Source organism: Gymnogyps californianus, chromosome 10, assembly GCF_018139145.2.
Source record: "Gymnogyps californianus isolate 813 chromosome 10, ASM1813914v2, whole genome shotgun sequence".
In the NCBI taxonomy this organism is placed as follows: domain Eukaryota; kingdom Metazoa; phylum Chordata; class Aves; order Accipitriformes; family Cathartidae; genus Gymnogyps; species Gymnogyps californianus.
In genome coordinates this window covers 27,031,628-27,319,985 of record NC_059480.1, presented here as the reverse complement: position 1 = coordinate 27,319,985, position 288,358 = coordinate 27,031,628, and the positions used below count along the sequence as shown (strand labels likewise).

General features: G+C 43.2%; 8 protein-coding genes and 1 non-coding gene across 16 annotated transcripts in view; 3 read left to right on the top strand and 6 right to left on the bottom strand.

Annotated features, from left to right (window-relative positions):
- Positions 1–38,309: 38,309 nt before the first annotated feature.
- Positions 38,310–58,080, top strand: SCHIP1 (schwannomin interacting protein 1). Of its 4 annotated transcripts, none has more exons than XM_050902136.1 (7): positions 38,310–38,413; positions 49,439–49,557; positions 52,770–52,887; positions 53,554–53,751; positions 54,300–54,423; positions 55,922–56,015; positions 57,445–58,080. In XM_050902136.1, exons 1-7 carry the CDS (start codon positions 38,384–38,386, stop codon positions 57,494–57,496), a joined length of 735 nt encoding a protein of 244 aa, XP_050758093.1. In that variant the 5' UTR covers positions 38,310–38,383; the 3' UTR covers positions 57,497–58,080. The 4 variants fall into 4 exon arrangements, with proteins under 4 accessions (XP_050758093.1, XP_050758092.1, XP_050758091.1 ...); XM_050902135.1 differs by lacking the exon at positions 38,310–38,413 and adding an exon at positions 45,462–45,562 and having other exon boundaries at positions 49,445–49,557; XM_050902134.1 differs by lacking the exon at positions 38,310–38,413 and adding an exon at positions 45,462–45,562.
- Positions 58,081–72,865: 14,785 nt separating this feature from the next.
- IL12A (interleukin 12A) lies at positions 72,866–76,881 on the top strand. The gene is made up of 5 exons (XM_050902683.1): positions 72,866–73,111; positions 75,346–75,453; positions 75,558–75,599; positions 75,703–75,807; positions 76,714–76,881. Exons 1-5 carry the CDS (start codon positions 72,866–72,868, stop codon positions 76,879–76,881), a joined length of 669 nt encoding a protein of 222 aa, XP_050758640.1.
- A 1,814-nt stretch (positions 76,882–78,695) lies between these two features.
- Positions 78,696–87,878, bottom strand: LOC127020055 (NACHT, LRR and PYD domains-containing protein 1a-like). The gene is made up of 14 exons (XM_050902482.1): positions 87,830–87,878; positions 87,177–87,227; positions 86,665–86,694; positions 85,499–85,546; positions 85,363–85,406; positions 85,196–85,245; positions 84,172–84,392; positions 83,832–84,082; positions 83,151–83,285; positions 82,707–82,845; positions 82,173–82,226; positions 81,979–82,062; positions 80,587–80,856; positions 78,696–79,788 (listed from the first exon to the last, which is right to left on the bottom strand). The coding sequence occupies exons 5-14, from the start codon at positions 85,402–85,404 to the stop codon at positions 79,769–79,771; spliced, it is 1,266 nt and encodes a 421-aa protein (XP_050758439.1). The 5' UTR covers positions 85,405–85,406; positions 85,499–85,546; positions 86,665–86,694; positions 87,177–87,227; positions 87,830–87,878; the 3' UTR covers positions 78,696–79,768.
- A 30,262-nt stretch (positions 87,879–118,140) lies between these two features.
- IFT80 (intraflagellar transport 80) lies at positions 118,141–172,367 on the bottom strand. Of its 2 annotated transcripts, XM_050902593.1 has the most exons (19): positions 172,293–172,367; positions 171,305–171,526; positions 162,842–162,952; positions 160,445–160,513; positions 152,515–152,624; positions 151,881–151,970; positions 150,703–150,840; positions 139,824–140,003; positions 137,291–137,409; positions 136,336–136,410; positions 134,613–134,776; positions 130,070–130,134; positions 129,125–129,260; positions 128,289–128,436; positions 127,338–127,509; positions 124,369–124,458; positions 124,099–124,271; positions 122,827–122,950; positions 118,141–120,001 (listed from the first exon to the last, which is right to left on the bottom strand). In XM_050902593.1, exons 1-19 carry the CDS (start codon positions 172,327–172,329, stop codon positions 119,888–119,890), a joined length of 2,337 nt encoding a protein of 778 aa, XP_050758550.1. In that variant the 5' UTR covers positions 172,330–172,367; the 3' UTR covers positions 118,141–119,887. The 2 variants fall into 2 exon arrangements, with proteins under 2 accessions (XP_050758550.1, XP_050758551.1); XM_050902594.1 differs by lacking the exons at positions 118,141–120,001; positions 172,293–172,367 and having other exon boundaries at positions 122,923–122,950; positions 124,071–124,271; positions 171,305–171,520.
- Positions 172,368–175,642: 3,275 nt separating this feature from the next.
- SMC4 (structural maintenance of chromosomes 4) lies at positions 175,643–216,502 on the top strand. 3 transcript variants are annotated; one of them, XM_050902361.1, is made up of 24 exons: positions 175,643–175,715; positions 177,875–178,065; positions 179,210–179,388; positions 179,999–180,190; positions 181,976–182,152; positions 194,877–195,041; positions 196,134–196,261; positions 196,779–196,919; positions 197,838–197,988; positions 198,842–199,006; positions 199,849–200,082; positions 200,654–200,839; positions 202,437–202,598; positions 203,160–203,385; positions 203,484–203,563; positions 205,530–205,682; positions 205,830–205,956; positions 207,426–207,615; positions 208,567–208,711; positions 209,820–209,993; positions 211,639–211,821; positions 212,591–212,823; positions 213,534–213,717; positions 215,983–216,502. In XM_050902361.1, the coding sequence occupies exons 2-24, from the start codon at positions 177,936–177,938 to the stop codon at positions 216,169–216,171; spliced, it is 3,894 nt and encodes a 1,297-aa protein (XP_050758318.1). In that variant the 5' UTR covers positions 175,643–175,715; positions 177,875–177,935; the 3' UTR covers positions 216,172–216,502. The 3 variants fall into 3 exon arrangements, with proteins under 3 accessions (XP_050758318.1, XP_050758319.1, XP_050758317.1); XM_050902362.1 differs by having other exon boundaries at positions 177,870–178,065; positions 179,213–179,388; XM_050902360.1 differs by having other exon boundaries at positions 177,870–178,065.
- Positions 216,503–218,657: 2,155 nt separating this feature from the next.
- On the bottom strand, positions 218,658–227,916 carry TRIM59 (tripartite motif containing 59). 2 transcript variants are annotated; one of them, XM_050902858.1, is made up of 3 exons: positions 227,865–227,916; positions 221,282–222,322; positions 218,658–218,695 (listed from the first exon to the last, which is right to left on the bottom strand). In XM_050902858.1, the coding sequence occupies exons 2-3, from the start codon at positions 222,317–222,319 to the stop codon at positions 218,684–218,686; spliced, it is 1,050 nt and encodes a 349-aa protein (XP_050758815.1). In that variant the 5' UTR covers positions 222,320–222,322; positions 227,865–227,916; the 3' UTR covers positions 218,658–218,683. The 2 variants fall into 2 exon arrangements, with proteins under 2 accessions (XP_050758815.1, XP_050758814.1); XM_050902857.1 differs by lacking the exon at positions 218,658–218,695 and having other exon boundaries at positions 218,860–222,322.
- A 9,988-nt stretch (positions 227,917–237,904) lies between these two features.
- Positions 237,905–267,698, bottom strand: KPNA4 (karyopherin subunit alpha 4). The gene is made up of 17 exons (XM_050902142.1): positions 267,544–267,698; positions 257,441–257,485; positions 256,476–256,565; positions 256,356–256,385; positions 256,222–256,274; positions 253,788–253,883; positions 253,574–253,659; positions 250,122–250,208; positions 248,921–249,090; positions 248,786–248,830; positions 246,841–246,972; positions 246,492–246,620; positions 244,761–244,865; positions 243,036–243,107; positions 242,175–242,337; positions 240,923–241,017; positions 237,905–239,819 (listed from the first exon to the last, which is right to left on the bottom strand). Exons 1-17 carry the CDS (start codon positions 267,610–267,612, stop codon positions 239,721–239,723), a joined length of 1,566 nt encoding a protein of 521 aa, XP_050758099.1. The 5' UTR covers positions 267,613–267,698; the 3' UTR covers positions 237,905–239,720.
- Positions 245,836–246,155, bottom strand: LOC127020392 (small Cajal body-specific RNA 7). The gene has a single exon (XR_007767072.1). It is a non-coding gene; the product is annotated as a small Cajal body-specific RNA 7 (non-coding RNA).
- Positions 267,699–288,136: 20,438 nt separating the features above from the next.
- Positions 288,137–288,358, bottom strand: part of ARL14 (ADP ribosylation factor like GTPase 14) — a 628-nt gene continuing 406 nt past the window's right edge. The window contains exon 1 of the mRNA XM_050902826.1: positions 288,137–288,358. This exon is cut by the window's right edge and continues 406 nt beyond it. Coding sequence (XP_050758783.1) covers positions 288,137–288,358 — 222 coding nt within the window.

Sequence of the window (288,358 nt, the reverse complement as noted above, 5' to 3'; positions counted from 1 at the left end):
CAAGGGAGCGGGTCCCCCCGGCTCAGCGCGGCTCCAGCCCCAAGGGAGCCGTGTCCGGGATGGGAGGCGGGCGATGCTCCTCCGTCCACCCCAGCCCTGCAGACCAGGTCTGTCCGGAGGCATTAATAACCACGGCAAAAATGAAAAGGTGCCGGCTGTGAAAGTCATTCCTAATTGGATCTGTAGACAGCTATCCCTGTCCACCTCTGCCTCTGACCTCCTTAAACGGGATCCCGAGGAGCACTGAGCGTACAATCACGCTAATAAGCTTATACTCTTGAACTGGGAAGAGCCTCGTGTTGTGTGCTGTCTGTCTGTCTGTCCATCCTGCCTCAGCCTTGAAGGGGTTTTTCCTCCCAACCCCGCAAGAGTTATTTTAATTTTCTCTAGCCCCCAGCATCGAAGAGCTGCACACTTATTAATTCCCATTCAATTAATAGCTCCCCTAATCTCATTCTGAGGCTAATCTCTTTCCAATTGTGTTGCAACATAAGAATTACACGCTTTTCGTTTCGACGAATGTGATAAGGGGAGGAAGCTGCCTGTGCAAGGAGCTGCGGGCAGACCTGCCCCGGGCACGCGCGCCTGCCCGCGCTCCTGCATTGGTCCGGTTTTTATCGCAAAGCCTCCGAGCGTAGGAAATATGGGAAAAGCAGCTTCTGGAAAGAAGTGCTTTCTTCAGCCATCCTCGCAGGGCATCCGTGTCGTCAGAGCTGGGCAGCCTGGAGCGATCCTCTTCACCGCAGCAAACGCTGGGCTGTCAGAATTGCACTTTCTTGGGTGCCAGCAATATTCCCATTTACCTCTGCCCAAAGAGCTGCAAAATACCCAAAGCAGAAAAGGGAAAAATCACCTCCTATGGTGTGTAACAATCTTGAGCTCTCTTAAAAAGCATTTGGGACAAAGCAGACCATTTTTAAGCATCGTGCTCCTTTAGAGACGCACACAATTTTTTCTGGCAGTCCAGTGGAAAGCGCTGGTTTGTGCCTACCGAAGCAATTCCCTATTTAACGTAGCCTGCCTCTTTTATCTTAAGCACATTCTCATTACTTATGGGTTTTCACTGTTAAATGGAAAAGCTATCAAGTGTGCTAAAACTTATAAATGAGTTATTCAAGAAGCACAATGACAAGAGCACCCAGGGTGCAGGGCAGGGTGAGACCGGCTGGGTGGCAGCCGGGGTGGGTCCGTCTCCCCGGCTGGGCTGGAGGGAGGGAGCCGAGGATGCTACGGCTCCAGTCCTATCTTGTCCTGTGCCTGTTTGGGGGAGGCTTCTTGCGTTTTCCCAGAAGGAAAATCATTGAAAACTCCTGAATTCTGCGTTTCAAACAAGGAAACAAGATTTTCCTTTGAGAGCAGTGCAATTTTGACACTCCAGAAATCGCATTCACACAAGCCAAGGTACTCTGCAACACTCTGTTTGAAAGGATAACTGTAGATTAAATGTCAGCTTGGAAAAGTAATAAGGGTTAGCCTCCAATTTCAAAATCCTGTCGAAGCAGAAGGAACGCTTGGGCTGTATTTTGTGGAGGGTTCGACGCTATGGGTGGGAAAGGGATTCAGTTTGGGGGGGGGCAAAGCGAAAGCTAAGCTCCAGTCACACCGCCGGCTCTCGGGGCAAAGACAACACCTCACGGCCGTTTCCAGACCCGCCGGCCCCAGGGAAAAGCAGCTCTGGGCTTTCAGGAGCGTGTCCCAGGCCCTGGCTTACAGGGGTGTCTGTGGTGAGCCCCGGCACGAGCAGAGGCACTGGGGACCAGTCCTCACTACACTGGGGTGGCCGGAGGGGTCCATCCTCCATCGCGGGGATGGTGCTGATACAGTGCTGCTTTCAAGGCATTAATTTTTTTTTTTCCCTGCGAGTTATTTTAGGACATCTCCTTTCTCCCAGCCCAAGCAGCCATGCACTAAGCATGCTCAATTCTCCCTCCCTCCCGTAATTAATAACAAAACCTCCGGCGAGGCTTAGCCGCTGGTGTTAATTGGAGCGCAGCACGGGTGATGGCAGCCGGCGCCAGCCCCGCTAAGAGGATTATTCACTTTCTGTTTCACCGACTTCCAGTTCCAGCGGGAAAAACCGGCAGCACGAGGCCGTTGCCGAAGCCTGGGCTGCAGTACAAGCCGTGGGGACCTAAACATCCACGGCAGTGATGTGCTACGCTGCCCTACCCTTTATATAGTCTGGGTCGGTCTTGGGAGTTCACTTCAGGTTTTTTCTTCCATGTACTGTAGGATCAGGCTTTATACTGCTGAAAGGTACTTCTGTGCCTCAGCTCTGCTACCCAGCTTTCTTGCAGAGGAATGCAAACGTTGGTCCCACGCTTTCTTGCAGCACTGTCAGAAATACCCAGCCCACCCACTTTGCAGTTGAGGAATAGCTGGAGATGGAGTTTCTGCCTTGCAAGGGTCCTGTAAAATAAACAGATAAAGCTCTCAAGAGCTGGATTAAATCTACCACTTCTTCTGAACTCCTGCACTCAGTATGTTGCTTATTAAGGCATTTAAATAGATACAGTTGGTTTATTCAAGATATTATCCTGGAATGACTGCAGGGAACTGAATTTGCCATCTGTTTGGGAGCCAGCCTCTCCTATTAGACACAGCACAACCCTAATGCCAATTGCTGGGCCAAAATACCAGCACCTGTATCTCAGTTTTCAGTCTACGCCTTGAAGCCTTGCTGGGAATAGGACGAGGGGAAGACGCCTTCAGCAATAACATCTCTCTCCATCATACCGAGAGCTTTTCTTCTTTTCTGCATCACAGGGCTCAGGTCAGGGAGTACCGAGAGCTTACGTCAGTGATAATCCTCTTTGTGGCTGCAGGCAGGAGACCTTCTCTTGTTCCGTGGACTCGAATGAAGTTAAACGACTATATTGCCTGTCACCGTACCTTATGCAGAAGGCAGCACGCTGTTGAGTGTACTTAGCACGTGTTGGCCGTGACGGTATCCCCTGCACATCTTCTTGCAGCCTCCGGCTCCCTGTCCCCAGGACCAGAAAGGATTTGCTTTCCCATCCCAGCGCAGGCAAGCTCAGAGCTCACGCTAACGGCCCGCGACCTGCCAGAGCTATAACCTAAAGACCTGGAAATTATCCCTGTGCACCAATAATCCAGCCTTTTAATATGTACCGTGCTGTTCCCTCTGTGATAACGTAGATCAGTCTTGTTCTGTCCTGCTGCGTCGTGCCGGTGTGTCACTGGTGAATAAGCAGCCAGGAGCTGGCAATGACATTGCTTTATGCCTGAAGCTTTGCCTAAGTGGGTTACAGCCTGAGACTAGCTAGCAATACCTCTGTCTAAATAGCGCATGTATCAGAAATAGTTCTTTTCTCTAGAGTAATAGGTCATGGCAATTTGCTTGCTATTTTTTGCTCTCCTACCCCAGCATCTGTGCGCCGAGTTCAGCAGCATCCCTCTGACCTGCTGCTCGGTAATGAGAGCTTGCAGAAGCAGAGCTTGTCGATTTTCGGTTTTCCACGGGGGAAAAAAAAAAAGTATGTTTCTCCGTCCCTGCAAACGGTGGGGGCCTTTCTGCCATGGAAATGGCTTTAGCCTGACACCACGCGCAAGGGGAGAGGTCAGGAAGGTGCCCTGTCTGGGCAGGGCGGCTGAGCCACAGGCGCCTGGGACCCTCCAAAACCCCCCAGCCTTCAGCCCTGCCTGCGAGAGCTTACCATTCCTTAGCCTTATTTAAACCCCCTTTGGCAAGAGTTTCTGCACCCACCCTCTGCGATGGAAAATGGCTTTACAGGATCAGAGGGAACGGGGACTGTTGGTACCCACGTCCTCTCTGCTGTCACCAGTGACGGTGACTTCCCTGCATGCCTTCCCGTGCCCCATAGCTGCTTGTAGGCAATGCTTTCACCCTGTAAAATGGGCAGAGGTTTGTTTCGGTCATTAAATTCAGCCTCAAAGCCATCCCTCGCTTCACCTGGCTTTTACCCGAGTGCCCACCCAGCAACCCCTCAGCGGGACAGAGCCACCTTCCCTCCCACCAGCGCCAGTAAAGATTATCCCTGAGCCTTCCCCAGGGGAGGGAACCGGCTCCGGGACAGCAGGAGCTGCTCAGACTGGCAAGCACAGACGGGATCCTGGGAAGGAGCAAAACAAGCAAAGCTCTTGCCTGTGAGGGTAGGGACGCTCACCGCGGCTGTAGGACAAGGCTGCTCCCATTATCGATACACTGCAGTAATTGTTTACTTGCTTCATCGCTTCAATTTCCAGTGCACAGATATTAAATAAGACTCCTTAGAGGAGAGGAAAATAAATTCTCTTGGAGAATTACGATCCAAGAGATCCTATAGAGAAAACTATAAATTCATCAGATGCATTTTGTAAAAACAATTAAAAATAATTTAACTTGACACCAATAGCGTTAAACGAGATTAAGAAAAGCTGAAAAAATGGGCTCACCATTTAATAAGATAATTACATTGGGTACCTATCCTTTTCACCTTTTCTGCCTGCGATTGCAGAATATTCCTTCCACCACCTGCACCCCATGCGTGCTCCCACTTCCATCTTTTCTTAGGGAATAAGGCTCCTGGCGCAAACCCATTGCCCATCCGCCCTGGGGATTTGCTGCCAGCCACACTGCAGCTGCAGTACGCCAACAGCCATCCTCACCCGTCACCCCAGCTCCAGGGAAGCCCGTCCGGTTGGCATCACGCAATAAATTATAGATGTTATAAATCAAATTGCAGAACAAGACCCATGGCTCTCGCAGCAGCTCCCCTCTCTGGTGCTGGGTCGTGCAGGCACGGCAGCCACCCCAGCTTGTCCCTCCACGTCTCCTTGGGTGCTATAAACCCTAAGGCTCTGCCCATCACTCGGGGCTGGGGAGATGCCATCCCCGTTGGCAGGAACCGATGGACAACGGAAGAAGAAAGATCACGAGCTCCACCATGCATACAGCAAAGTCACTACGTGGTCAATGTCCACCCGTTCCCTCGTTGCCATTTTGGGGCTGGAAAAGCCATGAAACAGGGCCATTTGCCGGAGCAAAGCTGCGCTCGGAGGCCCCAGCCCTGCACTCGAAGGCAATCAGCTGAAAGGAGCAGTGAGTGATGGAACCAAGGCAAGACAAAGCACGTACAGTTGCTTTCAGGCTAATATGTAGATTTATGCAGAAAACAAATATAAAGAGCTGCATCTGTTGCAAGCAAAGTATAATTCATCATCAGGGAAGAGGGCTTCTTTCCTCACAGCTACATTTGCTGTAGTTACATATTTTATTTTCCCTGGGTTTGCGTGTCCTGTGGGGGTTTTGGGGTTTTCTGAAGTTACATTTCTTACTTTGAATACAGACGAGTACCAAAATACTTCCTAGTGATGGGTGACCAGATTCCTAATGTGCTACATTAGAAATCTATGGCCATCGGCTCTTTGGTATGTTTTGCAAAACCAAGTGGGTAAAAAGCCAGCAGTCAGCCTTTGAATGAGTGCAGAGCTGTTGGGTGTGATAACAGATAAGGCTTTCCCGGCCTTTCCGTATTCGCAATCTGTTTAGTCTTCTGCGACCCAAGGGATGACGGAGGGAAAGCTTTCTAACTGAAATTTGCCCTCTAACAGGCGGCTGTTATGCATGCACATCTATTTTGGAAAGCAGTTCTCCTTTGGTGCTTGAAAGGAAGCTGTGACCGTGCAGCTGCGGGTTCTGACACCTTTTGCTGCCTCTTTGGGCTCCCGCGTTGCCCCTGCTGCTATGGGGCTGCCCCACGGGTGCAGCACCCCGAGCCAGGTTTTGGGGATAACTGCAGGGAGACGCTCGGGGAGGCTGCTGGCTCTGCCCCAGGCCACAAGAAGTGAGTCGGTGGTCTCCGCGATACCCTTGTAAATACAGCTCTCGTCAGCCGAAGCAGAAAGAAGAGCAAAGGGGGGAGACCCAGAAACCCACCCACCCGGTGTGTGCTACAGGCATCCCACGGACCAGCCCACGCCACCCAGCACCGTGCCGCCTCTAGCGAAATAAATGATAGGAAAAGCTGTGGAGGAGAAGGCAGTGCAGGGAGTTCGGTCTCGTCCCTGAAATTTGGAAGAAAATAAACCCAGCAGACTAAGAACAGTTCATTCTTAGTCTGTTTATTGAGCTGTTATGTTAATATTGCATTGCCGCGAACGGCTGTATTAAGCATATCATAAATCATTAGAGGAAAGCATAGCAGCAGTATGTACTCCTGTAAACCTGAACTGCATCTAAATGTATATGGGCTCGTAAAGATGCAGAAACAAAGAAATAACAAAAGATAATTGCCCTTGACCGGACACTGAGAATCAGAAACAGTTGTAGGCTCAAAATTAAATGGTAATTGAGCAGATTGATGGAACCTGATCCCACCCTTTGAAGGGCACCTGCAGCAGTATCTCTTGCAGCAGTAATTGCACCTTCCCTTCTCCCAGTGCATAGGTTCCCTCTGCATCCCAGGCTCTGGCTGCTTTAGGCTGGGCCTATTGATGTGTAACCTGAATCCACCCCTGAGCTGAGCTGCACGGAACTGAACGAGTGGTGAAAGGACGGTAAAACTTCTTGGTAAACATTATGCTTGGGAAGAGATTGCATGACTGTGTAAGGAATATCCTGACTTTATTTTTCCAAACCATTTTCTGTGACTCTCGTTTAATAGGTTTGGGCGAGAAATGATTCACTGTAAGATATTTACAGTCCCAGAAAAAAATTCTCAGCCCTAAATCAGGCAGTGAGCTGGATTGCCTGGGGCGCAGCAAAAAGTTGGGAGAAACTCCTGAACATTGGTTTTTGCTCTAAATGTTACCAGCTTCAGCTCAGCCAGCCGGGACGAAATCTGCTGCGATACCAATGGAGCTAAGCGCTGTCCTCCCTGCTTTTGTTAATAGCTACCATCAAACCCCAGCTATGATAACCAGAGGCCCCCGAGGCAGATATCGCTCTCCTCGTTGAAGCTTAATTAAGAGGCCGATTCCTCCCGCTGCTCCCGCCGCCCTCGGTCCCGTGCCGGGACCCGCAGCCCTCGCCCCACACCTCTGCAGGGCAGCGGCGGTTATGCCCAAAGGATGGCGAGCAGGAGGGGTTTCTGTGCAGAAACACCGCGTAACCTTCTCTGCACATGTTGAAATTCGTGAGTTAATGCGTTTAGGCTAACCAACGTAAATATTAAGATGCGGCAGCGCTGTTGCGGACTCGTGCATTTGAAATATTTCAGCTATTTCCCTACTTGCATTCCTTACCCACATGCCTGCGAAACCAGTTTATAAAAGGGCGTTTTTTTTTTTCCACAGCCCTGATGATTACACCGAATTCCAGAGGCCTTTTGACAGATAAGGAGGATCCCTATTGACCTTGCTTTTTGTTTACCCTAAGTGTTTTACTGGCCCTCCTGTGCCTGCCACATGGGAACTGGCATGGGGAAAGCAACCCCAGCAGGAAGGAGAGCAGAAGGAAAGAGGAATTCACAACCTTACCGAGTGTCGATCAACCCCAGCAATGTGTCCTTGTTGGAAAAATACGGGATAGCAGACATATTTCTGGCTTGGTTGAGAGGAGGAGGAGGAGGAGGGATGATGATCAGGTTTCCTAAGGTGCCAAGCACATCTGCATCAACCCATCTCAGCTTCCCAGCCCTGGTCGCCAAGATGCCACGTGTCACCCCCGAGGACAGCGGGACAGTTGGGTGCGTTGGGCGGTGTCGTGCTGGAGGTGATGGGCATGGCCAGGGCAGGGTGGAGGAGATGGACATCCACACCAGGAGGAGTCAAAGGAGAAGGGATAAGCAGAACTCTTCATCTGGAGATAACCATTATCCGAGCAGTCCTTGGGGAATGCCGGCACCGGACTTGTAATAACTTAATTGCAGCCCATTTACTCCTCGAAGGGTATTTTTTGGTAATTGCCTTTAATGCACTTTTGTTAAAGCAATGAGGCAGTATTCGCTTCCTACTGATTTCAGCATAATTTCAGTTTAAATATATTCAGGTGGTAATCCTCGCCTTGCCGAAGCAGTGATAAACCCTCTGGTGTGTGTATCAGCACATTTCACAGTGTTTGGGAATAAAATTAGTTATCCTGGCTGGCCGCTTTGGTCTCCTGAATGACAGATGTCAAGAGATTTCAGCCCTCTTCTGTTCTACCATATCAAAATGGTCAAGAAATAATTTTAATTTAAGGGGATTTTTTTCCTTCCTTGTTTTCTCCTTCATAATCCACTGAGAAGCAGAAAGGCGTGGTGAGTGCTTCTGAAAACAGAGGTGTGCCACCTTCTTCCTTCCCCACCGTTATCTTTTTGCGTATTCCCCAGATGCCAGAATGTGAATTTGTCATTGAGTTTGGTCAGGGATTCCTATAAAAAGAGTTAAATAAGATATGTAAGAGAGGTTGTTTAAAAAGCTCGCCCCTTTTCATCCGCTTGGTTTGTTCATCCTCCACCCTGTAGCAAATTATTTAGAGGAAAACCAGTTTGGGCAGGACCATCTTTTTTATTCTCCAATTTGTACAAAGGGTAGGAGACAAAGTGGCCTTTGCAGGCGTGTTAGGACACCAGTAATGGCCGTTTTTGCAGCCTTTATATTGCTGCAGCAGTATTGACATGGCCGTCGTAGACAGCGGCACCAGTGCTCCCCGTGCGGTGACCCCGCCGGTGTGGGGAAGACCCGCGGGAGGTCTGTGCTCCCCCGAGCCTCGGCGAGGGAGCTCGGGAAGCCCTGGCAGGGGATGAGCCATCCCAGCAGCTTTTCTTGCTGTAAAAATCGAATCCCAGTATGGGGAACTGGGGCCTGACAGAGCCAAAAAAGATGAACACGACCTAAGAGGGGATTAGTTTTGAGACGCTGCCATTACCCCTCTCCTCCGCCTCCGTTACCTCCTCTGCCAGCAGAAGAGCTTTAATGAGAGCGTAATCACTCAGACTCTCGCTGCCTCGTGCAATTTCCCTCCCCCTTATCCCCCCTCTAAATTAAGCAAAGGATTAATCTGCTAAATTTAAACAGTTAAACCTGCAAATCCAAACGGCAACGTACAAAAACAATTCCCGCAAAGCTTTTGCTTGCAGCCACGTAAGCTGCCCCGTGCCGTGCCTTCCAGCAATGCCAAGGGAGGCTGCAGCTGCCCAGGGAGGGATGCAGCCAGCCAGACCTCACGTCTGCGCCCCGCCGGGCTGCTGGTGAGTGCCCCATCCTGTTAATTTTTAAATGAAATGGCGTTATTTTGTGCGTTTCAGGGGCGGCGTGTGTTTGGTTTGTTGCTGGAGTCTCCGTTGCAGGGATGCACAGGGCTGGCTGGGAGACGTGGAGCAATGCAGCATCCTTGCGCTTCTAACTCCCGAAGCCGAACCGTCGGGGTTGTGGCCCGCGATAGGGATAATCTGAGCGTGCAGGGACTGCAAGATGTTAGTTGTGATTTTTAGAGAGGAGACGACCTTTTATGTATGAACAAGCACTAGTAAATCAGTAAATAAATTTTGAAATACCAGATGCAATGCAAGTTCATACCGAGCGCGGTGAGTCAGCAGCACGCAACGGCATTTGGCTGCTTGAGCTTTTAAAAGTTTGTGAAGGTGTTGAGGACCACACTGCACAGGGCTGGAGCCAGAGCTGCGGCAGCGGTCTGGACATGCACCCGCTCTTCTGAAATATTTATCCCTCTGAAGGGATCTGATCTGTAGACAGTTTTCAAGCATTTTTATCACGAGGCTCTTCCCCTGCTACTCTCAAGCCAAAGCAATCTCGTTTTCTCCCTTTTCTGGTTTTATTTACTGGGTGGGATGTACGCTGCTGGCCCCAGGGGTCACGCAGCATTTAAATGGGGCTCGAATGCTCCCTGAAACCGAAGTGCTGAGCAAAATCCCATCCCAGCGCCCTGGGGCGGGGGAGAGCGCTGCAGCCTCTTCTCCTTCACTTGGGACAAAACGATGCAAGAAGCCCCGGTGAGGTTTGATCACGGCTGCTCCCAGCACAGCAGAAATCCCGTGAGGTGGGAAAATCTGACAGGTGAGACCTTGTGGTGAGTATAAGAAAAGTTAGGGCAGGTAAAAAATAAACCAAAGCATGAGTGCCCGGCTGCAGGGGTGAGCAGGAGACGGCAGAGGCGCGGGTACCGCCTGCGGCAAGCGATGCCGAGGACAGCTGAGGGAGGGAATAGCACCTCTCACACGGGTATATTTATAAACGCATTATAGTCATCACTTCTGTATGAGTGATACATTCCTTTTCCCAGCAGCATTCGAGCTCAAATTTGACCTTTTTTCCTTCCCCTGCCTACTCTGATGTCTGCGGAAATTATTTTAGAGGCACCAATCTGCCAGCTCAGTTGTATCTGGGACTCTCAGCAAAACCTGGGAAAATAGCTAAATAACACCGAGGGCAGCTGAACACGACGAGGAGAATACTCCAACGTCCCCAAGTCGTGGCTCCATCCTCTCGCAGTGGTCCCCGGCCCCTCCGGTAGCTGGTGGTGGGACCTTGGAGCAGTTTGTCCTGCTCTCTCCCATGTGCCGCAAGATGTGCGTAGGAGGCTGGCACGGCTCGGCACGGCTCGGGCAGGCAGCAGGAGTTTGTTAAATCTCTCCAATAGAGCCTAGAAAGCATGAGCGGTTCCTCCCAGCGCTAGCTGGGGGCTAGGCTGGCTGCGGGGGATTAATCAAGCAAAGGGTACTAATAGGAAACAGCGACAGACGTCAAGCGTGTGTTGCCCCTATATATAATTTGGCTTTAAAACATGAATTCATGAGTTCCTGTTTGCTTTTGTAATGTTGGAAGGTGTCTGTCACCATGGTATCTGCGTGCTGCAGGCAGGACAGAACCAGGCTCTTCTCCACACCAAAAAAAGCAGGTTTTTTTTTTTCCTTGGAAATGGTGTAACGCCCATCCTGAGCTGCGGGGAGAAGCTGAGGGGTGTGCACGGGATGGTGCTGCCGAGGGACACCCCGGATGAAGGCAGCTTGTGGGCTCTTCTCCCTCCTCCTCCTTCTCTTCCCCAGACGGTGCCGGAGCAGGGCCATGGCATGTTGGGCACAGCTGTGGTTCCTGGGACCAGGAATATTTACCAGGGCGGATATTTTAAAGATGCCTCAGAATTAAGGCAGTGATGTGAATGAAGCCAGGGACCCTTCTGGCTCCTGCAGGCTTAGGAAGAAGAAACCACAGCTATTGCACTTGGCTTACATTTTATGCAAAAGCTGGCAGATGCATTATTTGTAATGAAAGATCAGAATACCTCCACAGCGAGTTCAGCAAGGACGGACCCACGAAATGTGTGGCAGAAAACTTTTATAGAAAAAGAGGAATGGGTAAAAAAAAAGCTCCTGAATAAAAATGGCCAGTTTAGGGGCCAGGGAATATATCAGCCATCCAGTTTTCGGAGGCCTACACTCACTGTGTTGGGGTCCAACGCAGACTCCAGGCAAACGCTGACAGCCTTTCTCCTGCCCATGGGATGACAAAAACCAGAAATACTGAGAGAGGGCTTGTACTGGGAAAAGGAAATGTGCATTGATCTCAGTGCAGCCCTTTTCCTGTTTAGGGGTGGCGGAAAGCATAAATTCTTCGTGTTCAGAGGAAACTATGTTTTCCTGTACGATCTCGGGGCAGGTAGCTCAGCATCATTTCCCTGGCAAGTCCCCACCTGCGTAATGACAGTGGTCAGCTCTGCGTGGAAGACAATTAAAGAGAAATCCTCCCTGGAAACCCCAGCCAGACTTTTAAGGTAAATGCACAGTTTCCTTGGACCAATTATGGGTGTAGTTTGGGGCTCTCAGTGAGCTCCAGGTTGCACAGGTACGAGCTGCAAACCCGTTTGCTATGAGGAACACAATCCAGTTTCAACTGAAAGTACCCACAGGACGCAGTTTTGTCCTCTTCCCTTAAAACGCAGCCCAAACTGAACTAGCCCACCTGGAGATCCTCTGGTTGGGGCTCCTCTAGGAAAGGAGAGACTAAAGCAACAAGCCTGGCAGGAAAGACAGATTTTCAAAGCTGGGAAAAATCCAAACTTTTTAAAAAGTCGCAATCCAAAAGCATTTGGTTAAAAAATATATCAGATCATATGTCAGCGTTCGCTACTGACTGTGCTCAAAGCCGTCACTAGCTGCTGCTTGGAGTAATTATCCAAGGAGTGACTGACGCCAGGAGCTCACCAGTGTTCTGGTGGGGCAGATGGTCTATGTGATCCTCTACTCGTATCTCAACACCTCCATCGGACAGCATGTCCTGTGCAGGGCTGCTTAGGGTTTGGGAGCTCAGGGTGGAGCTGAGGGTAGGTGGGATGAAGACCCAGCTGGCGGAGATGTTCTCGTACTTACGGATTTGGATGATGTCTGTGAAGGCCAGGAGAAGGAGGCAGTTTAAGGGTGGCTGTGACTTCCCTGTTTCCCTACCTTCCTCCTTCCCTGACCCAAAAGCTTCTGCAATTTAGCATGAGAGAGAGAGCGAGCACATGAAACGCATTTTAGAATGGGGTTAGAGTAGTGCCAAAATGGTAAAATGAAATAAATGTAATAGCTTATGATAATAAGCAAACTGGCTTTTAAAACGGCCCTGCATTCATCCAATGAAAGTAACAAGTATCTTATTTTTATGATATATTTCTGTTTCAGAATAAACTCAACATGCCTTGTTTGTATTAAAACCTCCTTTGCACTGAATAAAATAACTGTAAAGCACATTCTTTCATCAACAAGGGCTGGTGTTCACACTCTTCACACTTTAAAATTCATATGAATTTCAAGTTTTTCATTGCGTTGGAGAAGCAACCTATTTGATGTAGGCTTGTAAAAGAGATAAATTACATATGTGTTTTGAATAACAATATCTGGTTTCTTCTTGTGAAGGGTCGAGTGGAAATATACTCTCCATATATAATTAGAAATGTAGAGGGCTTACTACAAGATTAAAAATGATTGTATCTGTCTGCAATGAAAAAAAGAGTTAAAAAAAAAAAAGAGAAACCTAGGAAATCATCAAACACATGTATTCTTGTTAACCTCATGAGAGAACACCATCATTTGAAGACAGGGCGGCAGGCAGGCATTTGCAAGGTCTGGCAGTATGGAAAAGCAGTGCCGGGGAGTCAACTGAGTCAACTGTGTTGGGTTGAGGGATGGTCACAAGTGGCTGAAACAGCCTTATTCCACCCAGAACAGGCTAATTTGCAATGGGAGGTGGCTGCCACCCGCATCGCGCCCCTCTGGGCATCGCGGACTGGCGCTGCACTGGGAAGTTCAATGGGCGACGCGGGAGGGGATCTCTCTCAACTTCCACAAGATGTTATCAATGCACTCATCGCATCGAAGAAAAGAAATCTTCCTAATCAATCAGGCACACCGTGAGATCCTATAAATAAAGTCTTCCGCAGCCTGCAACTGCCAGACTGGAAAGAATCAGGCAGTTCCTCCACTTTGCTCAGCAGATATTCACTTCTTAGGGTGGTGGTGATATTAAAATAGACTCAAATAAAGAATTACGCCCTGCAAAGTACGTCAAACGCCATCCCCCTCCTAACCTTACAGGTGTGCAACTGGTAAAAACTTTTGCCAATATAATCCATTTCCAGGATCGAGGCTTAACTCTTGCACCCTCCTGTCATTTGCTGGAATTATATTTAAAACTGCATTTTGCACAGTTGCTGATTTTATGAGTCCCAACCATAAGTGCCGGCAGCCTGGGAGGCAAGCAGGGACCAAGCGGGGAGGAAGGATGCAGCCTTGAACACGGCTGCTCTTGGTTAACATGAGAGTAACTTGGGTTAATCTGTGCTGGTAACCTGGAGAGCACCTGGTAGAGACCCTTAACCAGAGAGGTTAACATTATCTTGGCCAAATAAGGCGTATTACTATTCGCTGTGTATCATAGTCCCATTTTATCCCTCCCAAGCTGTGGCTAGGAGCTAGGGTCTCCCACCCCACGGGGCACGCTTAGATGGGAGAAAAGTGGGTGTCTCCACGACCCCTAAAACATTTCAGCCCAAGTCTGTGCCCTGACTCCCGACAGGTTCCGCCGCTCTCTCTTCTGTCTGCCTCACGGTGTCAGTTTTTCGGTACCCTGCATGAGTTCCTGGGACTGAAATCAGGACCCTCTGTGGCACTCGCTCTCTGCTGCCAAAGAGATATGAACGTTGAGTAAGACTTGTCAGTTGGCAGAGTAGGCAGGTCTGTAAGCTCCTCGGGATGAACAGCTGCATAGCAACGAGTTCAAAAATCCCGGGAGTTAACCAGCTGCAGATGTTTCCCTCCTTCCCCTCTTCCCTTTACCCTCTTTGGAAGAACTGACAAACCCAGGCTGGACTGCCTGCGTGCAGGCAGGGCGCCGGCAGTGCCGGAGCAGGGAACCGCGGAGGACAGATCCCCCGGCGCTGCCACGCCAGACCTGTACACACTCACTGGGCGTCTGTGCCACGGACGCGCTCCGGCGTGCATTGGTGCTTGGCATCACCCGTGCCGTCCTACGCAACGGGACATTTTTAAACCCCATGCAACCTTTAGGATGTGTTTCATACATGGCTTTCCCTATTTCTGCCCAAAAATAAACTCTCGATCCAATTAAATGTTTGAATTTAATTAAGACTAGTTGCTGGCTCTCCCTCTACCAGACCCCAGGGCTGCAGGAAGTTTGCCATTCCCTATATTCTCCCCCGCTGTATCTGCTGGGTCGGGTCTGTACGTATCCGCCACCCGAAGCTCAGAGGCCAGCCGGGTGCTGCTGCGTCTTCCAAATACCGTGTTGAAGGTGCTCTTCTGTGTGATTAATGCTCTCCACTTCGGCCACGCAACCTTAAAAGGTCTTCTTTAAATGAATTTGGGAATGGGAACATCCGCATGTTAAACTCGGCTTCAGTGACCCAGAATATATAAACTAGATTAGGTTTTTTAGCAGAGTCATTTATAGGCTACTCTTAACTAGTTACTTTAAATTACTACGGAAAAAAAGGAAAGAAATTGAGAGTGTGAGCAGCAGTGATTTGTAACGTGCGCCTGTACATGTCCCTCGGGGTGCGCGGTGGAGGATGCCACTTGGCTTGTAATTAACAACTAAGCCTCCCCGCAAAGCCGGGCATCCTACGCCTGACGCAGAAGCGACGGCGGAAGGCGCCACACGCCACCCCCTTTCCAAACCGATTTTTTTGCCCGTAAGAGCCGTATTTATACGGCAAAACAGCGTTTCCCACAGCCCCGGTACAGGCGGAGGCCCGGCCCTGCCCGGGGGCAGGCGCTGCCCGCCCCGCAGCCAGCCCCTGCCTGCAGGCAGCGGGGCGCAGGGGCCGGCCGCCACCGCGGCGGCTTCCCCCCGGCCCCGGCTCCCCCCGGCTCCCTCGGCCCGGCCCCGGCTCCCCCGGCGGCGGCAGCGGGGAGCGCCGCCCCCTCCCTCCGCCCCGCTCCCGCCCGCGGGGGGCGCTGCGAGCGCGGGGCCGCCCCCGCCTCCCGCCCGCCCGGGGCCGCCCCGCGGCGGCAGCGGCTCCGGTGCGCGGGGGCGGCCCCGGTAAAGGCGGGCGGCCCGCCCCGGGCCGGCGGTTCCCCGTGCCCGGCGGGCAGGGTTGGTCCCGGTTTCTCTGACGCGGCGCCTCTCGCTTCTCTCCGGCAGGACTCCCGGGAGGATGGGATGGATTTAGGGAGCGACGCCGGCAGCAGCCGCTCCAGCTCGGAGTCCAACTCCAGCAAAGCCACGCCGTGCTCGGAGGGCAAGTCCTCGCCGTCCCCCAGCAGCCTGGACCTGGCGGCGCTGGAGGACTCGGAGGAGGAGGAGGAGGAGGACGGGGGCTACCTGCCCTCCCCGCCGGCGCGCCGGGAGCCGCCGCGCTGCCCCGCCGGCGATGCCCGCTGCCGCGCCGCGCCCGCCCGCCGGAGCGGCTCGCCCGCCGCCGCCGCGCCCCGCCGCCCCGCCGCCGCCCGCCCGCGGCCGCACCAGCGCCCGCCGCCGCTGCCCCCGCAGGAGCGGCGGCGCGGCGGGGCGGCGGGACCGGGCGGGAGGCGGGCGCGGCGGGGCGGCGGAGCGCAGCCCCCGCGGGAACCGCAGCCGCCGGCCATGGACTGGGCGGCCCTGGAGAGGCACCTGGCGGGGCTGCAGTGCCGAGAGCAGGAGCGCGGCCAGCGGGCCAACCCCGCCTCGGTGAGTCGGGCCGGGAGGGCGGAGGAGCGGGCGAGCGGGCGGGCGGGCGGGCGGCGGGCGCGGCTCGCCCCGGGGCGGTGACTCGTTGCCCGGCCGCGGCCATGGGGGGCTCCGCCGGGGGAGCCGGGCTTGGCGGGGGGGGGACGGACACACCGGGCTGGGGGATGTCCTCCCCCGGGACCGGCAGCCGGTGGAGCTGGGGCGGCGTGGGGTCGCTTTTCGGGGGGGTGGGAGGGGGTAAGTGCCCCCCCCCGGTGTGGCGGTGCCTCCTGCGAAGCGGGAGGCCGGAGGAGGTAACTTTCCTGGAGCATCTTCGGGCAGCGGCGGGGAGGGGGGGGGCGGCTGCCCCGCTGCCGGCCCGGCGGCTCCAGGGATGAGGCAGCGGCTGGTGCCGGTGCCCGGCGGGAGCGAGGTGCCTCCGCCAGCTCTGGGCCGTCTTCAGAGGTGGTTTCCCTTGGAGAGGCTGAGGAACAGCGGCCTTTCTGCTGGCTGGGGGCCGTGGCAGGCTAGTGGTGTATGTTTTCCTTTCGTAAGGGATGACGAGAACCCGGTGTCAGCCAAGATGAAACCCCCAAAACGTGTTTTTACAGAAAACCCTGTAAATTGTTACGCGATCGCGTTATCTACAGAGTGTTTTAGAAATTGTACGTAACTTCTGAGATGCAAGCCGCAGTGATGGTTAGATGAACAAGCACTGCACACGCGCCCGTGGCACCGCGCCGGTTGAGACTCTTCCATAATGTATGAATTAAAAGGAATCTACAAAATCTCTTGAAACCGCTGCAGGAGCCCTCGGATGTGATGACACACATGATGAGAGATGTGTGCCTCGCCACCCACGCCCTGCAGCCTCGCCGCTGGCACGCTTGATTTTTTTTTTATGGGTGTTTTTTTTTTTTTAAGGCATTCCATCCCCTTACTTCCTGTGAAGTCATCTGGCTCAGGGAAGTGGGGATTTCCCCCTAAATCCTTGAATTACAACTAATTGGTGAGAAATCTGGGTGGGTGCTGGATATGATAAATAAGCTGATAGAGGAGTGGGACAGCTGCTGTGCAGGACGCTTTTTCCTAGGCCGGAACATTGTAGCCTCAGTGCCCTGAGGAACTGACAGGTAACATCCTTAATTACAGTCATTTGTGCAGAAGCTCAGCTTAAAAAAAAAAAAAAGTTCATTTTTGTGGTTTGGGAGCTTATTTCTACAGCGTTATCTGATAAACTCCTGCTGCCCGAGCTGCTGGCAGCATCGGCAGTGCTGGAAACTCTTTGCCTCCGGGTATGTGCTTAACCAGGTGAGGTGTCACCTAAGGAATTTTGCCTGTTCACCTCTGTAAGGATTTTCCTCCTCCATCCTTCCGTTCCCTCCTGCGAGCACAAAGGCACTAGAAGGCATTCACGGCTGCCTCACGCCCTGGCTTGTCCTGCCGAGAGTCGGGGTTTGCAGCTTGCGCCGTGCAGCCCGAGCATTCCTCGGCAGCACACGGAGCCGATCTGAACCGCGATGGGCACCCAGGTTTGGGCATCAAGGAGCCCAGTGCCTTGAGAACATCTCTGGGTAAGGCTGAGCCGCCAGTCCTCTTACACTCAGAAGCAACTGGAGTTTTCCACTCTGCAGACATGAGTTTTTCGCTGTATGCGGCCCTGGAGAGACTTTCCTCAACCCTCCACCCGACCAGCGGTCCTGGAGGTGCCTGAACAAGGTGGCTTTCGGTCTGCTTTCCCAGCCTTATCTTCACTCCTGCGATGCTGGGATTCCCCTTCCCCTGGCACACGGGGAGGAGGAGGAGGTATTGCAACTCTGCTTCTTCCATTTCCTACCTGGAGCAGAGGGAAAGGGCTGTTGGCAGCAGCGCAGACCCTGCTGGGAAGGGGCATTTCACCTCCTGCCCGGCACAGAGGAGGTGTTTGATGCCCCTCATGGTACCGCTGTCCCCTCCGGCACACTTTAGGCTGTGTCTGTAGCACCCAGACCTATGCCCCACAAGCTGCGAGGACTCAATACCTTCAAGGCTAACTAAAACCAGATTGAAGAGAAAAATCTCTATTTTGGTTTTTTTTTTCCTCCTCCCCTTGACATTTTCCTGCAGTTCAGTATCTTGCTATTTATAACAAAACCTTGCCTTGCCCTGCTGGAAGCCCAAGTGTTTGTAAACATGAAAAACACGAAGTGAAACCAGCCAGGAAGCAACTACAGAGAAGATGGACTAGCTTGCTCCAACTGCTAGCAGAATATATTAGAAAAAGGGAAATTTCAGTATTATAGGCCTTGGTTGGTGTCGTCTAAAATGATCTCGTCACCAGGGATGTGATGTGAAATCAGCTGTTGCTTTGAGTGGAAGTGTTTCTTGGGCTAGCTTATGTTATCAGGAATCCAGCATAGATGTTCTAGTAAGGGAAATAAAATCCTGAGCAACTCCTGTGAAATCAGAGGAGTAGAGAGTTCTTTCCGCTGTCGGTACCTATATTTAATTGCTTTTTATCGTGCTCCAAGAGAAGGCAGGGCAGAGGCCACCACACTGGGATAGGAGTGACCCATCACGGCTCCATCTGGCCTCAACTTTGCTGCCTGGCTGGTGCTGTGCTCCTCACCATCGGGTCAGACGTGGTACTGGGAGAGGAACCCTGCCCGCTCCGTCCCTGCCTCCCGTCCCTGGCTGGCAGCGTCCGAAGCCATTTTCAGGAGTTTCTGGTGATCCGCAAGCCTGCGGTGACCTGTGCTGAGTCCTTGCTGAGGGATGTTGGTCAGGCTGGAGTCAGGAGAAGGAAATTCGAACTTCTAAGGAAACGCTAACATGGTTGTAGGAGGTTTTCTAGGCAAGGAAGATCTGGGCTGAAATGCGAGGAGGGGTCGGGAGGGCTGTAGCGGGACTAAATAAAATGCTTAAGCTGAAGAGGGACCTTCGGTCACATCTGTGCGTGCAGAGATCTGCCGCAAGTTGCTGGGAAGGTCGGAGAAAGTGAATATCAATTACGTGGGAATGGCTGTTGTTTAGCTTCCAGATGCAATTACACAACACAAACGAGACGTGAGGGCCAAGGCTGGTTCCTCAGGTCGCAGACAGGGTAATGGAGGCTGAGAAGCTCCTACCAGGAGCATTCGGGAAGAGGCTGGCGACTCCTGCTTGGCATCGGCAGCCCTGTTAAATAATGCTGGTGAGAGAACCACACGACCAGCTGGGTTGGATGGTGCTGGGCTGCGGGTCTGTCCGTCCTGGCCATGCCATGTCCATGGGCAGGTTGTTCTCCAGATGTGAGCTTACTGTAATGCCACCCAAATCCCTAACACCGCATCGGTCTGGTGGCTCTGGGAAGGTTCACATGGGTCAGGTACCTATGGGAAGGTGATGTCTAGAACTGGAGGATGTTTCCTTCTTTCTCCCCAAACGAGGGTGAAATGACTGTTTCTGGAGCTGCAGTTGGGCAGACAAGCTGCCTGCAAGCCCACTCTGACACACACAAGCCCAGTGGGTTGTGTTAGATGGCTCTTGAGTCTGCTGGACATCTACCTAAGAGAAGAAATGACGTCTTTTCTGAAGGCAGTTGATGCTTAGGAGGTTCGTTAAAAAGATGCTTGGACCAATCTCATCACCCAGCTGCGTGAAGCCTGCCCCTCCCATATTTTTTTCCCTTTGCTCAACTCCTGGCTGTATCCGAAGCAGTAACAAATGTGCCGTGAGATGATTTATGGCACTTAGGAGCTGTTGAGGTGCTCGGGAAGCAACGGCGCTCTGCTTGCCGTTTCACTAATGGCTCTAATAAAATCCAAATCAGCGTTAATGGTTTTAATATTCTTTCCATTGCATTTCTGAGGATGGTAATTACAATCAATAGGATGTATTTTCTGAAAATAATATCTGCAAATTCCATAGTCAATTAAAAAAACACTTGCAGGAGAGGAAATGGCTCAGCCAGCCGCCTGACTTAGCCTCGCAAAGAGACTTGGGTGCTTGTGACAGTCTGTAGATGGATGGCACTACCACACGAATTTTGCTGTCCACAAAGTAGGCTTGTTGCAGGCAGTGGCAATAAAAGCTCATCCCTGCAGCGTCCAGGACTTCTGCAGAAGCCTCCTGTATGGGTAAGAGTGTGCTGGAGTCTGTATTTTCCCTTTTCATCACTCAAATATTCCTACATACACTGTCAAGACAGATAGGTGCCCGTTATCGGGTACCTTTGGTAGTACCTAGAGCAGATCGCATGTCAGCACTGTCTGCCCAGACTCATAACTTAGCCTCAGGCGTGTGGGCTCGTGCATTTACAGTGTGTTAGGAAGTTAAATTTGTTTCCTTCTGGCTTCTTTGGTCCTCGAGGCTGTCTTGAGTTCGTGGAGATGGGCACGGTACTCCTGCTTCACTCAGAGCTGTGTTTGCTCGGTGGCCGGCTGCCCGCGGAGGTCAGCGGACCACTTTGGGGGGGAACCCTGAAAGGCAGCGAAGAAGAGCCAGAGCCGCTGGTGGCAGTCCTAAATTCACTGTGCGTGGGTTGGAAAACTTTCAGGTCTGCATTTGAAAACAGTTGGAAACCTCTGCAAAAGGCTTTAAGCGCTAACACAGGAGATGCCAAAAGCTAGTAGGATGGAAGTTATCATGGACCATGTATATATCTGTTTTCTTCTGCCTGTGGCTTTATTGGTGTCTCCTCTCACAGCTGCTGAAAATTTGAAAGGAATTCAAAGTATGTATTACAGTGCGGGATGAAATCTTTAAATAATTTAATAATTGGCCATGGGCAGGGGTCTGTTTTTGATGGAGTGGTAGGGCAGCTCTGAAGAGAGAGCTGGGTCAGAGCAGCCATCGTGGAAGGAGAAATGTGTCGACCGGGTTGGCAAGAGGGAGTAGAGGAATGGAGCGAGCAAGGATGCTTCTGCGCCCAACAGGCACTTGTTAAAGGCCTACGAGAGTATCGGTGTAGCAGGGCTGTCAGGAATGCAGGCCGGGATCAAGCACAGAGCCTTGGTGTTGCATGTTGCAAAGCTTTGGTCTACCTCGATGTGTTGTCCCCAGCACATAGGGAGCAAATATTTGCTTGACAAGATTGGCAGTGAGTTTGTCCTCACTTAAAATAAGTAATAATTGCTTGATTGAGCTTGCTTAAAGTGTTAGGTTCTTCATCCCTAGATGATGTTCGACGTTGTCTTGGCTGCGAGTGTTGGGAGCGGGAAGTAACAGCCAGGGGTTTAATGCCTGAAAGCAATTTTCCCCAGACAAGAATTGTCGGGGCATTAACTTCTGACACACTAATTTTCAAAGTCAAACTTCTGGCTTGCAGGAAATTGCATTCCTGTCATTCCTACAGCACAGAGGCCCAGCAAGACCTTCTCTCTCCACCTGATGGCTCTTTCACCTATTCGATTTGACCATTTAACTCTTCATTGGGCAACTGAAGAAAGTCAAAGTTGTGATGAGGGAGGTTCTTCGGGGCAGTTCATTTGTTTTAAAGCTTAGCTGACATGAAAAACAAACCTTTTAGCTGTGGAAAATACTGTCATTTCCGTCAAAGCAGGGGTTTGTGTTTGCTTTGTGCCAGCGTCCCCGCAGCGTCCCCGCAGTGTCCCTGGGTGCGGGACCTGTGGGATGTGTTGCAGTGGGCGATGCATCGCTGCCGTGTTCTGCTGTGGATGAATCAAAGCAGCACTGTACTTTGGCCACTTTCCACCCAGCTCAAAGGTTAGATGAGGCTGGCAAGATATTAATGATTCTGCCGAAGTATGCAGTGTCATTAAGCTAAGAAAACATCTATAGGTACTCTAAAGTGCTTGTTGCTTGAAGAGCGTTGGTAATTACATAGATTGGAAAGATGTATGTTTGCTGCTTCTGAAACTAGGCCAGGCAAAATGCCCACAAATTAATAATCTTGAGCAAAAACTTTATCTCCATTGCTGCTGCAGAGCCTTTCATTAAAGAAAGTGCTAAATACATGGGGTGACAGCATATGGATTCTTTTTTGATGAATGATTCTCCTTTATCCGAGTATTACTATTATGTGAATTCCTCTGAGTGATGGACCCCAGCGAGCTGGCGGTGCTTCCCAGTCGATTGGTAAGTGAACGGTTCGTATGGGATGTGGAAATAGCCGAAAAAAGCTGAGAAAGTTGGGTTCTTCTAATGCTAATTGCGTTGCAGCCAACAGTAAATCTCCCTTTAACGTACTTGTATGCGATACTGAAGAGTGCTATTCGTGATGCTGACTGTATGAGGCCAATGAGTATATTTTAAAAGAGTATTTTTGGTATTGGGTATCGTAAGTAGCAAATGCTAAGGATTTCCAAAGAGAGAAGTGAGCCTTTATGCAAGTCAAAGTTTTTATTGTCTTAGAACATCATTTTGTTGGTGTAATCTTGAAATCGAGAGATTCTGCGGTCTGGAGCCCCATACCCCTCCCCTGCTGCGCCTTCACTAATACTTTCAAATTCCCACTTAAACCTACGTGCGTATCTTGGGTTGAAATCCCAGTGGGCAGCAGGAACACTTATTTGACAGGATAATAATTATGTACTTATGCATCTGTTTCTTGCATACTGGGTGTGATAAAAGCAAGGGCAGTGGTTTTTAATTCTCAGAATCGACCTGTGCTGTGTAAAACCTGTTATTTTTACGACTGAAGGGCAGCGGTAACTGCGGTTGCACTCTGCCTGGCAGTGGAGTAGGATGGGGTGTCTGTAACACCTGGCGCTATAGAAAATAATGGTATATGTGGAGAGAGAAATTATAGGCAGAGGGTATTTAAAAACGGTATGAAGAGAAACTGCAACTCAAACCACATTGCAGATCTACCGAGGAGCACTCGAAAGCCAGGCTAGCTCCATCCCAGCAGTGACTGCCAGAGCTGCTGCTGACAAAGCCTTTCAGGAACAAGTATTAAACTCACCAGGCCCTCAAACTCTCGCGAGCACGTAGCAAAAGGTAATAAAATAAACGTAGCGAGCAGAAAGCGATAGAGTTGAAGTCTAACCAGGCGGAGATTGCTGGAGGAACTGGAATGGCAAGTGGTGATTTGCTAAGCACGGAGCAGCCCCTCCTGTCCCGCCGGCATCGGCCCCTGCGTGGCAGGCAGGCAGGCAGGCAAGTGGTCCTGGGTCTGCCATGGAGACGTCTCTGCCCTTTTCGTGATCCTGCATCTGTAGGGCAGGACCGTCCTCGACTCCAAAGCTGATGGTCACGGTTGTTGCACAGGGACCTCAGGCATGTCTGCTGAAACTCCCTATTTAAATATTTTAAATAATACTCCAAACACCCCCAAAACCTTACCAAGTGTGTTTATATTGAGAGTAGAATTGGCTTAGCAGCGATATGGACAGCAAGTATTGTTGTGATTGATTTCCTTATTTCTCTCTGCCTGGATTTAAGGCGGTTTTGCATTAACTGGCTGCTGGCTGGAAAATCAAGTGCAATACTTGGTTATTTTTTAAAGTTTGTGTAGCAACTGGAAAGAAAGAACTGGGTTCTGGCTGCATTCAGGGCATCATTTCTCCTACTCCTAACAGCAAAAAAATCAGTAAAATTAATGTCAGTGGTGTAAAGCCGGGTCCCCGTCTCCTGCAGAGCCAAGCAATGTTCCTGCAATAACCTGGTATTGTAAACAGCATCTAGAGAGAGATTTTCCAGGCAAAACCAATCCCTACTGCTTCATGGTGTGCTTTAAATAACTCCTCGGCGTTGTTCACGTAGCATCGATACGAGTTGCTCCAGAGCGGAGCTGCTGCCTGAAGCTTGGGTGCACCAGAGCCCGGTCCCCGGCTCCCTGCGCGTTTCTGACACTGCTGCATCTCCTCCCGTGGTGAAAACGGGTGCCCTGTTCTCCAGCATCACTTTTCGTTATCGGGGGAAGGAGCACCTCGACTTTCGGTGCCCCGAGGACAGGGAGCAAGAGGAACGAGCGTGCGCTGCCCGCGCGCAGGCAGGGGCGATGGGCAGGCAGAGCCGTGGCACGCTCTCGCACCGTCGATGCGGTGTGCTGGTGCACGGGCGGGCAGCTCGGTATTTATCTGCGCCCAAAGGCGCGAACCCCCAAAGTGGGTTTGCAAGGGATACTTGAGATTTACTCTCTCGTCTTAAGAAAGCGAAGGATAAATAGAAAGCCAAAGTGAGCTTCCCTGCGCTGCGGGATCTAGTTTGTAAATGCTTATACGTGAAATAAACCATTTACCGATATTTCGGCTAAGCTGCCTTTGAGAAGGTAAAATGAGCTTTCTGAACCGCAAACCAGTTTGTGTTTGGACAGCGTACAACTGCTCCTAGTGAAATAAAACGTTTACTTTCTTGTGTCAGGAGACTTCAGTTTGGTACCTATTTTAACAAATAAGCTTAGACACTTAGCTGTGCAAATTACTGTACTTACAGCACGGCCAGGATGCGGCGGTGCAGCCCAAAGGAGGTTTACAGGGAGCACCATTTCGTATTTGGTGGGAAAAATGGACTTTTGTGATACTTTTTGAGGGGAAAGCCTGATGTGAGGGTGTATAAAATTCCCGAGTTAAGTTACAAAAGTTAGCTATAATCACCCCTGGAAGGAAATCTGATTTCCCAGTTTCTCCCAATGTCTCAGTATAGGTATTTATTTTCTAAAACAAATAGCTGTTTAAAATAATCATATCATCTGCTCAGTTTAGTGTTTTCCAAGGCTGGCCACCTTGGACCGTGAGTTACTGTGGCTAGGGGCTGCTCCCCCAGAAAGGCATCCCCCAGCCGAGCATCGCAGGTACAGAGCAGAATAACACTGCTGAGGAGCGGCTGCGACTTCTCCAGCAGCGGGGTTTGCTCTATTTTGGCTGTTAAATCTGCAAATAATTCCGCTTTTGCGTGAGAAGTTTCCTTAGCTATAACTAAAAAGATTTGAAGATATTTCTTCCAGCTCGCGTGCTAACCTGGATCTGAAATCAATCCTGCTTCTGTAAGCAAAGCGCTGACGGCTTCAGCGGAAAATGAGTTTCCCTCCTGCAATTATCTGCAGTTGTTGCCTTAGACGTGAGGTGCTACATAATTGCTCTTCTCCTCAAGGGCTTCCAGCTTTTTCAAGTACTTGTATCATTTTAGGGCGCTTTGTCTTTCCCTGTCGCGCCTATGGAGTCATTTGCGTCACAGAAGTGGTAGATCTTATTTATATCACCAATCTGGGTTTCCTGCTCAGTGATCTATAGATCTCCTTTAAATGAGAAAATCGCGCTAAGGCCATTTATTTCGGCTCGTCCGTGCTTTGTTAAAATGAAATCTGAGCGTTCGGCTGGGCTGGAGGAAATAGCTGCAATTCAGAGGGGTTGGGGAGGAAAGGGAAGTGCCGGGCTGAGATTTAATCCTCTCTCAGCTGGTGGATGGCAACGCTAAAAAAAGAGAACTATATTAAAGTGCTTAATTCTTTATGCATACAAAAGCTGCTAGTATGTACGGTCCGTAGGGAATTGAAATGCTTTTAGTGAGTTATTAAAAATTTAATCTAAACTTTTTATTTAATGTAATTCCTATATTGAATTTATTAAAGGGGGACTTAGGGAACTATCAGAATTCTGTACCTGAGTCATGTGTGGCCATCCTCTTCTCTGTTTCCCTTGCCTGAGAGGAGTTTGTTCATAAACTGTTCTTACTAATTTAAAAAAAAAAAAAAATCTGTGAATCATTTTTCCTTACTGAATTCTCTGAATGCTGAGCATTTGCATTAATGCATAACATCCGATAGCTTAGCATATATCCTGGCACAATCTAGTTGGCCTTTTCTTTCGTCTTCTGCTTTCTCATCTATTATTTCTCAGGTTGGAAGTCGTAAAGCCAGCTTCTAGCTGTGCCTTGCACAGATGAAAGAGCCCTGTTCTTAGGAGGAAGACTCCCAGCTTGTTCCTTCTGTAGGCTGACCTGCGAGCTGTTGGGAGCAGCAGGGAAACATCCTGTAGCCTTGAAAAAACATCTCCGGGACCTTTTCCAGTTGCCTCCTTCTGGGAACGGCAAAGTAGGTGAAAATCAGGGCATGCGCCTGCAAACGAGACCTCTGTACAGCCTTGGCCCCCTCTTCTCTTGGAAGTCTTTTAAAACATATCCTCAAATGACCAAAATGGCTAATATTGCCATACCTTAAGAGTATTTAAATCGCACAAAAAAGTTGCTCAGGAGCTTATCCAGTCCTCCTCCCTGCACAAAGGCTGGATGAACTGTACCTGTTTCCCAGGAAATATCAGTCTAGGCTGTCCATAAGACATGTGGATGAGGGTTTCCCACGTTTTACAGATAGTACCGTCTGCGCCTGTATGCCGTATTGCCATATACATATATATATTTCGCTTGATGCAAAGATGCAAGATGAGTTTTTGCGGTGCTGGCCCTGGGCCATTCCCCATCCCAGCCCTCTGCGCGGCTCAATCCGACACGAAGCGGAAAGCTGTGTTATCCCTAGGGAGCTGCATTGCCGTTTCAGAATCACTCGGAATTCCCATCTTCTCCAGCACTTTGTTTCCAGTCCCTCCTACCTTGTTATCTGTACACTTTCGTGCTCATGAAATGACTTGGATGTAGAATTAGCTGAAGGTTAATATCACTGAAATTGCTGATACTCATAATAGATGCTGGAGAGCTTCTGCAGCATCCAAAAACTCTTCTGAGGGCTTCAGCGGCCGGGCAGGGCTGAGCCTTTAGGAAGCCACACGCTAACAAGGCTGGAGCTTGCAGCCAGTGTTGGCTGTAGAATATAACACGCTGCTTAAGGCATGCCTGTTAATTACTCTTACTTTTATGTTTTGCACTGGAGCAAACAAAACTGGAATCAAGGCTGGAGTAGTTTGATGTCTGGATCCGACCTTGCAGTTGTCCCTGCCTTGATCCCCAAGGGACAGCATTTCATCCCAGAGATAGAGCCAGCTTGCTTGATGGAGTAACTGTAGCTTTATTAAAAAATGTTTTGCTTGTTAAAGTAATGTATTTGGAGGAAAACTAGTAAACATGTAATGTAGCACATGTCTGGCGGAGAAATAACAGCTTCTGGCAAAATAAACTTCCCACAGCGAAGGCCACCAGAAGTAACTCGGTGCCTTGGACATGCTGCTGCTGTTCCCAGCATGGCGATGAGTATTCCTTGGAGTAATACTCACTGCAGCAAAGCAAAGCGCTCCTCTGCTCCCCAAAGTAGCGCCCTGAGAGCCGGGGTAATTTATTTTGTAACTTTAAGCTGTAATTGCTTTGCTGTAGCAGCTAGCATTCTCATCGCCTTCTCTTTTTCCTCGCACGGCTCAGGTATTTGGTATCCCTCGTTCCCTTCAGGCTGTGCCATGATGGGCTTCAGGCCGGGCCTAAGCTCTGCTCCCTAGATGGGGTGTTGACGCAAGCTCCAGCACAGCCCGTGCCACCCCAGACGAATTACTGCAGCCCGTGTGTGCCATGCAGAAACATGGCCCCAAGCGAGGACAAACAAAACGCCAAATAATTTCATTTATTATAAAGAGCTTTGCTTTGCTCGCTCTGGGTTGGTGCATCAGTGGCTTGGAGCAAACGGTGACCCGTCAGGTGCCAAAGCCAACTTGTCTGGAGCAGTCAGTCACCAGGAGGAGCGAGGACAGACCACACCGCTTCCTCTGACCTCGAGCAGTAGCTCTTTGGACCAAAAGATATTTTACATACGCTTAATAAAGAACTGATTGAGCGGAGAACCACAGCCAGCCAGTGCAGGGGTGCAGGGAGGCCGTGCAGATGTGCAAGCTGCTTTCTGCAGAGATGCTCCTCGGCGTGGAGGTGCTGGTGAAGGGGTGACCACGATTCCTTGGTTTACAAACCAGGGCTCCTGCCTGGCTCTTGCTCTACTTTCATGTTAAAATGCCATTTATTATCCTTCTGCTCTGGGCTCGCAGGTCCTGGCGGAGGTGATGGAGAGAGAAGCTGTGCAGCAGAGAGCAAACACCTTCTCTGAGCGTTTTCTTTCTGTGAGCAGCTTTTCCCCAGCTCCTTTTGCACTGATAGTTTGGTAAAATCCAAAAATGCAAACTGTAATTTCTCTGTAGAGGGAGTCTGAGGCCCAGAAACAGCTTCTGCTTAATGGCATATCGAGAGGTTATGCCAATACCTGATTGCTGGGGAGTTCCTGAAGCTTTGCAAAAACATCACTGGGCTTCTTTGCAAAAGGTAGGGCTTAGTCCTAGAGCCACCTCAGCCTACCCCGGCAGTGCAGGGGTGTAATGGTGGATTTAATGTCCCTGACATTAGATGCAGAAGTCCAATACACCATTAAATGCAGAGGCTGTGGTAGGGCACGGGATGGGGTGAGTACTCCGATTCCCCTGGCCAGCTGCAAGGGCTGAGATCGGGCCAAGGCAGGAGTTTTATTTGCAGCGCTGCTCTCTTTTCTTCATTACATTTGACTTCTCGTGTGTATTCACGAGTGTTGAAGTACTAAAGCCTTATTTCACTGCTTAATTATCATTATTCCGTTTAAACTTGAAAATGATATTGGAGTAGTGCGCGGAGCCTGAACGCATTGTGTGTGCATTAGTTCTGCTGGGGAAGGGACTTGGAGAGATGAATGCTGTTTTGGATGAATGTGATGCTTAGAGAAGCTCAGAAGACAGCCCCTGTCATAAGAACAAATGGTAATTCTCTGCGTTTTGGCCTCGGGAACAAGGAGCCGCTGTGTGCAAACGCATCCCTGCTGTGCGGGGATGACGTGCTGCTCCCCGCTCCCAGGTATTTTGAGCCTTCCCAGGGATTTTCACATCTGAGGTGCTGGAAAGCTGCAGGCAGTGGCTTTGCTGGGCTGGGGTGTCCAGGTGGCTGAGCCATGCAAAGGCGGGCCTTTGGGTGACGTGGCCCTAGGACGTACCCTCAGCACCCACCAGCCTGCAGCAGAGCATGGGCACGGGGCCGCTACACATCTGCTGGGCTGAGGGACTGGACGGTGTCACTTGTGTCCCCTTGGCAAGGCGATGGCCCTGCTTGTTTTGGTGCTGGCTGGGCGGGACGTGAGAGAACTGGTGTGATGCTGTAATTACAATTAGCACCAAGGGAGAAGATGGGGGGAATGGGGCTGGTGAGGCTGAGTGCTGCTGGAGCAGCCTCGGAGGAGGTTCCCACCAGGCTAAGCTGTGTTTGATTATTGATCCCTCTGTTGTCTCATGGCTTCATCCCAAGATAAAACACTGCAAGTTGCACCTTACCCTTTCTGCTCATCCAAATTAATCCTCCAGGAGCAAGCGCTGCCTTTGCTGGGCACTCCTGCCATCAGTGACTCGATCATCACTCAACTCAAAGGTTCAATTTTGACACAAAGACGGTGTAAGGAAAAAAACAAAAGCCAACCTATAATAAACCCCTCACATGCCTGTCTGTCAATATTGGTCCAATTCCAGCAGACACCCTAAAATGAATCACCCGTGATCTTTATTCTGTTTAAAGACTCGCAGAAAACAATACACCGTATTATTAGGAGAAGCTGGAGGCTGCCAGAGCAAGTCTGCTCGGAGGAAAACAGTGCCTGAGGCAGAACAGAAGAGGGGAAAAAATGTGATTTAAGAGACAAGAGTCATTCTCTTGCTCTTATATGGTGCTGCTCTGCCACCAGGCAGCAGCCCCGCGCGGCTCCCTCGCTCCATGACTAATAAGGCTCAGCTAGGATCCACCCTTGCTTATCCTGTTATTTTTAGCTTTTTCCAGCCTCGTGCTCAGTGTGCCTGCCCTACCGAGGGATATAACTTCACGTCGTATTTTAAACACTGGTTTGGCAACCTGGCAGTTTCCCGCGGAGGGCTGTGGTGTCAAGAACGGGCAGGGATAGGGTTTCTTATCGCTGATGGTATTGTTTTTGGAGCTCGTAACTGATATCTGTGGTAAAATGTGCCGTGTCCATTAAGTGTAATCAGCTTTCTGACCTACAGGCTGCTGCAGCACAAGAGGATTATTACTTTTTCTTTCTCAAGTGACAGTGAGGTTGGGAGGCAAACTCAGAGAATCATCTTTACATCCATTTTCTTTAAAGGCTGAAAATGTAAAACAAACCTAAAGCAAGAGCCAGGCTTTACTCGCATGGACCTGGGTTTGCTCCCACTCAGTAATCGCATCCTTCCAAAAACCCTGATCTCAACAGTGTAGGGGTTTGAACCTCTCTGAAGGCTTTTTTTTGGAGAGTTGTGTGCATAGTATAAGTAGACCGCCCCAAAAAGCAGTGGATTTCTGCCAGGCTGTGTCAGTAAGCTGGGAGTTCTGGACATCAGACTTCAGAGCTGTGTGAAAAATCCCCTTCTGTCTATTTTTATCCTGACCATGACTCAGAGGGAGGTTTATCTCCGTAAACTCACGCTTTTATTGTGGAAGCATGTAAAGGACACTGCTGTTACCTGTTTGTGTTAGTACATTCGTATTTATGGTATTTGGCTCCTTTTGAAAAAGAAACTTTTAATTTCAGAGTGAGTTTGTAGTATGGTTTGTTTACTTCTTCAGCCTGCAAGTCCCTGTTCTGTGCTTTTGCCATCCGTTTTGCAATTAAAATGAGTTGCAATATAAAGCCAGCCCATAAATAAGCCCTCTCAGCCATTCCCTGCCGGAAAGCACGAGGGGAATGGAAAGGGATAGATGGGCTCGAGGCGACCGGTGGCAGGAGAATCCTGTCCCCACCCACAGACGTTGCCCTCTGACTCCCGTGGGGTCAGTGGCTTAATTTATAATTGATAACTCAGTGCTTAATTTTTGTTAACGGAGGAACATCGGTGCAGCCTGTTGGTACGTGCCACACTGAAGAATAATTAATCGCCCGTATTTAAATGCAGGTTATACTGCTGTCTGTCTGCCTGCATAGCCGGACTGGAGTTTCAGGGACTTTGCCATAGTTTAAAGGGCTTAATATTTCATCCAGAAATTGCTTTTGGCCCCAGACCAGTAGCTTAATGGTTGCTAAGTGTTGAGCATGGGACATGGGATTTCTGTACGTGCTTCCAACTCATCAGCATTTCCATGTAATCCCTGCTGTCCTCAGTCTGAGGAAGCTGAAGGCCACCCTGTCCTTCATCCTCTCAGGGAAAATCTCTCTTCTCCCTCTTCTCATGCCATTTTATTCTCCTCTTCTCTCTTCATCGTTGGAAAATACATTAATTCCTCTCCCTGCCTGCTGTTAAAATGCAAGGGTATGTAATGGGGGCCCAATGCAACTTTATTTTTTTCAAATACAACAAATTTATATTTGAAAAATGAAAATGAAAAAAATAAATGGGGGAGGAGGGATAGGAAAGCCTGCCTGCAAGCTGCATGCAGCAAGCCCGAATGTGCTGCACAGCGAGAGGAATTTGAAAATGCGTAACTGGGTTACAAACTTCTACCCAATTTGTTGTCAAAGAGATCTGATGAAGATGTTACTCGCAGCTCATGCATCAGAAGAAATAGCTTTAATGTTTTCAGTTATTCTGTATCAGTATATATACGACTGCAGCTTTGGGGATCTTTTATGTAAGATTTCAGATGTTTTTGGGAGCTGCTGGGTGCCAGCATCCCCTCACCCAGGCACGGATCGGAGCAGAAAATGGGCTTTTGAGCCAAAGTCGGGGGGTGCGGGCTGTCAGCGGGTCTCCCCTCTATTTCAGCCGGCAGCGTGGCCGTGCCGGGCACGGATGCCCCGGCTGCCGGTGCCTGGCTGCTCCTGGCAAAGGCAGGAGGATGAGGTCGGGCGCAGCTGGGTCCGGGCGGCGCTGGCAGGGGCACGTCTTGGTCCATGGGCCGGCTGGGGATGCTGCTGGGGGTCAGTTATCCCTGGGGTCGGTTTGCGCGTGGGCAAGGTCTGATTTTGGTTCGGTTGAGGCGATGTAAAAATAATAGGCTGTGACTGAGTGACGCGTGGTTTATGCCAGCTAACCCAACCCTTCTGCTTTCACTGAACGTCGGGTCTCCTGCACGGCACCATTTGCATGTACAGGCCAAAAATGCTGAAAATGGTGTGTAGCTGATGGGGTTTGCTACAAATCCTCTCCCAAATGGGACGGAAATAGTGCTGCAGAGTGAGGCGGATTGTAACATTTTAATTTATTGATGCTAATACCAAAACTTACAGGTTTACCTTGTCCTGCTAAAAAGCTCACGTTCTCCATGGCATTTTGCGTACCATGAATATTGCGTTTCCAAAAGACCGGCTTATTCTTAAGAATATAACCAAAATTGCAAGGAGGCAGCTGTAGCTTTTCTGTTGCTATCTCCCCACGCTCCTTAGGAGCTGGTAAATGAAATGGTTCTCCATTCATTAGCAGTAAATACGTGGTGGGCTGTCATACCTGCTCATCATCAGACCGCTTGTGAATTCTCTATTAAGCACGAGTGATCCAGCTTATAAATTGTACAATTGAAAATGAAGCCTGTGCAGCTGTATGAGTGAGTCTTTCTAGATGGGTTTCATGGAAAAGTCTGGTTGTTTACCATATGTTTTGTCACTTTTATATCACCAGAAAGTTATAAATACTTGGGTGACTTAAATTATTCACTCCAATTCCCTGTGAAGCGTTTGACATCCTGTGCATCAGAGGTAGAGGAATGTGAAATTACTGTAACCTTCTGTTCCATGTTTTGAGGGAAGAGAAAATCGTGATTTGATTATGTAATGGCAAGGATGCCGTCTGTGGGACGTGTAGAAAATTGACATTTTTGGATGAATCTCCTACCGCTAAAAATAGAGCATGAGACTGTTCAAAGTGCAAGATGTGCACTTCTGCATCAAAATAAAAATGCAACGGGTACCCTTCCCAGTGCTCCTTAATTCCTCGGTCACATACGAGTTCCAAAGTAATAGAAATTCACTATAGAGTGGGCTTTCCCCTGCGTTTCCCTGACAATGTCATATTTGATCCTCAGCGGAACAACAAGAGTTTTATTCTAACGTTTCAGCGCTCGAGTTTTTGTCCTAAAAATCGATCAGTTGGTACCCCCGTGCTTCAGGAGGGGTTTGTAAAGCTGCTGCTTGTAAAGGACTCCAGAAACCTCCGTGGAAGTAAAAAAGGGCATGGAAGAAGGAAGGGCACTGTTTGGATTGTTAAACCACCAGAGGATTATTCCCTTGTAGAGTAGAGTAACATACCCAAATGATGGCAAACACCTCAGCGTCATCTTCCTTAAATAAAAAAGTAATAGTCTAAAGCATTATATATGAATGTAATCCAAACAAATACTCCCCTTTCCAAGCAGATGTCTAGTATTAAGTGATTAAAAAATAAGCTTTTTCTTTTTTTTCTTGCTAGATTTAAACCCTGAAAAAGCTTTAGCTTGGCTTAAAGAGGAGCTAAATCCATCACTCCCAGTAAATCATCGGCAAATAAAGCCGAAATCCTGTGATGCCATATATAATTCCCGGTTCCCTGCAAGCTTGCTGTGCTTGGGCAAGCCCATGGGCTCGGGGTCAGCAGGAGCATCCCGGAGAGGCCGGTGGGGCTCGCTCGGGGCGGGCTCCCTGCCTCTCCCTCTGCTAGTGACGCGGTGTTCACCTCCTCCCTCATTTTTACCTGCTGCGTGATCCAGCTACGTATTTATTTTGAGATCTGAAGAGAAAGCATATTAACTTAGACTAGCTTTTTGTATCAACCGAATGGGTTGGCCGATACCAACCTGAAAAATAAACTTTCCCAGCGCTCGACCTGATAAGGCCCCTCGAGGAACGACTGTGGGCAGGAAAAAGTTTCTGGTGTTTTCGTCGGAAATAAGGAAACCCATCGCTAGCCTGCCTTGCTGAACGAATGCTGCTCCTACCCTTTGCTTTACACAGCTTTTGGGCTGAGGGGCTGTGTAAGTCCTCGCAGGTGCTGGGGTTCAGGCACACAGCGCGGGACACGTGCGCGTAAAAAGAAATGTGTGGGACAGTGAGAAATGACAAACGCATAAAGAAGAGGGCTGTCTGTGGCTTTCACGTGGGTAATACGTTGTCGTGGTTTAACCCCAGCCGGCAGCTAAGCACCAGGCAGCCGCTCGCTCACTGCCCCCCCACCCCTGGGATGGGGGAGAGAATCAGGAAAAAAAAACCTCGTGAGTTGAGATAAAGACAGTTTAATAGGACAGAAAGGAATGAAAAACAATGATAATGATAATAATATGACAATAGTAATACTAAAAGAATTAAACTATACAAAGCAAGTGATGCACAATGCAATTGCTCACCACTCGTTGACCGATGCCCAGTTAGTTCCCGAGCCGCGATCCCCCCTCCCAGCCAGCTCCCCCAGTTTATATACTGGGCCTGATGTCATATGGTATGGAATAGCTCTTTGGCCAGTTTGGGTCAGCTGTCCTGGCAGTGTCCCCTCCCAGCTTCTTGTGCCCCTCCAGCCTTCTCGCTGGCTGGGCACGAGAAGCTGAAAAATCCTTGACTTAGTATAAACCCTACTTAGCTACAACTAAAAACATCAGTGTGTTATCAACATTATTTTCCTACTAAATCCAAAACACAGCACTATACCAGCTCCTAGGAAGAACATTAACTCTGTCCTAGCCGAAACCAGGACATACGTCCACGTCCCACGGCGGCGAGAACGTGCCCCGCTCGGCTGCCCTCCGCTCCCAGGCAGTGTGAACGAGAGGTTTTGGCTTTGCTGCACGGCTTTACTTTTTTTAAGGAGTGTTTTCCCCGCGTAGGAATGATGATGGGAGAGTTGATAACCTCCGTGTATTACCCCCTCTCCCCTGTTAATGATTTCCTTGGTCCTGGGGCAGAGGCGCAGCAGCCAGGGAGAGCCCAAAGGGCTGCGATGGGGACAGGCAGGGCCAGGCTGCCTGCAGGAACAGCGCTGCCTGCGTTTGCCACCTTGTGCTGCGAATACGGCTGCTAGAGAGGGCCAGGGTTTGGGATGTGCTGGGGGACCTGGCCAGGGGGCTTTCTCTAAGTTTAAAAAAGAGAAAAAAAAAAAAAAGACCAACCCCAACTGAAAGATGTGCACAGAATCAGAAATCATATATTTTCCCCCAGAACTGGGGATACCAGGTGTTTTCTCCTTCTGTAGATGGATAATTAATGAAATCCTGTTGTTTCACTACAAGAATTTGAGTGTGTCTGGTAAAGCTGCGTCCTCTTTCTCTGTGGGGCAGCTGCCCCGGTGGCACGTCCGTGGGCAGTAAGTGGAGGAATGCTGCTGCCTGTGCCGTGGGATTGAATTTCTTGTGTCCTCACCCCTAAAGCCCTGCAAGCATCCAGGGCAAGGACTGGTCCGTTCCTGGTGGCCCACCTTAACCGCAGCGCAGGTCCAGGCTTGGGGACTGCTCAGCCAAGACTGGCCCTGCCCCTGAGCAGCATCTTCCCAGACCCTCTGGAGGAGACCTGGAGCCGGGGTTTTGAAGGGAAGTGTTAAGTGCTAGTGTCCCCAGCTTGGTGTCAAAGCCCCTGGAGATGTTCTCCAGGGCTTTCGGAACCACACGTTTCTAGTTCAGAGCTGGTTTTGGGGAAGGCTTCAGGAAAACTTGTCTAGATCATCTCATAAGTGGTATAAGAGGCCCTAAGTTAGAGGGTGCCTCGATAAGAAAGGCAAAAGGAGGCAGTGCAGGTACCCCCCCGGGTTTGTTTTCCCAGCTGAGAGGGGCTGTTGGGGGTCCCCGGGGCTTTCCTGGGGCTTCCCACTGGATTGTGCCTCCACGGAGAGCAGCGGCGCTTCTTCACTGCCTTCATCCAGGAGCATCGTTTCCCATTGACCCACCTGGAGGACTGCCAGAAGCCTTTCACTCAATTTAATCACTCGTTGCTTTAATTATTACCTGCCCGCCCGCCTCATTTCTGAACGGATGCAGAACAGAGGAGCAAATCCAGAGGTTGAGGAAGACGCCTGGCTCTTTCCGCCTGCATCGCAGGCTCGTGCGGGGCTCCCTGCCCTGGAGGGAAGAGCCTTGCTGCAAAGGGGTGGCTTTTCTGCGGCAGGTGACATGTTAAGCTGAACGTAGCGCTCTCTCGGGTCATTTTGCAAAAGGAATAAGCTGTTAAATAGGCTTGGGGGGGGGGGGAGGTTCGCCCCGTGCTGCACCAGAACTGGGTGCGGGGAGGTTGGTGCAGTCCCCGCCGGGGATCTGCTGCACCCAGCGGCTCTGAGTCACCGCCGTTATAGATAGACCCGCACGTGGGAAGTGGGGGGTAATTTCAGGAGTTTTCCTTGTGATGCACATAATAAACGGCATTAGAGATTATGTAATACGTGGAGCTGCTTTTAGCTTGCCGCAGATAATTTTCCAAAGCAAGCCCAAGATTTATGCAGTATATTGAAAAGTGGGGATTTTTTATTTTGATGTTTGGAAATAGCTGCCTAGTTGAATGGGATTCTTTGCAGATCCAGCGAAAACCAGGTGTGACTTCATCCTCTCTTAAAAACTTACACGGGATATATTTTGTTTTTTCTTTTTAAAGGAAAGCTCTATTTTTTTTAAAGCTCTACTCTTGTAGGGGAGAGGGCACTGGGGAGGAGGGCCGGAGCTGAGGCGGGTCTGGGGGTTTCTCGCCATCCGTGCCGCCCAGCTGCACGGGGACTCGAGGGACTCTCCATCCGCCCACGGCTGCTCCGGCCTGTTTGCGCGGGCGAGAAGCTGGGAAAGCGGGGGCAGAGCGATGATCCCACAAAGGCTGTTTTTTTTTCTAGAGGCACATCTGGTGCAGGGAATCAAATCTGAGACACCCTGTGAGCAAGTGTTTCTGGGTTTCCCAGTCATGTGCATTTCTGAACTTAGCCACAGCTGGCTGCGACTAGGAGCAGAATAAAGCCTTGTTTGCCTAACGAAGGAAGGTGAGGCACGGAGTTTCTTTTAGTTGCAAGCCAAACTGCTATTGCCTGCCTGGGTAAGAGTGCTCAGTGCATGGTGCAAGCCCAGCCCGTGGCACCGCCGTCGCTCTCTGGGCATTTTGGTGTCCCTCAGATGGGCCACGTCCAGCCAAAAATAGGGTCTGAACGTGAGACTTGCTGTGTCCTCACCCCCAGCTGCGGCCAGGGCCAGCCATGCGCCAAACTCGTGCAAGTGAGGCTATCAGGGTATGTGTTATCCCCTGGAAAATGAGTGGTGAAGTTGAACTGAGCTAACCTGAGCTAACTGAGAACCCAGCGCTCAGCAGGTTGCAAATGCAGAGAATTATAAACTATCCGCTTGTCCCGCCATTCTTTCCAGTCTCTCCTATTAAGGACTTTGAAAATAAAAAGCAAAATTCGGGTTCGGTTCCTTCCATGTGTCAGGCCTCCAGCCTGAGCTTGCGGACAGGGAAGAAAGTTTGATGATCTCACAGTGCTGTTTTGGGGTAGCAATGGAGTATTCTGCAAACAGCAGTGAATTCCCGCTGGGTGCGTAATGACCGGGGGGTGCTGCAGAGGGGCTCCCCAGCCCTGCGACACGGCGGCTTTGCTGTCCCCGGGCTCAGCCCACCCAGCCATCGTCCTGCAGAAAGCATCTGCAGAGCCAGCGCTGGATATTTGCTTGATCTTCACAGGCCTTTTCTTTGGAGAAATTTGTTCAGAGAAGGGCGCGTTGGGGTGGGAGAAGGGTGTCGGGGTGAGCGCAGGCGTTGCCTCCGTCCGGCCCCAGTAAGGGGCCTGCGTCCCCACCATTCCCCTGCATCCGAAATCAGGTCGCATCTGTGGTCGGAGCCCAGCCCAAGCGGGTGCTATGGCGGAGGGCTCCACGTTCACCCTCGCTGCAGGGTGGAGATATAATTAGCTGGAAATGTAGGACAGAGCCTTTTGCAGAAAAGATTGCACTACATTTTTGCGGCAGAGGGTAAAAGAAAGCTATCTTCCAGCTCTTACTTAACGGCTTGGTGTCCCGCAGCGTTTCGGGGAGGCGACACAGGCAGCTGCGCTCCCCGGAGCCGCGATCCATCACCCCGCCGGAGCCGGTTCAGCTGCGGAGCGGCCCCGTTCCGGTAGCGGGGCCGGGCGCTGCCGCAGACGGAGCGCGGGGGGGGGGGGGGGGGGCTGGAACTGCGGCTGCCGCAGCATCGCGCCGGGGCCTGGGGCGGGGGGGGGGGGGTGCAGCTTCCCAGCCATAGCGCAGTGTCTGGGGGGGCGGTATTTGGGGTTGGGTTTTTTTTTTTTCCCCTTCCCTGCGGAGGAGCGCGGCTGCCACCAGCCCTGCGCGCAGCCCCCCCGCTCTTTGTGCAGCCGGCGGCGGGGGCGGGACCGCCTCTCCCCCCCGTCCCCCCCGCCCCGTCCCCGCCGTGCTCCGCCGGGGCCACCGCTGCGCAGGCGGAGCAGCGCGGCAGCATCCATCTTACCGGCGGGCGGCTGGCCCGGGCTCCCATCCTCCTCCTCCTTCCCATCCTCCTCCTCCTCCTCCTTCTCCTCCTTCCCCCCCCTCCGCCGGGGCCGGAGACCCCGCGGGGCGGCGCGGCGGCTTCGAGCGCTGCCGGCTGGGCGGCAGCGGCGGATGATGCGCGGAGATGGTACACCAGGAAAATTGCTCCTACCAGGTAAGGGGCGAGCGCGGCCTGGCCCCCCCGCTCCGAGCTGCCCCCCGCTCCCAGCCGTCCCCCGCTCCGAGCTGCCCCCGGCTCCGAGCCGCCCCCCGCTCCCAGCCGGCCCCCGGGGGCTCGGGGGATGCGGGCAGCCCGGGTCCGCCTGCTCGGATTTAACCCGTGGGCTCCTGGCCCCCGAGGCATCCCGGGGCTGGCAAGGCAGCGGTGGTGGTGGGGAGAAGCCGTCTGCCTGCCTGCCTGCCTGCGGGGCTTTTGTGCTCGCCATGTGATGCTCGCAGGCGCAGCGGGCGCCGGGGATGCGCTCGCCCGGAGGAGCGGCGGAGGGCGGGTTTGTCAGGCAGCTGCCTGCGCCCCGCCGCCTGCGCCCAGCTCGCTGCCTGCCTGCCCGCCTGGATGAAACTGCTCCGTGTAAGTCAGCGAGCTGCGGTTTCGCACTTCTGGAGTTGCCGTAGGAGAGCGATGTAAATTTTAGAATAGAATAAATGGGATATTTCTCCGCGCTTTCCAGATTTATCGAAGCGTGAGAGCTGACCCGCAAGATAATTATTTTCAGATGCAGCCTCGTCGTGGTTCATGTTGCTCTGCTAAATAATCCATGCAGGAACTGGTGATGGGTTTGCGAGTCGGCGTTTCCCTCTCTGAGCATCCGTCACAGCCACCCCCATTCCTGGGGGGGCCCTGGGGCCTGGCAGCAGCGCTGGGGGCGGCAGCACCCATAACAGTGTTTGCTGAGCAACATCAGGATTATTTTAGTGGGGCGAGTGGGAGCTTGGGGTGGGCTGTTATTGTGGCTTCATTTCCCTCTAAAAAGAGGATGGGTGCCGTTGGGTGCACCTGCACGGGAAATGGCATGTTTGGGGCTCGATGGTATGGGCGGATTATTAAATGCACAAACGCCCGTCCATCTGCTGTGGCGATGCTGAGGAAGGTGTTTGCGTACGGGCGGAGGAGTATGTTTTGCAAAATATCCCAACAGGCATTCCCAGCGGCAGAGCTGGACCCTCGGGAGACGGGGCTTTGCCCAGGACAGCGGCTCATCCTCGTTTTCCCCCACTACCGCGTTTAATTCAAACTTCAATCTGTGTTTTAAGACAAAATATCTCATATTGCAAAATATGTCATGAGAGGGAAAGATACCAAAGCATGCGTATGTACAGAGAGAGAGAAGAGTTGAAAAGATTTTTCACTGAATGTTTTAGATCTAGCAAATGCTTCTGGAAATGAATTTCCATTTTTAGCTCCTTTGCAAAAAAAAAAAAATCCTGGTTTTTTTCGGCCTTCGTTTTAGGGGATCTGATTTTTCTGCAGCCCTGAGCCTGTTGCTCTCTACTGCCTTAATAAATGGTGCCATTGTTTCCGCGCAGCGGATGTTTTCCCAGCATACTCGTAGGAACGCAAGGGTTAAAGGTTGCGCATTGTTTCCCGGGTGGAAGCTGGTCCGTGGTGGTGGTGGACGAGCGATGCCGAGCTGCGGCGCAGGCCTGGCCAGCATCCCTGCATGTTAATGCGCTGGGCTTGCTGCGATGGCAGCACTGCTGCCTTTTATCTGCTTTAATCTACTTGCTTGTTTATGAATTGGTTCCTCTCCTCCAAACCGATAAATATTAGAGTGAAAGCAGCCAGAAAGCATGCAAATCGTAGAAAAAAGTCCAGAGAAATGGTTTTCCAAATGAAATCTGTTTCAAAACCTTCCTACGACACTGCAAAGATTAGGAGCAACCCCAGCCCCCTCACAAACCCGTTAACCTAAAGGCCAAGTTTTAATTCTTTTGTGGCCGGCAATCCTGGGTTTCGGATCAGACTGGAAGCCAGCAATGATAGGATTTTGGCGGCTGCCTGGAGTGCCCGGGGGGAGGAGGGTTGCAGCGTGTAACTCTGCTCTTCTCCCTCCTCGCACTCCTTTTTTCAAAGCTACTAAATAAACTAAAAATAAACCAAATAGAGGAACAAGCCAACGCACGGGGAAAACTTGAAAGGGTGTTTGTTTTGGAGAAATTCAGCAGAAAAAGCTCTGACGTGACCACGTCATGGCTGAGACATAAGCTCCGCAGCAGGGAGGGTGCTGGGGACGGGGCGCAGCGCAGGTGGGTGCCGAGGAAGAGGAGGAGATTTCTGTCGTATGCCGTGCCTTGCCTCAAAAATCCTGTTTCACACCATAAATGAGCTGTCACTGCTGCTCTCTGAAATGCAGGTGGCCGTAGGTCCTCCTGGCGTTTTGGATGTGGCTAAGTCAGGTTCATCGCTTTGAATTTAGGCCAGGTCCTCCATGGTCAGGAGGTCCCAGCTTCTGACATCTTTCCCGTGGCCGCATCCTGGAGCTATGCAGGCTGCTGCCGCTCTTCGTGCCATGTATTTTTCTCTCAGTTATTTCTCTTTTCCTATTTTTATACTGATTTGTTTTCCTATGCCAAACATTTTGTTTAGGGCTCCATATTTCTCCTACGGTTCGACAAGAAAAATGTCAGCTCCTGCACACTGGGTAATGTTTTGCGAGGTCCTGAGCTCGCACAGAATAAAAGGCCAGCGTGCAAATCCAGGCCTTAACACAGAAATAAAGGTTTTATTCTAACATATTAGCAGTGCTTTACTGGCCTGCGGCCTTAGCCAGTGTTTCAGTTTGCTTTGTAAATGCGTATTTTCAGCGGTGCTCGACAGGTCCACCTTTGCATGGAGCAAAACGGGACTCTTCAGGCTGTTGCTGGCTTCATCTGTGTTTCTTTGCCACCGCTGTACAAGTGGGTAATATGTCTAGGTTTACGTCGTCTCCTTAGGTTGAGTTCTAATGTGCCTTTAAAAGCGGAGAAACCCCCCGGCACCCAGTGCCCCTGCCTAAGGCAGGAGTCTCCAAACAGGCAGTTGCCCGTGGGAACCGGGTTTGGCTCCGTGCGCTGGCATCAGTCACGGTCTGAGCTATCTGCTGGCGGGAGAGTCGCTCTGGAGATGTTACCGGGCTTTACACATGCAAAGAAAATGAAAAAGAAAAAAAATCTGATGTGAAAAATGAGGTTTCATTTGCTTAGAAATAATTTCTTAGGTGGGTCGGGGCGTGCGGAGCATCCTGCTCGGCCCCGTGTGTTCACGTGGGACCTGGTCCGGGTGCATGCGTCGGGCTTGACTCTCTGCTGCTCTGGTGATGCCAGGTTTGTGCGTGTTTCTTGCGAGGGGTCTGTTAGAAAGAGCCCTGTAGCGGGAAGGCGCTGGTGTTACTGTGGGTTGAGGAGGTGCTGCTGTCGCTGCGGGTCAGGCTGGCTGCCCCGGGGATGGACCAGGCAAGGCTGGCCAGCACCCGCCGCTCTCAGGGTCTCGCCAAGCACTGAACCATGAAAGTTGGGCCATAAAAGTCACAAGCTTAAAATATGAAATGCTCATTAAAAAAATATATATATATTTTATTAGGTTTCTTTTGTTTGCTATCTGTAGGGTTTTGTAGGCTTTTGTGGCCTGTAGAAATACCAGACTGTCATCGTCTTTTTCATTAAAGTGAATACAAATTCTCATGGCAGAATATAACCCCAAGAGACGGGCCTTGGAGAAAACCTCAGATGCCACGAAACCCACCATGGAGCGCTGGCAGAGTTGGAGAGCTGCTGGCCTGGCCTCTCGCCTGTGGCTGCCGCGCTGGAGGGATGCTACGTCGTGGTGCCGCAGAGGAACCTCAGTTCGTGTGGCCGAGTGCGCTGACCCTGCATCCCAAACCAATTACAATAAAATGAAATAAAGCCTGCATTATAGAGAGCTGAGGCTGAAGGCCGCCTTGTTTAGACAGAGATCAAAAAAAAAAGCTCTGCGAAGTGGGTGGAAAGCACTTGGGGTGCTAAAGCTCAGGGAAGCATCATCAGAGGGAGGGCATGGTCCGTCTCATCCCGAAATTTGCAGGGACTTGTTGTAAGTGCCTTGTACTGGCTGCTCTGTGCTGGAAGGATGCTGGGCTGTGCAGGGACTCTTCAGAAGAGATTTATTCCGACCTTTACGATAAAATAAATGTTTTGTGAAATAGCTCTGGCAGGGAGGGTGCTCAGAGTGCTTTCATTGAACTTCGCTGGGAATTTAGGGTTTTTATCTACTAACTCGGTAACCGGTGGTGTAGGGGAGCTGGTCCCCAACAGAAAGGGGGGGTGGTTTCCTTATGCCCCAACAGCATTGAGGAGGTTTTTCATTAACTCAAGCAAGCATTACCTAGGCACAGTAGAGTTAAATTTAGCTGCTTGCTTGTCCATAAGCAACCAGTGCATGTTTCAAGCACATAAAACTTGATGTGTCCTATTTCCTCGCCTTGCTTAAGGACGACTTGAGCGCTGCCCTCCCCGGCCTGTGTGCTCCCCGTGGCGCTGGGTCCGTGGCCGTGTGCTCCCGTCACAGGGACACCCCAGATACACCAGTTCTGAGCTTTCCCTTCATGCTATAAAAAGAACAGCAGGCTCGCTCTCCTCGGTTCCAGCATTGCTGTGGGCTGCCGGAAGAGCCGCAGCGGCTGTGGCCATGGGGGCCAGTGTCCTTCTGATGCGATCTGACGTGCGAGGAGTCCTTGGCTAGCGATGCCAACGTGGAGCGTACCTGACAGCGTAGCCCCCATCATTGCTTTTTTTGTTTGTTTAAACCCTCTACGTACAATAGATGGGGTGTGCGTGTTTGAAGCAGAGGCTGGTTGCCAGAGGGGCAGCAGTCAGGCAGTCTGGTGCAGGCAGCGGTGCTGCTCATCTGCCCGCAGCGGCCTTTTGCTTCAGGTGAGGAAGGGGCTGAACACCAAAGGGTTTGGTCCCTACGCTAAGACAACCACAAAATTCATTTGTCTTGTGGTGTTGATACGGGGAGTTTAAATTGGCCTTTTCGCTGCTAGTGGGGAGATGCCCCTCCCAGGAGTGCAGGGTTGGATCTGGTCCTGGCCATCAAGGAGGACACCCAAATATGCCTCCAGCAATGGTTACAGGGGTGCAGGGGCTCCCAGCCGTGCCTCTTACCAGGTTTGTTTTTCTCCTGTTGCTTTGAATGAGGCGGCTGCCAGAAGCAGGGTTTTCTCTGGAGACTGAGACCAGCTCTGTGGGATCCGCTCAGGGGATGCCCGTCGGCGAGGCCGGTCCTGGAGCATCCCGGCTCAGAGGGCGGGGCAGAGATGAGCTGGCCTGAAACCTGGAATGGGGGATAAAACATTTTTAAAAATATGGGTGAAAAGCGCTAAATATATTTTCAGTAGGCTGTGTCGCTTCCTACCCTTAGGGGTGACTTTGATGTCCGTTTGCAGAGGGGTGGCTTGCACAGAGCGTGCATTCACACAGCATCCCCCCCCAGCGTGTTGGGTACCACGGGCACAGCGGGACCGGGCTGGGGGTCACCATCTCAGCTGGCCAGGGAGGAGGCATGGGGACATCCCTCTCCGATGGACGAGGGCAGGGCGATGCGGGGACTTGTCCCGAATTGGAGGGGAAGCATGTGGTGAATTGCAGGCTCAGCCCCCAGCCCAGTGCTCCTGGCCACCACATCCTTCCTCTCGGGCTATGGGATTTGGGGTTGGGTTTTTTTTCAGATTTATTGTGTCAGGATCCATCCCCACGGCCGGGAGAGGAAGTTAATTTAGCAACAGCAGGAAAGGACACAATGAGTCAGCGGTGGAGGGGAACTAAAACTAATGAAATATCCAGAGAACGATTTTGTTTCGTTTGGGAATTAGAGTTACAAAGCACCGTCCTGGGACAAGAATGGAATTAAACAATCTTGTTTATTATTACTGTTTTTTTTCCTGAAACTTCAGAGTAGCGTAATGCCGTGATGCATAATTTGTATGTCGTTAGAGCTGGTAATCTAACTAGAATATGCATTTTAGGAGAAATGATATCAGCATGACTTGGATATCTCATTTAAACATGTAAACTTTGTAGGGCTATTAAAATTATTCATCTAGCATGCAGCATAGTTGTGTCGCACCAGGAATCAGTACTTTTGTTGGTAGTGTGCCACGTTTTGAGGATCACTGAAATTGTGGCACAAATTCCATCTTTCTAAGGATTCCCTGGAGAAATGCCTACCCCGAGCGTGCGATCTCTGCCTCTCGCTGTCCACCCGCAGCTGATCTGGAGCAAACATTGCACACCGTGATGGGTGCGACACGGATGGGATCTCAGCAAGGACTGAGCAGGATTTGTGCAGGGTTGGGGAGCAGCGGCCGTGCCTGGGAAGCCTGGATCTCCGGGCAGGATTGCCGGAGGCAGGAGCTGGAGCTGTAAACGGTGCAGGTTTGGGGGCTGCCAAGCCCACAGAGCCCCCCAGAGAGCCGGGGCTGGGATGCTCGGCCACCCCTGAGCAGGGACCAGGCGGTGTGGGGGTCCCCAGGCTCAGCAAGATGGGTGGCAGGTTAAGGCTGGATGCCTTTTTGAGCTCTTGGTTAATTCCTAGAATCGTTTTTTTGCACCTTAAAAAGCTGGTTTAGCCAAGAACTAGCTCCCAGGGTCCTTTCTGGTGTTTTTTGCGTAGAGTGAAAATTTCATCTCGTGGTTGACATTGCTGTGACTGCCCATCCTCGAGCGGTCGTGCAAGGGCTGAGGACCGCTCCGGCTCTGCCCGGATTCACTGCCCCGGCCTTGGGCAGCTCCTCCGACCACTGGGATTTCATTAGGATAACTTCCACGGTGAAAACCCCAGGAGAAAGCCCCTTCCTCCTGCCCCCTCTAGCCGTGACTACGCCACCGGGCGTGGATTTTGACATCAGACACCGGGTTTTTTCCTGCCCTTGTGTAGCCGGCGCGGGCTCGGGGCTATTTTTATCCGGCGCTGGCAGTGGCTGGAGGCGGACACGGCTTCCCTGGCCCGCACAGCCCTCGCCTCCCTCTCATCAGCTGGCCGAGCCTCCGGCGCTGCCGTTGACTTTATTAGGGAAAAGCAAGGTGCTCCGAAACGGCCGGGAGGCGAGAGGGGCCGGGGAAGCATCCCAGCCGGGGGACAGTGGGCTGCCTCAGGTCTTGGCTCCGGGGACGAGCGCTTGATCCCATGGTGCCGATTGAAAAGCAGAGGAAGGACTGAGATGCCCCGTCGGGAGCGTTTCACCGGCCACGTGAGGACCCGGGAGCGAAGGAGATGAGTCGGGAGGGTGATGGCATGGGTGACGTCATCAGGAAAGCAGCCGCGCCGGCCGGGGAGGGGAGTTATAAAAAGGTAAGGGACAAAAAGGAGCCTTTTGTCTGCCAACAGTCGGCCTCTTGGCAGGAGGGGGACCTGCCGAAACGCTGCCCAACACCCTCCCAGGGTGCTGGGTTTCGGGTGCCAGAGCAGGGAAGCACTCAGCAGTGTTTAACGTGCTGGCATGGGGCAGCAAACCTTCCTCCCTCTGTGTTTCCATCTCACTTTATGATAAAGAAAATGCAAAGAGATGTTTCCAAATGCATTCTCGTACCTCGAGACCCCCGGGTTTTAAGGCAACTTGCCACGTGGCTTGAGATACGCAAGTTTGACTTGGTTTTGCATTTACCAGCAAATCCCCCGTGAAGAAAAAGGAGATAAAAACAAATGTTCTGTGGTTACAATTTCTGTTTGTAAATCCAAGAATAGCCCTTGTGCTTTACAGAGATAAAATAAGGCGCTGCCTATGGATCTGGAACTTTAAATATAGTAATTGTCCATGGCTGGTAATGACAGACCCTGGCAAAAATAGCCTCGGTGGCCTGGCCATGTCATGGCGCTGCACACCCTGTTTGGCACCGGTGATTGTCCTGGTGCTGGGCACCCTGTTTGGCACCGGTGGATGGCCCCGGCATCCAGCCTCCACCAGCCCCTCGCTGCGTTTTAACCCCTCGCATCGCAGTGGCATTGCCCGGCTGGGGTGGGGTCCTGCCGAAGTGTTGCTGGCACCCATTAATCTGTAATTCACTGTGTAATTAGACTCTTCCCTCTCCAAACAGGCAGCGCCTCAGCAAAGCACGCCTGGTATTCAGTCCAGGTTTAGTACTGATCGGTACAACTCCAGAAGTGCTGTCACCGGCCGTTACTAGGAGCTGGTTGCTCTGCTCAAGGTGGGGGGTCTCAGAGCACGACGAGGAGCCTGGCAAATCACTGCTACACCTCAACAGCAAATAAATCTCCCATGTGCAATTTTATGTGCTATTTCGGGTGATGTCTGTAATGAGTAAAGGCTGCTAGTACAGGTGCCTGCATGCTAAATAGTGTGAAAAGAGCAGTCCAGCTACTGCTTCATAAATGACATAAATAACACAGTGTGGACTTTGCTCGGTTTCCCAGAAAACTGCAGAAATCTTGTGCCCACTGCCGTGGGCGTCCACTCTCCATCCTGCATCAGCTCAGTCGGGGACGGCCCCCGGCATCAGCGGTACCTCCGTGTGCCCCCAGGGATGGGGTCGTATGGGAAGAAGGCGTATATTGGAAAAATTCAGGCTCTCAACCAAAAATGGGGGTTTTTTTCGGTGTCGAGGTGCCGCAGCGTGTCGGGGACGGGCTGGGTGCCGGGACGTGTTGGAGGCGGGTGGTGAAGAGCACAAATGGTTGTGTATAATCTGCAAACACCGGCGAGGTGATTGCAATAGATTTATAAAGAGCAATAATTACAGCGGGCGATGGGGCTGGGGAACGGTGTGCTGAGTCCGCTGTGGGGAAAGGCTGAACCTCTCCTGGCAATTTGCCTTTACTGGAACGGCTGTGTAAAGCGTTTTGCGTGTCGGCAGTCACGGCCGTAACCTGACATTGTGTTTTTATTCGTGTACTTAAACAAAGGTAGCTACTGACCTTCCGAATGGGGAGGTCAACGGTAAGAAGGAAAACATCCGCCCAAAACTGTTTCGCCTTAAAAATAAAAAGCGGCCTTTTGTTTAAAATAGTTGTCTGAACCAGACTTCAGCTCTGCACCAGACCCCTCTTTCAGAAATACGTACATTTTTTGATTCAGTGTCAAAATACACGTTTAAATAACATGGGTTTATGTTTTTCTTGCTAGTACCTTTGCATTTTGAGTATTTGATCCATTATTTTTTATGTATCAAGTAAGTATATTTGATAGTCAAAAAACCACTTGCAATTTTCCTTCTCAATTTATAGTTTTCAATACTCAGCTCAGGATTTATACTGCAGCTGTTGGGTAATTTATCTAAATCCTACAGTCCAGTTCCCTTAGGTATATTCTATTTCTTAGTAACTGTTCCCTATTTTATAATAACAAATAGGACTCTTGATTTCTTTATGGTCATTAGCCTGTGTCTGGTTTATAAAATGGGATATTCTGAGCTCAGTCCTGGGAGCAGTGTTATTTAGTATCCTCAGTAATGACCTGGTGGAGAAAACAAATTGCGCATTGATTAAATGTACAGATGTCAAACTGGGAGCAGTTGTGTCTCGGTGGGAAATGGAGCAAAATTAAAAAAGACCTGGAGAGACAGCCCCATCTGAAAGGGGTAAATATGTGAAAGTGTGCCTGTATTTATGTGTATTTTAATGCAAAGAAGAGTAGTTTTCAGCCCACACAGAGTAGGTGGGTGTGCTGCTGAGGGAGGGAGCGGTCCCAGTTGCGTGGAGGCTGGGATGTGCTGTCCCGGCTGGGCAGGAGGAGGTGGAGATGTGCTTTGGGTTCCTGATATCTGTCGGAACACAAGGAAAATCAGAAGCAGATTGGGAAGATGTGGGAGAGGATCGTCTGAATTGGAAAAACGGGGAGGCCAAGTGTCCGTGACTTCAGGAAGCACTGATGCGCTGAGGGATGCAGCTGGCACTCACAGGGGAGATATCCACGTGCATTGTGAGATGGGCAGCACGAGGAGCCGGCACGGGCAACACTGGCTCTGCTTTCAGTCCATTAAAGAAATATTTCTCACTCATTTTTACTTATTTTTTTCACTGTGCTGCCTTCACCGGAAGGGCTGGCTATTTTTTCTTCTAAATCTAACTGCCTCCGTGTGATTGAGGCATCAATTATTGAAACCTGAAAAAACAAAGTAGAAAAACATAGCTGGGCGGTCTGGGTAGAACTTTGGAAACCGGGAGCTAAACTCAAAAACTCAATACCACTTGATGCCATGGGGGTTATTTTTGATATTTTAAATATTTTAAAAAGGAGTTAGATTGCAGATGAAGTATGTATTTTGGTAAGGGATTGACAATATAATGGGCAGTGTGATAATGTAATGTATGTAGTCAGTGCTGGAGTTGGAATTAAATTATTAACTATTTTAAGTTAATAATTTACACTTTGTTATATCTCACATCCTTATATGAAAAAAGGTGCTTTACTTAGGTGAAATATGGGAAGCACAGTTATATTAATTAACACAGTGGAAGCAGCCCGTGCTTGCCTGCTATGTTTTCTTTTGTTGTGTATTCTTGATCAAGTATTATGTGTTATTTTAAAATGAAATGTTTGAGGGCTTCAAAATGTTGCTTCTGTCAATAGCTTGCCACCTTGTTTGAATTTGTTGTCAACGTTGGCATATAATCCATTAGTGACAGACACCGGGATAGTACTGGTACTAATTTTGAATCTAGATCTGTGATTTTCATTTATTGCACATTGATTACACAGCCATCTCTGTAATCATTGATCGGTGATTAATTTCAAATCACTTTGTAGTTTGCCCTCAGTCAAAAAAACTATATATATAAAAATACATTTTTAAAACCGTGGATAATTTGATGGCAATGGTTAAAAATGCATCTCTAAGCACGTTGGCAGAAGAAGGATTGTGTGGGTTTGGAGGCTGCTCAGGGAAGTGGAAGATGCTAATGGTGCAAGCGTGGCCTCGGTGGCTGTATATGGATATAGGTACAGATATCAATATATATATTAGGCATATATCAGATGTATACATTAGATGTGTGTGTATATAGATATATATCTCTCAATATGTGAAGGGAGAGAGAGATGCAGATGGGCTTCCCTGTTGGCACGGGCTATGTGGTCCACCGAAGCGTGGGAGACAGCTCGGGGGATGCTGGGCATCATGGGCATGGCGGTGGGGCTGGTGGGACAACTCTCCTTCCTGCGCGCTGGCGTGGCCGGCAGCTTCATCCTTTCTGGTCGCCCTTCCCTTTCAGGCCCAGAAGAATGAGCGGGAGTCCATCAGGCAGAAGTTGGCTCTGGGCAGTTTCTTCGACGATGGCCCGGGACTTTACACCAGCTGCAGCAAGAGCGGCAAGCCGAGCCTCTCCTCCCGGTAAGCCAGGCGGCCTCGCAGCCCAAAACCTCTTTGGAGGCTGAAAAGTGTGAGATGCCTCCGGTGGGACGTCCTGAGACCTGCCCTTCAGAGGATCCCTCAGTTTTCGCTTGCAACCATATTCTTGAATTTTCCTTGTTTTAGAACAACGTCTTATGCTCCAAATGCAATAGTTGTATGTTACGTAAATAATTGTAAATAATGTGCTAACATACTACTTTAAAACTGTATAGAAGAGATATTTGGATGCTCAGGGGATAAGGCAAATGAGCTGAAGTTTCCCAAGTTAGGTTTCCTTCAGGTTTTCATTTAGGATCTCTGCCCTGAACTGAGCATTGCCTTTGGACTTGGGTGGTGGAAGTATCATGAATGCACAACTGGAGTTATTGTCAGGAAAACAGTTGATTAATTTTTTTTTTTTTCCCAAGGAGTTCTTTACGTTGAGTTGCAAAATACTGAGGATTTTAATGTCTGAATGCCTGGTTTAATGCCAGACGTGCATGTCCGAAGCAGGACAGGGCTTGAGGATGGTCCCACGGTCCCACCAGTCCTGGGTCAGGCAGCGTGGTGACGGTGTGTGAAAAACCCCACATCACGGGAAGATGCGAAAGCACATCTTCCTTCGGTGGCTCAGGAGGTGGCAGCCCGTTGGAAACAGATCTGATGCTGATAGCTAGCCCTGGTAACAGCAGGGCCGTGGAGAGCAATTAATCTCACGCACAGAAAGCACCAGAGAATGGAAAAAATGAGCTTTAATGTGGCTTCCTGCCTCCCCGCCACGTCCACATGCTCCGCACGGGCTCTGCTCGCTGGACATGGCTCCATCCCCGGGGCTGGCACATTGCATAGCATGGATACCTCACTTATTCTGATTTTTAAAATGTCTACATCAAATATACTCCAGAAAGGCTTGTTTATATTCAGCTGCCAGGGAGTAGCCCGTGGCACTTGGAAAGCATCAAACGCCTCCCACATTGGGAGTGAAGATCTACCTGTTGCCATGATGTGGGAGAAGAAAAAAGTCTTAGAGAGGCATAAAGCCAGGAGGAATACTGTTATTACACCAGAGAGGTACAATTGTGAAATTAAATTGAACTGCAAGTCATTTGAAAGGGAAAACAGTTTTGCTCTGTGTAGTTACAGCTAAACCAGGAGCCGCTATCTTGTAATTATAGCGCGGGTCTAATTAACGCTGCACGGCAGGGTTTGGCAGCTGTGCCACGAGAAATTACCAGCTGTACCTGAACACTTTGGCGTTTCGTTAATATTTATAGTCCAGGCAAAGCATTAGTATTGCACGCTGCCTGTTACAGGACCTGCAGGAACCTTTGCAGGACCGTTGCTTTCGTGCTTGCGTGCAAAATAAAAGAGCGTAAATTGCTGGGTTTCAGGCGTTGGGGTCATGCTCTCGAAAGGCGCGTGAGTCACAGACCCACGTTTGGCACTTGCTCTGCCCTTTCTGCGCGATGCAATTTTAAGCCGAGCCAAGAGTGCATCCTGCTGCCCGGCCTGGGTACCCGTGTCTGTCCACCATGGCTTAAAAGCTTGTGCAGAATTATAGAATAGAATCGTAGAATGGTTTGGGCTGGAAGGGAATTTAAAGGTCATCTAGTCCAACCGCCCTGCAATGAGCAGGGACATCTTCAACTAGCTCAGGTTGCTCAGAGCCCCGTCCAACCTGACCTTGAATGTTTCCAGGGATGGGGCATCTCCCACCTCTCTGGGCAACCTGTGCCAGTGTTTCATCACCCTCATTGTAAAAAATTTCAGTTCTTAATGCTATCTATTTTACGGTAATAGTGAGTAAGAAATTCCACTAAAATAAATGGAAGATAAGAGTTTGCTGTCTGAAACTACTGATATAAGCCCCCCCGTTGGGAACGAGGAATAACAGGCAGCAGAAAGTGTGGGGAGGTTTGCCCCATCTTCAGCAAGCAGTGCTGGAGTATGATGCACCGAGAAGGCTGATAGAGTTGACCCCAGAAATCTCTGGTTTCTGGGGTTAATTTTTAAAGGATTTGGAAGATGGGCAAAGCCTGAGCAGATTTTGTAGGAGGCAAACGGGCCTGACCCTGGTGTCAGGTGGGCAAATTGTCCTGGAGAGCCCGGGCTGCATGGGCTCGGCTGGTGGCTGCGGAGCTGCTCCGCAATGTGAGCATCAGCGGCGGCTTTCACAGACACCCTCTCGTCCAAAAAATCTGTTCCCTTGTTTGCTCTCCGAGACCGATCTGAGCAGAGGGAGCCGTGGGGTCCACCCGGAGCTCGGTATGCCGTGCTTTTCTGGGGACATCAGCCAGGACCGGTAAAACACGTGTTACCTGGCTGATGACCTGCTCTTCAGCGGCTTTGGGGAATAACTGTTGTGTGAGCGAAAGCCGGGATGCTCTCAGCTGTAGAGGTGCTTTTCCCTTCTCTCAGCCTGCGCTGGGATGCCCCTGCCCTCAGCTACCGTGTCTGGAGAAAATCAGTCCCTGGAAGGTGAATTTGGGCGGTCTTAACCTGTCCAAATCGGGCGATGGTGCAGGGGGTCCAGAAAACACAGTAATAATCACTGGCGGTCCAGTAGTGCCTCTGGGCCACAAACAGGCTTATTACCCTTCTGAATAAATAGTTTCAATTGTTAACAGATTATTTTATATAATATAATAATATTTTATATATATATTGTTTATATATTTATATATAAAATACGTTTTATGTATTTTCTATATTAATATATTTACTCTATTTTATATACACTTTAATATTTTATTTAACGTAATAATATAGCCACCCGTGATGACAAAAGCTCTGCAGTGTCTCGGTAATTCTGAAGTTCATCAACAGATGGTGGTAAAAGCATTGTCTTTACCGTGCCGCTGAGTTTCCAGTCCCACGTTGAAGTGCCGCTCAGAAACGGCAGCGCTGGGCAGCAGCGGGAGCTTGCCCGTGCCCTGCCGCCGCGGGCTGGTGGTCCTGGCTCTGCTTTTGGGTGGGGGAGGACCATCTTCTTGGGAAAAAGGTGAAAATGGTTATAATTCCCTGAGGCCAATACAAAATCAGGACAACGGCACCCTTTCAAAACGCGAACGACTCGCTGCTGACGGCGCTGCAGCGTCTTGCCCGTGTAACCCATCGGCGCGGCGGGGAGAGCCGCGGGTTGCAGGCGGCAGTGCCGGCAGGAGGGGGCTGCGGTGTCACCTCTCCCTTTCCCCCCCCCCCCCCCCCCGCAGATTACAAAGTGGGATGAACCTGCAGATTTGCTTCGTGAACGACAGCGGCAGCGACAAGGACAGCGACGCCGACGACAGCAAGACAGAAACCAGCCTGGACACGCCGTTGTCGCCCATGGTGGGTCTGGGAACCCATCCCGCAGAGGCTCTGGAATGTGGAAACCGTAGGGCATCCGTAATGGAAGCTGATAAAGAGCTGATCCTGTTAAAATAGCAATGCTAAACCCCAGAGCAGCATCTTCAGCCATCAATAAAAGAAATGCGAGATGCTGAGGGGCAGATAGCAAATCGCCCCTGGCTAGCGCAGAGCTGCTGTAGAGCAGATGCCTTCATGTGAAGGTTTTCCTTCTTCCTTCCTTCCTCCCTTTCTTTTTGGCTCTGATAATTATCAGGGCAGTAATGGATACGAAGTGGTATCAGCTCCCACCAGCTTTCCTCTCCTCTCTTTTCCTTTGTGAATATAACACTGCGGCCCCAGATGTTTTCCTCCAGCTTAACCAGCCTGTCCCTTCAACACCTATTGATCTGGTTGGCTCCTTTTTCCATTTAAAGTGCTCAAGTTGCTATTAATAGTCAAGGGGGCCTATCTGGGAATTACTCTGATTTTTGAAGATAATCTTGTGGATTAAAATTAAAAAAAAAAAAAAATCTGTGCTCTTCACCATTTCCGTAGAAACGATACCACTTGTAAGTGCACAAAAATATGTTAAGGCAACAGCAGCCGCCTTTGCTGTGGCACGGTTGGGGTGACGGGGCTGTAACGGCTGCGTGTCTCCTTCCCTAGAGCAAGCAGAGCTCGTCCTACTCCGACAGAGACACGACGGAGGAAGAGTCGGAGTCCCTCGACGACATGGATTTCCTCACCAGGCAAAAGAAACTCCAGGCTGAAGCCAAAATGGCCTTGGCTATGGCGAAACCCATGGCCAAAATGCAGGTCGAGGTGGAAAAGCAGAACAGGAAGAAATCGCCGGTAGCGGATCTTGTAAGTGGGGTCCGTGGGACGGCGCGTGGGGGTATCGCCAGCCCTTCTGCTGTTTGCTTTTGCTCGTCGAGACATGCGCACCGGCCGGCGGTGCTTGCTCACGGTGCTTGTAGACATGCAGAGGAGCAGTGGAGATAGGGACGGGCTGTCAGGAGTTGAAGGGTCGACATGGGTCATCTTGTCAGGGCGCTCCGGGAGCAGGATGGATGCAGGGAATGAGGTGATGAAGTGTGAAGGTTGTTACTGCCTTGAGGCCGGCATGATGCTGCTCGTCCTCTAAGTCGTCGTCTGCTCATCCCATCCCAGAGCGCTTGGTACAACGCTGCTGGCCATAGCCCTCACCTCCCTTTGTGTCAGTGTGTTGCTGATGCTGGTAGATTTGAAGACTTGGGTCAAACGTTGTGTAGATGTTTCAGCTCGATTTGGTAGTCCCAGTGGAGTCATTGATGCATGCTTGTGAGAGGGGGATGCAAGCAATGTAAACTGCCGCTGTTCAGAAATACAAATAATTCGAAGAAAACAGTAAAAAATTGAAAATTTCTTTTCAGCTGCCACATATGCCTCATATAAGTGAATGCCTGATGAAGAGAAGTTTAAAACCCACTGATCTAAGAGACATGACTATCGGGCAGCTACAAGTGATAGTCAATGATCTCCACTCACAGATAGAAAGTAAGTGATACTTGTTTAATTATTCTTTGGTGTGTCCCGTTTAATTAAGAACAGTTCTCCAGGATACACATAGAAATGTTGGTAAATGTATGATAACGCGAGTATACAGAAGAGGTGCACCGCGGTAGTTGGAGGTGGAGTTCTCTCCAGATTTGGCTCCTTTGGCTTTTTTCTTTCCTTTTTACAGTTGCTCCTAAAGCGTTTGCTTGGCTCCGTAAGAGAGGAGGGTTGTAGCATTGTGCCAGCACCTAACGCCCCACTTGTAACTCAAAACCTGGTTAGGTAAAAATAGTCTTGGGAAATCTGCCTGTCCTGGGAGCGCCTGCCATTCGTGGCTTTATGGCTGCGTCTTCACGTGACGCCATGCCGTGGCATCAAAACCATCCGTAAGTGGAGAAACCCTCCAGTTTAGCAAACATCCCGGGGTCAATCCACTCTTGCAGTGCTTCAACACGTTTCGTGGGTCCTTGCGTTTGCCCGCAGGGACAGTGCCCCACCGCCTCATCTGTATTGCTCTCTCCAAAAGATCCAGAGGTTTTTTTCCCCCAAGGGATCTCCATCTTCCAATTAAATAAATAGTTAATTAACAGTTTTGGGAGTAGACTTCTCTGGTGGCTGTAGGTCAAAAAAAAAGGTTGGTTGGGAGCTGCTGTGCTGCTCCTTCCCTACTCGCGCTGGTTAATTGGCATCCCTTCTGGAAGCAGCCCTGCTGAGGATGCAGAGCGGTGCCATTGAGTCGCGATTTGTTATTTTGTGCTGCAAAGGCAAAAAAAAAAAAAAAAAAGCTCATTAATTAGCCTCACTTTAGAAAGCACCCAAGTATGGGATCCTAAGTGTTAATGTCATTACCACCGAGCTTGCCTCCCAAACTGAAGAGGCGTTAAACCAGTATAGCTGTATTTAAGCTGTCTAAACACCAGCTCTGGCAGTGAGTGATGGGCAGGTACAGCCTTCAGGGGAGCCCGTGCCGGCAGGTTCATTTTTCACATGGTCCTTTTTGTTTTCTTCTTCTTCTTCCCCGCTCTTTGACACAACCCCGAGCAAGAATCCAATGTCACGAACATCCCTCTTGAGCAGAGGGGCCGGCTTGGACAGTAACCCCAAACCGGGACGGATGGGCAGCGTGTTCTGCATTGCCGCAGGGAATTAAAAAGCTAAACCTGAGGCTGCCCGGGTGAGCGGCTCGGCCGCTTTCTGCAGCCTTTTCCTCAGGGTTATTGCCCACAAGTGAGCGAAAGCTGAACCAGCGGGACTCCAAGCACTGAGAAATTAATCTTTATTTTTGCTGCTGCATTAAGCTATTTCAAGAGAGGAACTGCTTGCACGCAGTGGCAAGGGGCTTACGGTTTATCCTAGAAAACATGCATCCTTTGGGGAGGTCCCCTCCTGGTTCTCCACACCAGCTTATGTGTAACGCGATGGGGAAGGATGATGTTGGGGTCCCAAACCGGGGTTCCCCGGGACATCACGAACTCACCCCCTTTCTCCCCGGCGCCAGGCTTGAACGAGGAGCTGGTGCAGCTGCTGCTCATTCGGGACGAGCTGCACACGGAGCAGGACGCCATGCTGGTGGACATCGAGGACCTGACCAGGTGAAGGAGGCTCCTCGGGGTATTTCTCTCTCCTCACAGGTCCCAGCTTGCCGTCGGGAGCGTGTAAGCGTTTTCTTTTAGCAGAATTTCGGTACTAAAGCTTTTGCCATCAAAGGTAAGGGCAGAGCAGGAGGCTGCTCTCCTCCAAAACAAGAAATTAAGGCACTCAGGTTCTGGAGACTGTCAGCAGCTTTCAAGAGCTCCCCAAACGCGGGTGTTGGTGCATGCTCTTGAATTGGTGTTTCCCTTTCCGAAGCCTGAAAAGAGCTTGGGAAGGAGTGATGCTGCAAACCCCCAGTGCAGCCAAGGACAATCCCAGTGGCTCCCCATGTCACCCCACTCCTCTCGCTGGGGTAAGCGAGAGCCGGTCTGCCTCTGCCATCAGGAGGATTTGACCGACGGGAGAATTTCTGAGTCTCTGTAGTATTAATGTTCAATAGCTGATAAAATGGCAAGCCTTGCAGAATTATAGGCGGGTTTCCTAAAGGACTCCATCTCCCGGGCAGCAAGGCTTAAGGGGCATTTTCCTTTGAGATAACTAGTGATGCGCTGCAGAAACATTAAGAAGTATTGAAAGCTTGGGGAAAAAAGAAGCTGAAAAAGAAGGTGCACTGGTTATTGTCAGCGCACCAGGACTACGGCTTCAAAACTGAAGCATTAAGCTTGCAAAAAATACGGCCTAAATTCGTTTCTATTTTAAAACATCGTGGTGCTGCATAGCAGCTGGTTAAGATTTGACGGTGCTCTGCCTGGAAAAAGTTTCCACCAGCTGGAGTGGCCATGAGGGATTTGGGGAGCAGTTCTCGTGCTGCCTGGGGGATGGTGGCCCCAGGGACCTGCAGGGTTGTCACTTCTGAGTCTTGCGAGACACCGTCGCTGCTTCCCTTAATGAAGAGCAAGTGATGAAAGGGGGGAAATTTGGGATGGGGGTGGGGCTGGGTCAGTAGGCAAACGCCAACGCCACCTCGCATCTGTTTCTCCTTCTGTGCTTCGGGAAACGCTTTGCTTCCTAGATGCAATTAATGGCAGTTTGGTAAATGAAATTTATTTGGAAGCTGGTCAGGATGGTGGGGGCTTTGGTGCGTGGTGGGGGGCACCGGCTCTCCCCGTCCCGGCGTTGTTGGGGAGCGAACGCGCCGGCCGTCTCTGAAGGAGGGGAGGAAACGATCCCAGCTGACCCAAAACCGCTCCGGAGAAGGATTTCCTCTCCCCTTTGCCCACCTCCTGGTCCCCTCCCGCCGGGAAAGAGCCCGGGCAGAGACCACACATCCCTCACCCGCTGCTTGTTTTTTCCTCGGGACAATGTTATTTTTTTGGTCCGCTGCCAGAGCGGCGCGGATGCTGGCTTGGAGCACAGCCCTGCGGGTGGTTCGGGTTTCCACCTCCCCTCGGCGCAGTGAATAACGCCGCTTCTTCCCTCCCCCCCCAGACACGCCGAAAGTCAGCAGAAGCACATGGCAGAGAAGATGCCGGCAAAATGAACCCCGGAGCCCCGGGAGCAGAGCTCGAGCGAGACTTCATTTTGCTTCTGTGTGTGTCCAAGCGCTGATGTCCACGGTGGCGCACAAGAAAACCAGTGTTAGTCATTGACCATGTCTGAAGCTTTATGTCCGGTGATTGGCCTCTGCTTCTTAATTTATTTTAATTTTTTTACTCGTGCCACTAAATATCAGGCATTTTAATAATATTATTACAAAAAATGTACAGTACTTATAACATTATAAATCATGGGTGAGAAGAGAGGGTAGTTTAACTTTATTTTTGTTTGTTTAGAGATTTTCAGTTGAACGATATTTTACCATTGACTACTTTTTTATTCTTCACTGTAGTTTTAAAATAAAGAAACTGTACTTGACGGTGCTATACAAGTCAAAAAAATACATGCCTGCCTCGTAGTGAAGTTGTAGCTTTCAGTAATATGTATATTTTAATCAGTTTTCAACATTTTGTGAATGTTGACTACCTGACATTCATTTTTAGATGTGCTATTAACATTCGGTTGGATCCAGAGAGTTACCTTGAAAGTTTTATGTATAAATATGTAAAATAAAAATTAAAAAAATTGTTTCATATGATACGTCTTTTTGTTGCCTAGTGGTTGACTTCGGTGATGCACCAGTAATGTATTCCTCGAACTAAATGTGCAATCCCTGATTTGTCATCACCAGAAAGAGCCTTTTTTTTTTTTTTTGCCGATCACATGAAATTATGGAGAGAAGACGGGATTTTTGTAGAGTTATTTATTTGTAAGTTCATAATGTATGTATGACATGGACTTAAGAGATTCTTCTATAATAACATTCACTGGGCCCTAATATTGTGACTATTGTTAGACTCAGCAGGCACATACCATAGATGGTTTTTTTTATATTTTATTGTCTGGGCTAAATATTTAAATGACTTACCAATGTCAGAAATAAAAAAAAATCTATGTTAAAAATCTAAGCAGCATATTAAATGTATTATATATGGTAATTACTCACCTCTGCCTTTGGGCTGGGCTCCCTGCTAGTAGCTGTGTTCGTCAGCAGAGTGCTGGATGCGTCCTCCTCTGCGCGTACAGGAGGAGGGACACTGGGAGACTCATCCCTGCCTCCATCCCTCATTTATTTGATTTAATGCTGCAACAGCTCGGCATCTAAGGCTGCCCGGCTGTAGCCAGCAGCAGACACGCACGTCGCGCGCACCAGCTTTTTACGTTTTAATTCTTTTTTTCCTCGGGGGCAAATTCATCTTAGCGAAGGGTCTGGCTAATGACTTATTCAGGGTGTTTTCAGAAAAGCATGAGCTGCATTAAAATTTCATCCCCCGCCAAGAATGTATTTTATAAAATGCCTTTTTTCCCCCGTCTTTTTGCAGAAAGTGCAGGTTATGGAAGCGCCAGCCCTCGGCGGGGTTTGGGGGGGCTGGGCGAGGAGGGGGGGGGGGTTGGTTTAACTTAGGGTTGTTGTTTTCCTTTCCGGGAGTTGCTCCAGGGGGTTTCCAGTGGACAGTCCCTGTCCCACAGCCTCCGTGGGGGGCCATGTCCCGTGTCCTTGCTGGGTGATGTTGCCTGAGCGGGGAGCTGTGCCTGCCCCCGGCTTTTGCAGAAAGATGCTGGGACGGGTTAGGCTGGAGAGCCCTCGCCTGCAGACCAGGGATGATGTAAATTCTTCTTATTTTGCTTTTTGTTGAATCTATGCAGAAAAAGAAAAAATATATCGGGGGTGTTAGTTTCCCTGTAGCTCTTCGTTGGCTTGATGCTGTTGCCTGCACGTGGGGAGACCTGCTGGGTTTTATATTTCTGCTCTGTAAAATGCCGTGTTTGCAGTGCTCTGAGGTGCGGAGCTGGTGCCTCCATCGGAAGCGGCTGTTCGGGTATCGGTGAGGAGGTGTCTGCCACTGGATTTAAAGCATGAACAGCAAAAGCCCCAAATACAAAAAGTTTGCTCTCAGCTTTAAAAATAAGAAAAACAAGCAAGAAAGCCCCCAGGTGCTCCCGGGGAACCCCGTGCCCTTGCCAGCCGCCCCCGGCATCATCCCCGGCATCATCCCTGGCATCACCCCCGTCAGGGTCCAGCTTGTGGGGCACCGGGGTGAGGCAGCCTGGTCAGGCTGGAGTTTCGTTGCCTTGCTAAGTGCCTTTAACTTGCTGAAGAGAACTAGTTATTCTGGTCACCTACCGTTGGTTTTCCCCCTTACATCCTTAGGGGATTGAGTTTTTTAAGGAAAAAAGTGTTTCTGGGTAACTGCATCTCCTTGGCTCTGTGTCCCATGTACCGAGGTGTCGTGCTGGTGTGTATGATGGCAATGCTGTGGAATTAATGGATTAAATGACGTTTTTAAAAGAGAAAGGTGTTGCGTGGTTTCTGAGCTGCTGCTGCCGCCCTGTCGCGGGCAATACATATTTTGTCACCTATTCCTTTCTGGGTATCGGTCCCACTTTCTGAGTCTTCTGTATCCTCAATGGTGGGTTTTCCGTTCCTTCTCCCCTCGTCCCCGCCAGCAAACATAAACCATCTCGCACGGGATGCCAAATTGCAGTGTTTCCCTTCTGCAGGCTGCCCGCAGCTCACTGTGTGCAACAGGAAAAGTACCTCCGGAGACTAGAAGTCACCAAAAATACCTGATGCAGTCAGCAAAAACACCTACCAACCCTGCATACGCATGGGGCGATGGGGCTGGGGGTCCCACAAGCTCCCCGCATCGCCCAGCCTGCTGCCCTCCGTGCACGAGCTGCACTTGGCTGTAGCTAATTCTGTATATCCACGGGGAATAGCTGCTCCTCACAGCATGGGATTTTTGGGAGCCCCATCCTTGGGGAGAATTTGGGGGGCTTTGTTCTGCCTTGCTTTTTTTTCTTTTTTCTTTTGACATTTTTCTTCCATGAATAGGGCAATTACATGGTTCCACTTGGGACTCCCAGTATCTGTACTGTAACCCTGGAGCTGAATTCCCCGAAGGAAACTCAAAGGGCTCTCAGTCAGAAGGTTGCTTTCGTGGGGTGAGCTCAGCAGGGACAGTAATAAGCAGCTTCTGTTATGACAGCGGCCACTGCTCCACCATGGGGACCAAAAGTTGGCATCCGACCATCGAGTGCCTGAAGCAGCCCCCGTGTCCGTCACCCCTCGTGCATAACTGGGGGGGGAAATGTGTTCATTTGGAGAAAACATTCAAACAACTAAAAAAGCCGAAGGAAAGCGCAGGGGTGTGTTGGACAGGCTGGGGCAGGCAAATGGCCGCCGGCGTTAGCTGCTGCCTGGCAGCGATGCTGCCTCTAGAGATCAGTGGGCCCCCAGCAAACATGTATATAATTCAAAGCATGGGGGGGAAAAAGCAAAAAGGCGGCTGCAGAGCTGTGATAAATGGCTGCAAATGCCACGGGGTGCTGCCGGGCTCACCGCCCGCACATCACCCACAGCAGGTCCTCGCCCAACGCCGACCTGGGCACTGCCATGCCTTACCGGCCGCTGGGGCAAGGGACAGGGGCAGAGCTTTGTGCAGCTTGGGAACAATTTTGGAGCTTGTTTTTCAGCTGTTGCAACATTTTTTTCTTTTTTTTTGCATGCTGCCTGAATAGCCGGGCAGGAAAGGCTCTGCTCCTCGGCGCGCCATGTCCTGTCCCCATCGCGCTCTGCTCCGACACCCCTTTCCTCAGCCAATCCCGGCCATCCAGGGGAACTTCTGCTTGCTTTTCCTTGCCTGCCTCCAGCTGGTCTCACAACATAATGTTTCTTAATTTTTTTGAAGTCTATCTCTTCATCCTAAACTCACCTGTGCTTGAAAAGCATGAAATGTTGCATTAAAAAAAAAAGTAAAAAAAAAAATCATTCTGATGTCTGAGATAACATCCCGCTGATGTTAAAGCAGCCACTGGGGACACAACTGTGCTTTACGAGCCAGGCGCTTCCTCTCAAACAAACCTTGCGGCTTGGGTTCCCCTTTTATTTTTTTTTTCCTCCCTTTTTTTTGTGAGCCCACCCAGCAGCTCCCCGCCACGGAGGAGCAGCGCTCACTGCTGCACATCATCTCGCTGGGCACGCGGGTACCGCCACGGACTGTGAGCGTGTAAAACCACGGCGGAGCGTACACACGGCCTTTTGCTTTTCTTATTTCATCCTTTAAAGGACAGGCACTAACCAACTTGGAGAATTAAGTCACGTGCGGATTCAGATGAGAAGGGTTGGGGTGGTGGGACACAACCCCGTGCGTGCTGCCTGCAAGGTCCCTGCTCCCAGCCCGCTCGAGGACGTTCCCCGCTGCTTTGCACACCCTCCGGGGAAGGCGTTTAGCACGCAGGAGCTGGTTTTTACCTCTTTAAAGCAAACCCATCTTTGCGCAGCCCTGAGGGAGACTCAGCCTTGCAGAGGGCATCCCCAAGGAAAAGCCATCGGGGGGGAGGCTTACGGTCCGCACTCGCTTCCCTGCAGAAGCCTACGCCCGCTCCCAGGGAGTTTCTCTTCCTTCTTATTGTAAAGCAAAGTGAAACGCATGTGTGCGGGACCCTTTGTCCTCTGCCCGCTGCCCCAGAGGTGACCAGGGACATCCTGCACACCGGGCAGGGCCACCAGCAGCAAAGCCACTGGGTGCTTTGCCAGCAAGTACCGAGTCTTGTGCTAAAGCAGCTTTCCTTCGTCACACTCGGTAGGATTAGACCTTCCTTCTTCACTTATATCAACCATCAGCTCCTTCTTAGGGGTAAAATACTATTTGAAATTTTTCAAGTCTCTAGGGGAAAAAAGGATCTATGCAAAATAAATGATCCCAGTTCTTGGTGGTGTAAAACGCTCTGACCCATCACAGCCTCTTCCAGTTCATGACTTTTAGTATTTGATGCCAAATTGGGATGCTGGCTCTATTGCCGATGGAGCGATTGCCGTGAAAGACTGGCAGCAGAGCCTGGCCACCGCGCTGGTCACCGCTGTACCCACCTACCCCTCGGCTTCCTAATGACGGCACGTTTGGGGAAGAAACATGCCTTCAAAAGAAAAGTGAAATAGCTACGGCTGTATGAAAAAAGGGAATTGCAGGGTTTTGCGTGGATCTCCTGAGCTGACAGCCTGCGGGTAGCGGCCATTTCCAGGCAGCCAGCTCAGCACTCCTCCGCTGCCCGTCAGTGAAACTGCCGGCAGAGCTGTGGGAGGAGGAATTTTCCCAGGTGTTGGCCCCAGCCCACCGTGGAGGTAGGGCTGACACCCCCGGGCAGGCGCTAGGTCGGAAAACTCCCATCGGACGCTCAAGGAGTTTTGCCGGAGTAACCGGCACCCACAGCTGCAGGGGTCTGACCCCCCCAAAGCAAGAATAAGAGCTGGCAAGGGGCTCTGCAGAGCTCCGCAGCTCCAAAACCACCCGGAGATCTGTTTTTGGGAGTGGGGAAGGGATCCACATCACTGGGTCAGACTACTTGTCCTGCACCTTCCCACTGCCTTGGAACATGAGGTCTGGGGAGAAAAGGGACACCAGCCCCCACGTCCGTGCACAGGTCAAGAGCCTGCACCAGATGTTTTGGGTTGGAAGATGTGACTAGAGGTTGTGCAATAGTATTTAGGGTGCCTTTGAGTTCAACATCACGCCAGCAGCCTGCAGCTTAGCACAGCCCACTCGGAGATGGTTTGGGTCTCCTGCAAAGCCCTTGCAGAGCCAGCAGCTGGATGTAGCCGCGAGCAAAACGAAGCCTCTGGGCTCTCGGTGCCTTCGCCAAGGGCAGGACAGTACCTGGAAGTGCCGCAGGCCCCGTCTGCATGGCAAACACAGGGTTTCTTCTTCCCCAGGTTTGAATTTGCTTCTTGTAGTGAACACCCAGCTCCAGCCTGGGAAAACAAAGATAAACTTCGTTCTAGTTAGTGCCCAATGCACGTGCTTTCAAGTGACCCCATTTAATTTGCTGTACTCTGTATAAAATCCAATACTGCAATTTTTTTCTCAATCAAAACCATGAGTGGATACCTGAGGACAGCTGAAGACTCATTTATAGCGCTACCATACATTTTCTCCTCTCCATACTATACCTCCTTTGGGCTAGCAGTAACGAGTTAGTTGATGAGCAGGGGCTGCCCTGGTGCTGGGATATGTGGAGCAGTGGGTGCTGCCTTGGCCGGGAGGAAAATAGCCAGCCTGAAAGTACCAGCTCTTCTGCTGCTCCTTGCCCAGCCTTGCAGCACCCGGTCACCACCGCTCCTCCCTGTCCAAGCCCCCTGCTCCTCAGGAGCTGCTGTACCTTATACCTCAGCTGTCACCCTGTCCCCAGCACATCAATTCCCCTCTGCAGGACGTCTTCAGGGTGACGTCCCAGCCCAGCCCCAGAGCCACCCCTCCGTGGGACGCAGGGCTGCCCCACACTTAGGCGCTCAGCCAGTTTCTTTACGAGCAGCAGCTTCCTCTTCCAGCAGAGGAAGACCCAGATGTGAGCCGGCACGGAGCGAGCGGCGAGCCCGGCTGCGGCTGGGTGACTGACCCCTGCGTTGCCCTGGAGGTCCTTATGGCTCCACAAGTACGTGAAGAGCAGCTTCTTCGGGTTAGCCGCAAAGTCTTTGCTCCCTGCCAGTTAGGGCTTCGTAGCTCGTATTGCCTGGCCAGTTGTGCACAGGAGGTGACACACACGTGCCGGGCTATGGTGAGAGATAACAGAGGTTCAAATACCCACGAGACGACCACGAGGGAAGAATCATTACACACCTAAGGAAAACAAATCCAACATGTATGAGCATAGCTCACGGCTCTCCAAATCACTCTGATTTTGGAGGGCTGCTCCTGCCGGGTGTTGGGTACCACGACTGCTGCTCCTCCCGGCTACGTGATGGAGAGAGCTCTGTGTACTACCCTGCCTCAGCACCCTCGTTAACGGGGCCGTGATGAACGAAGCCTCATCGCTGCCGAGGTGAAGCCAAACACAACCGGGGAAATCTCCCAGGACAGCAGCTCTCCCTTGACTTGCGGTGAAGCGGCAGATCCTCAGCAAAGGGCTGTCGACATTCCAGTATCACACCCAGATGCTTGTGCTCTGCAGTGCAGCCGGTGCCGCCGCACTCTCCCGAGCCCCTGGAAATGAGGGATTATTCTGCCTAACAGGACAGCACAGCCCAACCTGCCCCACGGCTGTCACTGGGGGTTTTTTTTGCTTTCTTTACACTGGGCAAAATGCAGCTTTCCATGCTCGCTGGCAGGAGTGGGCCAACGTGCGCAGGTTCCCGGGACCCGACGGGGAGTCTGCTCCTCTGAGCTATCACATGGGCTTTGGGAAAAGGACTGGGAATAGCTTACATATAATTATATGGCTTCAAAGAGTTTAAATGTGATGTTTCTTTCATGCTCTAATCAAACCAAATCCAGAAATTTCTGTTATTTTGATTATTTTAAAATTAAACCAAAAGTTGTTACATCTACATTAAAAATAATTTCAAAATTAAATCTGTTAAGCCTTTGTTCTGTGACCAATATTTTTTCTCCCATTGACCACTTGCAGTTAGCAGACCTGTCGCCACAGCCCAGCCTCACACACCGCACGTACTCTGCGAGAGGGTCCGAGCGGGCAAAGGCTGGACTCGGGACCATCATCAGCTTTCCTTTACCGACGCTGAAGCACGCAGCCAGATGTGAAATGAGGCGTTAACCCACCTGCAGAGCCCCTCAGTCGTATTTAGTGGAAGCCACCTAAAGAAAACCAGCGCTCAGGCCCTGAAGGGCTTCAGGCACCCAGCCTGTGTAAGGAGCTTGCCCTCCTACAGACGCTGATTCTCCAGGAGAAGGCAAGCCCCAGCCTTGCCCTCTCCTGGCTGTGCCAGCCCGCAGGATGGAGAGCAGGGTTGTGATCCCTCCCAGGAGAAGCGACTTCACATGGAGAAAAACCGAGCTGATACGGATTTCTAATGATTCTCATTCCGCACAACCTGGAACTCTAAATAAAAATATTTTTTTTAAAGAACTTGAGTTGAAACACAAGCTGTGATTGTGCTGTGTGTTACTGTTATCAGTCAATAAGGTGGTTTTCTTGTGCCTTAGTCTAACCCGGTGACGGTGGCTCTGCCACAAGCACAGACCGCACAGACCTGTGTCCGGCTGTCCCCCCTGGCACCAGCCGGCTCCCCCGACCCGCAGCGGATTAAAGCTGTGCCAGGAGAGATGCACATCCCAACCGGCAGCAGTTCAGTAACTGACACAGGCATGAAAAGTGTCATTTCTGTGCCGGCTTTCACATGGCATTTGTTAGGATTCAAACCTGCTTAATGCTTCCCAGTCTTTCCGTACGGGCACAGCAAAGCCCCGCTTCCCTGTGCGCCGGGAGAGCTGCCACCCAATGCCCCTGAACCACGTGCCTTTCCAATCCTTCCCCCTTTCATTTCTGAGGGTGAGCCAATCTATAATTTGGAATCAGAGCAGCTGCTGCAAATATCTTCAACATTCTCATTCGGGATGATCTTAAGAGCTGAAGGCTGCTTTGCCTGCAAGGCGGTCGCCTTCCCCACGGATTCAGCAAATGGAGCAAGTCAGTTTTAGTCCGTTCGCTTCCATAACATTTCTGCAGGAATTACTGCTCACGCAGAGCATCATTTATCCTGAGAAACTACAAACATACCTGAGCTGGGTGCTCTCTCTTCCTCAAGTAACTGGACAAAAAGCCTCTGTTTTCCGGTACCTGTTCCCAGCTGGGCCTGCCCTTATCCAACCTGCTGGGAATTAATCTCTGGGAACAGCTGAAATAGGAATAACCTTTGGCCTAGTGAGGATAATACATATTCAATGTATTTGTGGTACTGAAAATTGGAAGTTGGATGGCACTTGCTCACACATGTAATCCGTACTTTACTCACGCTCTACTCACACGCGTAATCCTTACTCCTGCAAGCACGTCAGCTGCTCCAGTCCCTCCTAATGACCATTACAGGGTCCGGGCCATCCCTGCCCGTCCCTCCAGCACATGCTGCCTCTGCCTGGCAGACAAAATACCGCCCTGTGATGCCAGAATTGCTGGGTTTTGCCCATGAAGAGACATTATTTTCTTCTAATAATTGCTTTAGTGGAAGGACTGGTCCCTTTCCCATCTTTCCCGCAAAGCCCTAAGGGCTATAATCTCCTTTCGGTCAGGGCTTCATTTCACTGAGACTGCATTTTTTTTTTACGCTCACCAAAGTATAAAAAAAGATTAAACATGTCCCTGTATAGAAACTATATCTGCCAGGAGAGTGCTCGGCCCAGAGGAGGAGCGGTGTGGGGAGCCAGCGATGCGCTCCCTCCCACCCGTACAGCACATCGCAGCGTGCTTCACCCCGGTGTGAAATCCTGGGCAGAGCATTCCCCGGGGGGACGGGTGCTCGAATAACTCCTACCAAATACGTGTTCTTGGAACTGGAGCTCAGTTCCCTCTCTCACCAGGGAATGCTCTCACCATGGGTCATGCCAGCAGCTCTCTGGGTATCCCCAAGGACTCGAGACTCTGACCGGTGCCTCTTGGTAAGCGTTCTCGGGTATTGAATCATCGGCTGGCTCAGCACCGAAAGCGTGAACACTTTCCCCATCCTGCTTCTTCAGGGTGGGGTGAAGGGTTGAACCCATCGTTAACGTGATTCAGACAATCGCGTTGCACCACAGAAATGCAAAAAACCATCGCGCTGATGCATCTCCTGGTCAACCAATGTCAGCGTTCCTTTTTTATCCCGGGTGCAAGACCGCTGCCAGGTGGAACGGCGCATACAAAACCAGCAAGAAGAGAGCACGACCACAGTCACCCCTGTCTCCCATCCCAGCTGTCCTCCTGCCTGCCCATCAGGTCACAGCCCCGGCGTCTGAACCTGCGAGAGCTTTTGCACCCGCAGACGGGAGATAAAAGGGATAGAGGAAAGAACAGAAAAAAAAGCACCCGGAGATGAGAAACGCTGCAGTGGGTGGAAAGAGAAAGCGAGAGCGAAAGAGGGACCGTCAAAAGTGGCAGCAGCCTGGCAGCGCTGCGCTCAGCAGAGACCAGTGCTCCCTCCCCGCACACGAAACCACCGGCACCGCTAACACCAGTCACATTACTCACCCGGGTGGTTTCAGGGCTAGGGGGGCAGAGAAGACAAGGAGACAAAAAGAGGATTCCGTGGGGGTCCTGAGGTCCCAGGGCGATGGGCAGGAGAGGCACCACTGCTCCGTGCTCTGATGGAGGGACCAGGGGATGAATGTGGTGCCCCAGCCCACGGCGCCCAGCCCTCCCTGCCCCTCGGCACTGCAGCACCATCCAGCCCCGTGAAGGTCCTCGCAGGAGCTTTTTATTTCTATTAATGATGTCATAACACTTCAAAACAAAGCCCACAGGTTTGACAGAGTTTTACCCACATCACCAGCCCCATTTCTGTGGGTAAGGGTTCCTGGAGCTTGCCCACATCTTTTATTTTCTGTAAAGCGTCGTGAGATAAGTACAGCGATCCCTTAGAGTGACAATGCTAAGATTGGTGTTAATGCTCCTTTAATAGAAAGCTTTGCAATTAACCTTGCAGTAAACACAGCCAGTTGATGATGGGGAAAAAAATCAGCTCCTAGATCCAACTGAAAAAGCTGCTGAAAAAAGTTCGGGATAAAAAAGCATAACTCCCGGCTTATCTCAGGGATACATTGATTCAGAAAAAACGTTCCTTTCCTCCCATGTTCTAGGATGCTCTTCAAACTATCCTCCCATATCAGTGTGAGAAGTTACCTGCCCAAATTGTAACCATTCAAAATACCTGTGTGCTTTTTAGGGAGCCACAGCACCTATCCAGCAGTCACCACCAGCTCCATCCCTTTCCCAGAAAAGGCTGTACCCTGGCATGTGGATTCAAGCTTTGGAGTGGAACCTGTAAATAACACCCACCGAATTTGGGGGTCCCCAGTCCGGCTGGCCACCTTAGGACACAAAGCTGCCAGGCTGTTACCTGAAAGCCAACGGCCAGAAACCCGCAGTGAAGAGCAGAGATGCTGCGGTACACGGCGGGGTCACGGGGAAAACCGCATGAACTCCGGCGACGGCTGGAAAAGAGAAGAGCCAAGAGATGCAGGTGATTGACACCCACGATCTTATGGGTTTCAGCGAGCTGACTGCGGGTTCAGGACAGCCACTTTTGACTCAGAATTAACATTTAATTATGTGACTTTGGCTTTCAAATCAATGAAACTTCAGCAGATGCTTAGGGTTACGTATTTCAGGGGATTCCTCAATGAATAAGCACCAACAGCCAAGAAAACACCAGGCAAGTTTCAAGTCTTCGCTTTCCCATTTTACATAGCCATCGATTCTCAACATAAATCAGAAGCAACGCTTCTGTCAGTGAGCCTATTTTGGTGAGATATCTGACCCTGGATCTTCCGAAAAAGTTATTCAGGAGCAAAAAAAATGATCCATGATCAATCCTCCATATGTTCTGAGAGCGGTAAATAGTAGAAAAATAAGTTTTATTTACTGAAGCATCCAGAAATCTTATTCCACACAACGTTTTGCCATTCTTTTTATGCAGCAACTATCTACAATTAACTGTCAGCCTAGCTGTGATATAATCATACTGCAGCTTTAATTTATATATGTATATAATTATTGCATAATTATCTCTATATAAAATTATTGCGTAATTATACATAATTACGGGGAATAGGACTCTCCTAGAAATAACCCATCTCTTTCCATTGAAGATGTGTTACAAGTTGCTACATGACCTTCACAAAGGGTTCGGGAGCTGGCCCGCTAATGAAGAAAATCCATGTAATTTGACAGGTTCCAGGAGAAGTAACACCACCACCACGGCTGGAGAGCCGGTTAGGAAACATCCCCAACCACCATTTCACCGCAGCACACGGCTGACGATGGAGAGGACGGCGCGGGATGTTCATGGCTCTTCATACGTAGCTTACTCTGAAAGCCAGGAGGTCTTCATATAGCTTGGACTTTGTGAGCAACCGTGAAGGCAAAAATCCGATTGCGATTCGTAAGAGGGGAGAGAAGGCAAGCCAAGACCGAAACAAAAGGTTAGCACCGCAGCGCCTCGTGTCACCATGCATTTCCAGGAACCTCCCAGTTTTTTAGAACAGTGTGGCCGGAGAAGATCCTATTTCTCATCACTCGCATATACAGTCCTCAAAACTAAACTGAACTGAGGGGTTTGGGGGGTTTTGGTTTTTTCTAATTGGGTTTCTTTATTATTATTGTTTTTCCTTTCTTTTTCAAATAGGATTTTAAAGTATTGTTTTGGTTGAGTGCAGCGCAGCCAAGAACACAGTTTCACCCAGTTTTGACTGCAATAATGTTACAGTTTTATAGCTAGACCCAGAATGGTTCTTTTATTTTTCTCTGGAGGTTAATTTCAGTAAGAGCAATTTATGGTTGAAATAAAGCCAGTGGAATTACTTTTTCTCGTCTAAAATCATACAACTTCCAACAGTTTTAACAGACTATGGTAAGCAATTACTGCACTGTATTTCTAAATGCATACATGATATATCCCTATCTTTGTTGCTTTAACAACAAATGCATCGCTCTACCTGTATAATCTTTCGTTTGCCTGATGAGATGGGTACCTGAGATCAAGACACCATATGTGATAAAAAAGGGCATGGAGTTTTCAATTTCAAAAGAACTTGCTCTTCACTTTTGGATGCTGCTGACATGTAGAAAATATTATGATGTCTAACCCCCCCAAATAATATTAATATTAGACGTCAGGCTGTATATAACCACTAAGGAACATCAAAAGCCCAGCCCATAGGTCTACAATTATTCCCATTTTGCAGCTAAAAGGCAGAAAGACCGTTTTAGTGCCTGGGACCAGCCCAGCCCGGTGACTGCAGCCCCAGCCCCGACGCTGAGGTGCGTCGCTTCCCCGCTCCTCCGGGCTGGCCACGAGACCGTGCTCGCCCGGAGCAAAGCAGACAGACACAGAGCTGCTCAAAGAGCAGAGCACGCGCAGTCATTATCCAGATGCTTCAGTCAGACTCAAGACTGGTCAAATATAGGCTGCTTTGAGATGGAGGAGGCAGGCAGAAGGATGAAAAACAGATACAACGTCCGCCCAAAAGAAACGTGTCATTAAGACTTTATGGCCTCATTGCTAGGACCCAGCAGTTAATATCTTATACGTCACTTTGAGACAAATCTCAGTAAGAAGGGCCTTACGCAGGAGTGCACTCGCGTTCAGTCCACAGCCAAAATGCGAGCGCAGTCGGGCAGAGAATACAGATATGGTACAAATCGGGCAAAAGGAGCAGAAACCGGCCAGGCTCAACTCACCACCCATCCAAACTACCACAACCACCGTGTCGTTAACATCGTGTTCAGCATCTGCCCCGGGGACTCTCGCCACAATACCTGTGGGATTGCTGCTCCGGGGGGGATTTGGGTCTGCAGAGTGTGATTACAAGTGCTGGAGCTTTGGTGGGTCTCTGGATTTATCGCCTCTGATCCTGCAATAGCTTTACAAGGATCTTCAGCAGCCTGGCATGGCAAGGACTTCAGTTTCAGATGCTATCAGGGAAATAAAAGAGTGGTGACAATGGTATCATTCAGGCATGGTTCTTTACAGATAATTGAGAAAAACCTTCCTATTTGTAAAACAGCAAATGTAGCAACATTCAATTATTTCTTCTTCTACCAGGAAAAAATTCACTCACCAGTATTAAGATATATTCCATTTTATCAGCAAATTAAACCCAACCTGTGTTTCAGTAATACATTACCTAACCATTGGGCTGAGGGAGCACTGACCAAGAAAGCATTTCTGCTTTGGAAACACCTGTGCAACAACAGGACATGCCTTGCAAATTATCGTGAGCCATATATCATGAGAGATAGAAATTACATGAAGAAAGCAAAATATAGCTCAAGGTTTTGCGTAAAAGGGAATCAGAAGTGTCCCGCTTGTGTGGCTGTCCTACTTGTGTCGCCTGTATTTTTCAGCTGGGGGCTGCTGGGGGACCCTTTGGAGGTGAAGTCCTCTGGGAAGATGCTCTTGCCATCCCAGCCGGCTTTCAGCAGCACATATTGGACACTGTCTAACCCAGTTTTTCCCCCTACCTCACTGCCTCAGGTCACAAACAAATCCCTCCAGGAGCTGGGACTCAGCAGCAGGAAGGAAAGTCCCCTCTCCTGGCCCATGAGACCATTGAGAAAAGGCACCTCCACGCACAGCTTCCCCGGAGATAATTGTTCTGTGCACAATGCCCATTCAATAGCAGCTGCATTCAGAGACCTCTGAAGGTATTTGAGCTAAATATTCCTCCTCTCGGACAAAGAACTCTAACTAATATCCCAGTGCATGCCTAAGTGTAGCACAGGAATGCCATGAAGAAGAAGCTGTTGTCCAAATTGTGTGTCAGAGCCCCACCTGAAAAAAAAAACTTCATGCCCTGCAGCTGAGGGCAATGCTATGACTGAGCATCGGGCAAAGAAACCTGGAAAGCCAAACTGATGCCTTTTCAAGAACACACATGCAAGCTTACGCTGAAGGTCTCTTTCGCTTCTGTGTCAGAAGAAAAAAGTCTCCTACACAAGACTAAAACCACAGCCCACAGCCTAATGACTAGTGCAGAAATGGAAAACACACAGTGAAATTGGAAAATTATGCAGTGCTGATATTCTAGCAAAGTCAGTTTTTAGACACACCACAACCTTCTTATGGGAAACAAGATGTCAATTAAAATAAAAAGAATCTGAAAATGCAATATAAAACTCTTGATTCATCCTGCTCCCTTCCAAGTCGATAGCAAAACTCCCATTGACTTCACGGCAGACCCAACAGATAGAAAAGTTTTCTACAGCCTTTTGGCCAGGCTGAGAATGGCCACGTGCAGTATGAACTAATAGTGAAGTATTTGGTGATTATACCAAGTATATCAGCAAAAAGCAAGTTTCCAGGCAGGTTTTCATGTATATTCATTAATGGCATCTCATCAGTATAGTTTTTAATAGTAAAGAATGGAAATGGAAAAGCTTATCTCTGTGTCATACATGTACTTCAAGTAATTATTATTTTTCCATAAGCTCGCCGCACGCTGCGCGCAAAGAGAATGGTCCTGAGTAAAGGACTTCCAGCCTCCGCAAGTGCCCAGATCTGCCCCGCAGCATCCTCAGCCAGGCTCAGGACCTGGCAGCGACCCCAGGAGCAGAAGCTCCGGGCCAACCCCCCCCCCCGCCCCGCTCCGCCCCGGGACGCGGTCCCCCCCGCCCCGCGGTGCCGGGATTCCCGGCGGGCGGCGGCCCCGCCGCTCTCGGGATGAGTGATGGCTGCCCCCCGGCCGGGCCCCGCGGCTGCCAGCGCTCACCGAGCCGCTGCTGGAACGGAAAGGAGAAGAGGGGGAACTCCCGCTCCCGCCGCCCCTATAAAAGCCGGTGAGGTCCCGCCGGCACCGGCACCGCTCCCCCGGCAGCAAGCAGCAGCATGGAGCAACGCGGCGGTACCGGCAGCGCGGGCAGCAGCGGGCAGGCAGCGCCGCGTAGCGCCGCGCTCCGGCGCTGCAGGCAGCGGGCAGGGTCCTGGGCGCTCCTGCCCGCCCTCTGCCTGGCTCTGGCCCTGCCGTCCCCCGCCCGGGCGCTGCCGCCGCCCCCCCGCCACCGCCTGGCCGAGGGGCTGAGCCGCTCCCGGGAGCTGCTGGCGGCCGCCAACGCTTCCCTCCACCGGCTGAAGGTCTGCGAGGGGCCGGGCGGGCAACGGGACGGGCTGGGGGCGGGTTGGTGAGGGGACACGGGCAGGCGGGGATGGGGCAGCCGTGGTAGCCAGGCGGGCGGTGGAGGCTTGGTGAGGGTACCCTGGAGGGCGATGATGGTAGCCAGGCAGGAGGGGATGGGTTGGTGATGGTACCCAGGCAGGCAGGGATGGGGCAGTGGTGGCACCCAGGCAGGACGGTGATGGGGCAGTGGTGGTACCCGGGCGGGCAGTGATGGGGCAGTGGTGGCACCCAGGCGGGCAGTGATGGGGCAGTGATGGTACCCAGGCAGGCGGTGATGGGGCAGTGGTGGTACCCAGGCGGGCAATGATGGGGCAGTGATGGTACCCAGGAGGGCAGTGATGGGGCAGTGGTGGCACCCAGGAGGGCAGTGATGGGTTGGTGATGGTACCCAGGCAGGCGGTGATGGGGCAGTGGTGGTACCCAGGCGGGCAATGATGGGCAGTGATGGTACCCAGGAGGCAGTGATGGGGCAGTGGTGGCACCCAGGCAGGTGGTGATGGGGCGGTGATGGTACCCAGGCAGGTGGTGATGGGGCAGTGGTGGCACCCAGGCAGGCAGTGATGGGGCAGTGATGGTACCCAGGCAGGCAGTGATGGGGCAGTGATGGTACCCAGGAGGGCAGTGATGGGGCAGTGGTGGCACCCAGGCAGGCGGTGATGGGGCAGTGGTGGCACCCAGGCGGGCAATGATGGGGCAGTGATGGCACCCAGGCAGGCGGTGATGGGGCAGTGGTGGCACCCAGGCGGGCAATGATGGGGCAGTGATGGCACCCAGGCAGGCAGTGATGGGGCAGTGGTGGCACCCAGGCAGGTGGTGATGGGTTGGTGATGGTACCCAGGCGGGCAGTGATGGCACCCAGGCAGGCAGGGATGGGGCAGTGGTGGCACCCAGGCAGGTGGTGATGGGTTGGTGATGGTACCCAGGCGGGCAGTGATGGGTTGGTGATGGTACCCAGGCAGGCGGTGATGGGGCAGTGGTGGTACCCAGGCGGGCAATGATGGGGCAGTGATGGTACCCAGGAGGGCAGTGATGGGGCAGTGGTGGCACCCAGGCAGGTGGTGATGGGGCAGTGGTGGCACCCAGGCAGGCGGTGATGGGGCGGTGGTGGCACCCAGGCAGGCGGTGATGGGGCGGTGGTGGCACCCAGGCAGGCGGTGATGGGGCGGTGGTGGCACCCAGGCAGGTGGTGATGGGTTGGTGAGGGTACCCAGGCAGGCGGTGATGGGGCAGTGGTGGCACCCAGGCAGGCGGTGATGGGTTGGTGATGGTACCCAGGCGGGCAGTGACGGTACCCAGCTGGGCAGTGACGGGTTGCTGAGGGTACCCAGGAGGGTGGATGCTCTCTGCAGACTCCCTTTAAGACTCTAACTGGTCTTTGCTTTCATGCCTCCCCTGACCAGCCCTTTAGGATGGGGATTTGCTCAGGTGTCTTTCTCAGCCCTTGTTCACCACAGCCCCACAGAAACACGCACACCGTTAGCGGCGCCAGCAATGCATCGCCACCTGATTTGAGTGCTCTCATTTTTGAACACTTTCTTTAAGGCCACTGCAGAGCTGGCTCAGGAAATACTTCCTCACGACTTTGTCGTGTTCACATGTTGTTGCTGGTGTCGTCGGTTTGGTGCTGTACCATCCTTCCACACTAAAGCCCCCCAGCAGTAGTGCCAAGGGGATTTTTTTTGCTAAAATTCCCTGCTATTCCTTAAGCTTCATCTCAGAGAACGACAAAAACCCCACCACTAAATAGGTGCATTGTTCCCACACTTGCAGTGGGCCAGTGAGCACTGTTAAATGTGTATGCAGATGGTATTAGTTATTTTTCACTTTCTGGGAGTTACTTTACACTTAAAACTATAGCAACATAAAGTTCTCAATAGATTCGATGTCTGAGAGAATAATTCAAAGTAATGGAGGCAGTGCAATTCACAACAACGTATAAAACAAATCTGTGCAAAGCCTGAGCTTATTCCCATTAAACACAACTGCCACGTGCATTCAGTCTCTTAGTCTATTCACTAGCTTTCGTATTTAACCGTAGTCCTCACACAGCCTCATCCCTGGGATTCAGCTAAGCGCAGACAGCTGTGATGCATCGCGTATAATTGTGTGTATTTACATATATATATATATATACACACACAGTACCGTGAAGCTGAGTCAATGACCCTTTTTTATTCCATTTTTAACACAGGAGCTCGGCACCCTGGGATTTGAATGTACCCTTGAAGAGGTTGATCTGGAAGACATCACTAAGAATCAAACCAACACGATAAAAGCTTGCACATCTGAGGATCCAGGGGTAAAAAAAAATATATCAAGTTTCAGCATCATATTTTCATGGAACAGCTGTATAATTCACACTTCCACAAAATCACCATGTCTCATTTCTTCTTTAATTTGCAGACTGGAAACTGTCCGGCACTGGAAAGATCTACTTTTGATACGGTAAATTGCAAGTTTCCCAAAAGAACCCCTTCTTTTGCTTGTTGTATGTTTAAAGCATTTAACAACAGATTCCTGCATTTCCTAATAATTCTGACTTTTGCAGAATAAATGCCTGCAGGGCATCTATGAGGATCTGCATGCCTACAGGGCAGAGCTGAAGAACTTCAATGATCAAAACATGCTGGCAACTATTGATGAAATGATGAAAGTAAGTATTTCTGTCTCCTTCCTTTCTACTATTTCTGTCTTAAACCAGAGTTTTTAATCCAGTGTGCTCCATTCTGTAGTCACTCAAATAGTGACCTTTCTTTAATCTGGTAATTTAAAAAATTGTCTGTTACTGTTCTTCCTAGAAGGGACTTGATTCTTATGAATTGTGTGTCACACTTCATGTTTTTACCTTGCCGATATGGTCAACACATCGGGACTCAGATGTGTGGCTCCTTAGCAGCCCTCCTCCTTTCACACTGCTCCGCTCTCACGAGGAGATGGGGTACAGGATTTTCTGCCAGTTCCTCAGAGAACTCAAAAACGGAGTAAAAGAGAGAGTAAAAGGGACATCGCTCTATTTCCCTTCCAAATACTGAAACATAATACACCTGGTAGACTGAATATACATAGGATGTACTGAACTTTGATAAATATTATTAGTGAGTAGAGGGAATAGATGTTAAAAGCTTGTTTGTTTGTTTAACAAAAGCTGATTAAAAAAAAAGTTAATTGCCTTCCTATTGACACAGCATCTCCCAATAGCCTGGAGATTCTGGCCACGGGCAGATGAGCCCGGTCTAAGGGGTTGCTAGACAAAGCCGGACATAGGCTTATTATTAAAAAAGCATCTTTATTCCTGGGCAGAAAGAGCCTTTGTGCATGAACGGACATTTTGTCTCAAGGAAAGTACAGCTGCGCATCCTGAGTCTATTAATTATATCATTAAATATTTCAAATTTTATCCTATTAATTATATCATTAAATATTTCAAATTTTGCATTTATGAGAGTACATTCTTATTTCTAAGTCTTGTCATTTATCACTCAGGGGGTGAAAAATCGCGAGGGGTTTTTGTTTCAGCCGCTTTCTGGTGATAGTTTTTAACGCCCCTACCTCTTCCCAGGCCCTGAAGACCAGCAGCAGGAGCGTGCCGCAGCCGTCGGCAGGCGCGGGGCTGACCTCCTTCAAGGAGAGGATGAGGTTTTGCAGCATCCTTCACGCCTTCCGAATCCGCACGGTCACCATCAACAGGATGATGAACTACCTGACCTCTCTGGAGAGCTCACTCTAAGCGCCCAGCCCTCCAACGCTTTGGGTATAAATTTGACCTAAGGATGTCTTGGAGAAAAAAATAGTAGGGTCAATCCCCCGTGAGGTGGTTGGGGGCTTTTAAGGAATCTAGCGCATAATATTTCACAGAGTTTCTTATAAATCATGTTTTAGCGAGCTGTTGTCAGTGCCTTTTAAGCTATCATGTTAAACTTCTAGATTTCTAGAAAATAAGCTACATCGTAGTACCAAAATGTTCTCAAACCACTGAACACTCAACTGTAATTTGTCTTCACTGTTTTATTTATTCAGCTGTAATTTTCAGAAACTGAAACGTATTTATAATAATCAATTTATTTATGATGATATTCCTTATTTATTCTATTTATTGCCTAATAAAATTAAAATTTGCACAAAAAATATGGTGACTTTTTTTTCTTCCTTGAGATATAACATGAATCAATACGATAACGTCATATCGATCATACTTTTAATATACTTTGAATATTGCTGGCATGTAAAGGTGTAGCATAGTAACATTCAGCACTGGTATATTTTAAAATCCCATTTCCGTCTTCTTACTTACATCAGACGTGCTGCTTGCAGATTTTCTCTCGGACTGAGCACTCAAAGCAACCCACTCGATTTCATCCTCATTTACAGTGATTTTCCAGCCGGTTACATAGTTTCCAGGGTGAAATCCTGGCCCCACCGAAATCAATGGCTAAATTGTTTGTTTCAGCGAGGCAGGGATTTATGCGTAGCTTTGAAGGCCAGGAGGGATGCCGGGATGATTATCTTCCCAATTCCTGCCCGCAGTACGTAAGCCAGCCCGGACAAAGGCGTCCATCCCCTCTTTGGCAGGGCACTCACTTTGGCCATGTCCCAGCCAGCTCCCACGTTGCCTCCGCTGCCCCTCCTCACCAGCACCGTGTTCTTCAGCTCGCTCCCCTTGCTTGGTTTCTCCAAGCTCTGCCCTCCCACCTCTTTGGGGGACCCCTGAGCAGCCCCCTTTGATGCTGAGCGGCTGGTGGGACCCCCTGCTCTTCCAGATGCCGAGGGGACAGCTGCCATCCTCATCCTCTCCCCTCTTCCCCAAGCGCCGGTGTTACCTGCACGCCACACCAGCCCTTAACATGTCATCTTATAAACTCCCACCGCCTGAACTAGAGCCATAGTCCCTACTCCCACAGACCACCCATAACATACACCGAGTCGTAAGGTAAGAGCAACCTCATGCCTTGGTGCCCTGGTGACCTCAGGCAACTGTAATGTTTTAATTCCTTCTGCCTGCAAGACCTGGACAAAGCCAACCCGCAGAAATACATTTTTTTAAAAAGGTTCTGGATTTTGATTTGAAGAACCTGCAGGTTGAAGACCTTATCATCTCTTGTCACCAGCTGCTATGCTATCCAGTTACCCTCATTATTACAAATCAGCATCTTATTTCCAGCTTAGATTTACTGATTTCTGCTTCTGACCAGAGGGTCCTGTTAGAGCTTTGGTTTTTATCGGGTATTTTAAACATCCCCAATGGCAATTTCCCCCTACGTGTCCCAGAGAGAAGAGCCAAGGGCAGCTCCGCCTGGGGATGGAGAGCCCCACACGAGCCTCCCTGCCTCCCACAGCTTTTTTTTTCCCCTTAAACACCCCACCAGCAGAAGAGCCCGCGAGGTCCTGGGCACCAACACAGCCCTTTTCCTCGGCCACCCCCTGGGATGCACGTAGCAGTGGAGCATCAAGGGTTGGGAAGATGGCCCACAACATACAACAACCTTGCAACATTTCATCCAATAGCTAAAATTTAAAAAAAAAATCAGAAATCATATGTAAATAGTGTAAAAGTTTCCTTTTTAATCCTTATTTTTTAAAAGTATGCTTTTTCTTTCATAAACATACACAGAGGAAGATGATCAAAAGAATCCTGTGTCTTTAAAAACAAGACAATCTCCCGTATCAGGTCGCTGCTCTCTTCTGCAAACAACATGCTTTCCAAATCTTTTCCAATTCTGTAGTACCTGCATTGCCGACAGAGGAACAGCCTTCGCAGAGATTTTGGCTTCTCCCATTTTAGTTTAAGCACCTAATTCTATTAAAGTTAAAATTAACCAAGTAAAAAAAAAAGCATAAGAAGTTTGTAATATAAAAAAAAAATTATACAACATAAAAAATTCTCTCATAAAAATTGAGACAGACTATACAGAAAAGAGTGAAGAAGAGATTCCCAGGGAAAATGCAAAGCTGCCTGGAGTTAATAGTGGTGCTCCCGTGAAATCAGTCATCAGGCTTTCAGAGAACAGAACCACAGCTTAACAAGGACTGAATGTACACAAGTATGTACAGTAATTATGTATATATACAGTGATAATGCAAAGGAATTTATCTGCAAGTTTAGGATTATTCTTCCTTGATCTTGGGCATCTGTGGGAAATACAATGTACCTCATGATTTTGGCAGTTCAATATTTTTTTTCAGGGGACGAAAGTTTCCGCATAACTTTTCTCCCTGTCTTTTCCTGATGTAAATAAAAACGTTTCCAGATAACGATCATATATCTGAACAAGGTAAACTGGTTTCTTCCAGTGTTCATGTCTTTTAGGACTGGCTCAAATGAGACAAAGCTGGGTGGCAGTGTTGGGTTTCCCCATACGTGAAGCCCGGCACTCCCGGCCGTGATGCCGGGATCCACCGCATGAGTAATTGCTCCTGAAAGTCCTAGGTGTGCTTATATCCGCGCAAAATTTCATTCACATTTCTGGCGAAGATCCGGCCTAAACTTTCCCCTGAGTGATGATGCCTTGCATCTTCTTGCCCGAATCTCAGCGAGATCCCAGGGAAGCAGCCGGAGAAGCGTAACGGCTGGCTGGGGAAGCTCCCACCGCGCTCCTTCCAGCTGCGGCTTCACCAGCTCAGCACTGAGCCGAGAAACCTGAGCAAAGGAACACGCACAAACACATAGGGATTATCGGATCTCTGGAAGTTACTGCAATATTCAAGTTGAATAATAAATGTATTAAAAACCTATGAGACAGCACAAGGCTATGGCACAGACAGGTCTGTGAGGGTCAGATGAGTGAGGGAGCACGAGCAGCTCTCCACCCTTGGCAGCCAGGTTGCTTTTAGGGAGAATTAAGAAAGAACAAAGTTTTGCCTGTTCCAGAAAAAAAATATATTTAGTTTTTGAGAAAGGTTCCCCTTGGCTGCCTGAGTTCTCAGCTCACTGAACAACTCTGGTCTGCAGAAGGTGAACTGAACGTAAGGAGCCCCACAGAAATGAGCAGGGGCACCCGTGGGCAGTAAGGAAATACACACACACACAGAGGTCTGCAGGACTGAACCGCTAAGTCATCTGTCAGGGGAAGGTGTTAATTAACCCTTCCTAAAGTACATCAGAGTGAAGACCCAAACATCTCTTCTTTGGACTCCCCGAGAAAACCAAGAATTGGCTTGGGTGTATAACACTGATCTGTTTGACCATGACGGACAGGTCAAGCTGAGAGTACTCTCAACACAGTCAGTGCAAAACTATTACTCATTTTGTAAGTTTCTGAAGGGAAGTATAAAAATGCCACAAGAAAGAAAGACATTGCTAATATCAGAAGGGAGACAATTTTGACCCACGTAGTAAAACTTGTACTAGGTATCTGGTAAGCTCTCTGATGCAAATTCTAAAAATACATCTGAAACACTCTGATGTAATTAAATAAATATAATGGGAAGGTGATACCTTGTAGGGCTTGCAATATCTCATAGGATGCTTTTTCATGGAGACTTCTGTACAAAGCTTCTGCAGTTGCGTTGCCTTGTTCTCTGTCTCTCCACTTGCTTAACACCAGAAATTTTTGCATATTAACTTCTTGCTCTGATGCCTGAATCTGCTCAATGTCTTTCATTGCCACCTGAAGACACTCAATAGCAATTTCTCTCCACTGCCTACCAAACAACTTTGCGATCACCATCAGCTGTGGATCAGTTAAGTCTTTTGTTTCAATTCCATCTGAAAAGACATAGAACAAAAATCAGATTTAACATTGCTCTTCTCATTAAACTTGTAACTAAGTTACACTATTAGTTCTGTGCTTGGCCAGAGGACACACGATGAAGGTGATCTTCTTATTCAGATTATCCAGCAAGGTCAGAGCCAAGCGCTGGAGAAAAGCACCTGACGGACTAAGAAGCCTAGCTCATGACGATGACATCATCTGATTGCACGCTGGCTGCTGTAAAGGGTTTTTTTCCCCATTTATAAGTAGCTATTCATCCAGCAGAAGAACCTCCCTTGGTACGTTAGGTTACCAAGCACCCAGAGATTTTGAGATGTATAACGCTACGGCCACGCTAAGCACTCGCTACCTCCCGGCAAGTTCAGAAGTCTGTTGTTGTCAAAAACTACGGCTGCTCCAGGAAGGTGATGTTTGTTTTTCCTTTAATTACAGCAGCTCGGCAGTCTCAGCCCGCGCTGTTACACACAGGCTGAGCGGCTTTCCTTCTCCCTGTCACCACTTGCACATAAAAGCGAGGTTTCGAGGGAGGGAAGCTCTCCCTCTGGTGGCTGCAGGCACCCATAAACCCACACCCACATGGCTACTTTTGCTGATTTTTTTAATTTATTTATTTACTTATTGAACAAACATTATTTCTCCTGTGTTTTTTCCAAGTAACTATTAGTAAATGCATAGTTTCTGGGTGGGAGCTCCCAGACACCATGCATTTCTGACCATCAGGACATAAATAGGAGCTGACTTTTTTTTCAGAAAAACTCAGTCTGTTACGGCTCAGGAGATATCCCAAATGCAAAATCTGAGACATGTAGTGGAAACCTCTTTCAAAAACAGCCACTATTGCCTAGTCTTAGAAGACAATACCATTTTAGCTGACCCTTATAAAGCACATTTCCTAGCTGCATTCCCCCATTTACTTCCTGAACGAATGAAGGTGTACCAAAGCATAAAAAAGTAGCTACAAATTCTGCACCTACAAAAGTGGCGCTTCCTATATTTCATGCTCAGATTTGTGGAAGTCTTTAAAAAGTGAGCTCAGGTTCAATTCACGGGATACAAAAAAACCCCACCAAAACCAACCCCAACCTGTTATTTTACATGACACAGAAATGCTCTACCTGCGGTATTGCCGGTCTTTTGCTTTTTGCTACAGAGCTTGTCTTCTTCCAAAATGCTGAGGGCTGGTTTCCGTTTTTTGACACCTAAGAAGCGAGTGAGAGGTGATGTTACTTCTTTCGTATCACTTGAGCTACAGCAGCAAGCGAGGTACACAGAGAATACGCAACCCCGACTTATCTTCAAATTGACTTACTGACTGCGCTTCTTTTCTGCTCGTTTTTGTTCTGATCGTAATGTATCCAGTCACCTGGTAAACAGTTTTCAGAGGAAACAGAAGGTGAGGTAGGAATTCCCATTGCTATGCCCTACATCCAACAATTCTCGGGCACAAAACCAAGCTGTTGGCTGGATTCTGGCTGCTGAGCTAAGATTTTATATAATGAGATGATTTTTTTCCCCTTTTATCCAACGTGCTGCAGCATGCCATCTACAATACGCAATAGAGATTGCATATTATTCCCAGTAAGTAAAACTAAAGCGGAGCATCCACCCGCACACCCCGCAGCCCTGAAGCCTTCGCCTGTTTGCTCAGGAGGGATTATGCAGGTTACTGCAACATCCACTACACGACCTCCCGGAGCTCTTCTCTTTGTGTTTTATCACTTCCAGCTCCAAACTTGGCGATTTTAACAGCAGGAATTTAGGTGCATCTAGGGGCTGAATAACACCCCAACTCCTGCATCTTTTCAGGAGGAACAAACTAGTCATGGGAAGACCAAAGACTCACTCTCCCTTAGTTTTGCTTTCCATATGGTCGCATCAGACTCCAGCTCAACCAAAGACAAGGTGAAGTCGTCGGGTTTCTCCAAATAGACTTCAATGTAACTTTTTAGTTTCAAGAGAGATCCATCAATAAATTCAATTTCCTATACAATGTAAATATGTGAAAAATAAATATTTATCCAAAACATAAACTAAAGAGGAAGTATTTGGCTGTCGGCACAGATCTGAGCCCAACTCCAATCTCCCCAGAGTTTTGCTGTTGACTTTAGCATCAGGATTTCATCCCGAAATTTTAGGGCTCTCAGAGGCAAGTGCTTTCTGCAGCAATGGCAAATGAATGTGAAAAATACCCTTAATGCCAGTGCAGGAACGTACAGGAAGAGCCATTTTGTGCCATGTTTCTAATGAAGCTGCAATGCACGAAATGAGGGTTGTGTAAGGGACTTACCTCTGGAGTTACTTCAGCTTCTGGCTCACACACTAATCTATATCTCTTTCCTTCCTGAAGTAATTTTTGGCATACAGGGGGCTTGTCAATTTTAATGAATTTCTTCTTTGAATGTTTTACGGCTCTTGAGATATCCTAAAATTTAAAAATACAATTTAAAGGTTACTCGCCTCAGTAAAGGCATTAACATTTAAAACCTGTGCTAATGTGGCCCCTTGGGCTTTTCTCCGTCCCCGGCTCTGTGAAATGGCCATGACCTGTTCCACATGGCAAACTTTACAGAAAGCTGTGCACTAAACACCATCCTCGAAAAACATCAAATAAACTTCTTCAGCTATTGCGCTACATGGGTGAAATTAGATAGAAGAGGTCTGCAACTCGAATAAAAGGAAGGGTATTCGTTGCTGTCCTCTCCTAGTGTTTGCCTACATATTGCAGCGGGGAATGGGTGAGAGGACAAGAAGCCCTTTCAGGTATAAATCCTGAGCTCTGTGGATTTTGGTGGCAAACAGGTATCTGATGTATTTCTTTTCTATAGCAGTTTGTAAGTGAGTATGTGGGCCGGTACAATCGCTTAAGTATCATATCCTAACTTGGCAGACCTTTTCAGTAGCATCCCCATAACCAGCCCTGCTGGTATTTCTACGTCATGCCACCCTACACCCCTGACACAAGCCATACATTTATAAAGGAGTTGTTGTTTGTAGCCACGTAGACCCGAAAGGATAAGGAGGGATGCTCATCGACGGCTTTGTAGAGGATGACGGCGCCGTGGTACTGCACGGGCTCCTGGCTCTGGATGAGTGGTCCCACCGGTGAGAGCGAGCTCACCAGCCACTTCACGTGCGAGGCCGAGTAGTCGGCGGAGGGCTCGATGGCTGCATCCTTGCCTTTGATGTGCAAAACCTTGAAGGCCATGCCAGCGCCATGATCTGCGGGGACACGGGGCTGTCTCAGCACCTCCTGTGCCGGGGAGAGCTGGCAGCCTCCCGCACCCGCCGGGCCGGTGGCCGGCACTCACCGCTGAGGCAGAGGGAGTGGGGAAACTGGATGGAGGCGAGAGCGGGGGCCGAGTCGCAGTGCACGTCAAAGAGGGGGCCGCCCACGATCAACGGCTTCTTCACGAGGCCGGCGTATTTGCTCCAGGATAAGAGGGAATATGTGATTTTGACGGCCCCCGTTACCTCAAAAATCAAGCCCGTGAGGCTGCACTGGTAAGTCCCCTCTGCATCCAGCTGCACCCTGCCGTGGGCAAGAGTGATCCGGTTAGTTTAGTTTCCACTGCCTAGTAAATATCATAAAAATGTGGTTTGCAAGGGATATCAGAGAAACTCCCTTCCCAGCAAGTGCAGAGCACTTTATCTGAATAGCACAGAAGCCACAACAATTTTTTGTCTCCTGTCTCTACGTTTAAACCGTCACCGGAGTGTTAAAAACTGGCCAGGAGGACCCAGCCAGTGCATGCAAAATAGCTGTAATGAACATTTTGCATAACGTTTCCTGCAAATGAAGCAGTTGCTTTTACACGAAGGGCTCAGCCCAGCTCCCATCGACGTCGGAGCCAAAAATCCTACACGGACAATGCCAAAATCCTACACTGACAACACCAAAATCCTACACTGACAATGCCAAAATCCTACACTGATGACAACTTCCAAGACAGAGAGAGGGAGCACAAGGCTAGCATCCAAAGAAAAATGCAAGGTCAGTGCAAATGGGGAGGATGATTATTCCTGTGAAGCAGGGCAAGACCCCTCATGTGTGTCCAGACTAAAATAAGCACGGAAAAATGTGCCTGATGTTAATTACTGCAGCAAGACGAGGCAGGCAGGAAGCCATCCTAAGAGCTTTCTTGGACCAGGATCTGGAGGCAGCATGGGCAGCTGCTCTAAATTGTTTATTTTTAAGGATTTGGGGGCATCTTCCAGTACGACTCCAAATGTATTTGTGCAGCAATTAGTCTTTTTCCCACTTAAACCAAAGAGAGAAGTATCTTGATGAGAACAATGTAAATGTATACCCATTATATTAAAAAAAATCCATACATATATTGTCCTCCAGAAAGTCTCCTAGGGGTCACTTGCTCCTTCTGGTCCTATAAATAGATTTTAAAAAAATACATATTTAAAAAGGTGATGAGAGAGCAGAATTACAGTCTGCAAATTATCTCATGCAAAATACGCACATTGGTGTTTTTTTTTTTTAAACGTACATTTTCATTTCTGCAATGCTCACAGGGTGGCAGACAGTTCATGCCTAGTGAGAAAACAGGAAGATCAGCTCATTAAAAGCAAAGTAATTAAACACTCAGGAAAAAAAAAACCAGCCCTCAAGAGATCTGTTACTACCTGATTCATTGCAGCGCGGTAGCGATTCCTTCTCCTCCTGTCCTTCATCTACAAAAAAGAAGCTTGCAGCAAATACCTGAGCCTCCAGCGGGTTTCTGCTCCCATATTCAGCAAGGACAACCCACCAATTTAATTTGCTTCCGTTCATAAAAGCCTAAGGAGAATATTCCTAAGACTAGGTTCTTGCACGCACGCTTGCACACCTGCGTGTGCAGGCTTTGCACAGCATGGGGATGAAGCTGAACATCAGGATACAACTTTCGTCAAAAGCTCATAACTTGCCCAAACTACTGGAAATTTCCACTGGGGTTAAAAAAAGATTCGTCCCCAGGATAAGTCTCAGTGTGCCAAGTACAAAGTACAACCAGCCGGCATGGAAGCTGGCAACGGTGCTTCCCAGTGAGCAGGTAACCACACTATTTCCAGTGTATTTGTCTCTAAAATGATTTCAAAGCGCCTGAACCCTCACTAACCCCCAACACAGCAGAAAGCAAGCAGAGCTGACACATCGGGCAAAACCTTTTAGCCCGAAGGGTGGAATTTGCAGAAGCCGAGCGGCAGAGCTGTTGCGACAAGGTGCGAGGCAGGGCTGGCTGCCAGCGTGCAGGGGCACGGGCGCTGTGCTGCTCGCTCCTGCTCCCCGTCCCACCAACACCCCCCCACTGCAAGCAGGGACTCCAGCCAGGCTGTCCCAAAGTCATCCTGGGACATCAACACCCTCATGGGCAGGCAGATGTGGGAGAGGCAGAAAATGTATTGCTGCAGCCTGGAAAACATCAAGCAAACACCACCCAGCGCGTTGGCTCCCTTCCCGCAGCGATGCTATTTCAGTCCCCGAGCTGCAGCGGGGTTGCAGCGACCCGGGGCCACCGGCGGAAGCTCGGCTCAGCTCCGTCCGGCATCTCCCCGTGCCCACAGCCCTGCGCCGGGCTCCATTTGCAAACAGAGGCAGCCGGCGTGCACCGCGCATGCACCCCGTGCACCCCTCCTTCCTGGGTATGCTCTCTAGCCAGTCGTTTTACCGAAAGACGCGGAGGTGACGGCGGGGCCAGCTCTAAATCAGCCTCCTGCCATCACGTATCACTACCCTCACGCATCACCTATCTGTGTCGGCTTCCTCGCGCCTTGCAAGGTAGATATAAGGAACAAAGGAAAAGCACACTCACCCGACCTTCCTCCATCCAACTCCTCCCCATCTGATGAGAAAAAGCTTTGTAATTATTTAACTAAAGACTATCAATCTTGCATGAAACCAGAATAAACTGCTGGTGGTGTAACCCGCGTAAGCGCAAACCCGCAGGCTTTTCATCAACAGCAAACGCTTCCTTTAATTCTTTTCCTGTCCATCCTGTTTTGCCACTTTTGCTGCCAACTTTTAAGCAGATTTATAGCCTCTTGGTGTTTGGACAACTACTGCGGTGTAAAAACATCTGCGTGTATTGTGTCTACGGGGCTAAAGCAACATTAGCTGCTGCTCCTCTATTATTGCTCTGCTCAAAACTGAGCGGCTAGGAAATCATTTGCTCACAAAAATATCATTCTGCTTTTCAGCATGCAATCACTGAATTAACAGTCTTATACAATAACCCCGAGACTATTCCCATGAAAAGCAGCTGGTTTAAACTGAACATACATTTTCAAAAGAGAGAAAATACATAAATCGCAACGCGATGCTCACCCGACTCCTCTTCCGAGCTACTGCTGGAGCTGTTTTCGGAACTCTCCTCTCCTTAACAAAATTACACCCCGTTAGTCACAGGCAGAATGAAATAAAGCAATGCCACAGGTAAGTAAAAGGATACATCTAGAAATTTAAATACATGAGGTTGGTCAGCAAGTTAGATAATATAACAGAGCAGAAAAAAAACTGAGGCACCCTTAGGCAGAGAGGAGCATCAGAGCCTCAAATCCCAGCATCAGAGGACTCAGGTGTCACCCAGGCCCTTCTGAAGGGTACGTGTGATGTTCAAGCTGCTTAATTTTAATGTTTTATACGACCCGGGACTATTTTGGAGCTTTACCCGTGGCACGTCCCAGTTTACCCAGTTAAATTACGGTTTTCCGTGGCATGCACATGAGGTGGGAGAAGCATCGGTGGGAGCCAGCGTGTCCCACCAGTGACGTGACTCATGGGGATGTGCCATACGTGGCTTTAATAAATTATTCTTACAAACGTAGGTTGAAGAGAAACCAGTATTGCAAAGCAAGTGACTTGAGGAGTTGCAGCAGTGGCTACGCTGTGGTTTTATGATGTTGCGGGGAAATGGCGGGTGCGAGGCCGGCCACGCCAGCCCACGTGCGGGGAAAGTCCTCAGCCACGTGTGTGCTCACCCGCTGGGTGCTCCTCGGCTGAGCCCTCTCCCTCCGCACCGCCGGCCGCTACCTCTGCAAGAGAAAAGCAGTCGGGGGATATAAGCTTGAAAGAGATTTAACTCTTCTCTTGGCGTTTTTGTGCTATGCAGGTCAGAGGAAGGGAATAAATAGCAAAGGAATATGAATTTTAAAAATCAGTATTAAAAAATCAAAACTCTTGTCCATTAAACTAAGGCATTACACTGAGTTTTTTAAAGCCAGCAATTATAAAATTGCTATTTCCATTCCAAAGGATGGGCATTTCTCATAGCAAACCCATTTGAAGCGCTGTATTTCACAAAATTACCGTACCTTTTTCATCTGAAGAGAGGGACTCAGCTCCGCTGGAAGACAAAACGGGAAACAGATGAGCAGATCCGTCAGTCCTTTGCCGCGCCTCCACACCGCTGGGCGTTTACCCCCCTCCCTGCCCGCTGGCATCGCTCCCTGGCTTTGGCCAGGCAACCGGCGGCTATAAGGTAACTTAGGATGGGGGGTTGGTGATTAAAAACGCATTTTCTCTAACATCACCCATGGCCCTGGCTCTTGCCCTTGCCGTGCCAGGGACGCCTTGCTCTGCTGCACGTTTCCCACCGGCACAAGCCCTCGGCCCTGGCCCCTTTTGCAAAGCGCCCGGACTTGGCGTGCCAGGCGCCCGTTGGTTTTGGTAGCGATCCAACCAATCTTCTTCAGCAAGGCACGAAGCCCAGATAAATGCGGTGGCTCAGACGTGGCAGATGACTCCAAGAGACCCCATCACCCATTTGTGGCCCGTGGCAAATTCAGACCAACCTTCAGTCTCCATTCGTGCTTGAAAAGGGGAAATGTGCTGTTTTTACTGTTTACAGATAAAGATCAGGTCTGGAAATCTTTCCGGGGAGCTCCACAACGTCCTCCCTGCAGCCCCACCAAATAACCACCATAAAAGCTGCTGCTGAGGAAGGGAATCACCCCGGGCGCAGTTACCATAAACCAGCAGGTGACACCCAGCTCTCCTTCGCTTCGGTGGCACGAGCAAATATCTCAGCCCCTCCACCCCACCAGCAGCCAGCTGGAACGGCAGCCATACGCCATGCGGGCAGGGAAAGAGCATCTATCCCCTCGCTTTTTGGAGGCAGGTGAGGAATTTCAGTGCCGCCCTGGCAATGCCGAGGGATGCTGGCGATGGCAAAGCCAAGCCGTGGCAGTTGCTCTTTGGCAGCTCAGCTCACGAGGCTGATTTTGACCATCCCGGGCTGCCACAGTGCATCCACAGCCCGTCCACTCCAGGCCCCAGCTCCCTGGGGTGCACCCGGCAGCAGGGGGGTGCCGCCGAGGTGAGTGGGCATCACCGCGGGGGTCAGAGCCGCTGCCGTGCTGGGGCAGCTCAAACACAAAATTAAAAAATGAAAAATGAATAGGTGGTAATGGTAGAGGCAGGAAAATAAATCCCCTAACGTGTGGCTGAGGCACTAGGTGAAGCGATGCAAGCAAGAGCGGGTCCTGGGCGAAGCACGGCAGAGCAGGTGGCTGCACGGGGATGCTCCCACGCATCAGTCAAGGGCAGGGAAAACGGTGCTGCGGCCAGTTAGACACGCAGGAGAAACTGGGCAAGGGTTTCACCGCAGGCATGAATGGGAAATTACACAATGGGGTTTGTGCTTCCAAACTGTATCTTAAAAAAAATAAATAAATAACAACATAGTATCTGCAAGATTTGGACAAAACCTGGATATACCCCAGGGACGGCGCCTGAGCCAAGCACCGTTTTGTGCAACCCTTCCACCAAGCGCTGCCTTGCTAAATAAGGTTTGCTTGCAGCAGGCTTATACCCCTCACAGCTGCATTTCCCTCCTCCTAAGCTAAAAAAACACACTCCGGAGGAGAGAAGCAGGGAGAAGAGGAAAAAAAAAAAAAACCAACCCAGCCCTACTCAGTATAAGAAATTACTGCCCACAATTAATTTCAAGAGGGAAGAAAGGCATCGCCAGCTTCAGCCTCTGCCCTGCAAGAGCGGCACGGTTGTGATGTTGTTTCCCAGCCCCTGCTGAAGCAAAACCAAAGCGGGCTGACCCCGCTGGCCATCACAGCTTGAGAGGGAAAAGAGGGGAACAGGCTGGTTTCTATACGGCCCCAGCTGCCTCCTGTTGCGGGAACACCCGGGGTGCAGCCGGGGCAGCGGGGCGGGGGCCCGGGGCGGAGCGGGGCCCGGGGGAGCGGAGCCCGGGGCGGAGCGGGGCCGGCGGAGCGGAGCCCGGGGCGGAGCGGGGCCCGGGGGAGCGGAGCCCGGGGCGGAGCGGGGCCGGCGGAGCGGAGCCCAGGGCGGAGCGGGGCCCGGGGAGCGGGAACGCCGCTGGCTCGCCCAGCGCTTTTGTCTTGCCGGAGGAGAGGATGCCGAGCGGGGCCGGGAGAAGCGGGCGGCTGCGCGGCCGGGTGCTGGCCTGGCGCTGGGGAACGGGGGGGGGGGGGGGCTTGGGGAGGGCCCCTCTGCAGGTGCAAGGCTGGGCCCTGGGCCCCAAAAATGCTGTGGCTTTTTGGGGGGGGGGAAGGAAGGACCCTCTGGGGTCTGTGCCAGCGCGGGGCAGGGACCCTTCGCTGGAGTCCGGCAAGGTGGGGGAGATGGGGGGACGGGAGGCAAAGGGGAGGGAGGGTGGGTGATGCTGGGGGGGGGGAGGAGGGGGATGGTGCTGGGGGATGGGGACGGTGCTGGAAGGATGCTGGGGGGATGGGGAGGATGCGAGGGGGATGGGGAGGATGCGAGGGGGGGATCGGGAGGGGCTGGGGGTGCAGGGGGGCGTCGGGAGGATGCAGGGAGGGGGATAATAGGGGCGGGGGTGGCCGGGGGATACCGGGCAGGCCCGGGGGGTCCCGGGGATGCTGGGGAAGGCCCCGGGAGGCGGGCGGCGCATCTCGGGGGGGCAGCCGGGACCCCCGATCCCCCCCGTCCCCGCTCACCTGTCGGGCTCCTGCCCGCGGCGGGACATAGCGGCGGGAAGCGGCAGCGGCGCGGCGGCGGGAGGCGGGGAAGCAGCGCCTCGCCGCGCGGGGGGCGGTCCCGACCTCGGCCACGCCCCTGCTGCATGTGCCCCCCCCCCCCCCCGAACCCGAGTATAGAGTCCACGCAGGTCCGTGTCCCACTGACACACGCAGAGCCGCCGCGCCAGTGGGCGTGTGCGTGCACGGGACCCACACGCGTAGGTGTGGAGGTGACTGCACGTGTATGTACATCTGGCATATACACACCCACACGCAGCAGGTACTACATAGGCATACTGGATATACTGGTATATCAGATATATACTATATAGATATGTATGTATACACACTATATATGTGTACTAGGTACACTAGTATACTCAGGTACTAGATATATGCTATATAGGTACATACCTATATATACACATACCCATATTTGTATATCACACATATACACACACACTCCCTCAGTATAGATACAGATATATATGGTATACCTTCATAAATATGTATACACTATTCATATACTGGACATATTAGGTACTGTATATTAGAATAGAATATAGGTATTGTATATACATGCTAGATACACAGTGTCTATAGGTGTATGTCATGATATACAGTAAAATACCTCACCTGTGCACACACATGGTGTCTGGGTACAGCCCTCACACCAAGCTGCCAGCCCGGTGTGGTGGGTTGGCCCTGCCTGGACGGCGGGTGCCCACCAAAGCCGGGGAGAGAAAGGGGAGAGAAAATATAACGGAAGGCTCGTGGGTTGAGACAAGGACAGGGAGAGATCACTCAGCAATTACTGTCATAGGCAAAACAGACTCGACTTGGGGAAATTAGCTTAATTTATTACCAGTCAAATCCGAGTAGGATAATCAGAAATGAAACCAAAGCTTAAACACACCTTCCCCCCACCCCTCCCTTCTTCCCAGGCTCAACTTCACTCCCAATTTTCTCTGCCTCCTCCCTGCCACCAGCGCAGGGGGACGGGGAATGGGGGTTGCGGTCAGTTCATCACACATTGTCTCTGCCGCTCCTTCCTCCTCAGGGGGAGGACTCCTCACACTCTTCCCCTGCTCCAGCGTGGGGTCCCTCCCACGGGAGACAGTCCTCCACGAACTTCTCCAACGGGAGTCCTTCCCACGGGCTGCAGTTCTTCACCAACTGCTCCAGCGTGGGTCCCTTCCCCGGGGTGCAGTCCTTCAGGAACAGACTCTGCTCCAGCGTGGGTCCCTTCCACGGGGTCACAAGCCCTGCCAGCAAACCTGCTCCAGCCTGGGCTCCTCTCTCCACGGGGCCACAGCTCCTGCCAGGAGCCTGCTCCAGCGCGGGCTTCCCACGGGGTCCCAGCCTCCTTGGGGCATCCCCCTGCTCCGGCGTGGGGTCCTCTCTCCAGGGGCTGCAGGTGGAGATCTGCTCCCCCGTGGACCTCCATGGGCTGCCGGGGGACAGCCTGCCTCACCATGGTCTTCCCCACGGGCTGCAGGGGAATCTCTGCCCCGGCGCCTGGAGCACCTCCTCCCCCTCCTTCTTCCCTGACCTTGGTGTCTGCAGAGCTGTTGCTCTCACATCTGCTCACTCCTCTCTCCAGCTGCCATTGCACAGGGGTTTTTTTTCCCCCTTCTGAAATCTGTTATCCCAGAGGCACTACCACCGTCGCTGATGGGCTCGGCCTTGGCCAGCAGCGGGTCCGTCTTGGAGCCGGCTGGCATTGGCTCCATCGGACATGGGGGAAGCTTCTGGCAGCTTCTCACAGAAGCCACCCCTGTAGCCCCCCACTACCAAAACCTTGCCACACAAACCCAATACACCCAGGCACGAGGGCTGCCGGCTCACATGCTGGAGGTGACAGGGACAGGGTCTGTGCTGCCGGGGGACGGGCAGGTTGTGCCCCAACTCAGGCACACTGGCACATAGGCTGGCACCACCACCAGTTCTCCGGCTGGTGCCATACGGGAACCCAGGCACCGAACACAGGGCAGGAAAGCGCCACCTTTGATGCTGCCGCCTGTGCCGCTCCCATTTCCCCTGTGCTAACCCTGCGGGCAGGCAGGGCACGAGGACTGCCAGTGCCCAGGGCCACCCTGGCATCACCCGCCATCCTCTGCCGGCGGGAAACACCGTGGGCAGCTCCGCGCGCTGCCGGCGAGTTTGGGAAAGGAAAATGCCAGATGCTGCCCTCGCAGTTGGCGTGTCAGGATCTGCCTCTGAGATGCTGGCAGAGCTGCTTGCAAAAAAAAAGAAATTCGAAAATAAAAGAAAGAAAAAAAACCAGCCCAAACCTGCAGCAGCACATAAGTAATTTTTTTTTTTTTTTTAAAAAAGGGAATATAAGCTTCTCTACCGGAAGCATTTTGGTAATAAAGTGCTCCCAGAGCATCTAAGGTGCCCCTAGCAATGCAGCAAACCTCGCAGAGCCAGCAGCCCCTCTGCCCTGGCAGCGCCAGCGGACGGCACGCACCTCTGCAGGGCAGAAAATCATCCCTGCGAGAGCCTGCCGAACCCGGGCGAGGGCTGCGTGGGGATTTCCAGGCCTCCAGGCAGGCTCCAGCCAAGGAAACCTTTGCACACCCTTGCACACCCTCGCTCACCCTCGCTCCCTACCCCTTGCCCTGCCGCTTCCCAGCTGAGCACACCAGGCTGGAAACATTCAAAGTCATCTCAGTTTGTGCCCGGATGAGCTAAACTCTTTGGGAAGAGGATGTTTCCGACGTGTTCGTTTTAAAGCTGTTTCTCTTACGCCAAAAGCTCGTCCGGCCCCAGCCCAGACCTCAGCATCGCCCTCCTCCCCTTGTGCCAACCCCAAAGCGGCTCCTGGGCGCAGGTGGGGTACGGGGTCACCCTTCGTGTGTCTGCCCAGGGCACAGACCAGAAAAAAAGATAAGCTCTATAAACAAGCATAAGTATATAAGTAAACATAGTTTCCAACTCCTGTTCCAGGTGCCTTTGAAGTGCTCAGCTCCCACCTCCTCCCACACTGGGTATGAACGAGCTGGATGTGGCATCAGGAGCCCCCCCGGTGCTGCCCCTCTCCCCCATGCACCCAGCCACAGCCCCCGGCTGCCGCCGCATCCTGCCAGCCCCGTGCTGCCAAAAAATTCCAGAAAATCCGTATCCCCAAGAAAATATACGCGCAGAGCTCGCGGGAGCAAGCTGTAAGGCTCGGGCTGCAAAGGGTGTTTGTAAAACTGTGATCGAAACCCGACCAAATAAAAAAAAACATTTAATGTGAGTCACTGGAAAAGCGACATAAAGGGTCAGTTTAGGCAGCGATGAAAATGCCAGCGAAGTCGCCGAAGGAAATCCCCTTGCAAGCAACACCCTGCTGCCAGGCCAAGCACCAGCAAGTCCAGCCTGGAACAAACTAAAGGAGGCGGAAAAAGTTCGTGGAACAACGACACGAGTTTGAAAATGAAAATAAGTGCCCACAATAGGACACAATGGAGAGTAAATAAGGAAAAAAAGCAAGACAGAAGAGAAATGAGAAACGGAAGATGGCTACGTGATGCAGAGGGCTTGGGCTGGTGGTTTTGTCTTTCCCGGCCCCATCCCTTGACTGCCGCTCAGAGCTTGCTAAGGGTGGCTGTCCTGAACCATTATTTTCCTGACTTTTTCCAGACGTCCTGACACTGAAATTAAAAAACATATTCATGCAATAAACATCCTGATAACTATGCCAACACAAAGTATTCATAAATTATCCTGGGGCAGGCCCAACCCAGCACGCATTGTTTGTAGAGTCGCACAGCAGCTGTATCGCTTGGTCCAAAATACTCAAATTAAGTCTTTTCCTTCGAGAGCCTGATTCACCGCTAGCACAAAACTGGTCCAGTTTTGCATCAGCAACCCTTTACCAGTTTAAACTGGAGTCATGCAGTGGTGAAGCAAGGCTTGAGTTCAGTCTCCCGAAGCATAAATCATCTTTCTTTCAAGGACAGGGACAGAACTGATAGCGATTTACGGGTAGCATTAATGGCACTTGCTAAGCTAGCCCTTCCCGCGGGAAGAGAAAGTTGAACTGTTAATTGCAGCCCGGGACAAGTTCTCGCAGGCAGCACCACGGGGTTTTCCTGCCTCTCCTCTCCGAGAGGAGGCACGTGAGTTCCCCATCGCTGAGGTCTGCCGGGGGAAACCGCCGCAGGCAGCCGTCCAAGCCTCCACGGAGGATTCAGGATGCAGAGTCTGAGATGCCTTCAGATTTTTCCCAGGCTGCCAGAGACTTGTCACCTAAAAATCAGGCTCTGCTTGAGCCATTCATGTGGGGCACGGCGAACGCAGCCACCCAGAGCCATCCAGAGCATTTTCACCCTCCTATGACTCCTCCCCGACTGCGGATACATCCCCCAAACCCCATGTCTGTCCCAGCCGTCAGGCCGGGAATGAGCAATGCCACTTCCATGAGACTATCCGGTTTTACAAATGGGGACAAATCATATAAACACAGTACCTGTACCAAATACGTGGAGGGTAACAGCTTGTCTAAGGAGTGAGATGAGGAGAAGAGCCATCTCTTCTTCTTTCTCCCTCAGCAGATTTGACCAGGGTTTTCAGAAGCAGGTTTTTCAGCATAAAGGTTGATAATGACTATTACTATTATTATTACTACTACTACTACTATTTAGAACAGTCTATGCATTTGCTTTTTGGGTACTATTTGAGCAACTAATGTATTTACCAGAATACTTACAGAAAACAAGAAAGAGACATAAAGAAAACTGCTGTAAATGCTCCTGAATAGTCCACTTTGTGGTCCCAGATATTTTTCTGCCCAAGCCAGCCGTGACAACACTAAGTCACAAGGCTGCAGGATTTTCAGTGTTCGAGTTGATTGCTTATCTCCTCAGTGGACTCATAATTTTTAAGAAAAGCTCGATCAGCGACCAGTTGTACTTGCTGTTTCCGGTTGGCCGTGCACCATCCCAGTACAACAGTGCATGTGTTCCAGCCATGTATGGGATCATTAAAATGTATGCAAAGCGAGAGAATTTGATTGAATGTATTCAAAGAATAGCTATTCACATATTCATACAGGAATTTGTGAGAGTACCCTGTGCCAAACTTAAAATGTGGGCTGTAATTGTTAGCTTAGGACAGTACGTTATACTGTACAGTTAAATCCCCTTCGTCAGGAAATTGAGATCTTTTCATTCAAATGACAAACAAGTCGCATACTTTGCATGCGATCCCTTTGCAATTAGCTTAAGCGTGGAATTAGCCGTGTGCAAATTGCAGGGGCAGCATCTGGTCAGTCTTCCAAAGCTTGGCACTTTTCCTTATTCAGGCATGTCCCTCATGCCCCTGCTAAACAGCTCGCCTTGGAACCCCGTCGCCAGCTTCGCCTGAGCACGGGCCAGGTCGTTATTCATTATTATGAAATCAGATTTTTCCTCTCCAGCTCTTGCTCGATCCTCAAGTTAAACAAGCTCTTCCTGCAGCTGCAGGACCATTACTTATTGATAGCAGCAGAATTAAGTCCTCCTCCTGGAAGAAAGGGATCAATTTTAATACTGTAAGTTTCCAATTGCTACGGCTTCCTCCTCGGTAGCATCATATATGGCAGCAACACATCTTGATTCAAGGTGAAACCATCCCCTCAATATTTTCCTATAGCTTGCTGCTATTACGTTTACTTGTCTGACACCTACAGTCGCCTTTCCATAGGTGATAGGCTCACGGGTTATTGGACGGCTCCAGCAGTCAGCAGCTGGTGGGGGGTGAGGAAGGGGAATGGAGCCCACCGGTGCCAGGATCAGGCCCAGTGGTCCTGGGCGATGGGCAGGAGGCCTTGGACACACCTTTGAAGAAATGCCCTGGCGTTGCCGTTCCCTGCGGCAGCTCTGCCGGAGCGGCCGGAGCCAGGCACGCAGCCAGCCCGTGCCCCAAACAGGGTGCTGTGCCTGCACCCCCTGTGCCCCCCTGTCCCGGGCCTGTGAGAGAGAGTAAATAAAATTAATTCTGCTCGCCGGATCCCCAGACTATCAGAGCCCGGACTCTTACACCAACCCCTTTCCATCTCAGAAGGGGCTGGCCAGCCCCCAGTGTCTGCTACAGAGGGACAGAGAGGTGAAAAGCAGCACCAGGTAAGGGGGAACTGATGGAGGGGAGGAAGAGGAGGGAGCTCCCGCCTTGCCTGGTCATTAGGGTAACAGGATTAATTAGCGGAGGTGCTTTGGGCTGGCGGGTAGCTGGTTTGAGATGGGTGCTCCCCAGAACTGGATGCCCCTGGCCCCCCAAACCCCTTTACCGGGGGCTTTCCCCCAGGCCACACCAGCATCTTGCTGGCTGCCCTTAAAATGAGCCTTCCCGGCACCAACGCAAAGCCGCCTGCAGATGGCAACAGCTCCTCGGCCCCGGCAGCCCGGCCCCGGTCCCCGTCCCCGCTCCCCGGTCCCGGGCCGCTCCGCGGGGGCTCAGCGCCCGCCGGGCCGCTCCGCAGCCGCGCAGCTCCGCGCCGCTGCGCCTCGCCCCTGCCGGCGGCTGCTTACGGGTCTCGGCCGCTCGTCAAGCAAGAATAATAGCTCGTTGCGAGCGGGAAAGGGCTCATTTCCTCAAAAAAAAAAAAAAATTTAAATTAATGTTTCATTGCGGGAGCGATAGCGTTACGGAGAAGTCAGTGCCCGGCTGCCTCTAAATTTGGGGGGGGGGGGGGGGCTGGTTAATCACATCCTAAAGGTACAAGTGGGCTCGTTGGAAAGCCCTCTGAACCCCTACTTCATCGCTCAGGCAGTTCTGAACATGTTCTGTTGTAAAGCAGAAGTACGTGGGGTTTGCAGATACAGTTTTTATTCAGTTCCCAACACTTCATTTTTCTCTTACCGTAGATTCTCTGGCCAGATCTTACACAGTGTGCATAAAACATACAGACACAGCTCCATATATGCCCTAGCATTTGATAAATCAATCTCACGCTCACTTTTTTGACAGCTGAACCTTTGGGAAGCTTTATTTTTTTTTAAATTAAAAATATTTATGTTAAAAAAGCACAATTCCTGGTGACCTGGCTCCGAAAGCGCCATGGTGCTGTGTCACTCCAGCACTGCCGATGCGGGCTCGGGTCTCCGCGCTGTCTCCCAGTGAAGCAGATGCTAACTGGTACTTCCCACTTGGAAATAAACCCAGATGCATTAAGAGACTTTTTTGCTACTTTGGGCATGTGGGGTTTGTTTTTTCTTAAATAAAAGGCAGGGACTGGCTGCTCCTGGCAGTAAGAGAGCAAGTAAGGGGAGAGGAAGACTCTGAGCCAGGAAAGGAGAGGAAGGAAACCAGAGGGAATTGCTGGATGCGGCGGAAAGGACAGACAAAACCTCTGGCTGCCGCCGGCAGCAGACGGGAAGCGCGGCGGAAAGGCAGGTCAGCTGAGCACACGCGGGAAATGAAAATGAAAAGAGGAAAAATGGAGTTTTAGCCTCAGACACCCATTAGCCTGTTCAGCAAAATATATGTAAAGGGGCAGCACACGGTTTGAGGAGGCGGTGGTCAGAAAATCAGTGTTTCCCCTCGAAATGACATCCAGGGACCCCCAGGAGAGGTGACACGTCACAGCCACGACAAATAGTCCTGGATTTTAGCTCAAAAAATACAACCATAATCACCGGGGGACAGATCCCAGCGCCTCCATCTGTGTCCTGCTTTATTTCTGATTTCATAATTGCGTACAGGCCTTTGCATAATATACAGGCATTAGCTGGTTTTAATTTCCACTGACTTCTCTGCAGACAGGCTTTTGTCTGGAAGCTGTAAATGAAAGCATCACACATATATCACCACTTGTGATGTTGTGTCGTCACTTAGAGAAGTAATTACAAACAGCCATCTTCTTCTTCGAGGTGAAAAGGCCAGAAATATGTTGCTAGAGTTCCTGCTACACAGAAATGGATGAACATCTGTGTCTTGTAATTATGCCACCTGTATTTACTGGATATTCACCGTATTTACTCCATTCTGCTCCACGTCGTGTCCTCATCCTGGATCCCCAAGAGATGACAGAAATTGCAGGAGGCCTCATAACCTCTGCACTGAAGCACTTGCTGAGACGCAGTGCACGGCACGGGGAGGGAGGAGGATGCTCTGGGCCCAGAATCTCCCATTCTGAATCTCTTTTTTTCATCATATTAACTTGCAAAAAGTCCCGCACTGACAGACGCACGATGCACGTGAACTGTGCGCTTTGAGCTTTCCATCTGCTTAGAAAAAACTCTTTGGGGGTGGTGCATGATGATCTCCATATCCCAAATGACACCCCAGCAATCCTGAGTACTCTGTTCTCCTCTACCATCAAAGCACCCTGCGGCTTATTTTGTTAGAATGAAATCGATGCCGTTTAATTGTCAAAACCGCTTTAAACCACTGGTATTTCAGAAAGTTACCCAGTGTGGTCAGAATTAAAAGCTTTCCACGCACCGTCACCTGAGCAGATGACAATTCAGGTCTCAATGCTGCAAAGCTCTTGGCACAGGAGGAATCCAAAATGAGTGGCTTTGCCAAGCGAGGACCAAACCTCCAAAGCAGGGCCAGAAAAACCCTTCCTCCACACCAAAACAATCAGAACAATTCCAGCCTGGGTTGAGACCATCAAACCCATTTTATGCTAAACTCTATTACTCACTGAAAATCTTGTTCCTTACACCTATTTGTGTCCATTTATGAAAAAATAAATCTGTCTTGCTGCCTGGGGGTGAGGTGGCATGGGGGCACTCTCGCTGCCTGGCCCCCCCGCGCCAGTTTTCCACCCCAAACCCTCGGCAGGAAAACCTGGGATACAAAGACTTTCCCGGCATGTATTTTCTTAAACCACAACCCAAAGCAGAAACAGCCCAGGAAGCCCTTGGAGATGCCTCGAGCAGGTCCCGCACTAACAGGGCTTCAGCTTGCCGGCTGCTGGGCACACCAATAGTTTGAGCTGCCTTGGAAATGTTTGCGCAGATCGGAGCTGGGGTCACCAGTGCCATTCAGCATGTCCAAACTGGTGAGGTACCCATTAGCATCACCAGGCAAGACAGCGCTGAAAAGGGTTATGAATTTAGCAGCGTACCAATCAGATAGCAAATCGATAGCAGAGTCATTAATGGCTCTAAAAAGGCAATGAGTTAATTACAGAGCAAATAGACAGTGGCAACCCCACCAACAGCAGAGGGGACGAGTAGTAAATCCCATCACGCAGGGGCTGAGAAGGGGCACCCGGACCCGTGGCTCCAGGCAGGTAGAGGGTAGGTTGGCACTGGGGATGGTAAAAATCACCCACGACTTTTATCCGTAGCAACCCAGCTGCTGGTGGGACTGATACATTTGTGCTAATTTATTATTCTGGAAGCGATGAAAGAAGGAAAAGCAATTTAACTAATTCAGTCCTCAGAGAATTAGCCAGCAATGTAATCTCCCCGGTGTCAGCTAGCTCTGGTGTCTCTTCCCAAAGGCACCCGTACCCACAGCCCTGGCCTCCACCAAGAGTCACTTCAGATTTTTTTTCTTTTTGCATTTTTTTGGGGTTTTGGTTGATTTCTGTGGAACCAGGGGGGCCCGAGGCCGTCACCCACCCCCAGCCCAGCTCTGCAGCCCCTGCTCCCCCGCAGCCCCGCTCCGCATCCGCGCCTGAGCTCAGCATCCCGCCCGCTGCCCCCTTCCCCGTGCCCCCCAGCTTTGGGGGGGGGCTGAGCTTCGCAGCAGCCACCTCGGTACGCGGCGTGGCGGGGTTTTCTTCTCTCGACAGCAAAGCCGTGATACATTTTCCATATTTTTATCCTGACTTTCAGAATTTAAATGTCAGCTCCCCCAGATGCGACTGAACTAATAAATCCAGCCTGCGCAGAAAGCCGGGGCTGGCTCAGCGGTGGGGAGGACACGGCAAATCTGCTCTTGCGGCTTGACGGGACCCATGCATCTCATTTTCCAACACGGAATATTTGCCCTTTTACATCCAGACCCACCAGTATGTGGGCTGCCGAAAAGGGAGCCACCAAAGCCCAGCTGCGTGGTGGCCGGCAGGACCCCCCAGGCCTGAGGAGCAGATCCAGGGAGGAGGGGGGGGCCATGCCGGGGCCTTTCCTGTTTGCTGCGCCGCCTCCGAGGCCAGCACGGTTATTTACGGCGTGTAAATGCCACGGTTAAAAATAGCAGGGTCAAACCTCCCCTGCCCCTTCATCCTCCCGCTGCGGCTGCCGCCCCCGCGCTGCTCCCCCCAACCTCAGCATCCTCATCCCTCCCTCTTACGCTTTTCCTAAGAGATGCGCACGGGGCTGCATCGCTTCGTGCGGGCAGCGCGGGCAGGATGCTTCCCTGCCGAGCAGGCAGCCCCTCGTCTGCCCTGGCACAGCTATCCCGCCCCGTCCCAGCCAAACAGCTGGCAATTTTTTCTCTCCTTTTTTATTTTTTAACAAGCTACTGACCTGCTGCTCAGGCAATGCCCTGACCGGCCTGGTTTGGGGTGGCTGTTGGATTTACCCCCAGCAAAATCCCTCCGGCTGCAGCGTGTCGCCTGTGCACGGGGGCTCCGGGGAATTCAGGCTGGTGCTGACAAAACTGGGGTGGGAAATGTTTAGTTTGGTAAAAGTAAAGCATCTTCAGATGGAAGGGAAGAGCGAAAGGGGAACAGGAGAGGGTTTTCAGCAGGACGATGCTGACTCCCCACGCCTGGGGCATTGCCCCGCTCTTAGTGACCCCCACGTTCTCCGTGGCGGTGGGTTGCATGCAAACTGGGGCCACCTGGAATTCCTGGGTGGGATGGCAGAAAAGCAGCCGGGATGCAGCCAGGGTGACACTGCTCGGGATGCGGGAGCTAACGGAGGGGAGGAACATCCCTGCGCACCCCCGGGGCGCGGGGCGAGCGCCCCTGGCTGCGCCCCAGTTGCGAGCAGACAGACATTATTTCACCTCGTGATGCTCAGGGTGAGCTCGGGATGCGCGAAGGCAGCCGGCGAGGGCCCAGCCAGCTGGGAACCGCTCCTTCGTGTGCCTTCTGACTCATGCGATTCGTGTGGGTGGCAGAAAAACCGCTCCGAGAGAAAAAGGAATGGGAAAGAATCCGTTGCTATATTTAACCACAAATAATAGGAAGAGGCTGAGCTTTTGGGCTAAGTTGTAAATAACAGTGAGATGAAATCATCTCAGAAATTCATGACTGGATCATGGCAGCCTCTTGAGAAACGGCATGACTAACAAGGACAGCGGCTTGGAAAAATGTTGCCCCCTGTAAAAAAAAAAAAAAAAAAAAATAGTTTTTTGGTTATTCCAGACCACTGCAGCGATCCTTCCAACTGTGACAAATTGTCCTTTATTGCCTTTTGGTTGTTACTGCTTTTTAATACATTTCAGCATTTATGTGTTCAGCTGCTCGTACATCCATCCGCAGCACGGCGGCCAGCCAGCTTCCTCCCCGCCTGCAGCCCCTGGCCGCTCTCCCAGGGGTCTTGCTGCCATCGAGGGGCTTGAAATTAGACGTGTGCTTAAGGACGGTGTTGGATCAAGGTTATAATCCTGGACTCATTTTTAGAAATTAATATAATTTGATTCAGAAGAAAAACAGCCGTTGGAGCAAATCATCCTTATTATATGAGCGTTATATGAAGAGATGTTCATTATTCGTAACATTAAAAACCTCAGCCAAAACCCGCTGCATGAATGGGAGCCTTTCGACAGAGTCAAAGGTTTCAAGTCCTAATTGCAAGGAATTATTGCAAGGGGAGAACTAGTACGATCCAATCTTTCTAATGCTTATTTTTAGTAGGAGGAATAAAATAGAATACGTTAACTGCGACATGCAATCTGGGAAGCCTGGCAACACACTTGATATCGATATCATTGCCCTGTGATATTTCCACCTTTTACTTATTTGAAGAAAATACATTTCATTTCTGGAGGACATCCAAACTTGTTAACAGAAGAACTGACCTAGCCCGGGAAGGAATCAGAGCCACGCAGGAGTGTTTTGGCCTCTCTCACTTTCTCTGGTTTTTAATAGTCTAACAGCAATATTTGCTGGCAGTAGAGATTTCTGAGCTGTGAGGTAATGGCTTTTTTTTTTTTTTTTTTAACATATGCAGAGTCATCTTCTTGTTTCTTAAGCCTTATTGCAGTTACAGATATGCTTGGAAAATGTGAAGCAATAGATCTCGGCTTTGTGTGTTTAATGCAAGCAACGTAGAGCTTTCCCTGAGCGGTGCTCCAAGCTAGCTGCCGATGGGCTTTCTGAAGAGCTTCTGTAGCGGTTTTTACAGAAATGTTAAAAGCTATGTATTCTTTATTTTGGCAGACCGTTGTGAAGACGGCCGCACGGACAGCGCGACTGCTGCCGGTGCAAGCGTCGCCGCAGCGCCCGGCTCGCCGGGGAAGCCCTCGGTCTCTGCCACTGCCAGCTGCCGATCCAAGGGGAGCTTTTACCCCACTCGGATCAAAAGCAAACCCCCCCCCAGCTGCAGCCTCACCCACCCAGCACCCCAAAACACCGCCCTCACGGCACCGCATTTACTGATTTAGGGACCAGGGAGAAGAATACTTGCAGAAGGGCTGTAACAGAGACCGAAATGCAACGTGAAGTGCCTGCACATCCTCCAACGCAGCGGCGATTTGCTCCATAATTCCTATAAAAGCCTCAGCTATCGCAAGGTTTGGGTCTACTGGATATTATAATGTCATTGAAGCTGTGTGGGCTGAGCTTGTTTCCATCTACAATCCAGATCGTCATCCAAAGCCATGCTTCCCTCCATCAATCTGTGGGATTATTCCTGCTACCAAATACTGCTCACCACGTGTGAGGCTTTCAGAGTCTTGCCCAAAAGAGAAACCTCAGCTTCGTTACGTTTTTTCAATTTAGTTTTCCCATATTTGGGGGAAAACATATAAGAGAAAAGGAAATGCAGATGTGAAGCATCATTGTACAAAGATCATTTTAGGTAGCAGGCTCCCGTGAAGGCGAGTTCAGAGTTACACAAATGCTAATGGTCGCAGGGACAATTACGCGCACTATAAAATAATTATTTTGCCAGGTCAGCTCTTTGGCAGCATTTGAAAGATCTGGAAGTCAAGTATTTAATGATCCGCTGCTCCAAAGCAATCGATGTATTTCTGCAGGGGTCATTTGCAGGATCGATAATTGTGCATCCCCTGCAAAACTGGAGAAAATCAACTTCTAAAGCTCCTTCCCAGAAACCGCTCGGCGGCCCCAGAGTTTGCCCGAGACTCTGGGCAGCCACAAAGTGGGTTTCTCACAGCTTGTAAAAAGAGCAGATTTCAGGATGGGGGAGGCACGATGTGGCCACTAACGATGCTTTATTCATGCTCAGCGACTCCTGGTGCTGCCCCAGTGCTCTGTTGTGCTTGGGGGGCAGAAGAAAGCTCCTCGCAGGCCTGGGAACAGTGCTGGCCATCGGCCCGGACCACCCTAGGCTGCCACGAAGGTCCTGACGTGCATCCGGAGGAGGAGGAGAAGGAAGCATGAAATAGGAGAGCGGTTTGAATGGGCAAGATCTTCCCATCTTCACCCATGTTTGGGCTGGCCGCACGGGGAGAAACGCTTCTCCTTTACTCATATTTGGCTTTAGCATTTAAAAATATAAATACATAAATAAGTAAATAATTTTTTTATATATATATGCTAATAAAAGAAAATTCATGCAGGCGTTCTCACAACCAAACTTACGCCATCCTTTTTGCTGGGAAACTAATACCTGTGACAAAGTGCCCTGGCTTTTTGGCTCCCCACCTTTGGGTAGTTTCCCAGAAAACTGTTTCTCTTCTTCCCCCGTTGCCCGTGGGTTTTTTCCCCGGCTGTGACCCTTCCAGCTGTGGACGAGTGCTTGCGGCCGTGTCCCGGCCATGGTGTGACGGTGGCAGGGGGAACGGTGATGGGGATGGGAGGACCATAATGCGGGTGAGGGCATCGAGGGGCAGTGGAGGTGCTGTGCCACGGTGCCTGCGCCTGGTTTGTAGGTCTCACTCCCCAGGCGGTAACCAGGGTCTTACTTGGGTTTTCGAGATCTAGAGAGGCCACCATTGCAAATGGTTAAGTGACAGAGGCATTTGTGGATGTGCAATTAAAAAAAATGTATGTTACAGCGTCCTGATGATTTTCAAGACTACTTCTGACAAACATCTGGGCCATCTCATCTGTAATTTCTTTTCTCTTTCGTCAGTGAGAAATGTCATGGCGATATGGAAACCATCTTGAACTGCCTACGAGTGCTGCTGCTGCTAATAGAAACAATGCTTTGCCTTACTATTGCGCTCCCATCCCTGTCAAAAACACTTGCAGGATGATGCACAAGCCTGACATTCAAAGAGCCAGTCGCCTGGGAAAAAAGGCAACTAAGTTTTGATCTAACCAGAAGAAACCTCTCAGAGCACGCTGGGACCGCTCCAGCGCACAGGGACACTTGCCAGATGCTTTTGGTGCTATGGATCAGCATGAAGGTTCAAACTGTTGAATTTGAGCTTTAATATAGATGTAGTTAACTGGTTGGAGGCTCGGTTAAGAGAATTACAAGGCGAATGATGAGGTTTGAACCCCAGGCTGTCCTGGCTGCTTTGATGTGTCAAGCCTGAGCATCAGCTCTGAAACGTGCATCCCTGGTCAGCAGGCAGAGCGAGCTGCCCCTGTGCCGTGGGCTGTGCCTGGGGGACCCCGGCACGTCTCCACATCACCAGCACTGCCCGGCCCACAGCATCTCTTCCCCCAGATGTGGCGAATCACCACATCTGGCCCCCACGCTCAGCGCATCTCGTGGGAGCCTCTGCCGCCTCCGTCCTCACCTCAAGTGAGTCAGGAAACTCTTCATGCTCCCCAGCTGGACCATCGCCTGCGGGTGAGCCGGGCTGCGGGTGGGTGTTTATCACCCGGTTTCGAGGTCCTGCATGCGGAGGAGGAGAGGCGAGGGCTGCTCCCCCAGGAGCTGAGCAGGGAGACTGCTGCATCCCAGTTTTCACTGCCCCGGTGCTGCTGCCTCCTCAGCCAGGCCAGCTCAGTGGTCCAGCTCCCTGCCTGGTGATGGGGCCACTCAGGGTCCCGGGGGTGGCTGCAGCCCCCCTGTCCCCCTCTCACCCGGTACCATCGCCAGGGAGCAGGTGAGCAGCCCCTACACCATGCTAGCCCTCAGCACAGTGGCCGCACTTCCAAGAACCACGTTTCCCTCATCCCCGTTAGCAGCTGCAGCTGCCTACGGCTCCATCACTCCCATCGCTGACCCCAATTACTGCTGATTGAACCAATTACCCCTGCCTGCCCACCATACCCACACGGGAACCCACAGCTGGGCAGAAGACACTTTCCATACATTTCCAAAAGCCCAACCAGCAGCTGACCTAGCTCCACCGACGCGCCACCCCGAATCCCCCCAAACCCACATAGGACGCAGCATCTATACCCACAGCTGCCCCAGGCTGGCTGCAGGCATTCCCACGCAGCCGTTGAGCCAGCAAGGACACGTCCCCTGGCCCTGACCCCACTGGGAGCCAGTATTTCTGCATTTTCCCGAGCCAGACATGGGGCTGCAGGAGCTGGAGCTGCTGGAGTGAGCATAGCTGCATCCCAGGATTTTAATTCTTACTTCTTTTTGCTATCACAGCACCTTGTTCCCCCCAGCCGCGGTCTTCCTCGGCTGACGGGGCGCAGAGCCGATCCTCAGCCACTTCTGCAGGCTGAGCGCCGATGCCCGGCCCGCGGTGCACGCTGGAGAGCCAGCCCAAACGTTAGCTTTAATGAGTTATCAACAGGCTTTAATATTTCATAGCGCTCTGACTGCGGAGTTACAGCTTATCAGAAATGTTGTTAAAACGCAGCGCTTTATTAATGGATAGGTAGGCTTCGCCAGGCGCCCTGCTGTTTACTCACTGTCGTATTTGCCTTAAAAAAAAATCACATTGGTTATTATCAAGAGTCTGAAGTAAATGCAGCCCCAGGCACGGGAGGGAGCTGCTGCTGGTGCTCAGCAGCCCCAATCCTGCCGACCGCGGGCCGGACGCGTCCCCGAGGCAAAGGGCCGGGGTCCCCACGGCCACCCCTTTGTGCGGGGGCAGAGCTGGCGCTGCCCGGGCAGGTCAGTCCTAAAGCAGCTGGGGCCGGGGCTGTGCTCCCCTGCTGCCGCCCTCCTGCCTTGGCTCCGTGCCTGAAGCCCACCTTGCCGCAGTTCCCAGCTCCGGCGCCCTTCTGCAGGGAGAAATGCCCGTAAAGTGAGGAAACATATGCAGAATAAACCCCTGAAGATACAGAGAGAAACTGTGGTTTCTCATTGTGCGCCAGAAGCCCAGCACCATTGACTCCCTCCTTCCTTTCAGATCATTTTTATGCAAACTCTGCCCAATGCTGTATCGCTGCTGAGAACCTTTTCTTCCCATCTTTGTTCCTGTAATGGCTACGATAGGCATGAATTACCCAACCGTAGAGATGACAGCAGGAGTATCACTTACAGATATCAGCAACGAAATCATCATAGTTCGAGTAAACAGGACAAAGGAAACGAATACATTACACGTGACGGTCACGTAGGTGGGTTAGCTGCTGCATATCAGATTTGGCATGATCACCTAAAAGGAAACCAAGCAGAAAAGTACTGGTCATTTTTTGCCATGTTTCATATTAGTAAGTTTTTCCATGACTAGATTAGACCTCCCTCTCCTCTCCCAGTTGCCTGAGGAGTTCTGCAACGGAGCTGAGGTTAATCAGCAAACAACACAGCAGAGGGTCTGCAATTATGGGGGCCAAATAAAGTGATGGATTGGGTCTCCAGAAGTGCGGGCACACTGCCGGGTGACACGGGGAACCCCTGGCCTCGCCAACAGGCAAAAAGCTGTGAAACCTTAATGGTGGGAATAAAAACCAACAGAAAGAAAGAATGAAGAGCTCACTCTGATCTGTGCCTTGCACAGGTGCCGGGGAGCCAGCCTGTCGCTGCCCGCTCCCACGCTGCAGTTGTCCTTTTTAAGCGGCAAAATCAGCGGTAGGCTCTGCTCCTTGCGTTTCCCCTCCCACGGGTCGCTCAGGGCTCAGGTATCACTTATCCTCCTGTCCTTGGGTACCGCTCATCCCCGCGTCCTCAGGTACCATTCATCCCCGTGTCCTTGGGTACCGCTCATCGCCACGCCCTTGGGTACCACTCGTCCCTGTGTCCTCGGGTGCTGCTCATCCCTGCATCCCTGGGTACCGCTCATCCCCGCATCCCTGGGTACCGCTCATCCCCACATCCTCAGGTTCATTCCCACGTCCTCGGATACTGCTCATCCCCGCATCGTTGAGTTCATCCCACATCCTCGGGTACTGCTCATCCCTGCATCCTTGGGTACCCCTCATCCCCATGTCGTCGAGTACAGATTACCCCTGGTCAGGGATCCCCTGTCCCCGCTCAGTGGAAGATACTTTTCGGCTCAATGGTAAGTTTTGGGGCACATTTAGCGTGAAGCTCGGGCGGCAGGGACGCCGCGTTGGTGACCCCGCTGGGAGAGGCCAGGGTTGGGGTGTGGGGCTGCCGGGGGCCCACGCCGCCCCGGCGCAGAGGCCGAGCCTGGCCCGGTGCCCCATCCCGCACCGCCGCTGCCCCATTAGCCCGTGAACCGCCGCCAAATGGCCCCATCAATTTTTCATCAGGGATAAAACCCGGCTCGGCGCGGATAAAACCCGGCTCTGCTGCCGGGAGGGGCGCGGGGTGCCAAGCCCGCACCCGCGGCCTCGGGGAGAGCCGTCGGCTCCGCGGAAGGTGCGCACCGGGACCGGAGACGGGTTACGCGGGACGCGGAGGATGGCGGGCGGGCGGGGACCGGCGTTGTGCGGACGGGATGGCTGCGGAGGAGCCGGGGCCGGGGCCGGGGCCGGGGCCGGGCCGGGGCCGGGGCGGGGCGGGGTCGGGGTCGGGGCCGGCGGGCGGCTGGGCGCGCTTGGCTTCCGCGGGCGCGGTGGCTGGCGCGGAGGTTGGCGGCTCTGCTCGTCCTCCTGGCGCTGGTGGCCGCCGGCTGCGTCCTCCGCCGCCGCGCCTGCCCCGCGCCCCGCCGTCGCCCCCCGCCCGCCCGCCGCCGCCCCCCGCCCGGCCCCGGCCCCGGCCCCGGCGCCCCGCCGACCGCGCTGCTGGAGGCCGGGGGTCCCCCCGCCGAGCCGGGGCCGGGGCTGGAGCTGCCGCCGCTGCCCCGCTACGAGGAGGTGAAGCACCTGCCCAGCTACGAGGAGGCGCAGCGCTGCCCCCGCCGCCCCCCCGGGGACGGGCAGGGGGACGGGGGGGTCTGCGGCTGAGCCCCCGCTCCGCTACGGACCCGCGCCGGACGGGATGCGCCGCCGGAGAGAGGAACACAGCGGTCGCCGCCGGACGGGATGCCGGGGACCTCGGGGAGACGGGATGCCGGACGTCCCCGGAGGGACAGGCAGCGGTCCCCAGGAGGGATGCGATGCCGGACACGGGGGTCTCTGGGAGGGACACGCCGGGGTTCCCTGGAGGGACGTTGTGGACCCCCGGGGAGCCACCGTCCCCTGGGAAGGTTGTCCACCAGGGTCCACGGCGGGATGGTTTGCTGGACACCGGGCTCTGCGGAAGGGATGTGCAGGGTTCCCAGGGGGGATGGCCTGCAGGATGCCAGGGCCCACGGAGAGATGTGCCACTGTGCCTGGGAAGCAGATGCTGGTGTTCCCCGTGGGACGGCTTGCAGGACACCAGGGCTCCCCAGAGGGACACGCCACAGTCCTGGAGGGACCTGCAGCCTGGGGAGCTCCTCCTGCTCACCTCCCCGGGAGCGTGGGCTGGGCAGCGTGGTGGCCGGAGACCGCTGCTCAGCCCCCGAGCCCCAGCGAGAGCTGGTTAAGAAGAGGGATAAGTCATCCAGGAGGAAGCTGACAGGGACATCGCCTCTGGTACGATGGCATCGCCTCTGATACAATGACGTCGCCTCCAGTACGATGACATGCTTTTCGTGGGGTGACGGGAAGAGCTGGTTGCAGTTCGGTGCAGCATCCTCAGCTCCCTTCGCCTGGGTGCGTGCCGTGGGCTCGTGCGCGCCGGGAATGCCGGGTTTGCTCGTCTGTGGAAGCGGCAGGAGACCGTGCGCAGGGTCTGTGCGGACACGACTGCACAAAGTCAGCCTGATGGGGCGATCCTCACGCCTCCTGCACCCATGGGTGGCGGGGGTAGGTGCAAGCGTGGGCGAAAGCAAGATCAGGCTTTCCCCTTTGGCATCATGCAGCGGTTGTACGTAGCCTTGCCTTTGTCAGAAAGGCAAACGGAGGAGAACAACCTCCAAAGCTTGCTAATAAAATATTAGCACCTTCTGGTACTGTGCCTTTTATTTTACTGAGGTGACCTGGGATCACTCCTGCTCTAAGGGAAATTAATGGCCCAAGCCAGCACAGGCCACACCAGACCTCAGTGCTGACCACTGCCAGGTCTCCTGCCCACAAACCCTCCGAAAAATGAGTTACCTCGCTCTGTGGGTCCCAGCTAAAGGGCTCCCAGTGAGAGCGAGAGTGAGATACCCCTTCTCCCCTCGCAGGCAAGGCTGCTAAATCATTTTAGGTGCAAGAGAGCCGTTCCTCACGCTGCAGAATCCGGGATTTGGATATATGTCAAATACAGATATGGATGTAGGTATCGATGTAGGCATCTGAATTTTGAAATATTTCTTGCTGTGGATTCTAAACATTTCTATATCGCAGCTAAAAATGCTAAGACAGAAAGACGTTTCCAGATGCTCCATAAAATCCTCATATCTAGTTGAAGTGGCAATCCTATTTTTACTGGAATTGAGATTAGGCCATTTTTATGTGCTGCAGGGGACAGAGATGGCCGGAGGAGGAGGAGGAGGAGGAGGAGGAGGAGGAGGGCCTGAGACGGTTGTAACTTAGAGAAACCAGACCAGATCCTGCCACGCTTTCTCATCTGGAGCTTCTTGGGTTATGTTAACACGAGTCCTGGTGCGAAGACGGATTACGGCACTGGGAATAATGCTGAGTCTTCCTAACAAACAGGGAAAACCCCAAGGAACCCAGCCTGCCTTTTCGTTTCTCCATCCCAACCAGGAGGGGTTATAAAACCTTCACTCCTGCAACATGCCCGCAGTGCCAACGTTGAAGGAACAGCAGAATTGGAGGGGAAAGATCGATTCCTTTAGAATTTGCTTGACGTTTTCAGCCAAAACACTGAAATACCGCTTTCCGCTGCTGACTCACAATTGACTATGTACAAAGTCCACCGATACGGGTTTTTTTCAGGATTTGTGGCCGGGTGCTGGCTGCCTTCTGCATCCACAGTGCCGAGGCAGGAGCAGTTTTGCGTGCAACAAGGGGAGCAATGTCAGGACCTTTTTAAAAAACAGTGTTTGATGGGAAGACTCTGTTCTTGAATAAAATATGCCGCGTAACAGGGTAATTCTGTATCTGAAATAGCAACATAGAAATGAAGGACTCAGCCTAATGCTGTGTAACTCAGTCGCCAACCCCACGCCTCCGGGGGGAAGTTTGGAAGCTCCTGCCCACAGCACCCTGCAAGGCAGCGCTGCCCTGGGCGGTTTATTCGGAGTGAGCCCAATTTATTTAGTGCCTCAAAATGCCAAAGCACGGCTTTGGGAAGCGCCAGCAAGGCAGAGAAAATATTCCGTTTCAAAATGTGTGATTTTAAATTTCAAAAGCCAGTGGACTGACTATATTACTTTTAAAAGACAAACATTTTTCTCACCCATAGTTTAACGTATTAATTAATTTCTGCAGTCCAAGTGCTGACATCAACTACTGTAACTTTTATGTCCCTCCCAATAGGAAATAATAGTGCATTTTTTAGTGTTTTCCTTTAATATTGCGTTATTACTATATTTTGTATTTGCCCTCCTTGGGCAAAGCTGCCCTCCCTCCTTTCCCCAGAGAGGAGCGAGTGTTTGTGCAGGTCCCAGGAGAAGGAAAAACTCATTTACACACAGAAGGGACAAGGAAGGCCCGTGGGCTGAGAGGGACCATCTCGCCGTGGCTCACCTCTGATAGTTCAACTCTTAACCCGTCGGAACAAGGAAAGCTTGGAAGAGGTGTGTGTTTTCTGTGGGACATCCACGGCCAGACTATACTGTGGGCAGATTCAGCTAAGAGAGCAACTTTGAGGACTGAAACATAATTTTGAATAGGTAAATCAATAGCTTTTCCTCAACCTCCTTTTTCTATGCCAAAATACTTGGATCTGGGAGAACAGCCTTACAAAGAAAGTATTATGTTTAAAATCTGGCCCAGTTTGGTGCTATATCCTTACTGGGAGATGGCTAACGCAGTTTCTAAGAAGTCCAGTTGTTAATGAAGAATGTCTTAAATAGAAAGAAAAATAAACCATTATCGTCTTTGACCCACGGCACATCAGTCCCTGTGGTCGTGCCCAAGTGACCGGACGCCAAAGGCTGAGCGAGACTCACCCCTATATTCAATTACTCAAGGTCAGGCTTGAAGGAATTTCACGGAGAGGTTTGCATTGCCTGTGCTAGTGTCTGTCTGCAGCAAGTAGTCCTGCCAACGTGCTGGATGCTTTTCACTAGAAAGCTTGACATGAAGAAGGCAAATAACAAACACCAACGACGGGCAGAAGTCATCTCCATCCTCATTGACATCGCAGTTGAATTAGCTGGGAGTATCGAACTTAGTCCTAAATTACCAATTGATCACTGCTTCATACACGATTACCATGAGCTTCACCTGAGCTCTCCTCCGAGACTGGAACCGGTTTGTGCCCAAAGACCTCATAAATTATCTTTTTTTTTTCTAGCTTGAAGTTAGCACTTGAGGTGGAACTGAGGATCTTTCACAGTGCATGGAGATGCAGATACGAGCCCTCTCTTTTACCTTTTTTGAAGCCTTATCTGTTTAATCTCAAAGAAAACCTGAATGGTTATTTAGAATAGAGATTAGAATGTTTCCAAACTGCAGGATTCCAACTAACGTAGTTATTTCTTTACATAAAGAAAAAAATTCCTGCAGACCCTTCACGAAAGACACAGAAGTAATTAAACATGATATTCTTTGTACATCCGTTTCATCTAATTGTTCCAGGCATGTTGCCCAGCTCTGTGCAAAGAAAGAATGTATCTATTTCCCTGACGATATCAAACCAGCATATTTTCATAGGAAGCACTTAGTTGTCATTAGAAACATATACAGTAGGGTGAAGGTACCTGAATTAAAACTAACAGCTTGCATTTCAGTATTTGAAATTTTATAGCATGGGGCAACCCTTGACTGCATTGGATCAAGAAAAATATACTTTGGAAATACAGATTCTTACATACGATCAATTCACAAAAACTTTTCTTCTCCCCAACTTTTCCCCATGCTTGACAGAGTAAAATATCAGTGTAGAGGACGCATTAGTATGTCAAATCTTACGGGAAGGCAAAGAGATGATCCCAGGAGAAGACGATAGCCAGACAATTGTGATAACTGCCGAATAGATAACTGCCGTGCTCTCTTTGCATTAACATAATGCTCAGGGCACAATTCTGTGCATATTCCACTGATAGCTTAAAACCACAAGTGATGTTATAGCCATTGCAATTCAAATCATATATATATTCAGATCAACAATTGTAACACAACTGTATTTCCAGAGTCGTGAAATGTCAGCTGATTTTGGAGCCGCTGAATAAATGTGACATGGGATATCTCTGATCTCACAAAAATATGAACTGGAAGCCTCAAAATGTCTATGTTTAATATCAATCCTGAAATATAAAAACCATTAAATTGCTTCCCCCACCCCCCACCCCCAATTTTCCCCCTATCTCTAGGTGATATCATCAAGAATTACACTGGTTTTAGAAAGCTGCTAGCTTTTCTGTTATTGGTTATTTGTAGCTTTGACTATTCTGAAGTGAATAAGGCGACTGAAAACAATACAACTTTAATGAGCTAAATTGGCTTCCCAGGATACCATGCTGTAATGTAAATGAAATTTTTCCCTTTTCAGAGCAGCAGCAAACAGCTAAGTCCTGCTTGGGCTCTCTTGTGCTCACCAAGCAGAATTTCACGTCTGCTTCTGCAGTGGTTTTCATCATGTACGTACCCTCAGCTTTAAGTTTTCTAAGCAAACTAGTGGAAACCCAGTCCTGTCTCAAAATCCAGAATGCTACAAGCTTCCAACCCAAAGGAAAAAGAGCAGGAAAACCGGAGGGAAAGGTTTAGTCTCCTACGCAGTGAGTTACCTCCGTGAGTCCAGCTGGATTATCCACGGCCCAGGAAGGGCAGCACATGCATACGCCTTTGCCAGGTCTTGGCCACGATGATCAGGGATTTAAGAGCCATTACTGCCTATTTTCTCCATTTTTTCCTTCCATGGTTGTTATAACTCTTTCCAAAGTATTTTCTACCTTGCCTTTGTTTCTAGATATATCATAATCAACCCTAGATTCTTCTTTTTAATTGATATTAATTTACAAAATAAAATAGAACTTATGCTCTCTTGTTGTTACTAAATGACAGTTGGCCTCGGGGTTTTTTCTTGTTAATTCTTATTTCTATGGACAAGCAAGATACAACTGCAACTGGCTGACCTAACCCCATAGTCATCAATATAAACCGGCCAGTAATTGAAACAGAGTAAAATCATGCCACTTATCTATTTTGCACTTACACAGAACTTTGTATGTTCTATTTTGAACAGAAATGAACAGGCAGATTGGTTAATTTATATGGAAAACCATTGATTAACATCTGGAATGAAAGTAGGATGAGTCATAAGACCTTTGGAAAAACCGATGAACAATCGAGCTTTTCACTGACCATTCATTGCAGACGTGTCGACCCAAAAAAACCCCCCATAATTCCTGAAAGAGTAATCATTTGCAGTGGTTTATTTGTCTGAGGCTTGCATGCTCCACTCACTTAGTGAAAGCTCAAAGAGAAGAGTTTATTTACATTTTTAAGAAGCAGTGTCAGTGTTCTCCATCATCATGGGCATGCTTTTCTTCTTACTAGGCCGAGGGTAGCTCCATCACCAGGCAAATTACTCTGATTTCCGAGCACTTTTTCCATTTTTCCACACCTCAACATTTTATTAAAGGTTTAAAGTAGGAAAAGAAGCAGCAGATACCAGTCCCTCGCCAATGAGCATTAGCTCTTCGATAGCTCTTTCTAGCCCCGAAGACAGCACAGATTATGTGGGAGAATCTTTGATGGGATATTTGTGAGTTGCTTGTATCACGGTCAAGCTGACTGATTAATCCTGTAGGCTTCAAAAGCTTGTAGCTGCAGGAAGGGCATCGTTCTGGCAAAATATGAAATTAATATCTTGCCAAAATAATGACTTCTACTTTATAAATGATGAAAATTCCCAGTTAATTTTTTCTTAAAAGTTAAACGGTAAAGGAATTTATCATTTCAGTCAAGGGGCTCAAACCGAACACAGTGGGCTTACATTACTTTTCGGGCAGATTTGCTGGATATGCCCAAAAAATCATGTCAAGGCTGGCACCAGGCCAGCATGATACAGCTCTCAAATTGCTTTACTGCTTGAAAAGCAGCGTATTTCACAGCTTTGAGGCATTTGCCCTTCCTAAGACGCACTCTGTCAGTGTAACACCAACTTTTTGGTTCCTATTTTGCCTCTTTTGGAATCAGAAGTACCGACACATCATAATTCAATGGACAGCACTTGTTTTTTTCCCCCCTTTTAGCATCAGTATTTCCATTCACTGTTCACTAGTATCTACATATTTTCTGAAGAAATAGCGAAGGCTAAGTCTCAGAGGATTGCAGGACATTTTTTTGTTATCTACAATAGCGAGTTTTACCTTTTAACGGAATGCAGGTTGATAGGTTTGGATGAAATCCCACTGCAGCCCCAGGCAGACCCCGTGACGCTTCCTTCCCGGCTGTGCTCGCTGCACACACAGATCTCGCTGAACTCCTGGCTGTGAAACCTCCGTCAAATTCAGTTTCTGTTACATTCAACGATGAGAGCTGCACAGCTAAATCTTGTAGTCTGCTTTGCAGACTGATTCCTTGGCGTTTCAATAGCCTTCATCAACTATCCCAGCTTCCAGCAGGGATGAGGATGGTCTCCTTACAGCTGTCTGGATCAGCAGGTAGGGCTCAGCCGAAGAGATGGCTTGCTCCTATTGCCAGCTCGCACGGGCCCGCTGGATGACCGTGGGCAAGTGACTTCAGCTGTCAATAAGGGAATAACAATCCTGGCCATCTTCATCAAAATTCATTTATTAATGTTTATTGGTTTGGGGTTTGAAAACCTTTGAAGTTATAATTCGCCAGCCTTTCCGCTCTTGTTGCACGTCGTTGTACATAACGTCAAGTGCATTATGTACGTTAACTTCTTAGGCTCCAAAAACCAGCTCTGCAACATAGCTAAATCCGTTACTCCCATCTGCAGATGGAAAGAGCAAGGTAGAGAGAGGCCACAACAAAGCCACAAACAGAACTGAAACTCCCAGACACATGCGAACACCGCCTCTTACCTCTCATCTCCCTCAGACAAAGATGCTTCTGTGACACAAGTTCTGGCCTCTAGTACGAATGGGATATACCCATAGTTATCTCATGCACAGAATCTTTTAGAGATGAACATTTGTTTTCCTGCAGTAGGAAATGGCTTGACGTAAACTGTGAAATTTAAGTTTTCATGTCAGATGATCCAAAGCTTCATCCTCTTCCAGTTCCAAAGGATAAAATCTGACAGTCAAATATAGATCTCAAAGTCTCACTGTCTCAGGTATCAGAACACAAAAAATATTTTTCCTTTTTCCTCTGAACTATTAAAAATACGCACACTGTGAAAAAATTAAGCTAGAGGTAAAAATGAAGGCTTCTTTAACCATTTGCATTACCTGGAATAATTGGAGCCAAAATGATAGTTAAAATGTGGCGTAAAGCAAGATTAAAGCAGTACTTCCGAATTTTTTTTGTCAAATCCAAGAGGATGTTCCTAAAGCACTCTTTTCATTGCTCTTCGTTGCAGTCACCATTGGCACCCATCAGTAACTTCTCGTAGAAACTTACGGTGGCTGCTGTGCACCGTAAATAGAAAACTGGCCACACGGACCAGACTGCAACCTCCGTCCATCGCCCAACAGACGATGGACAATGCATGAAGACCGGGATGTAAAAATGGCTGTCCTCTAATGCGGGGTCGGGTACTGACTTACATTAACAGATTATTTAGGTTTGTCCTGTTTTACACTGCTAGAATGGGAAAAAGAAATTCTGCCTATTTTTACGTCATTTCCAAGCCCACGCGCAAGGAGAGCGATGTGCAGTGTTTGTCACGTTTGAAAGTTTAAAAGACAGAGGTGCTACCTAACGCACAAAACATTTTTTCAGTATATTGCTTTCCTAATTCAGTTATGGCTTTTAAACACTCGTCTCAGCTTTTACTTTTACCTCACTTACAGATAGATTTTTCACCTTCCCATTTGCATCTCCCTTCTTAAAACCAGAGAGAATCTACAGTGGTCAAGGTCAAGTGAAGTACATGAACTGTAACACCCACCCTGCTATGGCAAACTTGGGGTTATATTTGAAAAACTGACCCATCACAACAGCAACTAAAACAATTAAATTTCAATTCTGTTAATCCCTACTTCTTAAACAGGTTTATGTTTTAGATTAAACAGTCAATAATTAAATAGGGCGCTATCTATTTTTAAAATAGGTATTCTTAAATCATTGAAGAATCAGTATTCTTGCACTGGACAATAATGCAACCAGTAATTGCTTAGCTATTTCATTTACAGCTCTGGAGGGTTTTAAATCGGGGTTTGGACAAGGAGGTAATATGACACAAACACCACCAGCAGGGTGAAAGTACTTTTGATCTTACTTTGCACTTGCTAATATGCCAATCTTATCTGAATACATCAGAAATGGCCCATCGAAGCAGATACGCAAGGGTTGTTGCAGCTTGTTATAAACACACCTGAAACATCTCTATCCTTCTGGTATTTCTTTTTCCTTAATAGATATCATTAAATGAACTATTGAAAATGACTGAAAACAGGTACAGACAAATGCAATGCAGAACTTGAACACCCCCAGACAAACCAGCACAAATTTATCTTGGGCTGCACAGATGGCACTTTTCTTGGAATTGCAATTGCGATATGTAAAAACCCTGCAACAATCCCAGGTAAGCCATGTAAGGATGTTTTCTTCTGAGAGTATTCTGAAATGTAGATTTCATACCCAAGGTCGGACAGGTACCAGGTTACTGGCATATTAGAACCTGGTAAAAATAAAGAATAACAGTGCTGTTCCAAAATATTTGTTTTGCTTTGTGTTCTATTCTTTGTTTTTCTATTTAACACAAACATGCTCAGCACAGCATGTAGTTCAGGACTGGATGTGCATGGAAAAAAATTGATCCCATCAGCGATAAATACCTTCAGGTCTTTATTGTGCTTTGGCCTAGGAACTAAACAACCTTTCCCATCTCCTACAAATACAACGTTTTTCATTAATACCGAGGCACGGAGAGCCAGCTTGAAGCACTGCGGTACCACTTTCTGTGAACGACATAGACATCAACCTGAAGGGCAGTCAGTCTAAGACAGTACCTCTGCAAGCGGGGCATCCATTCCACCGTTTTCTCTCATCTTTGCAATGGTTAATTGTTGCACCAGGCATTTTTAAGAAGCCGAGTGAATTTGCTGCCTCTGCTGTACTTCCAACTGGCCCAAGAATAAAAGAGCAAGATTGAGCTGAGACCCTGAACTTTGTATCACCACTAGACCGGTCTTCAAAAATTGCTTACATTGCATTACAAATCTGAGGCAGGCTTCATAAATTTAAGATTAAACACTTGCCATTAGTGATATTTTGGGCTCAATTCTGGAACTAGTAAGTGCTTTCTGCAAGTCAATGGAAGGTGAAAGTGTTCACTTTGCCACATGTCAGTACACCAGCATACTGCGGAACTTCAAATGAGCTACATCAAAATTGTTGTTTTATTTAGCAGTCAGGTAAATCAATGGAGATCACCTAATGCATCATGTATTAGATACATTTTAAAAAAACCCTTTTTTGTTTTTATTAAGAAATTTATGAACTATGCAAAAAAGTGTCACATAATGATTTACAAAACAGAAGAAATTTGCCAGACATACAGATATTTAACATTTTGATGGTAACACTTGAAAGATACATATTATACAATGTCAATTGTGAATAACCTGCTCACGTATTTATAATGCAAAGGGCTTCTGCAAAGAACATGTAACATATGCAGCCACTTTCATATGTAAACCAAAGAAAAACGTATCTTGATGAAATAACACAAATGTAAAAACAATATTTTCAAATCAAGTGCTTTGGGCAGAAAAAAATACGTGGAAAGCTCTTTCTTATTTTAAATTAATATGATATTTTAACCTTAAGGAAGCTCTGAATATCGTTGTCAAGTATACATGTTAGATGCTACAAAACCAACCAGTAACACCTTTTGTTACTTCAAACAACATTCAAAGCACATTCCATAGTATTCTAAACAATTTACATTATCTTAGAAAACACCCTTTATTGCTAAATAGTTTGCTACAGTGACGAACCTGAGTTGCTGAAGTAATCTGAAATCATCCACTGAAGAACTTGCTAGTACATACATACTAGCAGAAATATGTATTACCATAACTGTGAGTGAAATATTCTTTTGTACTTTATAGGTGCAAGCTTCTTTTTTAATTTTCAACACTTACAGTTTGCTAAATTTGTTTTAGGGCAATTTAAACAAGTCTTTTCAGAGGTCCCTGAGGTTGCAGAAACAACCAAACTACTTAATTAGGTGCTTAAACAGGGAAATCGGTACTTAATTAGAGGCAACCAAGGTTAAATAATTTTAATGGCAATGAAAATTTAAAAGCCACTAACGGAAAGACAGTTAATTTCCCTTTTTTCTCATACATGTATTACGGACTACAATGTAGCTACTCACTGGAGCTAGGGCATCAGAATATAAACCCAGCTCAAAATGAGACTGTAGTAAATAAATAATTCTGCCTGTTATCCAACAATTAACAAGAACTACACCAATTCTCACTCCTGTTCCCACAAAATGTTTGCTGTGGCTTTTTTTATTTATATTTGTCAAAACATGCCAGTACAAAATATTCAAGAAGCACTTATTAAGGTGACCAGAAGGACAGTTATTGCTGTACAGTTACACTAGCTCTCACTGCGGGACTGGCTGCTGCTCGTTCTCTTTCTTTAGCAATTTCCATCTCTATTTTGGCTTTGATTTTATTCCAATCAACTTCCAGCTGTAAGAATAGAAAAGCGAGTATGCGGAGGTCAACAAACATTATATAGAGAGGTCAAACAGATAGCTATTCACTAACAGGACAATTTGAAGTTACAATTACAAAGTGACCATATCAATCATTATACAGTTCTTCATGTATAAGTGACAACTTATACTAATGGAACGTATGAAGGCACAGTTGAGTTCTCACAAACTGAGCTTTCCACCTTTAAAATACAACAAGCTTGATATAGTTTAACAAATACTAATACACCTCATTGTGTCTGGCAAAAAAAAACATTAAACCACGACAATAACTTGGATCAACTTGCATCTGATGTAAATGTAATGACATCTGGGTCCTATTACTGAGAATATAGCCCTTCATCAATAATACATGCAGTGATGTCTTTTGACTGCACCTAAAGTCCACCAAGTAAACTGATAGCATATTACACCAGTTATCTGATATAACAGAAATCAGATTTCTGCTTGAAATTTGTCTTCTACATCAATAAATGGTTTAGCTTTATCTTGGCATTTCTCCAGCTGCAGAGAATCGTCATCTTCTGGCTACATTCTATTTCAGTGAAACTTCAGACAATGGATATAGTACAATATCCATGGTACAGTGGGGTACAATAGTTGCCTGTCTTTCCAAAAATGCTTGACAAGAAAGAATGGATCATGGTGCATTTGATGACTATAAAAACATGTCCAAAAACTGGGCAAAAATGTAATTGCGAAGTTCAGTTTCATAGCTGGAGAATTAAGACTGTCAAAGATGGGATGGGAAAAAAATCTCAACTGCTGCGCAGGGAATTTTCAGAGTAGCTGTTATTCTGTTAACTAAGTCATGAAATAACAAGGAAGATTCTCTACGAGGGAAGACGTAACTGCAGTACCCACATTCTCATGTGAAAAGGTTAATCCCTCAATTTAGGATGCATTTACTGGGTCCAGGTGCTTTGGATCTGATGACTGAAATCTTTATGGAGCTCCAGAAGAATGTGTTTGCTTTAACAGATGTCACACAGATGCTAAACATACCACATCTAGGGCTAATTCTGCCATCTAGCCCAGAGAGCTACTTGCCAGTGAAGCCAACAACCATTGCCAGTGACACCTAGTAACTGCCAAGATATGGATTCTCAGTATACATATGAGGTTCATAATACCTTATATATAAAGACATGAGATATAACAACTAAGCACATTGTTTAGATTCCGTATTTGATTGCAGATCAGTGCTCTCAGCTGCAGTATAGAAAAGAGGCAAAAACTCCTTACTTAAGCCTGAAGGAGCTTTAGGTGGTGAGAGGGAAACAGAGACCCTTCTTTTTCCCCTGAGAAGGAACAGCAGCACAGAAATCTTGCTTTTCTCTTCAATGCCCTTAACATTTCCTTCTAACTTTGCTATATGAGTCGGACAGGCTGCATTAAGAATTTAGTTACCACTGTAGCCAAGAGCTTAAAATCCACTTCATTAAGTAGGTTGCCTCCTAGTTTCAGATCCAGCAGACAAGACCTCCAGAACATGGATGCGGAAAAGGACTTCTTTACTCCAGGAACCTTCTGCAGTCTAAGACCCAAGTTTCAAGACTGAGTGTAAGGTGAAACAGGGTCCACTCGCGTCACTCTGCTCACACCTTGTCACTGACAAGGTGTTATTTCTTAGGAACCTTTCCAGAAACTACGGCTTTCTTGATGATTTAAGACAAGACAGTATTATCTAAAAAGTCTCTTTCAGAAGCATCAGGGGATTAACATGATTTTTGCTCAATAATGGATTTAAAGTATGTAGAAGACATACTTCCAGCACAGCAGCCAAAACTGCTGCCTGATAAGAGTGCTTGGAATCTGTTCTGTTATTTTTCTGTATTTTCTAGGTAAAGTACAGCAGAATGGTTCATTGCGGGGCTAGATATTGTGCAGACTTTTATTCTTGCTTAGGAAATGAAACATCCTTAGAAGTGCTAAAAGCTAATGACTTACATTAGAAATCGAGCTTTATTGAAAGTGTAATGGGCACTGTCCAATTAAAGGATATGAGCTAACAGCTTGGATGTATTTCCTGATCCATCAGCTACAGTGGATGAAAGGATCTGACACAGTCAAAATACATGTCTCTCTTCATAGTTTCACCCTCAGAATGCTTAGGAACAGCGAGGGGAAGAGTAGGAAGGACATAAGGGCTGCTCAGTGAAATTGCTGTCTAAGGTGCATATGTGGGTGCCTCTCATAAAGGAAATGCGCAGAAGTACTCCAGTGGAATCTAAGATACTTCTAGCTTATGAACTGTAAGATCTGTCTTCAGTCTTTAAGATCTGTGAAATGCTAATAAATTGAAACGACCTACTGATGATGGAGAGGGTTTCAAGAGTTTTGATGAAATTGTATATTTAGCTATTTATCATATTTGGCAGAACAGTTCGTCATTCACTCTTAATATATATCTGGATACCTTCAGAGTTTGTTACTGTTGCCATCCATAAAATTACATAAAACCGCCTAAGACATTTAAGAGGTACACGTTCAACCATACTAAGGGCTAGCTCCCCGTTTATAGAAAACAACTGTGCCTTCATTTGTATAATCCTTGCCAAATACTAAATATATACATTCCGTATCTGTGCCTTCAAATAAAACACATGCACAACTCTTACTAGCCAAGTAGCCACACATCAAGCTATGAACTTGTACTCAGATGTAAAATCTTAAGATTTGTGTCCACATTTGAATCAAAGAAGGAAAATGTAAGAGCAATTCCCCTCCACCCTCCCAAACTGGCTACGAAGAGCAGGCTGACCTAAAGCTGTAGGAATAATTCTGAGGAATACTTACACCTTCTGCATATTGCAAAAATCTTTTGTTTGTTTCTTTTTTACCAAAGTCCTCTAGGAATTTTTGTCGATAAGCCAGGACTGTGTCAACATGTGTCTTGTGCTTTACTGCTAGTTCTAGGGCCCTGGAATAAAAAAGAAATGGGCTTGTCAGGCTATATAAATGCTCTGGCACAACTACAATCACCATGGTTTTCCAAAATGATACGCTGAAAAGTGTTTGGGCTGCAGGCAAAGATTCCTAATCTATAGTGCCAAGCAGTTTTACGTTAGTATCAGTCACGGGAAGTTAAAAGCAGCCAGCAAAGGAGACTGTCTACTTTATGATGCACGCTATGAAAAATATCCAACAATTATTTCTGTTGACAAACTCATCACATCATTGGAGTTTGACAATAGGAGTCTTTTTATTTCAAGGAAATAAAACAGAACGGTTAGAGTTTAGCACTCTCAATATAAAGGGGCAAAAGTAATAATTTTTAATAACTTTATTACAGCCAGGAATCGCTTCTGAACAGTGTCATAATACACTTTTATGGCGTATGCTACACAGCATTTATGAATATTCTATAGGTGGGAAAGATTAGTCATTGGATTAATATAATTGATTACTCTCACATCTGTTTTCTTCTCAATGGCATAAGGAATACTTATGTTTGATATACACAGTTTTTAGATGAGACATATTAGGCAACATAATAAAAAACACAGATATGTGGGGGAAAACCAACTTTTTGCCCACAGTGATATGAATATAATAGCAGAGAAATTGCTAGTAAATGGCCTCAGAAGGTTCTGTTAGAAAACGTGGGGTTTTGTTTAAGGGAGAAATTCCTACTTTGTTTTCTCAGGCCTAATTCATATTTCATCCACCTACACAGTGCTGGGAGTCTGAATAGCCACATATTTATTTTTAGCAACAAGACATTTCAAAACAGCCTTAATTCTTTGAGGGTCACACACAGTGTGAGGTATTGCTAAGGACTTTTCTGTGTTAACAATAATGAAAAAGCAAAATGTTATTTAAAAATGTCTCCAAGCATGTTTTGGACCTTTATCACGGAATACTTGTATCTTCTAAATATGACAGAAAAAAAAGTTACTTCTTTGATTATTGTCAGGATATGATTTACTTCATCTTTTTGCAGCTCTGGGCAATTACAGATAGGAAATTAGTCAGCTAAGTATCCGCAATAAAACAACTGATCTAAATAATCTACAGGTTACCTCAGTAAGACTGCTTACAAACATATTGTGTTTGAAGAAATACTACCTATCCCAATTGTAAAGATTAATGTTGACTTGAATAGCTTGATAAATAAGGCCTGTTTGAAGAAGCAGGGTTTCGGCTTCTTGGGTGTTTCCACTGAACAGCAGTATATGAGCCATCCTTGACTCTTTTGATGGAAGATCTTTGATGGAATTGATATACTGAACTTTGTCAATCTGTTAATGAGATGTACAACAGTTTAATAAGGGAGATTAATTAATAAAATTAGTTTTGCAACAATTTAACTGGAAATAAATAACACCATTTTCTTACCTCACCAATTGATGCATAGGCGATTTCTGCTGTAGCCATGTCTTTGTTGGCAACTGCCATAGCAGCTAAACATGCCCACATAGTTTGATCCTGAAATTTAAAAAAAAAATGCAACTCCTAAAACTTCAGATATTTATTATCATGCTAAAAGGGACTTCTCAAAGGAAGTATACAAGTCCTAAAAATAATGTATTATTATTGTTGTATAAATACAACATTTCTCAGTATGCCATTTATGGCACCGTGGTCTAAGTCTCTTATTAGAAAGACACTACTTAATTATTTCTCAGAACTCCTTCATTATAAAAACGTTTATGTTGTGATCAGCTGAGACTGACTGCGTGGCTGAATGAATCATTAGTTTTCAGCGTCTCAGCGAGTAACGAACTCTTGCCATAGTATCACTTTACGACCTCATCATCGGTGTCCCTGTCACTTCTTGGGGAACTATGCTGGAAACCAAAGCACTGGTTGTGGTTAAAAACCAGTGCTTTAACCTGGCTCATCTCAACCTGGCTTCACAAATAACTGTACTGGAACCATGACGCTGACAATAACAATAACTGTGCATTTATCATAAACATACTACAAATGAAAGAGAAAGGAAAAAAATTACTTGACTGTAGAACAGACTATGAGCCTGCTGAAAAGTAAACAACAGCTTCAAAAGTTCTGTCTCCTTTGTGATATTTTCAGTACGTTTTATGTTTAGAATTAAGAATTAGAAAAACTTAGTAGTAATAATAATATTACACCCTTGTTTTCTATTTTCACGACTTTTGCATTTTCTTTCTTTTTTTACACAACCTTAAGGAAACCCCACCAACTCAGAAAAATATTTAGGAAGATCCTGACATTTTGATATTTTCCCTTTTCAAGTCTGACAACATTGTGACAAAAATATACTACTAAAACATATTAGTTAATATAGTTTAGGCTACCGCATCTGAAAACTCTAGTTCAGACAGGAAAAATATAATTTTGCATGCCCTTTTTAGTCCACACGCACTCCAGGAATTAAGTGGGGTTTAACATTTTTGTTAAATATGTTCAATAACAAATTTGAAAATAAACACTTTGTAATGTGAATGGGTTTTTAGAAGCAGAATAGGATTACTATTGATTTAAATCAGAATAAACAGTTACACTGAGTATGCTCTAAACACATTACCATGCCCTGTCTTACAATTGCTTTTGTATGAAATAAAACTGGTACGACCCACTAAAGCCGATGAAATACAGTAATTTAGCCTAAGGCTATGGTTTCACTATCACCATCTCTGCACCTGCCCACATGTTCCTACTCTTTTACCATGATTCAGGACAAGATTAACCTTCCTGCTGGTAGCCCATAATTTGGGAGAATTAAAATTGTTCAGAGAATCAAATGCACACAAAATCTTTGTCATGTTCTCTTCCCACTTCCCTATTATTTAGAAAATTAGGTGATAACATGCTGAAAGCTTAGCCTGAAATTATGCAAGAGACCAAGTTTCTAGGAGTTTTTCACCAATAGGTCTTGCTGTTCTCTCTTTTCTCAGACAGATGGTCCATTTTCTTATTACTGATTGGAAATACTTTGAACTGTCTACCTGGGTTGCCAAAATCAACAAAATAGCCCCGTATCTCCATGAAGAGTTTAGGAATCATGAAAGATAAACACAGTATTCAACCCAAGACCAGCTGTGATGGCTCTCTGTTTACCTTGGTGTAAGGGTATTCCAGGTCATCCCTCAGCCCAAACACCACAAATTGTGAAACAGAAAGGATATTCACAACATGGAGTTTAGGCCGGCTTAGATTACCTTCTATCAAAGACAAAAACTTTCTTTCATAATCAATGGAAAGGAGAAGTCTTCAAAGACTGAGACCTAGGTACCTAACTTAGATGCTTAAAACCAGGTGATGTGAATGCTTTTCACACTGAAAATAAAGATTCTGTTACAGTTATTCTTGAGAGAAAGGCCTTCCTCACTTGTTGACAGATACGGACCAATGAGGAAAAGCTCATAAAAAAGGACAGTGAAAAAACATGATACCTATATTGGCATTTCATAAAAAAAGCACCGAAAATATTAAACATTTTTCCTTTTAAGTATGATTAAACTCATGGGATGACTCTACCCATAAGAATGAAGAGGGTGAACGAAAAGTTTGACAAAAAAAATCCTTGAATTAGAAAACCTTCATATTAATCAGAAAGAAACACTATTATGAATATTACCACCTGATACAGATGTTCTATTTTTAAAGATGATGGATTTAGATAACTCAAAGAAGTTCACATAATACTGTATTTGAAATCTGAAATCCCAGTTCCCACTGCCAAATACTGGAATAAAAGCCTACTATTAAAGGGGTAACACTCAAAATAAAAATCATTATACAACCCAAGTTATCTGGATGTGTATTGATTTAATAATGCAAATACAAAAATATTTGAAATACACATTTAAGGTCATGATAATCATATGAAAGTGCTAAACTCTTTTCTATGAGTAAATGGGGGAAAGGAAGCAGGGTTTGGGGGATTTTTGTTTGTCCGTTTTAAAGACTGCCAGACTCACCTCATCTGTTGCTGTTGCCTAAATACATACAGAAGAAAGCAAAGGAAAAAAAAAAAAACACAAGTGAAATAAAATATGAAAAAATCCTAGGCAACTGTATGTGGAGATGCAGATCATTTTTAATTGGTTATATCAAGGCCTAGTCCTAAAAACTTAAGCTTATTACTAACTTCTGTGAGTACCTGTGTTCAATCCAACTGGACTTTGCGAAATTATGTATATTATGTAATTATGAAAAATGTATGACTTTTCATGACAAGCCCAAAAATAATCAGCAACAAAGCAGAAGAATGGAAATGAGATGTAACATCTGATATGCAATTATCATTATTAAAGTAATACTTGAAAACATAAATATTACAGTGAAATTATATCTGAACATTCCTGATAATTAGCATTTACCTTGACAAAGCGACACAATCTGACAGCATCTTCCCATTTAGAACTACTAACATATTCATGAAGAATCGCAGGATAAGGTGAAATACTAAGGTGAATAAGTGAACCATCTGCTCTTCTAATTGTTATTTGATTTCCTACAAAATGTACAATCTGGGGATTTTTGCTAAATTCACTGGGTAGAGAAAGAAAGGTAAGTTAATATTCACTTCTTTCTTACTGAAAAGAACATTAGGAATTTAAAGAAATCTTTGTTTCAAAATTACAACATGATTATACTTCATTTTCAGAGCACATCAAAATCTAAGCACCTAGGTTAGTCAACAGTTATATCCAACAGGTAGTCGTAATGTTCTCTAAAAATAAGACGATAGTCATGCACATTCACTGGCTGTAAGGCAAATGCAAACTGGGTATTTGTGCAAAAATTTTCAAATACATTTTTCAGTAAAAAAATATTTGGGCTCCCATAACTCTTAGCATGAAATAACGAATTCAGGTATTCTTTATGAAGAATTTCATATCACAAAGTATACAGGGTCAAGTAAACATGTAAAGTAAACATGCTGAGCTAGAAATAGTATTATCTGTGACCTAATATCTTGATACTTTTAATTTCCAACAGATACTTTAAAGAGATCTTTTTTGTTTGGTTGTTTTTTTACAAACAACTAAGGCAATATTTCAAGAGATACGATTAAAATTTTGCTTTTGCATCAAGATGTTATTCTACTTCTAAACTGCGCATCGTCATTTCAACTCCAAACTTTATGATATACCTTATACAACACTTTTTCCTCATTTCCTAATCAAGAAGTAGTAACATGAAAAGAATTTTTAAAGTTGCAACCCTGGCTTCTACTTCAACTGCCAAAATTAACATAATTCTTTAAGGAGTGAGTAAACTACTTAAAATACATAATAATACTACTTTGATCAAAAAGGATATATTACCTTGCATCTTTTTCATACAGAGTTTTTGGCAAAAGATCTTTATCTACATAGACTGTGTTGGGGTAGTACCAGACTGTCAAACGGCTATCTTGAATTCCACAAAGAATGTTAGACGTGTCATTCCAAGCCAAAGTTTGAACCATTGTCCCTTAATTTAAAGATAACAGAATAATATGCATTTCCACAAGAAACTTCAAAATAAAGGCACACTTCTCAAACTGTAGTAAAAGGGTAATTATTAGTCATTCTCAGTTCCTTTTATAAGGACTGGTTTTAACCCCCTAGTTTGTAAGGTAACATCTTACAAACTTTCAGCCAAATTCAGTTCTCTCTTTCTGAAAGAAAGTTCTTTTCAGAATAATGTTTTTTGGACTTAGTTTCGAGACTGGAGATCAAAATTAATACAATGGTCAGACCACACCTTCATATTTACTGTATCATGCATGTGTCCACAGCATTTAAACTTTTAATTAAAAATATTATGAACTTAAGAGTTTGAATTTGCAAGAAAAATGTCTGAAAGATTCTGTATTGAATAATTCTGAGGAATACATCCTTCTCCAATATCCTCTTAGCTGCTTGCTCTGGAATGCAATAACAAGTGCTTAAATGTTAACAACTGCTTTACGTGTAACTGATATAAAAATTATCAGAATTTAGATAAAATGTTCTAAAATTATTTCTACCACTATCTTATGAAAGCCACAGGACTATTTCTAATGTTTTTTCAAGTCCAATTTCACTATTAATTAAAGAGCAAAATTTTGTCTCCTTACTAGATAGAAGTCTATTTGCCTGCTAGCATGTCGTTAAATGTTATTTTGAATTTTTCTTACCTATTTTGACAATCTTCTGTTCTTTTCCAAACCGTTTAACTGAAGTAATGTAAAGATCTCTGTTCTTATCAATAAAAGCTATTTTTCTTTCACTTGTAAGTCCTTTCTGGTCCAAAGCAATCTCCACAATTTCCGTCTGAAAAGGAAAATGAAAATATCTGATTTTTATTTTGGAGATTCATATCACAGAAAGCATGTGATATTCAAACAAATGAATGCTTGACTAAAAACAAGGCACAAAACTCCTAAAAAGCTGGATTGTGAAGACACTTTATGTGTGTCTTCTCTGTTGAATGAAGCATTATATAAATTGAATTTCATGCAGATTAAAACAAAACTGCAACAGAGAAGAGTTAGCAGTTTAGGAATTTACCACAAAACTACAGAAATACAAGTGGCAGTCCCAAAGCAAAAGCTGCCTAAAAGATGAATGTTTATTCCTCTCTCCAAAGAAGCTGCCTAATTTTGCTTCTGTTGTATACCAGAAGAGTGAAGCAAAGTAAAAAGCAGTTCAGGCAATCATTTTTGAAGTAAAAACATTAGAAGCTCAGACTGAAGACAGATATCTTCTCACTGATGTTCTTTTCTTCAATGTTAACAACAGGTCGGCACTAATAAAAGTTGCTTTGGAGTACATGCAAAGCAAACTCAGTTGATCAGTTTTACTGCATAACAAAACTTTTTACCTGTAGTTTCAAACTCTTATGCGCATGGGAAACACGCACCGGTAACTGAACACAACCTATAGTATATCCCTTTGTACATCGACACTGCGTAAAGAATCTGATTTTTGTTATTTTATAAGAGTCAGCTAGAGTTGTCAAGCTCCTTTCTATTAAGATTGTAAACCTTTAATAGGTTATTACACCCATTATTGAGGAAACCCATTATTGATTCTTAATTTCAATGTATAATAAAAAAGAGACATTATATCCTTCACCTTACCTTATGGGTTAGAGGCTTTCCATCACCCAATGGCTTTCCAGATAAAGCTTCAAATATGTAGATAACTGAAGAAACAAAAAATTATATGGTTTATTAGTTAAAAGCAACAGTTCTTCATAGACTTTTCAGAAGAGTTCCATTCATTTTCAGAGTATAAGTTACTGCAGGTGCATACTTATTACTGTGTGCTAGATTTACCAGTGACTTTCACACTTTGGTGAAAAAAGAATCTTACAGTTGGGAAAATGTAACCGTCAGTCTGCTGAGCTTAGGAATAGTCTCATTTTGCAATTGGAGTGATCTGTAAAAATTCTCAAATATCATTATTTTCAGAGCATCGATAGCCATTGAAACATGATATTAGGGACTGATACAGAATTGAGAAAACTAACGTTTTACTTCCTATCACAGCTCAAATGGATATTTACAGAAATGACACTGAGTTCTATCTGATGCAAGTTTGTACCTTGCATTCTGAATAAATTAATGTTACCAAGGCTATCTGATAGATTTACTCAATCTTAACCCACAATTTTGATGAATATGAAAGTTTAGGAAGTGGTACCATTGACTGATATATTTTCCTAAAGGAATTAGTATCAGATATATAGAAAGCTGTCCTTCGAACTATTGGGTAAAACATTCTTCAGAAGCATTCTCTATTTTGTTAATAATCTGCTCTATTTTGAATTCTTAATACAGTGGTCCCTAGGCATATTTTCTTCCAGGACAGTTTAGGGTTTCTGCTTGTCATGATGATAATAACTGGCTTCCTCAAAAAGTATCTGCTTTATCCAGATATACTTGAATTTTATATATAATTCTTGCAATCTTTACCAAAGTCCGTCTGTTCCACTCTTTCCCTGTCTCACCCTTAAAAAAAAAGAAAACCAAAAACCCTCCGAAAAACCCCCACCTACATCATCTGTATTTCTGAGATATCCAGTGAAGACTCAAATTTGCAACTTGCCTAAAAATAAAGTTTCTCTTTCTTTCTTTCTCTCTCTATATACACACGTGTGTGTGACGCACACACATCCATGTGCGTTCAAAAACTATTCATACATACTTTATATATAGTCTGTGAATATACACACGAATTCAGACAGATGCAGGTAGAGTATTCAAATCTAGAGAAAACAGCAACATTATAAGAAACACCAGCTGTAATTTAAGGCACATGATTCCACGTTAGTTCATGGAAAACACAGATGTGACAAACATTTCAGATGTTCAGTAACACATCCCACCTGCGGTTTCAACACATTACCTGTAAGTATACAATATAAGATGAACGTACACGTTCATTCCAAAGGATGGCGATGTTAACATGTTAATCCTGCTGTGCATTTCTTTCACTAGGACACAGGATGTTGGTTTGAGGTCAATGGTTATACAGGCAGAATTAGAAAAAAAAAAACCCAACCTGTAAAAGCAGGTGTTCAGAAAGCATTGGTTGAGTTTGCAGAGGAGGAAAAGAAAGGGTTTTGCACAAGTGTTGCTCTTGGCAGCTGGCTACATATACAAAAGAAAACTAGTTGTTCCTGAGAAGCGCTATTTTTCTCACTTTTATGCATGGCTCCCTGCATGAAATTTATTTTGACCTAGCTGTACAAGCCAATTTTACTGCTACTATACTAGCTATAGGAAGTGAGATTAAGAGAGTTTTAAAGAAAACCACCATACTTAATTGACAAGTAAAAATTGGTTAACTTTTCATTAGTCTACAATGCTTATTAAGGTATTTCAGAAAATAAGTTTGGGGTTGTTTCCACCACCACCACCCCCCATCTGGAAAAACTCCACATCACTTTACAATCATTTAGAACCTAAAATATATCTTTTTTTATATGTATAAATTAGAAATATAAACAAAGGGCATTCTCTCACTTTGAACATCCAGAGAAAGAGAACAGCTACTGTGTATCTTTTAACAGACATGCTCTATTATCGTGGAATAACTGCTCCTAGGGTCAGCAGTTCCCTTTTGAGAATAGGCTCACCTCCCGCTTCCAGCTTCATTAGAGACTGAGGAAGGACTGTAAGCGCAGAGGTACCAATCTTTTTTCTAGATTACTGAAAGAGGAAGAATATCCAAGTAACAACACTGAAGCACAGCAAGTCAAGTCTCTGTTTCAGAGTAAACTAGCTTGTAGAGAGCTCCATGCTACGATGTGTAAACTGCTTCCTGTATCAAATGAGCTATCTTAGATATTTCTATAATGCAGTGCATTATGAAAAACAGACCTGCCCTCAAAATAGGGCAAAGAAAAAAAAACGCTTCTGCTGGGGCGAGTCGAGAAGAATAAACAGGCCTAGATAAGCCACGGTTTCCCGTGCCAAGAATCTGTTTTCCCATGTGCTGGCATATTATAAGGCTTTTTACCACTACTAGTGGAGCTCATATATAAAAAAGAAAAAAAAAAAAAAACACCCCTGCTCATTGCCCTGATGGAAGCTTCTATCAACCGGATCATTTGGAGAGCTTATCTTGAAAACATAGCCAGAAACCCAGCCTCTGTAAATGACAGTTTTGATGAAGATGAGCCTGTGTGCAGAACCAGCTGATAAGATTTTCAGGACACTAGTAGGAATGGTTGGGAGATGGAGATGCTTTTCAGTCTATTCAGGAAGATGGGCAGGGGAACAGAGCAAGAGAGTGAGTTTACCATCAAAATCTTGAATATGCATGCATATAGACAGCAGTCGATATTTATGGATTAATTTTCTATATAACCTCAATTTATTTAAAATACTTCTATTGTTTTTATTCTAACTGCATCGAGGTGTCAATCTGGCAATAAAATAAAGTCTCTGTATTATACATATTAGGTAATACACAAACATACATACTCTTGTGTAATATAAATACATAGACACACACACAGAGGAGAAGAGAAAAGATCAGAAACAAAATACAACTTTTCACTTATCTTTTTTTTTTTTGCAAACTACTGCTTTCTTCTGAATAATTTACACTGAAATATATTTTGCTGATTAAAATCCATTTTAAGTATTACACAGCTACTTTAGATATCTTTAATGTCTTGGTGCTTGAGGATAATACATTCTGAAGCAATTTTCCTTAAAAATGAAATACACATTGCAGTTATATTACTACTCTTAAAAATAATTATTCAAAATGAAAGAAAGTATTTGTTCTCACACAAAAGATAAGGATGTGCAAGAAAAAAGAAATACATGTAAGTTGTATGGAGTAACAAAAATGCTTTGTAACAAGGAAGTGAGAAAAACCTCACCCAATTTTTCTTTTGCTTGGGGAGGGATATTTTAAAGGATCATTACAAAGGTTTTCTTCATTCACCAAGTAATTTAAGTTGCAGGTTATATGCTGAGAAAACTACCATGCAATCAGTACTAAAGGGCTAACTCCCTGCCAGGATCTTCTTTTGTCTTTTGTACTTCACACTGAAAGGTTTTTTTCTATGGCAAAAAGAAGATAAATGGTGGTTCTTTGCTGCAAGACGAAGAATTCTAAAATTCTGAAACTGTTTAAAATCTAATCATTAAGTCTAGGATAACAGACAGAGTTACAGATAATAGATTGAGGTAGTGTCAGTTGGAACCACGGGCAGGAAGTTTTCACTGTTTCACTCTGCAATAACAGCACCTCCTGTGCACAGTTGCTCCCGCTGGTAATCTCCTTACTGGCCATAATGCAGGAGAAATACAGCTAGAGATAGCACTGCAGCCCTGTACTGTAATATTTGTATGGCCTATAAATGGCACAGTTATGAAGTCAAAAGTCATAGTGCCCTGAGTTTTCTGGCAATGGAAGCGTCTGTCTCCAGCAGACACTTAAAATTTAAATTGTTGCACAGGCCAACTTACACATTTGCATCAAGAGACAGAACAAAGGCAAAAAGCTGACTGACAAAAACATATCCCTGTACCACTCATTAATGCAAAAATTCACCTGAAGGTCATTCGGCCATGTTGTGTTTCAGAATTGTAGTGCTTTTGATGCCAAAACACAAAATTTAAGAGCATAAAAATCTTCAAGAACACAACACTGAGACAGAACATCACAGCCTCGTAACTACGGTCGTATCAGCTGCATACAAAACTTACATGCTGTAAAGATACAAACCCCCCAAAAATAAAGCAAAGAACATCTGAGAACTAAAATTAATCACAGCTAATGTACTGGTAGCTTCTAAGAGCAGCAGTCAAGCAGAAAAAGTTGCTGAGGTACTTCTTTAGAAAATCACATGTCAGAGAGCGAAAACCTACCGTTCACGTATTTACTGCAATTATTCCATGGTTCTCTGATGCATTACACACAACTGGAAGTTCAGAGACATATATCATTCTCTTTAAGTTTTTTAACCAAAGTTAAGCAAGACCCATCATTTTAATTCATTTTTATAATAAATATTATCTTTAATTTATATAATAAATTGTTTATGCTTCATGCTTTCTTTTTTACCATAACTATGCTAAGTAAAGTTAAATGCGAAGATGTTGAAAACCTCATAATGAATTATTAGCAAACATGGAACTATTAGAACAGAGAACTCACCCTTTTCATCAGCTTTGTCTTTTACTGCTAGAATATCATTACTCAGAGATACTGTCTGGGCATTTAAAATGTCTGTTCTCATTCCTGGAAATTTTGGAGAGGAAATTAATCTTCCTTCATATGAATATAAACAAAGTCCTCCACCATCTACAAGAAGAAAATGCCTACAAAAAAAACCCAACAAAAATAAATCACTAAATAATACAGAAAAGCATGATGACAGTTTCAACAATTTGAAGGTAATTGTCTAATACCCTGCAATTGTTTTCAGTTAAACTACATCATTTCTAAGCCTTACATTAGTTGATATTCTGAAAGCTCTGTATGGAAGACTTCAGTTTTAATGTGAATGTTACCTTTTTCCATGAGAAATATTTATTATCTGGAATCACTATGATTTTATCTGCTATAGATATTATAAGATTTAAATCTTGTAACTCCTGATGACAAAGCATACAGCTGCAGATGGTACACCCCGCACACCATCCCATGAGACAACGCTGAGTGTATGTATGTGAGAAACAGCTTTAATGTTTACAGCTAGCTTTGAAATAGTATTAACTGTATCGTTTTCTTCAGTATGACTACATTATAATGTAAAGCAAACAGAAGACACTTTTAATGAATGATCACCATCTATTACGATGCAGGGCTTCAGTGAAAAATAACTTATTTACAGGAACACATTGCAAACCTCTATACAGAACATGAATAGTTCTACATAACAGTAACTGTTTGGTAAGTACATTATCTATAGTTCATAAACACTAAACACATCCATAAACAAAAAGCCAGTTGTTAGACCCTCAGCTATTGTAAATGCTACCAATCACTGGCACCAAATGAACCACTGTCTGTTTGCACATATATCTGTCGAGGTAGACTGGTTTTACCAAAACCTAAGGTTCATTTCTGTGGATCACCTACACTGCCAAAGAATCCGTGCCATGTTTTCAAAATTTACTTTTAATCGGCAGCACAAAACTCCAAATCTAGAAACTGATCTTCAAAATCCTGTCCACTTGCTTACCCGTTCTCTACTGCAGTATCTTTGTAGACTAGGACATAGGCGTTTAATCTGGGGCACTCAAAAATGCAGTGAGCATTGTGCTGCACTTTGCTGAAATAGTTGCCCGACAATATTTGTCCACAAGAATTAAGACTATAAGAAAAACTCATGATTTTTGACTTCTCCTCTTATTCTAAGTCCTTTGAAAGACTTTCTACAAAAGTACATGTAAAGATCTCTTCGACAAATAATTTTCAGGAAATACAGATTAAAATTCTTTTAAACTGAGAAAAAAAGAGTAGTTTCTTGCAAATATAAACACAAATATGTAAGAAAAATGAAACCATTTCTTTTTATTTGGCACACCTGGCAATGTTTTTAATAAAAATTGGAGACCAAAGATAATTTATACAAAATATATTCCAGTTCAAAAAAGCAATATAAAACATCAAAACCCCCAGATGTTAGCGTAATGTCAGAAGATCTACTTTCTTCCACAAATAAGAGTACAAACATACATAATGTATGAAAAGATTCTTTACCACCATCACAGACCTATGGCACATATACCAGCTAAGCCTTTACATGCTACTTAACAACAATTGTATACTTTTTGTCTATTTCTAATATTTCAGTATGTGCTTATGTTATATAACAAAGTTTTAGGAAATGCACGTTCACATCTAATAGGGAGCGTTACAAGAAGGAAGCTACCGTTCTGCTTGTAGAATCAAACTAACTGTTCCTTCCTTCAGGTCAAAGATCAGTGGAGTATTCCAGTTCTTTGTACTGGGAAAAAAAAAATAAAAATTCATCATTCATTACAACCGCTCATCTTCACATATCATTGCAAATATGAAGTTGAATTCACTAAATAAAGCATGCACATTTTAATCATCTCACATGCCTAAAAAGGGAGGTTTTCAAAAGGAAAACAGCATTTAGGAAGCCAAGTAACACTGATAACCATGCAGTGTGATCCAATAACATTTCTGCCTTCATTTTTGTATCCCTTCACACTAGCAGCAGCTGACCTAGGAGTCTTGGTAAACAGCAAAATCATATTCATATGAAACAAACATATTTTAAAAATATTTCTGAATTGTGGTTCAACTCTTTTACAGTGATCCGGAGGTAGGACAGAGTCCTTCTCTTATGTACCCTATTACACACTGCATAATTGTTCAGCATTAGTCATCTCACTGAACAGATAAGTGCCTTTAGGAGTAAACTTTAAATTTCAGCATATGAAACAGAATATCATGTTCTTAAAACATGATGCAGGATTGAATCATTCCTATTCTATTCCAAAATAATGGCATGCCAGAAGCAGTATCCAAAAAAAGGAGTCCCTAGATGGAGGCACAAATACACTTGCATCCAGTCACCATTCCTGCTGCCTCCACATGAAAAGAAAGCCTGCCAAATTTTTGTAGCAAAATGAACAGGCAGTCATGGCACCAGCAAGAAGCTGAAAGAAAGGATGATGGGGCAGGGCAACTCCAATACATTTTGTTGTAGATGATGCTGGGTTCCATAGGACATTTCAATTAGTTAAAAAAAAAAAACTAAAAAAAAAAATAACTACTGTACTTCAAATACACTTGCTGCTACTCTCTTACAACTGTTAGATAAACTTGAGAAAGCTTCATGAATTTGTATTACTTACGAAAAGACGTAACACTGAAGAGAAGTTGAAACAACCAAATGCCCGTAGTTCAAAGAGGCCTTAATAACCCTGTCACGGAATTCCAACATATCTACTGCATCATTAATAACATTGTGCACCTAATCAAAAGAAAATTTTGGTTGAATAAAACAACAATAACTGAAATGAAAACTAACTAGTGAAATATCATATTCTTCTTCTTATAAGTACACGCTGATACTATTATGCCATTAGCAGAACTTATCTATGTGGGAATAGGCACTTTCACAGCACTGGTGAAAACTTAAACTCAAAGGTTCTATAAACTCTGAATAAACAATGAATAATTACTGAAGAGCTGGATGGAGTTCCTTAAAAGAAAGGAGTAATTAAGGCGTACTCCAAATACCTAAGGTATAAGAGCAATATTATACATGAGGTTGAGAAAATCATCTGAGATCAAGGATGTCTGAAAGTTCCCATTTTAAGACTCAGTGTTCAGTTGCTGATTATTTAAACATTTGAAATATAATACTTCAGCAATCCCATCATGATCCCACCAAAACAATTCAGCAATATCCACGATTTGGATAAAGATATGTTATCTAGATGTTGAATAGCTCTAGCATATATTTTAATGCTACCACACTCTGAAGTAAGGGAAATTTAGGAGATGGCCTTGGTAAGCAGGCTGTGCCTTTGCCATTTCTGTGAAAATTTGCTCAAATGACAATGTTTCAAGAAAATCAGTTTGCCTGTAATCAGCCCAGATTTTTTGAGCTCAAAGATTTTAGGCAGCTAAAATCTAAGAAGATATCTTATGACAGTTTTTTGTTTGTTTGGGGGGGGTTTGTTGTTGGGTTTTTTTAAGATGTCACCATTCTGAAAGTGGTAACTTCTTTTTTATTTTCTCCATTATGCAACCAATTGCAAAACAAGGACTGAACTCAATTATTATGAAAGCCTAGGAACCGTTTCCAAAGACACATTAATTGCTATGTCCACCGCAGTGATATGTCCATAATTAACTTAGCTATTGTAGTACTCAGAGAAAAAGAATGCCTCTAGAACTTTTTTGTAGGCAATATTTTCCTACACAAATATATAGGAATAAAATAAAATCCCTATAAATTAATAAAATAAAAAATTAGTCCTGAATCAGGGTTAGCTATACTTCCTCAGTTGTTTGCATATTCAAACACCCCGGAGATTTTTCACAGAGCCCATCTGTTACGAGTCGATGTCTGGGAATGAAAGAAGAAATATGAATTTTTACCTGCTAATTTGTCTTCTGTGTTCCCAGACACTGACTCATGTTATCCCACCCACCGGACCAAATTGTAATACCGCATTTCTGTTGTTACAACTTTTCCCAATTACATATTCAACATTAAAAGAATCAAGACCAAAAAACATTTAAGGGCCTAATTAGGAATTTAGGAACTTGACTTCGATATTGAAAATATTGGCCTGGCGTCCAATACCAAATGTGTAATTTGGAAAATTTGTAAGAATGGAAATCTTATATTATCCCAGTGTTCAGAGAGTGAATGTTGTGAGTCAGTGTCTGGGAACACAGAGGACAAATTGGAAGGTAAAAATTCATATTTTTGTATTAATTCCCAGATATTTGGTAACCTAAATGTGGCTTCAGGCCAAGATTTTTCAAAAGAAGGATCCTAAACTTAAGCTCCAGAAACCACACGTAGGGGCCTGTTTCATTTCCAGCAGTGCTGAGACTTGGCAGCTCCCACTGAGGTCAATGCCTATTGCTCAGTACTCAGCTGGAAGCACCACGCAGGTACCTGATGTATGTTATATGATATATGACAAATTTCTGTAGCTTTGGAAGATCTGAACCTAGGCTGTAATACAACATGTGGTGCAGAAAAGCACATTACGACTCTTTACAGTTATAGTCAGCAACCAAATTTATCTGGAAATGCCCTAAGACAGCAACATTCATCATAGCGTCATTAACAACAGGGATACAGTAAACCTCACTAAAGTATTAGCTATTACAAAGTGCATCAGTGCCTCCAACAACTCATGCATGCAGATAAGGTAAAGAAAGCTCCTCTATATTGTCTACACTTAGTTATGCAGCTTCATCTTTGCCGATAGTTACTGTAATACTATTTAATATGATGCTTTGGTTTTGGCCAATGTATTTGTATTGTTTTCTGCATAAACATTTTCATTACACTTGAAATTCTCTCTCTCTCGTACGTGGCCTCTCACAGCTAATTTCACATGCTCTTCAAATGTGCTTTGCATTTTTCTGGAGGATAACGTACTTCTGAGTTATGTAGTTCTGGTCCATCTGGTGATGTGGTTTGGTTTACATGTATCTGATCTTCTGTACAACTGACAATTATTTACACCATTTGCTAACTCTGGCCATTTTATGGTCTTAAACGTTTTCAGTCACATATACACAGGATAAAAAAAAAAGGATAATGTTTTGTTGAGGATTAAAATTTCCCATTTTGTATTTAAAAAAGCCTTAGAAAGCTAGTCATCAGAATGCACAGCTCTGAACTGTGAAGATTACCTCCATGGTTCTCCTCTTAATTAACGTTATTTCAAAGTTCTTCCACTCCCAGCGTTGCTCCACGACATGGGCAAAAATGACGTGTCCATTTCCACATGCTCCGGCTAGTTGAGTGCCATCAATAGACCACGCAATATTAAATATGCTGCCAGTGTTTGGCTTCTCTAAAGCATAAGACCACTTGCAGAAAAAGAGAAAGGAATTCTTAAATTTTTTTTGTACTTTTGGGAAATGATTTATTGTAATAAACAGATTTATAATCTATAAAATTTTAACTATAATTTTTATTAGTTATTATTTATTATTATATTTAATTTTATATTTAAGTTTATCGTATAATATTTATTAAATATTATTATATTTTAATTATTTTTAGTTATAATTTTTAAGAAACATCAATGAACTAACTTTTTATTACAGCTTGAATAAGCAAACCAAAGAGATTAGATGTCTTAAGTCAGACTCTTGAAAAACAGGGATACAAAAAGGAAAACCACCAGGTACAGCAGAAATTAAAAATGTCACAATGCCTGAAGTACATTAGGTAAAAGTTACCTAGTCACAATACATTTAAAGTGTACTTAGTCATTGATAAATCTAGACAATCACTACATAAAACTTAAGCGAACGTACTTAGAAACAATCATACTGGTTACATGCGTGCAACGGGCTATGATCTTAAGTGTGATGCATTCAGTTTATGCTGCAGTGACAGCAGCTCCTGAATATAGAAACAGCAAGGCCTGGGCAAAATCAGTGAGTATAAACAAGGCACTCCTATCCCAGTATACAGAGAATTGCAAAGCTCTCGTGTTGCTTCTCTCTGTGCTTCCAACATAAGGGACATCGGTGGATTACGAAAAGCTCTGAAAGCAATGCCTGTCTACTGTTCTCCTACCACAAAAAAGAAGCTTGATACCTTGCCTACCTTTTTCTCTAGTCTCTGTTGTTACTGGGAAGGATACTGTTGTTACTGGGAAAGGATGTATTAAAAATTTCCAGTTGCTATGCTTGCAATAACAAAAAAAAATTGAAACATTACGGCAATCAAAAGTAGTGACATCTGGTCTAGCTTTGGAGAGAACCAGAAACAATAGCTCTGTGTGTTGCGTTCGTCATAGACTAATTAAGAGGTGCTCACAGAGGAGTATCACAGTTTAATGTCACGGAGGCACAGGTCAAATAACCATATTTCAGAATCTTACTATCAAAATAAGTAGCGTACCTGCTTTCCTATGCAGCTAGAAATTCAAATAGTAGGCAAAATGGCATCATTGTATATTTTCCTGCTAACTGGATTCTGCCAGGAGGAAAGGCTCACTTGGACCCAAAGAACGCATTTCTGTGGTATTGCGGCTAACATTTTCCTTCATCTTCTACTACAGGTTTACATCATCTACGTCTATTAAAATATAGTTATCAGTTTGGTTTGTTGGTTTTTAAATGGAGGCCCAAAATTATTGGGATAGCATGAAGCTGTGAAAGCAGCAGTGACTGGAAGCTTGCAGGGCAGTACCGATCAGGGACCAGGAGACACGCTGCTCTGCCCAAGCAGATAGCCAGCCTCAGGCAAACGACACCAGGGATTATACAGCAGCTCGTGAATTGTGGGCTGGCTGCTAAAAGACGCTTTTAATAAAAAAATAAAGGAGCTTTATACTCTCTAGCAACAGGGTGTAAGCTGCATTTAACATTTTAATTCCTCGCCTGCCTCTGCACAGGGCACATTGCCCCCCATCCTGCCCACGCGGCTCCACGGAATCGCCTGTTCCAGTGCAACGGGGATGCAGAGGCAAAGCATGTGCTTTAATGAAAGAGCACACAATTTCTTACCTTTTGACACCCCCCCATATTTTCATTCTCTCTGTTAGCATTGCAAAGAATAAAATTATAAATCCCCCCAGCGCAAAGAACAAGGAAGAGGTATTAAAACTAGCATCTGCTTTTTTCCTTCTGATTCGTAGCATGAATGTAGTTACGAGACAAGCTTAGATTTAGTACTAAATCTAATTTTGTTCCTTTTCAATATTTAAATTTCCTCCAGTGAAGAACTTTATTCTTAAATTCCCCCAGCCTTATGTAGGAGACACCTCTAAAGTTTAGCTGGATGCTTATTAATACATTCTTGTCAAAAACTAGAAGAATTTTCAGACCAAGGCACTTGTTTTCTATTTCTTGCATCTCAGAAATACAGTTCATACAAATCATCTCGAATCTCCAAACAAGTGTTTTCCTGAAAATGGATGACAAAAAATGAAATAACCTTTTTATGGACTTTTAGGAAGACATTAAACCAGGTTTTAAAACAAGAAGCAAATCTCAACTATCGCCTCTTCAGAACTGTGTAACAGAGTATTTTAAAAAACATTCAGCAATTGAAGAACTACCTGAATATTCAAATACATTTGAAATCTTAAGAATCAAATCAGTGAGAAAAAACACGTGACTGAAGTGAAATGTAGACATTGGATTCTCATGACTTTCGGATACATGATATTATACCAAAGGGGAGACAGTTGGAAGAAAATACTCACCTAATGTTTCTAACACATTTCATATTCTGATTTCTTTTGCAGTACACATAAAACCCAAGAAATACTAAGTCCTTCACACAAAGTCTTCATATGGTTTATAAGAAATGAAATCACAAAAATTACAATAAAATAAAGGTGTCAGACTTCAACGTTCAATAGCAAGGAGACACAATGGGACGAAATTCAACCTCCCGGTTGCACTAATGATTTGCAGAATACTATGTAAGATGACCTACTGAGTTAAGGCTCTTTTACTGCCTATGCGCACAAGGGTGAGCGAAAGACAATGTCAGCACTGACTGAATTTCCAATTTCAAGCACTCAATTTTAAGGCTTCAGCTTCCATGCCTCTTGGCTGACAGACACGCCATTCACTGCCTATATGATCTGCAGTTGGGGAAGGCAATTGCAATTTTTGGAGAAAAGTCCATAACCTACTCTTCTGTCTCAATGGGATGAATTCTGTATGAAACACTCTATAATAATTAAGAGCATAATATTTAACTGTGTCTGACATCCTTATATGGCAAATGAGTAAGCTCTTGAGGTTGTAGGACAAATGATTGTAACAAGCACACGCAGAGAATGCTCTAAATGTCCAACATCTGAGACATATTTTTCACAGCTGGCCAGATGCGATCTATCTGAGAACAGTTTGAAGAAGTACTATTTCAAAACTGAATATTGGGATCCTCCCAAACAGACAAGGCTGTTTCTAAGGTCATTTCCCTTAGATCAAGAATCTACCCATCACTCAGAGTGAATAATAAAGGGGCATCAAGCCATCAACTAAGAACCAGTTTTAGGAGCTTGAAGAATGTGGCTTCGGTGCTACTTTTTTATGCATAGCAGATACACTGCAGCTCTGAGAGGACACCTTTCCAAAACTACTTTTTTTTTTTTAAACCAGAAGTCTTTTTTTTCAGATAGTTGACATACTCAGTAAAATATTTCCAGATTACAACCTAAATTTTTTAACAAAATATGTAAAGCAATTACAAAGTTTTATTTTCCAGTTATTTTTGAAAGCTCTCAGTATAATTCAGACCACTCCAATGATTCATACTCCCTACAGATGTCTGGTACATTTATCATGTACACAAAATGTTATAATAAAAATCATTTAGCTCTCCATTTGTGAGATAGGAACAATTTTTAAAAACTAAAATAGTTATGTATTTCCTAGACACACCGAGTTAAAAAAAAAAAAAAGAGTATGAATATGACTATATGAATGACTATACGAATGTTGTTCGAAAACTAGCTGCAATATTATACTTTGGTATTACTGTTTGGCTTATACTTTTTCTGTGTCATAATTAATTTTTCATGGAATTCAATGAACTCTCTCAAGAACAAAACCAGTAGTTATAAAAGTTTCATTATATTAAATAAATACATAAAAGCAATAACTTAAGCTTCCCTTTTCTGATTGCACAATGTAGTAAAAAAGATGAAGTACTATAGTCATTGAATACTGTCTGACTTCCATAAATGGAAACCGAGTAGGCTTTTGAGATGTCGGTGAAATTATTTCAATGAGCAGATTCAGAGAAGTCTGCGTCCCAGGAACAAGGACAGTCTTTCACATGTATAATATTGATGCTCCAAGACTCAATATGAAGGATCTAGTTAGTTGTTATTTCTGGACTGAACATAATAAATTAAGAATGGTTATCCACATAATACCACAGCATAAATGCTTTGAAAAAAACATAGTGAAGAAAGAGTGTTTTCTTATATTTTGAATTATAAGAGTAATACTGAAGTCAGCTGTGCAAAGGACACTCGGTTGTTCCTGGCTGGTCTCTGTTTCGGCTCTGTTTACCAGCATGTGGAGTTCTGAACAGGGAATGCTGACATAAGCTGAACTAAAGCTGATACTGCTGAACCTCCCCATGATGTCAGAATCTACACAGCATACCTAATCCACTGACTTTAATAGTCTTTGCCCATTATTTTGCCTTTCTTTATGAAAAGAAAACATGCAGTCTCCCCCACAATCCATTCCAGGAATCAGAGCACAGAATGGACTAACAGCAAATACATGCTCTTGTCCTTTTATGCTCCAATTGATATAAACCAAGACGAGTGTGCTAGAACTAGCCTCCGATCCGAGTCTGACAAAGAAAGTTTCAGGTCCTCTGAAACTGAGGACCTCTATTTATTTATTTCTTTATTTTAAGTGAAGGCTCAGTTTTCCTTGTGCCCCGTAGGGCATTTCACATTAGCGCAGAAGTAGGTGACATCTGAAAATACATGATAGTCTGAATGTCCATTAAAAGCTGGCAATCGGCTCTCACTACTTCTGAGTGATGAACTGACACTTTAGTGCAAGCTTCTCATCAGAATGACTATTAATTTTCCGATGTAATGGAAGGCAAATTGGATCTTACAAGATTATAAAAATCAATTATCCAAAGCAAATCCATACTTAGGTGCATTAGAAACAGCTGAATATGCACACATATATGGAATTAGCTCATGGGAAATATATATATGTATATATGTCTATATTACCCCCCCGATATTTTACTGAGTATAAAATATAATTATATTTTACAATATAAGACTTAATAGGCTTTCAATTCCTACCACACTGGTATCCACAAAAGATTCTACAAACCAGAAACAACATGCGTAACTGGAGGTAAGGAAATCCAGTGCTACATGTGAATATAGGGCAATTTACCTGAAGAGGAGAACCTATCCTCGACACAACTATTGAAGTACAGAACCATGAAGGATTCCTGTTGCCTCCTTAAACTTTTGTTGGACTTGACCCCAGTAATTAATGTGAATTATCAAGAACTAAGCCATGACCTCCAGGTGAGGTATTAAGCTGTGTATTAGAAGAACAAGGACAAAACAGAGGATATCTAAAATTCTCCTGAAATCCAAGCCCATTCTCACAATTATTAGACCCAAGAACTAAAAATAGGATGACAAACTGTCCCATATAAATTCTTAACCTTAGAAAATGAAACATTGATGTAGTTCTTTAAATAGATTATTACTTCCATAGATGATTCACATGTTTTCATTTTCTTCCAGAAGTTACATTAGCCAATTCTAATAAATTAAAATATGCCAACTGGGAAAGAATTGGTCAACAACATAACTCCATGGGAAACCTATCTGTAATATTTTTTCTTTTATTGAGCCACAAAGAATTCAGGATCATGACTGTTAATAAAGGTAGATGAAATAGAGACAGCGCAGAAAAAAACCTTATTTTTGTTACACTGCCAAATGCATATCTCTGTGAAACAAGACTAAAACTAAATGTAATGGGATCAAAGCTCATTGTAACTCTATAGAAAACAGATTTGCTTGGGTTTTCATAGTGCTCTAGTTTAGGACAATTCAGCACTATCAGAATAATATAAAAACATATGCACTGTATACATTCACTTTCAAAATCTTGCTATGTCTTTTATATTTGTATAATATCTAATGTTAAAGGGTAAATTATGTTAATTTTACAAGTCACACAATTTAGTGTCCTGAATGAAAATCATGGCTTTAATGCTAAACACTTAAATTATTTTCAAAGCTTGTCTGTAGACACCTGCTACATTGTAGTTTTAAAATTCTTAGATGCTTTTTTTCCTCGTTTGACGATAGTTTAAAAAATAAGGAAAAAAGGACAAACACTGCTAACTATTTAACATATGACCAACCCTGGACATCAAATTAATGTAATCAACTTTCATTAAGTTCAAGTCTGTACCTTTTTGAGAAAAAGCTGAATAGAAACATGTTATCACAGAGCTCAATATTTTTTAGCCATAGGACCATACTCACGCTTGTTTTAAACGGGGTGGCGGGTGAGGAGTAGTTGCTACACTTGCAGAATGTTTTCCTTTATTTTCTACAGACAAAATCTAAATTTTATTAAGTTTTCCAAATGTTTTTTATGGAATTTATAGCAAAATTAGACGTTCCATGGAGCAAGCCATGGAATACAAAAGCTGTGTATAACAGAATCAGTCAAATATGCAAACTACCACTCTAGTAAAATGCCCGCAATTCATTCTGTAATAAAAGAGAAAGTTTGTAGAATGTACATAATCATTTAAAAACACAAACTTACAGATTTATGCAGAGAATTGCTTTCATTACAAAGCATTTGCTGAGCATAGTGAGGAAATCAAGATGAAAGTAAATCAAAGAGCAAGATCTAACAGTCAAACAAACATCAATTTATTTATGAAAACACATTGTAGATAAACATGACCAGAAAAAATGTTCAACAAGAAGAGCACAATTAATTTCGAAAATAACAACAACTAAAAATCAAATCAAACTGATCAATCCCCACTACGGGTAAATAAATCATTTTTTATTGATTATCATCTTCCACAATTAATGGAAGAAAATCTAAAAGGCCTCCCCAAAACAAATGCATAAATACATTCAGCATTATTAAAACACAAATTTGATGTCCATATTTGCTAACTTTTGTTGGCAATTTTAAAAGGATTAATTTGACCACAGTGTTTCACTTTAAAGTTTTTTAACAATTATCCTTCTACACTCTCTAAGGCACTGGGAAAGCAACCTGTCTTTGGAGCAGATGGGTATGGTCCATTTTCTAAGATACTTATGTGGGAGTGGAGCGAGGAAGGAGGAAATCAGAGAATTTCAGTCATTCTTACCATCTCTTACTGTGTAAATATTTTGACCTGATCAGTAATGTCAAGGGAAGCATGCAGAGCCACAGGAAATAGCTTACATAAATGAACTTTTTAAGCACTGCCCTCCATCCAAGTGATTAGATTCTGAAAAGCTGTGAACACCAGGAAGGCTAAAGTCTATCCATCAATACATCCAGCTTTACATTTCAATATATATACTTTAAAATTAATCTTAGCATTCTCTGCAGGATTAATGATCACGGACACTAAAGCAAGCAACAAATTCCAACATTAAATATGTTTTGTTTAGTATTCTGTAGGATAGCCATAATAATTTCTTTTAGACACATAATGCTATCGGAGCAAAAGTGATTTTTAAATGAAGAAATAAAAACTTCTAAAAGTTACTACTATATTTGTAGTTTTCTTTTTTAACATGAAGCTGCTAGAACAAAGTATCCAGGTAGAAAGAATAGGAGAAAAGAACATACACTAACAGAATTTAATTTAATTATGTCCCCAAACTGAACACATATGCTAGAGAAGAGTTAATGATATATATATATCGCCTGATGGCTCCCTGAGGAGCAATTTGCCAATACAGCTCCATTACATCAGACGTAATAAAAATGTCTATGTTGACCAGTAAAAGCCAGGTCTGGTTCTCTTCAAACTCCATCACTCTGGTGGTATGTGAATCGTTCTTCCTTTCCCCTCAACACTAGCAAAGCTACTTCTTTAGTAACTATTTACATTCAATGTCAGGAAAGAAACTTTCATGAAAAATCATGACTTTTGAAGATAATAAATTATCGTTGCTAGCTGCTAAACAGACAAAAGCATCTGGCACTAGCTACTGTATGTGTCTTTGTTTCTTTAACGGTTGAGTAATAAACCAGGTAAAAGAACCCTTAATTTTATGAAAAAATAAACCTATCTGCATTAAAATCTCAAACAAAGTCCACAAGCCTGTTCAATATTAAATGCTGATTAAAAAGTTACTGGTTTTCAGCTAGCAGGAGTTGGAACCATACTTACAGCAAATTATATTACATAATAACTAGCAAGAAAAACAGTAAGGCCCTGGGGATCTAGGGCTATATGCTACAAAACAGCAGAAAAAGAAATCTAGTATCTTTCTTCCTTTTCCACTGCACCAGTCTTTGCCACATTTAAGCATAAATCTATATTGAGTGCAAAATACAATTTAAATTGTTGACCTCACCCACACAAGAGCATGTTTATTTCAGTTTACCACTTGCTGATATAGCTCAGTGATCCCAGTACTCAGAAAGGAGATGGAAAGTGGTTGTGGAAGAAGAGGGCATGGTTTAAAGTGCTGTTTTGAGAAGAAAATACTACTGGCTAGTCTGATTGTTTAAACCAATATATGTTACATAATGTAGTCCAACACAGATGTAATTATACTTACATAAATTGCTTTATACAAATATACCTTATTTGGCTTCATCAAGTGAAATATGGTGTGTGTGTATATATATATAAACACTTCTACAACAGTATATTTATATAGGGAGATGGAAAGGCGACAGTCAGGGTAGATTACTGCTTTAATTACATTTTAAGTGGGGTTAAGTGGCTTATTAAATGGAGAAAAATCTTCCTATCCACCTTGCTTAGGAACAAAAGCTTTGAGGCAATCCTAAAGGGCCCTTCTAAGGGAAGCAGCAAGTGTATCAGCAGATATACGTACCGAGCTGGTAAAGATAATGACAAAATCTCAATGTCATTAAAGATAATGACACCCTCAATGCCTACCATTAACCCAACCAGAAGAATGCCAGGGAGAGGAAAAGATGTCCCCACTGGTGATGTAGCCACTTAACAACCATCTGAGTGTCCCACCCTCTAGCAGCTGAGGCATGACTGCACAGTCTTTATGACTGTATGCATAGAGACAATTTATCCATTTTCTTCTGCAAAGAGAAATAGTATCCGATTTTGAACAAAACAGAGGCAGACAAATCTAACAGTAAGATAGATTGTTTAAAAGAGTCTTCTTTTAAAAGAATAATTTCAACGATGAAAAACATTAGATGATGGAAATTGCAATCTGCTCTCCAGCCTTATACCAAAGAGACAGAAAATATCTTCTGTATTTCATTACCTTTTATACCTACTTCAGTATCTTTTTTACCTATGTGAGTGGTACCCCAATCTTTTGCACAAGTTCATACCTCAGGCTCCAACTCTACTCACTACTTTACTCTTAATTTCTAGTGTGTTTGTAACACATGGGTAATAAAAATCTCCTTAACGTAAAAATCTTGAAAATGTAGATATCAAAATAAAACAACTTTTTTTAAAATCAGAAAATTAATACTTTCCAGAAGAAAATTGCATGCGAGTACTTTTGTTTTCCTTCAAGATAATTATCATCAAATTTCACTTATACAGATTAAGTAGCAAGAGGAATTTTTCAAAGCAAGGAAGAGGAAAAGACACAGAAAATAGAAGCAATCCCTACTTCAAATTTAATGCCTAGCTTACACTTACTTCTGTCAGCGAAGATCAGTGAAACCAGAATCAGTACAGAAAGTGAAATATGAAGACTCAGAGATCTTATCCTGCATGCCTCTTCTCATATAATTTTTAAAGGCTCTTCTTCACGAATGTAAAAATACTCGAAACACATAGTCCAAGTTCATGGTAAGGAGAACCATGCTCTACTGAAGATGCCCAAAACACAACAGCAAATGCTGTTTTCCCAATCTGAGCAAAAGAGCAACAAACACAACAAGAAAAGAGGTAGAGACTGGGACGATAGAAGTCCCAAACCAGCAAGGTTCAGTGCAACACGGGTCTGAACAAAAAGTTGCAGAACCACGGGAAATCCAGAGAGAAAATCAGGTCAGTCTGTGCTCTGGGCTAACTTACTTAAAATACCAATGAAGGTAGATGAAACTGCATTTAATTAATTTTAATTGGAGACCAAGTTGGAAAAAACCCTAGGTCAACAACAACAAACTGGGAGTAAAGCTTCGAGTAAAAAAGAAACAAAAAGAAACAAAGGTATCTCCTTTAGGAGCCTTTCTTCTCTCACAACAGTTAAGAAGTAATAGAGATGCTCAGATGAGAGGACTAAAGTATGTCTTTAGCTCGAAAAACTGTGCCGTCTAGCCATCAGAAGTAGAAACATGAATGTTCTCTTAGCTCCTCTTTTACTACTGCTTTAGCCTTATCATTTCCAATGCCTGACAACTGCATTTTGTGATCTCCTCATGAGATGTGCTTCTCAACTCTTAGTATTTTTTAAGAAAAAAAGCTTAATAAAAGCACAGGATATTGTTCTTCTACCTCCTTTTTTAAGATAGGTTATTGCTATACACTCCTTGCTTTTTATGGTTAATAACTGCATTTTATGATTGCCTTACAAGAGATTCTTTTAAACTCTTTGTGTTTTTAAGGAAAAAAGCTAAAAAATGCACAGAAAATGTAATGTCCTGAAAGGCAAAATATTATAAAAAAATTTGATCCAACTCAAAACATGTTTAGAAGTGCAGCTAAGCAGATCAAGAAGTCAATGTCTTAGTCAGGTACACCCAGTAGAAAGGTGCTGGAAGACATGACTAGTTTTTGCTAATAAAAATACCCGCCTGTACATGTATATCCTCAGGCATATTTACTGTATTATCAATAAATTTGTACAATTCCACATCGCTATTTCTCAGAGTTGTTACTTACCCCAGTTTTATCGCATAGACGCAAAGTATGAAAAGACCCCACAGCAAATAATTCTCCGTCCACAGCCCAGGCAACAGATGTTATAGGATATTCATGGGGCTGTGAGCTGTACAGTAGACGTCCATAACTGTCCCAAACCTTAATAAAAAAATTAAATATATATCTATATGAACATAGTTTGGGCACACCTTTACTTATTCTAGAGCTATCACTTTCCCTCATTATCACAGAAGTTGCAGAAATATACTCTCTAAGTTATTTCAGTGCCTTTTTTGAGTAACTAGAAAAATCACATATATTATAGCTCACCTTCATTAAAGGTTGCTCCTAATCAATAGTGGTTTGTTTAATACAATAGACTTTGCTTTGCTGCTATGGCAAATGTTACATTATTCTGTATAAAATATTTTGAACTAATGAGTTTTGTTTCCTGCAAATTACTGTAAGTCTGTAAAATAACCTCAAGGTTTATTCTATTTGCACTCGTTTCCCAACAACGCGAGGGACCTCTGCAAATTTCCAGACCAAAGAGATTTTCTCACTGATTGAAGCCAACAGAATACCAGGAAGCCAATTCACAGAGTGAAGTAATTTGATTCTAACGCTTTGATAATTTTTTAATTTCTTAATTGTGTACGTTTTTATCACAGCCATTATACACTTAGAGAATGATAGAAGCAAATATGATACAATGAAAAATAAGCTCCTACTTAACAGAAGAAACACAATATGTGCTTTCCATTTTGGATGCAGAATATTCTAACCAAAAAAATTTCCTAAGGGATTCACTAATGCTCCTGTAATAGAAAAGAGTAGCTTTATCTCCTCTAGCTTTATATGTCATTACCTTTTTCAGTATATGTCATAGCTTATACTATTTCAAGTAATCATTTCTATATTTCTACATATTTTCAGAGTTTGTTTCACTTGCATTTTACCTATTTTTATTCTGCTGTATTTAAAAAGAAAAAACCCATAACATTTCTAATTTTGTGCTACTAGACAGAGCGAGATGTATTTACAAATAGTACAACTTAGGGTAACGAGTTTTTCTTGAAAACTGGAAGATGTCTCATTTAATTTTGAGCTTCCAAATATTATTAAAATTAGAAAATGTCAGAATGCCTAATATCTTTTTTGGTCATTTAGTTTCCCCTAAAAAGTTAACCAGTACTCACCTTATATTTACAATCTTCACCTGCAGAAAGAATAAGATCATTAACTGAGTTCCAGTCAGTTTTTAAAATAAGTCCATCATGGGCTTTCCACTGAAATGGAAAAAATAAATTAAACATAAATGCAACAAGTCTGACAACTTCTATTTTTAATATTTATCATTCATCATTTACTAGCATTCATACACTCCAATGTAGATCAGGGTTTCCAACAGTACAAATGCACAGACGTCATATCTTCTGCAGAAAAATAAATTAAATACAGCCTGAACAAGGCAGAATGAAAGTATAACAATCTGCACTAAAAGCATATTCTAAACAATTGCTTCTGTATCTTTCTGTCTTTTCGTAACAAATGAAAAGGGAAAGGCTTCTGTATCTTTTTGCTTTTTCTTTGTTCACGAAAAGAGAAATGCTTAATCACATGCCTGAAGAATATCCACAGCAGAAATTGTCAAAATTTTTTTAGTTTAGAGAAATGAACAATCTCCTTATTCTCAAAAAAACTTAAGTGCGGGGGGGGGGAGGGTGTGTGCATGCAAAATTTTAGCACAAACATTTTATGTTTGGCAAAACTCTAGATAACAGAAAAGTTTTCACATGGAAGTGTGAGACAACCTTAATGTATTAATGATACCTGCAAAACTTTAGCATTTGGCTGAAGAGGTTTAATAATCAGCTGCTTCCCTGAAGTGTAGAGAACTTTTTCAGAATCAGGTCCCCAGGCTACTGAGTACACTGGTGTTCCTGTAGGCAGAAAGAAAGAAAGAAAACATTTCTTATGACTTATCTGATCAAATATTGCACAAACTGCTATAGACACTTTAAACTGGTTACCTAAAAATCATACACCAAAAATTCAGGAGTGAGGGAAAGCCATACTAGGGACAACCATTTGTCCTCCACACTTGTCTGACCGCACTAATGGCCATGTTTACTGGTTCACTTCATGTTTTAGACAGCCACAGGAACAGCAGTAAGAGACAGACGCAACCCAGAAGGACAACTCTGAAGACTTTAGCTCATGCTGCATACCCTTCCAACACTCCTCAAGCAAATAAAAGCAAAATACAGTGAAGTCCTGGCAAATTCACTTGAGTAAACCGTCAAACGCCTACCACTTTCAATGGGGCCACTCTAAATTTAACTCTGAACAAATCAACTCTATGCAAAACAAATAATGAATTGATGGCTTGTGCAATACTACATCTGGGTTACTGAAAATGTGTATGACTTTACTACTGCTATAGGTATCTCCTTTTCTCATATTGTACCTACCCGTTTTTAAAATGCATCACTTAAGACCTACCGATTTTATTGCAAGGTCTGTCCCAGCAGACTCCGACTACATTTATCACTTGCTTCTTCATTTTATGCTCTCCCCAAAGCCACCTCTGGAAGAATTAACATCACCAAATTTCTTCTTCTATTATAAGATTTCTTCTTCAGTCAAATCATCTTCATAACTAGACAATTTTGTTTCATCAGCTTCACTGAACCTCATGTATATACTCCCAATTGTTTTTGATTCTCCACTCTTAAAATAAAAATCTGACCAATTTATTCCAAGATATAGTTGAGCAAAATTAGATGACATTGTCCGTCTCACCTTTGGGTCACCTTTCATCTTTAAGGTGCTTCTCTCACACCTTGATGTACTGATCCCCTGGCTCACGGTTAACCGGGACACTGCAAAGATTTGTGTTGCCCTCTTCATTTGTACAATTTTCTCTATTATATCAAACAAAGCCCTTCATGGCCAGTTGTATTGGGTCTGGCTGAGATGGAGTTAATTTTCCCCATAGCAGCCCTCATAGTGCTGTGCTCTGCATTGGTAGCTAGAACGGTGTTGATAACACACCAGTGTTTTGGCTGCTGCCGAGCAGTGCTCGCACAGCGTCAAGGCTGTCTCTCCAACATTGCCCCCTCACCAGGAGGCTGGGGGTGGGCAAGATCTTGGGAGGGGACATAGCCAGGACAGCTGACCCAAACTGACCAAAGGGATATTCCGTACCACATGACGTCTGCTCAGCAATAAAAGCTAAGAGAAAGGAGGAGGAGGGGGGGGCATTCGTTATTACGACATTTATCTTCCGGAGCAACTGCTTCCGAGAAGTGGCTGGACATCGCCTGCTCATGGGAAGTAGAGAATAGATCTTTTGTTTTCCTTTGCTTCCGCACTCAGCCTTTGCTTTTGCTTTATTAAATTGCCTTTATCTTGACCCACAAGGTTTTTTTCCATCTTATTTTCTCCCTGCCCCTGTCCTGCTGAGGAGAGGAGTGATAGAACAGCTTGGTGGGCACCTGGTGGCCAGCCAAGGTCAACCCACCACACCAGTTTACTTTTAAGGTCTATCTGCATTCTGGCATCTTTCATTCAGTATTAAAATGTTAAGTCTTCCCAACCGATCAGTCTACAAAGTCAGCCTTCAATGCCCAGCTGAAGTAAAATCTTCAGATCTTCTCTCTTGACATCTGTTTAGTTTGTAGACACTTCCTACAAATACCTACAAAACCATTTCATGTTTACCTTGAAATCCCCGCAAACTTGTTTGCCAGAATACCTACAATATGATTAAATCCAATGCTGAGACCACTAACTGTGATATTGACCAATACCTAATTTAAAACCAACAAATATTTGTATCAAAAGTAAGCCCAGCAAGTCAGGTAGATGGTCCACCATGCCACCACCTATCATTTTAATACTGTGTTTTTAATATTGCATCTTTCTCAAACCTCATTATCTATTGCCGTTTACCATGCTATTAATTTGTGAAACTTCTTATAAGCGAACAGTTTTACACAACTCCAGAAAACGAACTGTAATAGCTGCATTTTGTATTTACTTAATCTTTTATACTCTGATGAATTTTATTCACAATTGTCACTTAAGAGATACAGAAATCAACATGACAACAGCCATCCTAATACTTATCAACAGACATCAGAAAATAGCTCTTTTCACTTACAATGGTGAGACTGAACACAAATGTGGGCAGAAAAAGCTTTGTATTGCACCTTTGTAAGATGTTTAGGCTCCATAATTAAGCCTCTAACAAAACACACATTTTTGTTTTGCTGCACATATAAAAACCCAAACATCCCATACAAAAACAACTTACAAAACAAATGACAACAAATAAAACTAGAGTGTCCCACAGACTTCACAGATTTTTCCCAATTAATTGAAAACATTTTTTTGCAGATTGAAAACTCCAGAATGATATATCTAGAATAAAGCTGACTGTTCTGTTTTAAAATCATGTTATGTTGCAGTTTTCAAATGACCTTTTTTGAAAATAGAAGTAAAAAATTACATGGAAAAAGCATCCAGGAAAAAAAAAAATCAGACTTGCCAACTATGCAAGTATTTTCCATAGTACTTGACAGGATTAGTCTCCCCTGAAGAAGAAGAATCAAAGTATTACGCTACTTGATTCCTTGCAAATAAACCGAAGAAATTTAAGTAAAGAACATGTCCAAACATTTATTTCTATCACAGCAAAAGCCCTGTAGCAATGGACAGCAAGTTTCAGCACGGCCTCAACATTACAGTGCATATAAAACTGCAAGGAGGGAGACTGTGTAATAAGTCCCTGTCAGACCATTCTCTTTACTTTTTGTAAAACTTGCTTCCATATCTTCCGAAATGGGAAAGAGAAGGCTTATTTCAGGCTTCTGTTCTTCTCTAACAGCCTTAATATTCTCACTGGCAGAAATGAGGCCTTTGAAGACACGATTCAATTGTCTAAACACAAGCACCTAAGCAATGTGATGTACCTAGGGTACTCTAAGATACCCATGTGGAGCTTACAGATATGACACAGGACCTGAACGAGATCCGTCTCCTTCTGGAATAGATTTGGAGGTGAGGCAGAATAGCCCAATGAACCTCAAATGGCACTAATGGCACGCTTACATTAACACAACGGAATTGTACCCCAAAAGTTCCGTTTGAGAAATAAGAAACCTCAGAAAGAGCAATTGTTACAACCTAAATGTTGCTATTTGACAATTTCATAATTTTAGAAGAGGAAAACAGAAAGAAAGTATCTTAAATTCTCAGAGATGCACTTCTTAAGGAGTCATGCATATTTCAGCTGATAACTAAGTATCAAATTGATGAAATGAATTAAAATTGAGCAAATAAACCATTTTTTGTACATCTGTCATTTATGGTAATAAAAAACCCCCAAAGGCTTAAGAAATGCTCTTACAGGGTAAAATTTTCAAAGACACTTTTGGCATATTAAGTTCCATTTCAAAAAATGACTCAGGAATATCTTTTTATGGGAATATTTTGATGAGATTTAGATACTTAAGTGATTGAACTGCTATATCAACTGTTCTAACATCATCTAATATCTTACCACTTAAGCCTTCAAATTTTCTCTCTGAACAAAAACCTGATTTTATTACAGCCACATCAATTCAGCACATTAAACTTGATTTGAGCTTCCAAATATTCAAACTCTAAACCGAGACCTAGTGTCATTGCTCCTGAAAATTTTTGTACTTTGTATATTTTCTTTTAGGAAGGCATTTATTTTATGTTACTTAGAAATACAGAATGATGTAATTTTTGTTTTTTTAACTCGTCAACCATTACAGGAGACAACTCATAGAAACATACAACATATATTAAGTAAATCTGGCACTAGCTATTTTCCTACTGGCAGCAATTTATGTTGAAAATGACATAAATTCTGTCACCAGCTGTACAGAAATTCTAAATAAACTAATTTTTGTCCTGCTCTAATGCTGATTTAACAATCAGAAGACTTTTATATTTAAACCAAATGTTTAACTTTTTTATGATGGCTGACTACTTAACCACAATTTCCAGGGCTTAACAGCAGGAGCTAAGTTAACTCATTTCCTTCTGCACTTAACAAGAACTTGGTTGGGAAAAGACTGCCAACACATTGCATTGCTGTGGAAAGAAAAATTCAGCAGAACAGACAAACTGCAGTGAATTGCCTTGGTGATAAACAGTTTCAGGAAAAAATACTCTCTGAGAAAAGAAGTGAGAAAAGCAGAAAAGGTGGGCGGAGAGAAGATCTGAAGAAGGAACATCAGCATTAAGCACACAGGGTGGGCTTTTCATATCTCAGTGCTCTACTAGCAAATGTTAATCCCCAATGAACCATTCCCGTGGCCAATGCATACAGCAGAGAAAAAGCTAGGGTTGAGTGCAGGAGTGATAGAGCAGTCAACTCCGACACTTTCAGCCACAGCAGATACTTCAGTGAGTACAACAGCAAGTCTGTGTGAGACTTTTTACTTCCCGCAGGAGCAGAAACATTAATTCAGACAATGTTGCGTCTCTCTGTGGCAGCATAAAAAATAGGAGCTGCGTTTGGAATACAGTTGGCCCTTAAAAAGTAAGTTCCACTTCACAATAAACATGTTGTAATTAAACTGTTTACATTGCAACTGCTGTGATTTTGCTTCCATTAACCAAAAAGGCAACCTATACACCAATTATTCGTATTACTCCTTGGTGCTTACTCAGCATACTAGTCACTGCAAGCCCATCAGAAAGTCAGTAGGGCCAAAAGATAAGTACTCAAGAAAGATATGGTCTTAAGAGTGCTAGATGACAAATTCAATTTGAAAGAAAGGTGACAGAAATCACCTGAAGAATTAGAAATCCATCTGAGGTAAAGTGGTAGAATGTGTGGCGCAGAAACAATAGATCTGTGGATAATGATGTTTAAATGATAAATGTCATATTCTTTTACAATGGGAAGTCATGGCTTCATCGAGAATCAAAAAGCATATGGAGAGCACTGACTTGGTCTGCACAATGTATGTGTATTTTCATTAAGGTTATGCTGATGTCCTTCATCAAATGCTCTTAAAGAAAGTAAGTTTTCATGGCACAAGAAATAAAGTCATCCCGTGGATTTAAAATATGACTTTCCCGCAAGGAATTACTCCTGTCTTGACTGGAATTAGGGACACCAGAATAATTACCAGGATCAAAGCAGGTGCTCTAGCAATTAAATACTTAGGGTGGATCCATGGGGTTTTCTCGCTTGCTTGCTTGCCCTAAAGATACTCTTACTCCAAGATCTGAGAAAAGTTATCAGTAAAGCTGTCAGCTTCACTAGTGGCATAAGCTCAAGAAACAGCGCTGCAGAATAATCTTCATTGTAGTGAGGAAGGCACACCTGCATTCTACTTAATTTTCAGCTTGACCAATACCTTTGACTCCATAGAGGACTTTGAGGGTTAGAGAGCCAGTGGTTTATGAACCTCAGCAGTAGCAATTTTAGACAGATGTTTCAAGAGAGGCTATGCAACTGTGGACTCCGCACTGGTCCTACTAACCAGATGTTTGGCCTGCAAAGGACTCAGTGCAGGCGGCACCGCTGACACTACAGACTTCGCCTCAAACAATCTTAGCGTCAGAGTCTACACAGCACTGTAAACATTTGTGCTGGTAGAGCCATCTTTTCTTTCAATTGTGGACCTTCAATACTTTATACATCCTACTCTTCATAACTCTGTGGCTCTCTCCAAAGGAACACATACACTTTGAGCACAGCATCATGCTGCAATGTATATATCACAGAATACACAGAGAAATCCTGCTTTAACCATAATCCTGTGGGTTACCAACATATAGCAGAGAGATCCATGAAAAAAAAAATCAAAACGTATCAGTGCACCGTGTCAGCTGGAAGCCCAAAGGATTGCAAATACAGCATTTTTTTAGAAAGCTTTCAGTTTAAGGAAACGAAGGAACAAAAGGAAGAACATTAAGATAATCTAAGGATGAAGAAGTGAGATCAGGCTCAAAGAACAACGCAGCCATAACAGCAGTACTACACCTAGAGGCTGAATGCAGCAGAGGCTATGGGGTCACACTATCTTTATTCCATGCACTGGCATGATGGAAGGACACGCGACCAGAGCGCTCCATGTAAGTACTGAAAAAAGCTAAAAAAGGGAAAAATGCATGTTCATGTTTTTGTAGTGAATAAAAATCCAAAGCTAGAATAGGCACGTGGACCATCATCCAAAGATAAGAGCCTGAAAATTTATTTTTAATACAAAGAGTGGAATAAATAATGTTAGCAATGCGACTGCTTTCATTTCTCAAGGAGATGATAAAGGAAGTGGAAAATTAGCTCAAACATGATATAACTCTCTTAAACAACATAACAATTTCTGCAGAATCCTATCCTGATCCCAGGTATGTCAGTAGCTTACAGAGGGGTTTGTGGGAATCTGATCCTGTAAATTTAAAGTTTAAAGGGTTTCTGAGCCTCACAGGATCTTACCTTAAAATACAAATACAAGACGACAATTATTCCATGGGGACTCAACTGTACTTTTATACTGTACCAGAAACTCTAAGAAATCAATGAAAATTCAGCTTGCATATTTCAAACTAGAACATGTCTTACTTTATAAGCTTCATCAAACCTCAAATAAGCACAATTAAGCATAAAAAACCTTGAAACATATCAACTGAGAAATAGGGAAGAATGTGTGCTTCAACCTTTTTAAAAAAAAAAATTATAGTTCAGTTGGCTTATCTTTTTACATTGTAAGCATGAAAAAACGTTACATCTGAATATGAACTTCCTCAACAGAATTGAAATACATTTTACATTCACTCCTGTGGTTAAAATGCCTTCAACAGGTTGAAAGGATTTAGATAATTTGTTTTAGAAAGAGATAAAGGTCTGACATTTAACCCAACCCCAGGTGCATGTGGTTTCTTAAAAAATGTCAAAAGGTCACATGATCTCAATGTATGAACTCTGAAAAACAAAATCTAGCTCAGTATCTTCACTGAAATAGTACAAAAATGTTAGAAATTATTATTATTGTAAAAAATAGCATTTAAAAAATATTCAACATCATTTGTATAAATATGTATTTCTAGCTTATACTGTTGCACTTTACAATAATGTGATTTTAAATTGATTTAAATAACTAGAATGCTCTAGTATGCATAAAACTGCAGTTACAAAGCCAAGATCAAGGTTAGGTCTCCATGGCCCCACTTCAATAAAGAACTTAAGCACAAGGATCGTTTCACTTCAGTAGAACTGTTTGCATACACTAAATTAGTTACTGGGTTAAACAGATAGATGAACCAAGGGCTGTTAAGAGTTTTAAAGTTCAGAGGAACTAACCTACACGCACTTCGCATCTTTCAAGCATTCTTGCAATGCTTTTAGAGATTTTTTTTTTTTTCAGTTTCACCATAAAAGTCTGTGGCTTGGTATTAAAAACTGGATTTTTCTATTTTTAATTCTTTAGCCTCTCCAGAATCCTTAGGGTGAAACTGAAACTATTGTCTAAAAACGTTGCAATAATACTTTTAATTTGAAGAATTTTTTTTTTTTTAAGATAATCATCTTATCAAAAATCCAGTTCCCCCGTACTCAACTATGATTTACGTTTAATTTTAGTTAAGTTTATCTAGGCCTTAAGATCCTTAAACAAACCATTACTGTCAGATTTAGGGTCTGTTATTTAAATATGTTTCATAATACCCCAAATTAAAAAGTTCTAATGGAACTTTAAGAAAAGTAACTTACCTTGCTGAGCTAAAGTGGATCTCAGCATTCCACTTTTAGACCAGATTTTCACTTGGCCGTCTTCACCAACTGTAAAGTTATCACAGAAATCATCAACTTAAATGCAATAATAAGTCTAACAAACATGGCACTTGTATTTACCTAGGAAACACTAGAGTTAAAATAAGTCCAGGTCTTCTTACAGGTAAATATTGTTTATATAGTCTTCCTAACATGCAAACAGATAGTATATTAAGGAAAAAATATTTAAGACTTTTCTTCTGCTATTATCAACAAGTCTCTTCCTCTCCTGAAAATCCCTACAGTCTTCTTATCTGAAGCTGCTCCTGGGAACAGAAAGTCCATCACTATTTAAGTATCCCAAGTTCTGTATTTTCTATTCACCATTGCTAGTACTTTTCATCTATTTACAGTTCAATGGCCCAGAGGTTGATTAAATGAGTCTCTGAGGAGTCCGAAGAGAGCAGGAGCAGATTTTATGTATTAAACTGAAGGCTTCACAGTTGATAAATGGTGAAACTGAAGATAACTGAAAGCTCCGTTTGGAAGGCTTAAATTTTATAACATAACTACATGTTACCAAGAAACTCAGTTTACTTATTAAAGATTAAGTTCTTATACACTATACAGCATAGTTATGTATGCATTAAGAACTCAGATTTCCTAGTGTGCTATCGTATTTAAAACGTACAGCTCTGGGCCTTCATTTAGGCCTCCCAGACTCAATTAATGAGGAAAAAGGTGCACCTAGATGCTTAATGCCTTTCTTCCATTCAAAGGTAATTTACTTACCAGATTTCAGGTTTTTATATCTGGTCGATGTAGATTTTAAGTGTTTAAAAAGTGTAAAAACAATTTTAAAACAATCTTATTTGTGCATATTTAATACTGTTAAAATAGAGCCATAAAGAATATTTTAACTGATACAGTATCATCAATGATGCACTTTTCCTCAAAGTAAAGTTGCGGTATAAGAGTAGTTGATCTTCTCAGAGTACACTGTTTGGATACGGTGATGAATTCCCATACTCCCCATAACTGTCATGCAGTCCTTCCAAAAAAAAACCAAAACCAAACCAAACAAAAAAAAAGACTGAAAAGGCAATTTTGACTTTTTCTTTGGAGAAGTTCCTGAGGCAAATCTGTCTTTAAAAAGAACAATATTTCTATCCCTCCGGGATTTCGGAGGAACATGCCAGACAGAGTTCCTTGAGGCAGCATTTTAGAGTCAGACTGAGTCTGGAAACAAGCAGATCCAAAATTATCTTCAGTACTTCTGGACTGAGTTGGAATTTGTCCAAAGAAATCAGCTGCGCTAGATCAACAGGAGGCTGCAGAAAATTCTGACACCAACATAAATCCCATAAAGGAGAAGTCTATCACAGGAAATTTAATTAGCTTCCCCTTAACATCAAGATAGAAGTTTTTGACAAAAATGCCAAAAGCAACTAATTACCAAAAGATTTAGGACAAAAAGACATGTAGAGATGTAGACACTGAGAGATCACTCTCCCAGCCTCAACAGAGAGGAAAGTTAGACTGCAGCGGGATCTACACCACTCCTAATAATTAAGAAAGAGAAGCACAGGAATATTCAAGATGCCCATGAGGCCTCAGTAAACTTTGCTGGCTAAAAAAACCCAAATGTCATGTGCAGTGATATAAATGTACAAACTGGGCAACCTTTTTTTGTAACAGAAAAGAAAAAGAAAAATTCAAATATTCTCCTTTATGAAGTACAGAACATCCACAAAAACATCTAAGCACTCTGATATTAAAAACATTTACTTTCAAATAAATAGGATAACATCTAATAAATAGGATCACTAAAAAAGATAAATGTTTTTACTAGATCTTCTGTTAATTAAAATAGACAACATTCTTCTAAAACAGCATTAATCAAATAGTGCAAAATTAACTTCTATTAAACAAGGTGGTAATAACCTCAGTGATAATGAAGACATAAAAAAAAGTAACCTATTATAGCTAACTTAATTTATATTGTTGATTTTGTGTTTCCATTTCCCCCTTCTCACAAGAATTTCAAGCTAGACCAGTGTGTGAACACTTAATAGACTCAGTTTTATTCATTCAAATTCAATGTAACTACAATATAAACTATGAAATTTGGGATTACATCTTTTAAACATATGTCAAGGATTAAATTATTTTTCCAAAACATTCTATTGTATTTATCACATAAAGTACTTACATTCTACACATTTTATTGAAAGCACTTACCTTTCATAAATTTTGTTTAATACTATATTTTTGTACCCTTACATTTCTTCATGGCATGTCAACTTTGTATATTAAAACAAACAAAAGGCTTTATTTTGAAAGAGCTCTTCTGTTATTTTAGTTTTCAAAACACTTCATTACTTTAAGAACGCTTACCTGTAACCAGTGCCGTTCCTTCGTAATTCCACCTTCCTGCAAGTACAGCTCCACAGTGTGCTTCTACGCTTTTCTCTACTCTTCCTAACTTTGAAATCAAGTGGAACTTCCCTAAACAAAAGTTCAAGATACAAATAGTATATCTAATTTTGTGAATTGGTATTTACAACTGTAATAGTGTTATCTTCTGTTAAAAATACACACACAAAACAAGACAAGAAACCAACAACAACAACAAAGAACAAAATATGCAATTACGTTGTTCACAGCTATGATTAGCCAAAACAAATGAGCTCTTGCAGAAGAACTACTTGTAGACTAGCTACAACGTTGTATTTTTTTTTTCTTTTTGGTATGTATAATCTTTGTTTTGCCTATTCCTTTTTCTTATGTCCCTCTAAAGTTTGCATGTTTCTCTGGGGACACAACTGCCTGATGTTATTTCATCGTCTGAAAGCTAACGAACAGAGGTATATACACTGCAGCCCAGGAGAGTCCTTGTGTTTGTTTTTTTTAAGATCTGAAAAATCACTCAACACCAAAAGGATAATGGAAAAGCTAGAACAATCTGACCATCGGTGAGTGCATCGCTCTGAGGAAGTATTACTGCTTGCATTGCGGAGCTGTTATGGAAATTCACAGAAGCCAAAAACAAAGCTATTAATGATTTCAACAGAAGCATGAGGAAGTCTTTCTTTCCAAATGAGGGATGTTGCTTAAATCCAGGAAGATCAAATTTAAACTGGACCAAAGAGCAGACAAAGGAAGACTTGGAAACATGTGGCAGAACAAACGCACGGCTTAGAATAGTTCAGTGATTCAAATCAACTACTTTAAAACCAAAACTCTTTTAAAATCATTTTATCAAATCTGCCAGACAGTGAGCCACTATAAGCAATTTCCAGAGTGACCAGAATTCTTTGAGATAACGGTACACAGATATCTCACCCTAAGTGTGTGCAAATGCTCCATCACTTACAATGGCATAATTTTTCCATTATTAACATCCTGCTTGGGAATATGAATTATAAAACAGGCCATACCTGATGAGCCAGAACTGGAAACTAAATACCTGACTATTTCAGTAAAGGACCACATTATTAAGACCAATACGTGTATGCAGGTGATAACAGAGTTAACTATGAACTGCGCAGAAAGTAAAAATGCATGACACCACCGCACTAAATGCACATTCAAATCACAGTAGCCAAGATGGCCACAATCATCCAGCCAAATCTCTGCCAATGAAAGATTTCCAAGCAAAAGATTTTTAACACTGAAGAAAAAGAACGGTTTGTATAAATTAGTTTATTTGAATAGACCATTTTAAATATCATACACAACTATACATTTTTGCTTTTCTTTAGCACTTATATTCGTATCTACCGGAGTACTCTGAACAGCTAGTTAATCCCATTTTTTTCTGAATTCACAGAACTAATATTATTACTAAGACCACGTCTTCCTCATTCAGTTAATTTTTAGTTTCCTATAATTTTCAGTACTGGTATTCTACATTTAATGCATTATGTCATTTTATCATTATAAAACATATTTTATATAATTAATGCATCAGTTATAGAACATCTCTCAGGTCTGAGATTCTCATCTTTTGTGTATAACCAATAATTGGATTCACAGGAATTCAATGGCTAAATGCTATTTTCTCCAATTAAATTGTCAAAATGGCCTTTTCTGGTTTTAATATTCTCATGCCATCACCTACAGTATTCATCATTAAGTGGCTGAGCTCTTCATAGCCATTATGAACATATTTCACTAATTTCCCTTGGAAAAAAAAAAAAAAAAAGAGCTTTGCAAATCGGGAGCTAACATACACAGAGATCTAACTCAAAGGCGTTCATCGACTTTCAGTATCCAATCGGAAACATTCAAAACTACTTTTTTAAGGATACAAAGAATTCTATGGCATTTTATATATTGAAACAATAGCTTCCACTGACCTAGGTAGACTCTGTGAGACCTCAGTACTTCTGTAAGCAAAGCCCTCACCACATAAGAGAAAAAATAAATTAAAATGAAAGAACAGACAGTTGGCAAGCAACTGAATACTTCGGTTAGGTCATATTATCAGGAAAACAATGGGCCATGTCACAGAGCACAGGATAAAATCCTGTTATACAGGGAAACATTCAACTCATTTACCAATCTTTTGCATCCTTTCCTACTCCACAAGCTTTTACTTCTTTCACAAGGCATCTTTCAACTAGTGAAACATAGCAAACTGCAGCCTAGCAGGATACAGTTTCATATAAAAGCAGGTCCACCTCAGGCCCTAAGACAGAATTCATCTGGAAAAAATGTGATCATGCATTTAAAAACTGTATCATAATACTTATGCAGAACAGGGCCAAATCAAATTTTCATGGATATCATCTTTACTTCTGCAACTTCTTTACTTTTCCAACATATGAATTTACAACTGATGACAGTCAAATGATGTGACTCATTAGATACTGCTTTTTTCATTGCATTCACACATAGAGGTTGCTCCAAAAGCAACGTTTTGATGGATTTCTCTGCCTTCTGTTCTTCAACTTAACATTGAGGTAGTAGAGGCTTTCAAATTAGAACTTACTGCCTTATACACAATTAAGAAAGGGAAAATTTTAGCTGTATGCCTGGAGTAGATAGAAGTGATTCAATTTAATCTTGCTTTACATCTCAGATTTGTAAAATACTGTTCCTTTATTTTTATTAAGTACTGAAGCCAGAAGCTGTCCTCAATCTTAAAGTGACTCTCCAGTTTTGGAGGAATTTCAAGTGGGAGATTAGCAGCCTATTAAAATACAGAATATAAAACCTGTATGTTTTGTTCATTACTTTTCATAGACTCTTAAATGCTGACCTCATGTAAAATTATCAATAACATAAAAAGTTGAAAAAACAGGTCTATTCACTTACGATTTGTGCTTAATAAGCAGTTTAAAGCTGAACATATTCTTTATTTTTGTAAAAAAGCAGCAACAAGATCAATGTAAGTAGGAAGTAAAAGAACAATATCCCACAAGAGATGCAACTCAGAAGAAAACCCAAGAGGATTAAATTTACATTTGCTCTAATTTCACAAACATCTGGAGTTCAACCAGGAATTAATGCAACCCTGTAAAGACATTATACTCCATTTCCATTGGATTCAGCAAGTTTCCAGGAATCCTTATCACAGAGATGAATTAGCTGTTGCAGGAAAATTGCAGACTTGACACGTAAGGCATGCTATATAGGAAATAGTTAAACAGAATTTTAAATGTAAGGTTTTTAGAAAATAGCAATTAAGCAACAAAACTTGTTTATGCACTTTTACAATGCAATAATTCACTTGCTTATGCAAAAAAAAAAAATCTTTACAAGATAAGTTCTCTCTGTTGAAAGTGCTAGGTTACACTAGGAGATAAAAACTTGGAAATTTTCTACATTAAGTTTTTATCTCAATTTATTCTTTCACAAATTAGGTTAGCACTGCTTTGTATTTCAATTTCACTGGGAAAAAAAACCAAAACAAACTATGATTTTTGGCAAATATATCTCATGAACAGTTTTCCAGAAATTGAATGTTCAGGATGAACTTACCGATCAACGCTAAGAGCTTATCCCTTAGTCCTAACAACAGTCAGCTAGGTAAAAAATCCCTACAAGAAAGAAGATAAAGTACTAACTGTGATCTGTGAACTAATTACGGCAAAAATAACTCATTTCCTAAGTAACAGCAAGCCAACTCAGCTTTTGTTGCTGGACTCCCTACTGCCTAAGAAGGGACCCCAGCTGAACGTTTCCCTTCAGCGAGGGCAAGCATAACGACTCCTCCCTGCCTGGACTGTCTGTAGCCCATCTTGCAGCTGCGCCCTCAGTGCGGGTGTTCGCTACTTCGGCATTTTTCCATCACATGGCTGCCTCTTTCCATAAAACCAACCAAGGAGCTCCAAAGTTACTGATTCCCTGCCAGACAGTCCCCCTAAAATACCAGTCATGGAAGTCTCATTTTCTTAGGGAACAGAACTTTAAGGGAAAAAAAAAAAAAGTTTCTTCATCCAGTTCTGTTTACATTTAGCACTCTATAAACATATAAACTAATTGGGATTTACTCTGTTCACTTAAACAGAAATTACATCCTATCTTCCTTCCGCAATATTGCATGTTATCTTCCTATTGCAGAGTATCTACTGCTCTGTAACAACCATAAAGCGTTTAGTTTTAATACCAATTCATCCAGCAAAGCTCAGTTCTACTTTGCACTGTGCTACGCTAGCAAAACAGTAGCATTCAAATTAACGACAGGAATAGCAATAAAGGCCTCAGATGTCCAGAAGGAATGCAAGGCTCGAATACAAACTCGACTCACTGAACAATACAAAATGATCTAACGACCGATCACCGGACTGGCTTGAAGAACTGAAAGATGTGTCATCTTGGGAAACGGCGGAAGTTAGTGGACTGCAGACTTTGATCAGACAATACCTATCCCAGCTACGACACCATTAAGAGGATGAGCCTTAGGGATGTGCTGAGAACTGGACAATTTGAAGGGCCTACACATTTGTAAAAAGAAAAAAAAAACAAAAAACACGCCAGTGCAATAAAGTTGGCAAAGATAGCGAAAACAGTTTCTGTCGCATGCAAGCAAGAAACAGCTGCATTAAAAGAAAGTGAAAGTTAATCAAGCTGATCTCCAAAAGCTGGACAGTGATAGAACTGATACTCTCAAGTGCATAGGAATTCTAAGAGATATAACTACATGATCATTCACAGAATTTTTTTCTCATTCAGTAATCTTTTTTTTTTTTTTTTTTTTTTTACTGTTATGGAGGAGACAGCATTTTTCCTGACCTTCCTCTCCTTTTTCAGTCTTGTAGCTGGAATCTTTATAAAGTACTTCAACATTAGCTAGAATCCTAGGATGATAACTTTAGGTTAGACATAAAAACTTTGGTAAATGTTATAAGCAAATGAACACAAAAGTCTGATCGAGGAAAATGCAGATCAACATTAAGAGACTGGTTTAGATTTTGTTGGTCACACACAACTAAAATCTTCAGCAGCAAGAAAAATCATCTGCTAAGCTGCAAGGACTCCTCACTTTAAACCTCTGCCATTGACTTATATCACTTAAAGTAATCCAAATTCTAGTAGTTAATTGCAAAGGTCCTAATGCATCCTGGAAAAGATTCTGGGGCCTACCTATACATGGTGCTATTCATGAATCTTTATTCCTAAACTGTAGCTCTCTGTTGCAGTTTCACTTATTCCACTTACAGGAGAAGGGCAAGCATTCATACCTACTAGACATTACACTTAAGAACTGATATCTTACCTAAATTTGCACTGGGTTCACATATAGACTAAAGTACTTCCGAATGTATAGCTCCTGTGACATGGTAATTTTTGAACACCTCTGGAAAAAAAAAAATCAACTTTCATCCTCTCTAAACACATCTATGAATACGATTTATTTTTCCTTACATATCTTAGCGATATAAAAAACAGAGAAAAATGAGAGAGAAAAATTGCATAGCAGAGTTTTAAAAGTCATCTTTTTCATGAAGGTAGTAGTAGCCCTTATGTATTTCTTCAATCAACTGTCAAAGCATTATTCAAGCAGAACATGAAATACTACCATACTATTTTAATAACACTGGAAAACTGACTGAATAAATTAACGGAAGATCTGACTCACTACACTTGCTCTTTTGCTCACTATTTACGCATACAATTTAGAACTTAACAGAAATAGGACATTAGAAATACAAATGTGAAAACTGAGAAGGAAAAAAAAGGAGGAAAAAAGCAAGGAATTAAGAGCACCAGCTGACCTACCAAAATCCCTCCATCCCGTGTTTATCACTGAAAAAAAAAGAATAGAAATCCCATAGAAATCAGCTCAGTTAGTATTGATCATTGACTGACGTTCTGAAGAACATCTTTGTTTAGGTAAACCCCACCCCCGCAAAGCATAATGCTATAATGCATGCTAATAATAATTGATACAAATGAATCTTTCTTTCAGCTTTCACAAAAGCTTCCATTTCCACCTTAAGAGCTCTACAAGCAATACTTCATTAAACCCAGCTGCCTAAAATTCATAGCAAAATTCAGCACCAAGTATTGCAAAAATTACGACTCTATTTGGTCAAACTTCTCTCCTCATGTTCCCTCCCCACGTCATATCTCTAGGAAGCTACAGGGAGCCAACCTTCAGACACTGGCCAAAAGATGTCCTGCTTTTGTTCTTTAAGTTCAGTGCATTTATTCCTTAGGAAGTACTGAGTATCTTGAAATCTTGGCCTCCACTCTGTGAACTAAATTCTCAGCCCTCCTAATTTTTAAGTGCAACTATTGCCAAAAGTTAGAGAAATCGCCAAAATTTCATGCAAGAAACGAATTTCCTCTACCTTCTTCAAATACATATTACTTCTCTCCATCCGTACAGAAAGCCATGCTGGACGCATCAGCTCCAGACTGCTAATGCCCAGTAACAAACCTTCTGTTCCCAATCAAGCTCACTGTGAAGCTAGCCAAAAGCCTACAATAAGTTCCCCTCACCAAAGAAAACACACTAGACCCACAAATTCAAGGTTCTGGCCAAAACATGGGCAGAATTTAGCTGGAAATTCTCCACCAGTCCCATTAAAACTATCAATAGGTCCCTGTGAAAGCTATCAACAGGGTCATGGGCAGATGGCCATTATTATCCTGATGGAAACTCTCTGCAACAATTGACCATGATCTGTTCTGCCTGAAAAAGCTGGCAGAGATCTAGAGCAGCATATTGCTTTGAGTTCAGTGTTGAGAAACTCCCATCACTACCATTTGTGTAGAAATACAGCTTTACCACCAAGATCTTTGACCACTGACAAAAGAATATAAACTAAGTTTAGTATGTTGATGCGATCTGCTTTTTTGTGGCACATAATCACTAGTACCAGCGGGATAATTTAATTGACTTACTCTGAAACCTTCAACAGCATTATCAACTGAGTAAAACACAAAGGTATAAAAAGTTAGGATCAGCATAAGGACTGTTCAGCTTCTGCAAGCAAGTCATACAGCTCTTCCAAGTCACCTGTATGCCAAGATCTTGGATGCAACACAGGAAAGTATCAGAAATCATTCACAAACTAACACACCAACCCCATCAGCCAGTTCTTGCCAGTGGATTGCCAGTTAGGCAGTCCCAGTCTACATCAAGGACTTGTTTCTTAGCAGAGCTTTTATCCCAACGCAATTTTTATAACAAGGTCAATGTAAACCAGCAGATTTCATAAAGGATCAACCCCTTTTTAAAACTGGTAGGTTCAGGAAGAAACACTCTCATCTGAACAACAGTGTTTCCACACGGTAGGTTCTTTGTAACAGAAATAAAAGGGAGGGGGGGGGTGTTAAGAAAAGTTATTTTTACCATTAGTTTTCGTATTTTGTTCAAACAAAGAATTTGATCAAGAAGAAGAGACTCCAAATGTTTTTCCTTAAAGAAAAGGGATGAGGGAAAAAAACAAAGGGGAAAACTTGCACAGAAAATTCCCGATGGCATGGAACATAATCCCCATTACAGTACTAAGGAGACAAACTCTGACCTGAACAGTACGGACTGCTTCATAATAAATGTAAAATAATAATGAAACGAGTTACCTAAGATTTCTTCACTGAACTGGGGATATGAGTATATCTGCCTTCACGCAGGAAGAAAAATTTGACTGTGTGCAAGTCGGGCAAAATCAATTCCTAGTCTCTTTGGGGAGGAGGAAAAAAAACCCCAAGCAATCATCAAACCTTCTTGCTCCCGCCTCCCTTCCACAAAACAGAATCCATACACTGGAATACAGCAGCTATTATATTGGATCATATAGTCTAGTATTAGTACACTAATATACTGGACAAATAGCAGCATACTGGATAGACATACGTGGCAGATATACATCTGCCACTATAGTGGACATCTATACTAGTCTTACATCTCTGACAACAGCCAGAACTAGATGCTTCAGAGGGATATTCAAGACTCCACAGAAGACAGATACAAGACATGCTCTTGTAACATGTCCAAGAAATGGACTACGTTGATATTAAACATTACAGTCAAGCAATTTCAGTAACTTGGTCATCAGTTTTCACACCTGCAAGTGATCTGGTACCTATGTAGGCATGCAGTACAGACACATTTAAAGCTACTGGTTTATGAAATTGAAAAAAAGATGGTAGAAATTGACCTCACATAAAAAATTACATATCTGCTGTCAGAGGTATGTTTGATAATGTTGTATCGGAGAAAATTACAGTAATACAATGTAATAAATTTGAAGCAATTATTAGTTTTACACCAGTGCAACTGGCATATAGGTATCTGAAGTTGCTTTATTGCAGACTATTTAACTGCAAATAATTTCTCATGTATTTGAGTGACACAAGCACAAAGTGGTATGAAATTATAAATATTTTAAATTGACTTACCATCAGAACTTGTTAGAACAAAGCTCTCGGCATGGGACTGCTTCTTCCCACCTATACTTCTGGGAAACCAGTGAAGATCTATGGGATAAATATCATCTGGAAGTTTCACCACTCGAGTAGTCTCACTAGTTAAAAGGTTCCATTTCATAATTTCGTGATCATCGCTGCAGGAATATAGCTCGTCAGCCGTAGTCCATCCCACACAGCTAACTAATTCTTTATGTTTAATTAAATTAAGGAAGTCTGAAAATTTTAATTACTGAAAATAAGCTTACAAAATATCTCATCTAGGTTATACGAAACTGAAGGAACAGTACAGGAAGATTATTTTGATAAGATTACATGGAATGTTTTACATAAAGAAAATACGATTCTTCATTCTTTTTTTGCTTTTTTGTGTCAAGAAAAGAGCTGGTAGAAATTCAGCAAAAAATAAACTGTATCACGTAAAAATATAATTCTTATAATGATGCATACTTATTGAAACATAGCTGAAATGTTGGGTTACACCTCTAGAAGGGTCTTAGTGCACAATCATTCAAACGTGTTGGTTTAACCTCATCATATCATATATAAATTTTTGACATATCTAATTTGTCAGTAGGAAAATTACAATTTTGTTTACATCTGCTACATGCATGTCTTATTACAAGCAAGTAGATATATCATTACTCCTATTTACTGTCTGGGAAAGCTTTTAACATCACTACTAATAAGAAAAGAAAAAAAACAAACTCAAAACTTTCTAGCAAAACATTGATAGCTTCTGAAGGGAAGGTATTACTTTAAGATTGTTCAACGTCTCTTAAAACGTTGCCCTTAAAAGCTGCACTGAATGGCAAGGTGAAGAAAAGAAAACGAAAAAAAAAAGCCACCTGCAATTTACAAATATTTTACCATGACATTTATCATAAAGAAATCCTTTCTGGAGAAGAGGCTATTCAGAATTAACAAGCTTTTCTACAGTTTATTCTGAGACAAAGGATATGTTTTGGTTCCTTTAAAAGTGAAGTCTTCAGTCTCATTTCAGTTATTCAGATGGAGCATTAAAAAAAGATATGTAGGTGTATAACTGTAATAAAACAAAACACCTATATAAGTAGCCAAAATTAAAAAGGAACACACAAAAATAAAAAGTTTTGAAATAAGTAATATTACATTAGTACTGTGACAAAATAAGCACCAGAACAGACCTGAGTTTTAAGGGAATTCTGTTTGTACAGTACCCAACTCCACATTATCTGATCGCTTAGTATAAACACACTGGACAATTTAAAGAACATGTGATGCTAAGAACATATTACTGAAACATTATAGGTTGAAACACTGAAGTTCTCTTGTGCTGACATATAGCCGTGAAGGTAGCAAGGGAAAACCCGGAATCGCATACTTTTCAAGGAACTTCATGCTTAGCGAGAGCACTGTGAGAAAATTTAGAGGAAAAAGCCATACTATGAAAATAATCCTGCTGTGACAAAATGGTACAACACCCTAGTCTTTCATCCACCCCTATTTGTAATGTCCACGATACTTTACTGCAACACAGTAATTCCACAAGCAGCTCAATGGGGTCCCACCTCTTGTCCCCTTCCTTCTTGTAACAGCAAAAGCCTTTGTCTGTCTGTGCCTGGACAGGCTAGAGGCACTGATCCAGGTTAAAATTCTTCTGTCTTCCAGGATGGAAAAAAGTGAGAGCAAGAGGGTGAGAGCAGAAGGTATACTCTGAGGAGTGCATGATGATGCACAATGTGGCCTTCTAATCTTCTGGAATTTTTTCACTACAAAAATCACTGTGTGTTAAACAGTTACTATGCAGAATTTAAGAAGCATTAAAAGGATAATAGTCCTAAAACATAATTTTCTGTGCCCAAAGAATAAAATAAGTTATTTTCAACCCTACTTTACATTAATTAACACACGATAGTTATTTTTAAATAATTGTATCTCTTATACTTGAATGTCTGATTTCCTTCTCCTACCGTTATCCAAAAAATGCATAGGGAGTCTCATCATCAAGACATTTAAAAGGGGCCTAAGTTTGTACTAAACTTTCAAAGTAGCCTTTTAATCATGTCCTTGACTTCCATACGGTGGCAACGCCGTTGTTCAGCACCTGCATATACCCGTCCAGAGTATGCAGCAACGTTTTCTGCTGATCAATTGCAGGGCTAGTCTCTCTGCCACAAATTCTAAAACTAAATCCCCAAACATAAACCTTACAATTTGTATACAGCAAAGAAATCACATGGAGTAAAACAGCATTAAGTATCTCTTCTCCAGTTTAATGTAAGCATCTATCCCGCTTAACAGAATACCTCACATTTATTTGGATGCGTGGATCTTATCTGCTTCTATCTGCTGTGCAGACCACACCTTGCTAAACCCACCTTTTCAGTCGCTGCTTGGTAGTTTTTAATTGTTTATTTTTCACTTAGAGTTTCAGCAGGCACGTCGCTATTGTCAGCTTCCAGCTTGCACTCCCTCCCTGCTCCCGCTACATGGAGTTCTGTTATTTTCCTTTCAAAGACAAGACCAGAACTTTATTATAATTTCTGAAAGCGGCTTAAACACTCTTTATGTGCATCTAAACGGCAGAACGCTCACCCTTACGTCAGACAGCTCACCTGCTGTCATCAAACAGGTACATCCATCATTACCCATCCTAGTACATACGCTACATACAACTCTGCAACGACTCCAACAGCAGGTTAGCTGAAAGCATTTACTAGGAGTTTTAAAAAAAGACAGGGCCATAACGAGGAGCTATTCCGGCACGGTGCGTTTGGCTCGGCTTCTCCCAGCCTCACACTCCCGCTTGGTCCCACAGTCTTACACCGACAGCCCCACGCCTCCTCGCCCCGGTCCCTGCTCGCCCTCTCCTCCCCTCAGCTGCTTCCCCTCCGGAGCTGCTGAACGAGGAGATGAGGATCAGAGACGGCGGGCGGGGGGGAGCGAAGGGAAGGACAGACGGCAGGATGGAAAGAGAGGGCGTAGATGGCGGTGGCGGAGCAGGAGCTGGCTCCTCACAGCACGGATGTCCACGGGGCAGCTTTGGCTCCCCGCTGTGAGGGAACGCAGCTCTTCCCGCCCCGTCTGCGTCCCCTCCCCAAACCCGAGGGACAGCCTCAGGCACCACACAGGCAGCAAAGCCCGCTCTCCGGCCGTGCCAGCACCCCCTTTTCCCTCAAAGTTTCCAGCTTCCCAAGCAGCAGATTATCCGTCCCCCCGCGAGAAAGCGTCCTCCCTCCGCCGCGCTTTCCGCAGGCAAGCACCAGTGCCCGTTTCCCTCAGGGCCATCCGGAGCCGGGCTCGGGACTCCCCCGCCCTTACCTCGCTGCCCGGCTGTCTCCCGCAGCTCTCCCTCCCCTCCGTCCAGCCCTCCTCCCACGCCGAGCCGGGGGTCACGGCTCCCGACCCTCTCGCCCACCGCGGCGGTGAGTCAGACCTGCCGCCGGCAGCCTCCCCCGACGGCGAAGGGAGGGGGATCGCCGCCACCGCCTCCCCAGTCTGCCTTTACCTGCGCCGGCAGCGGGAGGGAAAGCGCAGAGCGGCGGGGACCGCTGCCTCAGCGGCCGGCTCCCAAGCCCCGGCGGCTTCCGCGCTAATCCCGCCTTCCTCCCCGTCCCCGCGGCGTCCCGCGGCGCCACGGGAGCGGCAGGGCCAAGGCGGCGGCTGCCCGCTCCCCCCGCGGCCAAGCGGCTCCGTCTCTATGGCTACTTCCCGCGAGACTTCTTCTTCCTCTTCTTCTTCCTCCTCCTCGTCGTCCCACCGCCACCTCACGGGCCCTCCCCGACCAGGTGACACGGCCCGGTGGCGTCACCGCGCCGCCCGTTAATTAATACCGCTTTAAAACCGTCGTGTCCCCACGATTTTTATTTCTTTTTTTTTTAACTTTTTTTTTTTTTTTAAATAACAGCGCCCGTTCACGCCCCACCACCTCGCCGCCCGTTGCCCAGCAACCAAGCGCCGCCCACTGACCTACTTCTAAAATTAAAATAAATCCTTTCCACGCGGGGCGGGCGGGCACGGCCGTGGGGCCGCTGTCACCCTCAACCGCCAGCCTCTCCCCTCCCTGTCCCCCCCCCGAAAAAAAACCTGCTCCCCGCAGCGAGGGGATTTATTTTACTTTTTTTTTTTTTTTTTATCCCGCCCAGCCCGTCCGCGCAGTAACGGAAAACAAGATGGCGCGGGAGCGGGGCTTTTTTTTTTTTCCTCCTTTCAAACCCGCGGGAGGCCGGCCCCCTCCCTTCCCAGCGTGCCCCGCGGTTTTTCTAACGAATTTCGGTTCGAGTTCGCCGTTTGGGCGCCATTTTCGAGTGTGGAAGCCGCCGAGCCGCGGCGGGAGCCGGAGCCGCCCGCGCTACCGCTAACCCGTAGCCTCGCTAGGGCCGGGCGCCGTCAGTCCTCGAAGGTACCAGCTCCGCGGGCAGCGCCGGGGTAGCTCGGCGGACAGGGCTTCGGGTAGAGGCGCCGGCAGTTCGCCTGAGGGCAGGTGGAGTTGGGGGGGGGGGGTGGGCTGTGAGCGGGGCGGCGGAGGCGTCCTCAGGGCGCTTCCCTGGGCAGGGGCTGCTGAGGAGGAGGGCAGCGGGGCGGCGGGCTTTGCCCCGCGCCTTATTTTTCCTCTTTCGTCCTCGCCCTGAGGGAGCGAAAGGCGGCGGCAGCCCCTCGTCTCTGGGCGCGGGCGGTCGGGCGGGGGCTGCCCCGCCGAGGGCTCTTCCCGAGGAGTCCGGGCTGCCCGACGGCCGGTCGGTCCCCGCACCGGCGGGGCACGGCGCCCGGCGTGTCCGTCCTGGCTGGTGTCGGCAGATGGGTTTGAGGAGGGGGGGGATGAGAGAGGGTCCTTTGCAGCCCAAGGGAGAAAGGCCAAGGCTTCCCGCTGTGCCCTTAGGGACCTCTGGGGACCGTGAATCAGAGACCCACCTAGGACGAGGAAGTACAGGAATACGTTTCGGTAGCACAGGGGCCCGATTTTAATCTGCTTACAAAGCAGGGACCCTTCTATAACTAGCTCTGTCTGCTCCTTTTGCGCTTGAAGTATGAGAGAGAAATCCTAACAAAGTCCGTAACGACTTGGAAAGACCGTGACAAGGGTGCAGTTGGACTGCTTAGATTAACAGATGGATTTGAAAAAAAAAAAAAAAAACCCCAACGAAATTTTTCACTGACATGGGTTGTCGCTATCAAATTTAATCGGCTGTGAATAAGGAAGCCTTTCTGTCCGTCTCTGACTCTCTTTTTCGCCATCCCCGTAACAAAAACGGCACTTGGCAGGAGATCGTCGAGAGATGCTTTTAACAAACACCTTTGAGCTGACTCGGGGGAGGGGCTGGGCACGAATTTGTTAAATTTGTTAGAGAGTATGTGGCAGCTGATTTATCGCGATTTAAAAGCTGAGGTCAAGTAGTTATGCTTGTTCATTCTGTTGAAGTATCTGGGGGGGAAGGGTTGGTAAGGTAAATAGGTCTATGTTGCACAATTCTGTTGGAGTGGAGCAGTTTTGGAAAAAAAAAAAATAAATCTGGTACTTTGAGAGGCTGTAATTGTCTGAGACAGCCATTGCGGAACACTTCTTAACAGGGGCATAGACTCAAATTGCCTTAAAATGAGTTCTTTCTCTCATTTCCCCCCCTCCCCCATTGTCCCAAATGAAGGACTCTCATGAGAGTGTGGGTTGGGGGTAGGTCTGAAAACGTCAAATGATTGGCACCAATTGTAAGATGACTTTCTAACCACGTCAGTTTTTTTATCTTGTGAGAAGTAAACTTTCTCATGTCTGTTTTTCTGCGAACTAACTTCGCCACTTGCTGCAATTTAAACTCTTTGGAGAGAGTTTCGCTCCTTCAGTCATCTTTCTTCTCATCGGTTGCTTTCTATTTATACTTTTTGGGAGCTGTGCTTATGTGCCAGCTGATGGACTTTTGTAATGTTTCGCTCTTGATCGGTTAACTTTAACATCACAGCTAGATTAAGGTATTTTGTTTTGCTTTCTCTGTTAAATGTTGAATGCTGGCAGCAGTGGTTGTGTTATATTTTGCGAAATGAGTGTGTTGATTTAAACTGTTTAAGAGTCAAGTCTTTGCTATAATTATGCAGGTCTTTTTGTTCATCTATGTATGTAAAATATATAGTGAGCATGGACTGTTGAAAGTAAAATGCGTGTCAGGTCTGAAACGTGTATGTAAAGAGTGCTTGCAGAAGAGTATAGACATATGGCTACTGAGTTTGTTACTGCGAATGTGTCTTTAACTCTTTTGCCCCCAGCATCACGGTTGCTTTCTCTGAGCATAGTAACTGCATTGAACATGGCTGTATGAGTTTTCAGTAGGTAGATTCATGCTGTTTCTACAGATTAGGGTCGGTCCCTTGTTTTGGGGGGTGATGTATTTTAAAATATATCATTATGAGGCTAATCTTGAGGTTTTGTTTCAAATTTGGACTTTTGTCTTCACAATACCTCTAGTCTCTAGTTTCTAAATTAGTCAAACATCTGGGCAAACATGTAGGTATATTCCTTAGGGGATTGTAGTTCAATGCTTAGATCACGGGGTTTTCTTGTTTATGTTAGCAAAGGAGATAGATCCCTTCAGTAGTTTGATTGCTTGGAGTGGAAGGGGAACAGCCAACAGAGATCATGCCAAGCAAGAGCACCAAAACCTCTACAGCAGCCCATCGGAAAGGCAGAGAGCCCTTAGAGGAGTCCACCAGTGACATGGAAGTGGAAAATGAAGGTGACAGACAGCTTGGCGAAGTACCTCCACAAGGTAGGTCTGAATATTGTGGTTCTGGTGGTGTGTAAACTTGATGATAGTGCCTGTTTAGCAACAACGTTCAGTTGAATTTATCCACTATTCCAGATAGGATTTGCTCTTTTCCCTTTTAGAAAGGAATATTGAAAGCCTTGACTCCTGGCAAGTTTAAACTGCTTTTAAAATGGTAAAGAGGGCTTGCAAAGAGCTGAAGTGTTTGGACCAGTGATTTAGTACAAGTGCAAAAGCAATTTGTAGACTTTCTCCTAATACTTTCTCCTAATAAAGCCTATTTCATATTCCTGATCTGTAACATTGTACTTAAGATTGTGGTACAACAGCAGGATTTTTCAAATTTATATGCAGGCAATGGTATGGGATTTCTTGGAATGGAATAAATGTCAAGTTTATTTACTTAACTCTTAAAATGATTTGACTTTCTTTTTCATGAAGAGGTGTATTTTCTTGAGTTGAGTGTTTGCTGAAAATGTCTGGAAAAACAGCAGTGTGTGTCTCTTTAGGTAGCCAGATATGCAATTATTACAGCAAGGTATTTGACAAATAGATTAGTATGTTGAAATTGGTGGCAAAAACTACTGTCTATTTGAAGAAAACATTGCTAGTGACTGTTGAAAAGCTGCTTTGCTTACAACTAGCTGATATCCAGGGGGCCAGTTTGTTTTCGTAACAAACTTCCTGTCTTTGCAGAGTAGTTGTGCTGTCATTACAGCTTTCAGAGCATTGTGCAGCGATCCCCAAATCTTGCAGAGTGACTTGTGAGCACGCTTGAAATGTGGCTTTGCACTTATTAATTAGAAAGACTTTGCCTGTTTCAGATTTGTAGGCTTATTGTGACGGTTGTAGCTATTGTAATTGCAGAGTGCCTATTAAAGTGTGTTAGAATAAGAATTACATAATGAAAGAACAAACCCAGTAGTGAATCGATGGGACATCTTAAGTATCTCTTTTTAAAGATTCAGTTCATGGAAAGAAGAATTTTAATTCCTCTTAGCTCATTTTAATAATTACAGGCAAAAGTATAGTTTTGGTTCATATAGAAATGATGTTTGCTTTTCCAGTTGAACATTTTAAAAGGTGTCTAGTCATTGAGAGCTTATAGTCTTTTTTTTTCTTTCTGTTTATTTTGGATGGCTTTTAGCAGTCTCAAATGAGATGCTTGATAATCGAAGTTTAGAAGAGATTTTGGGTAGCATCTCTCCTCCCCCACCTCCAGCAATGACCAATGAAGCTGGTGCTCCTCGTCTCATGATAACTCATATTGTAAACCAGAACTTCAAATCCTATGCAGGGGAGCAAACTTTGGGACCTTTTCATAAGGTATCTTTCTTTTACCTTAAGCACTTTTTAAACGAAGGTAAGACTTCGCTGTGTGTTAGTATTCCTTCCTGTATTTTCATGTAAGCTTATCTCAAAATAACTGAAAAATATTTAAGTTTTAGACTTATTTATGTAGTGATATTCTAAATTTTCATTACTGGGCAGTAGAGAAAACAGTTAAGTGCAACTTTCTGATACTGTGCAACTTTAATTTGTCAGTAAACCTTAAAAAAGCACACTTTTCTCTTTATTTCGTTTACTGGAGAACTTTTAGGGGTGTGTTTGAAGAATGAGAATATTTTTTAGTGCCCACAAGAGACTTACGTGGCTAATCATGAAACTTTCCTTGTGAACATGCTTGCTAAATGCAGTATCGATTTGAGTTAACAAGTTAAAATTTAGAAAGCTGAGCTGAGTTGAGGTGTGGTTTTTTTAATTAAATAAGTTGTACTGCTTTACCTTTGGCAGTAAAAACTAAGCTATCAAATAGGCTGCAGTTTCATGCACTAGGAATAATTGTGTTTTAAACTGTTCACAAATGAAATGGGTGATGTACACTGGCCAGGTTCTATTTCCCTTTGAATATCACTTTTTTCCTTCTATTATGCAGCGTTTTTCATGTATTATTGGGCCAAATGGCAGTGGAAAATCCAATGTCATTGATTCAATGCTTTTTGTGTTTGGGTATCGAGCACAAAAAATCAGATCCAAAAAACTCTCTGTGCTGATCCATAATTCTGACGAACATACGGACATCCAGAGTTGTTCTGTGGAAGTCCACTTCCAAAAGATCATTGACAAGGTATGTATGCTGCTATTCAGAACAGTGGAGACTTTTTTTTTTATTTAAGGATTTGAAAACTTTTAATATTTGGTTATTTTAGTTTGAGCTGGGGAAAACTGCATAGCATGATTAGTTTACCTTTGGGATGTAAAACATCAATTCAAAGTTAATTAGCTTAAAAAATTCCTCTATTGAGTAGTGCAGTTCTTAAAATATCAGTAGGGATTCTTTTTTTATTTTCTGCAAGACTAGTACCTGGTACATGTCGGTTTTAAAACTATTTAGAAATATGTAATAATCATTTTAAGAAGAAGTTGTTTTAGAGTCGTCATCTCTTTTACCTCAAGTAAATAAAACTTCTGAAATTAATAGGACCCCTAAAAATTTATATAAGTCTACGTTTGGACATGTTATATATTCTTAAATTTATAATATGTGCATATATATTAAGAAATAAAACCTATTTAAGCAAAGCTTTTCAAACTGATTAGAAGATATTTTAGGTTATCTAAATTTAGAAAAATATATCATGAATCTGAAACTTTCTTATTTACACCTTATATACTGTAAACATGCCTGCAATTTTAAAACAGATTTTGCATCAAAAATTCTGGACCTCACATCTTACCACTAGATTTTTTTGAACCTGATATTTTGTTTGAATGAAATAGAAAGTGTTGGCAAATTAAAAAAATATTTATTTTGCTTGCCACTTCATTTATTGATAAAAACTTCTGGACATTTCTGTTTGCAATTACAGTGCAAGGAATGTATTTCTCTTTATTTAAATTCAATTTTTGTGCACACATTCTAGCTGAAGTATCAACTGTTGAGTTTGGGGTCAGTCAAAATAGTGGGAGATGTACACTGAAATTTCAAAAATTGTGTTAATAAAGGGGCAATATATACAGCCTTTGGAGGAACTGTTTTAAAAGCTTTTTTTGTTTGACTTGATATACATACCCACATACCTTTTGCTTCTATTTATAATAACCAGATTCAAAAATTACTGAATTTATTCTTTTTTTTTTACTTGACTTCGTATTAACATCTAGGAGCTAACTTTATGATCTAAAAAACTTCTGCATATGCTAGATAACAATTTGATTGTGCTCTCAGGGGTTAATCTGAGAAAGTGGTAGGCCAGTTTAAGTCTTTACAAGAAGCAGGCACCAATTTTAACTTTTTAAAGTATAGTACCAGCTTTATTTTAGTTGCTGCTTTGTAGGTAAGTCTAAGATATCTTTTGAAGCTGATGATGTCATATTTGTCACATCTTTAATGTTTTGCTTTTTTATCTTCTACAGTTTCTCTTTAGAACTACTCAGCTAAAAGTAACTCCTTTTCCTAGCACTATAAAAGAGGAGTTTAAAATGCAAACAGTATTTAAGTCATTCAAGACTTCCTAATCTAAAATTTAAAGGGTGGAATAGCACAGCCACTTTAAATTTGAAGTAGGCCTTTTCCTTTGTGATTTGAAGCAGTGGTAAAGAGAATAAATTAAGTATTTTCAAAGCAATAGCTTGTATTAGAGGTGGGAAAGGCATAATATGAAGGCCATTCAGTTTAAACAATTTGGACTATTTTTTGTCCAGTTCTCAAGGGTTTTGGGGTTTTTTTCTCTCTCTTTTTTTTTTTTTTTTTGAGATATGCAGCTTTAAGATAGTTCCCAATTCTTCTAGACCCCAGAGTGCAGTTGACTTAAAACCTGAACGTGATAAAACTTCTGTGCTTAATTGTGAAATGTGAGGTAAACCTGTTATATAGTAATTGTTTTTCTGGCTTTGTTTTTCCTCAAAACAGGAAGGAGATGATTACGAAGTCATTCCTGAGAGCAATTTTTGTGTATCTAGAACTGCTTATAGAGATAATTCTTCTGTCTACCACATCAATGGAAAGAAAAAGACATTCAAAGATGTTGGTATTCTTCTTCGAAGCCATGGAATTGATCTGGACCATAACAGGTTCTTAATTTTACAGGTTGGTGTATGAATAAAAACAATTTTAAGTAAAGCTGTATTTCCAGTCATAGTTAAAAAATACAGTCTAGGTTTGAAGTCTTGTATTTGAGGCCTTAAAGTACTCTAGCAGCACATCATGGTTTGCATGCTCTAATAAAGATGCGAATCATTATTTGCTGCTTTAGAAATTTAAGGAAGAGAAACAGTTGAAGATACTAATATAAATTTTTCTATTAACAAATTTGTGTTCCTGACATGTGGATGAATAGAAGAGTTGTCATACTTGTTCCGCCCTAGCAGCACGTAAATATTGGTGTAGTAAAATAAACCTTAAACCCCAATATTATTGTGCTGCTTAAGCGTGGCAGAGATTCAGCAACTTGTTTATACTTTAGATAAAAGTGCTTCAATAGTAACTTAAATCTTAATGATTCTACTGTGAAGTTAACTTATCTACGCTCTCATATATAGACATGGTTTTACGGGAGAAGTATGTATATAAAAATTAACTGTGCATAAAAATTGAGTGCAAGAAAAAACACATGAAGTGTACTTTTTGTTTACACTTGTTTAACAACTGTAGAGGACTCAAAGAATGGCAGCTTTATAGCCAATTCAAGCTATGTTTTTAAAAGCTACAGTTTACAACCCATAGTGTAAAAATAATCATAGAATTTGTCAATATAATATCATTTATATTCACGTTTGACCTTAAAATTATAAGGCTTGCTGGAGTCTGCTGTTTAAAAGACAGGCTGAAGAGAACCAAAGAGAACTAATTTTTTCTAATTTTTAAATAATAATGGAGAATTTTGCTAAGTGCCAAACAATTACTTAAAATGTAAATTGAGTTAAAGTACTTGATGGAAGTATTTAAATATTAATCCAATTGAGTAACTATATCTGCAATTACCTGTAATTATTTCACTACTGTTACTAACAGGTCCCAAATCTACTCTGAAGGATCATGGCCTAGAAAATTAGTGAACAGTGGGAGCCTCCCAAGGTCTGAAACTTTTCAATGGAGTTTATTTTAGGCCTGTTTCTGTCAAAGGAGCTTCCAGTTCCCCTCTAAAAAAAAAAAAAAAAAAAAATTCTAGATGGGTCGCTGTGCTTGCTTCACTTCCTCAAGCCTTGTCGTGCAGTCCTTTTTTACAGTTACACCCACAAAAAGAGGATATATCTGTTTTGAAGTCTCCATGCCAATTAATTATTCCCTCCAACACTTTATTCCTGTATTTTCTGTTTCAAGATGGAGTGAGAAGTACCTCCAACAAAACAAGTGTAATAAATAGGCTCTTTTTTCTATACAGTTGTTCTGAAGTATCATTTTAGCAAAATTTCTCAAAGGGGGAGAATGCAGAGTCAAAGATTAAGCTAGGTAGAAATTATGGTGCAGAGATACCTAAAGCTTAGTGTTAGGGAGCATGCCCTTTTACCACTGGGAGGAGGGGAAGGGAACATTTGGGAGGGAGTATTGCTAAGCTTTTTTAATTAATTTTTTTCCCCCAAATGTGATTTGTTTTCTTCTCCCATTAATTGTTTCCCAGGAAGTTATCAATGAGGAGAACATACCTTTTCCTAAAAGCTTGAGTTTCATGCTTTCCACCTGTACAATGGGAAATAAGGAGGAGGTATAACCAATATTAAGGCATAAAGTAATGGTTCCCACCATTATTTTTTTTCTTTTCATTTCACTAGACTCTTTGTGGGTAATGTATTCTAATGAACGGCAGAGGAAACTGTACTGAAATTTTCTGTGTTTCTTTAGTCTTTCTGACTGAGGCAAGGTCCTCTCTCTTTGCACATAAGGTTTTGCGCCTTTTTAAAGTGAAATCTACTGATTTGGCGATTCAAAGTTGAGTACTTTCCAGTGGGGAAATGTAGCAATATTTTCCACATAATGACAGCAGAACTTCAAAACGCAAATACTAAAAATTGTAGTTAGAAGTAAACCATGTCAGAAGGCTAAGGCTGTGACCTACTATCACAAGGATTGCCCCTTTTTTCCCTAACGTTTTTCAAATTAAGTTATTTAAAATTGGAGGGATAACAGGTTTATTTAGCTTTTACTCTTCTCTTGTTATAGCTAAACTAAAACAGGCTACCCTAAGCTTAACTTTATCAAGTAATTTCTCATTTAAAATAAGTTATAAATCTCTTTGATTTTGACTATGTCAATAGGGTGTAATTAAAATATTTCACTTGTACTATAGATTTTTGGGCAAAAATGTTAATTAAGGATTGTCAAATGTTGGTTTTGTGTGTGACAGAATATTCACTAGTTAGTATTAAAGAAAAAGTTGTAAGAGAACATGTTCTACATGTAGTAACAAAACCTTTAGATACTTGATTATATCTTGCTAGCATATTTAGCATTACTCAATGGAAAATATTTGCTTTTTAGAAGACTGCTTTATTTTTTTGGTTTCTTTTCCCCATTTCACCCCCTATTTTGCAGTCTTTGTCTGACAGCAGATTTTGGTGCCTTTTAGGATAAAATTTGAAAGCGTAGGCCAGACTGAATTTTGTAAAAGTTGGGTAGGGCATGATACAGGTAATTCTGCTGATGCCATACTGAAAATATTAAAGTCAAACTACTGATGACTTCTGTGAGTAACACTACAAAAAACACCTGTGGGAAAGCAGAATATGTAAGATTAATTGAGTAGTTCTAGAAGTATTACAAATTCTGTGCCTGAACTAGCTAATTGAAAAAATTCTTGTTTAAAAATGGTTCTGGTTACAATGGGATATTGCCAACATTTAACAGGAGGAGTTTATCACTTTTGTGATCCTTAAGTTCTAACACTACATATTTCATGTTTTTAATAAATTGCTATATGCTTTTAGTACTTTAGGAAGAGACAACTGTTCAGGGCATTTTTAATGAGCTTGCCACAGCCTGAAACTGCAACAGGAAAAAACGCATCTTGTTACTTAAAAAAAGCATGCTCAGCACTGCGTTAAAATCTAGCATCTTGCTGCTATTTTTCTGTCTTCCACACCTAGTGCCCCAGCTTCAGTGACTTGTATATCTGTAAAGAACAACAAATAAAATTACTTTGCTTTTCTCAAAAGACTTACTTGGAACATCAGTGTACATGTACAGAAAATGTGTGTGGGTTCTGTGCTGTGACGAGGCTGGGCAAAACTCGGAAAGTAAGTATGTTTGCTGTTGCTTAATAGTGACTCCTCTGAACAGGTTAACCTTGAGGCCGGAAAAAAAATCTCAGCCTCTTTATCCTGGCTGGTTTGCCTCTAACGAATTATTAAATAAATGGGGAGCACTTGAAGGAATGTCAGTTCTGGACATCGCAGGGTAGGCATGTCTGGGGAGCAAAGCAAACTGGCTGTGGACAGCAACCATTAACGCCTGCTGAAATTGGCTTTTGCAGTCCTTCAAGGTAAGAGAAGTATAGTTGATACAGACTTTTTAAAAGGAAAGTGGAGTTTCATGGGCAACTCCCATTCAGTGACTTTGCAAATGAATATTGTAGAAATGGTAATAAATGGCACAAGGCTTTGAATTAATTTTGTGCTAGAAGACAGTATCATGGGAGCAGACTTCCATCAGTTGATTTCAATTTACTTTAGAAGCTATTTTCTTTCAAACAAATTGAAACCGTTTTAAGTAAATTTTGTACTAATTACAGTAGTATTTCACTTAAATGTATTTGATAGACTTAATTAAAATATTCTCATGTAAGCTTAAGCAAGTATAAACAACTACAGTGATTTTATATGCATGTATTTTTGTAATTGATTGGAACGGCATTTTGTAATGTGCTAAGTCTTATCCTATGGCAACATTATGTTGCCAGAAAGGAAGTTTAGTCAAGTTTTTCACCTGCTGCTTTGTGGAAATAATGTAGAAGTTGCTCTTTCAGTGTATTGGAGAGGAAATGAGGGAGAGCAGATTTTCTTCTCACTTCGAGATAAGCCAGAAGTTCCCAATTGTTGAGGTCTGCTTTCCTAATGAGGCACACCAACATTCGAGCTAAAGCACCGAGTGGAGCACAAGCTGAAAAGCTCTACGGGGATTATAAATGGAGATCTGTGCTGCCAACATTGGTGGTGAAGAGAGGTTTGTTCCAGAAAGGTCAAGGACAGCTGAGCTGAAGTGGTAGAAAGAATTAAAGCAAGTGTGATAATATAATTAAGTAAAACCAGATTCTTTGAATAAAATATTATGTAAAAATAGAAGCCTCACACTGATTCATAGGGTACAGGATCAATTTCACTGACTGTTTAAATACTATGCTTTATGCTGAAGTGAATACGGGGCAGCATAAGATATGCTAATATGTCTATGTGCAGTTTCAAAATGAATTCTCTTACATTATCAGAAAACTTACATTGGCAATTCATGTGATTTTTATTTTGCAAATTGCAACATAACATTGTAACCAATGTTTATTTTCTTCAGAAAACCAGGGAAATACGGAAAATGGAGAAAAGGCAGTGTGTAATTGAGGGTGATCAATTAAATAGTTTAATTAGAACATACCAATAATCTTAAGTCAAACATTGTAGGTTGAGTTTGACAATAACTGACTTAGATTCCAAAGTGACTCTAGATTTGCGCTCAGTTTGTATTCTTGTATTAAATACAAGAATGTCCTTAAGAAAGCTTCTAAAATTAGACAGATGTGCAAACAGCTTGACAAAGGCTACTTTTAAATTATTTCCAGAATGCGGAATAGTAGTTCTGTGCAAACAACTGAATGTTGTATAACAGGCTAATTCTCAGTTTTTCCTCATCTTTGGACAGTAGCGGCCTTGTAGATTTGTGTATGTGCATTTATTACTTATCTGACTTTCTTGATTTCCCACCTAGCTTAGAACACTTTTCTTGGAAGGCAGAGCATGAAGTTGAGTATTTGATACGTTCTCCCCTCCTGTATATTTGCCATCTGGTAAAATTGAAGGGTGGAAATGAGATATGACTGCAAGCATTAAGTAACAGCAGCAATAACATGGAACTGGAAACAAAAAAAACCCTGCTGTGGCTTACAACAAGAGCTGTATTACAGTCACATTTCCAGGAGAAGAAGAATAAGGTTACAAGAATATTGGTTATCTGTGTACATAGCTTCCAAGGCCCATGTATGTAGAATTAGAATTCATAGTCAAAACCCTACATGAAGAGGGGAGTATGGGCACACTGTCAAAGTCAAATTGAAATTACCGTTCTGGAAAATTGAAGATACACAAATTTAGCACTTATTTTTGCCATTCCTTACTGTACTCCTGCTTAAAAAGTGAGAGCTATCATTTTAATAAAGTAAAAAAAAAAAAAAGGCAAGCCAAGTGTGAGCACTGTCATGCTAGTCCAATATAAGAAAAATAAAAAATGGGAAAGGGGTTGAAAACAGTGCAAGTAGCATACAGGGAAATGGAAAGACTTCTCACGTTGCTGCCTAGTGGCTTATATAAGATAAAAATGCAGTTTGGGTGCCTTATATTATCAAGAAACTAATTACACAAAATATTCAGGAAAAAAAAATTTTGCAAGGCAATTGGTGTCAGATGCAGAAACTAAGAACTATACAACTTCCAAGCTAGCACTTATCGAGTGATATGACAGGCTGATATTCATTACTACTTTTCCTCTAATTTTACTCCCCATTGACTTTTGCAGCAGTTACAAGTTCTGTAAAACACACAGAATTGGAGCTGCATAAGAAAAGAGCCTGAACGTTGTTAGTAGTAATTTAGTATTAGTGCTAGTTCTAATGTCAGTGTTCAGAAGTGGGTTAGAATAGAAGACCAAGGAAGGAAAAACAGTAATTGGAATTTCCCAAAACTAGTCTTGGATTTTCTGTCTTTTAAATCTCTGAAGAAAAATAGCTTTTATAATAAACATTCTAAATGTTCTAACGTGGTTTCTCCTTCAGGGAAATTCATAGTGCCGCTGGCTTCCTTCTACTGGCTGCGTAAGCCATTCCTCTTCCTTAGGCTGCTGATGCTAAGAAGTTGTGTGTGCTGTATTTTCAACTCCTGTAGTTGGCTGGTGAAATACTTGCAAAGATCTCTTGTCCACATTCCCCTTGCTCTGGGAGAAATGCTTCACCGTTTGAAAGAAATTGAAATACAGCTGTGTTCCATAAAATAAGATCAAAAATTCTAAACTTTACTATTATTTTATTAAGAGAAGTTTGCCTTATGCCAGGTCAGTTCTGTGTAGCCTTCCATATTAAAAAGTTGAGAAAAGAATTGAAATTGGGTTATAATTTGGATTGATCAAGATTGATTTTTTTTTTTTTCTTTCAATAGGACAAACAATAACAGATTTTGCCTATGGCTACTATAATCTTCCACAAAACTTTGAGTTAGAGGTGGCTGTTATAACTGCAAGTACTGTTTTCTCAGCATTCTGGATATGCTGGCTATGACTCAACTGTTTGCTTCAGTTCAGTGCTTAAAGGACAAGTTCTGTTGATCACCTGTTGCATATAAAGAAAACCCTATTGTTTCGAAGTTCAGCGTGGTATGAATTTTCCTAATAACTCAAATAGCCCTTTTTTGGGAACAAACGTTCATACTTAAACCATTTTAATCTAAAATTCAACATGTTTACATTAAATCTTTTTTTATATATGCATATATAATAATACTGTCACAAACACCACAAGACCGTTAATCTTGTGATGCTTGACAAAGTTAAATGTTCTGACCACTGTCTACATTTGCATATCACTTAAATGAAGCAGAATTATGTAATACCGTAAAGTTGCAAACTGTAATTCATTTAATCAGTTAATTTAGTAAGCAAATTGAATATACATAGTGACAGTATTAAGACGTTACAAGATGATTGTCATTGTGCTGTAACAGGTGTTATGCTCGGGATTACAGTATAGCCTGCTGATGCCCATCCATCACTCAAAGATTTTGGACTCATTAACAAAACTTTTTTATGGGTGTTTAAAAAGCCTTAAAAGCTAGTATGTTATCAAAAGTATGCTACCATTACAGTGAAAGTAATAAAATATTGTTCTGAATGTAAAAAAAGCCATGATTGCCCTAAAAATACCAAATATTATAGCCACAGTCATCGTACCTAAAATTTTGTGATAGTTTATTAATTATAATATTAATTATATAAATATATAAAATAATATAATTGCATGATTAATATAATTAACATGCTTAATTATTAATTAATAATAAGTAATCCTGAAGCAATATTCTCTGTTTTGACCGTAACCCCAACCAACAGTTGTGGTTTGTTTGTTTTTTTTTTCTCCAAACACTGTAACACTTCTGTTACAAGGCAGGAATTAGAAATTGGACAGATTGTAGTAGCTAGGCTTATTTTACTTTTCATTACTCCAAATGCTGGTGGCAAAAGAATTCTGAAATGAAGCTATTGTCTTGTATCGATGCAGAACCACAGCTAGGTAGGTTTGACATCTAGGTATGAGGGGGTAAATCCAAATGTTGAAACTTCAGGAAAATTCTCATGAAAGGAAAATATCCAGGCTATTGCAGCAGATGCTCCCTATTTGCAATAGGCTTCCTTTGTACAACTTGAAGTAAGGCGGCTTTCCTCCTGCCCAGCACCTCAAAGGTGGAGAAAATGTAAACAAAAAGAAAAGCTTGTATAAAGGACTTGTCTAATTTACCAGTATCTACAAAATGTGTGGTTTTTAAACCTGGAGTCAATTGATGAAACACATTGAAGTTCCGCAAAGGGTTCAGAAGGTTTCTTGTGTTCTACTTGCAACAGTTGAAGTGGGAAACTAAGACAAATAGGATGTCCTGCTCTAAGGTAATGCCTCACTAAGTTTCTCAGCCATGTGTAAAAACATGGAAGGTTTTTCCAATACATAGTATTGCATCTTCTAGGTAAAATTCTAAAACTATTCCTCATGACCAAAACTGAATGTAAATTTCAATTCAGTTAGATGTTACATTACTCCACTTTTCAATTTGACTAGTGTTGAAGAGCTCCACTACCAAAAACCCCTCCAAAAACTAAAACACAACTGCAACAGAAAATTCCCCTCAAAAAACACCCAAAGTACCCAGTACTCCCCCCTCAAGTGCAGTGCACTTCCACCTACTGGATTCCAAGCTACAAAATTCCCTTGTTACAATATATGTTTTAATGTGCCCATGCTTTACTGTGCTTCAAAAGTGTTCTTGATGTGTGGGTTTTAACACTCAAAAGTTAGTCCAATTTGTTAGGTTGTATAGGATCATGCTAATCTATCCCAAGGTTTTCAGCACTTTATTTTAAAGCTTCAGATTAAGACACTAGAAATTAAGTGACAACCCAGAATCCTGGAAAATTGTTTTTACCTACTTGCTGCTGTAATTGTTCTGTGGAACGCTAACAAAGTGGATCTGCAAATGTTGTATCAACAGTTTAGCTGACAAAACTCGTTGTTTTGCAAGACACTGTCTTCAAAAGTTATTTTTTCCCAGATTTTCAGGGATGAGAAGAGGAGGCAGTAATTGGTAAGCAAACATCTTTCTCTGTAGGTTCTCCAGAAACAACTAGTCATAATGCAAGTTTTTGCAACCAACGAAAAAAGTATTGTTTCTTTCTTCATGAAGAGTTTTAAGGTTGCTGTCAGTAATCTTCCGATGTCAAAGGCTTTTCGCTAGCCCTGTCTCGTTTCATACCAGAAGTTTAAAATGGAATCTGATGGCTGTATTCTGAAACTCCATAATTCCAGTTTCAGCGCTATCGCAGACTGAATGGCTTTTGTGCACAGCACAAATTACCAACGACTACAGTTTATCACCATTTGAGGCTGGATAATGTCGGTATTGGGATTAGTGCATTATGCCATTGAGACTTCTTAGCTTTGGAACTAGCGCTTCAGTCCACAGACCCTACTCTCGATGTAAAGGAAGGTTGCTGGAACATAATGCTACTGTCTGCCAAGAGCAACAAACAGGAGTTATCTGCAGAAGTGAAAAGTAGTATCCTGTTTCAAGACTAGTGGTAAGAGTTGCAGAAAGGCAGCTTAGTGAGTAGGTTAAAACTTTCCTTTATCAAGCAGTTTGATAACCTTGTTTAACACTCAGATCTTTATATGCCAGAAAACATTGGATAAACTCAGATTAAAAGCTTTCTGTTCTGAGAGGATCAGCTGTTTTAAGAAATGAATGTGTAATTTTAGAGAAAATAGTAGTAGTTCTAAGAAATGAGGTAATAGAGAGTTTAGGGATTTTATTGTCCCACCTTTTGAGGGCTACATGGGAGGTGAAATTCTTGCCCTTCACAAATTTGCTCTAGGAAGTTACATACAGCAATGGAGCGCGGCTGTTCTAAGCAAGCTGCCTGCACTGTTAGAGCTGTGCTAGTCCTAATGAGAATTTTAGTCTAACGCGAATATAGGAGAGTGTGTGCAACGTAGAGACTGAAATTTGATGAGTTCTGTCTATAATGTCTTACACTAAATGTACAAGCGTTCCTAAAATACTCCTAGGATGCAAGTATAACTTCTTCTGAAATGCACACAACTCAAAAATAGATAGACCCTTGACTTGGCAGCCTCATAACATTAAAATAGTGATGGAACATGCTGCTGGTGTTGCCGCTGCTGTCAGTTCATCAGACATCTTTATGGGCATCCACCCACGGCATCCTCAGGGGCTTGAACGCAGCGGGCACAGCAAGGCCGGCACTCCTGGCTCGCGGCTCTCGTGCTGCTGCTTCACCCTGTGCTTATGCTGACCCTCGCGTAGTCTCCTCAACTGAGTCATCGATTTCAAATGGTTAATTTTATTATGAGCAATTCTTACACTAGTTTTTGGAGGCTGTTGCAATTTACTTGCTTTAAAGTTTTTGCTCTTATGTACAATAGAAATTTAAGTTTAGAAAGTATCTTAAACATCGTGGCACTGAAGTAATTCACCTCAAGAGTTCGGCTATGCAAAGGAAGGTGGAATCTCCAGCTTCCACGTTCCTTGAAGTTATTCCTCGTACTTTTCACCAGAGGAAATGGCTTTCAAATGAGAATGGCTCTTGCCCCTTTTTTTTATAACTTTGTAGCCTGCTGTCAAGCAAGGTTTCTCATTATTTGCCACAGCAATCAGTTAACTTCATTGCTTAGAAGTTTCTCCACAGATAGACTTGTGTTCTCTATTAGAATGTACCAATAATTGTTTTCTGGTCACGAAGCTGAGGCATTCTGTAGAAACTGTTACTTGGATGTATGTTCATTATACAGCGTTTGAGTTGAGTACCTCTGTTGCTAGTGATGTGCCAGCATCCCAATGGTAACTTCAGTCTGACGTAGATGACTTCACACACAATGCAGAAACTGAAATTGGGTTTGTAATTCCATTTAGAGTTCTTGCACTGAAGGTAGAGCCTTCCCAAAATCCTCAATGGATATTTGATGCTTTTTCATACAGTGATTACTTAACTTTTGTGGATGTTTTGTTCTTTGTTAGCTCTGCTAGTGTCACCAATGTCTTAGTGTTGACATCCATTTTGATTGTCTTCTCAACTAAATAGAGGATTTACTTTTTTTCCTTTTTTTTCCTTCCTTCCTTCCTTCCACATTGCTCCCTTTCCTCTCATGAATTCATGCCTGTGAACTAGAGGAAGATAACTGAGGCAAATAATAAAACAGATTTCCTGGTGGTCTGTTCTGAGACTTCTCAATTTTCAGTGTGACAGCTATGTTAAGCATCCCCAAGCATGTTTTCTTTTCAACAAATGTCTGCCTGCTGCCCTCTTAGTTTCACTTTCAAAAATGCTGTCCGTATTTTGAAATTAAATATCTCTTCTGTCATTGTTTTTTCTTGGATGTAAACAGAGGAAATGCTTTAATGCAAGAAGAAACAAAATAGAGACTTAAGACAATTCCACAGAAATTTAGGAGGTTACACAGTTTCCTACCCGTGAGCAGTGTCTTGCTGACAGGTGGTTTGTGGTAGAGAAATCATACTTTTGTGACAAGGGAGCAAATGTGTAGTTGGAATTGTATATCATACAGCTACAATTATTAGAAAACTAATTGTTTGGCTTTTTGAGATGTGTAAGAAATAAAAATAAGAGTTGGGTGGTTTGGGGGTTCTTTTGTCTTGTCAAACCTGCTGGCACTTCTTAGGAACAGTAATTACCAGAAAATAAAAGCTTAGATGCATTTAACTTCTAAACCTCTGCCTCTGTGTTTTACTCTAACAAAGGAATTACGTGCAAGAAAGACTTACCTTAATAAATACTAGTTCTTACTTTGCAAAATTTGCAAAACTTGGCTTTTTCTCTTCTACTCAGCCAGATGGGATTTACTAATTGGCAGAAAAGCGTAGGGCCACTAGGTGTCATTGTAGACTGAGTATGTGGAACAAAATCACACTGGCAAAAAATCGGAATAACTTCCTTAGCTAACGTTCAGGAGTACCTTATCCTCAAGTCTCCTAGCTGGTTACAGGTCTGATTTACAGGGCTTGCCTGGAAATCCTGCCCTTCGTTGACTTCTGGGACTGTCCTGTCTGGTTCTCCAGCAGTCTCATTAATCACCCCTCCTTCTGTATGTTCTTGAGAAGTTCTTCCTCACCCGTCCTTTTGTAGAGACTTAGCTGTCAGCTCAAGCTCAACAAACAGCCAACAATGACAAATAAATTCTTAACTATATTTTTTCACTCTGTGGATATAGACTTAGGCTTTTTTTACATACACAGCTTGGCTACTGGAATATAAATTTTATTTTGTTTTGTTTTTAAATCTTGTCAGTTCTAAAACTAAATTATTTCATGTGTTTAAAAATTGGTCACAAAGGCCAATACTGGTACTCTGCAGTATTGGCTATCTGTTTTACAAATAAGTTGTCTCTTGTCATGTACCTAACTGTCCGGGTTTTTGAAGGGGAGAATAGTTTTTACTCAGTGTTCTTTTTATTTAATTTTTGCAGCATCTATCACATCTCTTCTTGCTCCAGATAACATTTTAATATGTGTGTGTTCGATTTCATGTCTTTACCTTCTGATATATGACCATGTAATTTACAAAATATAATCTGTATTTTGAAACATTTCGTGCTACTCTATCCTAAGCATAAAATGTTGATAGTAGATGTTTTTGTTGGCTAATGATAGCATCAGTAAAATAAACAGTCCTTGTCATTGTCTCAGTCTAATCTTTCCTAATTCTTATTTTTTAAAAAATCAAATTATTGTTACTCTTTAGCTTAATTTAAAGTTAATGCTGTACATAAAAGAAAATTAAGTGAAGGAGGCCTATTTAAAGAATATTTTTCCAACAAATTCAGTTGTATGAATTACAAGTCTAGTTCATCCATCAGATATGATTTTATGGACCACCTGTTTTCTAAAGAGAACCCTTCAGGGACTTCAGTCCCGACTGAGTTACCTTAAGACTATTGGGTGCTACATGACCTAGAGGGCATGCTTTATTCTCTTCTTCTTTTTTTAGGTTGGGGAAATACATTTTGAATCTTTAGAGGAATGAAGCAATGTTTAGACCTGAATGTTGGCTTCAGAAGAGACGCTGTTTTTCATGCACATTGCCACCATGCACTCCTTGGAGGAAATTTCTATTCATTTTGATCTTTGTTTTCCCAAATATATTGCTGCTCTGAATAGCCAGTTTTGATTACTGCATTATTTTGTTCTTTTTTCATAACGCTAGAATATGGTCGTATGCATACCTGCATTCCAAAGGTGTTTTGTATTTTTTCAGAATGCTAACTCTTTCCCCAGGAAAAAAAAAAAAATTAAGAAAAGAAAACATCAAACTTTTCTTTTCCAAGGGGGAAGTTGAACAAATCGCAATGATGAAACCGAAAGGCCAGACTGAACATGATGAAGGCATGCTTGAATATTTAGAAGACTTAATAGGATCTGCACGACTAAAAGATCCTATCCAAACTCTGTGCCGCAGAGTAGAGATTTTAAATGAACAGAGAGGAGAAAAGGTGAGTCCCAGAAAGTTTTGTTAGAATTATAAATTAAAAAATCTAAGCTTGCAGTGTTTCATTATTGGATTTTTTAGAAAAACAGTTAACATAAAGACTCGGTTAAAATTTGGCACTCCTGTACAAGAATAGAGGTACAGAGAAATTTTGAGTTATCTTTATTGCATCTGCTGTTTCTCTCCATTATAAAAGAAATGGGCAGTCAACGTCAGTTGTCCTTCTTTAAACATTTAGAACGCTGTTGGCCTTCAATTCCCAGAGGTTTGAGTGCTTGAGTTGGAACACAGGATTTTTTACCTGCTGAACACCCTTTGGTCATACCTGCATGCATTAAGTGCTTCTCAGACTGAATAGAGAAACAGGTTATCGCTATCTGAATGCATCCAGGTAGGGCTGCTTACCTGCCTGGCTCCCGTAGGAGAAGTGGCAGGGAACCCTTTCATATGCTGAGCAAAGGAGAGGGGAAGAGGGAGGCAGAGCGCTGGTGAGGTGATGCGCACGCAGCTGCATGAGGAGGCTTAAAAATACAGAAAATCAGTTGTGGCTTGAGCTATGTAGGTCTATTGCAGAATTTGCTTTCATATCATTTTATTTATGCGTTGAGTTCCAAGAGTACTAAAACATCAAAGTTCTTTTTACTTGATATGTCCTTGGTAAATCCTAATATGTTGCAGACTTTTTTTAAAGGCTAGGAAGGAAAACAAAAGACGGGTAGTTGCAGGAATTAACTTAAAAGGCGCCAGTCAAAAGGTTGAAATATAGAAAATAACATATACGGACTGTCTATATCTAAGTCCTCTTTATTTCTCACCTGCATTTTCCTTGATTTGCCTGAGCTGTTCCTAGCATCTGTAGGATCCCTTTTTAGTTTTAAATTACTGCTTGAATTGCCCTAAAAGGACAGTCTCCGCTGCGGAAATTGTGATCTGTTATTTCAGAAAGCTTGTCGTGCTAAATTGCCTTGCAGAGTTAATTGTTGAAGACCATCTCTCCAGAGGACACGTGTGCTACAAAGGGTCTGGGGCTTTTCTCGTGGTTTGTTCTTCTGTAGTACTAGCAGTAAAGTCAGCTCTGACTCTCTGTCTTGTCTAGTTAAATAGAGTTAAAATGGTGGAAAAAGAAAAGGATGCCTTGGAAGCGGACAGGAATAAAGCCATTGAATTTCTTTGTTTGGAAAACAAAATGTTTAAAGAAAAGAATCATATCTGTCAATACTATATGTAAGTACTTCTCTAAAGTTTTGATTTGGCTTTAATGTGGTAGTGGTGGTGTTAAACTCTGCTTCCATATCACTAATTAGAAATATTTTGCATTTCTTAACAGCCATATCAGTCCTTTAAAATTAGTAGAGACCATTTTCATAAAAACTTAAAAAAAAAAAACAACCCAAAACAACAACAAAAAGACCCCCCAAACACCACCAACAAAAAAACGAAACCAAAAACCTGCTTGCCAGCTTTTTACAAAGTAGTCTAGCAAATTAATCTCTTACAGCTTCACAGTTAAACTGAGAAAGTAGATCACTTAAAGACTATTTTTCATCTGAAGTGTCTAAGTTGTTAGATTTCCTTGCTGTTTTGTACTAAATTGGCACGGTTACTCAATAATGGATGTTAGGATTTAATACTTTACGTAATCACCGTGTTACACTTAAGATTGGAAATACATATTCATTATGAATGTTAGCTTTATGGAAAAAAGTGGACTTTTCAGTTTGTTTGGTTGGTTTTTTCCTAGCTATGACCTAAAGAAACAAATAAATGATATGGAAATGCAGAAAGAAAAAATTAATGAAGAAACAAAAGATGTTAATGAGAAGAGTAGTAAACTTGCAGATGAAATGAAAACCAAGAATGAAGCTTTAAAAGAACTGGAAAAGTAAGTACTTTAAGTACAGACTCGTAAGCTAAGAGTACTGTCTTTTGTATGTTCTGCATATGTGGTGTTAGAGTTAGCAGGATTTTCAGAAAAAGCCGTGGTAGTTGTATCGCGGGGGGGAACGCCTGCGAAAGCAGCAGTATACAGTGGTTGCTTGGGAAGATGGTCAAACAAAGGGAGCACAGCTGGGTTTTTCAGTCCTCCTTCCACCAAAAACTTAAATTATCTGATGAGCAGAGCCACTTATGGTATATCTAAACATTCCCTGGTGTGGATTAAATGACCTTTCGCATGAAAATAAATTTTAAAAAATTCTCATTGGTTTGATTTGGTTCTGCAGGTTGCTTCGCTTGGAGAAATCTGGGTAATATTCACAATGACAATAGGAAAATGTCTGATGTTTTATGGATTTTAAAGTACATATTTTCTTATATTGAGTGTACAAAACATAATTGGCAGATTGTTTCAGGTTTTTAGATATACGACCATGATGCTTAGGTACATGGATGTTCGGTATTTTTCTCTGGTTTCCTTGTGAATCTCTTGTGCATAAATTGTGTTTCCGTAAAATTGATTTGTCTGGGTGCTAATCTCCTATCCAACTGCAATATTAACCTTCTCATCCTCTGAGATCGTAGTAAGTTATTTGTGAGAGATGTGAATTACAACTTCTATCAAAGAAAAAATAAAATTTCTGAAAATGTGTTTAATACTGCCCTGTTAGTTGATCTTTGTCTGCTGAAACATCGCTTCCCCGGGGAAAATACTGTGAATATAGTAAGTGTTGGATGTTGTTTTTCACAAGAACTGAGTAGTATTGGTTTAAATTCTATAGGGTTACTTATTAAGCCAAGCTCTACTGACGTTATTTTTATAGGGTATGGAATAGATGATTCTTTCTTTTTTTTTCCCCTTCAGGAAACTCAATAAAATTACAAAGTTCATAGAGGAAAATAAAGAAAAATTTACTCAGTTGGATTTGCAGGATGTTAAAGTAAGGGAAAATCTAAAACATGCCAAAAGCAAGGCTAAAAAACTGGAGATGCAACTTCAAAAGGACAAAGAAAAGGTAGTGGGAACTGCAACTTGATTTAAAGAAGTGTAACTGGTTGCTCTAGACGAGAACATCTTTGTGCAGCTGGGCTAAAATAGCAAACAACACCAACTGTACTTTGTGCAACAAAGAAGGTGGAAAAATATGTTTTAAATTGTTTTAATCGGATATTTTATGTCACTTAAATCAGCTAGGGCTTTTGTCTGCAAATCACTTACTGAAGTAATGCATTATTCTCCCTTAAACCATTGCCCATGGCACTTCTTACTATGGGAGACTGTGGCCAGCGGTACCAGGCTGTTTTCTGCCTAAAGGCAAAGTCAAAAGCTTTCCTGTGGCTTCTCAGCTCTGCTGGGAGGTCTCATGGCTTGAAAAGCATCTTTTTGTCATGTTTGTTGAGATTACAGGAATGTTGCGCGTTCTCGCAGTTACTACCTTTTCAAAACATTTTTTTTTTTTCTGTTTCCCTAGTTAATTTAATGGATATATTGTACCAAGTTGGTTGTTGCCAGCTGTTATAGATCTTAAATCACTCTTTGGATCAAGAGTGGCCTTCTGAAAGTAGGTATTTAAGAATTAAGCCTTATTGTGATTCAAAGACTTGAGTTCTTATGCGTAAAGCTATGTTCTTTTACTGCTGTGGCTGGTTTCTCTCTGGATGGGCTCTAGAACTGAACAAGCCTTGCAAAGAAAATCCAGGCCTCCTGCTAGAGCCACAGCGTATCTTACCCTCCAAAACCACGTGAGCTTCATTAGGGCTTACGCTTCCTTTGACTTCCACATAGCACTCGAAAGGCAGGGTTTAGAGGTAAGGCAAAACTGTTTTGTTTCAGCGGGAGAGGAAGTTAAAAGTCTTTTATTTGTGTAGGTAGAAGAATTGAAAAATGTACCTTCCAATAGTGAAAAAGCTATCAGCAAAGCAACATCTAAGAAAGAGCTTCTTGAAAAGACAAAAGAGAAAGAAGAAGAAAAACTCAAGCAGATTATGGATAGCCTTAAGGAAGAAACACAAGGACTTCAGGAAGAAAAAGAGGTTTGAACTGTTTTGACTTAGTACACTTACTGTATTAACTGACGTATAGCTTTTACACTTACAAATGAAACGGTCACAAGATAGTTGTAAAATGCTATTTTATATGACAAACACACTGTTTCATGTGTTAGTTCAATGGAGTCTAACTGGGAAATAAATTTTCAATCTATAATTGGAGCTAAATCGTTCTCATTAAGTTGTCTGCTTTTTATAGTGATCATGTGTCATCAAGTATGTCATTCATATACGTATATTAAATAATTCTACACTTCCATTATGCAACACACTTTAATTTTCTCCCATCAAAATGTTTCAGCCAATACGCTGCTTAAATAAAGAAACAGATTTTGAAATGGTATGTTCCGAGCCTTTCACACAGCTGTAATCCGTCTTTGAATTCATATACATCTACTATAACACTTGGTTATTGGTGTTGATATTAGCTGTTCAATCACTAAACAGCTGGAGGCTGGAAAGTTATCCTGTAAATTTGGGGGATTACTTTCTGTACTTGAAAACACGGTTTCTCCATTTGAGCTGGAATTTAGCACAATGTGTAGGGCTCCTCCCAAGTTTAAGTTGAGAAAATGATACAAAGCTGGCATGGAAATGTTCTATGATAATTCCCTCATGTTCCGTATAATTATGAAAAATGCCTTATTTTATTTCCATACAGAATATGTTAATAAATTAAGAAATACTTGTTCTTCTAGATAACAACTGTTTTCTGCTGACAGGAGAAAAGAACATGCCTGTTTCCTCTTTTTCTTTCATACGGTGTGATTGATGTCATAAATCCCACAGTCATCTGGTTTTACTTGTAACATTGTCCATTTTTGCAGAGCAAAGAGAAAGAGCTGATGGAGTTTAGTAAAGCGGTGAACGAAGCACGTTCAAAGATGGATGTAGCCCAGTCAGAGCTTGATATCTATCTCAGCCGTCACAATACTGCTGTGTCGCAGTTACATCAGGTGAAGGAGGCTCTGGTGACTACTTCAGAAATTCTTAAGGAAAGGAAAGCTGCTATCAAAGATATAGACATAAAATTACCCCAAGCTGAGCAGGAATTGAAGGAGGTGAGACTTGACTTGCATTTATAATTTCTTTGAGTTACAACACAATGTTGCAACACACAAACTGAAGTTCCACTCTTCTTTTTAGCAATAATCATGGTGAAAATAAAACTGTCTCCGATAAAGTAACGCTTAAAAACTATATTCTAATACTCAGTTAACCGCGAAGTAACTTATTTTGGGTTAAGCAAATGTTAACATTAAGCACTGAAATTGTCCTATGTATCCCTGCAAGGGAATCAATTTAAATATCCTAATGAGACATGTTAGAATAAATAAATGGCTATGTTTCTGAGCCTTCTTTGAATTTCACTTCTTGCTCCTCTCATTCCCCAAAGAAAAAAAATCCCACTGCCTTGTCCTAAGCCTAATTCATGAATTCATAAGCTGTCGTACTTGTATCAAAGTAAATACTAGCCGAAATGTATCCAAATATTAGCCATTCTTCTGATAAATGTTTGCTACTTCTGCTTTTCAGTGGCTGGTTTCATTGCCTACACAATCATGAATCTAAGACTCCCTGAATACAGTAGTTTTTGTGAGGCTAAGATAATGTGTTTCTTCTAACTATTAGAAAGAGAATGACCTTGAGAAGCTGGGAAGAGAAGAATCAAGCGCTAAGAATCTTGTTCGAAATCTGCGTCAAAAAGTAGAAGAAGCCAAAAGTTCTTTAGCACTAAGTCGCAGTCGAGGAAAAGTGCTTGAGGCTCTGCTTCAGCAGAAGAAATCTGGAAATATTCGTGGACTATATGGAAGACTGGTAAATTTTAAAAGGCTATTATACTTTTAGTCTTAAACTTTATAGGAACAGAGTGGTGTTTCTGTAACTGAGTGAAAGGTAGAATTCCTCGCTTCTCTGGTGCTATGAAGTTGGACAGCAGAGTTGCAAATCCTGTGGACTTGCTATAAATTAAAAAAAGATTGTTGAGATTCCTCTACTCAGCACTAAGTAAAGGCAATGGCTGTGAGAAAGCTTTATATTTTTGGTAGGCTGATCTTCAAGCTAAATCACTTAGCTGCAGTCTCTGAGGGAGTATGCTTGAGCCAAGAGTACTAACAACGTCTTGTAAACCTGTCCGTGCTTTGGTCCTGCCTGTGCTTCTGTGTTGCGCTATGACTGACGGCTGGAGTGATTCTGATTCCTTTGAACATTAGGAACATATATGCTGGAGAAGTATCGTGGAGTAGTGCTTTTTACCTTCTGGTGCCACAGAAGGTAGAATCAATCGGTAACCGCACACTTGGTAGAACTGCCATGAAACTTAAAAAAACATCTTACAACTTGTATGTAACTTAATGTGGAACTGTACACATCTTTTTTTTTTCTTCAAAATTTATAAAACTTGGTGATCTCTTTGCTGTTTGTTTCCTCTCATTTTACTTGCATACATGTCAAATCAAAAAGAGCAATATCATTGTTTCAGAAGACCAAGGAAAGCTATGTCATAGCAAAACGTTGAGTGTTATCAGTTCTTTCCTGGCAGTGTTGATTTAAAGTTCTGAAAGTTTGTGGCTGAGGTAGAGTTCTTCATTCCTTTTTTTACTAGCACTGAACAATACGTGTGTATCAGCGTAAATGTAAAAGTGCTATTTTTGTATTCTGCAACTTTCTCTTTTTTTTTCCCCTACCTGCTCGTCCAAGGAGAAGTATCTCTGCTTCAGAAAAATCAGTTTATTTAGTGTATGTATATTTAAAAAAATGCGTGTATAGATTTATTAAAAAAGGATAAAGTTCAAACAGCAGCAGACCGCTGTCTAGTCCAGCTGGCATGTATTTTGTCTCGTGCTCTGTTATCATTTGCCACAGAGAGGAGCATGAGGTTCATCTGTTCTTGGGTAACTCACAGCTGGCTGTGCATGCTGTTTTGATCTGCAGATACACAAGAATTTTTCGTAGATGATGAATACCCCTGCACCCATTTTTCAGATCAGTACAGGATGGCACGCAGAAGTATATGACTTGCTGGGTCCTACCCAGCTGACCAGTGGTAGAACCATACACAGAACACATTACACGATGTTCTTAGGCCAGACTGCCTCACTAAAATGCTGGCATATAAAATTTAACATTTGTCTACAGAAAATAAATCAATGCTACCACATTGCTCTACCAGAAGCACCGCTTTTGAAGCTCTGAGTATATGAATTTCTGCTATGGGAACAAGTACATTAGAAATACATAAAATTTATTTTACAGAAAAAAAATTTATTTATACAGAAAATTTATTTTATAATTCGTTTTCGTCTCATTTCGCTTTGTGTAAAGTTTTTGTCATGTCTTTGTTAATACCAAGACAAACCATTGATGCCAAGCTAATGGGTGTACTTCTGCCTCCCCCCCGACCCTCAATTATTAGGGAGACTTGGGAGCTATCGATGAAAAGTATGATGTTGCTATTTCATCGTCTTGCGGTGCCTTAGACAACATTGTTGTTGATACAATTGATACTGCTCAGGCATGTGTGAATTTCTTAAAGGCAACAGGAATCGGAGTTGCCACGTTTATAGCCCTGGACAAAGTAAGTACTAGCGCTTCGGCAAAACAAATTGTTGATTTACCCTAATGTGCACAGTATTAATACTGTATATGTATAATGTATTAATATGCACGTGTATAAATATGTATTATATATTAATATATTACACTGTATATGTATTAATACAGGTAAAGCTAAAATATAAAATGTTTTAATAGGCTGTTGGTGCCTTAGAATATTCTACTAGCAAATGATAATGTTTACTTACAGAGAATTACAAGGCTCTTTAGATACCTATATGTGTACAACAAATGTTTGGCGTGTCTTTTTTTATATTTAGATTTTTTTAACAAATTAGTAAACTTAATAATGCAAGGAATCTAGTAACTGTAAACTATGAAAACTATAAGAGAGAACAATGAGTTATCAGTGAGTTTTTAATTATACTGGAAGTAAGTAGAGATCCCCAAGGAAGGAAGCTTTACTGTTAATTGCAGGACGATTGCATTTGCTTTAAAGCCTTAACATACCTTAGAATAATGAAACGACCTCATAATTTATCCTAAGGAATCTCTCATTCAGTTATTTACTTTTTTGATGTAGATGGCTGTATGGGAAAAAAAAATTCAAAAAATCCCAACTCCTGAAAATACTCCTCGGTTGTTTGACCTGGTGAAAGTAGAAGACGAGAAGGTTCGCCTGGCTTTTTACTTCGCATTACGTGATACTCTAGTAGCTAATAACTTGGAAGAAGCTACCAGAGTAGCATTCCAAAAAGATAAAAGATGGAGGGTGGTAACACTGCAAGGACAAGTCATTGAACAGTCAGGTATTTAAGTGCAAACTTACAATTATATTTTCAGCACTTTATAGATGCTGCCTAAGCACAATTAGCTCGCTAACTTCTTTTCATCTCTCTTACTTTAGGAACAATGACTGGTGGAGGGGGTAAAATACTGAAGGGCAGAATGGGTTCCTCAGTCGTAATGGATGTTTCAGAAGAAGAGGTTAGTACATAATCTTAATTAAAAGTGGAATTTCGTCAAAGTTCCTTATGTTTTCACAGTTGATACCCGTATGTGCTATGTCCTTTTAAATCAGCATGAGTGGTGAGCAATCTGTAATGCAAGATACATTAACAATGATTTATAAAGCTGAAGTTCACAAGGTTAGCATAGGTTGTCTTGCTCTTAAGTGCATTTGTTCACAGCCCAGCTATCACATGCCTATTATTTAATTTTTAGTCTCATAGAGCTACCTTTGATAGCTTGGAAACTGATTGAAGGTAGGGATGAGAACATGGGAGATACTGGTCATAAGGAACCATTGAGCTGCAGAGCAGTACACACAGACCTCAGCAGCAAGACAAGACAGGTTTGGTCCTTCATTTTATGTCCTTGTAAGATTTGTCAGGGAGTGGCAGAGCTTTCCTTCCAATTTGTATTTCAAGAATGTTTTGGAATATCAAGATACAGCTTGCTTTTTCTTCCGAATTCTTTTAGGTTTTAGTCTGTAGTTTTATTTAGTGCGGATGTAGCCTGTGTCCTTTTTGCCTAGTGTCTGCTGGTCAACTTAACTGAGATCAAACATCAAAGTGTTAATACCTCTTCAAGAAGACAAGCTCTCCTGTGTAACTGTCAAGTAAACCACGGCTCCCGACATCACTCCTCTCCCTACAGCAGAACGAACTTTTGCTCTTTAGGAATGAGAGCTATAAGCCAACACAAGAGTTGAGTATTTGCTTACTGCTAAGGACGCAGGAACAGTAGTTAGTATTTTTTAGGTGAAAATACTTTCAAATTGGAGAACTTCAAAATCAAACTAAGCGTTAAGGTTCTCTCTATCTGATTCCTCTGCTGGAGGAGATAACCGTGTCACTACCTTTGCTGTCATTGCTGACATTTCTGCACTTTTTGGTTTTATCACTGAGAGGTTAAAATATATATCTGTTCTTCTCTCATCTATCTTTCTGTATTTTCACCTTCACTCAGCTTGGAAAATAGGATTGCACTGGCCAAGAAAAGATAAAATTCTGCAAACCCTGGAGCGTTTGACATACCACTCTTTTTTTGTCAAGCCTATTCAGATAATGCTGTACTTGTGGAGGACTAACGGACTAACCTCATGGACAAAGTGTCATTGCCCTAGCCATTTAAAGGGTCACTAAATATATAAGGCAGCTCATATTTAGATCTTACTAATTAAGGGACTTGGCTATTTCCTCTCTTCACACGTTCGATTTATTCACTGTTTGTTCTCTCCAAGAGGCAGGCTTATGTACTCTTTTCTGTTTGGCCCATGCGAGATACTGTGGCACCCGATAAAGATCAGTAGCTGTAACTTAATTTCTCCATTGTCAAGAGTTTTGGCTCTGTACCTGTCCAGCATAGTGGACGACTCCAGGTAGAACAAGTACATTCATATCCGTGCCTCTTAGTTCTCTGCATGTAAAAACAGAAAATGGGCTGAGATCTGAAACGTGTCCTTATTCCTTCTGCTCTTGAAGGTGAATTGCAAGGCTCGCTCACTTGAGCAGGTACTACATGCAAAAGCTTGTCTGCCTAACACCAGATTACCACAGAAACCAACGAGCATCAAATCTTAACTATAGTAACAAGTGCCTCTAGCTTCTGCTTGTGTGTTTTTTGGGTTCTGCCTTCACTACTCTGACTTAAGCCTTTCAAGCTTAATCTAGTTTTATTTCCTTAAATCAATTCTCCATGATGAGCTATTTTGACAGGGATTCTCCAGCTTACATTTTCTTATGCTTGCCTCTCTTGTTTTTCACTATTGTAATTGATCTTCTCAGCAGTCAGCCTCCATATTCTGTCCAGCTACAGCAAATTTTCAAGTTTCTACACCACTTTCTTCTAGTGTTTTAAGAGATCATAGACTGTCGAGCACATGAATGAGATCTTGCTTTGTTTTGTAGTGGCGACACTGGGCAAATGATCGTATCTCATTTTTGTGTAGGTCAATAAAATGGAATCTCAGCTGCAGAAGGATTCTAAAAGAGCAGTACGGTATGAAGAAGAGAAATTACAACTTGAAGAAGCCATAAGAAAACTGCGCCAAGATGTTCGGGAAATGAGAAATACTTTAGAAAAGTATACAGCAAGTATCCAGGTGAACAAGTTTATTATTGAGGCAATATCTGGCTTCTCCATGAACGTGCAGGGGGGATAACTTCTCAGCCTCAGCTTAACATAGTCCTTGTTAGTGTCAAGGATCTTTTTAAAGTACAGGATTCTAACACAGTTGTGTTTTCTCTAGAGTTTGTCTGAACAAGAAATTCATCTAAAAACCCAAGTTAAGGAACTTGAAGCTAACGTAATCGCTGCTGCTCCGGACAAAAACAAACAGAAGGAATTGGAAAAAATCCTTAATAGTTATAAAAAAGGTACATTTTGTGGAGAGGGGATTATGGATAAAAATTGTAGTCATGTTGTTTTACTACTACAGGAATGAACGGTTACGGCTTTGCGCTTTCAGATTACCAGTGCGGTACCGTATCTTGGTTTGGAACCTCTCTTCTTCTAAGGGGGGCATAAAAGGTGCTTCCAGAGATTAGAGAGTGAAAACCCTTTTTTTGCAATTGCTCAAGTTCACGTTTCAGTCAAGCTAAATTAAACATTAGTTTTAGAATTTTTTTGTTTATTTGGTTAGATTTTTATGGCTGTATTACATACAGATTCATAGGGAAACTTAGTTTGTTTAGGGGTAAGAATTGTTAATGTGGAGGTAATGATAGTAAAGTCAAGTAAAGGCTTTTGCCGTGCTCTAACTGGACTATTACATGACTCCATAAAATGAATACCCTGTATTCTGTTGTGGGCACACTGTACCCCCGTTCTTTTTGTGAAAGATGTTTACTCTGAGACCTTGAATACCAGTTTCTCTGAAGAAATTGGTAGCTTAGTGAAGTAAACCTCGACTGTTTCTTTGTATTTCTTGCTCAGAGAATAATATGAGCACAGTAAAATGTAATTCTCTTCCCCCACAATTCTGCTTTCATAGCATTTTAAGAAAGAGAATACGTACTACTATGGATTCCCTCTGTGCCTCTTTTGAACAGTATAGCATCAAGAGAGTATGAATGCTTTACTTCCTCAATCACACTAAGGTTTGATGATACAAATATCTTCTCTAACATGTCTACCAAATAACGGAGAGACACAAACCTGTGTTCTCCTCTGGAGAGATGACTGCCTTCTGCCTTTCAGGTCTCTGCTTTACCCCTTCTGTCCCCAAAAGGAAATTATAAATCTGTAGCAAACTTCGTGTGGAATTTTGTTTGTTTGTTTTGCCCTTAGAAGACTAAGGTGCTACATTGTTTAATTTTTGAAAGCTGTTCAACTTATTAAGATGATTTTGTTGAGTGTTAAGTATAAGCTAAATAAGGAAACTTCTCTACCTTGAAGGTAGAGTAGGCTATCTTATTATTCAGCGTGTGTAGTAACTACACAGTAATACCAGCTACAGAGCAACAGTTAGCGGCCAGTTCTTACAATTCAACCTTTGAGCATTTTCCTATTAAATAAATGCAAAGAATGAGCTTGGAATAGCTTCTTATGTACTAGCTCATGTATTTAAGTACTCTATATACATTAAGTAATCCAATTAAAATTTCTGGTGGTTTACACTAAAAAAGCTTTGGTAGTATAACAGTGTCAGAAAGATGTGGGTGGTATTTTTTCTTTTTGCCACAGTAGAAAAACCCCAACATTTTTCACCGTATAAAGAAATATGTACACTTCTCAATATATTAATACGGCAGAGCTTTTTATGACTTAAACCTTGAGGTGTTGCAGCAGCCCAGTGTTCCTAGGGACAGCATAATGACCTTAACTCCATTTTGTTTATCAACAGATTACGACTGCATTGCTGAGAAAGCTGGTAAAATAGAAAATGAAGTTAAAAGATTACATAACCTCATAATTGATATCAATAATCATAAACTGAAAGCACAACAAGACAAACTTGATAAGATCAACAAAGAAATAGATGAATGTGCTTCAACTATTACTAAAGCCCAAGTGGCCGTCAAGACTGCGGACAGGTATAGTAGACGTCACTGTGCTCAATGGGAAAGCTTTAGGCTGTAATTGTATATTGCTGCGATTCCTGTTTGATTACAGTTGGACCTTTCCACGGGGGATTTGTCCGGCTAGAGGAGATGGTTCTCACCTCTTCCTGGCTAGAGGAAAACGGGAGGGAGAAGGTCATAACCTTTTTCTCTAAACTGATTTACCTCAAACTGAGACTGGTTCTTAATTAAGAACCGTAATCTTTGTTAGTGTGCTTTACAGGCAAAGGATCAGAGGCCTAGAAAGCTTAGTGAAACCTGACCAGGGAGAGTCACGTCAGCCTTCAAGTAGCTGTATCTGTTGGCATCGGTGCCTGCAGGACGCTCGCTTGTTTTAAGAAGTCTCCATAGCTAAAAATCCCTTGATTTTAAAATCTAAATTTTCAGTTGCGTGTCTAATACTAAATGTTGCTTGTGTCAAGGAGGTAAAGGGAAGTAACATTTTGTAGTTTCTAATAGGCACTTTAAAAGTCACATTTAATCGGTATTTTTGTGCTAATATTTGCCTATCACTGAAATGCAATATTTCAGGACAAAGATTCAAAATAGCACTTAGTTGCCATGCAGTGGAGCAGTTCAAATCTGAAGGGACTGATTTTATTATGAGGCACGTCAGGAAATAAAATGTGATATATTTTTCATGTTGGCTTAACACTACGTAATGAATAGTCAGAACAAATGTCAGAACTCTCTGAAAGAACAAATGAAGTCATTTAATGAGGCCTGTCTGCTGTATGTTTAAGGAAGACAACTTTGTTTTACTTGGATATCTCAGGAGTGTGAGAGTTCATGCATAAATAAGCACTTCCTCTTCGGTTGTCAATAGCTGTTGAACAATCTTTGTAAGTAAGATTGTGTTTCTAGATTATCTTACGTCATATTTGCACTCACGTGAGGTATACGAACATCTCGGTACCCATGCAGAAACCTGAAAAAATCTGAAGAGTCTGTTCTTCGCACGGAGAAGGAAATTGAAGATAATGAGAAAGAAATTAAAGACTTAACAGAAGAGCTGACTACGCTAGAAGACAAAGCTACTGAGGTTATAAATGACTGCAGGAAAGCTGAAGTAAGTGTCATGTTAATTTAGTGTATTTCTTCGTAGAGGATGCAGTCTGTGAAATAAATTTTAGATAATAGTTGTATCAGAGTTGTTCTGATGTCTGTTAGCCTTTGTCCTTAGACATTCCGGGCAGGCCTAGCAAGGGGTTACATTAGCTGATAGTACCTTCATTTATTTTAAAAAAATAAATTAAAAAGAAGCTACCTTGCCATTTAAGCCTCAGACTTGACAATGCTGGTCTAAAGCATCTTTTTTTTCTCAGTTACTCTACTACTCATCCTCCAAAAATTCACACGGGGATAAAATGGCAAAGAATGTTCTTTTCTGTATCCCGCAACATATTGTGGGCATTCATACAAAATTAGTAATTTTGTTTAATCATTAATCAAAGTTGACCTTTAAATACAGATGCTGGGGGGGGGGTGGAAATTAGGCTAAAACAGTCCTAGTACCTAGTCTGGTCTTCAGGTAAAATCAGGATGATGAGTTATATCCTAGTTATATCTTTCTATTCTGTTCTTATGCAAGTTTTGTTGCACAGCTGCAGAGTGACATTCCACAATGCTCAGGGAATGGGAATGCTGTATTTTTTTTTTTTTTTTTTTAAATACTTACCTGGAAATATATCTTGACCCAATTTTCTGAAGCTAAGAAAAAACTTAAACCAAGTTTCCCTAAAGAAATTATTGGTTTTAAAACTTGCTTAAAAATAGATTTCCCCCCCCCGACTTATGTGGGACTTTAGTTTCCTGTCTAGATTTATGTACAAGAGAGAGTGAAAACAACCAGGATGGCTGAAATTCTTCCAAATAAAGCTGTTTCTTTGAGACTGTCTTTCTCTAAAACTGCCTTTTAGCTAAAAACATCTGAGTGTAGGACTCATTTAATCCAGACCTGGAACGAAAATGTAAACTGCAGCATATTTTCAGTCATTCCAGAATTCAGGGACCTGGTTAATCTAAATACAAAAATATGTATTTGTTTCCATCGGTGCTTAGGATTGTGGAGAGTAAGCTCTGTGAATAATATAGTGAAAACAAATCTATAACCCGAGAAAGCGGTAACGTTTTTGTAGGCAACTGATTATTGCTCTTTTTTGGTCATTTCTGTTTAGGAAGCGTTGCCAGCAGTTCAGGAGGAGCATCACAGTTTACTCCAGGAGATTAAAACTATTCAAGATGATGAACATGAACTTCAAAAGGAAGCTCTTAATATTAAGCTGAAAATTGAACAAATTGATAGTCATATTTCTGCACACCAGTCCAAGGTTAAATACTGGGAAAAAGAGGTACGGAAATTGTTTAGTTCCTAAAACTTGAACTATAAAAGATTAATACATTAACATGTCGTTAGAAAACGGATAATTTGGGAGAAAATTCGTATTCAGCTCACAGTTTATTGGTGTTTATGCTTTAAAAAACAACTTTAAAAAAGATGACCTTTCAGTCTTTTACTTTCTCTGGCTTACATACAAGGTTATGGATGAGTTACGAATCAAACGGTTCAGCTTCTAGCTTTTCAAATTTTTTTATTTACGAAAGAATGGTAGGGTAACTATAACTGACATAACACTACCTATGAGTAATTAAGAGCAATGAGGGAAAAATACGTAGGCCATAAACAGCAACCGAGAAACTTTTTGTGCCTGAGTATCCTCTCTGTACATATTAAAAAATGTTTTAAAAGGGTAGGCACTCTCATAGGTGAGAGAAGCAAAGAGGAGTAAGACGTTGATAACTAAAACACAAGTTATGTGTAACCGTATTCAGTGCTGTGTCCATGAAACTGTTCTTCCTAAAATGGCAAGACCTCTTCCTTGAAAGCATTTCACCTAGAACTTGTAGTCCGTTTGGTACAGCCAGTTGCCTTTCCCCAGTTAGAGAGAATTGGGCCAATAGGAATTCCGTGGGACCAGGAGGAAACTCTGCTCCTCGGAGATTGCTGCTTGACCCAGCTCATCAAATAAATCCGAGCCAGTGGGAGCAAGGAATTGCTAACTCTAGGTGCTACAACGCCTAGCTTCTCAGACCCGGAGCTGTATCTGAGCAGGGCTGCCGGCAGCCTTCGCGCAGGCGAACACACGGATAGCTTTACACAGACCTTATTTCTTGCCGCCGTGTCCGTTCTAACTGCTCCAGTTCTGTTGAAGGAGCTCGTTCTGAGCATTGTCTGACGTTTGGTGTGTTAATTTCAAAAGCGTCTCTGATCAGCTTCCGGGAAGGGCTTTTCATTCTTCGGGAACCAGTTCTGCACGGCAGCCTGACTTTTTCTGGCCCGTAGGTTAGTTGAGCGCAGAGTCGGCAAGAGGCAGCGCTGGGGCTTGGTCTTGTTTCGGTTTTCCTGGTTTATGGAAACGGCAGAAATCAGGTGTGTGCCCAGGGAGGCACGCTCAGAGAAAAGGCCAGTTAGGTGCCTGGAGCTCGTAAAGTTACATTATCTTTTTATTGTATGTCCTTTCTACTTCATATTTAAATCTTTAATAAAGGTAGGGATCTAGACCAGCAGATGATCTTGCAATGCACGGTGCCCTTCACACCCTCATTAATTTGAGGGTAACGGGGGCAGCTACCCAGCAAGCAAAGCTGCTGTCAGAAACTTTTCAATCTTGAACACACAAAGTATTAAGTACATAGTTGTTCTACGGCATCAGTAGAGGCGATTTCCTCATTATCTGCTACTGCTCCTATTACGGAGAAATCTCCTTTGTAAGAATGATGTATATAATTTGCAGGAACAGAATAATAGGATACAAGGATATTTGTTGTCTTTTTCGCATCTTATTTTCAAAGGGAGTTATGTGAAGGATCTTTGAATGTTTTGAGATTAGAAGCTTCAGTATGTACTAACACAGAAAAATGTTTATTTTAGAAACATGTTCATGTGATGACTAATGTGATCTTTAAAGATTTCCAGTAACTGGTTTTGAATTTTAGATATCAAAATTATCACTGCACCCCATAGAAGATAAACCACCTGAAGAACTTCCAGTACTAAGTCAAGAAGAGCTTGAGGCTATCAAGGATCCGGATGTTATCACTAATCAAATAGCTCTCCTGGAAGCCCAGTGTCATGAAATGAAACCCAACCTTGGTGCTATTGCAGAATATAAGAAGAAGGTAAGCTTAATTACTGTCGTGTAGTAGTAAGATTCACCTTTTTGATACTGTATTGCCTGTCAGGGCAATAGTATGGTACACCCCTCACCTAAGGTAAGCGTTGTGTATACAGCTTTATTGTTTTCTGGTGCTTGGAGCTGTACAGAATTCATGTCACTGCTTCTGAAGCACGGAGGTAACCTTCCAGTTGTGCATTTTTCTTCAGGTGACTGCTCAAATGGATCCTGCACTTGAAATGCATGCAAAAATGCACTCTTGTCCTAGGTGACAAAAGAAAATAGCTCCTCTGTAGGCATACCAGGAAAAGGTGCTCCTGTTCTCCTTCAGTTCCTTTCTTTTGGAAACTTGAAATGGAACCCTTGAATTTTCCCTTTCTCCTCTGCAGGCTGTGCTGTTGCTAGCATCCTGAATATCTGTTAGCTCGTACCTTTCTCCTGTGAAAGTTTGTTTGTTTACAGTCAACTAGACTTGACAGTCTAGACAGATACACAACTAGGATTTTTTTTTTCTCCTTCAGAAAAATACTCACTTCAGTAAGACAGGACTATTCAACAGATTAATTTTTTTATTTAATTTATTTATTTTTTTATTTTAACACAGGTTTTGCAGGATAGAGATGAGAAAAAAGAGATGGTTTGGTTTTGTTCTTTTGTTTCAAGGCTGTTTAGCCATTCTGGGAAAAATGATTTTTCAAATGGTAGGAAAAATAGTTTAAAATCTAAATTAAGGAGACAGCTTGTTTAACTGTACTTTTGGTTTTTTCCTACAGGAAGAGCTGTACTTGAAACGTGTGGCTGAATTGGATGACATTACCAATGAGAGAGACAACTTCAGACAAGCTTTTGAAGATCTTAGGAAACAAAGGCTGAATGAATTTATGGCAGGATTTAACGTAATAACAAATAAACTGAAGGAAAACTACCAGATGCTTACTTTGGGAGGGGATGCTGAATTAGAACTTGTGGACAGTCTGGATCCCTTCTCTGAGGGAATCATGTTTAGGTTTGTCAAAATACTGTGTATTATCGCTCGAATTCTTAACTGTTGTGTTCCTTTTTTCAGCCTGCTTTTTAAGTAAATTTTAATGGATCAGCAGCTAACCAAAACAGTCCTCTCTCGTGGCAAGTATTGGCAAGATACTGACAGAAGCCACAACTTTTCAGCGTCGGGTGATGAAGAGATTAATTTCTCCTGGAGAAATAAGTAACTAACAGCAGTTAGAAAGCTTTGACTTTGAAGTAATTGCTCAGGGTTTCTTAATTCCCAAATCATTTCCCAATCTGCCTAGGGAATAGTGTCAATCATATTGGTAACCGGAGATTGTTCTGTCATAAATGCTCCTAAAAGTATATTCATTACTTAGGAGTAGAGTAGCGCTTTTGAAAGATAATTAAATAGCAGTTCTTAAGTGTTTAGTTCCTACAGAGAATAGCTGAGTGTTACAGTAGTTTGAGTTGAGGCAAACATCTGCTGGCCAAGTAGCTGTGCAGGTACCCAGGGAGTTACTCCTCGGTGAACAGAAATAATCCACTTCGCTACCTCTCAGCTGCGGAGGACTGAATATCCAGCAGCTCATCCACGGTTTTAGTCGAATTTCTTTACGAGTCTGTGTCTTCCAAGAATTCCCTCCTCTCTCGTGACTCGCTTCTCACCACGATGTATTTATTTTAATCATGAACAGAAATAAGTTACAAACTCTTAATTTGTTTCAGTGTTCGGCCTCCGAAGAAAAGTTGGAAGAAGATATTTAACTTATCAGGAGGAGAGAAGACTCTCAGTTCACTGGCTCTAGTTTTTGCTCTTCATCATTACAAGCCAACGCCACTTTACTTTATGGATGAGATTGATGCAGCGCTTGACTTCAAAAATGTGTCTATTGTAGCGTTTTACATATATGTAAGTATTTAATGGTAACTACTATAGTATAATTTTTCCAAGATATTTTCTTCTCTGCCAGAAAAGTGGTAACACAGTTATGGCCAGATTTAAAAATCTGGAATGACAGAGTATTAAGTGGAAACTACTTACTAAGCAGATTTCCAGAAAGGCGCTTAGAATGTTGCTTTGTGCATATTTTTGTCTAAGCTGCTAAGTTTGATGCTTACCTGAAATGAGGCAACTAATAGAGGATTTACAAGTTTCTTCCCTCCAAATCCTGTTTCAAAAGCTGTCTAAAGAGTGCTAGAGTTTGCCAAAGGTGCCACATTTCCACATATCCTTGCTGCTACTGCTTCCTGTTTAAAATATAGATACTTTCCCCAAAATAATCAGCTATAGTCAGCTGAGAATACAGTACCTTATTTAGCTCCTAGTAATGTGTTCGTGTATCCAAGCTCATGATTTCATTCTCGGGAGCAGCCAAGGTTCCTTGGTTTTATACTTCCATTTCATTAACGTGAGCCATTTCCCATAGGCTTCTTTGATCTGTGCCTTTTATTAGTGTTTTTTTTTCTTTCATGCCTTTAAACATTCTGTCGTCACCACATTTAAGTCAAGCAAACATTTACATTGCTACAGTTCTGGTTGCTAATTTAAACTTACTTTGGATAATTCTGAAAATTGTATAACCACCAGTTTTGGGAACACCCTAGAAGTGCCAAAGATTATGATGAGCTACTTAAAATTAGGGAAACACTTTGAAGATACCTGCCTGCAATTGTAGTTTTCAACTTTGCTTCCCCAAGGCCTGTATTTTCACAAAGGAGGGTCCATCACCCAGATGTGATCTGGTAGAGCAAAGAGTTTCATTTCAACTGCAGCGCAGACTAACACTTGAATTTAAAACTTAGTATAGTTTGGCTCTTCGATGCAAATTATAGCTTAGCACATAGCTGTAGCTCGTATTTTGTATAACGCTTCTGAATTAGTACTATCCTAGGAGAAAAGATTGTAGTTGATTCTTGAGCCATTTTTATTACATCTAGCCTGAAGCTTTTTAACCTCATGAAAGTATATATAAAGATGAAATGAGTGTACACATTGTGTGTGCTGTACGTTCCCTCAGAGTGATCATAGCTGCTTCGTTACAATGGAGGCAGGCGGCCAGCCCTAGGTCTGCCCGGCCTCGCGGTCTGCAGGGACACACCGCTAACTGCCAAGCGGCTTGCCCGGCGCCGTTACCGCGCGATGGCCTGCCGGCGTAACCAGCCCCACCCACCTCAGCACACCATTTTTGGGTGTTACGAGGGCTCTGATCAGGGATAAAGACCCTCCCCGTGCCACGCTGTATGCTACGGGCCGGATTTTACCCAGCCTTGCAATCCTACTCAGTTAGCATTCAGCCCTTACTGGATTTCTCCGATGTGGCAGCAGCAGCGGCTACACCTTGGTGTTGCCACACCGTGCCCTCTCCCCGGAGAAGTTCTACTTTTTCGTTTTGCCTAGCTAGTTGCTCCTCTCCTCTCTCCCACTGCCCTTCCCTCCCTTCTCGTAGCCTGACCCAGCGAGCTATCGGGTCCCAGTTCGCCGCAGCAAGAACGGAGCCAGAGTTGTACACCGCCTTTGCTCCTCCTGCTCCGTGCTCTCAGGAGCCCCACGGGGCTCAGAGCACTGGTGAACTTACACTGATACTGCTGGGTTCTTAAGGATAAGGTTTGTTTTATTTTTAAAGCACCACCAAATTTAGATATTCTGTTATCTACTGGCATTCTGCTTCAGGGTCACAGAACTAGCGTTCGTCAAGGCTTGTCCTCGTTAGCAAAGGGCTTGCTTTCCCCTGTTCTCGTGGAAACAGGTTTGTTTTCCTTTTCATTCTTGAAGCAACCCTTGCTGTAACAACTCAGGTAACTCAGTAATACCCACCTTCGGTAAGTAAGTCTTGTGGAATTCACGTTAAAACTGTGGTGAATTGCAACTCTGGAAAGAAACTATGTATGTTTCTATTTAACCAAATTCGCTTGAATAGGTCACATAAAAGATAAAAGAAGGAAACTCATGCTTAAGTAAATTGCAGTGCTTCGTGCCGATAGCCAAGCTGGGAGCGTGTTGTGCACGTACCGATTATGGACAGCAGGAGCTCTGAGGCCTCATCACCTGCAGATTTGTTGAACGACAGAACTTATAGCGATGTATTCCTTAGTTCTTAAAACCTGAATACAGAGATCATACAAGAACAGAGCTTTTTGAAATACTGTGGGCTAACGCAAATCACTTCTGTTTCAGGAGCAAACAAAAAACGCACAGTTTATCATCATCTCCCTGCGAAACAACATGTTTGAGATCGCAGACAGATTAATTGGAATCTATAAGACTCACAACACCACGAAAAGCGTGGCAACAAACCCCAAAGTCATTGCATCCAAAGGACTGGCTGAACTCTGCGCTCTTGAGTGTAGTATAGCTCAAAAATAGAGTGGAATAAACTGCCATTCTCGTTGCTGCTGTTTACTTTTATCTATCTAATACACTTTTGTATTTGAGTTTTCTTTTAGTTTTGTGTTTATTTGAGCTTGTTAATAAAACCAGCCTCAATAAATTCCATTTTTTTAATTATACAGTCTATATAATCTTAATTACACGAACTGAGTTAAAAAAAAAAAGCTATTTCTCAAATTATGTATCTAGCTGCATTTTAATATTCCATGGGTAAGCTTTATGTCCATGCTTGGGTTCTGCATTTGGTTTTAAATGCCTGGTTTTTTTCCTGTATGTATTAAAGTAAGCAAATTGCTTTTAAATGTCAGAGTGTCCTGTAACATTTTATTATATGAGTTCCAGTAAGTAAAGTCAGTATACAAAATAGTTAACATGTATATTATAAGGATATCGTATGTTATGCTGCATGGTCTGGGAATCGGACATTTGTAGCCATTTTGTAATGAATTGGTTGAGTTGAGGAAGCTGCTCCTCAGTATTTTCCTCTCCCCTCCCGCAGGGACAACTCCTCCCTCCCTCTCTCAGCCTGTGGCCATGTTGTACACTCGGGGTTTATTAACACAGTAATTACCATCTGCTCGCTTCTACTGTCATGTCACAAAGGGCTAAATTCTTCCCATGGAAGAGGTACGGTTAGGTAAATCTGTACTACATCTGTACCCTGCTCCTGTTGCTCACCTGGCTGTTACAGACAGTTCTCCCTTGCCATCAGCATCTTGTCAACACTTCAGTGTACAGGTTTTGCTTTGAATCCGATTTTCTTTTGTACTTTAAGAACTGAAATTGTGTGTTTTACTCCAAAAGTCAGGCCAGTATCTGGCACGCTCGCACTAGTACTGATCCCTGAACTAGAAGGGCCTCTGGCTCTTGGTGGTATGCTTCCTGGAAAAACAAACAAACAAACAACTCAGTCACTGCTGTGCTGCTGTTCAGTAAGGTGGCCAGCTGTAGAAAAGCTAAGAACAGCCCCAGGCTGCCAGCTCATTCTGCTCTGTGCTCTCAGTCCTTGTTTATATTTCCACCTCTTGCTATTATTCACATCAAGCACACCTTACAAAACCTGGCTTAGCTGATCCTGCTTCTGTTGCCATAGTCCTGAGGGGGTTAGTTACCCAGCTAAATACTGCACGACTGACCCAAACCCAGTGAAAGCCTCACCTTGTCCTAAAAGGCACCGTCATCACCATGGAGCTGGTCTGGAAAACTGAAGGGGGGGGGTGCTGTAATAATTTCCTACGACGTGTAGAGAGATGCCTTCAATGTAATGTTAAACGTTAAGATTATACCAAATATTGACAAGTGAAAGTTAATGTACATGGAATAAAGTGATGTGTATGGGCACTGCCTAAATTATTGTCGGGAAGAGATCTTAGTGTTACATTCGGGCAGTTTTCAGAAACCACAGCTCGGCAACAGTCACAAGCACGATACGAGAGGAGAAAAATCAAACTGCGAAACACTTCTCTGCCACAGCCCTGCTCCAGCCACGAGCGCTGCGCACAGTTTTGGTTCTCCCATCTCAAGGTGAAGCTAGAAGATCTTGCGGTACAGCTTCAGGATAAATGTATGGGCAAGACCAGCCAAGAACAAAGAGGTCCGGCACAAGAGAGGCAGCCCTTTTAAAGAGCAGCAGAGGAGTAATAATGACCCAACTGGAGAAGCAGAAAGGAATGCCGCAGCAGGGCAGGCAACAGGTAAGCACAATAACTCCTGAGCTTGCACTAAGACCGGGTCTTCAAATTTTTGTGGAAGTGCAAGAGGAGCTGCAGGGCAGGATAATCCCTTGGCTAAGGAGCTGGGGAAGGTGAACAGGGGAACAATGCATTGTTTTCACTTGCAAGAGACGTTCCTGAAAGCGTGATATTCTGATTACATGGGCTGTCAGAGGCCACCTGGGTATCGCAGCACCCCGCACTGCTCGCAGCAGGCTGCTCCGATACCCGCAAGCTGAAGTCTCCTCCCCCACTGGGTCTCAACACACTCTTTCAACCAGACTTCCCCTCTCAAAAAAACAAACAAAAAAATCTCTTAAAAAGAGAATTACACTTCTAACACAATGTTTCAAAAGAGGATAGCTCAAAACCCACCCTAGGTTTGCCAGGGTACAAACCCCTCTCACACCTCAATTAATTAAAATGCAGCACAAAGATTTTATTTTCTTGAAAAAGTTTCTGTCTGTTACACGGAACTCAGCCCGCAGGACTTGTATCCAGCACAGACGACAGAGAAGAGCGGGGCTGAAGCCGCTTGTCTCAGCTGTATGACCCCACAGAGTGTTGGGGTAAGAGGAAAATGAGAAGCTGCTTACAGCACTTCCCAGAAAATGCCTATGCTGCGCTCCAGCAGTTACCGGGCTAGCTCAGACAGACACCAGTATTCACCAACTCACTATCAGAAAAATCAGTAAACCAGGCCTGTGGTGGGCAACGCGAAAGACCAGGAAATCCGCACTGACCCACCTCGTGACATGCCATTTCAGAGAGTCTTCCTACAGTTCACGCTGCAAAAAAAAGAAATAAAAATGGGGCACTTTTGGAAGAAAATGAAGCAGGTAGACAGTGCGCTCCTGAACAGCCACATTCCTGCTGTGGCGAGACTTGCTGCTCCGTCTCCTCTCACCAGTTCAGCCCCGTGTGTCAGTGCTGTTTAGGATCAGAGGGGAGGTTCTGTGCAGTAAGGAAATCAAGGTGTTAGCCAATCCTACTGTAAGAATATATTTTATTTGTATGCAAATTTATTAAAATATATAGTGCATTATAAGTACAAGTACTAAGTGTTTCAATCGGTGGTAAAGGCATTTTATAAATTCCTGTAGTCTTGAAAAATAAAATTGCATTATAAACTCTCTGTAAGTTTTTAAAAGTCAGGAAAATAAAAGACAGGAAGGTAACTCAAAAAAGAAGCCTCACGTGGTAGTGGACAAACACTTCGTACCAGGTTTTGAGAGACTTACGTGCCAAGTGACAGCCTTCTAGCAGGGCTTAAGACAAAACCAAATTCCCAGTTTTCTTGGGAAATTAATACGACAGCATTTACGCAGTCCCAGGATACACCTAAACACCGTTTCAAAACCTGACCCGTGGTATTAATGGGATTTGCCTTTGTAACTCTAAAAGATTACAGAAAACTTAAGTACAAATCATAGAAACCGCTCCTACCACACAGGCAAAGGCCCGCTCCTCTGAAGCGCTGCTGGCTCCTACCTCAGTCAAACCTAAACAGCCAAACCTAAACAGCCAAACCTAAACAGCCAAACCCACCGAGCTGCAGAGAAGGGAGCTGCACAGTAGCTGCTGGGCTAGACTCAGTGTTTTATCAATACAGCAATATTAGGGTATCAATATTGTTATTAGGATCTTTAGTTAGGCTTAAGGAATGTATCGGCATCGCATCTGAGGACTGACTTTGCTCTCAGCTCTCACTGAAGTCTGGCAGCAACCGGTATTTTGCAGGACCCCACTAGTGCCTGGTGGTAGCAACGGGCAAGTTCTGGTTTGCACAAGGGTTTACAATACCAAGTAGTTAAAGGCTAGCCTCAGAATTCAATCACTATTAAAACTTTTATTATTTAAAAATATACAACAGCCAAGGAATACTGCTATGCTAGAATACGCTATTATTTTTATCAAGTCAAATACAATTAGACATGGTGAATACTCATTTTTGGTTTTTTCATGAATTGTAAGCTCATCTGTGTTCTGCTGTTGTAACTGCTCTTACAGTGCTGCAGTAACTGCACTCCCAGTACTTACTGTAATCAGCCTGTTAATAACTGAAGGCCAAAAATGGCTTTCACTGGGGATCTCACTCCTGAGCACAGTTTAGACTGGGACATCTCATCCAAAGCAGTGAACAGTGTTAGTGATCATTTGATTGCAGAATAAAATGCTATCATGTTTCCTCTATGTCAAGGTAAAGATCTCTGTTATTTGTGCTGAAAAGTTGAATAGAAATTTACATTCGTTGTCAAGTTGTTTTAAGAGCTCTTGACAACATTTGAAATCCTTATACCACTGACTTCAATGGGAGTTTTGCTACTTTTTACAGTATGTATCTATTTTCACTACATATTAAATGATTTAGTAAAAAAGTCAGGGCTCATTTTAGCAAGCAGTGAGAGCTCCCTGCCAGACTAAACAAACACCTGATTTGTGCACAGCTGGCACTAAAAAAGCGTATGCAGTATTTCACCAGAAGTCCTACAGATACTGCTCTGTAAAGCGGAGACCCATTTGAAAGACACAAAGTTGTTATAAGCAGGTTAAAAAAAGAAAAAAAAAGAAAAAAGATGAAAGAATGTCATCCACTAGTAACCAGGAACAAACAAAATGAAACCCAGGGCCATGAACATATGCTTTAAAGACCACAGGTCTATCAGTTAAAACACATTCAGAGAGAGGTCAGTAAAACACAAACCAGGAGTTTTATATACACCAGAGCTAGTGACTGACCCGCCCAGGACTAGCCAGTTTGCAGCCTGAGGTGGTTTTTTTAACCTTTAATGCTGTAGTGCTTTTATTAAAAAAATAATTTAAAATTATGTTATCAAAAAAAAAAAAGATAGTAGATGTTTAAGGAGTTTTTACAAACAGGACTCCAGATCACAATTTGTAACCTGATCATAGCTTTCTTAGGCAGACATTGTTTCTGACTAGCTTCCAGTTTAAAGAAACACGTACCAACCTACCGTACTGGGTGAACGGAAGAGGAAGCCTTTTTGTTGCAAATCTTCCCAGTTAACTAAGAGTTAGCCAAGAGGAAATCTATACAATACAGAAAAAGGAAGGATATGGAAATAGAAAGGAAAAGTGTAGAGCTTTAACAATCCAGCTTTTAAGTAGAAATTAAAAAAAAATCCTGTGGATTCCTACACTAACTTTTAATCTAATCATTGCAATAGTCAAAGAGAAACAATTCTCCCTAAAAACTCCATCAGTAAATTAAATGTATGGCACAGCACATCCACTATATTCTGCAAATGGGTGCGGAAATCTTGATAAATAAGCAGCAAGAATTCAGAGATATAAGCAGGAGTAGCTTCAATTACAACTGATGATACTGGTTTGTGAAATGAAAACACAGTTACCGCTATTATTATAAAAAGAAGCAGGACTGCTAAAGGATTTACAGCCTGGAGGAGTTCTTTAGATTCTCTTCCTTCATTTCCACTGCCTTTGCTGTGTAACTTCCTTTTTGGAATCAGTTTTATGTTTGGGGTGAGGATCTTGTTGATCTGACCGATTTCAGTTTTAGACAACACATCTTTCAACAGGTGCCCAACCCTCGGATAAATCTCCACAGGTTTAACATCCGGTAGTTGCTTCTGTCTCAAAGCTTTTATACGTTGATGCAGATGATCCACCTTCTCCAGAAAAATAAGTGGGGACTCTTCTTTTTGAATAGATGTATTCAGTGACATTAATTCAAGCTGTTCTTCCCTTATTTTTTTCAACTTCTCAATGAGAGGCTCATATTCTTCCAAAATGCATGCGTTAATTTCATCCAGTGCAGTCAGCAGAGCTTGTTTTTTGTGCTCCAAGGTATCGCTAAGTTTCTTAAAATACTGTACCACTGCTTTTTTATCGTCCTGAACAATGCTTTCACACTGGGACTTCTGTTCTTTCAGCTTTTCAATAAGCAAACATACCTCAGTCCAGTGTTTATCAGTTAGCTGCTCGAGAAGTTTTCCAGAAGACTCCTTTTCTTTTATGTAGGCACTTTGGAGGTCATCTATTGGATGACCGTTGTGTTTTCCTATTGTAAGGCAATGGCCACACACCAGTTTTCTATCCAAAAGACAGTAAACGTTCAGCGGTTGCCTATAGTGTTCGCTGCAGGTTGCAACATCAGAGTGATCTTCCTGCTGGTATTTTTCAATAATGGCTTTCAGTGCAAAGTTGATAGGCAACGATTCAGTACCAGCAGCAGGAATTTCAACAATACTCCTACAGTTAGGACACTTCAGAGGAACTCGCAGGGGTCTCCAAATGGAAAAGTTGCTTGACAGCTGAATCACACCTTCCAGACAATTCCTACAAAACGTATGGGAACAGGGCAGAACGCGTGGATCTTCAAATATGCTATAGCAAATGGAGCACGTTAATTCTTCCTCGAAGTGATGCATGTCCTACAAAAGAAAAACAGAAAGAAAAAACGGTTTAACCTCTTTTTACAACCAACTCATTTAAAATCATTTTATTAACCTAAGCGCCTCAACATGACATTTAATGACCAGTAACCTAACCTACATTGGCAGTTTATTGCTTGGGGCGGGGGGGGGGGGGGGGAGGACAAAAAGAAGAATGAAAGCGAGCAATGGTTCAAAGATTTCAGCAAATTATGATCCGCACTTATGATGTAAGTGACTAGACAGTGTTCACCCATATCCAACTTCTGCCTTAAAAAGCTAGGAAAAGCAGCAATCTGCCCCTAGATTTTTTTTTTACAGTGGGAAACAGCAGAAGAGAATGATAAAAGTTAGAACTAGAGTTTCTAAATAACCTAAGAATTATGAAAATTTTCTCCCACTATGAGTAACATTTTCAACATGAGAATAGAACAATAAGTACAGAAACTTTTTTTTCTTCCCTAACTTTTTTCAAATGTTACTTTTGTAATATAGATCGTCATTAGAGCATTAAGCAGTCAAATTTACTAAAAGCTATCTCTAGGTTCTAGCACAAACGAGAGTCTAACTCAGTTGCCCTTAAATACAATACCACTAACAGTAATTAGACTTGTGGTGTTATTCCTGGGTTACTTTAAGGACAAAACTAAAAAAACTAACTTTCGTTTTCCATCCTTTGTAATGTTGCCTTGTTTTTCTTTGCCAGCTTAGTGAAATCACACTGTAAAGTCACAAATAACAATAACTCTAATGCCAGTTTTCATAATAAATCCTAATTCCTTTTTTCATTCTGTTAAAAAAATGGGGAAATTAGTACGAACTTTCCTCATCTTTGTGTCACATTTTCCTGTCCCCTTCATCAGTTCTAGTCAACTCTGTAGACTTCGCTACACTGCAAAAAGAAATTGTCCAAGCATTTAGTATCAAAGACTCTCAATTTAGGGTCTAACTCTAAATCTGAAAACAAGAGCATGCAGTGGAGCTAACGCAGCTGCACGAAGTGCTGCTGAACCTTTGTTTGATTCAGTCAGGAAGATAACTACCTATGAGATGTATTTAAGGAGACTATTTTATTCAGATGTGCTCTCAATCTTTTTAATGCAGTAATATATTTTTGCATTGATCTATCAGCATTTCTCATTGACGCTGAGATTAACGAAGTTCCATTGATTTTAAGTGAATCTACTTAAAAGGAATTGAATCATTAATTATACTCTTCTTTGAAAATAAAACCTTAAATTGCATTTGGAATAATGAAAACCACAAGGATTAAATTCCTCACTAACTAATAAACAATTTACAATAAATAAATTAAGCAGCATTGTTCCTGCAAAAGGCACAGAGCTATGCTGATGGAAGTCAGAAGCTAAATACTCAGACCCCGGTTCTTTGAGAGTTAAATCAGCTCTGAACAGAGAAACCTATTCTGGTTGTACAGAAATAAGCGTGGCTTATCGCACTTTATTGAGATAGGCTGTTACACCCAAAAGTGAAAGCGTTAAACTCTGCAAGTCTGATCAGACTCTCCTGCCTTGTAAAACAAGACTGAATAACAATAATAATAATAATAAAAAAAAAATCTAATGGCCATTGTCACCCAAAACATCCAGTTCAATTCAAAGAGGTATTCGTATGTTATTGAGTAAGCCAACCTTATATTGAAAACACATTTTGATTAATTCCGATTTTAAAAAAAAGTAATTAAAAAAAAAAAGTCTGTCCAACAAACTTCAGGTCAATTTTTTCAGCTAATTAATACAAAACGTTGCTTCGCTTATTTGAACTCCACTTTGTAAAGAGATCTTGACAACAGTTGAAAGAAAATCTACTAATGCGGCATAATTCTTAAGAACGACCCTTTAAAAGAAGAGTGATAAAGCGTGTTACCACTTATAACTAACTAGTGTATTCTCCTAGTTAAAGGGAATTAATACCAAGTACTACAGACGTTTAGCAAAAGCCGTTCACAACACTTTGACACTAAATCTACTTCTGTACTGCACTGCTCTTACTAAAGACCATGAAGTACTTATCTTTTTACTGGGAAGCCACAGACCTTTATTTTCCAGCTTTTCCAATTAGCCCCTGCGGCAACACTAGGTTCTTTAGGTCTATATGTTAATAATTACACATTTTTAAGTGATGTTCCAGACACTGAAACTAAAGAAATGTGTCAGTAATGAAGGGAAGCTGAACAACAAATCCAGTCCACTGTCTAGATAAATTATTCTTTGAGAATTAATTCCCATAGGAAATACATTTAAAGGTTTTATTTTTATAAAGTTATTATGAATCTTAGGAATGTCACTTCCACTTAAACAGAAGAAAAAACATCAGTTAAGTTTTTGCTCATGGTTAGAAAAGAAAGAATCCTTGGTAGGTACGCTCATTCATTATTTTCTCTTCTATATATGGAATGAATATAGTTTAAAAAAAAATCTCCATGTTTAAAATCACTATTTTTTTCCTAAATCTAGGGCTGTAGTTCTCTTCAAATGAACTGTTACAGGAGGGAAATTTTCTTTATACAGAACACATCTAGCTTATTTGATCTACGTAAAGGGCAAGATAAAATTAATCTTCAAAAAATTGTTTTAACTGCAAAGTAGTTGCTTGCTACCGTAAAAAGGAAGGAGCAACTTTACAAAATTTTTCTTAACTCTATTATGAATCACCTCAAACTCTGTAGGAGTAACCCCCGCCAACCAGGCAGTGCCCCCCCCCCCCCCCCGCAGCAAACCGAGGCGCCTTGCCCCAAGCCTGCGGAGGTGAACGCAGCGACAAGGCAGCCAGCCTGGAGGCCTGCGCTCGCTTCAGGGCCGTTTCATAACCCTCGCAGCCGCTAGCCAGAGGGACTGAAATTCCCATTTCCACAGAAACATACCGCTCTGTTGCCCAGGCAACTGAGAAATTTAAAGAGTGACAGCAGTTGCCTGCTAGCGAGCAGCTTGGGAAAGCCAGGCCGGCAGCGCTAGGACAGAGGCTTTTGCTTTCAGCTCCAGGCACGGGCCAAGGGTGCGTGGGGCTGCGTGGGGCACCCCACTCCAGCCCCTGCCGCCGCCACGGCCTCCCAGGCACCTCCAGAGGCAATGGCACTTGATTTTTTTTATTTATTATTCATCAATTTCAAAACAGTATTTGGAATGCTAATGTTGATGTTTGCTATAGGCACTCTCTGTTTTTTTTAATTTGTTCTAGACAACCACTCCAGAGTTGTACCAGGGAAGCAAAAGGTAGAAATCCTGAAATTGAGTTTCATCCTGCACTGGCAGCAGCGTGGAGGAAATAGTCTACACATGAACAACAGTGGAAATAAATCAGTAGATGGCTATCAGAAACAGAGAGACTGGGAACACCAACGAAAAAAGACAGAGAAGACCCAACATCACAGAGTTAAGCAAACAGAAAGAAAAAATGTTTTCCAGGGGTGGGAAAAAGAAAAAAGTAGCAGAAAGCTGGTAAATGCTTTCCTTTCCAGAGCAGAGACTTTTCCTTAAATGATCCAAACAACTGTGGTAGCAAATAGGTGTGTGTGTATACACATATTTATCTTAAGAGTCACTCAGTATAAGCAAATTACAAACTAGAAGGTATTTTAAAAATTCAAAAGTGTAATTGTGCCAGTAACACAGTGAGTTTCAGAAATCTTCCAGCAATAGAAGGCCTACTAAGTGGCTGTGATTTTATCCTCTTCCAATTAGCGAAACTGTAGACAAGGTAAAAACATGTAATACAGCATACCTATATCACTGTTTATCTGCCAAAGCTTCCAGTTAAGCAGATCAAAGTAATGTAGTGTATTCTTTAATAACACTGTGTTCCTTACCTAGCAATTAGGACACTGCTCATCCAGCTAATTATGCAAGACGTTGTTTAGAAACAATTATATCTGGAATACAGTGTATGTCAGTGCTTAGGTAGATAAATAACTAACTGCTTCATAGCAAAAGCCAGCTGTAACAAGCCGATACACCCCATTCTACTCTGGAGGATTTTAAAAGGTGAATCTGGCATTGTATAACAGTTGCAACAGCCCATACCAAGAGTTACAAGGGGCACTTAAGGCAGACCCTCCCTCGGAGTCAGGGCTGCCAGGCCCCCCGCTCCTCCTTCACGCCACTGCCAGGAAAGAAAACAGCATCTGCTCTCTCCTGAAGGACACTGTAACACTCGACTTGACTTTCAATACCGTACTGCACTTAAAACTAAATCCACAGCAGAAATGCTGTCTCCCCATCCCATAGTGGTCCATGAAGTCCTCCTGTAGCACTAGCATAGAAGCTCAAGTTTATGTTGTGCAAAAATAAGAGATTAAATGACATTATGGGCAGTGTTTTCCATTTATAAGTCACCTTCATGGTAAAGGGTGACAGAACTTTTTAAAAAAACCAGAAGGCCGAGGTGCAGCTCCGGTATTTGTCGGTGCATCAAAAGGAATGGAGCCTGCTATACAACTGCCAGGTTTGCTGGTTTTAACGACAGGCCAGGCACCAGAAATCAGAATCAACAGCTAGACCTTAAACCTTTCCATTCCAGCCCATTTCAGCTGTACTGCTTTACTCCACACCACAAATATCCCACGCCCAACTGAGAGCAATTCTCAACCAGGGAGGTTCTGCCCCTAGTCCCTCTTCCTACCACAGCTACTACACCACTATCCCAGATTTTTACACTGGTTTTTGGGGTTTTTTTTAATGATCTGAAAGGAGATGAACACAGCTGAGAAGTCTGTCTAGTTTCCTGATCAAGCTGACCTGACAGTTCCCTTCTGTATATCCCTCCACCGGCTCCTTGTCTGCTACTACAACAAGCTTACACAGTTACCACATTCAAAAAACCCAAATACACCACTCTATCCTTTCCATGCTCGTATTCCATTGCCGAGACTCGCTCTCCATCCCTCATCTCTTGACATCTGCCAAAGCTTCTGGTCTTGAGCATTCATCTGTCATTTGCCTCTTAGTATTAGGCAGCGGAGCGAGAAGGAAGATACCACCTTTACCTGTCACCTGCAGAGCTCCTGCCTGCTGCAGACCCTCTGCCAGCTCCCACAGACAATTCGGCAACCACTAATGATGGGAACCGTGTCTGTATTAATGACTAGAAAAAGGGATCAACACTAACACCAGAAACTTGCTGAGGTTACAAAGATAGAAACGTGCTTAAAGACAATGAAAGTAGCGGTCGGGTACGTGACACCTGAGCACCGCCTGAGAACAGAGACGTCTCCGGGCCGCCTCAGGGGGTGGCAGCGGGGCAGGCTGCTGGCAGCCCGAGCACTACCCAGCCGCGAAGGCTGGAGAAGGCTGACTGGAAGAAGGAGGGGAAAGCGGTCGTTCCGGACACTGCTCCGCTTGCAGGGCGATTTCACCTCAGGCCGCGCACCGGAGAGGCCGTGAGAGCTCCGACGCCAGGTCAAGCCCTCACAAAACACCTCCCGGCGCGGAGCGCAGCGCGGGTGTACAACCGGAGCCCCGGGGGATACGGGCTGCCCCGCTCCCACCGCCGCGCTCCCTGCGAGGCACCCACCCCGTAAACCTACCTGGGCGCTCCCTCCGCCGCTCCCTCCGCCGCGCACCGCTCCCCACGGCCGGCAGAGAGCCGCTACCCTGCCTTCCTAACGGGAAACCGGCGGGCTCCGCACGGCGAGGCCGCCGCCGCCGCCACCTTCAAACCGCCGGGCCCGCGCCCCGCCGCTCTCCACAGCGCCGCCGAGCCGCGCATGCGCGGGGGGGGGACACACCAACGGCCGCTCCGTTCGAAAGTAAACGGGCGGCGGGGCGGGGCGCCGCCTTCAAACCGGGCGGGCGACCGTTAACGGCCGCCCCGGCAGGCGCCTCCCCGCGGCGGGCGGCTCCCGGAGCTCGGCTCCCGGCGGGACCGGCCGCTCGGGGTCCGGAGGGCAGCGCGGCCTCGGAAATTCACCCGGGTACTCCCACCCGAAACGGTGAAATTAAACAAAGCGGTGCCGACGGTACGGACGGAGGGACCGAGCTTAAGGGCGGGAGGGAGCCGCCACTCCCGCACCTCTGCGGACGGACGGCGCTTGCCCTTCTCGTCCCCCACCTACCTGTTTCTCTGGCGCGATTAGGAATCCAGCTGGAGCTCAAAGAACCGAGGGTTTGTGTATCGTACACTTGACTGAATTTTCAAGGTAGAGGGAAAGACAGAGACATGGTGAGAAAAGAGGAAAATTGCTCGTCAGGAATGATACACTCGATGCCATCATCAGTAGTGAAATTAAAGTGGAAACACGTTGGTATAGAGCTGTGCTTTCTTTTCTGCTCTTTTGTGCGGTTACTGTAACCAATGTCTTCCCAAACCGATTCTTCGTCACAATTTGAGGAGATATTCACCCTGAAGCTGGAAACCGAGAGACATAAAAACTTCTGGCATCTGCTTCAGGGGGAGCAGGAACAGACCTTCTGCCAACTACTAATCACAGAAATAAAAAAAATAAGTGTAAGTGGTAATGTTCAGTTTCAATTTAAGCATGTTTACCTACTTTGGCTACTGAAGACAGTCAAGGTATTTTAAGTGAAGCAAAACTGCTACTGCCATACATTAAAATTGGGCGATTATAATGAAGAATATAGAGCTTATCTTCTCTTTGCTGAGCAAAAACCAAGATTGCAGTAGAACGCAAATGGATTAGGACTATGGTTACTGATGGTGTTTTACTGACATCTGTGACACTGGTAAATCTCAAGATTTTATCAGTTAAAGTACCCAGTGTTGTGTAGACTTTTCTCATACTCCAGTACTTTATTTACAATTATTTAATTTTTGTAAATGTACATTTACATATGTACATTTTATGTACATTTATTTACAGTTCATCGAGCTACACTAAACTAAAACTGTAAAGTTATTCTCAGATGTTACATTTACAGTGAATTTGAAAGCGAAATGAAATTTATTTAATGTTGTAATGTAAATCACAATACATCATCATTCAAAAGTTTCCTAAGCATCTGTCTTAAAACCGGTACTTAAAGGACCTTATACAAATACCTGGGAAACATCTGGAATTATGTTTCAAATAATAAAAACCCTCATGCTCTAACAAACTAACCATCACAGTTTAGCTGATAGGCACAGAGGTTACTACATCAAGCTGTAATTGGTCTTTTTTGTGTGAAGCTGTTATGACACCAGCCTTACATTCGTATCTTTTGATGTCAGTTACACCACTTTCATTTTGAATATTTAACAATTTTAATTGAAATTTTTTGTATGCTATCAAGTTTTTCAACTTTTCAACCTTAACAAGTTGACATAGTGCTTTCTACTACCATAGTTCCACTTGTGGCAGGACAGATGCTGCAATTTAAGTGCAACTTGCTCAAAACAAACAAGTTTTCTAAAAAAACCCTATGTTTTTCAACACGCTGATTTTTGTTACAAAAAAATCTGTTGGCTGTTGATCACTTTTGCTACCTGAATCTAATTACAGTTTCTAATACAAGTTCCTTATGATCATGCCTCTGCATATGCTGGCTTTCAACATAGTCCCCATGGAGGGTAGGTTGATAAAATTGTTATTTTTGCTACCAAAATGGGCAGGGGAAGAGGAGGGATTAAAAACATACCTGATTTTCTCTCGATGATGGGGTGGGGGGGACACAGAAAAATATTTTAGTGACATCTATCTGCATGCTTTTTAATAGGAATGTCATGTGGGATTTGACCTATTAACCAGTAGCTGTAGTACTTGGGAGAGCATTTGTTTCTGAACGGGCCTGATGCAGGGCGTGGGATTATATAAATATATATAATATATATATATATATTCCTGGGCATATAGTTATGTTTTTGTCTCAGGGCACACCAAGTTGCCCTCAGCAGGGCTAATTGCTTCTCTCCCTTTTTGAACACAGCACTTCTGGATGGGTTAACCCAGCACAGCCTGCCTGGTCCACCACCCTGTCCCGGCTGAGGCGAGGCTGCCCAGAGGCTCAGGAAGAAGGAGCCCGGTGTTGGGGGCCAGGAGCTGCTCCACGCTTCCCTGAACAACTCCAGCACAGCTCCATGGAAGCAGCGACGAGCTCCAAGCATCTGCACTGCCTTATGGCGATGAAAGGCAAAAGGTGGTGAAGGGGCAGCCTGGAGGCAGCTGTAGCCCAGTGCTTCTCCCTCAGGATCACGTGCATGGCTACAGCTTACCCTAGCTGGGTTGTGGTCCGAGGTGCATCGACCCGCTTTATGCTAGGGACGGCCTGGGTCCTTAAATCACAGCGACACCCCTTCTCACTGCCCACTCCTGGGCCATGCAGGACTCATCCTCACGAACTCGGTAGCTCTCTGCTGCCTTGCTAGCCGTCCTCAGCAGCCGCGGGGCCTTGCTGCTCAGCTTCCTGGGGCTGAGGCAGGGCAGAACGGCCGCCTTCCTCCTGCACGGCTCGGCTGCCCTGTTCGCTGCCACCGCAGCGGCCACAAGCTCCGGTCTCTGGGCACTGACAAGGCACAACCTCTGCACTGCACAGCCTCTCCTTGGCCGTTGGTTCAAGCTGCTGCTTCTGTATCCTTGCTTGCGCCCTCGCAACCAGCTGGAGCTGCACTGCCTTGGCACAGATCGAACCTGCTGTGGTCCTTTGCCTTGCCAGGATCAAACGGCAAGAGACAAACCCCTGCCCCATAGATGAGCAGGATGGCACAAGCAACACGCATGGCTTTCCTTCCTCACTGCAAGGAGAGACTGGACTACTCAAGGCGACATGTGCCTCCTTCCTCCAGGGCGGAACTGAACCCCAGAGAGAGGAATATCTGCCCTTCAAGCAAGAAGCAGCTGAACCCCAAGCAGAGGAAGGTGTCGACTTCATCCACAAAGAAACTGACCTCCAAATAGAGGTTTTGTTTCTCCCAAACAAGCAGATACAAGCTCAAATGTCACAGAGTCTCCTTATCATACAAAAGACAGCTGACTCCAAAATGGAAGAGAAATATTCCTTCAAAACAGGGAAGACAACATGAAAAAGAAGTTTCCCGTGAATAAAGGAAAAGGCTAACTGACATAGGGAAGAGCAATTCCCAGAGATACTGACTACACCCATTGCCTCACGAGGCCTGCTCACGCAACTATCCAAACACCACACAGCAAGAGATTTATCCAGAAAACCTTATGAATTAGAAAATTTCAGTAAAATTCTTATGTTTCCATAAAAGGGACTTAAGATGTTGAAAAACAAATCCTTCCTTAAAAAACATCGTTTGGAAAAACATTAGGTCCTTCCAGACTTGAGAACAGGACTTAGATGTCTTAAAAGCGTTCTTCTAAAAGAAGGTAAGGTCCTTTCCAGAAGAGATGCAGTAGCGTCATGGTTTGACCCCAGCCAGCAACTAAGCACCATGCAGCCGCTCGCTCACTCCTCCTCCCTCCCAGTGGGATGGGGAGAAGAGTCAAAAAAACCAAAAAGTAAAACTTGTAGGTTAAGAGTAGTTTAATAACTGAAGTAAAATAAAATATAATACTAACAATAAAATAAAAATATAATAATAATAGTAATGAAAAGGAATATAACAAAAAAAAGAGAGAAATAAAACCCAAGGAAAAAAACCAGTGATGCATAATGCAATTGCTCACCACCTGCTGACCAATGCCTGAGGAGTGATCTGCCCCTCCACAGCCAAATCCCTCTCGTTTATATACTGGGCAGGACGTTCCATGGTATGGAATACCCCTTTGGCTAGTTCGGGTCAGCTCTCCTGGCCATGCTCCCTCCCAGCTCCTTGTGCACCTGCTTGCTGGCAGAGCATGGGAAACTGAAAATTCTTAAGATAAGCACTACTTAGCAACAACTACAACATCAGTGTGTTATCAACATCATTCTCACACTAAATCCAAAACACAGACTGTAGCAGCTACTAAGAAGAGAATTAACTCTGTTCCAGCTGAAACCAGGACAAGTAGCAAAGTGAGGGGAAAAAAGTGTAAGTCCAAATACTTGCTTAATTCTAGAATTAGAGAGAATTTAATTCTAAAATTAATTCCAAAATAATAGATACGGTTCTTTAAATAACCAATTCCAGTTTAGGTTTGTCTTAGATTTGTGGAACCTAAAATAGTTAATAAAAACAGCATGGACTTCTTACTCTGGCTTTATTTCCGTGCTGGGGCAATTCTGCATATTAGTAATGTTACAGTAGGATTGAGAGAGTATTTTACATATTTGTTTTGCAAATACATAGTCCAAACATGGCATCTTTCTTTCTCAAGCTGTGTTCTTTCATTATACATTCCATTTGACTATTCCATGTGTCCCACAGTAGAAGTTTTGCTAACAGCATTCATTTGGTTTATTCACATGCCCAAACTATTCCCAGGAATAGCTCAAAGAGGACAGTACAAGACTGCAGGTGCAAGGTATATTTTTTTTTGTTACGCTTGGAATGAGATAAAATATGACCAATCCAGAGCTAGTGCTAGTAGTTATTTTCCTACTTTGCTACGTAAATAATCGGTACATCTTACATTGTTAGTTTTATAGGAGTTTGGGGTAAACTAGGGAAATTCCCCCTTTACGTTCTACCACCTTACAGTTTAATCCTTTCAAGCCAGAAAGTTAGTGACTTAGCGACAGAAAGTTAGTGACTTAGTTGAAGTCACCAGGTTTTAAAAGTTGCTTGCTCTGTCAAAACCATGCTTTAAATCATGACCTTACCCTTACTTACAGGTGGACAGATCCCTGCCAATTGTGCTCATCCTGCCTGCTGACAGTACCAGAGTCCTACATACCCTTGTTTCTGCAGATTGTTTGGTTTGTGAATTACCTTCCTTATCCCCTGCTTCCACTTCTAACCCAGCTAGCAGTTTCACAACTTAGGCCAGCCTGCATCTATCACAAAGGCGGCCTCATCCATCTCCTTTGTGCTCAAGCAGCCACACGGGCTCATCGAAGAACTAGCTGAAAACTAACCCAGAAAATAACTTGTTTTTCAGAGAATGGATCCATTGGCTGGAGGATTATGCCACATAACGGGTCATTATACCAGAGGGGTCATTACTAAGCCACCTGCAGTGGGTATGCCAAGATGATGAGAGCACATTTCACATAAAGTCAGAAATGAACAGAACCTGTGCATTCAATAATCCACTTTCTATTACAGAGACGTCATCTCAAACATTTTATTTACTATTTGATCCAGAAAAAGTAGTATTAAGCCAGATACACAAATCTTCACATCCAGTTTATTCTGCCCTCGTGCCCAATTTGTAGAAAAAGCTGCAACCACATGGCTGTTCCACTGTTCGCATTACATTAACTGCATCACAGTGGCAAATCTTGGCAAATGAAGTTTGGGGAATAAGTTATCTTCTAGCAGAATTCGGCATCTGGCAGAATGCAATGGACAAGACAATGAGCCAGTGTTCAATCTGCACATTGACAATCTGCAATGTACCAATGCCAGAGCCATTCTGAAAACATCAGCTTAAGAGACAGCCCCCTTCTAACTGCATTTGTAGGGTCTGCTGCAGTAATAACCTGCTAAAAGATGTTTCTGCAATTTAAGTCAGATGAAATACAAAAATCCTAACAAGCACTATGTTTTGAAGACATGTAGCTAGTGCAAAATAGGTACTTCAGAAGTCTACTAACATAAAACAGACATAGCAACATAGCTATCGTTTGTGTCTCAGTACAAATCAAGTAATCTGGAACACACTTCAAAGGTTCACCCCATTAAAAAAAAAAATCTGTATTTCTATATTTATTCAATTCTAGAAAGCTATCATGTGGCAAAACACACAGAAACTCACAGCAGCTAAAAAATGAAAATGCCACATAGCCAAGATAAATGTGTAAGCATGTCAAGGTTTGTAACTGAACATATTAGAACAAGTGATACAGTTAGAGAAAATAGAACATTTTAGGTGAGGAAAGCCTTCTTCAGGTCCACAATACAGCCGACCTGCAAACTAAGGCTTTGGTTCCACTACAAAAGTCTAATAATGACCCAGAAGTGTGCAGCCAGCAATAAATACCTTGTCAAAGGTAGTAGAAAAATGAGTATGAACTGTGCAGTGTGAGTGAAGGAGTCCAAATCTGTGACAGATTCCAAACAGCTTAAATGAGAAAGAGGTAAATTGGGCATGTAGTTAAAGAAAAAAAAAATTGAAAGCTTGTAAGAAGGGAATAGTAGTAGGACAGAGCAAGATTTTACTGTCACAATATTGCTCAGGCAAGAGTTTTACCCATGATAGCCATGCACAAAACTTTACCAGTTGCACAGACAACCACTTAAGAAAAAACTCTGAGGCTGGCAAACCACTCAGATTTTTGCCTTCATTTCAATGCTGAACCAATTACTATAGTTATCAGTTCGTCGTCTCATTAATATATTTGAGATAACCGTATTTTTCAGACTATGAGTCTGTAGCTGTCCATGGTATCACACTCCCCTCCCTCCCCTGCCCCAAGCTCATGAAGGTCTAAATCCTCTTCATGTTTTTGAAAGATGCTTCTCCAGCTCATCAATACTCTAATTTTCACGGTGGTGGATGGGAACATATTGATACTTTACTCCAGGATCTATACTAAGTACACTGCAACAACAGAGAAGACCTCCTAGTAAACCACAGTGCCTGGAAGAGTCCAAATGGCACAGGCACTCAACCTGGGAGTAGTTTTGTTTCTGGGGTATGTGCACTACATAATACAGAATTAAAAAAAAAAAAAAAAAAAGGCATTATAATCCTTTCCCCTCTACTACCCCCCTCGACACACCAGGAAAGTCTCAAGGAAAAAGCTACAGAAGCAGAAACAAGGGAGCTTTTGACAATAATTTACAATATAAATAACTGACGTTCAGAGTAAGAATGTATGTTGTTTTATACCCAGTTTATTTTTATTATTTATATAATAATTTATATATTTTGGTGATCTGGTGTTGCTGATAGGAAGTCTGACTACTGACCATCTGCCTTTCCATCAAACTACAAAACTTCTGTAATGCATTTGCCAATAGCTGGTATTTACAGTTTCCCACATTTGTCGTTTTCTAGTAATGGCTTTCAATTTTGTTTTATAGAAATTTAGAACTATATTAAAGGTATTTACATATGACAGTTTTAACAACAGCTTGAAGAAAACAGTTTTCCTCAGCTTTGGAGCACACCAAAGCAGCAGAATAAATACAGGACCCCCATTTCAAGGGATTTACAAGCAAAAATGGGAATTCCTTTATGGAAGTTAAGTTTCCAGTCACATTTCTCTAAGTATTGAAGCAATATTAACTTTTTCAATGAATTTTGTGTGTCTTCTGAGTTTCACTCTGGCAGTAGCTAAAACTTACTATTAGGAAGAGTTTGTAAACTTTACACATTTTCTGCTACTAAGTTTCCTTTCATAAAGTCTATTTGATCCAGATGCAGGACTCCGGTAATTGTTTCCAGCCTTGTGACCAGTGTTCCTGCCAGTAACTTGGTGACATGCAGAGTTGAGGAAACATTTATAGTCAAAAGTGGCAGAGAGTCCACAAGTATTAATATGAAGACATTCTTAATTATAAAGCAGCAAAAGTAATTTGGTAATTTATGCAACATACTGTATGATAGGAGGAGTTAAGAAATACATACAGATTTCTTAACTTCCAAGCAGAAAGTCACCCCCCTTCCTTCCCAGCACATCCACTGTTCTCCTTGGGCTTTTGAAATTGTGTAAGAGCAGAGCCCTGGTTACGCAGAAGACATCAGGTTCTCTTGCTCAGGGCTGGCTAAGTTGCCTTAGCCAGCATTTCATTTTACTTGAAACCTTTTAAGTTGCTTGGTATCTTAACACACTATCCAGAAATTATTTTTTAACAGTCGGACTACCCTGTTCCAGTACCAAAACAGGAGAAGTAGACAACTTACTGGGAATGCTTGTGATCCACCAGAAGATACCATTCTGTGAAGAAAGATGAAAGGTATGTCTCTGTTCAAGGCTCCATGCATCCAGCAAACGGCTCTCCTATGCTGAAAGGCCTCACACAACTAGGGGCTATTCCACTTCCAGTAGTGGGAGAGAAAGAAACAGGGTCAACTTCTCTCAAGCGATCCCTTTCGATTCAGCATACTATTCTTCCCTCCATAGAACTACTCCTCCTAGTTAAATCAGCTAGTCCAACCCTAAGATCCTAAAATTCCAATTTGGTCCAACAATGCTGCTCCTCGGAATAAAAATCCTACCTGGAATAGCTTATACTATGGATCAACCTTTGTCCTTTTAATATTTTAAAGGTCTTTTTCAAGATATCTGCTACCCTAAGTTCAGCTGGAAAGCTAATTTTCTACTTCAAAATCCTGAGAGAGCAGATCAACATACCACCTCACCTCCGTATCTTTGGTTATTTTTATTAGAATTGAAGAACAGTGACCAAAGAGTTATGATCTGCATGGTTACAGACAGTCTAGATATCACAGAGCAGTGTTCTGCTACCAGACAGCTTGAGAAGTACACTCGATGTCACAGCTTTAATGTTAAAAGGGAAACATCTGAGTTGCTTCTATTGATGACCTAATTCCACTGCTCAATGAAGTCAAAGGCTAAGATTTATTCACCTTCACATCTAGGCAGAAAATCGGTCTGTGACTTCCATTGCAGCAATGCAAGGTTGTACCCATAAGTAACTCTGCCTTCTTACATTCTGAAGTCTTAATAATCTGATCAGTATTCCTCAAGTAAGTCTTAAAGTTATTTCTTGTTTGTATCCCAAGCCTCCCAAACAACTCCCCTTTCCCGAACAATGTAATTAATTACCTCAAACTGCAACTTTTTTGGGGGGGGGGGGGGGGGGGGGAAGGCATCAGACAAACTGGCTTCAGTTTTGCTCCTGAAGAACTGAGTACTGCCACCCTGTGGATGCTGAAATGTTTAAGCTTGCCATATTTTGGTAAACTAACAGAATCATGACAGGATCTGCTGTGAAGCAGATGAAGAGAATTTTCCACTTCGACACCAAAAAACAAAAACAACAAAACACCACCACTGACCGTGTAAGAAAGTACAGGCTGCAGCTAGAACAGCACCGGCTTAAGGTAATTCTCTGTAAGTATATCACATCAGGAGAAGTGCCAAAGAGGCATTTACAGGCAGTAAATGCAGACCTTGCCATAGCGTTTTGGGTTTTTTTTGTTTTGGAAACATAAAAGTCGCTACAAATATCTGTTCTCCTCTTACCCCTAACCCTAACAAGAAAGGACTCTTAACAATACAGCCATTTTCCACAGTACATCCTTCACAAAGCTATTTTAGTGTGAACTTAGTAATAATTTTACTTGTGGCATTGCAACTTCCCTAAAAACACAGTTTGAGCATTTTACCTCCTCTAAGGGTTCCCTACATTTTACATGAAAACAGCCCTGATTTTAGTGAATACATACTATGTAATTAGGTAAATTAGTTATTTCTTAATATTTATACCAAAATAGTTATTTACCTCAAGCCTACATAACATACCACACAACACACTGACATTTGGCAGGTAAAAAAAAACCCACTCAGACAAAAGAGATTCAGAAATGTCAACGTAACTTGCTTCAAACGATCTTCTGCACCCTTTGATGAGAACTGGAGTGTATATACAAAGACACACCAAATACAATACTGTTGCAAGTTTTAATGTTTATTTCCCCAAGACAGCCTAGCCTGCACTCTACTTGGATAAATTTCACAAGCTAGTTTCCGCTGCTTCTAGTTTTAAACTTCAACCATGTTTCTGATGACAAGGAATGCTGCAAAAATACTCTAGTCCAACAAAGAGTTATGATCACAAAATAATCTTTATCCATTCTACAGTGTTTCAGAATTACCAGTTGATTTTAAAACACAAGGTAGATATAGATGCTAATGGTGGCTAATCTGGTATGTTTTATTATAGCAAACTGTTGTTCATGCAACACTTGTGCTCAAAGGGGAAGGCACAGCATTTCCTACAATGAGCCACCTTATAAAGAGTTCATTTTGTACAAATTTGTAATGTCACCTTTAATTTAGCGTGTAGAACCTCAAAACTGAGGCATTACTCCAATTATAAAAACACTTGCATCCTTTTTGTGCAAGTTTTAAAAATACAAAGTTTTCTCTCTAAAGTGGCTCAAAATAGATTGTTCATGGCTGCCTACATCTAAGATAAAAAGAGTCTAAAACAATTGGATTAGGCATATTAAAGGTGTTCAAACCATGACTTGATTTGTACATCTATTCACACCTCTTTTTCGGTCTTTATTCGGCAGTACATATGCACCAAATTTCATTTTTAGAAGTTTCCATATCATTTTCATAGAAAACAAAGTTTGAAAACAAGTAACATTGAAACACAGCACGGTATTCTACCACAACGGAAACATTTGGTTACAGGACTCAACAAAATCTAAAAATGAACTATGCTGTAGATTACCACATGCAAAGGTCTTCATGTTATCTTTGAAAATGAAAAGGATGAGATTTTATTACCACATTTTACTGCTTTCTACTATTATGGCAACTTGTGTACTGCAACACAGTCTATTTGAAGGGAAATGTATGATTTTTTTCATGCAAAAATCTACAAATTAGTTTTGATGATATGGAAAGCTTTTCATAACATCAAACATTCATCTGGTGCAAATGCACAGGGAAGCCTTCCTGAAATTCTGACTTTACAAACAACTAATAAGCCATACAGGAAAGAAATTAAAGATAACTAAAAGAAAAATAAGAGGGAAAAAAAAACAAAAAAGAAACACAGGCTGCAGGAGTAAACCAGAGTCTGCTGCTAAACCGGTCTTTGTTTTTGTGTCCAGTGTAAGTTAACACTTATGAACTCATTTTGATGATTTACTAGGTTTATTATCAGCCCCCTGAAGGCGAATCAAGCTTGCATGCGTTCACATACAGCATCACAACCATACTCTCGTACACACGCCACTCCAGGACTAGGAGCCTGCTTCAGGACTGAAGAGCCCCGTATTTGAAACACGAGCCTGGCTCCACAGCATCGAGTCCAGACATTCATTCAATGTTGTCCATTCACACGGTGCTTCATAGCAAGGCCTGGGCTCATTCTCCTTGGACTTATATGGGCATCCTATTCTCTTATGCTTACAAGGCTTGATGATGATAGTACTGCATTTCCCCCCAATTGCTCTAGTAAGTCATTGTTCCTTCTCAGGCACTGAAGATCTTTGACCTGTAGCCCTTTTTCTTTGAACAATCTAAATAAGCATTCAGTGTGAAGTTTTTCATTACATTTTGCCACTCATTCTCACTCGCACCCACTCGCCATCTTGACTTCATTTGGGCTTTTCTGTGATTCCAAATGAAATCTTCACATTTTCTTTCCCGATTTAATGCAGCAGCGGATCCCATGAGCCAAGATTGATGGATCAAACCTTTTTTTTATTCAGTGCTGCATTGTACCTAACTTCCAAAATACCACTCTAAAACTGGAACCCTTCTGCTGGTACATTGGCAGATGAATTGAAACCAAACGTTCCGCCTTGTATTGCTTCTGGAACAAGGCTAGGATCTTCATCAATCTGTAACAGAACGAGAACATCATGAGTAGGAATAGAAAGACAAAAGCCTCGCTAAAAAGGAGCTAGACAATCCTAAAGAGCATCTATCTCTTCACCTAAGCTACTTCCTTGCATCAAGTCTTGCCATTCTTCTCCCCCAATTTAGTAAGAGCACTACAATGACTAATTTAGGCCGAAATGTTTTAGCTTGTATTTAGTAGGTAGGCTACATGGCACCCAACAGTCTCTCATTTTCACTCCTGGAAAGCATTCTGTCAGTCATGCATCATCCTTACTGCCAGCTTATAAACTGTCACAGTTCTGAAGAGAAGACCAATACCATTAAAGCAAGTAGGGATTAAGCCAAAACTGCAGTTTCAATTTAAATAGGTAGTATACTGGTTACTACAATGACACTAGATTAAATTCCAAGTCCTGCTGTATATGCAAAATTTGAGTTGCTAAATAAGACTTGTGTCTTATTGTTCATGTAAAAGTGAAACTCTAGCACAAAATAAACTTCAATGCGATCAGTAGTGCACAAATGCAACTGAGCTCTACCATTTTTGCAGTAATCTGCTCCCGAAAGTTCTTCAACCAAGTAGAAAACTCTCTCACTTCATGACACAGACTGACATGATTGCATTTCCTTTACATGCAATTAACTTTTATGATTTAAAGCGCATACAAATCCAAAACCTTCCTTTGATTTATGTTACATGTTTAAACTGAAAATAACATTCTTGATCAGCACATCCTACCTCTGAAACTACTAAAATATTCAAAACAGTTTGTTTCTTAAGAAGCAGAATCTCAGATTCGGTACACAAGTCAGCAGGGAGCTTATCAAATGTGAAATGTCAAGCTTAGAAGCTGACAGTTAAGAGAACTATTCAAAGCCTAGTATTTTAATCCCTAAAGATGAGGCTTAAATTAGGCATCAGATCTTTAGATACTTCATCATGAAGAATGGCAAGATACACAACAGGTTCAAAAAAGGGCTCATTCTTTACTGAAAAGCCAAACAAATGTCAGAGCAGGCCTTAGAGCTGTTGCCTTTATCTTGAACCATATTTATAAACAAACAATTACAAAAGCAGATTGCAGAGCTATTACACACTTACATCATCTGAAGAGAAGAACTGATCAATGATCTCATAAGCCAGTTTGTAGATGTCTTCATTTTCATGATTTTGTAGTTGTTCAATTTTCTCCAGGCCTACAATAAAGGCACAAGAAATGTAACAGAGTTAAAATATTAAGTTCAGGCAAAACAACCTCCCTCTCCTTAAGGCCTCATCGTACAAAGTAACTAAAATCAAATCTGGGAATAGAGTGACTATGAATAAGATGCTGTTAAACTCATTTGACATGCTTAAAGCATAAAAACTTCTTAGAAATTTGAGGAAATATATTAGAGATTGAGGAATACATACCATGACAAAAAACCCCAAACATGTATAAAAGCTCAATTCCAGCAATGATAGTACTTTCTCTTCTTGCTATGAGCGGTTAAGCTAATCTGTGGAAATACGGCGAGGGCCAAGCACTAGGACATACTCCCTTTTCACAAAAACATCTTTCTGGCACCTAGTGTGATAGCCCCAAGCTGGGACATTCCAAATCCACACACTGTTGGTGGCACACATGCCATCAGTTACTGGCCTGCAGCTTGATTATATAGCAAGTAGCTCCAGTACAGTATTGGCAGACATGAGTAGGAGCATACATATAAATATTTTTGAAGTTCTGACAAGCAGAGCTTTAGGCCTGAACACCTCTTCTCTTCCCCCACCATCACCAATCAATTAAGCTTTCCCTCCTCCCTCAAGATTTTGTATTTTAAAGACTATTCAACTCCATGTTAATGAAATCCCACACAGTCTTCTACCTGTGCCCAAATTTAATATCACTGTTCTTTCATCCTTGAAGAGTTTCAGTCAATTTAAATAGCAACCAATATAGAGAAAGTCTGAAAGCCATTAGGAAATTAAAGCTATCATATTTCTGCAACCACTGTATGTAGAATTTTTTTCCCCACGTTCACCTGAACATGACTTGTGCATGATTAAAGTAAGCATATCATCCCTACATTAACAGAAACTAATCTGTCAAGTACACCAGATTGTTACAAAACTGGCACCTAATAAACTTTATTGCCGTTATCCAGCTCCTCCACATTTCACTTGATCACGAACTTAATCAGTTAGGAAAAGCTAAGTATATTCACCTGATCAGCATGAAAAGGTCACTTTTAAAAAAGGTCTGCTTAAAACATCTGTGCCAACACACAATAAAGCCAACAGCATATACATGTGGTAGGAAGCTAAACCATCAATTTCTGAAAAAACAGTATCAAAATATTAAGCATCATACCTCCACACTCTTCTATAAGATTGGCTATGGTTTCTGCTTCATCTTCAGCCATTTTTAATATATTACTTAGTCCATCCAGAACCACTTGCACAACTTGCGCATCTTTTACTGTCAGCAAATTGCAAAAGGGAGGAATTACATTTTGTTGAATTAAGTATGCCACCTAAGGGGAAAAAAGCAAATAGTTAAATCAGGAGTGTGACAGAAGCAAACAATACGCCACAAGCACACATGCAAACAAGTTTAATGAAGTCAAAGTACTCAAAGTTAGCCAACAAGGTAAGAGTATTCTGTAGCAGTCACTTTCAGAAATTCTTGTTTTAGAGCATTAAAAGCATTTATGTATTATGTTACAAATATATTTCAAGACTAGAACATGGAATTTTTCAGTATTAGACAAGGAGTTTCAACCTCATCTTTGAAGAATGATACCACCACCCCAACCCTGCCACAAATCTAATATTCTGGGCTTACAAGACACTAGTATATTTCTACTCAATGGCTACTATCCTTATAATTATCACACTCTTATCCATAGGGGAAAAAAAGCAAAAAGATAGAGATGTTGAATGACCAAGAATCTCATCAGAGCCTGAATGCAGTCAGTCATAGCTACTAGGCCATCCTAACAGAAGAGCTTCCATCCAAATCCCCATTGATACTCCTAATCTCAGGTCATTCCAGAAATGACAACTGAAGTTCACTCTTAAATTCCTTGTGGAAAAGCGAACAGTTACTGTACAGGGGAGGAATCCAGACCTTCATAATCCTGGCACAGAAGAAGTCTAAACCAATCAGCTGACGTACTCTCTCAAACGCACCCGAGAAAGATAATGGACCTTTTCTTAAGGTTTGACTTACTTGGTCTTTTCTTCCGCTGATCGTTAAGTTGCTTATTGCCCAAGCAGCTTCTTTCTGAGTACCAAAGTCACCCTAAAAATACAAGCGTAAATAGAAATAATCATTCCAGTTTTTTATGTTACGTATTCTAGTAAAAGCTTGTATCATCTGTTACAGTCCATTCTGCATGGTATCACCACAGCAGTTTTCAGTAAGTAGGGAAGGTAACTAACAAATCTTGTAGATGTTTGAGTCTACTTGCGGAGTGTTCATCCCTTCCCTGCAATCATGTTTTTAAATCGATCTTCCAGAGGAAGGGAAATTTGTTTGCATCAAAGTAAATAAACTGTAGAACTCCACTCTCTCACATTCCTTATCAACAGCTGTCGCATCTTGCAGCAAGAGATAAGCAGTAAGTGTCAATTTTGATAAACCACTGTACGTACTATAACCATGTCTGCCTCTGAAGTTAGTCAACTCAAGTCTGCTTACTAGATTTAAAGAGAAGGTCTCCAACTCTTTTCTCAGTGATCAATAAATCGGCAGTTAACAGAACTATTTGTTAACAGCTATATGTTACTTAGGGGAAAAGACAAGTATTTCTTCAGTCTCAACCCCAACCTCTACACTGAAGCAAGATATTGCATCTTTGTCATAGCTGAACACATTGTAAGGTTGGTATTTCTGGCTTCCTTCTACACTTCAGGGAAGAAAAATCAAGTAATGAATAAAGCAAAAAGTCGGAAGTGTTTGAAAGATAGAAATGTTGTACTGTTCCCGTTTAAAAACATGCTTTTAGCTACCCTTCTTTCTCACAAGGCAGATCCTTGGGAGCACAACATGGTTTGGAAACTAATGTTTTAAAAGACACTAACGCCCAGCAACTGAAAAGGAATACAGGTATTTGAAGTCCCGAATGATGACCCATTAGCATTCAACCTCTAGTACTCAACAAGCAATGAGAGACTTTGTGAAAAAGCATGAGAAAAGCATCCAGAAGTGTTTGTGAGCTACTACTTGACTTTATTATTTAATAAAAAAGGTAATGAAAGCATTCATCTCAACAAGCTTCATCTATTACTGAAAAGAAGCATACATACATAGATGCATGCAGCGTGTTGCTTTTCTATGGGAAAAACTCTGAACACACAAAAGCTACAATTATTTTCTATGGCCACCTATATTCTGTTGATGCTGTTTTACTTGTTTAAAAAAAAAATAGATGGGACAACTCCAGTCCATAATCTAGTGTCACAGATCACTACTTGGATTACTCTGACTAGATAAATGCATTAACACGAACAGGTTAATAAATGCCACTGTTGAGCACTTCCTTATGTTTCCAGATAATAGGGGGATAAAAAGATGAAGTCCTTAAGCTTTGGCAAAATGCTGAGAACTAACTCAATGCTGTTCCCATCCAGACCTCTTCACGCCACTTATGAGAGAATTCTATCCCCATTGTTTACAAAGTGAGAAAAAGAATTTAAATGAGATTTAAAAGGACCTGAGATCCCCTGATCTGCTTCCTTTCCCCAATACATCTGGCACTCATCATCTCACAGCACTTCACAAAAGAATATCAACAGTAATGTATTTTATCTTGCAACATATGAAAAATGCTCAATGGTATAGTTTACCCCTGCCCCCCATGTTTACAGTACGATGTAAAACACGAAGCAAGGAATTCAACATCACTTTCCCCAATTAAGGAAACAAACTGTTAAATTCTTCTTGTTATCTAACCTTATCTAGAAGATGTATTATCATTGGAACAAGGTTTGCATCTATTACTGCCTGAACTTGCTGCTGATTTCCTGCAGTGATGTTAGATAGGAACCACACTGCTTCCTGCAAAATAAAAGGATGTGAGAAATTATTAATTCAGACAGTCTTCTGTATCATATCTTATTTCCACTCCAGCAAGATTTGTACACGCACATTTTTAGATCTGCAATTCATACGCTAGCCAGTCTTAAACACAATCAAGTATTGCGTCAGTTTGGTTGTACATAGCGGAATTCCTAGTAAGTAGACTAGACATAAAGGTGGCAAAGCAGACAGTCTTGCCTTAGGAGACTCCACAAGGCTCTTCAGTCTTTCATTGTTACCAAGTTACAACCAAATACTCCAAATCCACAGATTAAAAAGAAAAATTATTTGGCAACAAAAAAGTCACAAGGCTACAAATAAGCACTCATAATTGGTTCTGTTACTGAGAATGAATGCAATAGCAGTTTTCAGCTGATGGTCAGGTAAGCTCCAAAATGATGTTGTCCAGACATAAGACAATATTTATATTGTTCTTTACCTGCTTCATAAAGTTTCTCTTCTTAGCATCGATCATCAAGAAAATGCAACACCTATTACTTAAATGCTTGCTTTTCAAGAATACTGTAAAGTTATATGACCCTTTATGATCATTCTGTCCATAAGCCCAGGACCCTCTCCTTCCAGCAGTAACCAACAGCAGGTGCCCAGGGAAGCGTGTAAGATGACACCGTTTCCCCAGTAGACCCTCCCAGTCCTGAACAGTTGAAATTTTGAACTAAGCCAAAGACTGTATCTGGATTCTTATGTTAAAAAAGGATCAAGAACCCCCAGCCCCCCTTTTTAAGGGCAAAGTAATCAAGAAATAATGAATACAGTTTCACATAAAATTTTAAGTATAATCAGAGTATCACCTTGTTTTAATCCTACAGTTGATAATTTCTCCCTTCCTAGAAACCCTCCATCACTCCTCAATTCTCCTCTCCTCTCCACTTATCTAGCATGACAACTTTTTGGTCAGGAACCCTCACATTTCATTCAGCTGAGTCTCTTGGATCAGATCACAGGATCACTTTCATTAATGAACCTGTTAGAGATTTAAGATGCCAAGGCTTGTCTTGGTGGGCTCGTTTTGGGCTTTAATCATTGGCAATGTTGTAAAGTGGCACCCCAGAACTTAACAACATGCCTCAGATGCACTCCGGAATCAGCACGGCATTATCAGTGCCCCCGTTTAAAGCCTTTCCTATACACACGCACACACACACACATTCCCCGCACCCCACCCCCAGTATGACTTGGTTTAAATTCCATTTATCACACACACTCCATTCAAAGAGACATCCAATTATCTCTATTTCATCACTTCCAAGAGAGTCAGTTTAATTAAAGTGACATTTCACATATCAAGAACTCTACCTTTTAAGCCAACAGCCAGAATTACAAAATAAAGCTTTAATTTCATAAAAATTCAATTAGAAGAATTAGGAAACAACATTCTTGTCAAGTAAAAGTTTGTAGCTCCTTAGAGATTTTTCTACAGATGTTAACTTCAAGAAAAATTTCAGCAGCCTGTCAAGCTCTTGCCATAAACTGGTATAGTCAATTACTCTAAACCCTAACACACTACTTTATGTGGAATCCAAAACAGCTAAGCCAAATATAAAAAAAAGTTACCAATGGGGTGCAATCTCTGCAGTTACTTACCTTATTAATTTTTTCTTTGGGATGTGTCAGAAGTGCTGGAAAATGTGAAAGAGCTTCACAATTCAGAACTACCTGTGTCTGTTCATCGGTACCAGTGACAATGTTTCCTACAGCTCTCAGTGCAGCAGTCTGAAACAAAACACTTTCTTTAAAAAGAGTTCTTTTAATCAAAGATTTTTCTAGTTGAGCACATACTTTCAAACAGTAACAGTTAAAAAAGCAAAGGTTTTATGCAAATGCTATACCACATAGGAAGAAGTATTCTTTAAACTTCAACATGAACTATAAAATTGAACTTTCTCTACTATTACATTTTGAGCAACACTTCCTTAAAGTTATCCAAACTTACTTGCACTTTAACTTCTTGATGACTGAGAAGAGGAACCAAATGAGGGACTATTCCGGAGTCTATCACCATCTGGATCTGTTCATTGCCAGCATCCGTTAGATATGAGAGTGCCCAGACTGTATCTACCAATATCTAACAGCAAAAACATTTATTTTTAATTAGTACAGAAGTGCCACAAGTCTTATAAAAAATAACATAAATTAAAATATAAAACAATTCTCATTGTGAAGCCAGAATTGATGCAATACAGCAAAACCCCACTTTGTTTTACGAACTTCATACATTCCACTCTACAGAAGTCTGAAATACAACTGCTGTTCAACCTGTTCTAGCTCCAAAGAATACAGAGATTAAAAAACCAGCTAAACTACTAACTACAGCTTAAGTTCCAAAGGATGTAATAAAAGCAATTCAATTCTATCTGCTCGTTTCATGAAGTACTGAACAATGCGAGATATGAAAGACTCATCCCTGGAAGGAAGATAAAGCCCTAGCAAATATTAAACTACAGGCATCTGCTACTCTTAAACCAATGAGCTGTACATTATATGGCATCAAGTTATTTTTTTCTTGGCATTCCCCCACAAAATTTAAGAAAAGCTTTGAACTTTTTTTAAACATCTGGTGCAGCAGCACTTGGACTGCATTTCCTCTGCATGCATACATGTGTGTATTCACACACAGAAAAGCCAATTTAAATAGCAGTGTCCTGGTTTCAGCTGGGATAATTTTCTTCCTAGTAGCTGCTATAGTGTTATGTTTTGGATTTAGGATGAGAATAATGTTGATAGCAAGAACTAAAAACATCAGTGTGTTAAGCAGTGTTTATACTAAGCCAAGGATTTTTCAGCTTTTCGTGCCCAGCCAGCAAAAAGGCTGGAGGGGCACAAGAAGCTGGGAGGGGACACAGCCAGGACAGCTGACCCAAACTGGCCAAAGGGATATTCCATACATGTGACATCATGTCCAGTATATAAACTGGGGGGAGTTGGCTGGGAGAGTTGGATCGCTGCTCGGGAACTAACTGGGCATCAGTCAGCGAGTGGTGAGCCATTGCATCACGCATCACTTGTTTTGTATATTCTAATTCTTTTAGCACTATTATTGTCATTTTATTATTATCATTATTATTATTTTCTTCCTTTCTGTCCTGATCTCAGCCCATGAGTTGTTTTGTTTTCCAATTCTCTCCCCCCTCCCACTGGGTGGGGGGAGCGAGCAAGTGGCTGCGTGGCACTTAGTGGCCAAGCTAGGGTTAAACCACAACAAGCAGTAAATCTGAATATTTCAAGTGACAGCTTACAAAAAAATTGAGTAAGCATTGTTTCAGCTGACAACTCTTGACTGATTCACAAATACAGCCATTTCAAGAAATTGACAATTGAGCTACAAACTTCACTAGGAAGCAAAGAATTAATCTTAAACAATTCTGACTTACATTTAGGCAAAAAACTGACCTATTTAATAATTTCAGCAAAGTCTTGCTCATTTACTTCACTGTTAAAATAACCTAATGTTCCTATTTAACACCTCAGAAGTTACATCTAAAGCTAACATTTTACATATGCAGCAGACACTAATTTTTCTTTCATTTACACTGATTTTCATTGCAACCTCAAACCTAAGTGCTAGACAAAACCCCCCGTATTTAACTGTAAATGAATGTTCACAGAAATACAACTGAAACTGCATTTTATTTTTAAGTGTAGGGAAAGTACATGCAAATAAGCACTTGCAAAGATACAGAGAAATACCAGGCAAAAATCATAACTGATACTTAAAAATAAGCAGTTAAAGATATCAAAATAAGTTTGCCATAATGAAAGAGAAGATCACAGATTTACTTTTTTTTTTTTTTAAGAAAAAAGTTAATTATGACAAGCTTTATACTTCAGCTAAAAATCTATACCAGAACACAAAACTGGCTCTAAGTGGTGTTACTTACATTTACATCTGTGTGGTGAATTAAAACACAGAGCGCTGGAAGGATCTAAGGAGGAAAAGAAGCATCTGACAGTTATTTTTAAGGCAGACAGATACTCAACTTCAGTTTAGTTACACTGAACAGAAATTCAGTCACCTCCTGAATGGTTTCCATCGGCGGAGGAGGATCTTTGTGACGGCACAAGTTGACCATGACCCAAGTAACATTTCTTAAGAAAGTTATGGGAATAGATGGGCTGATGAAGGACAGCAGTGGTTTCACTACTCCAAGACTAATAACGTAATCTCTACACTGGGGTCCATCACCTGTTTGAGACATCAAAGAATTATGAAGACAAAAATCATCCCATGCCATTCAAAAGTAGTCTCATTTCTGCACACTTAATACTTCAGTTATTTAAAATGCACACAAAATTAAAGAATATGGGCCTTGGAAAGATGCATATAAATATATACGTTTTGAACTACTCATTAAAACCAGCTACATTCTTAACAGAAAAGTGTCCCATAATCTATAGCAGATGTACAGACTGGGGTGGTTGTGGGCAAGGGAAAATAGGTGGTAGACAATGGCAAACTACCAAGAATAGTTGATAGCCCAGTGTATTCCTGAAGATCCCTTCCCTAAGTTTATAATCCAATACTAAAACATCCCAGGAGCAGTTCAAAATTGCCTGAAAACAGATACTGTCATCGCTGTATCTGAAAGATAAACACACTTTTGTCACTGCCCAGGTATCACTACAGTTGCCTCGAAAGCAGCATCTGACTTGTACTGCACACATATCACTAACAACTTCAGGCAGTTACAATATTGTGGATTTTGTTGGTTTGCTTCTTAAGAAGGACTAGGCATTTCTAAAGTATCAGATTGTAGAAATCTCAGTATGTCAGAACCGATATTAGCCCTCAAGCACTACAAACATCGTCAAGGGCTGTAAACCACAAAGCTAATGCTTGCACAAGAAGATGAAAAATCAAATGAAAACTCGAACGATCACAACTTATTTAGAATTCAACACAATGTATATAAGCTCAGGCAAAATTTCAGAACTCAATGCAAAACAGTTATTTTAACAATCTGCAGGTCTGTTTGCCAGTAATTCCTTTTCCTGCATCCGGAAAGAAAGTGTGTAGGCGTATTTTTGGGTGCACACCGTCGATACACAATAGAGAAAAGAGGAATAAGTTAAGAATGGGGTAATTGCCAGTCTCACAGCTGCCTTTTGTCTCATAGTTGAACATCTCCCAAGTTCTAACACACACAGTCCTACCTAGTTTACTCATTCAATACCAAAAGGAACTTAGAAGGTTTTGGTGGCAAGAGTAACACAAACCTATGATATTTCCTAAAGCCCACACAGCTTGCTCACAAACATTTTGATGAGGTGAATGCAGCAGTCTCAGAAAAAGTGGCACAGCATCTGAAAGACACAAACAAAACCCCACACAACTGTTAAGAAATACATCTCTCGAAAGACAAAATAGTTCACATAATTCGCTCTTAAATAAAATTTCAGTACTGCATGAAAAATTTTTCTCCTGGTTAAGTATTGGTCAAAACCTTACTAACTTCCCAGATGACACTGAAATAAAACACGCTGTAACAATTCTTCCTTCAGTGCACTTTTTTTAGAGAGCCCCGCACTTCAGAATATTATGAAAGCAACTCTTAAAATAACCTGACATTTAATTTGGTTGTAAGTCTCAAGTTTACTGAAGCTTGTCAGGACTCCAAATTTAGTTATACTTATTGAATTTAGAAACTCCATACTAAGTAATAACCGCTTAAGACCAACCTCATCCATTCCAATGGCCAACAATTGGCCAACTCAAGAGTCAGTAGGTACACATCCACATTATTGACTGGTAACACAGTAAGAGGCAAGTACAGGGGGTTAATTTGTTTCAATCTTACTGATTTACTGTACCCTATATCCCCCATCACATCTTTACTAGTAGCGAAGTATGTGCCAGTTGCTGGTCCCAGCATGTGCAGAAAGCTAACTACTGAGGGATCTTCTGTATACATTGCCACTGCAGAGCTCCAGGCAATGCCTTAGTGCATAACTTCACCTGTGGCTCTACCAAGAGGAAGCCTGGTCGATTGAGCATACACAAGTAGACACGCAAGGTAAACTGCACCAAAAGAACCCCCGCTGCCAATACAGATCCGTTACTGAGCGCCACGTCACTGTGTACTTTCCCCTAATATTTCCAAACTCTGCATTCAGTATTTTTTGATAACCATTATAAAGGTAAGTGTACAGCAATAGCAGCTGTTTCTACAAATCTAGTCATCTTGGTCTCCTGAAAGCTAATACAGATGCATTCCTCAATGTGAAGTCTTGACTCGACTCAATTTGAGACCCATGATACCGGAATAACCTAACTGATCACTGAAGCAGAGATTGCTTCAAATGCTATCGCTATGTGACTCAAAAAAACCCAACCAAACCAAAAGCACCAACTGACTGAGGGGTAGGAAAGGGATTCAAAAGGTAACACACAAAACTCCGTAATTGTTATTAAGGCAGCTACTTTTCTATCCTATGTTGGTGTCAGACAGGAGAATGCTCCCAACATTTAGAACTGAAGCTAAGTCAATGTTTCAAACACATTCTACATGCACCACATTCAGATAACTGATCCTTATTTTTTTTATCCTCAGCACTAAGGTGCTTGCTTGCTCACATGATTTGCTAATGACAGTTTAGTCTGTAAGAAACACTCATTTACTTTAGGTCACATTTCAAAAGAGACTGGTGTTTTTAGTTAGACTTTCTCAATGTAAAACATTTTTTGCTAGAGAAATAACAAATCACAACAGATTTCTTATTTCCTACTAAATAAAGGTATTTTACAATGCCTGTATGCAAGGAGAAAAAACATCCCCACCAAGCATATTAATAAGTACGTTTGGAAAGATTACAACAGACCATCTTTTTCATTGAAATAAATCATTACAAGAAATAAACCATACTTTCATCTGTTACAGCTATTAAATTGGCTAATATAGTGCATACATGCAGACCTAGCTAAATCAGAGATCATCACTGAAAAGAAATAATTACTATATTTGGCACTTATCTTCAATCCATCGATAAGCTAGGTTTAAATAAAAAGTGTTCTAGATCAGGTGTGGGACAGATTATATATTAATTAGATTTCCAAAAGAAAACTCAGGATGCAACTGGGAAAGGAAGAGGAGGAAGATGGGAAAAGGCAAAGTTAAAAGTATTAGCAAAGATACATACTATAACGGTCAAATCTGAGCTATATCAAAGTTAACAGGCTCTTAACACTGAGAGTTTGTAAAAGCAAAGAGCAACTGATCTTGCAACCAATGGAATCTCAAAACATACATTCCATTAAAAAAAAAAATCCTTTAAGCTGAAGTCACCTGCCTTAAATGCCTTCACATCTGCTGTGGAGAATTAACCTATTTTTCCAGTTAAAGATTTGTGAAGCACATCCAGCCATTTAACAGAGGAGATGGTGTTAAGAACTTTCTTACGAATACGTGTGTTTTTTCAAACTATAAAGTCAATAATACACAGTTTGTGAGAAGCCTGTAATTGCTTAGCACTAACAACGAAAAAGAAACAATCTTTGATCGCTGAAGAGAAAAAGTCAGTCACAAAATACATGTAACAAACATTGACATTTCAACACTGAAACACCACCACACATCTTAGAAACTGTACTTACTACATTCAGTGAAAGTTCCAAGTAGTTCTAAAGGAAGTTAATATATGATGGTTGTGGTGGGGGAAAAAACACACAAAAAAGATCAAGCACAATTCTGTGTCTTTTCATTGTGGACGCACAGCATGGTATCAGCAGCGTGCACTGCAATACAACACTGATTCCAACCACTAAAGCCACTGATATCTCATGTAATGTAAGTTTTGCGGATTTTTTCCTTAAACTTTAGGCAAAAACTTGGTTTACTGTATGTTTGATTCTTCCATGGGTCTCAAGAAGCTCTGCCGTTTTATTCACTCAATTCAAAAAGCCTGTAGACACTTTCTACTTAGTTCTGCTTTACCAACAGAAGTACTACTTCGACTTAGGACATGTTTAGAGTACAGAAGAAAGTTTGCTTTGCTTGGCAACTCAGATTCCAAGTCCAACAACAATTCCTTTCCATGCTTCAGATTCCTCAAATATGAAGGACAGCATTTTTTCTTCAACTGGATTTTGGAAGAGAGTTCGATGTCAGCCACCCTCTGGACTTGGTCCACATCTTTTCCTCCCTCTTCACCGTAAAGATAGGAAATCCCTCCATGGGAGTTTTCTAGGGGTTTTTTTTTGTTTGGTTTTGTTTCAAGGTGGGTTTGGGGGGGTTTGAGGTTTTTTTTGTTTGTTTTTGTTTTTTGAAGTTTGAAAACTGGAAACCAGCAGATATCAACTCTGCTAAAGTAGTGTGAGTTTCCAGAAGAGATTACTCACCATTAGGAAACCCAACTGAATTTAAAATCTGAGAAAATGAAGAACAGAAGCAGGTGTGCGCTTCAACTGATGCTGCTTGCCAGAGAAGAGGTAGAACATCTGGCAGGAGACTTCATGGGCAGGTCCTTCAGCGACGTGCCTGTGATTGACAACTCAATTTCAACCATCCTGGCTATCGCATGAAAGGACCAACCCTAACATGTGGATTGGTGAACATGCTTGAGACAGAGAGGAACAGGAGTGTGGATGCTCTTTACAGTATCATTCAGATGATCTTATTTTTGTGGAAGCTACAGTGCGTGCTTTATCAATGATCAAATACTGTTGGACTTACTAGATTGAACTACGGCCTGTGTTTGTTCAGAGGTTCCAGAGGCAATGTTTGTCAAAGCCCATGCAGCTTCAAACTGTAAAGAAGGACTGCAAAGTAAGGAAAAAAAAAAACAAAGATTGTAACATGAGTTTTCAAATCAGACACCGTAAGCATATTAGCTAAATACCCAGAATTCTTGCAACAATTAAACATTTTGAGTTTTAGAAATACTCACTTGTCATCTCTTTCAAGACAGTGCACTAAAATAGGTAATATTCCTGATTTTATTAGATCGTCAATTGGTGGATTGCGATCACTGGAAAGCAGCTTTCTGTTTAGGAAAAGGAGAAAACACAAGACTTAGCAGACAAATCACAGAATGAGAAGTCATGACTGGAAAGGATCTCTGGAAGTTGTTTAGTCCAACCTTCCGCTCAAAGCGGGATTATTGCTCACACTAGATCAGGTCAGTAACGGCTTCCTGTAGTTGAGTTTTGGAAGCCTCCAAGCACGGAGATCCAACAACCTCCCTGGAAAAACTGTTCCAGTGCTGCACTACCTTCTGGGCTGGAAAGTTTTTCCCCAGTGTGTGTCTCATACTCTCAAAGACCAAGCAGGATTTGTTTTCTCCACTTTAAGTGAAAATAACTAACTCCCAAAATTGAAATTACTGAACTATTGGAAAACTGAAGCCATTACATCCATTGCCTGTTTCAGTTGCCATGTTTTCTCTGACTACTTTTGAAGTTTATTACCAGTCAGTAAAATAAAGATCACCAGAGTTATTCAGTTACACCCTCCTGCAGCTTCTTCCTCCTCCACCCAACAAGGAAGATAAACAGATCCTGGCTGCTTTGACAGGAAAGGCAGAAACTTGTTTCTTCTACTAAGGATATAATGTCAGAGAGCAAGGATTCACAAAGTACTACTGCAAAGAACAGAAGTGTACATATTTGGTTCAATTTTTAATCCTTTTTGCTTCACCTTTCTGCAGCGAAGGTATTAAGGAGAATGAAGGAAGCTTCTTGGAGGGGACAACTTGGGCTGCCGCACCAAACTTCTACCAGCAGTGGGAAGAGAGATTATATATAGTCCTCTCTTCATATACCAGCCTATTCACAAACACACGAAAGGCTTGGCAGAACACAGTAACTAGAAATGAACCTTCCACTGCTGCTTTATCCTGAAAGATATCACTGGTGCGTTAAAGGAGGCAACATGGGGAAAGAGAAGGAGATTAAGAAAAGCCAGAGCTGCAAAACAAAACCCCTCAGAAAACTAAGCAATCACAATAAGGAGGATCTGAACACAGATTATGTGAAGACTTGTAATAATCAGATGTGCATTTTCAACTTCCAACTAAAGGAAATTGCTTTTAGAAGTGAAGACAATTTACATCTACAAGCTTATAAAAATTAAGGAACAAAAGTGTAATTACAGCATCTTAATACTGATTTTTGTTCAGTGACAAAACAATCTAGTGCAGTCTATTCACAAGCCACCTGCTCAAACAGGTCGAGAACTCTACTACAAGAATCAAGTAAAACCTCAGGTTTTGGTGGGGTTGAGGGTTTTTTGTTTGGTTTGGGTTTTGCTTTTTCTGAAGCACTTCTAATCAGTTTTCTGTTCCTCATATTCCAGTTGTAAGTTTTACGGGTTAGACTTGGGCAAGATTTTTCCTTCCTGTTCCAGCTTCAGACCAAAGGATGGTACAGATTCAATCAAGACTGAAAAAGCATTTGTTTTCATCTCTAAAATATACTTTAATGCTTTTCCAATAATGTAAACTGCACTGATTTACTTTTAAATCAGTTTTCAATTTAAAAAAATAGTTACAATAGTAAGAAATCCACACGGACATTCCCATTTCATTTTGTCAGGCTTAATTCAGTGTGCTTTAGTCTAACCTGGTTTAGATCAGCTGTAGTACATAGGTAGTTCTACATGATGCTACTTTGAATTGACGAAATTTTAATGAAGACAAGTTGCCCAGTGGAAATGGGCACAGAAACTGTTCTTTCCCCTATCAGTTTCAAATACATTAATGCCCAAAAGTAAAAGTGGGCATAATCCAATTCACCTGACTTCTCTTTGATCTGGAAGTCTTCCCTTGCACTTGAATCAACCCCCTCAACCGCAGAGGGTAAACAAATGCAACGTTGTAGCTTTCTGCTACAACAACAGAAAAACCACCCAGTAGTTCACAAAACAGCAGTTAAATACTAAATTTATGCATGCAAAGTTCATAGAGTATTTTACGATCACTTCTTGAATACATACAACTACACAGAATTCCTCTTAAAGCGAAAAGTGGGTTTAGTGGCCTAATCCATGACAAATTTAGAAAAAGGATTATGCCAGTTCTTTCTGTATTTAAAGCTAAAGACTTTATAGTCCTGCTAATTATACATTTTACTCTACTTGTGAGAAGCATCAAGTATTGCACTAAGATAAATCCTAGTATTTATTTATACATAATGAAAATCCTGACTAGTTCAAAGACCTAGGTATTTTGATTTTTTTTTTGTAAAGTTCTATTTATCAAGTTTTCTTTTTTAAAATCAGTAAATGACATACTTTTTCTAGTTAAGCTAGAACACATTTTCTGAATTTAAGAGCATGATAAAGTAAGAATAAAAATAGTGTATTTGAGAAAAGCGTGTTCTTACCTTGCAGCCTGCACAGCACTTAACTGTATACCCTGGTTGTCACTTGAAGCATTCTAAAATAAAAAAGAATTTAGACTTTTCACATATTTGTCACCATGACATGAGGAATGTTCAAACAATGAAATTTTTTTTACCTGTACTATTGCCTCCAAAGAAGTGTTTTGCTAGAAAACAGAGACAAAAGCAGTTAGAAATTAGAAATGTCTTTTAAGTGCATAAAAAGAAGACATGCTTGAGGTTAAGTTAATTCTTACCACTCTAAAGTCACCATCTATATCAGAATCTTCACAGATATCTTCATGGGGAACATTTCTCCTCTTTAGAAGATGCTCATCTCTTTTGTTCTTAAAGAGAAAAATGATTTAATACCTTTAAAACTTTGACTTAGGGGGCATGGGGGGGTGTTAAGAAGGGAACAGAAGCTTCTGTTTTAAACAAGCATCATAAACATGCTTTCATTGATACTGTTAAAAATTCCAACATTCAAGGAGTTGGAAAGGGCTGCACAGAGAAACCCATTTTGGAAATCCCTTCTTCCTAGAAAAATCCTCCATCCAACTTTATCTACAGCAGTAACTACTTTTGCTGGAAGTTTCATGTGCACACATCCATCAACACTGACCTTACAACCTATTTGTCATTATTTATAACAAGACAAGGCAATTACCAGAGGCTAGTTTTCTGTTCATCCCAGAAGTAAAATAATTCAACTTAAGATTACTTTTCTCAAGAGCTAGTTTTCCAACAATTCTAAACAGTGTTATCTTCACACATATACTCTTCCACTCTTACTGGTGTGTTGAACTACAGTTTTGGGAAAGAAAATTGCTTTCTGTCTATAGATTAGCAGGAACACCTGATTTTCAAAGGAAAAAACATAAGCTTTTTATAAGTTTTTAAAATTAAAAACCTAGCTGGAGAAGCAAGAACTACTCCCTTCAATACATTACATATAAAATTCTGTTTTTCAGGACAAAAGTTGGGGAACTTCCAGTACCAGCTACGGTAACTTAAGAACTTCCTTCTAAACCAAAGTACCTTCACAGAATTAGTAAAGACAAATAGATAGTTTAACAATGGTGTTCTTGGTGGACTACAGAAGAACACACAACAGTGTCTTTTTTTTTTTTTTAAATCCTTTAACAAAAACTCTTAAATTTTACTGCAATACCAACATAGCCAAATCCCGTTTGGTAAGAACAATGCTAGGTCATCTCACCTTTCTTAACTCCACAACAACTTCATTTCTTTGTCTTCTCATAGTCTGAAAAAAACCAAGATCAAAGTACATTATGTTCTGAATCTAGACCAAGTAATATAAAAAGTTCTTGCACAATTATTTTTAAGTTCATGCACTTCAAACAGTACTTGTACACACAGGATTTGATTTTCATTATAAAAGTAGAAATCCAACAAGAAACGGACATAACTATATTATTTCTGCCTGTATTATTTCACAGTAAAACAGTCTCCTAGGTCTTCATGTTGAAGAAAAATGGGTATACGGAACCAGGGAATAGACAAGTGTCTTTTAACAAAGGGCAACGTTGAAAGGAGTTGCACTTAGAACAACAGCGCCAAAGCATTATAAACACCATGGCAAACCAACAGAAAGCATACTAAGTTTGCCCAACATTTACAACCTTTTCTTGATTCAAGGCTTTTTTAACATACAGAGAGAGCATGAGCCAAAAACCCAGAGACAGCTGGAACTGCCACTTTTATAATAAGGCATATTGCTAAACTTGAAAACTGCAAAGTCAAAGTCAAGCACAACTGCCTATCTACACACCTAATTAAGAACTCGCATCTCTTACTTCCTCAGAGTAGCAGGGGAATCGGGCGATTCCCCAGGCAGAGACACTTTGCTGCCTGGGCTACACTACCAGACCGGCTGATCAGCCACAAACTAGCAAGGAGCACAATCCATTACTAACAGGTAACTGTCACGGTACAGCTATACTGAAAAAGAGAGGCTGGAGTTAAGACTGTGCAGGTAATCCTTCACCTGAACAAAGTACAACTGTTAAAGCAAAAAGAATTTCAATAACGTAATTCTTCAGAATAAATAGATCTGAACAATACCAGGTCCTTTTTTGAACGATGCCTACCAGGCTTCTCATACAAGTGTAGCACTGTAAGTGTACCCTTCCAGACAAAACATGGGAAAGTTCTACAGGAGCTCTCGCTTACCCAAACCTCTACAAAGGTACCTGGGAGAAACAAGTAGCAAAGTAAATTTACAGATTTCACACATTTCTGATATGCACACATTTCTATTACTGTATGAAACAGTACTAGCTTTGTGCCTTGTAGAATAGCTTTATAAAGAAGTTCACATTAAGATACCTAGTAAGCAAAAGTTGAGTTACAAAAATATTATTTATAAATGAAACCCACATAAAACCTTTGGCACTGTAAGAGCAATTTTTTTTCTTTTGGTCATTTTCTCTACAGCTCCCATTAAGAGTATTCAGAAAAAAGCAATTGTAAATATACATAAATTGGTTTACTACAGTGCAAAGTGAAAATAGAAAAAAAATCAGTCTATAGCTATTTTATTCTATACTTTGAACTTTACAGTGAATGAGAATAGCAAAGCTAAAAACAATTGTATTTTTATTGTGACTTAACCATTCACAAGCCCAGAGAAAGCTTGAAATCCCAGAGCATAAGGGACTGCATTAACACAGAAAACAAGGAAAATGAACAGCTAAGAGAGCTTCTGAACAGCAATAAGAAGCAGCTCTGAAGATAAGGACTAAAAGCTTGACTTTCAGGAGCATAATTATTTTTATCAAAAAGAATGTGCATTTCATCAGAATCAAATTTCCAGCTCTGAGCAAGGCAGTTTACCTTCTCAAAGGAAGGAGTTACAAGAAAAAGGGCGGGAAAGGATGCGACTGGAAAAGAAGGGATGGTTCCCCACTGCTTTGGGGGCAGAACTTTTTAATCGCCTGAGGACCAAAATGCAGTTCATCATGAGAAAAACAGGCAGAGGATGGAAAAAACCCAATACAGCCACACAATGATAGCTTCCCACTATATAAAAGGCAAAGCATACAAGCATACCTAATGCAGCTGCAGCACCTGGAACGACTAGCTAAGAGCCATAATAAACAAGTACAAACTGTCCCACACTACAGAGCACCAAAGCAAATTTCCAGGAAATATGTCCATCTTTAAAGAATGTTAATTCAATTGGTCAATCAAAATTAGAATTAATAGCTCAATCTAATGCAGCTTAGATTCATGGCTTTTTCAGTTTTAAACCTACAAAAAGTCGCGTCTGCTACGTGAGGTCAACAGTTAACACTGAACACTACTACCACGCAGATGAGCTTTATTCCAGTGCTATGGACTTACTCTCCATAGCTAGACAAGCTTTTCAAATATTTCTTAGAATTCTTCAAATGATAGTGAGAATCTCAAAGATGTAATCTCTAAAGACAGGAAAAAAAACATATTCTAATAATAAACCTGTATTAATACTTTTCTGGCTCAACAGGTATGCTCTGAATTAATATAATACCTGTCTTATAAACACATAAATGAAGTTTTAATGTTTTGTAGTAGCTCCAACTCAAGTGTCTACAAGTCGAAAGGAGAAAAGTTTCTCCAGCAGCTATCTTCCTACACATGCATTTGTTAAACGTACCATTACAGACTACTGGCATCATCACCTGGCAGTCCATGCTTCAGCTCTCCAAAGTGTGCACCACTTCGACGCTGGGGAGCCAAGTCCCCGGCCGCAGCTGCGCGCACATCGCAGGATGCTAACAACTGCAAGTTAGCATTATGTAACTTGAGCCCAGGAAAGCGTAGCCTAGGATTCACCAGCGAAGACATGTATCCCACCTGAATGATAATGATAAAGAGCAACTCTCAAGAACAGAGTTGTCCTGGTTTCGGCTGCGATAGAGTTAATTTTCTTCCTAGTAGCTGGTACAGTGCTGTGTTTTGGATTTAGTGTGAGAATAATGTTGATAACACGCTGATGTTGTAGTTGTTGCTAAGTAGCACTTATCTTAAGAATTTTCAGTTTCCCATGCTCTGCCAGCAAGCAGGTGCACAAGAAGCTGGGAGGGAGCACAGCCACGACAGCTGACTCAAACTAGCCAAAAGGATATTCCATACCATAGAACATCATGCCCAGTATATAAATGGGAGGGATTTGGCTGGGAGGGGCAGATCACTTCTCAGGCATCGGTCAGCGGGTGGAAAAGAAGGGGAAAGGGGAAAAAAAAAAAAGGAAAATAAAATAGTGATGCACAATGCAATTGCTCACCACCCTGGGGGCTGAAGTAACCGTAGTGCCTCTCACCAGGGTTGGAGAAACTCAACTGCAGCCACTCCAGCTTACGGTTTTCCTAGCCGAAACCAGGACAAGAGCTGAAGGCAAGAAGCACTCAATAGTCATTTATCTGTGCTCAAAGTGCTGTTGCCTTCCCAGAGAAGCTGATGCACTACTGGATACCACTCATCATTTAGAGGCTTCGGAAAGATGCTGCAACTTTACAACTGACTTAGCTACTACAGGCTCTTGCTCTCAGCCTGTAACAATGCTCAGTGTAGTTTCTCCGAAGTCTACTAACCTGGCATATTCAAGAAGAAAATAAAATGAGGAAAATCTCCAATAATAAGATTGCAGAATTGTACCAAGCCCCGACAATCTCACGAGACTGTTAACACCTTCCCAATCCACAACTGTTACTGCAACTTAACAAAATAAGCATACCTATCAAAAAGCTGTACTGCAAGAAGGATTCTTCTCGCCAGACTTCAATAATGACATTACTGGTCACAGAAAAGTGTTGCTAACCAAGAGCAAGACCCAATGTACATTTTCAAGGAGTCGAAGACTGAATTGCTAGAACACCAACTATAAAGGGACATTAAGCTGTAAAGGATATTAAAAAGTAATAGTTACAACTACTATTGAGCCCCAAAGGAAATTTATTCCAACTCAGGTGGTAACACACCTTCAGGACAAGCATATATGCGTGCGTGACAGATATGGGGAGAAGTGAGTGGGACCAAAACAAATACTCCAAGAAAAAAGCCTCAGACGTATCATTTAGAAGTTTCTTTACTTGAAACTTCATATATGCAGTGAAACATATGCTTGAAATATATGCTTGAAACAGCATATATGCTTTTTTTTTTTTTTTTTTAATCCTGAAACTCCATCAACACCCTGCTGGAACAAGAAGAATGTTCTCCCTCCAGACATAAGCTGACAGGCCCTTGGTTTTAATTCCTGCCTGCTTCTGAAGAGGACCTGCATACCTTGGACTCAAAAGCCTTCACATAAAAGACAAGCAGCCAATGAAGTCACTCTAAAGAAGAATTTACCAAAATAGGGCTCCACTAAAATAATTTACTGTGTAAACAGCAGTCGGTTGACAAACCAGTTATTACTGGTCAATCTGTCACTGCTCTCCCTCCTAGGAAGAGAAAATACACAACAAGAACTGAAGTTAGCTTTGTCAAGGAGTTTCACAGCATCATCACCTTAGCCCAGAAGTGGAATAGATAGTTTGGAGAAACTAAAATGACAAGCAGACTCAAGGTCAACCTGTGTTGTCTTTTGGAAAACAGCTCAAAGGGCAGAAACCTAGGTATAATGGTTTCTTGGCTAGTGGCATTGTAAAGTTAGATTCTCCCTTCTGTTCTGAATAAGATTTGACTTGATTGTCAGACTTCTCTGTATCAGTTCTCAGCTTGCACTAACACAGCTGTGACTAGGAAACCAATCTCAACTTAAAATTTTCTAGAAACAGAATTCAGAATGGTCCTTGGAAAGTGTTCCAATTTAAAAACAGGCATCACTTCAGTATGAATTCATGTGGCTCATTCAGTCATCGGATCCTGTTCTTCGTTTGCTACATCAAAAATCAAATCTATTTCTGTCAGCCTATGATTGCTACCCCTCCATCCTCCTTTTTTCAATTATATTTAGCTTAAGTTTTATCAGAAGGGCTATTTTCTGACCATTAGTCATTACTGAACCCTTCAGCTTATCATTAAAATCTTGTGTTAGCTGATGCCTGCAGGATCCTGATACATTCTAGTGTTTTTCACAACAATGCCAGAAACAGAATGTTCTACGCCCCACTCTCAGGAACAGCTCAGATCTATTAGCCCTTTCTAAGCACGCTAGCATATACCTGGAGCTCATGCTCAGCTAATGCATCCTGACCCCTCTTCTACTTCTTTCTCCGAATCACTGCTTCTCAGAAATTCAGATCCTATCACACACATAGCCTGTCTTTACTGTTTTGTGGGGTGGGGTTTTTTTGCTATTATAAAATATTTCACTCAAGTAGCTCTGTTCATGCACCTACAACAGGAAGGTCTGACAGCGTACAAATAATTGTAGAACTTTACCTACTCCTCTCATTCTAGTGAACGGTTTCCAAAGGCATGTTGTTTCTGTTGTGGAACAGCAAAGGCAACAGTCACTTTAAAGCAGAGTTGCTTGAGCCATCTTCCCTTCCTAGAAAGTTGCTACTCCACACTAGCACTAGTCTGGTCTATGATTCAAAATACAAACAACAAAAAAAAAACCCACAAAGTGGGGGTGTGGGGTGTGTGTTTGTGCAGAAGCAGGCTACTATTTACCTCCAAAACCTTTTGTGAACTGGGTGGCATTTTCAATTATTTTCTTTTTAAAACACCACTTACTATGGCCCTGTGCACAAACTGCTTACTCACTAGACTAGGTACTCAGAAAGCACCCACTCTGCAGACCACAGTTGGAGAAGACTAGTCTACAACCCAGAACATCCAGCGCACTGACTGCAGCAATGACTAAAACTTTGTCTTGTCCTTCACAGGTATAAAAGGTACTGAACTACAAAACAAGGAAAGAACCCTTCAGAGATACATGCAAGTTCATATTTGGATTTGCTAAAAGTCCATACTCTTCACATTCAGTTTAATCAAGTTATTTAGGCCCTCCTCTATCTGTTATTTCCCTCCTATACTAATCCTAGCTCATTTGCAAACTGGAGCAATAAAGTCTACTCTCAAGATCACTGACAAAAATGCTATGGGATTTTAAAGCCAACACATCTCTACAAGATACCACCAGAAAACACATCTCAGCAACTATTCCCCCTTCAGAATTATAATGGGACTCTCTCAGTCACAAATAAATAAATAAAAATCAATATGACATTGCACATGCTATCATTCCTGAAGTTGTGCATGCCAAATAAAATGCCTTACACAAACGAATATCTAAGTACAATTTTTAAGTGACAAAATGTATGAGCTTCACTACAGAACTACAAGTCAGCTTAAAGGAACTTATTTTTAACAAACTCAGTGAGTGACATTCCTGCTCTCCTTCAGTTCCTCCATGTTTGAATCCCAAGCAAACTATGTTGTGTGGGATACGGAAAAGGTTGAAAAGCTTCTAACTACCTGCAATATCCAGTATATCTCATAACACTACCTTTCCTTCAATCCCCTGAAGCTTCTTTGGTGTTCTCAAATACATTGTTAGTATTAAAAGTCCAGTGAACACTACTGGCAACTCTTAAAATCTTGACATTGCTGATCTTAAAACATCTAGATTCAATGGCTGCTCCAAAATCAGTTTTGAAGTACTCTGCATTACAATATTATCATCATTTCACATCATGCGTCTCTCAATTACAGAGCAGAAATATCTATTTGACACTTCTCCTCTGCTGGCACTATTAAACAACTCTTAATCTCTCATCCAGCAACACAGGCAAGTCAGGGGAGAAGAGGCCAGCAGAAACTCATCAGTTTCTTCCAGTATTTCCAGAGAAATAACATGCATGAAATATTTTTTACTTCATTTCAAAAAACCCAAACGTCAGTCAAATTTGAATGCTGCAGCAGGCAACAATCACCAACAGAAAATGAAATGCTGAATCACCTGGTAAAACAAAATGAAGCAAACAAAAAACCCACCCCAAACCTTCTCTTCAAACCTTCCCAGAAGCAAGGCTATACTCAAGACCCCTAACATGCAGGACAAAACAGCAATTACTCAAAAACAAACTGTTCATAAAACTATGTCTACTGCAGACACAACGAACAATTTGTACTTATCCTGGCCTTTGTATAGTAAAGATCTAGTATTTGATTTCAAGGTCTATGGTATTACAATTTAAAAAAATGTTGGAAAGAAAATTGGTTATCATCACAGCCATACCCACAATAAACAAAAAACAGCTCATCCTTTCTTATTCAATTAAAAAAAAAAAAAAAAAAGCCCAAGTAAAACCTGTTCCTCATTGGAGACACAAGATGAAGAAAGTTACCTTAACTAGCTTTCCTAGTAGATAAACATTTGCATGATTTTGTATAACAGTCCAGATAAGTACTTGCTTAAGTAAGATTTTGGTTTTGGATGTTAAAAAAAAAAAGTGAGACCACTTCTGCCATTCTGTAAGGCTAGCCCCTTTTTGCGCTGTAACAATACTAATCCCCCCCGCCCCCCGCTCTAACGACTCTTAAATCTTGGAAGACCTTAACAGAGTATTTGTTTGAGCAGTACTATAAATAAGAAAAAAGGACAAGGCAGCATTTTATATTTCTGGTCACAATGAATCCCTCTATTCCCAGTGTTGCCACCAATCTGTCATCTTAAAACACACGGCAGCAATTGTTTACAACATAACATGTCCATGCATGCATGTTTACCCAATACTTAAGCATATGAAGGAATTTCGCTAAACATCTTATGTAAAACAGGTGTGTGTGTTTTGGTTCTTTTTTTCCTTCTTCAAGGCCAGAATTTATATTTTTAGAAGCACATTGATATGGACTGGAAAATAAAAGTCCAACTTGAACTCATTAGGTATCCAAAAAGCTAAACATACGCTTAGCCCTTTAGGTGACAAAATGCAGGAAATCCGCTGTCTTCTGTAAGATATACAATAACCTTCTGTGAAGATGTAAGACCTGGAAGGTAAGTACAATGTGACAGCAACCGTTAGCAACGTAACTGTCAATGGGCTGATCCGAGCAACATGGAATCGTATGTGTACCATCTTTAAATGGTGGCAACCCTTCATAGCCTCTAGAAGTATCTACTAATTGGGGATTCACCAAAACCAGAGTGATTTATTATTTGCCCGCTGATGCCAAATGGAGGTAAACTGTCACGGAAAAGAAAAAAAGATCATGGTTTTGTAAAAGAAACCAACGGCTAAATGCACTATTTCAGCCGAGATAAAAAGGGGGAGGAGTGAAGGAGGCAGGAGGAGGGAAAGAGATAAAGATCAAATGTTGGCTTCCTATGTGAAGTAAATAGACATCTTCCTGCTAAAAGCAGCACAAGAACACAGGTGTTATGAACTAACTGAATACTCACTAGCAACTGTTGCTACCATAGGATACTTGGCTATAAGTGGACATTACCAACATCTCTCACACTAACGAAAAATGTGATGTGTAAGCAGTTAATAAGCAAGAATGATAGCCATAAGCCTGAGCTATTGTATGAAAAACAGCCATCCACGGTAGTTATTTTAGGTACCAAGCATATGTTCCAGGATTTGTTGGATAGATGTCAATATCTAAAATTTAACGTGGCCTAGCAGTGGTTTTTTTCACTCTGTAGAAGGCCATTTAAGTGCATCAGCAAATTCAAAAAATACTGAAGAGATTACCTGCTTCCTGATACACACACGTGTTCTTTTTACTTGCACGTGTTCATCTTGAACCTTCCCTACTTTAGCTGACTTACCTTAAAACCCAGTACGTAGGCACCAAAGGAGAGAAAATGCAGATGAACTCCAACCTGTATTTTCCCATTAATTTCATTTTTTACTATGATTGCATACGCTTTACTGTGCGCCTTCCTAAAGATGCCTTTCTTGTACAGTTGTCTATTCAAGGATAACAAAACAATTTATACAAAAACAAATTAACATCTAAGGCAAGTAGTTGCTAACAACCCTATTAGTAAATACAGCAATCACTGCAGTAATTATTCCCACTTCCAACATTCCTGGCATCACCAAACTTTGTACATAACTGAAAATTAAACTGTTTTATCAATACACTTGGACAAGTTAAAAATCGAGGTGTTATTGACTTCTGAATTACCCAAATGGGAAACTTGGCAGATGTTTTAATGAATGACATAAATGCATCTTTTACTTTCGGAAAAGAAATACTGCACAATTGTTTCATATGAAAGATGAGAATATTATACTGATCATAGGGACACATGTTGAGGCCAGTGAAAAACAGAAATGAGAATGCCAAAGCCCATTTCTTGATCACAATCCTATACAGACAATATTACGATGCACAGGTTTACCCAATCACCATTGCTGGCCAACTGTTTATGGGTGAGGATTGATACCTAATTTTAGAATTTGAATATTTACTAAGGAAACCCTAAGTTAATCATCTCTTCTGCTGTGTTGAGGAAGCACCTTCACAGCTCAAATAATGTAAGTAGCAATCCAGCCACCAAAAAGTTTAGAGGCTCTATACTACAAGCTACAACTGTTTCCACACTCAACTAACTGGACAGTAAAATAGTAACATTCGCCCTGTTTAAAAAAAAAAAGTGAATTTGTTTTTTTTAATAATCATCTTTACTATAAAGCGCAGGCAATAATCAATTCATTTATTCACTTGAGTATCTTACAGGGACACAGAGCAGAACACCCAGCTGGGCCCTAATCCCTGACTCAGGCTTTTAGGGGCTACTCAGCACAAAGAGTGATTATTAAGTGCTAGCAAGAAATTAAGGCAGAGCCACACGAAAATACGACTGCTGTCGTAGACGGCGAAATACCGAGGCAACACCTCTCGCTATCAGGCGAGCGGCTGGATTGAACTACGCCAAATAAGCGCCCTAAACGCGAGGCCGGTGCCGGCCTGCCCCGCGGGGGGAGCCGCCGCCACCGGCCGCTCCTGTCAGCCGCCCCCCCCGCCCTGCGGCGGAGAGGGCCGCGGGAGCCCCCCGGGGCGGCGCTCCGGGGCCGGGCGGCGCGGGGCGAGCAGGCGGCGGCGGCCGTTGCCCCCTCAAGCCGCGGCGCTCCCGCCTCCGCGCGGCGCCCAACGGCCCGGCCGCGCCCGGCCCCACAGCGCGGCCTCCCCTCCTCCTTCTTCTTCTTCTTCTTCTTCCTCCCTTCCTTCCCTTCCCTCGCTGGGCGGCGGGGAGCGGCGCTCCCGCCTCTCGGCGGGGCGGGCAACCCCGGCCGCGGCCCCGCCGCGGGCCCCTCGCCGGCGGATTAGGAAAGACGCCACACGGCGGCGGCGGCCCCCTCCCGCCGCCATGGCCGGCCGGCCCCTCCCGCGAGGCGCCGCGGCGGTTACCTCCAGGTCGCGGCCTTTGTTCTTGAAGTTCTTCAGCCGCTGGTTGTCCAGTTTCTCGTTGTCGGCCATGGCGGGGAGGGGGGGGGGGAGGGAAGGTGGGAGGGAGCGCGGCTCCTCCGCCTCCTCCCGGGCCCGTGCCCCTACCCGAGCCCGCCGGGGTCCCCCTTCCCGGCGCCGCTGCGGCCGCCGAGCCCGCTCAACGCCTCAACGCCCCGCTGGGCTGGCGGCCCGCGTCGCCGAGCCGACAAGCCGAGGCGAGGAGGCGCCGCTGCCGCTGCCGGCCTGCTCGGGGCGGCGCTGCCCGCTGCCCCCGGCTGCCGGCGGCCGAACGTGCCGGTAGCGAGGAACGGCGCGAGCGGGGGAGGGGAGGGGAAAGAGGGGCAGCCTCGCTCTGGGCCGGCCGGCCGCGCCCGCCGATTGGCCGCGGAGCCCGAGGCCGGCGGCCAATAGGAGAGGGGAAGCAGAGGGAGGGAGCTGCGCGGGGCCGTGACGCGCGCGGTGACGGAGCGCGGGGCGGGGGGGAGGGGAGCGGGCCCTTCGAGGTGTTTCGGCCGGTCCCCTCAGCCGCCGCCGCCATTTTGGGTGGCGGTTTTTTACGGGCCGGGAGGAGGAGCGGCGGGCGGCCGTGCCCGCCTGTGCCCGCCGTTTGCTCAGCCGAAAGCCAACAACGGCGTATCCGTCGCTCCACTCGACTGTGCATTCGCTCCCCTCAGGGCACCGGAGACATCGCCTCGCCCCGCGCCGCTTTAATGCCAGTTTAAAAAAATAAGTTAGGTTTTTGGTTTTTTGTGGTGGTTTTTTTTTATTATTTTTAATAAAACTGTTCGACTTGCGGCCGCAGGACGGCAGGAAGGGGGTGCCCGGGCTGCGCCGGGGCGGCGCGGGAAGGACGTGTCCGGCCCCCCGAGCCACATGAGGGGAGAGGAGAGGGGCGGCGGCCCGGCACCGCGCCGGTGCTCAGCGGTGTCACGCCCTGTGGAGTTTTCAGAAAAGTACTTAGTAAAGACTGAGCAAAAGGAGCTACTGCAGCTGTCACGTTTGGCACGGTCCAGGTTTTAATCCAAACCACTTCTCTTTACTAGACTTTGGCCCTAAGCACAACTGATTTTGGAAAGAGCAGGACGTAGGGCACGGGATACAGCAGCAGGTATTTTGGCAGCCTCTTTGGACACATGGGTAAGCTCTCTTCAAGAATTAACATCGTCTGTATGCAGATGTGTCTGCAGGATTCCGCTGTATTGGGCAATACGCTCATTTATGCTGCACAGCAACTGTGGACCAAGTTCACAAGCAAGACTTAGTGGGAATATTTCTGATAGGGATGATCAGCATTGGGAGCAAAATTCTTTTTCAGTAAGATCAGATTTCGTGGATCTTTCTAGTTTCTTAGCATGATGAAAAGAGGCCAAATTGGCTTACTTGGATCCAAAATAGGTTGCTGTCATCTTTTGGACTCTGCTATCCCAGAATTTTTTACAGGCCAATGTCTTACCAGTTTGAGGATGACAGTCAGGTTTAGTGGCGGTGGATTTTGGCCAGTTGTAACTGCTGTTAACTCATGGTCAGGTGATGTAGGTGGACACTGTTTCCAAACATTACGAGCTTTCACCAGATAGGCTTCTCGCATTTTAGTATAGTCATCAGTGTTACATACGTTTGTAAACTCCCTTCTGGGAGTTAAAGCTTCCTTCCAGGGTGCTTTATGACAAGCAGCGTTACCTATGCGTTACGCAAACTGTGGTGAGCTGCAAAAAGTCATTCCTGAATTTGCATTGAACATACCAGCAAAGGGAATGATGCCATGAAAATTCCATAGATGTGCTTCATTTGAACATAGACCGAGACATTTTGTTTACACCAAATGCTATGGCTATCAGAGTATGTCCCTGTCTTTATTCAGGTAAATCCTAACTATAAAAAATTATTTATCAGGAACTCACATCTGATAAACTATTGCCTCTTGACAGTGACTCTTCAAAAATAAAAAAGAAGTCTCCCACTTCTATAGCTTTTCTGTGATGCAGGTGATTAGATTACAGAAAGTTTCTGGAATGGTAGAGAGATCAACAATTGCCAGGAAAACAAAGTGGTTTATTTACAAAATATCCAGTGTTTTATCTTCTCAAAGCTCACTTGGTAGTGCCTGTGACATTTGGGACTCAACTTTAACTTGTGAGGAAAATATGCTCAGAGTAATACCTGTTCGTTCCAGTCTTCCAGAATATTAGGAAAAAAGCTGCTATCCAAACTATTTAAGCTAACCTGGTTAATTTTTATTGAAATGAGGTAAAGAGTATTGAAAGAAATAGATAGATACACTTGTAGCGCAGAGGGGATGGTAAATTGTTTCCTACTTCTATAACTTGATCCAGAAAATAGTACCTCTGCGCATAACTAGAAGCACTCACTGGAATGTATACTGCCCTAATCCTGTATGTAGTTTGCACTCACTCTTAATGATTGGAAAATTAAGTCAGGGGTTGTGGGGATTCCTCTCTGTTAAGTCCTGCATGTTGATAGAGCTCTTGTTTCATCAGCAGCCTTATGATTTTCCATGATACTTGTTGAGAAAAGTCAAAGCTATGATGGGAGATGGAGTCTCCCAAGTGTGTAAACTAAGTCACTCAGAGACTTACCAGTATCAGGAAAGAGAACTTGTTCTTTGTGAAAACACTGTCCTGGTTTCGGCTGGGATAGAGTTAATTCTCTTCTTAGTAGCTGCTACAGTCTGTGTTTTGGATTTAGTGTAAGAATAATGTTGATAACACGCCGATGTTTTAGTTGTTGCTAAGTAGAGCTTATCCTAAGTTAAGGACTTTTCAGTTTCCCATGCTCTGCCAGCAAGCAGGTGTGCAAGAAGCTGGGAGGGAGCATGGCCAGGAGAGCTGACCCGAACTAGCCAAAGGGGTATTCCATACCATGGAACGTCATGCCCAGTATATAAACGGGGGGGAGTTGGCCGGGAGGGGCAGATCGCTGCTTGGGCATCAGTCAGCGGGTGGTGAGCAATTGCATTGTGCATCACTGGGGCGTTTTTTCTTTCTTTTCCTTGTCTTTTTTTGTTATATTCCTTTTCATTACAATTATTATATTTCATTATTGTTAGTATTATATTTTACTTTAGTTATTAAACCATTCTTATCTCAACCCACAAGTTTTCCTTTTTTTTCCTGATTCTCCTCCCCATCCCACTGGGAGCAGGGTGGGGGAGTGAGGCAGCGGCTGCATGGTGCTCAGCTGCTGGCTGGGGTTAAACCACGACAAACACGAAGATGATGATCTTTCAGACTACGAGCTACTGCGTGTTTTATCTCCGGGAGATTTCTCAGAGGATGAGGCTCCGTTCTCAATAGAAAGAGTTCTCATCAAGACTGAAAGTGACAGAAGTCTGAGTCACCACAGCCAGATCTGTTGCATAAATGTAGTAGCGATGTCACAGCAATATGAGTAGGGTAAATTAGTCAGGGTTAATTAGTCCTGATGGTATTCCACATAGGCATACCTACTTGTCTACCAATATGTAAACCGTTCTGGTCAAAGCTGGTGTAGGTACAGCAACCCTTTCACATTGCAGTCTGGATATACAAAAAAGACATTTTCTTGACACGGTAATGTAAATACATTTTAAAAAGTAATGCAGTTTGTCCATTTGACAATGTTTTAGAAGACTACATAGAGAAAAATAAAAAAGAGCATCTCTTTAGCTAGTGCTCTTACTCATTTTGGTTGGTATCACAGCACAGCTGCCTTAAGAAAACAGGATATTATAAAAGTACAACCATCCCAATATCATACCTCACTGTTTCAAAATTAATGTATTTCAAATTGATGCTGTCATTTCAGAAGGGAGCCTTTAGCAAAGAAACAAGAAAAATATTAAAATATGTAAAAAGTAGAAATGTGTGAAGTCTGGGAAACAAGAAATTCTATCAGCATGTTCAATTTTAAATCGGTTGAATAGGATTGACAGGTAGTTTCTCATTGCTTTTAGCTTCTGCACTTAGTGTTTAAGGAAATGATCATCAGGTAAAATGTTTTGCGTTACCAAATTGGAAATCTCTTGTATTCGCTATGGCTTTTGTTACGTTGAGTTTATCTTACAACCCTGTATTTACATCTGAATGGTTTGAATTAAATGAAGAAAAACTCCTGCTTTTGATTTAATTTTCAGGCATATTTTAACACTGCTTCCTTTTGTGATTAAAAATTGTGTTGTATGTTTCACAGGGATGTGCAAAATCCTTCGTATTTTTTATTCTCTGTCATCTTTGAAATTGCCCTAGCTGAACCTACCTATTGTAATCACATAGTTGATATGATGGAAATAGTATTACACTGGCAACCATGCTCTAATTATTTTTGCTGACCCACAGCTTTTTACATAATCAGGGTATGAAATCCAGAAAGAGATACCTAAAAATAACAAAATTTTAACTAATAACTATTACAGAAGATGTGAAAATTCAGGATGCAGCACTGTGATTCTGTTATTCTGACTGGCTCATCTAGTTGTACATTTAAAGTTCAGCTCCTTCTGAGGAAATTATGCACCGATTGGAGGAAATATGAGAATTTTATCAAGTAAAATTGCATTGCAATTGTATCTAAAAATAGAATAAATGTATTGAAAAGTTACTATTACATAATGGCCTAAGTCATTGGTCTCAAAATTAAAAGATATTTTACAGATCTATCAATAATTTGCTTGTTAGTTGTAGCGTCATTTCCTTTGAGGAATAATTTTAGTGTCCCTGAGAAACATTTTTGCAGAATGAGTTTTAAAATTTTGTGGCCCCAAAAAGGTTTCTTTGTGAATCAGTCTCTTAACGCACAACTGAGGCTCTGTCTCAGCAGAAAATGGTTATTAATAATGAAATTGGACTCTAGTACACTGGTACTAGCTTGTTACATTCCTGACCGTGTCTTGAGATTATAACTAGTCAGGCTATGAAGGTAAAAAATACATGGTGTCTAAGACTCAACCCAGAAGTTTATGAAAGGAAAGAAAAACCATTTTGCTCCATCACTGCTACCTTTTCCTTGTCTTTGCTAACCCAAACGTATACGTGCTCATCCCACCTCTACTACCTCCCACTGTTGCCACGCTTCGCACTGACTGGTTACATAGCCTGTGGTTTGGGAAAGATGGAATCGGAAAGCCAGCACATTCTCTAGCGACCAGCACTGACTCAATGCCCTAACGAGTAACAATGACCTTTTAATGAAGTCATCTCTCTGTTGACCTTCCCTCTGTGTTCTTGGAAAAAGATTAACAGAGACAAGGGACTGAGCAATAATCATGTTATTTTATGAGTAACCATTTGAAAATAACTGAGAACCACCTTGGAGAATCCTCCTTCAAATCCAGACCTGTCTTAAAATCACATTGCCGCATCATCAGATCTAACATACCATTCTGGCGTACATAGTTTTCTTACTGTGTACCTTCATATGAAATATAAGAACATGCTTCGCTCTTACTAAATTACGTATGTTCAGAGGAAGAATATCCTTCGATGGTCTTTGATCTGTATTTTTGATCTGGTATCATCTGAAGAATAATTTATAGTGTGACTTCGGTGAAGACATAATCAGAGATTAATCAAGTGCATTTTGTTTAACTGTAGTCTAATTAATCTGTTTAGCTCTCAGAGGAACAATTACCATGTTATTTTTGTATTTGTTTGATTTTACCTCAGATCTGCAGTGCAAATCTCCCAACACTCGGAAGACCAATTTTGAAGAATAGACCAGTTCCCTTCTGAATTCTTGACCTTGTGGCATTGGGCTGTCTTTAAAAAAAAACAACAAAAAACAACCGGATATTTTCATTCTAAATTAGTTTCTCCTAGAAGGATATGTTTTGGCTAAATGTAGGTGCCTACAACATAATAAATTATGCATATAATACAAATTTTCTTGGTATGATAATGTTCAAACTTCACATGATATTACAGTACAAAGCTCTGTATCTTCTTATATTTTTGCCTCTTTCTCAGATTGGAAAATAATAGTAATGCAAATATAAAAATGTGAATTAGGTTCTGCTCACCTTCCGATCCTTCAAGCAATAACAGGAAAGATACTGAGAGCTGCCTTAACCTCTCATTAAGGAGTGGTTCTAAATTATTTGCTCCTGGCACCTGAACATAAAGTTAGAGTAGCTTGAGGTGGTTATAATTTGTGTGGGATTTGAGCTGTCTGGCAATGTATCGGTGCTAGAAAGGAGATACCATTTGGCAAGGAGGAATTTTTCTCCACAATACAAGTTTCCAGTTGATGTAAGGAGTCAATTTTGTCACTTTTCAAAGTTTCTGACACACAGGATATGCTGCATGGGCATTGTGCGCAGTCATACGAAAATTCTGGCTTGCCAAGCAGCTACATCATAGAGAGGCCATTCTGATTTCAGAGATCATTTAGATCTCTGAAAAAGGGAAAAAAAAAAGAAAAAAAAAGAAAAAAGGCAAAATATGTATGTTTGAAGTGGCTTTTAGCCACTGTTGTCCCTTCCGTATATGTATACACAGCTAGATAGATTTGTGTTACAAATAGTTTACATTTACAAGCAGGTAACGTTTATAATTTGTGAACTTTGCACTTGATTATGCGATTAGAAAATGTGTAATTATCAAGTTACCTTGAAAATCTCGTTCAAGTAATAATGTAAATTGATCTGAAATCTTTTACTGATATATTTTGCCCTAAACATCCATTTAGGTAAAATGACTTACTGCAAATGGCTTTTCATAGCAAGTAAACGTATCTCCCTAGTATGAGAAACAAAATATTATGTAAAGCTGAGAAGATTTGTGTTGCACATAGAAAAATTCTCATTAATCCTGGGCTTTATAAAAATGGAATAGCTAGTATTAACAAAAAAGTAGACCACTGGACTGCTGGTAGGATATTTTATGATAATCTTTCATCTGGTATGCAAACACAGCTATTTGTTTTCATTTTACACAGAGCGTCTCCAAGTCTGGAATCCAACTGTTACTTGCTGGACATTGAAACAGCCATATCAAATAATACCTAAACTTAAGCTGGGGTCAGCTGTGAATATTGCACCAGGCGAAAAAGACATAAAAAACTGTCACACACAAATAGTAAATATACAAAATTGAGCTTCACAGAACAGGGACTTTATTTTAAAAGGGACGTTATTACAAAAAGTAACCTGTGTAAGATTGAACAGGACCAATCCAAGTAAAGCACCATGGTTTTCTTGGGCTCCGTTAAGCAACTCAAGTTTTTTTGCACATGTTTTCACTTTTCCCCGAAGCGCTCTGCTGTAGCTCCTTAGCATGAAAAGCCTTTTCTAGAAAGAGCTAGAGGTGCTGACAGAGTTTTTCTGCTGAAGGAGCAGGCAGGTGGAGGCATAATGATCCCAGAGGCAAGTCAGCACAGAACCCTTAGCAGGAGCTGGTGCAAACCCCACACCACGCCGCAACAGGTCGTGAGCAGCAGATGCCGCGCTTGCATTTCAGACTTCCCCCCCTGAAGTAACAACCACCACAGGCTGCTTTCAGGGGAGATAACTCAAAGACGTACTTTTGCAAAAGACAGCACATTTTTTAAGGTTAAATCTAGGAGAAAATTTGATTTCTACTCTCTGAATGCTATTTTTGCACTTAGTCTTCTCTTATGTCACTGCGTTAGAATAATTTTTTCAGATGTGCCGTTAAGCAGCTACTACCTCTAGGATGTCGCCTTTTACTACAGTGCTTGATTTTGCCTGAGCCTCTATATTATCTTCTGCTGTTTTCTTATTTTACCCATTTGAACTGCTTGAGCCAGACTGTAATCTTTTCTCTCTCAGAAAATGTTCACACAAAGTTGAAATTCCATCCTGAGCCATTGCTTTGTTAGCCGATTCTTAATTAGTTGCTCAAATATGCTTTGCCTCAGTTGTATGCCATTTTGTAATAAAAGGCTGTACACTGAGTATCTGCAGCATCTACAACAAATCCTGCTATTACTGCTGACGTTTCCTTTACTCTTTCTGTTGTCTAGAGGCATGTGAAAACAGCAGCATGATGGACCATGCATCGACGATACATCTGGCGTGGATGCACGTCATCCCTTTTGAGCTAGAAAGACATATTAATACTGCTATCTTCTTGGATAAATGATTAACTCCTAAATTACATCCAGCCTTCTGCCCTGCTTCCCTCCTCACTTGAAAAAAAAAATGAAATGCAATCATTTCAGCTAATTTTTCAACTTGTTTTTCAAACTGTTACCCTAACCTACTGGTTTAAAGTTGCTTTTTGATGGAAGTTGGCTGAAGTCCTTTGGATGACAGTAGGAAAAAATGATTTGGACCACAAACGCTTAAACAGCTCTCCTATCTTTTGGCTACATCCACTCTCACTCAGGGGTCATTGTCTTGCACAGTTGGACACTTCTGTTTTATTCAAAAGCTGTAGAGTTCCTGTGCATGTGTCCCCTTTATTTTTCTGTGTCCATTTAGAACCACTGGTTACACTCTGTCTTAGCTTTTTTGTATTTAGAAAAAGAATCATGTATTTCTACTCAGAAAAAAATACTCTTTAGTTGGAGTGGTACTTAAAAACTCACTTTCTAGCATCAGAGTTTCTCAGAGTGATGAGCTGCACAGAATTTAAAAAGAAAAATCAGCCTAAAATATCCTAAAATGTCCAAAACATAGTAGCATTCAATGCCTTTCCATTTATAACACTTTAATCATGTTGTACAAGACACTAAAATTACTGAGAGATGTTCTTGATCTTGGTTTCAGTGCTGGCCCGTATCAGATGTTAATGAAGCCAAAGGCCTGTTGATGTCACTAGGCCAATTTAGTTCTGGTGCTCTCACTCATTTAGCACTGGCCCTCGCCAGGCTTGCTTTCCTGCGCTTACTTACAGCCTGAGTATTACAGATGCCTTGAGGATCTCCTCCCACAAGGCCTGTTTGAATTTGAAACACCACATAAGGAGCACTTTTTTCTAGTTAAAGAGCTCTAGATATTTTTCTTTTTCATTTTTTGGAAGCTACCGTGTGATTAGTTATCAGATAATGCACAATATTCTGTTTCTTCAAAAGGAGAGACTGCAAAACAGATCCCCAGATGGTGCAAATTAAAGGTAGTTCCTCTGGCTTCAGTGGCCGTTCGCTGATTCACATCAGCTGAACATCTGCTCCTGCGATTAGAAAATAAACTTAGGGCTCCCACATGACTGCAAACACTAAGCAGGAGGCAGTCCTGTTAAAATTTATGATCAGAGGTTCAAAGCTGTCTCTGAAATAGTACATGAGCCTACTTCTGATCTCAGTTATTCTGTTTTAATGTAACTTTTTATTTAATATAACCTTTGATTTTGGGATTGCTTTTAATTTACATTGGTGACGTTTTCTACAGTTCAGCCTATATACATTCAGTTTTTAATGCACTAGATCAGACCTTTTGCAGACAAATTTATAGATCATGAAATGACCATTGCCAAAAACGTTTCTCGGTACCAGAGCTGGAGTTGATCGCAAAATCCATCAGCTGCAAATAGCCCAAGAAGAACAGGAATCAATCACGAATCAGCAGATGGTGGAGCTGCACTCTCCTGCCTTTGTCCTAGCTGCTCTACCTTTCAAATAGAACAATTTCCTAATAAAGGCAAGGGAAGAAAATTTCATTTGAGATAAAAAAGTGAAGAAATGGTTAGTGAAATGAGCCCTTTCAGTGTTCCCTGAAAGATTCAGGGATACATTGTTTCCATGCTAAAAAAATTCCTTCTTAAGAAGCTCCTAGAACAAAGTCAGCCTCTGGTAGCACTGCTGATAGTAAGACAGTGACAGAAAACTTTTCTGTCGCAGCTGCTTGTTTTGGGTGAGTTCCATGATGTTTCTAGAAGGAAAGGAAAACTTAGTATCTGCTGGCAGGCCTGGGAACTCCAATATTCTGGATTCTGTTCCACTTGACTGCAGAAGGGGAAGTCACTTGCCCTCATATCCTTAGTTCCTCAGGTTTTCAAATGGAAGGATGATCCTCAGAGCCGTATTTTAAAAATCCATATACACAATATGCTGAGATAATTAAATGCTAGTATGAAGTGTTAGGTAATATGTGTTTCACATTGTACCCAGAAACACTAATAGGATCACAAAGCTAGAGACATTTACGGGAGCATCTAAAATTTAAGCTATCTTATTTCTGGCTGTTAATGCTGCCAGTGAGCAGAATTTAGCATACAAAATGGCATCAAATCCAAGATGCATCTTTTATGCAACAAAAATGTAAATGTCCAGATGCAGATTGCTATTGTCAATGCTGTGTTTCAGGCTAATTTTGCAAGGAAACTAGAATACATAACTGAATAAGGAATTTCGAAAGGCTGGAGGATTGATACTGAGTAGAGATGTGAAAATACCCTAAGTATGCATATCTCTTTGTTACACTGTAATGAAGAAAATGAGTACTTCTGAGCAGCAGCACTAACGAGGCCCTTTCTCGTAAGGATTTCTGACTGAGCTCTCCTTGATTTTCTGGTGTCTGACAAAGGGCACTATTTCTGTTTCAGCTTTTCTGTTGAGGGGGAATAATGGCCACATAATTTTCCTGAAATATATAGCGTTTTAGTAGCTTCAGGAACTCTACGCCTCTGTCAGATCACCAAGATCAACCCTTTCTTTTGATGTTCATTACTTATTTTTATATTAAAATCTCCTTTTAGTTATGAACTGGTATTCAAGGCTCTAATAAATCACTACCAACTTAATGTGAAAAAAAAAACCATTAATGGCAATTCCAGTTTAGGAACACATAATTATAATCTAGTAAACTATGGAGTAACTTTTGTCCTTTCTCCATCATGATAGTCTGAGCCTGTGAGACAGATATGATGGAATTTTGTAGTGTTCCTGCAGGAGAATAATGCTGCTGGCATGGAGAAGGGAGCGAGGTGGGGGTAAAACTGTTGAGGAGTGAAGTCAGAGTGGGAGAACGGCAGTCTGGCTACCCTGGATGCTGTAATGACGGACAGAATATTTTTTGCAGTATAATACATTTGAGTAGACTATGAATAACACTCACCCACAACCTAGGAAATAGAAAACTGATGTAAAGCTGGCTTGCACTCCCATCTGTTGCACAGAAGATGTTGAGACAGACTTATCTGCCTGAAGATTTACTCTTGAGCCATAGCTGATAGCGTACATTTCACTCTAATGGTAAAAATTGCTTTTCAGTAAAAATAAAAAGCAAAAGGACAGAGAGAAGGAGGGAGAAGGGAAAGGGAAAACTCTCCCCGTGACCAGCCAGGATGAGAAGCCAGGTCTCCAGACAAGCTGCCTCCCCTGGGCTCCTCTTCAGTGCAACGCATGTTCCCCCCTAGTACCTTTCCCATAGTAAAGAGCTAGTTTTCATTTGGATCCACTCAACCCACTATTGATTGTTCCTGCCTGTGATGCTGTTAGTGCTGACTGGAGCACACTTTAATCAGGAGCATGTGGTGCACACTAACGGGTTGTTAAGCTTTGGACATCTATATTACCGGGTTATTCTTATTAAATGTTGAAATGACTGTTGTCTGCTTGTTTTTTTCCCCTAGCATAAACCAAAGGCTACAACCAAGAGGTAGGAAAAGGAAGGAAAGAACGGGTGATTCCCATGCTGGTGGCAACTGCTTCCCTTGAGAACCCACCATAACAGCCATTTGGGACTTCTAGGTGCACGGCCATGAGCGTGACGGCACAAGGATTCTCTTGCTGGGGAGGTAAGTTTGGCTACTGTCAGAGGGGGCAGCAGGTCAGGATGAGTGCCATTACAGAATTAATCTTGAAGTTACTAACATGAAATAGTACCACGGACCACCAACTTAACAGTCGAACATTATACCAAGTTTTTTCCAGAGTTATGTTCGATTCTCATTAACTTCGAAAGATGTTTCAAGTAAATGTCAGGCTTGTTGTTTTGCTAACCATGGCTCATTATTCATCTTAAGCTACTCATGATATGAAAATCACTATTCCTTCTATAGAGCAGATTGCAGGAGGGATTCCCATGAGATATAAACACAGTTTTTAATCCTCTTAGCATTTACATGCTGTAAATAAATCAGAACCCTGTGAAGGAAGTATGAAAAACTTAATACAATTTGTTGTATATTTGAATTGCATTGCTAACATACTTAATGGGGTTTTAATTACAGTTAGTGCGGCTGGTAATACCAAGACCTCCAAAGCAGAAGAAAAAGCATATAGAGGGAGGTCCTGTGGTACTGATGTAAATAATTGCATACATAGGGTCTCCCTGTTGCAGAGGCAGTTCTGGTAGCTGGGCGCTGCTGTTCCTCCCCTTTTCCTCTCTGGTGGTATAGTCAACCCAGTGGGTTGGAAATGCTGCGAAAGGACGAGATGATCCAAAAAAGAAAAAGTTAAGGTCAGAAGCTCTGCTGCTGTGGTACCTTCTTCACAGTGAGGTACTCCTTCACAGTGTGTGATACTGTTTGTATTTATTAGCTAAACAATTTTAGAGAGGAGCTACAAGTTTTAACGTCACCTAGAAAATTTTTGTCTTTTTTTTAAATCAAAGACTGAAGTACAAATGAACAGAATAATAGGAATTAAGTTTTCATCAGAGAAATCTGTCAAATAATTTTTTCAAAATAATTTATCTTTGGAGAAATCTTCTGATAATTTTTTAAAAATATTTAATTCCATAGAGGTTCAAGTAGAATTGGAATTTTTACTTTTTAAGTGACTCAAAACAGCATTTGTTTGATCAGATAAATACAATATAAAAGTAAATGCATTTCTATTTTTTGACACACTTCTTTCTTTGAAGAAACAGCAGTTTGGACATCACTTACTGTTATGAAATTTCTGTTCCACAACATGCTGTACTTTTGAAACATTCATCTTAATGTGGAATGAAAACAAATGGGGATTTTACCTGAAGTACAGAAATTTTAATTTAACAAATTGTTACTATCAGGTTTGTAAATACTTAATATTTGAAAATAAATCCCATCAATGTTGTCATTAGCCAGTTTTTGTTTGAAAAAGTGATGTACAAGATCTTTAGCTGTGTGGTTTAAACCTCTCTGTTCTGAGAGTTCTCAAGCTCATGTTGTCACCATTTGAATTTACAACCAGATAGTTTCGTTTTTATTAACTGCAGTATGTCTTATACGCCACAAGATGTCTCAGTGCGGAAATGCTAAACTTCATACAAGTGTTTTTATAGTATTACTCAACTGAGGTAAAGATTTTCTAGTATTTGGCTTGGGTTTTCCTTAATACTTGACAGGGGCTTTTTAGTAGCACATGAAAAAGAAAAGTATATACAAATTTACCCATTAGCGTAGGCAGTAAATTATTATTTTAAAAGGTCAATGAACCAAATGACTCATTGAAAAATCTTAATCTTCAAAAAGGAAAGGCTCAATGTATAGCCCTTAGTAAGCAGGTGATAGCTAAAAAATATGAATGTCTTCCTATGTAGGTTAAATGGAAGAGCTATTCGAAACTACTCTATTTAATTTCCACAACATTTGATTTTAATAAGATGTATATATTTTTAATTATTCATCTTCAGGATGAATATTGTTCAGAGTTACTATAAGGAGCCAGTTATTTGCATAATATTTTCTCTAAGGTTACATTATCTTTGGGGCTTAATGTTACCAAAATCTATTAAATAGTTGCCTTTAGTATGTAATATATGTTCAGAGAGAATACACCTGAAGTTACATATGTAAGCACAAGTATGAATGCTTGCCTACATTAAATGTTTATTTTAAAATAAGAGAAGGCTTCTTAACACACTATTATCACAAGAGGGGAATGCAAAAACCACTCGAGTTGATGGTGGGAACATGATTTTTTTTTGTTTTCTATTGCTTTGTGTATCTGCATACACTTAGTATTATGTTTGCCTTCAGAACTTTTCTCACCTATTTTTCTTTTCTCTGTCCTTTTCCATTGTATTTCTTTAGCTTACCTTCTCTCACTTCCCCTCCTGCTTAACTCCTTATATACTTTTTCTGTAGCATACTATTTCTCATTTTTTTTTACCTTTTTAGATAAAACAGTAATTCAAGCTGGATTTCTATGCACTCATGTTGGTCTGCAACACATGTAATTAACTGATGAGTACATAAGCATTCATATTGTGAACAGCTATATACATTTTAGGTATATTGAATCTTACTTTGTAAATGCTCAACAAAGGAAAAAATGTGTGAATTTTGTCAAAAGCCATTGCATTGTGTTGTGAATACATGAAATGATAGTACCCAGCAGTGGAGGCCCGGGCATGAGACCCAACCGATGAGGAGACTGACATTCATTTATCATATAGTAGTTAAGCTGTTTACAGAATGCCTTTACATTCTGTTTTGCATCCAAATGATATGAGGGATTTTCACGTGAATCTGTGATGGTCCTAAACTAAAATAGTACTTTTCAGAATTGTGAATCGGTTAAGAAAAGCTTGAGAGACTAGCATTCTTTAGTGATTGATGTGTATGCTTTAGATAAAGTAACTGAAAACTATTGATTAAGGCACGGTTATCCTTTAACAGCCAAGCACAATTGTAAGGGAGATTAGCCTTTGTTTGGATCAATTAAATTGTTGCTGTGGTTCCCAACTATATTTGCTAAAAAGAAGGAATACACATGGCTCAGGTTTCAGAGCTAGATGGTTTATTTAAACTCACAAAATTACTTATTTTATAAGATACTCCATGAGATTCGGGCTACTCATAGCACTAATACAAGGTTTAGAAACTCTTCTCATCAATCAGGCAATATATGAAACACAGAACAAAAAGATGATCTTTGCACCAAAGAAAGCACATTCTAAGGCTAAAAGGGAAGAGATGAATAAATATGGGGAGAACAAGGAAATAATAAAAGAATACTCATCAAAAGATATGGGCCGGGGCCTCGTTGTAAAACCCTAACAGCTGTTGTCAGGATTTTTGCATACATCATGGGAAAGGAGTGCTTTAAGGAAGGATCTGAAAGAAAACAATGAAATGGTTTTGTAAATGTGTTTAGGTAATTCCAGGTATAAGGAGCAGCATGAGAGCAAGCACAGAAACACTCAACAAAGATCTAATAAAAAGACCACAAAAACTGGTATCACCATTTTGATACCTGGTAAAAGACAAGGAAAGTGAGAAAGCTCTGCTGTGCAGAGAGCCGCAAGTGCAAATACATAGCTGGGGAGGGGGACGCAGAGGTGACAGAGGATGAGGGGAGGTGTCTCGTCATGGCAGCCCAGCTCAGCGCCAGACGTGGTACAGTTACACTGCAAACACGTCCTGGATGAGTGGGAGTGGTACAAGAACATTTATCACAGCTAAAGAACAGAATATTGTAGAAACTGAAAGACAAGCTAATGCACAATTTGTTAAAATTACATGCTTTCAAAATCAGATGTGTTTGGACTTGTTATGGACTGTTTTATGAATTTATATTTGCAAATTGTACCTGCAGTATGGTGTGTGCTTTGTAAGTAGGGCCTCCACCCTCAAGAGTTTACATCCTAAATTACAGAGACTTGTATAATCTAGCCTGTGTGATCTGATGAGATATACGTCCAGAATCTTTACGCTTGTGCTGAATAGGAATACTTGAGCTAATTCTAAGTGGAAGAAGTCTAATTGTAGCAGCACAGAACTCAGCATGGGTCATTTACTTGGGGAAGAAAGCCTGCTTTAAGCAGTTTAATATGCATACAGCACTTCAAAGTATTGTCTTCCTTTGCAGAAGACTTAGAACTTGTTTGATATATGAAAGTCTTTCCTTTGGTTGTTTCAGTTAACTTGTCAGAAATGAGGAGGAGACGGCAACAGAGACATTTTGAGTAACGCGCCCAGCTCTACGTTACCCGATATTGAAAAAGCATTGTCCTGCATTCCTTATACACTACACTTCCCCTTGGAGAAGTGTACTCCCTCCCAAAGAAGGAGGGAGTGTTACTATCCAAATTTGCAATAGTTTCTTATGCTGCTCCACACCTTCCCTTAAAATAGCAATTCATCCCACTGGAACTATGTTCAATGAGCTCCATGACAACTATTTCAAAACTCTGAAAGCTCATCATGATTTTATACCACAGTAATCTTACCAATGAGTGGCCAAAAGGACAGTTCCCCATATTCTGTGTCATGGTTTAACCCCAGCCAGCAGCTGAGCACCACGCGGCCGCTCCCTCACTCCCCCGCCCTGCTCCCAGTGGGATGGGGAGGAGAATCGGGAAAGAAGGTAAAACTCATGGGTTGAGATAAGAACGGTTTAATAACTAAAGTAAAATATAATACTAACAAGAATAATAATGAAATATAATAATAATAGTAGTAGTAATGAAAAGGAATATAACAAAAAAAAAAAAGAAGAGGGGGAAAAAAAGAAAAAAACCCCAGTGATGCACAATGCAATTGCTCACCACCTGCTGACCGATGCCAGAGCAGCGATCCGCCCCTCCCAGCCAACTCCCCCCAGTTTATATACTGGGCATGACGTTCCATGGTATGGAATATCCCTTTGGCTAGTTCGGGTCAGCTGCCCTGGCCGTGCTCCCTCCCAGCTCCTTGCACACCTGCTTGCTGGCAGAGCATGGGAAACTGAAAATCCTTAACTTAGGATAAGCACTACCTAGCAACAACTAAAACATCAGCGTGTTATCAACATTATTCTCACACTAAATCCAAAACACAGCACTGTAGCAGCTACTAAGAAGCGAATTAACTCTATCCCAGCCGAAACCAGGACACTCTGATTTGTCAACTTTTAAATTGTCACATCCAAACACATTCTAGTGGATAATCTCCTTGAGAGGGCACAGGATACAGCATGCCTCAGGTTTCCCAGATCCTACCCTTTGTGTTTCACAATCTCAGATATGTACCATTTATCTCTTCATGGATGACTGTTCTGTCAGCAGAAAGGAACAGGTACAGCAAACTTTGTGTAAGAAATATTAGCAGACACTGGAGGACTTGTACACTTTAGCCACAATATAGTTGTAATGCTTCTACCACTTCATTGCAGTTGCACAAGACTGCCAGTATGCATCAGTAAAAAAATGCAAGAAACACCAGGGTGATCAGGGTGTGATTTATTAGGAAAGCTAATGAAAAAAGTTCCAAAACCTGAAGTAATATAAACAGCTGAGGGAGGGCCCAAACTCTTTAAAGCCTTTCATCCCATGCAAACTTTTCAAGTCATAGACTTTGGTTCCACTGCCAAGGGGGGCAACACTCTTCATATTCTTATTTCACTCTTCATATTTCTTACCTTCTCAAAGCACCCTGAACCCTTCAAAAATCCTAAAATAGTTTTTAGTGAGTAACCTATGTAAGTTCTAAATAATAAAATAACACAAAATTTGTCCAGGAATAAATTATGCTTACGATACTATGGATTGTATCTTTAGCACAAGCAGAATTCCACTTTGTTGTGCTCTGAAACATAAAGACAATTCTGCTCATTATATTGTTCAGCCAAGCAGTCAAAAGGTCTAAACCTCTCCATAGCAGGATGAAGCTGTGAAACGCCTTTGTAACTTCCTTGCTATTGATTTCACCACGTAACACGTGATGGGATCGGATATCAAACAATTTCCAGGCTTCCAGTAGGGACCAGCCAGTGCCCTGGGGTGAGTACATGCGTGAGGGCAGAAGGCACAGATGCTGCGGCGAGTGGCGTGGGGGGCCCTGCTCCCTCCTGCCTCTGACAACTGACCCACCTTCAGAACGAACCCCAGTCTGCTTGCGGGCCGGGGAAGCGAGCCGCATCGGCTGCAAAGCGGGCAGCGCGGTGCTCTGCTCTGCGTTCTTGCAGAACTGAGCCAGAAGTGCCACTTCCTCTGCACCTTCCTGCCCACGTAAGACGCTTTTTCAGGGATCCTTCCCAAAACATGCTGAGTAGTCAGGGAGATTCTTTACTCCAGGCGTAGAAAGGAAATTCTAAGCAGTGGATTCTATATCCTCAATCTCCTCATCCTAAAGAAGCCCCCAAGTACACTATTTACTCATGCAGTATAGAAAAAGACCAGCTAGCTCCAGGAGCAGAGGAACTAATTAAATCGGGGCTCTGTGGATTTATGTCCTCTTGTAGGCTCTCTTGCGGCTAAAATGGAACATTTATCTCCTAGGGGATTAGTCTTTTGTACCTTATCAGCCTTGCCTTCACTGGGGGCACCAGTATGGTCACTTTTCTCTCTCTCACTGATTTTTTTAATTAAACTTTCAGGCATATAATTCCTTTGAGAACCTGCACCTCTATCCAACTTGATTGATATTTGTTTTAAAGCTTAAAAATTATTCAAAAAGGTAGGGGTCTCCAACGGCAGATAAAATGGGCATGGCTTCACTTCTTTAAGGAAACCAAGCTCTTAGAAAAATCAATTTTTAAATACTTTATATTCTGTAAAGTGAATGGAATAGACTTTATTTATTTCCTTTGAAGCATAATGTAAAAGATTTTCTTCAAGTCAATGTGAGTATCATTTAATCTAATTTGATAACCTGGAGAAGGGACTATGTGCCTGAAAGCTTAGTCTCTTTTTTTAGCTATGTGAGCTGGTCTATTATACTACTTTGCTTCTCCCTTCAGAACTTGCTTCTTGTCTAATTAGAGACCCTGGTGCACTCATTAAACCTCTCAAGGAGTATTTCTCCCTGAGGAAGTCCTGAGGCCAGTGAACTAGATTGAGATTTATAATAGACACATGATTAGATTAAACTAGTGGGAGAATTCACTATGTAACATACACATGCAAATGTTTATAAATGTATTGATCTGAAATATTACGTTTTTTAACATTGAATTGTTGGGTTTAGAAAAACAATGTTCCCATTGTTGCAGACTTTTAAAAATCTTTTTCGGGACAGAAGATGGTATTTTATATTGAGCCTAAATCATCAGACCAGGCAATGCCAAGTCTAAATACTTGCTCTCCTTTTAGACATGTAGTCTCAACATGACTCAGGATTTAGCCCATGGTAATTACTGTCAGTATTAATAACAGCTTCTGTTGAGAAACCTTCCTTTGTTTAGTATTTCAGCAAATTCACCTGATGATTTTTTTGTCTTTGAATAATATATGCATGAGACAACAGGGTACGTCTGGGTGCTTTTCTTGCTGCTTCACCCTTCTATAACTTGAAATTCCTGCCTGTTTATTCGTAAGAACTAAATGTAAATTTCTTACGTGAATTACTAGGCATAATCATTTTGTCACAGGAGAAAGGCTCACAAGCTGACCGTTGCCACAACTCTTTCAGAGCGCGTAACTGGGAAGTTCATTTTGCCAAGGGACTGTTGAGGGGCAGAGTGATGAAATGACTTGCCCGTGGTCAAAGACTGTGGTAGACATAGGGAAAAAAAAAATCCAGCTATCTAAGCAAGCATCCTAACCACTGGAGCACCCTACCCTCTGCAGACATTGCTCAAGAAGGCAGAAATAATTGGGCTGGATTTTCTGGGACTGTATAACCAGTAATTAGATGGTCTCTTTTGCTTTTAAAAGAGCAGGCCCTATTAACTTTTCAGCCTTAGCGTTTAAACTGTTTTCATGGTTGATACAGTTCAATTAGTCTTCTAGTTATCAATCCTTCATTGCTTTAATGGCATTCAGAATACTAATTCACTCCATCAGTCAGGAAATCTGAACAGACATTTCCTTTGGAATTTTTGTCTACAAACTGTAGTAATAGGATTAGCAATTTTGTGCCACTTCTGTCAAATTTAATCAAACCTAAATTTATCAGTAACAAAATTTCAGGTAGCTTCAGTACAGGCAGGACAGGATCCATCAAGATCTATAAAAAAACCGACCAAGGAGCCAATCCCCCCATTAACCTTTAACCCCACCCCAAAAACAATGGGGATCAGTGCTTCGCTGGACTGGTCCCATGCTGGCTTCCATCGCTCTGCTCTTGGCTGAGGATTGCAGTCTAACAGTGCAGAAACAAAGAAATCAGCACGTGGAAATCTGTAACAAAGGGACATCAGACCTACACCTTACACACAGCACTGGATCTCAGCTTTGTCTGTGGCTTGATGAGGAGCAGATCCTGTTTGTTAAAATCTATTTGGAGTAATTGGTTCTAGAATGCAATAATATCCAACAAGTATTTCAGAGTCATAGGTTCTCTTGTATGTAACATAAGAGTTTAAGCTCTAAAACGACTATATTTTTACATGACAAATACATCCATGGAGCATTTATTACAAAACAACATTTTATCTCTCGCTTTTCTTGCTGAACAAACGACTTGGCTATTTTACATCTTGACAAAATGACTTGATTTAAGCGTTTTAAGCACTGCTCACCTATTTTGTTTCCACTTGCTAAAATTCAGAAGCTCAGCTCCACCTTGTTCATCATTCAACAGCCACACTTCCGAGCTGAATAACCCCGAGTATACCATCACTAATAAAATGCTGCAGAGTAGTATCTCAGAAGCATCTGCAGGTATAACAGTATAATTTAATATTGTCAAAAAGTTCTTTATAAATATTTACTTATAAGAGTTCTCCAGAATCCGGTATTTTCAGATTTAATCTGTCCAACAAAATATGTTGATTAACGTTCACCAGAATTTGATGATAGAAATTCTTAAAGTGTTTCAATTTCCTTAAAGACTGTAGAAGTCTCCTTTGATCTGCTGTACTGTTTTGCAAATGTGCTTAGTCTTTGGAGAGCTTCTGACAAACCTTCTCCTGTGATAGCACAACAAGGTTGTACATACCAATTTCTGTCACTGCAGTACTTCTTCATGTTGAATCTCCTGGTTATTTCCTCAGCGTTCAAAGCTCCAGGCAAATCCTGCTTGTTCGC

Excerpts from the sequence above, each read along its gene's own strand:
- SCHIP1 (XM_050902134.1), top strand. The coding sequence starts at position 45,485 with ATGAGTCGGGAGGGTGATGGCATGGGTGACGTCATCAGGAAAGCAGCC. Across the intron at positions 45,563-49,438 it reads GGGAGGGGAGTTATAAAAAG|GCCCAGAAGAATGAGCGGGA; the intron begins GTAAGGGACAAA and ends CTTCCCTTTCAG. Across the intron at positions 49,558-52,769 it reads AAGCCGAGCCTCTCCTCCCG|ATTACAAAGTGGGATGAACC; the intron begins GTAAGCCAGGCG and ends CCCCCCCCGCAG.
- IL12A (XM_050902683.1), top strand. The coding sequence starts at position 72,866 with ATGGAGCAACGCGGCGGTACCGGCAGCGCGGGCAGCAGCGGGCAGGCA. Across the intron at positions 75,600-75,702 it reads AAAGATCTACTTTTGATACG|AATAAATGCCTGCAGGGCAT; the intron begins GTAAATTGCAAG and ends TGACTTTTGCAG. Across the intron at positions 75,808-76,713 it reads CTATTGATGAAATGATGAAA|GCCCTGAAGACCAGCAGCAG; the intron begins GTAAGTATTTCT and ends ACCTCTTCCCAG.
- LOC127020055 (XM_050902482.1), bottom strand. The coding sequence starts at position 85,404 with ATGAACTGTCTGCCACCCTGTGAGCATTGCAGAAATGAAAAT. Across the intron at positions 82,063-82,172 it reads GCAGAAAAGAAGCGCAGTCA|GTGTCAAAAAACGGAAACCA; the intron begins GTAAGTCAATTT and ends CTCGCTTCTTAG. Across the intron at positions 80,857-81,978 it reads AAAGACCGGCAATACCGCAG|ATGGAATTGAAACAAAAGAC; the intron begins GTAGAGCATTTC and ends ATGTCTTTTCAG.
- IFT80 (XM_050902593.1), bottom strand. The coding sequence starts at position 172,329 with ATGAGACTGAAGACTTCACTTTTAAAGGAACCAAAAC. Across the intron at positions 137,410-139,823 it reads TTAAGAGGAGAACCATGGAG|GTGCACAATGTTATTAATGA; the intron begins GTAATCTTCACA and ends TCTTTTGATTAG. Across the intron at positions 120,002-122,826 it reads TTTTGCAATATGCAGAAGGT|CTGGAAGTTGATTGGAATAA; the intron begins GTAAGTATTCCT and ends CTATTCTTACAG.
- SMC4 (XM_050902361.1), top strand. The coding sequence starts at position 177,936 with ATGCCAAGCAAGAGCACCAAAACCTCTACAGCAGCCCATCGGAAAGGC. Across the intron at positions 196,920-197,837 it reads GCTTTAAAAGAACTGGAAAA|GAAACTCAATAAAATTACAA; the intron begins GTAAGTACTTTA and ends TTTCCCCTTCAG. Across the intron at positions 207,616-208,566 it reads GCCGTCAAGACTGCGGACAG|AAACCTGAAAAAATCTGAAG; the intron begins GTATAGTAGACG and ends GTACCCATGCAG.
- TRIM59 (XM_050902857.1), bottom strand. The coding sequence starts at position 222,319 with ATGCATCACTTCGAGGAAGAATTAACGTGCTCCATTTGCTATAGCATA.
- KPNA4 (XM_050902142.1), bottom strand. The coding sequence starts at position 267,612 with ATGGCCGACAACGAGAAACTGGACAACCAGCGGCTGAAGAACTTCAAG. Across the intron at positions 257,486-267,543 it reads ACAAAGGCCGCGACCTGGAG|ACTATGAGAAGACAAAGAAA; the intron begins GTAACCGCCGCG and ends GGTTTTTTTCAG. Across the intron at positions 249,091-250,121 it reads GGCTTTAGGAAATATCATAG|GTGATGGACCCCAGTGTAGA; the intron begins GTTTGTGTTACT and ends TGTCTCAAACAG.